At 58.0% G+C, this 277,804-nt stretch overlaps 4 protein-coding genes across 20 annotated transcripts in view; all 4 read left to right on the top strand.

The window, feature by feature from the left end:
- LOC125442485 (calcium/calmodulin-dependent protein kinase type 1-like) overlaps window positions 1-38,892 on the top strand; it is a 59,803-nt gene extending 20,911 nt beyond the window's left edge. Inside the window, exon 6 of the mRNA XM_048513853.1 lies at window positions 38,749-38,892. Within this exon, the coding sequence (XP_048369810.1) occupies window positions 38,749-38,892 (144 nt within the window). The remainder of the gene's footprint in view (window positions 1-38,748) is intronic.
- A 9,088-nt stretch (window positions 38,893-47,980) lies between these two features.
- Window positions 47,981-80,595, top strand: ULK1 (unc-51 like autophagy activating kinase 1). Its single transcript, XM_048514243.1, has 17 exons — window positions 47,981-48,063; window positions 51,589-51,748; window positions 55,666-55,726; window positions 56,538-56,627; window positions 58,019-58,147; window positions 64,951-65,105; window positions 65,668-65,751; window positions 66,388-66,668; window positions 67,500-67,684; window positions 68,459-68,574; window positions 68,740-68,883; window positions 69,847-70,034; window positions 70,252-70,430; window positions 71,488-71,606; window positions 72,190-72,347; window positions 74,516-74,651; window positions 75,553-80,595. The coding sequence occupies exons 1-17, from the start codon at window positions 47,989-47,991 to the stop codon at window positions 75,606-75,608; spliced, it is 2,316 nt and encodes a 771-aa protein (XP_048370200.1). The 5' UTR covers window positions 47,981-47,988; the 3' UTR covers window positions 75,609-80,595.
- Window positions 80,596-101,190: 20,595 nt separating this feature from the next.
- EP400 (E1A binding protein p400) lies at window positions 101,191-181,894 on the top strand. 17 transcript variants are annotated; one of them, XM_048513969.1, is made up of 56 exons: window positions 101,191-101,328; window positions 106,062-107,400; window positions 112,502-112,612; window positions 119,771-119,858; window positions 120,192-120,299; window positions 120,892-121,283; window positions 122,547-122,849; window positions 125,037-125,222; window positions 127,172-127,312; window positions 127,833-127,911; window positions 128,954-129,006; window positions 130,249-130,306; window positions 130,630-130,719; window positions 131,750-131,854; window positions 132,393-132,586; window positions 133,572-133,749; window positions 134,013-134,149; window positions 135,982-136,151; window positions 137,655-137,829; window positions 137,944-138,080; window positions 139,034-139,220; window positions 140,746-140,906; window positions 142,021-142,175; window positions 143,535-143,783; window positions 145,255-145,377; window positions 146,295-146,459; window positions 146,908-146,990; window positions 147,196-147,494; window positions 148,839-149,041; window positions 149,154-149,323; window positions 150,364-150,560; window positions 151,427-151,538; window positions 152,482-152,625; window positions 159,127-159,285; window positions 162,130-162,213; window positions 162,558-162,692; window positions 162,784-162,828; window positions 162,926-163,079; window positions 164,087-164,328; window positions 164,521-164,694; window positions 165,107-165,154; window positions 165,581-165,616; window positions 167,445-167,581; window positions 168,394-168,450; window positions 168,611-168,689; window positions 169,491-169,691; window positions 170,946-170,991; window positions 171,096-171,205; window positions 171,838-172,042; window positions 173,658-173,824; window positions 174,235-174,438; window positions 175,644-175,839; window positions 177,228-177,361; window positions 178,202-178,363; window positions 178,568-178,645; window positions 178,988-181,894. In XM_048513969.1, the coding sequence occupies exons 2-56, from the start codon at window positions 106,090-106,092 to the stop codon at window positions 179,249-179,251; spliced, it is 9,381 nt and encodes a 3,126-aa protein (XP_048369926.1). In that variant the 5' UTR covers window positions 101,191-101,328; window positions 106,062-106,089; the 3' UTR covers window positions 179,252-181,894. The 17 variants fall into 17 exon arrangements, with proteins under 17 accessions (XP_048369926.1, XP_048369922.1, XP_048369923.1 ...); XM_048513965.1 differs by having other exon boundaries at window positions 145,213-145,377; XM_048513966.1 differs by having other exon boundaries at window positions 143,535-143,822.
- A 3,003-nt stretch (window positions 181,895-184,897) lies between these two features.
- NOC4L (nucleolar complex associated 4 homolog) lies at window positions 184,898-198,721 on the top strand. Its single transcript, XM_048513667.1, has 15 exons — window positions 184,898-185,034; window positions 186,483-186,603; window positions 186,853-186,959; window positions 188,070-188,171; window positions 188,555-188,704; window positions 190,895-190,991; window positions 191,397-191,431; window positions 191,779-191,829; window positions 193,153-193,264; window positions 193,460-193,520; window positions 194,247-194,357; window positions 195,690-195,853; window positions 197,174-197,256; window positions 197,942-198,055; window positions 198,558-198,721. Exons 1-15 carry the CDS (start codon window positions 184,936-184,938, stop codon window positions 198,672-198,674), a joined length of 1,524 nt encoding a protein of 507 aa, XP_048369624.1. The 5' UTR covers window positions 184,898-184,935; the 3' UTR covers window positions 198,675-198,721.
- The last annotated feature ends 79,083 nt before the right edge of the window (window positions 198,722-277,804 follow it).

Genomic DNA, 277,804 nt, shown 5'->3' with positions numbered 1-277,804 from the left:
GGGGGGGGGGGGGGGTGGGGGGGGGGGGGGGTGGGGGGGGGGGGGGGTGGGGGGGGGGGGGGGTGGGGGGGGGGGGGGGTGGGGGGGGGGGGGGGTGGGGGGGGGGGGGGGTGGGGGGGGGGGGGGGTGGGGGGGGGGGGGGGTGGGGGGGGGGGGGGGTGGGGGGGGGGGGGGGTGGGGGGGGGGGGGGGTGGGGGGGGGGGGGGGTGGGGGGGGGGGGGGGTGGGGGGGGGGGGGGGTGGGGGGGGGGGGGGGTGGGGGGGGGGGGGGGTGGGGGGGGGGGGGGGTGGGGGGGGGGGGGGGTGGGGGGGGGGGGGGGTGGGGGGGGGGGGGGGTGGGGGGGGGGGGGGGTGGGGGGGGGGGGGGGTGGGGGGGGGGGGGGGTGGGGGGGGGGGGGGGTGGGGGGGGGGGGGGGTGGGGGGGGGGGGGGGTGGGGGGGGGGGGGGGTGGGGGGGGGGGGGGGTGGGGGGGGGGGGGGGTGGGGGGGGGGGGGGGTGGGGGGGGGGGGGGGTGGGGGGGGGGGGGGGTGGGGGGGGGGGGGGGTGGGGGGGGGGGGGGGTGGGGGGGGGGGGGGGTGGGGGGGGGGGGGGGTGGGGGGGGGGGGGGGTGGGGGGGGGGGGGGGTGGGGGGGGGGGGGGGTGGGGGGGGGGGGGGGTGGGGGGGGGGGGGGGTGGGGGGGGGGGGGGGTGGGGGGGGGGGGGGGTGGGGGGGGGGGGGGGTGGGGGGGGGGGGGGGTGGGGGGGGGGGGGGGTGGGGGGGGGGGGGGGTGGGGGGGGGGGGGGGTGGGGGGGGGGGGGGGTGGGGGGGGGGGGGGGTGGGGGGGGGGGGGGGTGGGGGGGGGGGGGGGTGGGGGGGGGGGGGGGTGGGGGGGGGGGGGGGTGGGGGGGGGGGGGGGTGGGGGGGGGGGGGGGTGGGGGGGGGGGGGGGTGGGGGGGGGGGGGGGTGGGGGGGGGGGGGGGTGGGGGGGGGGGGGGGTGGGGGGGGGGGGGGGTGGGGGGGGGGGGGGGTGGGGGGGGGGGGGGGTGGGGGGGGGGGGGGGTGGGGGGGGGGGGGGGTGGGGGGGGGGGGGGGTGGGGGGGGGGGGGGGTGGGGGGGGGGGGGGGTGGGGGGGGGGGGGGGTGGGGGGGGGGGGGGGTGGGGGGGGGGGGGGGTGGGGGGGGGGGGGGGTGGGGGGGGGGGGGGGTGGGGGGGGGGGGGGGTGGGGGGGGGGGGGGGTGGGGGGGGGGGGGGGTGGGGGGGGGGGGGGGTGGGGGGGGGGGGGGGTGGGGGGGGGGGGGGGTGGGGGGGGGGGGGGGTGGGGGGGGGGGGGGGTGGGGGGGGGGGGGGGTGGGGGGGGGGGGGGGTGGGGGGGGGGGGGGGTGGGGGGGGGGGGGGGTGGGGGGGGGGGGGGGTGGGGGGGGGGGGGGGTGGGGGGGGGGGGGGGTGGGGGGGGGGGGGGGTGGGGGGGGGGGGGGGTGGGGGGGGGGGGGGGTGGGGGGGGGGGGGGGTGGGGGGGGGGGGGGGTGGGGGGGGGGGGGGGTGGGGGGGGGGGGGGGTGGGGGGGGGGGGGGGTGGGGGGGGGGGGGGGTGGGGGGGGGGGGGGGTGGGGGGGGGGGGGGGTGGGGGGGGGGGGGGGTGGGGGGGGGGGGGGGTGGGGGGGGGGGGGGGTGGGGGGGGGGGGGGGTGGGGGGGGGGGGGGGTGGGGGGGGGGGGGGGTGGGGGGGGGGGGGGGTGGGGGGGGGGGGGGGTGGGGGGGGGGGGGGGTGGGGGGGGGGGGGGGTGGGGGGGGGGGGGGGTGGGGGGGGGGGGGGGTGGGGGGGGGGGGGGGTGGGGGGGGGGGGGGGTGGGGGGGGGGGGGGGTGGGGGGGGGGGGGGGTGGGGGGGGGGGGGGGTGGGGGGGGGGGGGGGTGGGGGGGGGGGGGGGTGGGGGGGGGGGGGGGTGGGGGGGGGGGGGGGTGGGGGGGGGGGGGGGTGGGGGGGGGGGGGGGTGGGGGGGGGGGGGGGTGGGGGGGGGGGGGGGTGGGGGGGGGGGGGGGTGGGGGGGGGGGGGGGTGGGGGGGGGGGGGGGTGGGGGGGGGGGGGGGTGGGGGGGGGGGGGGGTGGGGGGGGGGGGGGGTGGGGGGGGGGGGGGGTGGGGGGGGGGGGGGGTGGGGGGGGGGGGGGGTGGGGGGGGGGGGGGGTGGGGGGGGGGGGGGGTGGGGGGGGGGGGGGGTGGGGGGGGGGGGGGGTGGGGGGGGGGGGGGGTGGGGGGGGGGGGGGGTGGGGGGGGGGGGGGGTGGGGGGGGGGGGGGGTGGGGGGGGGGGGGGGTGGGGGGGGGGGGGGGTGGGGGGGGGGGGGGGTGGGGGGGGGGGGGGGTGGGGGGGGGGGGGGGTGGGGGGGGGGGGGGGTGGGGGGGGGGGGGGGTGGGGGGGGGGGGGGGTGGGGGGGGGGGGGGGTGGGGGGGGGGGGGGGTGGGGGGGGGGGGGGGTGGGGGGGGGGGGGGGTGGGGGGGGGGGGGGGTGGGGGGGGGGGGGGGTGGGGGGGGGGGGGGGTGGGGGGGGGGGGGGGTGGGGGGGGGGGGGGGTGGGGGGGGGGGGGGGTGGGGGGGGGGGGGGGTGGGGGGGGGGGGGGGTGGGGGGGGGGGGGGGTGGGGGGGGGGGGGGGTGGGGGGGGGGGGGGGTGGGGGGGGGGGGGGGTGGGGGGGGGGGGGGGTGGGGGGGGGGGGGGGTGGGGGGGGGGGGGGGTGGGGGGGGGGGGGGGTGGGGGGGGGGGGGGGTGGGGGGGGGGGGGGGTGGGGGGGGGGGGGGGTGGGGGGGGGGGGGGGTGGGGGGGGGGGGGGGTGGGGGGGGGGGGGGGTGGGGGGGGGGGGGGGTGGGGGGGGGGGGGGGTGGGGGGGGGGGGGGGTGGGGGGGGGGGGGGGTGGGGGGGGGGGGGGGTGGGGGGGGGGGGGGGTGGGGGGGGGGGGGGGTGGGGGGGGGGGGGGGTGGGGGGGGGGGGGGGTGGGGGGGGGGGGGGGTGGGGGGGGGGGGGGGTGGGGGGGGGGGGGGGTGGGGGGGGGGGGGGGTGGGGGGGGGGGGGGGTGGGGGGGGGGGGGGGTGGGGGGGGGGGGGGGTGGGGGGGGGGGGGGGTGGGGGGGGGGGGGGGTGGGGGGGGGGGGGGGTGGGGGGGGGGGGGGGTGGGGGGGGGGGGGGGTGGGGGGGGGGGGGGGTGGGGGGGGGGGGGGGTGGGGGGGGGGGGGGGTGGGGGGGGGGGGGGGTGGGGGGGGGGGGGGGTGGGGGGGGGGGGGGGTGGGGGGGGGGGGGGGTGGGGGGGGGGGGGGGTGGGGGGGGGGGGGGGTGGGGGGGGGGGGGGGTGGGGGGGGGGGGGGGTGGGGGGGGGGGGGGGTGGGGGGGGGGGGGGGTGGGGGGGGGGGGGGGTGGGGGGGGGGGGGGGTGGGGGGGGGGGGGGGTGGGGGGGGGGGGGGGTGGGGGGGGGGGGGGGTGGGGGGGGGGGGGGGTGGGGGGGGGGGGGGGTGGGGGGGGGGGGGGGTGGGGGGGGGGGGGGGTGGGGGGGGGGGGGGGTGGGGGGGGGGGGGGGTGGGGGGGGGGGGGGGTGGGGGGGGGGGGGGGTGGGGGGGGGGGGGGGTGGGGGGGGGGGGGGGTGGGGGGGGGGGGGGGTGGGGGGGGGGGGGGGTGGGGGGGGGGGGGGGTGGGGGGGGGGGGGGGTGGGGGGGGGGGGGGGTGGGGGGGGGGGGGGGTGGGGGGGGGGGGGGGTGGGGGGGGGGGGGGGTGGGGGGGGGGGGGGGTGGGGGGGGGGGGGGGTGGGGGGGGGGGGGGGTGGGGGGGGGGGGGGGTGGGGGGGGGGGGGGGTGGGGGGGGGGGGGGGTGGGGGGGGGGGGGGGTGGGGGGGGGGGGGGGTGGGGGGGGGGGGGGGTGGGGGGGGGGGGGGGTGGGGGGGGGGGGGGGTGGGGGGGGGGGGGGGTGGGGGGGGGGGGGGGTGGGGGGGGGGGGGGGTGGGGGGGGGGGGGGGTGGGGGGGGGGGGGGGTGGGGGGGGGGGGGGGTGGGGGGGGGGGGGGGTGGGGGGGGGGGGGGGTGGGGGGGGGGGGGGGTGGGGGGGGGGGGGGGTGGGGGGGGGGGGGGGTGGGGGGGGGGGGGGGTGGGGGGGGGGGGGGGTGGGGGGGGGGGGGGGTGGGGGGGGGGGGGGGTGGGGGGGGGGGGGGGTGGGGGGGGGGGGGGGTGGGGGGGGGGGGGGGTGGGGGGGGGGGGGGGTGGGGGGGGGGGGGGGTGGGGGGGGGGGGGGGTGGGGGGGGGGGGGGGTGGGGGGGGGGGGGGGTGGGGGGGGGGGGGGGTGGGGGGGGGGGGGGGTGGGGGGGGGGGGGGGTGGGGGGGGGGGGGGGTGGGGGGGGGGGGGGGTGGGGGGGGGGGGGGGTGGGGGGGGGGGGGGGTGGGGGGGGGGGGGGGTGGGGGGGGGGGGGGGTGGGGGGGGGGGGGGGTGGGGGGGGGGGGGGGTGGGGGGGGGGGGGGGTGGGGGGGGGGGGGGGTGGGGGGGGGGGGGGGTGGGGGGGGGGGGGGGTGGGGGGGGGGGGGGGTGGGGGGGGGGGGGGGTGGGGGGGGGGGGGGGTGGGGGGGGGGGGGGGTGGGGGGGGGGGGGGGTGGGGGGGGGGGGGGGTGGGGGGGGGGGGGGGTGGGGGGGGGGGGGGGTGGGGGGGGGGGGGGGTGGGGGGGGGGGGGGGTGGGGGGGGGGGGGGGTGGGGGGGGGGGGGGGTGGGGGGGGGGGGGGGTGGGGGGGGGGGGGGGTGGGGGGGGGGGGGGGTGGGGGGGGGGGGGGGTGGGGGGGGGGGGGGGTGGGGGGGGGGGGGGGTGGGGGGGGGGGGGGGTGGGGGGGGGGGGGGGTGGGGGGGGGGGGGGGTGGGGGGGGGGGGGGGTGGGGGGGGGGGGGGGTGGGGGGGGGGGGGGGTGGGGGGGGGGGGGGGTGGGGGGGGGGGGGGGTGGGGGGGGGGGGGGGTGGGGGGGGGGGGGGGTGGGGGGGGGGGGGGGTGGGGGGGGGGGGGGGTGGGGGGGGGGGGGGGTGGGGGGGGGGGGGGGTGGGGGGGGGGGGGGGTGGGGGGGGGGGGGGGTGGGGGGGGGGGGGGGTGGGGGGGGGGGGGGGTGGGGGGGGGGGGGGGTGGGGGGGGGGGGGGGTGGGGGGGGGGGGGGGTGGGGGGGGGGGGGGGTGGGGGGGGGGGGGGGTGGGGGGGGGGGGGGGTGGGGGGGGGGGGGGGTGGGGGGGGGGGGGGGTGGGGGGGGGGGGGGGTGGGGGGGGGGGGGGGTGGGGGGGGGGGGGGGTGGGGGGGGGGGGGGGTGGGGGGGGGGGGGGGTGGGGGGGGGGGGGGGTGGGGGGGGGGGGGGGTGGGGGGGGGGGGGGGTGGGGGGGGGGGGGGGTGGGGGGGGGGGGGGGTGGGGGGGGGGGGGGGTGGGGGGGGGGGGGGGTGGGGGGGGGGGGGGGTGGGGGGGGGGGGGGGTGGGGGGGGGGGGGGGTGGGGGGGGGGGGGGGTGGGGGGGGGGGGGGGTGGGGGGGGGGGGGGGTGGGGGGGGGGGGGGGTGGGGGGGGGGGGGGGTGGGGGGGGGGGGGGGTGGGGGGGGGGGGGGGTGGGGGGGGGGGGGGGTGGGGGGGGGGGGGGGTGGGGGGGGGGGGGGGTGGGGGGGGGGGGGGGTGGGGGGGGGGGGGGGTGGGGGGGGGGGGGGGTGGGGGGGGGGGGGGGTGGGGGGGGGGGGGGGTGGGGGGGGGGGGGGGTGGGGGGGGGGGGGGGTGGGGGGGGGGGGGGGTGGGGGGGGGGGGGGGTGGGGGGGGGGGGGGGTGGGGGGGGGGGGGGGTGGGGGGGGGGGGGGGTGGGGGGGGGGGGGGGTGGGGGGGGGGGGGGGTGGGGGGGGGGGGGGGTGGGGGGGGGGGGGGGTGGGGGGGGGGGGGGGTGGGGGGGGGGGGGGGTGGGGGGGGGGGGGGGTGGGGGGGGGGGGGGGTGGGGGGGGGGGGGGGTGGGGGGGGGGGGGGGTGGGGGGGGGGGGGGGTGGGGGGGGGGGGGGGTGGGGGGGGGGGGGGGTGGGGGGGGGGGGGGGTGGGGGGGGGGGGGGGTGGGGGGGGGGGGGGGTGGGGGGGGGGGGGGGTGGGGGGGGGGGGGGGTGGGGGGGGGGGGGGGTGGGGGGGGGGGGGGGTGGGGGGGGGGGGGGGTGGGGGGGGGGGGGGGTGGGGGGGGGGGGGGGTGGGGGGGGGGGGGGGTGGGGGGGGGGGGGGGTGGGGGGGGGGGGGGGTGGGGGGGGGGGGGGGTGGGGGGGGGGGGGGGTGGGGGGGGGGGGGGGTGGGGGGGGGGGGGGGTGGGGGGGGGGGGGGGTGGGGGGGGGGGGGGGTGGGGGGGGGGGGGGGTGGGGGGGGGGGGGGGTGGGGGGGGGGGGGGGTGGGGGGGGGGGGGGGTGGGGGGGGGGGGGGGTGGGGGGGGGGGGGGGTGGGGGGGGGGGGGGGTGGGGGGGGGGGGGGGTGGGGGGGGGGGGGGGTGGGGGGGGGGGGGGGTGGGGGGGGGGGGGGGTGGGGGGGGGGGGGGGTGGGGGGGGGGGGGGGTGGGGGGGGGGGGGGGTGGGGGGGGGGGGGGGTGGGGGGGGGGGGGGGTGGGGGGGGGGGGGGGTGGGGGGGGGGGGGGGTGGGGGGGGGGGGGGGTGGGGGGGGGGGGGGGTGGGGGGGGGGGGGGGTGGGGGGGGGGGGGGGTGGGGGGGGGGGGGGGTGGGGGGGGGGGGGGGTGGGGGGGGGGGGGGGTGGGGGGGGGGGGGGGTGGGGGGGGGGGGGGGTGGGGGGGGGGGGGGGTGGGGGGGGGGGGGGGTGGGGGGGGGGGGGGGTGGGGGGGGGGGGGGGTGGGGGGGGGGGGGGGTGGGGGGGGGGGGGGGTGGGGGGGGGGGGGGGTGGGGGGGGGGGGGGGTGGGGGGGGGGGGGGGTGGGGGGGGGGGGGGGTGGGGGGGGGGGGGGGTGGGGGGGGGGGGGGGTGGGGGGGGGGGGGGGTGGGGGGGGGGGGGGGTGGGGGGGGGGGGGGGTGGGGGGGGGGGGGGGTGGGGGGGGGGGGGGGTGGGGGGGGGGGGGGGTGGGGGGGGGGGGGGGTGGGGGGGGGGGGGGGTGGGGGGGGGGGGGGGTGGGGGGGGGGGGGGGTGGGGGGGGGGGGGGGTGGGGGGGGGGGGGGGTGGGGGGGGGGGGGGGTGGGGGGGGGGGGGGGTGGGGGGGGGGGGGGGTGGGGGGGGGGGGGGGTGGGGGGGGGGGGGGGTGGGGGGGGGGGGGGGTGGGGGGGGGGGGGGGTGGGGGGGGGGGGGGGTGGGGGGGGGGGGGGGTGGGGGGGGGGGGGGGTGGGGGGGGGGGGGGGTGGGGGGGGGGGGGGGTGGGGGGGGGGGGGGGTGGGGGGGGGGGGGGGTGGGGGGGGGGGGGGGTGGGGGGGGGGGGGGGTGGGGGGGGGGGGGGGTGGGGGGGGGGGGGGGTGGGGGGGGGGGGGGGTGGGGGGGGGGGGGGGTGGGGGGGGGGGGGGGTGGGGGGGGGGGGGGGTGGGGGGGGGGGGGGGTGGGGGGGGGGGGGGGTGGGGGGGGGGGGGGGTGGGGGGGGGGGGGGGTGGGGGGGGGGGGGGGTGGGGGGGGGGGGGGGTGGGGGGGGGGGGGGGTGGGGGGGGGGGGGGGTGGGGGGGGGGGGGGGTGGGGGGGGGGGGGGGTGGGGGGGGGGGGGGGTGGGGGGGGGGGGGGGTGGGGGGGGGGGGGGGTGGGGGGGGGGGGGGGTGGGGGGGGGGGGGGGTGGGGGGGGGGGGGGGTGGGGGGGGGGGGGGGTGGGGGGGGGGGGGGGTGGGGGGGGGGGGGGGTGGGGGGGGGGGGGGGTGGGGGGGGGGGGGGGTGGGGGGGGGGGGGGGTGGGGGGGGGGGGGGGTGGGGGGGGGGGGGGGTGGGGGGGGGGGGGGGTGGGGGGGGGGGGGGGTGGGGGGGGGGGGGGGTGGGGGGGGGGGGGGGTGGGGGGGGGGGGGGGTGGGGGGGGGGGGGGGTGGGGGGGGGGGGGGGTGGGGGGGGGGGGGGGTGGGGGGGGGGGGGGGTGGGGGGGGGGGGGGGTGGGGGGGGGGGGGGGTGGGGGGGGGGGGGGGTGGGGGGGGGGGGGGGTGGGGGGGGGGGGGGGTGGGGGGGGGGGGGGGTGGGGGGGGGGGGGGGTGGGGGGGGGGGGGGGTGGGGGGGGGGGGGGGTGGGGGGGGGGGGGGGTGGGGGGGGGGGGGGGTGGGGGGGGGGGGGGGTGGGGGGGGGGGGGGGTGGGGGGGGGGGGGGGTGGGGGGGGGGGGGGGTGGGGGGGGGGGGGGGTGGGGGGGGGGGGGGGTGGGGGGGGGGGGGGGTGGGGGGGGGGGGGGGTGGGGGGGGGGGGGGGTGGGGGGGGGGGGGGGTGGGGGGGGGGGGGGGTGGGGGGGGGGGGGGGTGGGGGGGGGGGGGGGTGGGGGGGGGGGGGGGTGGGGGGGGGGGGGGGTGGGGGGGGGGGGGGGTGGGGGGGGGGGGGGGTGGGGGGGGGGGGGGGTGGGGGGGGGGGGGGGTGGGGGGGGGGGGGGGTGGGGGGGGGGGGGGGTGGGGGGGGGGGGGGGTGGGGGGGGGGGGGGGTGGGGGGGGGGGGGGGTGGGGGGGGGGGGGGGTGGGGGGGGGGGGGGGTGGGGGGGGGGGGGGGTGGGGGGGGGGGGGGGTGGGGGGGGGGGGGGGTGGGGGGGGGGGGGGGTGGGGGGGGGGGGGGGTGGGGGGGGGGGGGGGTGGGGGGGGGGGGGGGTGGGGGGGGGGGGGGGTGGGGGGGGGGGGGGGTGGGGGGGGGGGGGGGTGGGGGGGGGGGGGGGTGGGGGGGGGGGGGGGTGGGGGGGGGGGGGGGTGGGGGGGGGGGGGGGTGGGGGGGGGGGGGGGTGGGGGGGGGGGGGGGTGGGGGGGGGGGGGGGTGGGGGGGGGGGGGGGTGGGGGGGGGGGGGGGTGGGGGGGGGGGGGGGTGGGGGGGGGGGGGGGTGGGGGGGGGGGGGGGTGGGGGGGGGGGGGGGTGGGGGGGGGGGGGGGTGGGGGGGGGGGGGGGTGGGGGGGGGGGGGGGTGGGGGGGGGGGGGGGTGGGGGGGGGGGGGGGTGGGGGGGGGGGGGGGTGGGGGGGGGGGGGGGTGGGGGGGGGGGGGGGTGGGGGGGGGGGGGGGTGGGGGGGGGGGGGGGTGGGGGGGGGGGGGGGTGGGGGGGGGGGGGGGTGGGGGGGGGGGGGGGTGGGGGGGGGGGGGGGTGGGGGGGGGGGGGGGTGGGGGGGGGGGGGGGTGGGGGGGGGGGGGGGTGGGGGGGGGGGGGGGTGGGGGGGGGGGGGGGTGGGGGGGGGGGGGGGTGGGGGGGGGGGGGGGTGGGGGGGGGGGGGGGTGGGGGGGGGGGGGGGTGGGGGGGGGGGGGGGTGGGGGGGGGGGGGGGTGGGGGGGGGGGGGGGTGGGGGGGGGGGGGGGTGGGGGGGGGGGGGGGTGGGGGGGGGGGGGGGTGGGGGGGGGGGGGGGTGGGGGGGGGGGGGGGTGGGGGGGGGGGGGGGTGGGGGGGGGGGGGGGTGGGGGGGGGGGGGGGTGGGGGGGGGGGGGGGTGGGGGGGGGGGGGGGTGGGGGGGGGGGGGGGTGGGGGGGGGGGGGGGTGGGGGGGGGGGGGGGTGGGGGGGGGGGGGGGTGGGGGGGGGGGGGGGTGGGGGGGGGGGGGGGTGGGGGGGGGGGGGGGTGGGGGGGGGGGGGGGTGGGGGGGGGGGGGGGTGGGGGGGGGGGGGGGTGGGGGGGGGGGGGGGTGGGGGGGGGGGGGGGTGGGGGGGGGGGGGGGTGGGGGGGGGGGGGGGTGGGGGGGGGGGGGGGTGGGGGGGGGGGGGGGTGGGGGGGGGGGGGGGTGGGGGGGGGGGGGGGTGGGGGGGGGGGGGGGTGGGGGGGGGGGGGGGTGGGGGGGGGGGGGGGTGGGGGGGGGGGGGGGTGGGGGGGGGGGGGGGTGGGGGGGGGGGGGGGTGGGGGGGGGGGGGGGTGGGGGGGGGGGGGGGTGGGGGGGGGGGGGGGTGGGGGGGGGGGGGGGTGGGGGGGGGGGGGGGTGGGGGGGGGGGGGGGTGGGGGGGGGGGGGGGTGGGGGGGGGGGGGGGTGGGGGGGGGGGGGGGTGGGGGGGGGGGGGGGTGGGGGGGGGGGGGGGTGGGGGGGGGGGGGGGTGGGGGGGGGGGGGGGTGGGGGGGGGGGGGGGTGGGGGGGGGGGGGGGTGGGGGGGGGGGGGGGTGGGGGGGGGGGGGGGTGGGGGGGGGGGGGGGTGGGGGGGGGGGGGGGTGGGGGGGGGGGGGGGTGGGGGGGGGGGGGGGTGGGGGGGGGGGGGGGTGGGGGGGGGGGGGGGTGGGGGGGGGGGGGGGTGGGGGGGGGGGGGGGTGGGGGGGGGGGGGGGTGGGGGGGGGGGGGGGTGGGGGGGGGGGGGGGTGGGGGGGGGGGGGGGTGGGGGGGGGGGGGGGTGGGGGGGGGGGGGGGTGGGGGGGGGGGGGGGTGGGGGGGGGGGGGGGTGGGGGGGGGGGGGGGTGGGGGGGGGGGGGGGTGGGGGGGGGGGGGGGTGGGGGGGGGGGGGGGTGGGGGGGGGGGGGGGTGGGGGGGGGGGGGGGTGGGGGGGGGGGGGGGTGGGGGGGGGGGGGGGTGGGGGGGGGGGGGGGTGGGGGGGGGGGGGGGTGGGGGGGGGGGGGGGTGGGGGGGGGGGGGGGTGGGGGGGGGGGGGGGTGGGGGGGGGGGGGGGTGGGGGGGGGGGGGGGTGGGGGGGGGGGGGGGTGGGGGGGGGGGGGGGTGGGGGGGGGGGGGGGTGGGGGGGGGGGGGGGTGGGGGGGGGGGGGGGTGGGGGGGGGGGGGGGTGGGGGGGGGGGGGGGTGGGGGGGGGGGGGGGTGGGGGGGGGGGGGGGTGGGGGGGGGGGGGGGTGGGGGGGGGGGGGGGTGGGGGGGGGGGGGGGTGGGGGGGGGGGGGGGTGGGGGGGGGGGGGGGTGGGGGGGGGGGGGGGTGGGGGGGGGGGGGGGTGGGGGGGGGGGGGGGTGGGGGGGGGGGGGGGTGGGGGGGGGGGGGGGTGGGGGGGGGGGGGGGTGGGGGGGGGGGGGGGTGGGGGGGGGGGGGGGTGGGGGGGGGGGGGGGTGGGGGGGGGGGGGGGTGGGGGGGGGGGGGGGTGGGGGGGGGGGGGGGTGGGGGGGGGGGGGGGTGGGGGGGGGGGGGGGTGGGGGGGGGGGGGGGTGGGGGGGGGGGGGGGTGGGGGGGGGGGGGGGTGGGGGGGGGGGGGGGTGGGGGGGGGGGGGGGTGGGGGGGGGGGGGGGTGGGGGGGGGGGGGGGTGGGGGGGGGGGGGGGTGGGGGGGGGGGGGGGTGGGGGGGGGGGGGGGTGGGGGGGGGGGGGGGTGGGGGGGGGGGGGGGTGGGGGGGGGGGGGGGTGGGGGGGGGGGGGGGTGGGGGGGGGGGGGGGTGGGGGGGGGGGGGGGTGGGGGGGGGGGGGGGTGGGGGGGGGGGGGGGTGGGGGGGGGGGGGGGTGGGGGGGGGGGGGGGTGGGGGGGGGGGGGGGTGGGGGGGGGGGGGGGTGGGGGGGGGGGGGGGTGGGGGGGGGGGGGGGTGGGGGGGGGGGGGGGTGGGGGGGGGGGGGGGTGGGGGGGGGGGGGGGTGGGGGGGGGGGGGGGTGGGGGGGGGGGGGGGTGGGGGGGGGGGGGGGTGGGGGGGGGGGGGGGTGGGGGGGGGGGGGGGTGGGGGGGGGGGGGGGTGGGGGGGGGGGGGGGTGGGGGGGGGGGGGGGTGGGGGGGGGGGGGGGTGGGGGGGGGGGGGGGTGGGGGGGGGGGGGGGTGGGGGGGGGGGGGGGTGGGGGGGGGGGGGGGTGGGGGGGGGGGGGGGTGGGGGGGGGGGGGGGTGGGGGGGGGGGGGGGTGGGGGGGGGGGGGGGTGGGGGGGGGGGGGGGTGGGGGGGGGGGGGGGTGGGGGGGGGGGGGGGTGGGGGGGGGGGGGGGTGGGGGGGGGGGGGGGTGGGGGGGGGGGGGGGTGGGGGGGGGGGGGGGTGGGGGGGGGGGGGGGTGGGGGGGGGGGGGGGTGGGGGGGGGGGGGGGTGGGGGGGGGGGGGGGTGGGGGGGGGGGGGGGTGGGGGGGGGGGGGGGTGGGGGGGGGGGGGGGTGGGGGGGGGGGGGGGTGGGGGGGGGGGGGGGTGGGGGGGGGGGGGGGTGGGGGGGGGGGGGGGTGGGGGGGGGGGGGGGTGGGGGGGGGGGGGGGTGGGGGGGGGGGGGGGTGGGGGGGGGGGGGGGTGGGGGGGGGGGGGGGTGGGGGGGGGGGGGGGTGGGGGGGGGGGGGGGTGGGGGGGGGGGGGGGTGGGGGGGGGGGGGGGTGGGGGGGGGGGGGGGTGGGGGGGGGGGGGGGTGGGGGGGGGGGGGGGTGGGGGGGGGGGGGGGTGGGGGGGGGGGGGGGTGGGGGGGGGGGGGGGTGGGGGGGGGGGGGGGTGGGGGGGGGGGGGGGTGGGGGGGGGGGGGGGTGGGGGGGGGGGGGGGTGGGGGGGGGGGGGGGTGGGGGGGGGGGGGGGTGGGGGGGGGGGGGGGTGGGGGGGGGGGGGGGTGGGGGGGGGGGGGGGTGGGGGGGGGGGGGGGTGGGGGGGGGGGGGGGTGGGGGGGGGGGGGGGTGGGGGGGGGGGGGGGTGGGGGGGGGGGGGGGTGGGGGGGGGGGGGGGTGGGGGGGGGGGGGGGTGGGGGGGGGGGGGGGTGGGGGGGGGGGGGGGTGGGGGGGGGGGGGGGTGGGGGGGGGGGGGGGTGGGGGGGGGGGGGGGTGGGGGGGGGGGGGGGTGGGGGGGGGGGGGGGTGGGGGGGGGGGGGGGTGGGGGGGGGGGGGGGTGGGGGGGGGGGGGGGTGGGGGGGGGGGGGGGTGGGGGGGGGGGGGGGTGGGGGGGGGGGGGGGTGGGGGGGGGGGGGGGTGGGGGGGGGGGGGGGTGGGGGGGGGGGGGGGTGGGGGGGGGGGGGGGTGGGGGGGGGGGGGGGTGGGGGGGGGGGGGGGTGGGGGGGGGGGGGGGTGGGGGGGGGGGGGGGTGGGGGGGGGGGGGGGTGGGGGGGGGGGGGGGTGGGGGGGGGGGGGGGTGGGGGGGGGGGGGGGTGGGGGGGGGGGGGGGTGGGGGGGGGGGGGGGTGGGGGGGGGGGGGGGTGGGGGGGGGGGGGGGTGGGGGGGGGGGGGGGTGGGGGGGGGGGGGGGTGGGGGGGGGGGGGGGTGGGGGGGGGGGGGGGTGGGGGGGGGGGGGGGTGGGGGGGGGGGGGGGTGGGGGGGGGGGGGGGTGGGGGGGGGGGGGGGTGGGGGGGGGGGGGGGTGGGGGGGGGGGGGGGTGGGGGGGGGGGGGGGTGGGGGGGGGGGGGGGTGGGGGGGGGGGGGGGTGGGGGGGGGGGGGGGTGGGGGGGGGGGGGGGTGGGGGGGGGGGGGGGTGGGGGGGGGGGGGGGTGGGGGGGGGGGGGGGTGGGGGGGGGGGGGGGTGGGGGGGGGGGGGGGTGGGGGGGGGGGGGGGTGGGGGGGGGGGGGGGTGGGGGGGGGGGGGGGTGGGGGGGGGGGGGGGTGGGGGGGGGGGGGGGTGGGGGGGGGGGGGGGTGGGGGGGGGGGGGGGTGGGGGGGGGGGGGGGTGGGGGGGGGGGGGGGTGGGGGGGGGGGGGGGTGGGGGGGGGGGGGGGTGGGGGGGGGGGGGGGTGGGGGGGGGGGGGGGTGGGGGGGGGGGGGGGTGGGGGGGGGGGGGGGTGGGGGGGGGGGGGGGTGGGGGGGGGGGGGGGTGGGGGGGGGGGGGGGTGGGGGGGGGGGGGGGTGGGGGGGGGGGGGGGTGGGGGGGGGGGGGGGTGGGGGGGGGGGGGGGTGGGGGGGGGGGGGGGTGGGGGGGGGGGGGGGTGGGGGGGGGGGGGGGTGGGGGGGGGGGGGGGTGGGGGGGGGGGGGGGTGGGGGGGGGGGGGGGTGGGGGGGGGGGGGGGTGGGGGGGGGGGGGGGTGGGGGGGGGGGGGGGTGGGGGGGGGGGGGGGTGGGGGGGGGGGGGGGTGGGGGGGGGGGGGGGTGGGGGGGGGGGGGGGTGGGGGGGGGGGGGGGTGGGGGGGGGGGGGGGTGGGGGGGGGGGGGGGTGGGGGGGGGGGGGGGTGGGGGGGGGGGGGGGTGGGGGGGGGGGGGGGTGGGGGGGGGGGGGGGTGGGGGGGGGGGGGGGTGGGGGGGGGGGGGGGTGGGGGGGGGGGGGGGTGGGGGGGGGGGGGGGTGGGGGGGGGGGGGGGTGGGGGGGGGGGGGGGTGGGGGGGGGGGGGGGTGGGGGGGGGGGGGGGTGGGGGGGGGGGGGGGTGGGGGGGGGGGGGGGTGGGGGGGGGGGGGGGTGGGGGGGGGGGGGGGTGGGGGGGGGGGGGGGTGGGGGGGGGGGGGGGTGGGGGGGGGGGGGGGTGGGGGGGGGGGGGGGTGGGGGGGGGGGGGGGTGGGGGGGGGGGGGGGTGGGGGGGGGGGGGGGTGGGGGGGGGGGGGGGTGGGGGGGGGGGGGGGTGGGGGGGGGGGGGGGTGGGGGGGGGGGGGGGTGGGGGGGGGGGGGGGTGGGGGGGGGGGGGGGTGGGGGGGGGGGGGGGTGGGGGGGGGGGGGGGTGGGGGGGGGGGGGGGTGGGGGGGGGGGGGGGTGGGGGGGGGGGGGGGTGGGGGGGGGGGGGGGTGGGGGGGGGGGGGGGTGGGGGGGGGGGGGGGTGGGGGGGGGGGGGGGTGGGGGGGGGGGGGGGTGGGGGGGGGGGGGGGTGGGGGGGGGGGGGGGTGGGGGGGGGGGGGGGTGGGGGGGGGGGGGGGTGGGGGGGGGGGGGGGTGGGGGGGGGGGGGGGTGGGGGGGGGGGGGGGTGGGGGGGGGGGGGGGTGGGGGGGGGGGGGGGTGGGGGGGGGGGGGGGTGGGGGGGGGGGGGGGTGGGGGGGGGGGGGGGTGGGGGGGGGGGGGGGTGGGGGGGGGGGGGGGTGGGGGGGGGGGGGGGTGGGGGGGGGGGGGGGTGGGGGGGGGGGGGGGTGGGGGGGGGGGGGGGTGGGGGGGGGGGGGGGTGGGGGGGGGGGGGGGTGGGGGGGGGGGGGGGTGGGGGGGGGGGGGGGTGGGGGGGGGGGGGGGTGGGGGGGGGGGGGGGTGGGGGGGGGGGGGGGTGGGGGGGGGGGGGGGTGGGGGGGGGGGGGGGTGGGGGGGGGGGGGGGTGGGGGGGGGGGGGGGTGGGGGGGGGGGGGGGTGGGGGGGGGGGGGGGTGGGGGGGGGGGGGGGTGGGGGGGGGGGGGGGTGGGGGGGGGGGGGGGTGGGGGGGGGGGGGGGTGGGGGGGGGGGGGGGTGGGGGGGGGGGGGGGTGGGGGGGGGGGGGGGTGGGGGGGGGGGGGGGTGGGGGGGGGGGGGGGTGGGGGGGGGGGGGGGTGGGGGGGGGGGGGGGTGGGGGGGGGGGGGGGTGGGGGGGGGGGGGGGTGGGGGGGGGGGGGGGTGGGGGGGGGGGGGGGTGGGGGGGGGGGGGGGTGGGGGGGGGGGGGGGTGGGGGGGGGGGGGGGTGGGGGGGGGGGGGGGTGGGGGGGGGGGGGGGTGGGGGGGGGGGGGGGTGGGGGGGGGGGGGGGTGGGGGGGGGGGGGGGTGGGGGGGGGGGGGGGTGGGGGGGGGGGGGGGTGGGGGGGGGGGGGGGTGGGGGGGGGGGGGGGTGGGGGGGGGGGGGGGTGGGGGGGGGGGGGGGTGGGGGGGGGGGGGGGTGGGGGGGGGGGGGGGTGGGGGGGGGGGGGGGTGGGGGGGGGGGGGGGTGGGGGGGGGGGGGGGTGGGGGGGGGGGGGGGTGGGGGGGGGGGGGGGTGGGGGGGGGGGGGGGTGGGGGGGGGGGGGGGTGGGGGGGGGGGGGGGTGGGGGGGGGGGGGGGTGGGGGGGGGGGGGGGTGGGGGGGGGGGGGGGTGGGGGGGGGGGGGGGTGGGGGGGGGGGGGGGTGGGGGGGGGGGGGGGTGGGGGGGGGGGGGGGTGGGGGGGGGGGGGGGTGGGGGGGGGGGGGGGTGGGGGGGGGGGGGGGTGGGGGGGGGGGGGGGTGGGGGGGGGGGGGGGTGGGGGGGGGGGGGGGTGGGGGGGGGGGGGGGTGGGGGGGGGGGGGGGTGGGGGGGGGGGGGGGTGGGGGGGGGGGGGGGTGGGGGGGGGGGGGGGTGGGGGGGGGGGGGGGTGGGGGGGGGGGGGGGTGGGGGGGGGGGGGGGTGGGGGGGGGGGGGGGTGGGGGGGGGGGGGGGTGGGGGGGGGGGGGGGTGGGGGGGGGGGGGGGTGGGGGGGGGGGGGGGTGGGGGGGGGGGGGGGTGGGGGGGGGGGGGGGTGGGGGGGGGGGGGGGTGGGGGGGGGGGGGGGTGGGGGGGGGGGGGGGTGGGGGGGGGGGGGGGTGGGGGGGGGGGGGGGTGGGGGGGGGGGGGGGTGGGGGGGGGGGGGGGTGGGGGGGGGGGGGGGTGGGGGGGGGGGGGGGTGGGGGGGGGGGGGGGTGGGGGGGGGGGGGGGTGGGGGGGGGGGGGGGTGGGGGGGGGGGGGGGTGGGGGGGGGGGGGGGTGGGGGGGGGGGGGGGTGGGGGGGGGGGGGGGTGGGGGGGGGGGGGGGTGGGGGGGGGGGGGGGTGGGGGGGGGGGGGGGTGGGGGGGGGGGGGGGTGGGGGGGGGGGGGGGTGGGGGGGGGGGGGGGTGGGGGGGGGGGGGGGTGGGGGGGGGGGGGGGTGGGGGGGGGGGGGGGTGGGGGGGGGGGGGGGTGGGGGGGGGGGGGGGTGGGGGGGGGGGGGGGTGGGGGGGGGGGGGGGTGGGGGGGGGGGGGGGTGGGGGGGGGGGGGGGTGGGGGGGGGGGGGGGTGGGGGGGGGGGGGGGTGGGGGGGGGGGGGGGTGGGGGGGGGGGGGGGTGGGGGGGGGGGGGGGTGGGGGGGGGGGGGGGTGGGGGGGGGGGGGGGTGGGGGGGGGGGGGGGTGGGGGGGGGGGGGGGTGGGGGGGGGGGGGGGTGGGGGGGGGGGGGGGTGGGGGGGGGGGGGGGTGGGGGGGGGGGGGGGTGGGGGGGGGGGGGGGTGGGGGGGGGGGGGGGTGGGGGGGGGGGGGGGTGGGGGGGGGGGGGGGTGGGGGGGGGGGGGGGTGGGGGGGGGGGGGGGTGGGGGGGGGGGGGGGTGGGGGGGGGGGGGGGTGGGGGGGGGGGGGGGTGGGGGGGGGGGGGGGTGGGGGGGGGGGGGGGTGGGGGGGGGGGGGGGTGGGGGGGGGGGGGGGTGGGGGGGGGGGGGGGTGGGGGGGGGGGGGGGTGGGGGGGGGGGGGGGTGGGGGGGGGGGGGGGTGGGGGGGGGGGGGGGTGGGGGGGGGGGGGGGTGGGGGGGGGGGGGGGTGGGGGGGGGGGGGGGTGGGGGGGGGGGGGGGTGGGGGGGGGGGGGGGTGGGGGGGGGGGGGGGTGGGGGGGGGGGGGGGTGGGGGGGGGGGGGGGTGGGGGGGGGGGGGGGTGGGGGGGGGGGGGGGTGGGGGGGGGGGGGGGTGGGGGGGGGGGGGGGTGGGGGGGGGGGGGGGTGGGGGGGGGGGGGGGTGGGGGGGGGGGGGGGTGGGGGGGGGGGGGGGTGGGGGGGGGGGGGGGTGGGGGGGGGGGGGGGTGGGGGGGGGGGGGGGTGGGGGGGGGGGGGGGTGGGGGGGGGGGGGGGTGGGGGGGGGGGGGGGTGGGGGGGGGGGGGGGTGGGGGGGGGGGGGGGTGGGGGGGGGGGGGGGTGGGGGGGGGGGGGGGTGGGGGGGGGGGGGGGTGGGGGGGGGGGGGGGTGGGGGGGGGGGGGGGTGGGGGGGGGGGGGGGTGGGGGGGGGGGGGGGTGGGGGGGGGGGGGGGTGGGGGGGGGGGGGGGTGGGGGGGGGGGGGGGTGGGGGGGGGGGGGGGTGGGGGGGGGGGGGGGTGGGGGGGGGGGGGGGTGGGGGGGGGGGGGGGTGGGGGGGGGGGGGGGTGGGGGGGGGGGGGGGTGGGGGGGGGGGGGGGTGGGGGGGGGGGGGGGTGGGGGGGGGGGGGGGTGGGGGGGGGGGGGGGTGGGGGGGGGGGGGGGTGGGGGGGGGGGGGGGTGGGGGGGGGGGGGGGTGGGGGGGGGGGGGGGTGGGGGGGGGGGGGGGTGGGGGGGGGGGGGGGTGGGGGGGGGGGGGGGTGGGGGGGGGGGGGGGTGGGGGGGGGGGGGGGTGGGGGGGGGGGGGGGTGGGGGGGGGGGGGGGTGGGGGGGGGGGGGGGTGGGGGGGGGGGGGGGTGGGGGGGGGGGGGGGTGGGGGGGGGGGGGGGTGGGGGGGGGGGGGGGTGGGGGGGGGGGGGGGTGGGGGGGGGGGGGGGTGGGGGGGGGGGGGGGTGGGGGGGGGGGGGGGTGGGGGGGGGGGGGGGTGGGGGGGGGGGGGGGTGGGGGGGGGGGGGGGTGGGGGGGGGGGGGGGTGGGGGGGGGGGGGGGTGGGGGGGGGGGGGGGTGGGGGGGGGGGGGGGTGGGGGGGGGGGGGGGTGGGGGGGGGGGGGGGTGGGGGGGGGGGGGGGTGGGGGGGGGGGGGGGTGGGGGGGGGGGGGGGTGGGGGGGGGGGGGGGTGGGGGGGGGGGGGGGTGGGGGGGGGGGGGGGTGGGGGGGGGGGGGGGTGGGGGGGGGGGGGGGTGGGGGGGGGGGGGGGTGGGGGGGGGGGGGGGTGGGGGGGGGGGGGGGTGGGGGGGGGGGGGGGTGGGGGGGGGGGGGGGTGGGGGGGGGGGGGGGTGGGGGGGGGGGGGGGTGGGGGGGGGGGGGGGTGGGGGGGGGGGGGGGTGGGGGGGGGGGGGGGTGGGGGGGGGGGGGGGTGGGGGGGGGGGGGGGTGGGGGGGGGGGGGGGTGGGGGGGGGGGGGGGTGGGGGGGGGGGGGGGTGGGGGGGGGGGGGGGTGGGGGGGGGGGGGGGTGGGGGGGGGGGGGGGTGGGGGGGGGGGGGGGTGGGGGGGGGGGGGGGTGGGGGGGGGGGGGGGTGGGGGGGGGGGGGGGTGGGGGGGGGGGGGGGTGGGGGGGGGGGGGGGTGGGGGGGGGGGGGGGTGGGGGGGGGGGGGGGTGGGGGGGGGGGGGGGTGGGGGGGGGGGGGGGTGGGGGGGGGGGGGGGTGGGGGGGGGGGGGGGTGGGGGGGGGGGGGGGTGGGGGGGGGGGGGGGTGGGGGGGGGGGGGGGTGGGGGGGGGGGGGGGTGGGGGGGGGGGGGGGTGGGGGGGGGGGGGGGTGGGGGGGGGGGGGGGTGGGGGGGGGGGGGGGTGGGGGGGGGGGGGGGTGGGGGGGGGGGGGGGTGGGGGGGGGGGGGGGTGGGGGGGGGGGGGGGTGGGGGGGGGGGGGGGTGGGGGGGGGGGGGGGTGGGGGGGGGGGGGGGTGGGGGGGGGGGGGGGTGGGGGGGGGGGGGGGTGGGGGGGGGGGGGGGTGGGGGGGGGGGGGGGTGGGGGGGGGGGGGGGTGGGGGGGGGGGGGGGTGGGGGGGGGGGGGGGTGGGGGGGGGGGGGGGTGGGGGGGGGGGGGGGTGGGGGGGGGGGGGGGTGGGGGGGGGGGGGGGTGGGGGGGGGGGGGGGTGGGGGGGGGGGGGGGTGGGGGGGGGGGGGGGTGGGGGGGGGGGGGGGTGGGGGGGGGGGGGGGTGGGGGGGGGGGGGGGTGGGGGGGGGGGGGGGTGGGGGGGGGGGGGGGTGGGGGGGGGGGGGGGTGGGGGGGGGGGGGGGTGGGGGGGGGGGGGGGTGGGGGGGGGGGGGGGTGGGGGGGGGGGGGGGTGGGGGGGGGGGGGGGTGGGGGGGGGGGGGGGTGGGGGGGGGGGGGGGTGGGGGGGGGGGGGGGTGGGGGGGGGGGGGGGTGGGGGGGGGGGGGGGTGGGGGGGGGGGGGGGTGGGGGGGGGGGGGGGTGGGGGGGGGGGGGGGTGGGGGGGGGGGGGGGTGGGGGGGGGGGGGGGTGGGGGGGGGGGGGGGTGGGGGGGGGGGGGGGTGGGGGGGGGGGGGGGTGGGGGGGGGGGGGGGTGGGGGGGGGGGGGGGTGGGGGGGGGGGGGGGTGGGGGGGGGGGGGGGTGGGGGGGGGGGGGGGTGGGGGGGGGGGGGGGTGGGGGGGGGGGGGGGTGGGGGGGGGGGGGGGTGGGGGGGGGGGGGGGTGGGGGGGGGGGGGGGTGGGGGGGGGGGGGGGTGGGGGGGGGGGGGGGTGGGGGGGGGGGGGGGTGGGGGGGGGGGGGGGTGGGGGGGGGGGGGGGTGGGGGGGGGGGGGGGTGGGGGGGGGGGGGGGTGGGGGGGGGGGGGGGTGGGGGGGGGGGGGGGTGGGGGGGGGGGGGGGTGGGGGGGGGGGGGGGTGGGGGGGGGGGGGGGTGGGGGGGGGGGGGGGTGGGGGGGGGGGGGGGTGGGGGGGGGGGGGGGTGGGGGGGGGGGGGGGTGGGGGGGGGGGGGGGTGGGGGGGGGGGGGGGTGGGGGGGGGGGGGGGTGGGGGGGGGGGGGGGTGGGGGGGGGGGGGGGTGGGGGGGGGGGGGGGTGGGGGGGGGGGGGGGTGGGGGGGGGGGGGGGTGGGGGGGGGGGGGGGTGGGGGGGGGGGGGGGTGGGGGGGGGGGGGGGTGGGGGGGGGGGGGGGTGGGGGGGGGGGGGGGTGGGGGGGGGGGGGGGTGGGGGGGGGGGGGGGTGGGGGGGGGGGGGGGTGGGGGGGGGGGGGGGTGGGGGGGGGGGGGGGTGGGGGGGGGGGGGGGTGGGGGGGGGGGGGGGTGGGGGGGGGGGGGGGTGGGGGGGGGGGGGGGTGGGGGGGGGGGGGGGTGGGGGGGGGGGGGGGTGGGGGGGGGGGGGGGTGGGGGGGGGGGGGGGTGGGGGGGGGGGGGGGTGGGGGGGGGGGGGGGTGGGGGGGGGGGGGGGTGGGGGGGGGGGGGGGTGGGGGGGGGGGGGGGTGGGGGGGGGGGGGGGTGGGGGGGGGGGGGGGTGGGGGGGGGGGGGGGTGGGGGGGGGGGGGGGTGGGGGGGGGGGGGGGTGGGGGGGGGGGGGGGTGGGGGGGGGGGGGGGTGGGGGGGGGGGGGGGTGGGGGGGGGGGGGGGTGGGGGGGGGGGGGGGTGGGGGGGGGGGGGGGTGGGGGGGGGGGGGGGTGGGGGGGGGGGGGGGTGGGGGGGGGGGGGGGTGGGGGGGGGGGGGGGTGGGGGGGGGGGGGGGTGGGGGGGGGGGGGGGTGGGGGGGGGGGGGGGTGGGGGGGGGGGGGGGTGGGGGGGGGGGGGGGTGGGGGGGGGGGGGGGTGGGGGGGGGGGGGGGTGGGGGGGGGGGGGGGTGGGGGGGGGGGGGGGTGGGGGGGGGGGGGGGTGGGGGGGGGGGGGGGTGGGGGGGGGGGGGGGTGGGGGGGGGGGGGGGTGGGGGGGGGGGGGGGTGGGGGGGGGGGGGGGTGGGGGGGGGGGGGGGTGGGGGGGGGGGGGGGTGGGGGGGGGGGGGGGTGGGGGGGGGGGGGGGTGGGGGGGGGGGGGGGTGGGGGGGGGGGGGGGTGGGGGGGGGGGGGGGTGGGGGGGGGGGGGGGTGGGGGGGGGGGGGGGTGGGGGGGGGGGGGGGTGGGGGGGGGGGGGGGTGGGGGGGGGGGGGGGTGGGGGGGGGGGGGGGTGGGGGGGGGGGGGGGTGGGGGGGGGGGGGGGTGGGGGGGGGGGGGGGTGGGGGGGGGGGGGGGTGGGGGGGGGGGGGGGTGGGGGGGGGGGGGGGTGGGGGGGGGGGGGGGTGGGGGGGGGGGGGGGTGGGGGGGGGGGGGGGTGGGGGGGGGGGGGGGTGGGGGGGGGGGGGGGTGGGGGGGGGGGGGGGTGGGGGGGGGGGGGGGTGGGGGGGGGGGGGGGTGGGGGGGGGGGGGGGTGGGGGGGGGGGGGGGTGGGGGGGGGGGGGGGTGGGGGGGGGGGGGGGTGGGGGGGGGGGGGGGTGGGGGGGGGGGGGGGTGGGGGGGGGGGGGGGTGGGGGGGGGGGGGGGTGGGGGGGGGGGGGGGTGGGGGGGGGGGGGGGTGGGGGGGGGGGGGGGTGGGGGGGGGGGGGGGTGGGGGGGGGGGGGGGTGGGGGGGGGGGGGGGTGGGGGGGGGGGGGGGTGGGGGGGGGGGGGGGTGGGGGGGGGGGGGGGTGGGGGGGGGGGGGGGTGGGGGGGGGGGGGGGTGGGGGGGGGGGGGGGTGGGGGGGGGGGGGGGTGGGGGGGGGGGGGGGTGGGGGGGGGGGGGGGTGGGGGGGGGGGGGGGTGGGGGGGGGGGGGGGTGGGGGGGGGGGGGGGTGGGGGGGGGGGGGGGTGGGGGGGGGGGGGGGTGGGGGGGGGGGGGGGTGGGGGGGGGGGGGGGTGGGGGGGGGGGGGGGTGGGGGGGGGGGGGGGTGGGGGGGGGGGGGGGTGGGGGGGGGGGGGGGTGGGGGGGGGGGGGGGTGGGGGGGGGGGGGGGTGGGGGGGGGGGGGGGTGGGGGGGGGGGGGGGTGGGGGGGGGGGGGGGTGGGGGGGGGGGGGGGTGGGGGGGGGGGGGGGTGGGGGGGGGGGGGGGTGGGGGGGGGGGGGGGTGGGGGGGGGGGGGGGTGGGGGGGGGGGGGGGTGGGGGGGGGGGGGGGTGGGGGGGGGGGGGGGTGGGGGGGGGGGGGGGTGGGGGGGGGGGGGGGTGGGGGGGGGGGGGGGTGGGGGGGGGGGGGGGTGGGGGGGGGGGGGGGTGGGGGGGGGGGGGGGTGGGGGGGGGGGGGGGTGGGGGGGGGGGGGGGTGGGGGGGGGGGGGGGTGGGGGGGGGGGGGGGTGGGGGGGGGGGGGGGTGGGGGGGGGGGGGGGTGGGGGGGGGGGGGGGTGGGGGGGGGGGGGGGTGGGGGGGGGGGGGGGTGGGGGGGGGGGGGGGTGGGGGGGGGGGGGGGTGGGGGGGGGGGGGGGTGGGGGGGGGGGGGGGTGGGGGGGGGGGGGGGTGGGGGGGGGGGGGGGTGGGGGGGGGGGGGGGTGGGGGGGGGGGGGGGTGGGGGGGGGGGGGGGTGGGGGGGGGGGGGGGTGGGGGGGGGGGGGGGTGGGGGGGGGGGGGGGTGGGGGGGGGGGGGGGTGGGGGGGGGGGGGGGTGGGGGGGGGGGGGGGTGGGGGGGGGGGGGGGTGGGGGGGGGGGGGGGTGGGGGGGGGGGGGGGTGGGGGGGGGGGGGGGTGGGGGGGGGGGGGGGTGGGGGGGGGGGGGGGTGGGGGGGGGGGGGGGTGGGGGGGGGGGGGGGTGGGGGGGGGGGGGGGTGGGGGGGGGGGGGGGTGGGGGGGGGGGGGGGTGGGGGGGGGGGGGGGTGGGGGGGGGGGGGGGTGGGGGGGGGGGGGGGTGGGGGGGGGGGGGGGTGGGGGGGGGGGGGGGTGGGGGGGGGGGGGGGTGGGGGGGGGGGGGGGTGGGGGGGGGGGGGGGTGGGGGGGGGGGGGGGTGGGGGGGGGGGGGGGTGGGGGGGGGGGGGGGTGGGGGGGGGGGGGGGTGGGGGGGGGGGGGGGTGGGGGGGGGGGGGGGTGGGGGGGGGGGGGGGTGGGGGGGGGGGGGGGTGGGGGGGGGGGGGGGTGGGGGGGGGGGGGGGTGGGGGGGGGGGGGGGTGGGGGGGGGGGGGGGTGGGGGGGGGGGGGGGTGGGGGGGGGGGGGGGTGGGGGGGGGGGGGGGTGGGGGGGGGGGGGGGTGGGGGGGGGGGGGGGTGGGGGGGGGGGGGGGTGGGGGGGGGGGGGGGTGGGGGGGGGGGGGGGTGGGGGGGGGGGGGGGTGGGGGGGGGGGGGGGTGGGGGGGGGGGGGGGTGGGGGGGGGGGGGGGTGGGGGGGGGGGGGGGTGGGGGGGGGGGGGGGTGGGGGGGGGGGGGGGTGGGGGGGGGGGGGGGTGGGGGGGGGGGGGGGTGGGGGGGGGGGGGGGTGGGGGGGGGGGGGGGTGGGGGGGGGGGGGGGTGGGGGGGGGGGGGGGTGGGGGGGGGGGGGGGTGGGGGGGGGGGGGGGTGGGGGGGGGGGGGGGTGGGGGGGGGGGGGGGTGGGGGGGGGGGGGGGTGGGGGGGGGGGGGGGTGGGGGGGGGGGGGGGTGGGGGGGGGGGGGGGTGGGGGGGGGGGGGGGTGGGGGGGGGGGGGGGTGGGGGGGGGGGGGGGTGGGGGGGGGGGGGGGTGGGGGGGGGGGGGGGTGGGGGGGGGGGGGGGTGGGGGGGGGGGGGGGTGGGGGGGGGGGGGGGTGGGGGGGGGGGGGGGTGGGGGGGGGGGGGGGTGGGGGGGGGGGGGGGTGGGGGGGGGGGGGGGTGGGGGGGGGGGGGGGTGGGGGGGGGGGGGGGTGGGGGGGGGGGGGGGTGGGGGGGGGGGGGGGTGGGGGGGGGGGGGGGTGGGGGGGGGGGGGGGTGGGGGGGGGGGGGGGTGGGGGGGGGGGGGGGTGGGGGGGGGGGGGGGTGGGGGGGGGGGGGGGTGGGGGGGGGGGGGGGTGGGGGGGGGGGGGGGTGGGGGGGGGGGGGGGTGGGGGGGGGGGGGGGTGGGGGGGGGGGGGGGTGGGGGGGGGGGGGGGTGGGGGGGGGGGGGGGTGGGGGGGGGGGGGGGTGGGGGGGGGGGGGGGTGGGGGGGGGGGGGGGTGGGGGGGGGGGGGGGTGGGGGGGGGGGGGGGTGGGGGGGGGGGGGGGTGGGGGGGGGGGGGGGTGGGGGGGGGGGGGGGTGGGGGGGGGGGGGGGTGGGGGGGGGGGGGGGTGGGGGGGGGGGGGGGTGGGGGGGGGGGGGGGTGGGGGGGGGGGGGGGTGGGGGGGGGGGGGGGTGGGGGGGGGGGGGGGTGGGGGGGGGGGGGGGTGGGGGGGGGGGGGGGTGGGGGGGGGGGGGGGTGGGGGGGGGGGGGGGTGGGGGGGGGGGGGGGTGGGGGGGGGGGGGGGTGGGGGGGGGGGGGGGTGGGGGGGGGGGGGGGTGGGGGGGGGGGGGGGTGGGGGGGGGGGGGGGTGGGGGGGGGGGGGGGTGGGGGGGGGGGGGGGTGGGGGGGGGGGGGGGTGGGGGGGGGGGGGGGTGGGGGGGGGGGGGGGTGGGGGGGGGGGGGGGTGGGGGGGGGGGGGGGTGGGGGGGGGGGGGGGTGGGGGGGGGGGGGGGTGGGGGGGGGGGGGGGTGGGGGGGGGGGGGGGTGGGGGGGGGGGGGGGTGGGGGGGGGGGGGGGTGGGGGGGGGGGGGGGTGGGGGGGGGGGGGGGTGGGGGGGGGGGGGGGTGGGGGGGGGGGGGGGTGGGGGGGGGGGGGGGTGGGGGGGGGGGGGGGTGGGGGGGGGGGGGGGTGGGGGGGGGGGGGGGTGGGGGGGGGGGGGGGTGGGGGGGGGGGGGGGTGGGGGGGGGGGGGGGTGGGGGGGGGGGGGGGTGGGGGGGGGGGGGGGTGGGGGGGGGGGGGGGTGGGGGGGGGGGGGGGTGGGGGGGGGGGGGGGTGGGGGGGGGGGGGGGTGGGGGGGGGGGGGGGTGGGGGGGGGGGGGGGTGGGGGGGGGGGGGGGTGGGGGGGGGGGGGGGTGGGGGGGGGGGGGGGTGGGGGGGGGGGGGGGTGGGGGGGGGGGGGGGTGGGGGGGGGGGGGGGTGGGGGGGGGGGGGGGTGGGGGGGGGGGGGGGTGGGGGGGGGGGGGGGTGGGGGGGGGGGGGGGTGGGGGGGGGGGGGGGTGGGGGGGGGGGGGGGTGGGGGGGGGGGGGGGTGGGGGGGGGGGGGGGTGGGGGGGGGGGGGGGTGGGGGGGGGGGGGGGTGGGGGGGGGGGGGGGTGGGGGGGGGGGGGGGTGGGGGGGGGGGGGGGTGGGGGGGGGGGGGGGTGGGGGGGGGGGGGGGTGGGGGGGGGGGGGGGTGGGGGGGGGGGGGGGTGGGGGGGGGGGGGGGTGGGGGGGGGGGGGGGTGGGGGGGGGGGGGGGTGGGGGGGGGGGGGGGTGGGGGGGGGGGGGGGTGGGGGGGGGGGGGGGTGGGGGGGGGGGGGGGTGGGGGGGGGGGGGGGTGGGGGGGGGGGGGGGTGGGGGGGGGGGGGGGTGGGGGGGGGGGGGGGTGGGGGGGGGGGGGGGTGGGGGGGGGGGGGGGTGGGGGGGGGGGGGGGTGGGGGGGGGGGGGGGTGGGGGGGGGGGGGGGTGGGGGGGGGGGGGGGTGGGGGGGGGGGGGGGTGGGGGGGGGGGGGGGTGGGGGGGGGGGGGGGTGGGGGGGGGGGGGGGTGGGGGGGGGGGGGGGTGGGGGGGGGGGGGGGTGGGGGGGGGGGGGGGTGGGGGGGGGGGGGGGTGGGGGGGGGGGGGGGTGGGGGGGGGGGGGGGTGGGGGGGGGGGGGGGTGGGGGGGGGGGGGGGTGGGGGGGGGGGGGGGTGGGGGGGGGGGGGGGTGGGGGGGGGGGGGGGTGGGGGGGGGGGGGGGTGGGGGGGGGGGGGGGTGGGGGGGGGGGGGGGTGGGGGGGGGGGGGGGTGGGGGGGGGGGGGGGTGGGGGGGGGGGGGGGTGGGGGGGGGGGGGGGTGGGGGGGGGGGGGGGTGGGGGGGGGGGGGGGTGGGGGGGGGGGGGGGTGGGGGGGGGGGGGGGTGGGGGGGGGGGGGGGTGGGGGGGGGGGGGGGTGGGGGGGGGGGGGGGTGGGGGGGGGGGGGGGTGGGGGGGGGGGGGGGTGGGGGGGGGGGGGGGTGGGGGGGGGGGGGGGTGGGGGGGGGGGGGGGTGGGGGGGGGGGGGGGTGGGGGGGGGGGGGGGTGGGGGGGGGGGGGGGTGGGGGGGGGGGGGGGTGGGGGGGGGGGGGGGTGGGGGGGGGGGGGGGTGGGGGGGGGGGGGGGTGGGGGGGGGGGGGGGTGGGGGGGGGGGGGGGTGGGGGGGGGGGGGGGTGGGGGGGGGGGGGGGTGGGGGGGGGGGGGGGTGGGGGGGGGGGGGGGTGGGGGGGGGGGGGGGTGGGGGGGGGGGGGGGTGGGGGGGGGGGGGGGTGGGGGGGGGGGGGGGTGGGGGGGGGGGGGGGTGGGGGGGGGGGGGGGTGGGGGGGGGGGGGGGTGGGGGGGGGGGGGGGTGGGGGGGGGGGGGGGTGGGGGGGGGGGGGGGTGGGGGGGGGGGGGGGTGGGGGGGGGGGGGGGTGGGGGGGGGGGGGGGTGGGGGGGGGGGGGGGTGGGGGGGGGGGGGGGTGGGGGGGGGGGGGGGTGGGGGGGGGGGGGGGTGGGGGGGGGGGGGGGTGGGGGGGGGGGGGGGTGGGGGGGGGGGGGGGTGGGGGGGGGGGGGGGTGGGGGGGGGGGGGGGTGGGGGGGGGGGGGGGTGGGGGGGGGGGGGGGTGGGGGGGGGGGGGGGTGGGGGGGGGGGGGGGTGGGGGGGGGGGGGGGTGGGGGGGGGGGGGGGTGGGGGGGGGGGGGGGTGGGGGGGGGGGGGGGTGGGGGGGGGGGGGGGTGGGGGGGGGGGGGGGTGGGGGGGGGGGGGGGTGGGGGGGGGGGGGGGTGGGGGGGGGGGGGGGTGGGGGGGGGGGGGGGTGGGGGGGGGGGGGGGTGGGGGGGGGGGGGGGTGGGGGGGGGGGGGGGTGGGGGGGGGGGGGGGTGGGGGGGGGGGGGGGTGGGGGGGGGGGGGGGTGGGGGGGGGGGGGGGTGGGGGGGGGGGGGGGTGGGGGGGGGGGGGGGTGGGGGGGGGGGGGGGTGGGGGGGGGGGGGGGTGGGGGGGGGGGGGGGTGGGGGGGGGGGGGGGTGGGGGGGGGGGGGGGTGGGGGGGGGGGGGGGTGGGGGGGGGGGGGGGTGGGGGGGGGGGGGGGTGGGGGGGGGGGGGGGTGGGGGGGGGGGGGGGTGGGGGGGGGGGGGGGTGGGGGGGGGGGGGGGTGGGGGGGGGGGGGGGTGGGGGGGGGGGGGGGTGGGGGGGGGGGGGGGTGGGGGGGGGGGGGGGTGGGGGGGGGGGGGGGTGGGGGGGGGGGGGGGTGGGGGGGGGGGGGGGTGGGGGGGGGGGGGGGTGGGGGGGGGGGGGGGTGGGGGGGGGGGGGGGTGGGGGGGGGGGGGGGTGGGGGGGGGGGGGGGTGGGGGGGGGGGGGGGTGGGGGGGGGGGGGGGTGGGGGGGGGGGGGGGTGGGGGGGGGGGGGGGTGGGGGGGGGGGGGGGTGGGGGGGGGGGGGGGTGGGGGGGGGGGGGGGTGGGGGGGGGGGGGGGTGGGGGGGGGGGGGGGTGGGGGGGGGGGGGGGTGGGGGGGGGGGGGGGTGGGGGGGGGGGGGGGTGGGGGGGGGGGGGGGTGGGGGGGGGGGGGGGTGGGGGGGGGGGGGGGTGGGGGGGGGGGGGGGTGGGGGGGGGGGGGGGTGGGGGGGGGGGGGGGTGGGGGGGGGGGGGGGTGGGGGGGGGGGGGGGTGGGGGGGGGGGGGGGTGGGGGGGGGGGGGGGTGGGGGGGGGGGGGGGTGGGGGGGGGGGGGGGTGGGGGGGGGGGGGGGTGGGGGGGGGGGGGGGTGGGGGGGGGGGGGGGTGGGGGGGGGGGGGGGTGGGGGGGGGGGGGGGTGGGGGGGGGGGGGGGTGGGGGGGGGGGGGGGTGGGGGGGGGGGGGGGTGGGGGGGGGGGGGGGTGGGGGGGGGGGGGGGTGGGGGGGGGGGGGGGTGGGGGGGGGGGGGGGTGGGGGGGGGGGGGGGTGGGGGGGGGGGGGGGTGGGGGGGGGGGGGGGTGGGGGGGGGGGGGGGTGGGGGGGGGGGGGGGTGGGGGGGGGGGGGGGTGGGGGGGGGGGGGGGTGGGGGGGGGGGGGGGTGGGGGGGGGGGGGGGTGGGGGGGGGGGGGGGTGGGGGGGGGGGGGGGTGGGGGGGGGGGGGGGTGGGGGGGGGGGGGGGTGGGGGGGGGGGGGGGTGGGGGGGGGGGGGGGTGGGGGGGGGGGGGGGTGGGGGGGGGGGGGGGTGGGGGGGGGGGGGGGTGGGGGGGGGGGGGGGTGGGGGGGGGGGGGGGTGGGGGGGGGGGGGGGTGGGGGGGGGGGGGGGTGGGGGGGGGGGGGGGTGGGGGGGGGGGGGGGTGGGGGGGGGGGGGGGTGGGGGGGGGGGGGGGTGGGGGGGGGGGGGGGTGGGGGGGGGGGGGGGTGGGGGGGGGGGGGGGTGGGGGGGGGGGGGGGTGGGGGGGGGGGGGGGTGGGGGGGGGGGGGGGTGGGGGGGGGGGGGGGTGGGGGGGGGGGGGGGTGGGGGGGGGGGGGGGTGGGGGGGGGGGGGGGTGGGGGGGGGGGGGGGTGGGGGGGGGGGGGGGTGGGGGGGGGGGGGGGTGGGGGGGGGGGGGGGTGGGGGGGGGGGGGGGTGGGGGGGGGGGGGGGTGGGGGGGGGGGGGGGTGGGGGGGGGGGGGGGTGGGGGGGGGGGGGGGTGGGGGGGGGGGGGGGTGGGGGGGGGGGGGGGTGGGGGGGGGGGGGGGTGGGGGGGGGGGGGGGTGGGGGGGGGGGGGGGTGGGGGGGGGGGGGGGTGGGGGGGGGGGGGGGTGGGGGGGGGGGGGGGTGGGGGGGGGGGGGGGTGGGGGGGGGGGGGGGTGGGGGGGGGGGGGGGTGGGGGGGGGGGGGGGTGGGGGGGGGGGGGGGTGGGGGGGGGGGGGGGTGGGGGGGGGGGGGGGTGGGGGGGGGGGGGGGTGGGGGGGGGGGGGGGTGGGGGGGGGGGGGGGTGGGGGGGGGGGGGGGTGGGGGGGGGGGGGGGTGGGGGGGGGGGGGGGTGGGGGGGGGGGGGGGTGGGGGGGGGGGGGGGTGGGGGGGGGGGGGGGTGGGGGGGGGGGGGGGTGGGGGGGGGGGGGGGTGGGGGGGGGGGGGGGTGGGGGGGGGGGGGGGTGGGGGGGGGGGGGGGTGGGGGGGGGGGGGGGTGGGGGGGGGGGGGGGTGGGGGGGGGGGGGGGTGGGGGGGGGGGGGGGTGGGGGGGGGGGGGGGTGGGGGGGGGGGGGGGTGGGGGGGGGGGGGGGTGGGGGGGGGGGGGGGTGGGGGGGGGGGGGGGTGGGGGGGGGGGGGGGTGGGGGGGGGGGGGGGTGGGGGGGGGGGGGGGTGGGGGGGGGGGGGGGTGGGGGGGGGGGGGGGTGGGGGGGGGGGGGGGTGGGGGGGGGGGGGGGTGGGGGGGGGGGGGGGTGGGGGGGGGGGGGGGTGGGGGGGGGGGGGGGTGGGGGGGGGGGGGGGTGGGGGGGGGGGGGGGTGGGGGGGGGGGGGGGTGGGGGGGGGGGGGGGTGGGGGGGGGGGGGGGTGGGGGGGGGGGGGGGTGGGGGGGGGGGGGGGTGGGGGGGGGGGGGGGTGGGGGGGGGGGGGGGTGGGGGGGGGGGGGGGTGGGGGGGGGGGGGGGTGGGGGGGGGGGGGGGTGGGGGGGGGGGGGGGTGGGGGGGGGGGGGGGTGGGGGGGGGGGGGGGTGGGGGGGGGGGGGGGTGGGGGGGGGGGGGGGTGGGGGGGGGGGGGGGTGGGGGGGGGGGGGGGTGGGGGGGGGGGGGGGTGGGGGGGGGGGGGGGTGGGGGGGGGGGGGGGTGGGGGGGGGGGGGGGTGGGGGGGGGGGGGGGTGGGGGGGGGGGGGGGTGGGGGGGGGGGGGGGTGGGGGGGGGGGGGGGTGGGGGGGGGGGGGGGTGGGGGGGGGGGGGGGTGGGGGGGGGGGGGGGTGGGGGGGGGGGGGGGTGGGGGGGGGGGGGGGTGGGGGGGGGGGGGGGTGGGGGGGGGGGGGGGTGGGGGGGGGGGGGGGTGGGGGGGGGGGGGGGTGGGGGGGGGGGGGGGTGGGGGGGGGGGGGGGTGGGGGGGGGGGGGGGTGGGGGGGGGGGGGGGTGGGGGGGGGGGGGGGTGGGGGGGGGGGGGGGTGGGGGGGGGGGGGGGTGGGGGGGGGGGGGGGTGGGGGGGGGGGGGGGTGGGGGGGGGGGGGGGTGGGGGGGGGGGGGGGTGGGGGGGGGGGGGGGTGGGGGGGGGGGGGGGTGGGGGGGGGGGGGGGTGGGGGGGGGGGGGGGTGGGGGGGGGGGGGGGTGGGGGGGGGGGGGGGTGGGGGGGGGGGGGGGTGGGGGGGGGGGGGGGTGGGGGGGGGGGGGGGTGGGGGGGGGGGGGGGTGGGGGGGGGGGGGGGTGGGGGGGGGGGGGGGTGGGGGGGGGGGGGGGTGGGGGGGGGGGGGGGTGGGGGGGGGGGGGGGTGGGGGGGGGGGGGGGTGGGGGGGGGGGGGGGTGGGGGGGGGGGGGGGTGGGGGGGGGGGGGGGTGGGGGGGGGGGGGGGTGGGGGGGGGGGGGGGTGGGGGGGGGGGGGGGTGGGGGGGGGGGGGGGTGGGGGGGGGGGGGGGTGGGGGGGGGGGGGGGTGGGGGGGGGGGGGGGTGGGGGGGGGGGGGGGTGGGGGGGGGGGGGGGTGGGGGGGGGGGGGGGTGGGGGGGGGGGGGGGTGGGGGGGGGGGGGGGTGGGGGGGGGGGGGGGTGGGGGGGGGGGGGGGTGGGGGGGGGGGGGGGTGGGGGGGGGGGGGGGTGGGGGGGGGGGGGGGTGGGGGGGGGGGGGGGTGGGGGGGGGGGGGGGTGGGGGGGGGGGGGGGTGGGGGGGGGGGGGGGTGGGGGGGGGGGGGGGTGGGGGGGGGGGGGGGTGGGGGGGGGGGGGGGTGGGGGGGGGGGGGGGTGGGGGGGGGGGGGGGTGGGGGGGGGGGGGGGTGGGGGGGGGGGGGGGTGGGGGGGGGGGGGGGTGGGGGGGGGGGGGGGTGGGGGGGGGGGGGGGTGGGGGGGGGGGGGGGTGGGGGGGGGGGGGGGTGGGGGGGGGGGGGGGTGGGGGGGGGGGGGGGTGGGGGGGGGGGGGGGTGGGGGGGGGGGGGGGTGGGGGGGGGGGGGGGTGGGGGGGGGGGGGGGTGGGGGGGGGGGGGGGTGGGGGGGGGGGGGGGTGGGGGGGGGGGGGGGTGGGGGGGGGGGGGGGTGGGGGGGGGGGGGGGTGGGGGGGGGGGGGGGTGGGGGGGGGGGGGGGTGGGGGGGGGGGGGGGTGGGGGGGGGGGGGGGTGGGGGGGGGGGGGGGTGGGGGGGGGGGGGGGTGGGGGGGGGGGGGGGTGGGGGGGGGGGGGGGTGGGGGGGGGGGGGGGTGGGGGGGGGGGGGGGTGGGGGGGGGGGGGGGTGGGGGGGGGGGGGGGTGGGGGGGGGGGGGGGTGGGGGGGGGGGGGGGTGGGGGGGGGGGGGGGTGGGGGGGGGGGGGGGTGGGGGGGGGGGGGGGTGGGGGGGGGGGGGGGTGGGGGGGGGGGGGGGTGGGGGGGGGGGGGGGTGGGGGGGGGGGGGGGTGGGGGGGGGGGGGGGTGGGGGGGGGGGGGGGTGGGGGGGGGGGGGGGTGGGGGGGGGGGGGGGTGGGGGGGGGGGGGGGTGGGGGGGGGGGGGGGTGGGGGGGGGGGGGGGTGGGGGGGGGGGGGGGTGGGGGGGGGGGGGGGTGGGGGGGGGGGGGGGTGGGGGGGGGGGGGGGTGGGGGGGGGGGGGGGTGGGGGGGGGGGGGGGTGGGGGGGGGGGGGGGTGGGGGGGGGGGGGGGTGGGGGGGGGGGGGGGTGGGGGGGGGGGGGGGTGGGGGGGGGGGGGGGTGGGGGGGGGGGGGGGTGGGGGGGGGGGGGGGTGGGGGGGGGGGGGGGTGGGGGGGGGGGGGGGTGGGGGGGGGGGGGGGTGGGGGGGGGGGGGGGTGGGGGGGGGGGGGGGTGGGGGGGGGGGGGGGTGGGGGGGGGGGGGGGTGGGGGGGGGGGGGGGTGGGGGGGGGGGGGGGTGGGGGGGGGGGGGGGTGGGGGGGGGGGGGGGTGGGGGGGGGGGGGGGTGGGGGGGGGGGGGGGTGGGGGGGGGGGGGGGTGGGGGGGGGGGGGGGTGGGGGGGGGGGGGGGTGGGGGGGGGGGGGGGTGGGGGGGGGGGGGGGTGGGGGGGGGGGGGGGTGGGGGGGGGGGGGGGTGGGGGGGGGGGGGGGTGGGGGGGGGGGGGGGTGGGGGGGGGGGGGGGTGGGGGGGGGGGGGGGTGGGGGGGGGGGGGGGTGGGGGGGGGGGGGGGTGGGGGGGGGGGGGGGTGGGGGGGGGGGGGGGTGGGGGGGGGGGGGGGTGGGGGGGGGGGGGGGTGGGGGGGGGGGGGGGTGGGGGGGGGGGGGGGTGGGGGGGGGGGGGGGTGGGGGGGGGGGGGGGTGGGGGGGGGGGGGGGTGGGGGGGGGGGGGGGTGGGGGGGGGGGGGGGTGGGGGGGGGGGGGGGTGGGGGGGGGGGGGGGTGGGGGGGGGGGGGGGTGGGGGGGGGGGGGGGTGGGGGGGGGGGGGGGTGGGGGGGGGGGGGGGTGGGGGGGGGGGGGGGTGGGGGGGGGGGGGGGTGGGGGGGGGGGGGGGTGGGGGGGGGGGGGGGTGGGGGGGGGGGGGGGTGGGGGGGGGGGGGGGTGGGGGGGGGGGGGGGTGGGGGGGGGGGGGGGTGGGGGGGGGGGGGGGTGGGGGGGGGGGGGGGTGGGGGGGGGGGGGGGTGGGGGGGGGGGGGGGTGGGGGGGGGGGGGGGTGGGGGGGGGGGGGGGTGGGGGGGGGGGGGGGTGGGGGGGGGGGGGGGTGGGGGGGGGGGGGGGTGGGGGGGGGGGGGGGTGGGGGGGGGGGGGGGTGGGGGGGGGGGGGGGTGGGGGGGGGGGGGGGTGGGGGGGGGGGGGGGTGGGGGGGGGGGGGGGTGGGGGGGGGGGGGGGTGGGGGGGGGGGGGGGTGGGGGGGGGGGGGGGTGGGGGGGGGGGGGGGTGGGGGGGGGGGGGGGTGGGGGGGGGGGGGGGTGGGGGGGGGGGGGGGTGGGGGGGGGGGGGGGTGGGGGGGGGGGGGGGTGGGGGGGGGGGGGGGTGGGGGGGGGGGGGGGTGGGGGGGGGGGGGGGTGGGGGGGGGGGGGGGTGGGGGGGGGGGGGGGTGGGGGGGGGGGGGGGTGGGGGGGGGGGGGGGTGGGGGGGGGGGGGGGTGGGGGGGGGGGGGGGTGGGGGGGGGGGGGGGTGGGGGGGGGGGGGGGTGGGGGGGGGGGGGGGTGGGGGGGGGGGGGGGTGGGGGGGGGGGGGGGTGGGGGGGGGGGGGGGTGGGGGGGGGGGGGGGTGGGGGGGGGGGGGGGTGGGGGGGGGGGGGGGTGGGGGGGGGGGGGGGTGGGGGGGGGGGGGGGTGGGGGGGGGGGGGGGTGGGGGGGGGGGGGGGTGGGGGGGGGGGGGGGTGGGGGGGGGGGGGGGTGGGGGGGGGGGGGGGTGGGGGGGGGGGGGGGTGGGGGGGGGGGGGGGTGGGGGGGGGGGGGGGTGGGGGGGGGGGGGGGTGGGGGGGGGGGGGGGTGGGGGGGGGGGGGGGTGGGGGGGGGGGGGGGTGGGGGGGGGGGGGGGTGGGGGGGGGGGGGGGTGGGGGGGGGGGGGGGTGGGGGGGGGGGGGGGTGGGGGGGGGGGGGGGTGGGGGGGGGGGGGGGTGGGGGGGGGGGGGGGTGGGGGGGGGGGGGGGTGGGGGGGGGGGGGGGTGGGGGGGGGGGGGGGTGGGGGGGGGGGGGGGTGGGGGGGGGGGGGGGTGGGGGGGGGGGGGGGTGGGGGGGGGGGGGGGTGGGGGGGGGGGGGGGTGGGGGGGGGGGGGGGTGGGGGGGGGGGGGGGTGGGGGGGGGGGGGGGTGGGGGGGGGGGGGGGTGGGGGGGGGGGGGGGTGGGGGGGGGGGGGGGTGGGGGGGGGGGGGGGTGGGGGGGGGGGGGGGTGGGGGGGGGGGGGGGTGGGGGGGGGGGGGGGTGGGGGGGGGGGGGGGTGGGGGGGGGGGGGGGTGGGGGGGGGGGGGGGTGGGGGGGGGGGGGGGTGGGGGGGGGGGGGGGTGGGGGGGGGGGGGGGTGGGGGGGGGGGGGGGTGGGGGGGGGGGGGGGTGGGGGGGGGGGGGGGTGGGGGGGGGGGGGGGTGGGGGGGGGGGGGGGTGGGGGGGGGGGGGGGTGGGGGGGGGGGGGGGTGGGGGGGGGGGGGGGTGGGGGGGGGGGGGGGTGGGGGGGGGGGGGGGTGGGGGGGGGGGGGGGTGGGGGGGGGGGGGGGTGGGGGGGGGGGGGGGTGGGGGGGGGGGGGGGTGGGGGGGGGGGGGGGTGGGGGGGGGGGGGGGTGGGGGGGGGGGGGGGTGGGGGGGGGGGGGGGTGGGGGGGGGGGGGGGTGGGGGGGGGGGGGGGTGGGGGGGGGGGGGGGTGGGGGGGGGGGGGGGTGGGGGGGGGGGGGGGTGGGGGGGGGGGGGGGTGGGGGGGGGGGGGGGTGGGGGGGGGGGGGGGTGGGGGGGGGGGGGGGTGGGGGGGGGGGGGGGTGGGGGGGGGGGGGGGTGGGGGGGGGGGGGGGTGGGGGGGGGGGGGGGTGGGGGGGGGGGGGGGTGGGGGGGGGGGGGGGTGGGGGGGGGGGGGGGTGGGGGGGGGGGGGGGTGGGGGGGGGGGGGGGTGGGGGGGGGGGGGGGTGGGGGGGGGGGGGGGTGGGGGGGGGGGGGGGTGGGGGGGGGGGGGGGTGGGGGGGGGGGGGGGTGGGGGGGGGGGGGGGTGGGGGGGGGGGGGGGTGGGGGGGGGGGGGGGTGGGGGGGGGGGGGGGTGGGGGGGGGGGGGGGTGGGGGGGGGGGGGGGTGGGGGGGGGGGGGGGTGGGGGGGGGGGGGGGTGGGGGGGGGGGGGGGTGGGGGGGGGGGGGGGTGGGGGGGGGGGGGGGTGGGGGGGGGGGGGGGTGGGGGGGGGGGGGGGTGGGGGGGGGGGGGGGTGGGGGGGGGGGGGGGTGGGGGGGGGGGGGGGTGGGGGGGGGGGGGGGTGGGGGGGGGGGGGGGTGGGGGGGGGGGGGGGTGGGGGGGGGGGGGGGTGGGGGGGGGGGGGGGTGGGGGGGGGGGGGGGTGGGGGGGGGGGGGGGTGGGGGGGGGGGGGGGTGGGGGGGGGGGGGGGTGGGGGGGGGGGGGGGTGGGGGGGGGGGGGGGTGGGGGGGGGGGGGGGTGGGGGGGGGGGGGGGTGGGGGGGGGGGGGGGTGGGGGGGGGGGGGGGTGGGGGGGGGGGGGGGTGGGGGGGGGGGGGGGTGGGGGGGGGGGGGGGTGGGGGGGGGGGGGGGTGGGGGGGGGGGGGGGTGGGGGGGGGGGGGGGTGGGGGGGGGGGGGGGTGGGGGGGGGGGGGGGTGGGGGGGGGGGGGGGTGGGGGGGGGGGGGGGTGGGGGGGGGGGGGGGTGGGGGGGGGGGGGGGTGGGGGGGGGGGGGGGTGGGGGGGGGGGGGGGTGGGGGGGGGGGGGGGTGGGGGGGGGGGGGGGTGGGGGGGGGGGGGGGTGGGGGGGGGGGGGGGTGGGGGGGGGGGGGGGTGGGGGGGGGGGGGGGTGGGGGGGGGGGGGGGTGGGGGGGGGGGGGGGTGGGGGGGGGGGGGGGTGGGGGGGGGGGGGGGTGGGGGGGGGGGGGGGTGGGGGGGGGGGGGGGTGGGGGGGGGGGGGGGTGGGGGGGGGGGGGGGTGGGGGGGGGGGGGGGTGGGGGGGGGGGGGGGTGGGGGGGGGGGGGGGTGGGGGGGGGGGGGGGTGGGGGGGGGGGGGGGTGGGGGGGGGGGGGGGTGGGGGGGGGGGGGGGTGGGGGGGGGGGGGGGTGGGGGGGGGGGGGGGTGGGGGGGGGGGGGGGTGGGGGGGGGGGGGGGTGGGGGGGGGGGGGGGTGGGGGGGGGGGGGGGTGGGGGGGGGGGGGGGTGGGGGGGGGGGGGGGTGGGGGGGGGGGGGGGTGGGGGGGGGGGGGGGTGGGGGGGGGGGGGGGTGGGGGGGGGGGGGGGTGGGGGGGGGGGGGGGTGGGGGGGGGGGGGGGTGGGGGGGGGGGGGGGTGGGGGGGGGGGGGGGTGGGGGGGGGGGGGGGTGGGGGGGGGGGGGGGTGGGGGGGGGGGGGGGTGGGGGGGGGGGGGGGTGGGGGGGGGGGGGGGTGGGGGGGGGGGGGGGTGGGGGGGGGGGGGGGTGGGGGGGGGGGGGGGTGGGGGGGGGGGGGGGTGGGGGGGGGGGGGGGTGGGGGGGGGGGGGGGTGGGGGGGGGGGGGGGTGGGGGGGGGGGGGGGTGGGGGGGGGGGGGGGTGGGGGGGGGGGGGGGTGGGGGGGGGGGGGGGTGGGGGGGGGGGGGGGTGGGGGGGGGGGGGGGTGGGGGGGGGGGGGGGTGGGGGGGGGGGGGGGTGGGGGGGGGGGGGGGTGGGGGGGGGGGGGGGTGGGGGGGGGGGGGGGTGGGGGGGGGGGGGGGTGGGGGGGGGGGGGGGTGGGGGGGGGGGGGGGTGGGGGGGGGGGGGGGTGGGGGGGGGGGGGGGTGGGGGGGGGGGGGGGTGGGGGGGGGGGGGGGTGGGGGGGGGGGGGGGTGGGGGGGGGGGGGGGTGGGGGGGGGGGGGGGTGGGGGGGGGGGGGGGTGGGGGGGGGGGGGGGTGGGGGGGGGGGGGGGTGGGGGGGGGGGGGGGTGGGGGGGGGGGGGGGTGGGGGGGGGGGGGGGTGGGGGGGGGGGGGGGTGGGGGGGGGGGGGGGTGGGGGGGGGGGGGGGTGGGGGGGGGGGGGGGTGGGGGGGGGGGGGGGTGGGGGGGGGGGGGGGTGGGGGGGGGGGGGGGTGGGGGGGGGGGGGGGTGGGGGGGGGGGGGGGTGGGGGGGGGGGGGGGTGGGGGGGGGGGGGGGTGGGGGGGGGGGGGGGTGGGGGGGGGGGGGGGTGGGGGGGGGGGGGGGTGGGGGGGGGGGGGGGTGGGGGGGGGGGGGGGTGGGGGGGGGGGGGGGTGGGGGGGGGGGGGGGTGGGGGGGGGGGGGGGTGGGGGGGGGGGGGGGTGGGGGGGGGGGGGGGTGGGGGGGGGGGGGGGTGGGGGGGGGGGGGGGTGGGGGGGGGGGGGGGTGGGGGGGGGGGGGGGTGGGGGGGGGGGGGGGTGGGGGGGGGGGGGGGTGGGGGGGGGGGGGGGTGGGGGGGGGGGGGGGTGGGGGGGGGGGGGGGTGGGGGGGGGGGGGGGTGGGGGGGGGGGGGGGTGGGGGGGGGGGGGGGTGGGGGGGGGGGGGGGTGGGGGGGGGGGGGGGTGGGGGGGGGGGGGGGTGGGGGGGGGGGGGGGTGGGGGGGGGGGGGGGTGGGGGGGGGGGGGGGTGGGGGGGGGGGGGGGTGGGGGGGGGGGGGGGTGGGGGGGGGGGGGGGTGGGGGGGGGGGGGGGTGGGGGGGGGGGGGGGTGGGGGGGGGGGGGGGTGGGGGGGGGGGGGGGTGGGGGGGGGGGGGGGTGGGGGGGGGGGGGGGTGGGGGGGGGGGGGGGTGGGGGGGGGGGGGGGTGGGGGGGGGGGGGGGTGGGGGGGGATAATAATAATAATAATAATAATAATAATAATAATAATAATGATAATAATGATAATAATAATAATAATAATAATAATAATAATAATAATAATAATAATAATAATAATAATAATAATAATAATAATTCTGGAAGTCCTCCAAGCCCTATCTGGAGGCTGCGAACCCTACAGCGAAGCAGTTTTCAAATCAAAATCTAAATAGTGAGGCCATAAGCAGAGATCAGTTTCTTTGAACGGTACTTAATGTCACACCATCGTATAAGTATGTGAAGTTGCTACCACTTGTCTCTCACGATTGTATCTTATCACTTGTCCATGCTTAATTGTCAAACCAAAGGTGACCCATTCAGAATGCAATAAAACTTCCACTTTGTTTACTTAAGACAAACTTGCATTACCTGCTTCAGGTTGTCTTGATGTTACACAGCTCCAGGCAAATGTAGGATTTTGGACTCAGTTGCTTCAAAGCAGGAGTTGGTGACTTCACCTTTTGATCAGAATTTTAAACGCACCTTCCCCTTACCTGTACTTAGGTGTCCCGCGCGTGGGCAGAAAAAGGTTCTCCTGGTTTAGGGCTGCTTCCAAACCATCCCGCCCGCTACCTTCTAACCTTCAAAATCAGGGGCACTCCAGAAGACGGAAAGGCTTCTGTTGGTTCAAGGAGACTTATAAAGTGGCACACGCTCCTGCCCCAGCAGCTGTGCCAGTTTGGAAACCAGTTTCCTCAAAATCAGAACTTCTTGCCAGCCAGGCAGGGTCATCTCAGGCCTGGTCTTCATACCGGACGGCCCGGCAAACGCCACAAACGAACCTCCCATCTGCACCAGCGTTATGGAGACCACACATCACCCAACAAAAACCGCCACAAAAACCAGAGAGGGTTTTCTTGACTTGGCCTCCGTTCCCTTCATTACCAGCTTCCTCAGCACCTCTACGTGAGGCAACTCCACCAAAGCCACAAGATAGAGGAAGACAGAGAAGGGTTCTCCCTTCTCCGGCATCATCTACCCTACTGCCTTGGGACACCGGACCTCGAGAACGACCACGTCCACAGGCCATGAGAAAACCACTTGGCCGTCCACATGGGTCCATTATCTGGGTGTGAATCGTGTGCAGCTCACAAAACTTCTCTGATCAAAAAGGAAATCTTGTCAGAACATGAATGACAAAATACTTCCTGTTTCCATCCTTTGGACCTACGTGTGGGACAAACTACACAGTCCTGGGGTCCATCCTGCAACAGTTCAGTGCCCAAATGTCTTCATCCAAGCCTTGAGCCTGGTTCTCACAGAAAAACAATAAGATTGGTAGCTACTTGGATGAGAGGCAAGCAAGGGCCCGGCTAGCCATGAACATCTAATGGAGTCTTTCTTACCACATCGCTAGGAGAGGCTCTGCAAGAGAGATCTCTCAAGAAGATGAGGTGACCACAGCTGTTTATGGAAACACTACATGTGAAAGGGATCTGGGAGTCCTAGTAGACCACAAACTGAACATGAGTCAGCAGTGTGATATGGCAGCCAAAAAAGCCAATGCAATTCTGGGATGCATCAATCAGAGTACATTGCCTAGATTGAGGGGAGTAATTGTACCACTCTACTCTGCATTGGTCAGAACTCACCTAGAGTACTGTGTTCAGTTCTGGGCACTGCAACTTAAGAAGGATATTGACAAGCTGGAACGTGTCCAGAGGAGGGCAACCAAAATGGTAAAAGGTCTGGAATCCATGCCCTACGAAAAGAGGCTTAGGGAGCTGGGCATGTTTAAGTCTGGAGAAGCAAAGGTTAAGGAGGGACATGATAGCTATGTTTAAACATTTGAAGGGATGCCATGTCGAAAAGGGAGCAAGCTTGTTTTCCGCTGCCTCAGAGACTAGGACACGGAGTAATGAATTCACGGTACAGGAAAAGAGATTCCACCTAAACATTAGGAAGAACTTTCTGACTGTCAGGGCTGTTCGACAGTGGAATTCACTGCCTCAGAGTGTGGTGGAGTCTCCTTCTTTGGATATTTTTAAACAGAGGCTGGATGAACATATGTCAGGAGTTCTTTTGAGTTCCTGCACTGCAGGGGGTTGGACTTGATGGCCCTTGGGGTCTCTTCCAACTCTATGATTCTATGAATCATCTCTTGGCAGAAACAGGAAGAGTTATGAAAAAGTCTGACTTTGGGAGCCATCTCAAGAAAGAGCTTTGATTTTCAGACCTCTTGGTACCTCCAAATTGAGGACAACTGATAGAAGAAGAAGAAGATGTCTGATTTCCTTTGTAGCTTAGGTCAGTCTTCCTTGAAGCGCTTGATCATAAGCACTTGTTGGTTCTGAGAGTGTCTGCCCATATGCCTCATCTGCAGCTAACTGGCGAGGTGCTGTAGATCAGTGGTGGACCAAGGGTAGAACGTTCTAGGTTCAGCCCCCTGGTATTTCCAATCAAGGAGATCTCTGGTGGCCAGACTGAGTAGTCTGGACTTGAGACATGGAGTTGCTGTAAGTCAGTATAGACAGTAGTGAGCTCGATGAACCGAAGATCTGTATGACTCTGTATAAGAAAGCTTTATGCATTTGTATCATTGGTATGAATGAAGAAGCAAGACAGTATTGTGTTCATCATATTCTCCCACCACAATATTTTAGTTCATTCCTACGAATGCATCTACCCCTGTACCATGTTATTTATCTTCTTTCTGTCTCTCTCTTTCTCTCGTCTCGTCAGGCAATTATTGTCTTTCTTTTTGCTCCCAGTTTGTCTTCTTTGGTTCTTCCATTTCATCCACCAAGAACTTGATAACGTTTGTTATCTTTATTTGTGTCTTTATTTTATAACTTCGATGTATTTTCTATATTTCTATTTATTTACATTGGATGCCTACATGTCATTTTGTTTCGTTTCTTGTATGGAGATATATTCTGCATGGATTATAAAAATAAAAAATTGGAAAAATGCATCTTTGGGGTATGTGTACGTCTTTTTTTCCTGTACAGGATCTGTAGGGTCTCCAATTAATGAAAACCTTTTGACTGTTGTGTATTGACAATGAACTGTGTTTAGTTGCTGAGGGAGTTGGGAATGTGGGGGTGGAAAGTTCCATCAAGCCACAGCCGACTTGTGGTTATCCTGCAGGGGTTTCAAGGCAAAAGACGAACAGAGGTAGTTTGTCATTGCCTGTCTGTACATAGCGACTGTAGACTTCCTTGGGGGTCTCCATCCAAATATTAACCACAGATGACCCTATTTAGCTTCTGAAATCTGACCTGGTTGGGCTAGCCTTGGGCTGGGCTCCTGTGCTTTCCCATCCCTCCATCCCACCCCACCCACCCACTCTTCTGCACCAAATAGTCAAATAGAAGTTCACAAGTGCAGCTTGATTCCAGTTTTCTATCTTCAAGGGTGAAAAATAAGACAGGAATTTGACGTTTCAAATCCATTCATACTTCATTGCAATTATTATATTGATGATTTAAAATTTATGCTGATCAACGAAATAGGCAAGCCTCACGTAAATGGAAATTGAAGCCCTTATGCTGTCATAGAATCATGGAGTTGGAAGGGACCCCCAGGGCCATCAAGTCCAGCCTCCTGCAATACAGGAACACGCAAAGCACTCTTGACGGACATCAAAGCACTCCTGACAGAATCAAAGCACTCCTGTCAATTAGCTTTATATTTTCATTCATAACCACTCAATACCCGAAATTCCTGAAAGCAGTAGACCCTCTAGGGCAGTGGCGGCGAACCTATGGCACTCCAGATGTTCATGAACTACAATTCCCATCAGCCCCTGCCAGCATGGCCAATTGGCTTTAGGCCTCCTGGTTGTAGAATGTCATCACAGCAGTGGCGTAGGAGGTTAAGAGCTCGTGTATCTAATCTGGAGGAACCGAGTTTGATTCCCCGGCTCTCAAGCCAGCTTTCGAGACTGTGGGAGGCTTATCTAGAGGGGGAATTCAGATTAGCCTGTACACTCCCAATAACACGCCTAGCTGGGTGACGTCTTGGAAGCTAGTCATGAAGCTTCTCGGAGCTCTCTCAGCCCCACCTACCTCACAGGGTGTTTGTTGTGAGGGGGGAAGGGCAAGGAGATTGTCAGCCCCTTTGAGTCTCCTGCAGGAGAGAAAGGGGGGATATAAATCCAAACTCTTCTTCTTCTTCATCACGTTGGGACTGTCGTTGTAGAATGTCATCACGTTGGGAATGCCAATTGGCCATGCTGGTAGGGGCTGATGAGATTTGTAGTCCATGAACATCTGGAGTGCCATAGGTTCGCCACCACGGCCCTAGGGCTTCAGTACCGCTGCGTGGAAGCTCTCTATCGCTGAGCAGAACTGAGCTGCCAGCCAGAGCTCTCCCTGCTCGACGGCCACCTGATACGGCGCCTGCGCAGCTATGCAGCTTACAGGGAACGATGCCTGAAAGATCTGGGTTTTTGCTACTGACCTTTAAAGCCCTAAACGGTCTGGGACCTTCATAACTTTAAGACCAACTCTCCCCATATAAAGGGGGGAGGGCCCTGGCTGGCAGCTCCTATGAATGGCTCTTGTGGGAAACAGGGTCTTGGACTAGATGGACCACTGGTCTAAAATACCGTTAAGTTCTTCTGCTTTCGATTCCTTACTGACCCAACAATAAGTTAGGCCCTTTCTGCACACGCAAAATAATGCGTTTTCAAACCACTTTCACAACTGGTTGCAAGTGGATCTTGCCATTCCGCACAGCTTCAAAGAGCACTGAAAGCAGTTTGAAAGTGCATTATTCTGCATGTGCAGAATGAGCCAAAGTTACATTTAGAATCCATTTTGAGCTTATTTATTTCTCTGTTAACTGCTGTTAGGTCTCGGGCTTTGAAGCAATAAACGGATTGCTGATCAGCAGTGTTTATTTGTAGGCAACGAAGCACCCAGCTTTGAAAAAGCCAGTTCTGCTGAATTTGGCTTTTGCTATCCCCTTTATTCAAAAGTTGACTCCTCTCCCGTTTTCCCGAAGAATGTGAGAAGGAATTATTTCGGAGCTAAGGCGCCCCAAGGTTGGCGATAGATAGAGATAAAGCCACCTGGCCTCCTGCCCCTACAGGACAACGGAAACCTCCCGTTTCCCATGGGACCAGAAGTGTCAGGAGTAAGCCCAGTTACCTTCTCAGCATGTGAAGCCATAAAGTACAGATCAAGGAAAGGATTTCCCATTACAGCAGTGGTAACATGTAGCAGTTACATATATCTTGTAGTGATTACATTGAGTTTGGAATGCATCTCAATCAACTGAGTGCAATTCCTCACAACTGCCTTGCCTTTCAAAAACAAACTTGAAACGTCTCTGAGCATAATGAAGTTAAATGCCGAGTTGGAACCAAAACAGGTAAAGATTATGGAAGCAACAGAATAAAAATCTGTGAAAGCAATTGGCAGGTAGGAATAAAACAATATAAGAAAGGCTACAAATGTAGTCAGTAAGTGTAAGTGCAAGGAGAAAAAAATGTCTGGACAAATGACAAAAAATATTTTGCCATTTAAAAATTTAACAAGGCGGATTAACCACTGTTGGGAGGGCATACCCAAATCGGGGGGCCACCACGGAGAAAGCCCTGTCTCCTGTTGCTGCCTGCTTACCCCTAAAGCACGGGAGTGCATTCTAGATGTTCTTACTGCACAAATGACCCATTTGTGAGTTGGCTCACTGTGTGGGGACAAATGTGCTGTCCCTGTCCCCGCACAATGGCTGAGTCTTAGAGCACAACTGTGCAAATGCATGGAAGAAGATCATGTGCATTGCCACCCTCCTGGTGAACGACAACTCTACTTTCCAAGTGTTGCTGATCATAGTGTGGGTATATATGCACAGGAACTTTATCCGCACATAAGCTCTGTGCAAAGTTGGTAATTGCCTTGGGGGGCGTGGCCAGCAGTCAGGTTGCCAACCGCCAGGTGTTGGCTGGAGATTTCCTGGGATTATAATTGATCTCTAGGAAACATGAATCAGTTCCCCTGGGGAAAAAATGGCCACTTTGGAGGGTGGACTCTACAGCATTATACCCCTTGAAGCCTCACCGCACCCACCCCCCAGATCTCCAGGTATTTCCCAACCCAGAGCTGGCAACCCTAGGCAGCACACTTGTGCCCATTCTCTCTGCACAATGAATCAACGTGATGTGTCAACGTGATAAGAGAGGTTAGATTTCTGGACTACGAGCAGGAAGTTCTCCCTTGCTGTGAACTTTGCTCGGGCTAGCCCTTCCTTTCTTTCAGCCTTGCAGGGTGGTCACGAGGATGAAACCAAGAAGAGAACCACACCCGGCCCTTCGCTCCTTTGATCTTTCCTTTGCTAGTTGTCCCTTTGGCCAGTTTCTTCTCTTCTTTGCTCTGAGGCACAATTAGAACCCTGTTGCGTCCTCTTCCCACGTTGTCTTTCCTTTGCCCCATCTGACTCATTGTCCTCTTGTACACCAGAGTCTTCATGTCATGTATCCTCCAGACAGCTCTGGGGATAATTGTTGGTGGTCAAGGCTCAGTCTTCAAGGGTCAGCTTTCTCATAGTGGTCTGGGAAAGCATTTCCAAGATGGCTTCATCCTCGGAAGGAAACATTGCTACTAAGCTAGGCTGACCAGACGTCCCGCTTTTGGCGGGACAGTCCCACCCTGAAACAACCTGTCCCGCGTCCTGCGGGTTTTTTCCAATGTCCTGGGTTTTGGAAGGCTGCCGCACTGCCTTCTGGGGCGCAAGGCAGCGCAGCAGCCTCCTCAGCAAGGCGGCCGCAAGCGCCATTACAGCCTTCTGGGGCGCTGCCATTTCCCGCCCTGTGACAAGGCGGGAAATGGAAGCGCCCCAAAAGGCAGTGCGCTCCTGCGGCTGCGCGCTCCTGCGCACGCAGCCGCAGGGGCATGGCCTTCTGGGGAGCTCGGAAACGGCAGCGCCCCAGAAGGCAGTGCGCTCCTGCGACCGCGCGCGCATGGCCGGTCACAGGGTGGGAAACAGGAGCACCCCAGAAGGCCGTGCGCTCCTGTGGCTGCGCGCGTGGCCGCCCACCCGCCTGTCCCGGTTCGTGAAGGTGACCATCTGGTCACCTTATACTAAGCATGTGTTATACATGGGAGCTTGTTTGGTGCACAGTAGGATATGTGGGAAGACATTTTTTCCACACAAATAGTAGGTTCGGTTCAACAAAATGTTAATACAGTTCAACTTGTGTGCACATTTTCTCTGAGAGAGGATGGTGAGAAAAAGCTTATGTATTATTATTCCAGAACTGGTTTTTGATCATGTGAACATGAGTGGAATGTGACTCCGGGGTCCATTTTTCATCACTGCAAGGAGGCCGACATATTCTGTAGAAAGGAGAGAGAGCTCTAATATATATTCTCAGAAGATTTTTGTTTAATGTGATTTTTCCCCACATGGAATGAGGGGATTGTATGCCATGCTCTCCTTTTTATTTCCCCTCACAAGGAAATAGCTGAGAAGCAGGACACCATTTTCCTGAATCTCTGCTACTGAAGGACTACCAACCACCGTTGATCTTTGTTCATTTCAAATGCAGCCTCACAAAAATGAAAGTCTAATAGTGTGGTACCTATTTTTGTAATAGGAAATTTGAATCGACAAGGTTACAGTTATGAAAATCAATATAAAATGGAAAAAACAGATATCCTATCACAGTAAAGGATCCAGAACTATTTATATCTCTATATTGGCAAAGGCTTTCATGGGTAGAATCAACTGGCTATTGTGGGTTTTCATGGTCTGGTAGTTTAGCTCCTAAACTGCCAGACCACGCTCACACAGCCTAGAAAACCCACAACAGCCAGTATTCAAATCTCTTTAACAAACTTAATAAATTGCACTGTTTGAAAAACAAAATCTGGGCCTCTTATTTCCTCCCTCTTTAATTTGCGCCTTTTCTTTAACGCCAGATGTCTGCTGTTTTTAAGATATGCTGATTCTGTCCCAGGAAATAAGATTATTTTGTGTAGACCTTCCTTCTTGCACTTTGCAGGTCTGGCCCTACCGTTTGTGTGGGGGCTGGTGGGCTTTCTCTGTCATGCACCCACCACACATGGGACAAGGTCTGTAGTCGTCCCACGTGGTCAGCGCAAGAACGAGACGAGACGCGGAGATAACATCTGGTGGAGATCGCCAGCAGCGGGAGCGCGGAGGTCCGTGTTCCTAGCGAGTCTCCCGCGTGCTGGTTCCTGGCACCTTTTATTGTGATTCTATCGGGGGTGTGTAGAAGGGAGGAACGGAGGGAGTTCCGGGAGAGCGGGAGGTCGGGAGATCATCATGTGATGCATGATCTCACCTGGCTACGTGCGGAGAGGAGAGCGTAAGCGTCTGAGCCTAATCCTCACCTGGGGGCAAGACCATTGTCCCTGCGCCCGGTGACTGAGCCAGACAGTTCACGACCCGTGACTCATAGGGGGATGAGGAGTGGGGGTGCGGTGCGACCAGAAGGCCGTAGGAGCGTAGGTGTTCCAGCGCTCGACCACGGTGCTGCTGGGTCAGCGGTGCATTACTACAAAGGTCTATGTGGAGGCTTGTACACAAGGTCCATAATCATACACTACTTCCTTGTGCCTGGTAGGAAGAGGAAACTGTTGTCAACTTGCAGCTTATGTAGGGTCATTTGTTGGGTTTTCAAGAGACGTTCAAAGGTGGTTTGCCATTGCCTGCGTCTAAATAGCAACCATAGACTTCCGTGGCAGTTTACCATCTGAATACTGATCAGGCCCAACCCTGTTTGGTTTCTAGGATCTGTTGGGATCAGGCTAGCCCAGGGGTCTGTAACCTGCGGCTCTCCAGATGTTCATGGACTACAATCCCCATCTGCCCCTGCCAGCATGGCCAATTGGTAGTCCATGAACATCTGGAGAGCTGCAGGTTGCAGACTCCTGGGCTAGCCTGAGCTAACCAGGTCATGTATGTACAGGGGAACGTGTTTCTCCGCCACATGAGATGAAAACAGTGGTCTGGTTAGGACGTAAATTGGGTCCCTGTTTTCATTTTGGCTGTGCTTCAGGTACAAACGAGCGTTCCCGACCTTTGCTTTGGGATTATCCCCAAACCCATCCAACCGCTGTCTGATCCTGGGATTACACTTTATAGTCAAAGATGCTGAAGGCAGATTGCTAAACCACAGCCTCAGAGACAGGGAGTGCTAATATTAAGTACTTTAATTGTAGCCTTCATTTTTAAAAAAAGTCATGAAAGGTGTGTTTTTTTATTGTAAGGTTTGCTTTTATTTTCTTATAAGCCAAAGAAACTGTATCTCGTTTCTTTAGCTTGTTGGGGCCAGGACAGTAATTTTCTGCCAGCACCGGGAAAAGACAAGGTGCAGTGTGTTTTATTGACTATCTCAACCCTGTGTGTTTAAATTACTGTCTTGGCTTCGAAATAAATAGCAATAGTTTGATGTTTTTCCACCTGAGGTGGTTTCAGAGGGCAACAGTAGAAGAGCTAAATTTGATTCTGGTAGCACCTTAGAAACCAACAAGGTTTTTGACTTACGCGCTTTAGAGAGTCACAGCTCTCTTGTATTGGATGAAGGAGTTTTGGCTCTCAAAAGCTTATACTCCAAAGATCTTGTTGGTCTCATAAGATGCTCCTGGACTTGACTCACATCTGAGGTTAAAATTCATAATGGTAAGTGTAATTATATTCAGCTGCGGATTGGATTGCTTGGACCTTTCCCCTTTTTCTGAGCTTCTGGAATCACAGGAAGGTTCCTTCCCTCAGAAGAAGGCTTGGTAGCAAAAGAAAATCTATGGGATCAAATTGCTTGTTCTAATGACACGCCGTGGTGAGTTTACTGTTAAGTGAGTGAGTTGCCTGAGGAAAAAGGCTGCCTTTCACAGTACCAATAAGTTTAATTTCTTTCCCCCTTCCTCTATCACAGTGGTGGCAAACCTTTGGCACTCCAGATGTCATGGACTACAATTCCCATCAGCCCCTGCCAGCATGGCCAATTGACCATGCTGGCAGAGGCTGATGGGAATTGTAGTTCATAACATCTGGAGTGCCAAAGGTTCGCCACCACGGCTCTATCAAATGACTTCTCCTGACATCTGAGGTGAATCTGTTGGCTTGAGGACACTACGAATACCTCGCTACTCCAGCTATTGGTGACCCTGGAAGTATGACCTTTTTCTTTCTTTTTCTGCAGCTGCTTCTGTGCCAATGCCTTCGTACCCGAGCTCGGCCTCCGGGAGTTCCTCCAGCAGCTCATCCACATCCCATTTAGCTTCTCCCCCTGTAAGTACAGCAGCATCTTTTGTGCTGGGTTCTTCCGCCATTTTGTGTTGGGTTCTTCCGCCATTTGTTGTATTTTGTTTTTTAAACTTACGTATTATGATGTTTTAAATGTTTTATATATTATAGTATTTATTATATTTTTGAAGTATGTTCTATTGTGAGCCGCCTTGAGTCTTTGGAGATATGGTGGGATACAAATGCAATAGACCAATAAATAAATATGTTGGTGGTACGTCCGCACCGCTAGAATCTCTGATTGGTATTTCTAATGGCTGGCTGTTCTGCCTTCGGTCTTGGTGCTGGCTGTTCTGCCAAAGACCATCTTGTTTTCTACTTAGAATGGCTCTTTCCAGAATGTAGCGATAAGAAGTTAGAAGACCAGGTGTGGTTAGATACCAAATGATTCTTCCTCTTAAAAGACCTGGGGAGGGGCTTTGTCTCATGGGTGGAACATCTGCTAGGTGTGCAGAAGGTCCCAGTTCAGTCCCTACCATCCCCAGTTAAACAATCTGGGAGTAGGTTATATGATAGACCTCAGCTGGAGACCCTGGAGAGCCAGTGGCATTCTGAGTAGACAGTTCTGAATCTGATGGACCAGTTTTCTGACTCAGTATAAAGCAATTTCATACATGCATACATATAAATATTGCATTCGGCTCTGGGCACCGCAGTTCAAGAAGGATGTTGACAAGCTGGAACGGGTCCAGAGGAGGGCATCCAAAATGGTCAAAGGTCTGGAATCCATGCCCTTCGAGGAGAGACTTAGGGAGCTGGGTTTGTTCAGTTTGGTGAAGAGAAGGTTAAGAGGTGACATGATAGCCATGTTTAGACATTTGAAGGGATCCCATGTTGGTGAGGGAGCAAGCTTGTTTTCTGCTGCTCCAGAGACTAGGACCAGGAATAATGGGCTCAAGGTGAAGGAAAAGAGATTCCACCTAAACACCAGGAAAAACTTCCTGACATTAAGGGCAGTTCGACAGTGGAATGCACTACCTCAGGGTGTGGTGGAGTCTCCTGCTTTGGAGGGTTTTAAAGAGAGGCTGGGTGAACATATGTCAGGAGTGCTTTGATTGTGTGTTCCTGCATGGTAGGGGGTTGGACTTGATGGCCCTTGGGGTCCCTTCCAACTCTATGATTCTATGACACAGTACGCAGGACTAGATGAACTTTGGAGTGAACCCGCAGGGCTTTTCTTACGTTGCCAGGACTCTGCCAAATATGTGGGAGCTGTGTATAGTCAAAGGACCGAGACTCACACGGCCTGACTTTAGCTGTAATAGTTTAGTTGGGTCTGATAGCTTTGCCTTCCAAGGTTTCCTGAAAGAGCAAAAGTTATGTTTGGCAAATGACTTGGCTTATTGGAAGGGGAAAGGTCAGGCATTCCACCAGTCGACTAAACTTTGAAAGCTTGCTTCCAGAGGGCATTAGTGGGGGAAAAACCTACCTTTTTGGAGACCTTTTGAAATGCCAGGGAAGGCTTGTTTAGCAGGTGAAATGGACAAGAGGGCATTTGTAATGCTGTTGGCATCTTGCTTTTCTAACTGGCACTGGGCTTAGGTAGCTGCTGCCAGTTTGAGAGTTCAAAAACATAGCCGGGGCTTGTTTTCTGGCTAAGTTTTTGTAGGTCACTATGGCCAGGGTGCTTATTCTGAGATAACAATTGCGAATCATGCACAGAGACCTCTAGCATCTCCTTGCCAATTGCTTGGAGGTCATTTGCTGTGCTTCTCGCTAAACTGCATCCGCCAGGGAGAGCAACTTTGGTTTTGTGTATATCAAGGATGGCTAATTTGCAGCCAAAAGCACTGTTATCTCACCCCTGGTGGTCCTATCAGGTTTTGATCAAGGGTATAGTTGAAGTTGCTTCACTTGTAATTTAGCACAACACTTTGGAGGCGTTTCCAAACAAAGTTATTACGTTGATGTTTCACTTGCGTTCCTGAAAATCAAAGGGCTACCACCAGCTGGAGCCCATGTTTTGGGAAGGGTTCTCTACTTTAGAATTCCTCCTACTACCATATCCATTATATCATTAAACCCTGCATGTGGCGTAGTGGTTAAGAGAAAGTGTGTGGTTAAGAGCAGCAGTGGCGTCGTGGTTAAGAGCAGGTGTACTCTAATCTGGAGGAACCAGGTTTGATTTCCCGCTCTGCCACTTGAGCTGTGGAGGCTTATCTGGGGAATTCAGATTAGCCTGTGCACTGCAACACTCGCCAGCTGGGTAACCTTGGGCTAGTTACAGTTCTTCTGAGCTCTGTCTGTCCCACCTACCTCACAGGGTATTTGTTGTGAGGGGGGAAGGGAAAGGAGTTTGTAAGCCTCTTTGAGTCTCTTGCAGGAGAGAAAGGGGGAAAATAAATCCAACTCTTCTTCTTTTCCAGAGGCGTACCACCCAGGAGGGCATATAGGGTCAAATGTCCCTGGGCTGTAGCCATTTAGTCACGTGGGGGTGTGTTTGGAAAATTCCCCCCCCCCCGCCTCCTCCCCCCCGGACCCATACACTGACTTCAAGACCTGGTGCAAAAAAAGTTGTTTGGTCATGGTAGGAAAGGGGTGGAAAATGCTACATTTTCCCCTCGATTCGCCTCTGGTGTTCTCTGCATGTGATGCTGTGGAGGTTATGGGGTCTGGTCTCTCCTGTAGGTTCTTTAAACAACCACCCACAATCAAATAAGAAGGGTGGGGGAGCTTTGAGTAAATGATTGTTAGTTTGTAAGCTATGTGTTTTCTAGAGGCCTCTTGTTTGGAAAGCTGCTTGACCAAGGCTGTACTTATAAGTGAGGTAAATTGAGACCACTTTTCCTTGGACATTTGGCTGACAGAGAAGACTCAGATGGAAATGAACCACAAAGATTTATTTAACAGAAAATAAAGTATTTAATAAAGTAAATATGTGTGGGAGGCGTAGGAGTGTTAAGAGGTCGTGTATCTAATCTGGAGGAACTGGGTTTGATTCCCAGCTCTGCCACCTGAGCTGTGGAGGCTTATCTGGGGAATTCAGATTAGCCTGTACACTCCCACACACGCCAGCTGGGTGACCTTGGGCTAGTTACAGCTCTTCTGAGCTCTCTCAGCCCCACCCAAGAAAACTGACTCTCAGGAAAAGTAAAACAGGAACTCGGGGTTCCTTGAACCTGTGCGCAAAACAGAGACTCATCTTTATGGCTACTCGCATGGTTAATAGGTCACTGATAGCATAATTATAGGCTCGTAACAAACAACTGCACGTTACCTTTTCAAAAGATCCTTTCTCTGCTTCGCATGGAGTGTTCTGTTGGCAGAAGCACGCTGGTTTAAGGAAACTCAAATGCCGTTGTTTTGCCCTGGAGTTTTCTTGGAGCTTTTCTCTTTTTATTTTTTAAAAAAACCTTTTCTGAAAGGAGCAACTGTTTCTTAGACATGTTGGCAGCATCTCATTTATGGAGCGCTTGATACGGCTTAATCAAGCAGAGCCGGAGGAACGATGAACGAGTTGGGTCAAAGGCTGCGTGCATTTTCAGTCTTATTTATCCCTTCCCTTCACAGTCCCTCGCAGAGATGCACCATCTGCAGGAGAAGGTCCTGGCCTCCCCTACCCAGGATTCTCCCGGCTTCCTGCACGGGTCGAAGGAGTCAGCAGGAAGCAGCAGCAAGAATTCCTCCTGCGACATCGAGGACTTCGTTATGGTACCAGCCCAGTTTTCAAGTAAGGTGTTACCCAGGATGGAGATGTAGACTCTCAATAATGTGGGGGAAATGAGCTCAGACTGCTTATTAATATTGCAAGAGGCTGGGTAGGGAATCTTTAATACCGATGTACGCGAAGATCAGTTCTTGGAAGAAAATCCCCATCTCTGCAATGCCAGCATCATCCTTTAGGCTGGAATGCGGGCAGGGATACCTGTGAATATATTTATTTATTTATTTATTTATTTATTTATTTTATTAGATTTTTTATACCGCCCCATCCCCGAGGGGCTCCGGGGCGGTATGGTAACAGGGGGTAACAGGGGGGCCGTGGGAGCAGACGTGCGTGGCATCCAAGACATGGTGTCTGGTGTGAGCTAGACTTGCCCATTCTCGACATGCAGGTGAAGCACCCACTTGGCATCCTGTTTTGAATACTGAGCAACTCGCAAACATTGTTGAAGGCTTTCATAGCCGGAATCACCAGAATGTTGTGGGTTTTCCGGGTTGTATGGCCGTGTTCCAGTAGCATTTTCTCCGGATGTTTTGCCTGCATCTGTGGCTGAGATGCCAGCCACAGATTCAGGCGAAACCTCAAAAGAAAATGCTACTGGAACACGGCCATACAACCTGCAAAACCCACAGCAACCTAACTCGCAAACATGTTTGTATGCAGCATCTCTGTGCTTACGCACACTCCCCTCAGCCCTGGTCTAGGTCTTCAGCACACAAAGGAGGGTTATTGCCGTCCCAAGTGCCTGAACAAGGTTTCTGTGACTGAAATGCCAGCAAAGTATTGCACAGGGAAACATTCTATTTGCCTTACGTATCCCTAATCAGAACCCTTTTCTGAAACGGAACAAAACCCAAGTGTTTTTATCAGCCTTTGAATATCTGCCCTTAGGATAATCCTCACTTTTTTCCCATAGATAGGAAAATTAGTACCTTAGTCTTGCATGTCTGTGCACATTTCTGTAATTACAGAAGAACCTATTCCGCCTCTTGCTCTCGCAGACAAAATCCCAGTTCAGTCAATAATTTGCTTGAATAGCTTTGGGCAAATCACTCTGTTTTGGTTTATATCTTCCATATGTCACATGTGAATAATGATGGCCTTCCTCAGAGGGTTGGTGTGAAGATGAACAAGCCTACCCCTCCTTCTCTAGTAAATCCTTTGCTTATGAAAAGTGGCATGCATGTGTGTGTGTGTGGGTTTTTTTAAAAAAACAACAACGTGGTCGCTTATTGCAGAAACCAAGCCAGTGCGGCATAGTGGTTTAGAGCAGGTTCACTCTAATCTGGAGAACCGGGTTTGATTCCCTGCTCTGCCACTTCACCTGTGGAGGCTTATCTGGGGAACCAGATTAGCTTGCACACTCCAACTCATGGCAGCTGGGTGACCTTGGGCTAGTCACAGTTCTTCGGAGCTCTCTCAGCCCCACCCACCTCACAGGGTGTTTGTTGAGGGGGGCAGGGGAGGGAAAGGAGATTGTAAGCCCCCTTGAGTCTCCTTACAGGAGAGAAAAGGGGGAGGGGATATAAATCCAAACTCTTCTTCTTCTACAGAAGTGCCTCTGTTTTTATGAGCATTGATATGATGTCCATGGAGTTATTCAGAAAATTCTTTCCTCTGTTCTTAACATCCCAGGGGCAGGGTGGAATTTGGGAAAACTGGAGTTGCTTGGGTATTTAGTTGTACCAGCTTTCCTACTGGGATTAACAGCCCAATCCTAAACGGTTTTGTGCTCTTCTGAGCACAGTGACTTCAATGGACCTAGAAGGGTATAACTCCGCTAAGGATCTTTGATGCAAATCTTCCTTAAAGCACAGCCAAGGGCGCACTGATCAGCCCTCTAATCTCCAGCCCCCTAATTCCTGAAGTTTGAATCTCCTCATTCGCTTGACCCGAAGGTGGAGAACTTGGCAGAGGAGCTGGAAAAAACCTCCTCTGATCAAAACACACGAGCTCACACAAACAGCAAGATATCTTTATTAACAGCACATTAAGGGCGGAACGGCAGCTGAGCAAATGGAAAGAGCGGAATGCTTCTTGCCTTTTAATGCTTGCATTAGCTAATAGAAGAAGCTGGTGCAACGTATTCCCAAAGTTCCCTGCCAAAAAAGAGAGACAGAGAGAGAAAGCAGTCCATCTCTTTCTGTTCTGCACAGAAGCCAGGTAGCTGAGTTCCTCACTCACTCTGTCCTAAGGACACTTGGCAAACAACTGGATTGCACGTTTGCAAGAACGTTGGGTGCAAAACCAAGGCAATGGCAGAACTTGATCTAGGAAGGTTCCTTGTTTTAACCTATGGGCAAGTCTGGGTTTCCCTAGCAAATGCCAATTAAATTGTGCTCATGCAGTTTTACGCCTTGGTTCATCCATCCAGACACACATTTTCATGCATCTAATGCTGACGAGTTGTATTAAAGCGAGATGGGATGGTGTAGTGGCTAGAGGGCTGGAGTACTATCTGGGATGCCCAGGTTCAAATCCTCACTCTGCCCTAGAAGCTGTCTGGGTGACTTTGGGCCAGTCATGCACCAACCCACCTCGCCGGGTTGTTGTGAGGATAAAATGAAGCAGAGAATGATGGAAGCAGTTTTAGGTCGCCAACTGGGGAGAAAGGCAAAGCATAAATGAAATAAATCAATGTAACAGTGCCAAGGGGAGGGGGGGCATGGGTAGTAAAATCTACTTCCCAGTTAATTGGGGGGGAGGCACTTTTGAACCTACACAATTTTTATCAGTTACTCCAAGGCCCCTTCTGCACATGCAGAATAATGCATTTTCAATCCAGTTGTGGTGGGTTTCCCCGGGCTGTGTGGATCTTGTTCCTAACGTTTCGCCTGCATCTGTGGTTGAATCCGGCCGTGAAAGCCTTCGACAATACACTTTCAATCCTTTTTCAATGTACTTTGCAACTGTGCGGAATATCCAAATCCACTTGCAAACAATTGAGAAAGTGGATTGGTTGAAAGTTCATTGTTCTGCATGTGTGGAAGGGACCTAACCAATTGCAGTCCAGGGAGGACTTCATTCGACTCCGCCACACTTCAGTAACAAATATTGTTTTCAGCCCCATTTGTGTTTGCCAACTGTGTAGCAAACACAACAGTTTGGCCACCGTCTTACTGTCGCCGGACCTTTTCCAGGCTCATTGTGTTTTGTGGGTGGGAAGGAAGCCTGTGCTTAAATTCTCAAATTGAAATCAGTGGGCTCTGTAAACCGAATCAAATCCAATAGTTTATAATGGCCACAAAGCCAGCAAAAAGAAAACAAAGATGAATTCAAATTGTACATATATACAGCAATCCATGGTAAAAGAAACCTCAACTTTCAATATTATTCCAGTCTCCATGATCTAATACTGCTCCCTGTTTTAGCATGGATCTACGCTTATTATATTTAGCTATCAGCACAGATGTACAAGGAACCCTGTCTTCCAATAAAATTCTTGTAAGAGCTAAGCCAGAGTTACCTGCAGTTGAATTAGTATGGCGAATGAACAGTGGTTGAATTAGAGACTCCCCTTCCGCTTTGTGGAGTTCACCATGCAGTAGGAGGTGTGGCAGAGTCTACATGGGTTCTCTAAACAATTTCTCCTTTGCTACCCTGTTTCCCCGAATATAAGGCATCCCCTGAAAATAAGACGTAGTAGAGGTTTTGCTGAAGTGCAAAATATAAGACATCCCCCGAAAGTAAGACGTAGCCAAGTTTTAGTTTGGAAGCATGCCTGTCGAACAGAACACCAGAGCATGCAGCTGTGGAGCGGAAAAATAAGACATCCCCTGAAAATAAGACATAGCGCATCTTTGGGAGCAAAAATTAATATAAGACACTGTCTTATTTTCGGGGAAACACGGTAGATTGCACTTTAAATTTTGAAACAGGGGGACCCGAAACATAACCCTTGCCTGAACTTCTTTGAAACCTAGGTGATATCGTCGTGGAAGCTGCCGGAGGGAAAGCCATCCAGGACAGCCTGATGTGCAGCGGGTAAGGGAGAGCTTCATTTTAATTTCTAACCATTTGGAGGGGGAAAAACCCCAAACTACCTGATGCTGTCAGACTGCTGGGCCACTTAGCCTCAGGTTTCTGACTCCAGGTGAATAAATCCGTGGGGATTTGGGAGGGCTGTGTTTGGTGAGGGGACTGATCTCAGTGGGGTATAAGTCGATCCTCCGAAGTAGCCGTTTTTTTCTCAGGGGAGCTGACCTGGCTAGAGTGATGTAATAGTTAAGAGCAGGTGGATTCGAATCTGGATAACCGGGTTCGATTCCCCACTCCTCCATCTGAGTGGCTGAGGCTTATCTGGTGAACCAGATGTGTTTCCGCACTCCTACATTCCTTCTGGGTGACCCTGGGCTAGTCACAGTTCTCTGTAAACTCTCTCAACCCCACCTACCCCAGAAGGTGTCTGTTGTGGGGAGAAGAAGAGAAAGGAGCTTGTAAGCCACCTTGAGTCTCCTTACGGGAGAGGAAGGGGGGGGGGTATAAATCCAAATTCTTCGTCTCCTCCTCCTCCTTTTCCTCCATCATAAACATGCCCAACTGCTGGAAAGGAGCAGGAAATCTGGTGAGTGGTAAGAAAAGGGAAACAAAGGCTCCAAACCCAGATAATTCGAGGTGAATGAGTAGCCTCCTATTATTATCATCTTCTTATGGTGAAATCTTTCCGTGCGAGTCCATCTAAAGATACGTTAGACTCCCCGTTCAGTTAGAAGCTTGGGGCTCAGCACTGTTGTTTCAAGCAACGACACGCACAGCGCATAGCCCAACATCTGACGCTCATTTTGTTTCGTGTCAGGAGTTCCCTGGTGACTTCAGCAGGTGTGGAAAGTCAGGGGAGGACTCCGTCTCCTTCGCCTCCGTACAGCAGCTCTCCCAGTCCGTCAGGGTAAGATGAAAGCCGGTGGGGCCGGTGGCACCAAACCCGTCTCTCCCGCTTCCCTTGCAAAGAGCAGAGCCAGCTTCACAAGTTACCGTGAATGGCATACACCAGTGGTGGCGAACCTACGGCACGGGTGCCAGAGGTGGCACTCAGAGTCCTCTCTGTGGGCACGCGTGCACAGAGTTGGTCATGTGATAACAGTGCAATTATTTCAGGGAGATCATTAGCATTAAACCTAAGACCTAGTTTTGGGGAAGCAGTGTAGCTAACCCTGTTAAGCCCTACTGATTTTCATGATCCTGATTTTCATGATCCATGAAAGCATGATCCTTTTACCTGGGAGTAAGCTCGGTTGCTGGCAATGGGTTTTGCTTCTGAGTAAACCCTCCTAGGGTCGTGATTCACCCGTTGGAAGCGTTGCACGGTTGCTTCAAAGCAAAGCCACCGACTACCACCAAGCTCACTCCCCGAGTGACGTGCGCTTTGGAGCCAACCGTTTTTTCTAAACTAAAACCTCAGTATTCGGGTGAAAGTGCCATGTTGGCACTTTGCGATAAATAAGTGGGTTTGGGGTTGCAGTTTGGGCACTCGGTCTCGAAAAGGTTCGCCACCACTGGCATATACAATCCACGTGTAGGAATAGGTGCTTGCTCAGCTTGATGTTACTGATCCCTTGCATCACTTTCCCATCTATTCCCATGGCTTTATTTTTCAAAGCCCCCCCCCCCCCTACTTGCAATGAATAGTCTGAGGGCATAATAATGCCACCTGGGTAGACGCTACCTAAGATACTACCTTTTTATGTTCAGGATGGAGGGTTGGAGAAATCATTTTTTAAAAATAAATGGCAGAAGCATTCGAGCTTGTGCAGCATGGTATAGTTGGTTAAGAGCAGGTGGATTCTAATCTGGAGAACCGGGTTTGATTCCCCACTCCTCCACCTGAGTGGCAGAGGCTGATCTGGTGAACCAGATGTGTCTCCATTCCTACATTCCTGCTGGGTGACCTTGGGCTAGTCACAGTTCTCTCAGGACTCTCTCAGCCCCACCTACCTCACCAGGTGTCTGTTGTGGGGAGAGGAAGGGAACGGAGCTTGTAAGCCCCTTTGAGTCTCCTACAGGAGAGAAAGGTGGGGTATAAATCCAAAATCATCTTCTTCTATAAACAGCAGTTAAAGCATGGGTCAGGAAGGCGGGGCCACTGCAGGAAGGCCTGGAGTGTCATTACAGCTAAAGTCAGGCCGTGTGAGTCTGGGTCCTTTGACTATACGCACACACACACACCAGCTTTGTAGCAGGTAGGAAGTTCAGCTTGGGTTGCTTTGGGTGGGACAGCTCCGTGATGAGATCAGACAGGCCTTCCCTAACAGTTCTCCGTGTTTTGTTCTGTTTCCACAGCAGGCCTGGCCAGTTTTCATCGGGCAGCAAGTACGGGCATTCGGTCCCCATCCCGGTCCCTACGCAGATCCACAACTACAGGCGGATCGAGCAGAATCTTCAGTCGCCCAATCAGTACCCTTCTCCACGGTCAGTTGCGAGATACGATCGTGCTGAGTTCTCGGGGCTGTTTTGTGTTGGATGTAGAAGAAGCTGGAAACTCAGCATAAGCATAAGCATTTTATTGTCATTGTGCATGCACAACGAAATTTACAGCAGCGTTCCTCGATGCACACAATTTCAGACTCATACCCCATCCTCACTTTCCCCTTCCTCCACCCATCCCTACACAGCCCCAAACACATCAACACAAAGCCACGGAGTTCAGCATAGCCACAGCTTTAGAGAGGAGGGGGAGACTGGCTATTTCCCTGTCCTGTCTTCCTGTCTGGTTTCCCCGGTCCTCCCAGTGGCTTCAGGTGGAGGGGAAAAGGGTTGGTGAACCGTTTCTGCCCTTCTCCGATTCTCCCTTTGATGCAGAAGGTTTCTCATTGGCCTCTCCGTTCCTCAGAAATGCCCACCCGGAGCTGTAAAGGGGGGAATGGCACCTGGGGCAACACCTGCTCCGCCCCCCCCCCACGCGCCACCACCACCACCCCTGCGCCCCACTTACCTTAGTTGGCAGGAGCCTGCTGCAGGCCGCCCCTCGGTCTGGCACCGCCAGGCTGCTTTTTCAGCTGGGGGAGCCTCCGCCAGCCGAGGGAGCAGTCTTGTGGGGCTGGGCCGAGGGGCACCTGGCAGCAGCCCTCCCAGGCTGCTCCTTTGGCCAACGGAGGCTCCACCGACTGAAGGAGCAGCCTGGTGGTGCAGGGCTGGCTGGCTTTGGACACGGAAGACCTGAGCTTAAATTCCTACATAGCTGTTAAACTCACTGGGGGGCTTTCTCCACTACAGAAGGGAGCTAAGGTCAACTCGGTTCCCTTCAGTGGAGGGCGATTCCAGGCTGTCCCCACAGCAACTGAGTTGTCCCCCTGGAACCGAGCTAAGTGGGCGGGATCATCTTGGTGCCTGTTTCGCTCCTCGATTGTGATTGGCGCTTGTGTTGCGGCGGGAAACGGGAGTGTTCTTTTTTTTTTTTTTTACAGTTTACCGCTTACAGTTACATGCGCTTTCTGCCCACCACGGCTCTCCCGTTCTGCGCATGCCACAAAAGCGGCTCGTGATTGGTTGAACGGATGAGGTGTCGTTTCGATGCTTCCCCACTTCGAAGGTTCGAAGCGGTATCAACCTTGTTCCGGCAGAAAAGTGTAGTTCATAACTGCGACAAGGATGTCGCAGTTCTGAGCGGGAGGAACTGAGACAAAACAATGTGGAGCTCGGTGGCAGTGGGGATTCACTGAGGTCAACCTAGGTAGAAACCAGTTCAACTCTGTCAGTGGGAAAAGCCCCTGGGTGATCTGGGGCTAGTCATTTTCACTTGGGCTCGCCTACCTTGCAAGGTCGTGAGGCTGAAATGGAGAAGGGGAGAACTTGGGCTGTAGGTGGGGTAAAAATGCATTGGACAGCTACTTGAAACGGCTCCCGTCAGTTTCTTGTTTGTGACATGTGACTTCGGTGAGATGTTGTACAGGGGTGTCCAACTCTGGCCCTCCAGATGTTCATGGGATACAATTCCCATCAGCCCCTGCCAGCACGTGCTGGCAGGGGCTGATGGGAATCGTAGTCCACAAACATCTGGAGGGCTAGGGTTGGACACCCTGTTGTAAAACATCTCTGAGGAAAATGGCTAAAAGTACAGAAATAATTGGTTTGGGAGCAGGGTTGTGCGTTGGGTGAAACACTAGGCCCCAGAGCGGTTTGCCTCTGTCAGCCCCTCCCGTGGAGGGATTCTTATTCTCCGAACCAGGGTTGCTAGCCTCCAGGGCTGCCGGGCGATCTCCCGGAATTATATCTGATCTTCCGACTACAGAGATCAGTTCCGCTGGAGAACAATGTTGGCCTCTGAGGATGGTCTGTACCGCCTCAGAGCCTGCTGAGGTGTCTCTCCAAACTGCACCCTCCCAGATGCCAACCCTAAAACTCCAGGATTTCCCCAATCCGGAAGCGGCAGCCTCTAACCCTGAATAACTGTGTCATTTTGCCTCTGCCTCGTCCTTGGAACTGGCCCATCCCCTTTCCTTCGCCAGCATATTTTTATCCCGCTTTTCAGACAAAAATAGTTTCCCACAGCAATTAAAGCTGGATACACGATGCCTCCGGCAAGTAGCGGGCATAAAGGGAAATGGGACATAGGTCTTGCCGACTGAAGAAATAAAAAGAATGAAAACGTTTCCAAGGCAGGGAGAGCACAGGCAGGGAAGGCCGATCAGTTTGAAAAAATCCAGAATGGAACAGTGAGCTCCTAAGGCATAGGTGTCAAACTTGTGGCCCTCCTGATGTTATGGACTACAGTTCCCATCATCCCCTGCCAGCATGATGCTGGCAGGGGATGATGGGAACTGTAGTCCATAACATCTGGAGGGCCACAAGTTTGACACCTGTGTCCTAAGGGGTCCTGATGTCCAGGTGGGCGTATCCCATGTTCCATTGCACATAACTGGATGGCCTGTCTCATCTGATCTCAGAAGCTAAGCAGGGCCTGCCCCTGGTTACTGTTTGGATGGGAGACCACCGGGACTGCTCTACAGAGGCAGGTGTTGGCAAACCACCTCTGCTCATCTCTTGCCTTGGAAATAAGCCAAATAGATCGTCAAAAAAGTTTGACGGACATGGCTGGGGTCCATCTCGCGCTGCCGTTCCCACCCTGTCCAGCTTGGTGTAGTGGTTAAGAGCAGGTGCGCTCTAATCTGGGGAACCAGGTTTGATTCCCCACTCTGCCACTTGAGCTGTAGAGGCTTATCTGGGGAACCAGATTAGCTTGTGCACTCCCAACACATACCAGCTGGGTGACCTTATTGTTGTTGTTGTTTAATTTTGTATACCGCCCTCCCCCGAAGGGCTCTGGATGGTTAACATCATATAAGTAGAGTACAACATCAATAATTTACAGTAGAAACGTACGGCTCTATTAGAATTAAACAGCTAAAAAAAACCCCATAAAATACAACGTTCCAGAATACAGCTCCTTGCGTCCAGTCACTAAACCCTCCCCCTGGAGGGAGGCGGTAGGTCCTTCAGATGTTATGGGGACCACCTTGGGCTAGTCATAGCTCTTCGGAGCTCTCAGCCCCACCCACCTCACAGGGTGTTTGTCGTGAGGGGTGAAGAGAAAGGAGATTGTAAGTCCCTTTGAGTCACCTATAGGAGAGAAAGGGGGGATATAAATCCAAACTCTTCTTCTTCACCTGTTGTTCTTCACTTTTCCTTGTCTTCCCCTCCTGGGACCGCTAAGGTGGGGGGAACAAGGGGTACAAAATCCTGGGGGGTTATCTGGGGCTGTGATTTGTTTTCATAGCATGTTTATTTATTTATTCCTTTATCATTAGATTTATTTACTGCTCTTCCCTGGAAAGTCCAGGGCGGTTTACAGCAATCAGTAAAACAATATATACTAAGTATCTATAAATCAATTAATGTGGACAACAATAGCCAGATGAGATAAGGTCACTCATGCTGCCGTGTTCCCTTTTGTTGATGTAAATAAGCTCATCTGTTTTGTTAGACGTTTCAGCAACGTGCGTTATGCATGTTTGCTATTATCAAATGGTTTAATTACTGAGTGAGCAATCCGTCCTGGCAGCCGGGCTTGGGAGTCAGTCAAGTTCCACCGGATGTCAGGCCCTGGGGCGGTGTGATGGATTTCATCCGTCCCATGCAGGTGGCTTCTCCTCCCCCCCCCCTCCAAAATCACTACACTCTCCTGTTGATCTTGCCGCAATGCCATAGAAGCTCGGTCCTTCCTCATGGCGCTCCCAAACCAGGAGCAAGTGGGAAAGGAGCCATCCAGGAAATACGAAATCTTTAGAAGAGCTCTTGTTCCCAAATTGGGACTTAATCGACTTCTTGGCATTCACCCATGCGCCATAAAAGGCAAGTCTCCTCAGGGATCCAGCCTGTCAGACAGGTGAGCTTCTTTTCACACCTTTTGCTCTTTCAGGCTATGGCCTCAGCCGCTCTTAGCCCTCAAACAGCCCCTCAGAACAGTGCCCATCCCTCTGTTGGGGCTGGCAGGGAAGGAGCCGGGAATCAAAATTGGGCAGGCACAGTTGGGTGGAGCCAACATGGAGATTCACAACACAGTTATTGCCCCAGGGGTCCTCCGTTCTGCCATTCCAGCACCTCACCACATGGGGCAACAGAGCAAAGACCCTGGGGGTTCCTGACCCACTTTGTTTTGGCTCGTTTTGCCCGTGATTATAAAAAACTTATATGCCTTTTGAAGTGCATAGTTTGGGAATTATCTCATTGTGGTTTGGAGCATGGGACGCAGCCTTGTTTGGTTGGTTTGTTTTTTTTTGTAATTTCGAGTCCCTCAAGTTGTTACCAGACAGTTAGTGTGGTCTAGTAGTTAAGAGTGACGAGATCTAATGTGGAGGACCGGGTTTGATTCCCCACTCCTCCACATAAACAGCGGACTCTTATCTGGTGAACTGGGTTTGTTTCCTCTCTCCTACATTCCTGTTGGATGGCCTTGGGCTAGTCACAGTTCTCTCTGAACTCTCTCACTGCCCCCCCCCCCTTCCCCACCTCACCAAGTGTCTGTTGTGGAGACAGGAAGGGAAAGGAATCTGGAAGCTGTTTTGAGACTCCTTTCGGCATAGAAAAGCAGGTACAAAAACCAACTTTTTCTTCTTTGGTGAGAAATGTGGCACTTAAACCCCTGGGAATGAAATGAATAAATTGTCCTGATTATTGTGAATGGATCTGTCACCAGGCAATCAGGGGTCATTCGGGCCATTAGCACAAATAACAGAACGTTCCTTGATAGCTGGGAATCTCTCTCATGGTGGTGTAGTAGCTAAGAGCGGCAGACTCTAATCTGGAGAACTGGGTTTGATTCAGTATTCCTCCACATGAAGCCTTCTGGGGGGCTTTCCCCACTACAGAAGGGAGCTAAGGTCGACTCAGTTCCCTTCAGTGGAGGGTGATTCCAGGCTGTCCCCACAGCAACTGAGTTGGCCCCCTGGAACCGAGCTAAGCGGGCGGGATCATCTTGGTGTCTGTTTCGCTCCTCGATCGTGATTGGCGCTTGTGTTACGGTGGGAAATGGGAGCATTCTTTTCTTTTTTTACATTTTTTAGAGTTTACAGATACATGCGCTTTCTGCCAGCCACGACTCTCCCGTTCTGTGCATGCCACAAAAGCGGCTTGTGATTGGTTGAACGGATGAGGTGTCGTTTCGATGCTTCCCCACTTCGAAGCTTCAAAGCGGTATCGACCTTGTTCTGGCAGAAAAGTGTAGTTCATAACTGCGACAAGGATGTCGCAGTTCTGAGGGGGGGAGGGCTGAGACAAAACAATATTGGGCTTGGTGACAGTGCGGATTCACTGAGGCGAACCTAGGTAGAAACCAGTTCAACTCTGTCAGTGGGGAAAGCCCCCCAATGGGTGACCTTGGGCTAGTCACAGTTCTCTCCAAACTCAGCCCACGCAGAGGCAGGCAGTGGCAAACCACCTCCGAATATGCCTTGAAAACCCTGTAAAGTCACCGTGAGTCAGCTATGACTCGATGACACGCACATGACACACACAAAACCTGATAAATTGATCCTACAGACACGTACATCCACGTTAACAGGTGTACCTTTACAAACTCACAGTGTCTGTTGCCGGTTGCCCAAGACAGAGCAGTAAATCTTTTCTCCTCTTGTTGCGGCTTGCACACGTTCTCTCTTTTCCTCCCGCACATGGCAGGCACGTTACATGCACAGCCCAGCCACATTCATCACTTGGTATGTGCATCGTGCAGGATAGGCATGACATCATCGCACAGACATGGGGAAATGACATGGCGAATGATGTCATGCCTGCCTGAGAAATGCAGGTTTGCTTTAGGAATGAGATAGCAAAGCGCTTGCTTGTTCGTGTTACTGGTTTCCTGCCCTCACCCTAAAATGTGTCCAGAGTAGCTGGAAGTAGATGCAATAAAAGCACTACCATCAAAACAGTGACATTAATAAAAGAGCAGGGGGTAAAACAACAGCATAAAAATACTAAACACAGATTTCAGCAGGGGGATTAAATTGCAAACTGCCTCTAAAAAGGGCAGTTATTAGAGACAAGAATACGGACAATTTTCTGAAAGACTGGAAATCCTTTTATTGAAAACATATTCAAACAGTGAAACAACAGCAGGATCTGAGACTTAAATGAAAACAGCGTATTGGATTAAAGCAAAACAAATGTAGATATTAATTATGAGCACTGAGTTAGAATTATGTTTGGATCCTTAGTGAGGTAGCTGGAAGTCACCGTATATGTGTGTAGGCGTTTGTATATGTGTTTTATTCCTCTTCTTTTCATTTAGTGTTACTATTACGGGGGGGAGGGGGACTAGATCGGGATTTTTTTCTTTATCTTTCCATGTTTGTGTTATTCGGATGTGTGAAATAAATACAAATTCTCAAACAAAAAATAAAAAGGGCCACCCATGAATACAGTTCTGTTTACAAAAAGCATTCTTTTTGTGTTTCTCAAATAAAGTCTTTGAAGGATTTTTTCCTGTATTGGTGCTTTTGAGTTTAAAAAATTGTACTTTTAGATGTTATCCTTTATGCTGCTGGTTCTTGAACTGTGGGGTCATGACACAGTTGCAGCTGGGAGCTGAAGGTCAGAGCGGCCTCTCTCCCCAATGTGGGAAAATGAGAAAAGGGGGCAGATTATTCACCATTGCCTGTATTTTGACTGTTGTCCCAAGGAGGAAACCGTTGTCCCTTGTTCTTTTTATTTTCAAGTTTTGTCGTTCATCTCTTCTACTGTTTCTGGAATAACTGTCCCCTGTTCTTTCCCGTCAGGTCCGGTATGGTCAGGAGGTCAAGTAGCACAAGTCCGCTCGGTTTCACCAAGGCCAGCCCTTCGCCTCCGTTTGTGGCCGGAGAGCATGGAGCCATGCCAGGTACCAGGAGGTTCTCCTTTGGCGGCGCAAAGCCTTATACGCCATCCCCGCAAGGTAGGTTTTTTTTACCTCAGCCGCTCAGCTACCCACCTTTTATAAAATGCTGCCCAGCTGCTATCTCCTGTAGAACATTTTTAGAACAACCGAGTTTCTGTTAAATCAATACAACAGTGTGTGCAAGCTCTTCTAAAGCTAGAGCTAGTGTCCAAACTCTTCTAAAACTAGAGGGAGTGTGCAAGCTCTTCTAAAACTAGAGGGAGTGTGAAAGCTCTTCTAAAACTAGAGCGAGTATGAAAGCTCTTCTAAAACTAGAGGGAGTGTGCAAGCTCTTCTAAAACTAGAGGGAGTGTGCAAGCTCTTCTAAAACTAGAGGGAGTGTGCAAGCCCTTCTAAAACTAGAGGGAGTGTGCAAGCCCTTCTAAAACTAGAGGGAGTGTGCAAGCTCTTCTAAAACTAGAGGGAGTGTGCAAGCTCTTCTAAAACTAGAAAGCATGGAATGACTCCTGACTTCTGAGGTGAAGGGGATGTAGCATTATTGGCCCACAGAATACTGCTATTCAAACTGTGATTTAAAGGAACCTAAAAAAACTTATTTGTTTTTTCTTTTCCTTTTAAGTTGGAACAATCCCCGAGCAACCGGACCAGACCATTATCCCTTCTTCTCTTGGAGCAGAGATGAGAAGCCGGGTGCCTGTGCCTGGTATGTCACGGCTTGTCTTATTTTGCTTTATCTATGCTATTTACAGTTCACCTTTTCCACAGAGACTTAAGGCAGGTTGCACATACTGAGTCGGTGTATGTGTGTATTTTGTGGTCAAGTCACAACTGATTTGTGGTCGCCCCATAGGGTTTTCAAGGCAGGAGACGTTCAGAGGTGGTTTGCCATTGCCTGCCTCTGCATCACACCCCTGGTGTTCCCTGGAGGTCTCCCATCCAAAAACTTGCCAGGGTTGAGGCTGAGAGCGTGTGATTGGCCGGAGGTCATCCAGCAAGCCAGCGTGAGAGCCAGCTTGGTGTAGTGGTTAAGAGTGGAGGACTCTAATCTGGAGAATTGGGTTTGATTCCCCACTCCTCCACATGAGCAGTGGACTTATCTGGTGAACTAGATTAGCTTGCACACTCCAACACATGCCAGCTGGGTAACCTTGGGCTAGTCACAGTTCTGTCAGAACTCTCTCAGCCTCACCTACCTCACAAGGTGCCTGTTATGGGGAAAAGAAGGGAAAGGAGCTTGTAGGACACATTGAGTCTCCTTGCAGGAGAGAAAGATGGGGTACACTCTTCTTCTTTTTTCATGCATGGGGGACTGATGGCCGTCTGTTTTTCTCTCTTCCAGGTGCCTCCGTGCCTGACCCTTCCCAGCAAGGGATGGGCTCTCGCCTCCACAGCGCCCCCAACCTGTCAGATATGCATTCCTGCCGGCAGAAGATCACCAAGCAATACTCGGATCCTTTGGTCGCCCATTTCAGCCACTCCCCTCAGTTCAGCCACACGCCGGCCGGCCAGCCTGCATCGGCTCACGGTCTTCAGCCTTGCCGCCCGCTGCGTTCTTCACCAAAGCTCTCTGAGTTTATGCAGAGGAGCCCCTTGCCGACGATCATGGGCTCTCCAACAAAGGTATCAACGTCGAGGGCTCTAGCTTGTGGTCTTGTGACTCTCAGTCCGGGACCCTGCTTGTTTTTGAGGGGGAGGGGGGCTTGGGTCAGAGCAGCGGGGTCCCCAGTCTCTAGAATGGGAGGTCCCCCCCAGTCTCTGAGAATGGGGTTGGGGATAGAAGAAACAGGAACATAACAAGTTCAGTCCCATAATTCTGCTGTAAAGCCAACAAGAGGCAGGGACCGTGGCTCAGTGGCTGAACCTCTGCTTTGCATGAAGAAGGCCGCAGGTTCAACCCCCACCATTTCCAGTTAAGTGGATCAGAGAATAGGGGTTGTGAAAGACCTCGACTTGAGACCCTGGAGAGCCGCTGCCAGTCTGGGCGGCCAACACAGACCTTGCTAGGACCGATGGTCCGATTCTGTGTAAGGCGACTTTATATCTTCACATTCACTCCAAGATTCCGTGGTGAACTTACTGGCTCTCTGCTACAGCATGGTGCAGTGGTTAAGAGCAGCTGGATTCTAATCTGGAGAACCGGGTTTGATTCCCCACTCCTCCACCTGAGTGGCACAGGCTTATCTGGTGAACCAGATGTGTTTCCGCACTCCGACATCCCTGCTGGGTGACCTTGGGCTACTCACAGTTCTTTCAGAACTCTCTCAGCTGCACCTACCTTACAAGGTGTCTGTTGTGGAGAGAGGAAGGGAAAGGAGCTTGTAAGCCACCTTGAGTCTCCTCACAGGAGAGAAAGGTGGGATATGAATCCAGAATCTTCTTGTTCTTCTTCTACACTTGCTGACAAATCACCGCTCTCTTCTGATCCTTCCACCCCCTTTCCTTTGAACAAAGGCCATGTCCCCCTTCGAGTTCAACAAAACCCCCAGCTCCCAAAACCTGCTTGCCCTCCTGGCCCACCAGGGTGTCGTGATTGCCCCAACGCGGAACAAGACTCTTCCGGACCTGAAGGAAATGGGCCACTTCCACTGCCAGCAGGCGGGCCTCGGCCTGAGGCCAATGGAAGAAGCCAAGGGCAGGTACGAGGTTTCATAGACGGCTGTTGCCTGTATCTTGGCATACGTGATACAGTTTGTTGTTGGTTCTTGATGTGGGGAGGAGGAAGTCAGGTGTGCTCCGCTCCCCCTCTACCTCCCTCTCCTTTCCCCCAGGGCGGGTGGGCCACGACCAGATGATGAGTCTCACTATTGGGGGAAAGAAAAGGGGGTTAACTCATCCTTCCATGCTCTTTCCTTGTTCAAAAAATTCTCTCTTGGTCAGCTTTAAGCACTGAGGAGGAGAGCATGAAGACCTTTCTTTCCCTCCTGCTGCTATTAAAAGCGGCCAGGGCAGATACTTGACTGTGGAAAATGGAAAGGGGAAAAGTTAATCCCCCTTGTTTCTCAGTGCCATAGCCCTGGTCCTACTCTTGCAGCTGCTCAGGACATCCTATCACAGTGGTGGCGAACCTTTGGCATTCCAGATGTTATGGACTACAATTCCCATCAGCCCCTTCCAGCATGGTCAATTGGCCATGCTGGCAGGGGCTGATTGGAATTGTAGTCCATAACATCTGGAGTGCCAAAGGTTCACCACCACTGTCCTATCATAAAACTCAAATGCCGCATGAAGCTTGACCCTCCCCTCTGTACCATAAAAGAACTAGGGGGCTTTTAATAACCGGTTCACCCGAACCGGGCAGAACCGGCTGATTCCCACCACTGCTTCTACCCCTGCCCTGTGAGTTGAAGTGAATGGTCTTCTTCATGGTTCTCAGACACACTCCCTTTCCATTCTCTCCCTCCTTTCTTCAGATCGCTCAGTACCGGCCGCCTCACTGACCTCCTGTTGAAGGCTGCTTTTGGGGCCCAGATCCCTGAAGGCGGCAGCAGCGACAGCTTGAATAACGAGAAGCCCATGGAGATCACAGGTACCGGAACGCCCCCGCTCGTCCTTCTCGCCATTTCCAGCTTCTCCTCTCCCTGGCTCCCCCCGCGCAAATTGCTGGGCAATGTCTCCTAGACCTTAATTTGATCCACCCGCGTTTACTATCTTTCTCCTCTTTTCTTTTATTTCTTTCCTCTTCTTCCCATAGTTCCTTCAGCTGCCTATGGAGGGAACTTGCCCTCCGGGGCCAGGGACGGGGGCTCGGCAAGTCCCTCCCCAGTGATCTTCACGGTTGGATCCCCTCCCAGTGGGACGACACCACCTCAGACCACCAGGACCAGAATGTTTTCCGGTAACCCTCTCCTTAATATCATTGCTTTCATAACTCCCAGCCTTTGAAAGAGGGTGGGGCATATTGCATTGCTGCCGAAGAGAGAGAGAGAGATTGAATGTAGCCAGCCCTATATGCATGCATGGGTGGGGCAGAGGCATATCTAGGGAAAATGTAGCCTGGTGCAAAATCTGAGTTTTCTGCACCGCCCCCCCCGCCCCCCGCCATGGGCAGCCACCCTCCCCCACCACAACCAAACAACGTTTTTTGCATCAGGTCTTGAAGTCAGTGTATGGACCTGGAAGGAGGAGAGATGTGGGGTGGGTGGGTGATTTTCCGCCTCCTCCCCCCCACATGACTAAATGGCCATAGCCCGGGGACATTTGACCCCATATGTCCTCCTGGGTGGTATGCCCCTGGGGTGGGGGTCTAGTAAGACCCCCCCCCCCAGATGACACGTTGCCCTCAATGGAACAAAACATAAAGCACCTTTTTACAGATTAACCGTTGAGCTGCTGACTTGGTTGCTCAGGCATTGAATAGCTAATGCCACTTGAAATCTGAATTTTGAGATGGAAGGTAGTGACAATCGTTCCAGTCCTATTGAAAGCCCCCCCGAACTCTAGCACATCCATCCACAGAGCACGCTTGGAAACTGCTTCCCTTTCTGGGAAAACTCTGCGCACTGAACAGAGATGCGCCCATTCACAAAACTCTGTTCACACTGAAGCTGTTGAAATGGGCAGATTTCTCTGTAAGTGGGGCCATTCTTGTTCACTCCTTCCTTTTTAAGGGGAAATCAGTCAATGGAGGTTTAAACGGCTACAATTAAACCAGGCATGATTTGTAACTGGTGTTTGATATGTTAAAAATGGGGCGAGGGGGATTCGAGGGAAGAGGTGGCGGCTTTTCATCCTAAACAGCGTCAGCTTTGTTTGTGCATTAACACACTGGTGACTTTTTGAAACATCTTTGATTGTCTAGTGGGATCTTCTAGCTCCTTAAGTTCTGGAGGATCTTTCAGTGGACGACATTTAATCATGGGAGCCGGCGCCGATATGCTGGAAGCCCCATCGGGGCTCAGGTACACGTTTGCTGACCCCATCACCGCCAACCTGGAAGGAACAGTCACTTTTGAGGCCCCTGAGCTTCCGGAAGAGACCCTGATGGAGGTGAGTTGCCACCCCCCAGTGGTGGGATTCAAATAATTTAACAACAACTAGTTGTTTACAAGCACCGTTTTAGCAACCGGTTCTGCCGAAGTGGTGCGAACGTGCTGAATTCCACCACTGTATATAGCCATATTCCTGCATGGATCATTAGCTGCTCGGTCTGTGCAAGCCAAAGCAGGCCTTTCATGCCCCTTCTCCTTGGTCTCCCCCGTCGCAGCAAGAGCACACGGACATTTTGCGAAGCTTGCGGTTCACTTTGGCCTTTGTCCACTACGTGATGGAGATAGCGGCCATCAAGGGGAGCACGAGCGAGATGAACAGCTCCGTGGCCTCCGAATATCAGCTGCAGGAGAGTGTCGTGGCTGACCAGATCAGCTTGCTCAGCAGAGAATGGAGGTAAAGATCAGACCCCAGGAAAATGTCAGTGGGAAGCTGGCGGGCCCTTCTCTGTCCAGGAGAATTCCAGAACCCTTCTCCGTCCAGGAGAATTCTCCGTCCAGCAGGTTTGCTGTGCTGCTGGAGGAACACTCAGCTCGAAAGGGGGAGTTTTAACTCACTTTCCTGGATCTTCGTGCTTCCTCTGCACTCCAGGAATCAGCCAGCCAGTGTCCTTCTGTGCTTTGGGCTTGCTGGGGTTTAAATGACCTCCAACAAGTACTGGCAAGCCCCATTCACCAACTTGCAAGCTGGACTGCAGACTTCCTGGTGAATCTTACCATGCCACCCTGTTGCTGCGAAAGACACTCCAATCTGCAGCCCTTAGTGCCATTTAGCGAGGCAGGACGTTGTCAAGTCGTGACCAGCTTTTTGGGCACTTCCACACATGCAGAATAATCCACTTTCAATCCACTTTGTGGCTGGGTTTTACTGTGCGAAATAGCAAAACCCACTTGCAAACAATTGTGAAAGTGGATTGAAAGTGCGTTATTCCTCATGTGCGAAAGTGCCCCTAGTGAACCCGAGACGACGGGGTTTTCAAGGCAAGAGGTGAGGCCATTGCCTTCCTCTGCACAGCGACCCCAGTCTTCCTCAGTGGTCTCCCATCCAAGTTCTAAGCAGGGCCGACCCTGCTCAGTTTCTGAGCTCTGACTAGATCCGGCTAGGCCCGGCCTGTTTAGTTCATGGCAAGTCTGGATTTGCCACGATCCGGAGCCTTATCAAAGTCCCAATGCCCATGTGAAATTCCCTGACTGCAGTGGCTGCCCCGTTTTTCCCAGTGCTCATGAATATCCCTGTTTCAGGTTTAAATAACTGGAGCATCTCTCAAGAGTAAAGGGACTGACGTAACCTTAAGACAAAGTTTCACGTGTGTGTTAGAACCCTCTTTGCAAAACGAGGTATATATGGAAATTGGGTCTGTCCTCTGAGAGCTTGAGGGAAGATTTTATGTTGTGCGGGGACCTGCAGAGAGCGTTGGGGAGCGTGTGTTTATGTGTCTGGCCTCCGTTCACAGCTATGCGGAACAGCTGGTGTTGTACCTGAAAGTGGCAGAACTCTTATCCTCGGGCCTCCAGATGGCGATTGACCAGATCCGGGCTGGCAAGCTGTGTCTCTCCTCCACAGTCAAGCAAGGTAAGGGCCGGCAGCGGAGGGGATAGGGGAATTTCACAAGCAGGGAGGCTGCTGAGATGTTCTTATACTGTTTAGCCGCTGTGGTGCCAGGGGAACCAATCATACACAGGTGTCAAACTCGCGGCCCCCCAGATGTTGTGGACATCATGCTGGCAGGGGATGATGGGAATTGTAGTCCATAACATCTGGAGGGCCGCGAGTTTGACACCTATGATGGTATCTTGGGACTGGATTCAGGGAGCATCGGGTGAGAATCAAAACTTTAATGCAAGGCATAACTTCTGCTCTCTTGGGCCGATTCTCCCGGAACTCAGTTTTGAATAGGCAACAAGCCACAGCCGGTTTATATTAGTTTATATTAATGCTGATTATTGGAAATTAGAGCAAATGCCATTTCAGTGTTGTGGTGGTGGTGGGAAGTGGGATCGAGTTAAGGTTACAAGTGGGGTCCACCACTGGTCCAGCGTTCTCTGGCAGGAACGCATCATCAGCTGCCGACATGTGAGTGAGGAGCAGGCAGGAAGTGGAGATTCCCCTAGCTGGCAACGACTGATGACCCGCTTCCTCTTCCTCCTTGTTCCAGTTGTGCGGAAGCTGAACGAGCTGTACAAGTCCAGCGTGTCGTCTTGCCACTGCCTGAACGTGCGGCTGCAGAGGTGGTTCTTGGATAAGCAGAAGCTGATGGACCGCATCAACAGCATCACTGCAGAGAAGCTCATCTTCAGCCATGCAGTGCAGATGGTAAGGCAGATGTTCAGGGAGGGGGGCACTGTTCCGCGGTAGAGCATCTGTCTGCAGGCAGCAAATCCCAGGGTTCGATCCTCAGTATCTCTAGTTAAAAGGAGCGGCAGTAGGTAATGTGAAAGACCTCTGCTCGAGACCTTGGGAAGCCACTGTTGCTCTGAGTAGACAATATTGACCTGGATGGACAGGTAGTCTGGTCCAGGAGAAGGCAGCTTCATGTGTCCAGGTGCTCTTAATGGCTGCGAGGGCATCAGGGTTCACGGGGATGGGATGGATCTTTGAATCTGGCTGTTGTAGTGCATGACAGCCACCCTTGACAAATGTTTAATGTATTGTCGAAGGCTTTCACAGCCAGAATCACTGGGGTGTTGTGGGGTTTCCGGGTTGCATGGCCATGTTCCAGTAGCATTCTCTTCTGACGTTTCACCTGCATCTGTGGCTTGCATCTTCAGAGGATCTGATGGTAGTAAAGCAAGTGGAGTATATATATATACACTCCACAGGTATATATATATACCTACCTGTGGAGTGTCCAGGGTGGGAGAAAGAACCATTTGCATTGGTTAAAAGTGTAAAGGGTGCAATTAGCAAGCTTGATTTGCAAGTGTTAAGTGCAATCCACCCATTTTAGCATATGTATGTAACACTGAAGTTGCATAATCAGCTAGTGAGGAAGCTGCATAGCAGCTTCCTGGCAATTTAATCCATTTAATTGCTTCCCGCAGGGAGACATCCTGTGTCTGGGTGTCTGATAAATGTTTGTGTTTTCTTGTGTTTGGTCTGGGTTGCCCCAACCTGACTCTTCTTCAAGATAGCCCTGACAGGATAAAGAAAGCCATTTTGTGGTGGGGATATATGGTATGGGGGGGGAAGGTGAAGGATCTTCTCCCTCCGTGCTGCAGTTCTGATCTGATCAAGCCCCAATGGCTCATGGGAACAGCAGCTGCAGTCAGACTGGAGTGAATGAGAGTTGGGGTGGGAGAATCCAGACCCATCTCGGAGAGAGGGGGGGATGTCGTCTAGTTTGGCCTCTAGTCTGGCAGTGTTCATCGCCAAGTCCCTGGTGCTCAATCTGTCACTCACCACCACTTTGCACCACCCAAGAACAATTTTCTAGAATATCTTCAGAGAAGGTCTACCCGCTGCTTAAATTGCACTGTGGCCAACGAAGACTTAATTATTAAGTTATTGTTGGAAAATAGAAGGCCTACCAGGTTAGATTCCCCGCTCTGCCACTTGAGCTGTGGAGGCTTATCTGGGGAATTCAGATTAGCCTGTGCACTCCCACACACGCCAGCTGGGTGACCTTGGGCTAGTCACAGCTTCTCGGAGCTCTCTCAGCCCCACCTACCTCACAGGGTGTTTGTTGTGAGGGGGGAAGGGGAAGGATCTACCAGACTACGGCCACACAGCCTGGAAAACCCACCACAACCAGAAGGGAAAGGAGTCTGTAAGCCACCTTGAGTCTCCTTACAGGAGAGAAAGAGGGGTATAAATCCAAACTCTTCTTCTTCATCATCCTCTTCTACAATTTCTTATGATGTAGCCAAATTCAGTTTTATAGCCTCAATGAAAAGGAGCCTTTTCTGAATAAGGGTCGTGTTAATAGCTCTGGATTGGATGACACATAATGTTATGTAATATAGCATTTAGTATTTTTTCTATGCCAAATGTTGGGAAGACATTGCACATACATCCCTTTTCATACTGTGTACAATTACATTTGCATACCCTGTTTCCCCGAATATAAGACATCCCCTGAAAATAAGACGTAGTAGAGGTTTTGCTGAAGTGCGAAATATAAGGCATCCCCCGAAAGTAAGACGTTGCCAAGTTTTTGTTTGGAAGCATGCCCGTCGAACAGAACACCAGAGCATGCAGCTGTGGAGCGGAAAAATAAGACATCCCCTGAAAATAAGACATAGCACATCTTTGGGAGCAAAAATTAATATAAGATACTGTCTTATTTTCGGGGAAACACGGGTATCTTTTTTTAAAATACTGGCCAAAGGCCGTAACAAATAAAAGTGAATATCTTCAAAGAGGTTATACGGGTCTCCTCGGTTCCAAGAAAGGGGCTGCAGAGAGGGGCTGGTCTTGTGTGTATTGAGTGGCCCGAGCAGCATTCTGAGGTGAAGGACCACTGAAGGCTTCTGTTCTTCCAGGTGCAGGCAGCAGCGCTAGACGAGATGTTCCATCATCGAGAGGACTGTGCGCAAAGATATCACAAGGCGTTGCTGCTCATGGAGGGACTCTTGAACATCATCACAGAGCAAGGGGACATTGAGAACATTAATAAATGTAAGGGCCAGCTGTTGTTGGAGAATTCGGGGCCGCTTACAGTGTCCTCTTCTGAGGGAGACTTCTTCACGCCTATGAATCTTAAATAGGGCTGTTGCATCAGTGCTAGAAGGCTAAGAAGGGGCACCAAAGCATCATGCTCTGCTCCCTCCACAAGGTCCCTCCCAGCAGAAGATCTGGAGGGAACAGAAAAATAATGTTTTGGTGCCCTTTTTGCTATGTGGGTGCCCAACAGGCAAAATGGAGTCCAAAAGAGTCATGACCTGAGAAAGGATTATTTAAAATAAGGGCGGTGACTCTTTGGAGAGCATTGGGGACTGCTCCGGCCTAGTCTGCCTCCAGAATTCATTCCTACTAATAATAATACTCATTGAGTGCCGATCCTCCCCAAAGAAACGTGGGAACTCTCTCTCCCCCCCCACCCCCCCTTGATTGGGAAACCCATAGATCCATTATCAGGATCTCTCAGTTCAGAGGTTAAAAGCAGGTGTCAGGTACTTTGATGTGAATCGAGGCAGAGGTGGTCCCCAGCCCTTTTTGTGCCTGTGAACCTTTGCAATGCTGATGCAGTGTGGTGGTGCAGCTGGAGGTGAAGGTAGCCACAAAATGGCTGCTGCTGGAGGTGAAGGTAGCCACAAAATGGCTGCTGCCGGAGTTGGAGTCAGCCACAAAATGGCTGTCGCAGAATACCTTCAATTACAAGGTAAAGATCTTTGTCCTGGGGCAGCCGCTGCTGCCAAAGCAATGTTTTTTAAAAGTTGCACAGCACAGCAAGTTAGATTTCCAGTGACCAATCAGCAGCCCTTCAGTACCAAAGCCCCACCCACCCCACTTCCTTCCTAAAAACATTTGAAGGGTACTGCGAAAGATGTGGCCGTCAACTTTCCTTTCTCCTTTCCAGGTAAAATGTGCATCGAGCGCCGACTCTCGGCCCTGCTATCCGGGATCTGTGCATGACAGTGAGCCCTTGCCCTGCAGATCGGCCGCTGTTGGTTTCTCAGGCGCTCTCTGCTGAGAGGGAAAACACAAACTCCATTCAGACCAGTCTCTGCCGCATGCGAGGAGATCCCTTCTGGGTCTGGATTGCCACTGCTCATCTTCCCTCTTCAGGAATGGCAGCGAGGATGATCCCGGGCCTTTTGCCACAACGTAAACGGAGAGAGGGGCGCAAATAGACACCGGGTGGGCATGCCCCTCTTCCCTTTTGGCAGCAGATACTGGATGAAGAATGAAACGTCCTCCTTCACGTTTCCCCTCCGGAGGATGGGCTACCACTGGGCTCCACCCCCTTGGTGAGCCGAGATGCTCTATCGCTTTGGGCTCCATTGCTGGCGGTGGATGCACCAAACACTTTCACTGGTGGACAGAAGGAGTGGGTTGGGGGGGCGTGTCAGTGGTTGGTTAGGAGGGCCATTCTGCAATCAGGTCCTCTTTCCTGACTTCGCTGATAGCCAATCTCTTGGGGGCTTTCGGAAGAATTGTCTCTCCTACTGGTTGTCTCCCTCCTCTCAACATCCATTCATGCATTTCTGTGTTGGCGGCATGGGAATAGAAGAGGCGGTCGACGTGGCAGGGGCGGCAAAACAGCAACTCCTCATTTGCTTGGCCGACTGCAGCTTTTGTCCTCCCATAGCAAAGCTGGAATCTGCTTTCAGGACAGAGTGTAATGGGAAGGGGGCATTCCTTGCCCGCCACGTGGGAAGAGCAGCCAAGAGATTTTTTAAAAAATTTAAAATAGATCTTTATCTACAAACTGTTTGGAGCAGCAGAAGTCAACTGTGAACTGTCTCGCATCAGCTTCAAGAAGCCAAAATGTGTTATAGATATTTTCTTCTTCACCCAAAGGGGAAAATCCTGCCGATACACGGGTCGAACCCCCATCCCCTCGTTCCGTTCGCCACGTATCCAGCATGAGAAAACATCTGTGGGGTTTCTAGCTTTTCAGCCGTGGGTCTGGAATTAAAACCCTCTTTCTGGGGAAGAACACATACACTCACACATACACACACAAAAGCTTTGTGAATCAAAGGAGCACTTTACAGACTGTTTGAACTTGACCTTTGGGCATTGCATCCCACCGTGATCCAAGGACACTGTCGCTTCTCAGAATACTGTTCTAGTCCTTCTATCCCTTCTGCCCGTTTGTTGATATATTGTCGGGTTGATTGGCTGTTGGGTTTGGGTATTATTTTTTAAAAGATTGCACTACGAGTGTGTATGAGTGTCTGCGCGTATGTATATATTAATACGTATTCCTGGCGTTGATATGTATTAATGTGTATAGTATATAATGCGTTATACGTGTTTTAATTGTACTGTATCTTCTGCTTGCAAGGAGGAAGGACAGAAACCAGTCACGCAGCCTGCTTTCTCTCCGGGATCAGCTGCACTAGTAGAAGAAATAGTTTGCTTTTAACTTTTTTTAAGGTTGGCTTTCCTCCCCACCCACCCCCAACAGACAGACCGTTGATAGCTTAGAGACACATCTTGCCTGCTTGTGAGATAACAAAATGTGTTCTTTTATTTTTGTTTTTAAAAACAAATCAGATTTTTTCAAGCTGTGTATTTTTACCTTCATCGATTTTTCTAGGTTCAAAGCAACTACATAGCCAAAAAGAAAGGAGGTGCGGTGTGTGTGCATTTTTGTGTGTGCACCTGTATAACTGTGTGTTGTCTGTGTGGGCAGAGGGTGTTCGGTTGCATGCTGATGCGTGAGAGATGGTCTTGCCTCGTGGGGGGTGTGTTTCATGCGTGTGGTTTTTATAGAATGGATCTGATTCACAGCAGTATTTTTTTTTTCAGGCTGCGAAGCTACCCTTGGCAAGCAAAAATCTTCACTTTGAAGGTGGGAGGGGGTGTCAGGTGTGTTTATTTGCACAAGACAGGCATGGTCATCCTCATTTGTTTTCCAGCATGTCGGCATATATATATTTTTTTGGCATGTTCTTTTCTCTTTGAAAATATGCAAGGAACAACCCCATTGACCTGGGAAGCCGGAGCTATCCGTGCTGATAGATGGACTGGCGCCAGGGAAGAGAATGCAAAAAATAAATAGGTAAACCCCACCCAAGACAACATCCAGAAGTCTGCATAACTAGTACGCTTCGTGGAATCTGCGGCTTGCAACGGCTCCTGTGTGCCGTCTGTGTTGTTGCCCGTTTGGGCCACAGTTTTGTTCTGCGGTGACTCTTGTCATGCCTAAGCCATGTTCAGTAAAAGGAAGAGTTGGTGGCCCTTGCGGGTTTCAGAAAGGATGGTTGGCTGTGCTCGCAATGCCTTGGACAGGGTTGTTGGACTTCACCCAAGCATTACATCGCTAGCACTGCTGCTGTTTGTTGTGGTCGGATCTACTCATCGTTTGCCAGTTATTTTACCAGGCTGAGAGTTGGGATCACTGTTGCTTATTGTTTTATGGGCACCCTCAAAAAGCCCTGCTTTGGCCCGACAAATCCACACCACCAGGAAGTACATAACAAGCAATCTTCCTCTCCAGTTCCTGTTGTTGATTCTCCGTCTCCCTTCCCTGTGCTTTCTCTCCATTCTGACGAATATAACCAAATATTTTAAAAGATGGCATGGGGGTTGCAGGGAGAAGCTCACTAAACAAAAGTCAGAGCCTGCTTTGTATCCAGCAGTCCATGTACTCTCGTACGTGATTTAGTCTCTCGTACACGATTCGGATTGGAAGACAAAGCCTGGAAGCATCTTTGGCCTGCCGAATTCCACCCCCGCCTCGTGGATGGCCACTAAAAGAAGGACTTCTGCTTGACTGGCAAACCGGAGCTTGTTGCATAGTTCAAAGTAGCAAACTGTGGTTTGTACTCGGCTGTACTGTTTTGAAATCAAAGCACGTAGGGAAGGAGGGAGACCATAGCCTTGGATCCCAGATGTACCTACTCCCCTCCCCCCCCAGAGATTATAAAAAATCTTTTCCGGGGGGGGGGGTCAAGGGACCCTCTGAACAGCTCTTGGGGCAAAGTGGTGGAGGATTCACAGAGGTAGGCTCATTCCGCACATGCAGAATAATGCACTTTCAAACTGCTTTCAGTGCTCTTTGAAGCTGTGTGGAATGACAAAATCCACTTGCAAACAGTTGTGAAAGTGGTTTGAAAATGCATTATTTTGCGTGTGCGGAAGGGGCCGAAGAGTGGAGTCAGTCCCCTCTTCCCCTGATACAAGGGCCTTCCATCTCCAGAAGCAGGGTGTAGGATCCAAGGTTTAGTATTTCTGTTTTGGTGTAACAAGAAACAAATAAAACAAACTGGTTTGTCACAAAGGCAGGTGTTATTAGCCAGCAGGCCATGCCAGGCTCCTTGGTCTGACAACAAGCCATTTTGAGTCGTAACACGTGAACGATCTCTTCGTGTTCCTGTTCTATTTTAACGTTGAACTGGCGCATCTTTCCTCTTTGCCTCTATGTAGTGCAGTTCCTCCACAAAATTACATTGGCTTCCCAGGTTGGAAATGTCTTTGGTCTGCCGCTCAATTAATTGCAATAGGATTTTAACATATTAATCAGTTACCAATCAAATCGGATTAAATTTGCATAGGAAGAAAACCATCGTTTTGGGGAAACAACCCTCCCTTTTAAATTATTGTTCTCCATATTGCAGCCACTGCTGTCTTAGAAGAGGCATTCCCTTCTGTGCGTGCGTGTGTGTGTGTGTGAGGGAGGGAGAAGTGGGTTGCCTCTTCAGAGATGACACGGATAATCTGCAACGTGTTTTTTTCTCAATGGTGCGCACACATGCGCTGAAGAAGAGGCACAGGTGGTTTTGAGAAAGCAAAAAAGAAACGCCTCTTCCAAAATGGCGGTCGCCACCTATAGTGGTTGTCAAAAAAAAAGTTACGTTTTAGCCCAGCCAGTTAATCGGGGGTGCCATTTTAGTCACCTGAAATCTTTTAATTTCGCCTAACCAGACCTTTTCAACATTGCGGCACTGGAGCCAAGTAACAACCTTGTAACGATATCTTGGATTGCTACCGGTTTGATTTAGTGTGTTGAAATCCAGCAGGCCTGTAGAACTGAACGTGCAAACTGTCTGGAAATGCATAAGGAGCTGACGAAAATGCATAATGAGGTACCCGCAAATGCAGCCGCCGAAGCCCTCTGCACTGTAAGTTTTTCTTCGCAATCCTGCAGATGCTCCCAATATCTCTACTAGCTATGCTGGCAGCTTCTCTCCAGGGTTTGCTTCAAAAATAAATACACCCCCCCCCCCCGCCTCCTCTTAAGGAACGACAAGATGTAGACACTAGCGTTTTTTACAGCTACACGTTTAACTAAACCGCATCCTTTCTGCCAGCTTGCCACTAACTTTCCAGCTCTCCTTAGTTACTTGAATGTCTCAAAATTATCCGCATTTGACCTAGGCATTGCTCTCCCACCCCCACCAACCACGTGGTTTACAGATGTTGAACCTATATATAAAAATATTTCTCAATACTTGAAATGTAGCCACTTATGCTTGGATTAAAAACAAACAAACGAAGCGAGGCATCTTTTGCCGCCCGACTGGTGATTTTAATTTTTTTCCCTCCCCCCCTAAACTTAACTGCATGTAGCATGAAACGAACTTTTCTTTGGGGTGGGGGAGGTGGAAATATAGTATTTATTGCTTTGTTAAGTAAGGAATAGACAAGGGGCTTTTTATATATAAAAAAAGAAAACCCAAGCAGAAGTGGCTATCGTAGTCTATTCACTATTGTTAATGGAGTTGTAACTGTTGTAAATGTCCGTATGTAGCGTCTTCAATTAGATTTCAAGAAACCTCAAGCGTGTGTATCTTCAGGTTTGTGAGGAAGTTGTGTGCTGCTTGGTGTTCACATGGCTACGCTTGACAACGTTGTCCTTTTTTATCACTATTTTGTGTCTTGTGATTTTTTTTTTTTGGCTTTAAATTGTATAATGCCAACTTAAGGAAATAAATTGGTTTCTAATTGTTGGCTGTGTGGGTTTCTTTTTCGGTAGCCTGTGTTTTCAGATTGGGAGGGAAGGTGGCAGACGGTATAGCCCAATATTGGGTATAGGGTATAGCCCAATATTGTCAGATCTTGCACACTAAGCAGGGTTGGTACTCAGTAGGGAGACCACCTAGGACAGTGGTGGCGAACCTTTGGCACTCCAGATGTTATGGACTACAATTCCCATCAGCCCCTGCCAGCATGTGGGGGTGGGGGGGGGGGGGGGTGGTGTGGGGGGGAGGTGGGGGTCTCGGTGGGGGGGGGGGGGGGGGGGGGGGGGGGGGGGGGGGGGGGGGGGGGGGGGGGGGGGGGGGGGGGGGGGGGGGGGGGGGGGGGGGGGGGGTGGGGGGGGAGGGGGGTGGGGGGGGGGGGGGGTGGGGGGGGAGTGGGGAGGTGGGGGGGGGGGGGGGGGGGGGGGGGGGGGGGTGGGGGGGGGGGGGGGTGGGGGGGGGGGGGGGTGGGGGGGGGGGGGGGTGGGGGGGGGGGGGGGTGGGGGGGGGGGGGGGTGGGGGGGGGGGGGGGTGGGGGGGGGGGGGGGTGGGGGGGGGGGGGGGTGGGGGGGGGGGGGGGTGGGGGGGGGGGGGGGTGGGGGGGGGGGGGGGTGGGGGGGGGGGGGGGTGGGGGGGGGGGGGGGTGGGGGGGGGGGGGGGTGGGGGGGGGGGGGGGTGGGGGGGGGGGGGGGTGGGGGGGGGGGGGGGTGGGGGGGGGGGGGGGTGGGGGGGGGGGGGGGTGGGGGGGGGGGGGGGTGGGGGGGGGGGGGGGTGGGGGGGGGGGGGGGTGGGGGGGGGGGGGGGTGGGGGGGGGGGGGGGTGGGGGGGGGGGGGGGTGGGGGGGGGGGGGGGTGGGGGGGGGGGGGGGTGGGGGGGGGGGGGGGTGGGGGGGGGGGGGGGTGGGGGGGGGGGGGGGTGGGGGGGGGGGGGGGTGGGGGGGGGGGGGGGTGGGGGGGGGGGGGGGTGGGGGGGGGGGGGGGTGGGGGGGGGGGGGGGTGGGGGGGGGGGGGGGTGGGGGGGGGGGGGGGTGGGGGGGGGGGGGGGTGGGGGGGGGGGGGGGTGGGGGGGGGGGGGGGTGGGGGGGGGGGGGGGTGGGGGGGGGGGGGGGTGGGGGGGGGGGGGGGTGGGGGGGGGGGGGGGTGGGGGGGGGGGGGGGTGGGGGGGGGGGGGGGTGGGGGGGGGGGGGGGTGGGGGGGGGGGGGGGTGGGGGGGGGGGGGGGTGGGGGGGGGGGGGGGTGGGGGGGGGGGGGGGTGGGGGGGGGGGGGGGTGGGGGGGGGGGGGGGTGGGGGGGGGGGGGGGTGGGGGGGGGGGGGGGTGGGGGGGGGGGGGGGTGGGGGGGGGGGGGGGTGGGGGGGGGGGGGGGTGGGGGGGGGGGGGGGTGGGGGGGGGGGGGGGTGGGGGGGGGGGGGGGTGGGGGGGGGGGGGGGTGGGGGGGGGGGGGGGTGGGGGGGGGGGGGGGTGGGGGGGGGGGGGGGTGGGGGGGGGGGGGGGTGGGGGGGGGGGGGGGTGGGGGGGGGGGGGGGTGGGGGGGGGGGGGGGTGGGGGGGGGGGGGGGTGGGGGGGGGGGGGGGTGGGGGGGGGGGGGGGTGGGGGGGGGGGGGGGTGGGGGGGGGGGGGGGTGGGGGGGGGGGGGGGTGGGGGGGGGGGGGGGTGGGGGGGGGGGGGGGTGGGGGGGGGGGGGGGTGGGGGGGGGGGGGGGTGGGGGGGGGGGGGGGTGGGGGGGGGGGGGGGTGGGGGGGGGGGGGGGTGGGGGGGGGGGGGGGTGGGGGGGGGGGGGGGTGGGGGGGGGGGGGGGTGGGGGGGGGGGGGGGTGGGGGGGGGGGGGGGTGGGGGGGGGGGGGGGTGGGGGGGGGGGGGGGTGGGGGGGGGGGGGGGTGGGGGGGGGGGGGGGTGGGGGGGGGGGGGGGTGGGGGGGGGGGGGGGTGGGGGGGGGGGGGGGTGGGGGGGGGGGGGGGTGGGGGGGGGGGGGGGTGGGGGGGGGGGGGGGTGGGGGGGGGGGGGGGTGGGGGGGGGGGGGGGTGGGGGGGGGGGGGGGTGGGGGGGGGGGGGGGTGGGGGGGGGGGGGGGTGGGGGGGGGGGGGGGTGGGGGGGGGGGGGGGTGGGGGGGGGGGGGGGTGGGGGGGGGGGGGGGTGGGGGGGGGGGGGGGTGGGGGGGGGGGGGGGTGGGGGGGGGGGGGGGTGGGGGGGGGGGGGGGTGGGGGGGGGGGGGGGTGGGGGGGGGGGGGGGTGGGGGGGGGGGGGGGTGGGGGGGGGGGGGGGTGGGGGGGGGGGGGGGTGGGGGGGGGGGGGGGTGGGGGGGGGGGGGGGTGGGGGGGGGGGGGGGTGGGGGGGGGGGGGGGTGGGGGGGGGGGGGGGTGGGGGGGGGGGGGGGTGGGGGGGGGGGGGGGTGGGGGGGGGGGGGGGTGGGGGGGGGGGGGGGTGGGGGGGGGGGGGGGTGGGGGGGGGGGGGGGTGGGGGGGGGGGGGGGTGGGGGGGGGGGGGGGTGGGGGGGGGGGGGGGTGGGGGGGGGGGGGGGTGGGGGGGGGGGGGGGTGGGGGGGGGGGGGGGTGGGGGGGGGGGGGGGTGGGGGGGGGGGGGGGTGGGGGGGGGGGGGGGTGGGGGGGGGGGGGGGTGGGGGGGGGGGGGGGTGGGGGGGGGGGGGGGTGGGGGGGGGGGGGGGTGGGGGGGGGGGGGGGTGGGGGGGGGGGGGGGTGGGGGGGGGGGGGGGTGGGGGGGGGGGGGGGTGGGGGGGGGGGGGGGTGGGGGGGGGGGGGGGTGGGGGGGGGGGGGGGTGGGGGGGGGGGGGGGTGGGGGGGGGGGGGGGTGGGGGGGGGGGGGGGTGGGGGGGGGGGGGGGTGGGGGGGGGGGGGGGTGGGGGGGGGGGGGGGTGGGGGGGGGGGGGGGTGGGGGGGGGGGGGGGTGGGGGGGGGGGGGGGTGGGGGGGGGGGGGGGTGGGGGGGGGGGGGGGTGGGGGGGGGGGGGGGTGGGGGGGGGGGGGGGTGGGGGGGGGGGGGGGTGGGGGGGGGGGGGGGTGGGGGGGGGGGGGGGTGGGGGGGGGGGGGGGTGGGGGGGGGGGGGGGTGGGGGGGGGGGGGGGTGGGGGGGGGGGGGGGTGGGGGGGGGGGGGGGTGGGGGGGGGGGGGGGTGGGGGGGGGGGGGGGTGGGGGGGGGGGGGGGTGGGGGGGGGGGGGGGTGGGGGGGGGGGGGGGTGGGGGGGGGGGGGGGTGGGGGGGGGGGGGGGTGGGGGGGGGGGGGGGTGGGGGGGGGGGGGGGTGGGGGGGGGGGGGGGTGGGGGGGGGGGGGGGTGGGGGGGGGGGGGGGTGGGGGGGGGGGGGGGTGGGGGGGGGGGGGGGTGGGGGGGGGGGGGGGTGGGGGGGGGGGGGGGTGGGGGGGGGGGGGGGTGGGGGGGGGGGGGGGTGGGGGGGGGGGGGGGTGGGGGGGGGGGGGGGTGGGGGGGGGGGGGGGTGGGGGGGGGGGGGGGTGGGGGGGGGGGGGGGTGGGGGGGGGGGGGGGTGGGGGGGGGGGGGGGTGGGGGGGGGGGGGGGTGGGGGGGGGGGGGGGTGGGGGGGGGGGGGGGTGGGGGGGGGGGGGGGTGGGGGGGGGGGGGGGTGGGGGGGGGGGGGGGTGGGGGGGGGGGGGGGTGGGGGGGGGGGGGGGTGGGGGGGGGGGGGGGTGGGGGGGGGGGGGGGTGGGGGGGGGGGGGGGTGGGGGGGGGGGGGGGTGGGGGGGGGGGGGGGTGGGGGGGGGGGGGGGTGGGGGGGGGGGGGGGTGGGGGGGGGGGGGGGTGGGGGGGGGGGGGGGTGGGGGGGGGGGGGGGTGGGGGGGGGGGGGGGTGGGGGGGGGGGGGGGTGGGGGGGGGGGGGGGTGGGGGGGGGGGGGGGTGGGGGGGGGGGGGGGTGGGGGGGGGGGGGGGTGGGGGGGGGGGGGGGTGGGGGGGGGGGGGGGTGGGGGGGGGGGGGGGTGGGGGGGGGGGGGGGTGGGGGGGGGGGGGGGTGGGGGGGGGGGGGGGTGGGGGGGGGGGGGGGTGGGGGGGGGGGGGGGTGGGGGGGGGGGGGGGTGGGGGGGGGGGGGGGTGGGGGGGGGGGGGGGTGGGGGGGGGGGGGGGTGGGGGGGGGGGGGGGTGGGGGGGGGGGGGGGTGGGGGGGGGGGGGGGTGGGGGGGGGGGGGGGTGGGGGGGGGGGGGGGTGGGGGGGGGGGGGGGTGGGGGGGGGGGGGGGTGGGGGGGGGGGGGGGTGGGGGGGGGGGGGGGTGGGGGGGGGGGGGGGTGGGGGGGGGGGGGGGTGGGGGGGGGGGGGGGTGGGGGGGGGGGGGGGTGGGGGGGGGGGGGGGTGGGGGGGGGGGGGGGTGGGGGGGGGGGGGGGTGGGGGGGGGGGGGGGTGGGGGGGGGGGGGGGTGGGGGGGGGGGGGGGTGGGGGGGGGGGGGGGTGGGGGGGGGGGGGGGTGGGGGGGGGGGGGGGTGGGGGGGGGGGGGGGTGGGGGGGGGGGGGGGTGGGGGGGGGGGGGGGTGGGGGGGGGGGGGGGTGGGGGGGGGGGGGGGTGGGGGGGGGGGGGGGTGGGGGGGGGGGGGGGTGGGGGGGGGGGGGGGTGGGGGGGGGGGGGGGTGGGGGGGGGGGGGGGTGGGGGGGGGGGGGGGTGGGGGGGGGGGGGGGTGGGGGGGGGGGGGGGTGGGGGGGGGGGGGGGTGGGGGGGGGGGGGGGTGGGGGGGGGGGGGGGTGGGGGGGGGGGGGGGTGGGGGGGGGGGGGGGTGGGGGGGGGGGGGGGTGGGGGGGGGGGGGGGTGGGGGGGGGGGGGGGTGGGGGGGGGGGGGGGTGGGGGGGGGGGGGGGTGGGGGGGGGGGGGGGTGGGGGGGGGGGGGGGTGGGGGGGGGGGGGGGTGGGGGGGGGGGGGGGTGGGGGGGGGGGGGGGTGGGGGGGGGGGGGGGTGGGGGGGGGGGGGGGTGGGGGGGGGGGGGGGTGGGGGGGGGGGGGGGTGGGGGGGGGGGGGGGTGGGGGGGGGGGGGGGTGGGGGGGGGGGGGGGTGGGGGGGGGGGGGGGTGGGGGGGGGGGGGGGTGGGGGGGGGGGGGGGTGGGGGGGGGGGGGGGTGGGGGGGGGGGGGGGTGGGGGGGGGGGGGGGTGGGGGGGGGGGGGGGTGGGGGGGGGGGGGGGTGGGGGGGGGGGGGGGTGGGGGGGGGGGGGGGTGGGGGGGGGGGGGGGTGGGGGGGGGGGGGGGTGGGGGGGGGGGGGGGTGGGGGGGGGGGGGGGTGGGGGGGGGGGGGGGTGGGGGGGGGGGGGGGTGGGGGGGGGGGGGGGTGGGGGGGGGGGGGGGTGGGGGGGGGGGGGGGTGGGGGGGGGGGGGGGTGGGGGGGGGGGGGGGTGGGGGGGGGGGGGGGTGGGGGGGGGGGGGGGTGGGGGGGGGGGGGGGTGGGGGGGGGGGGGGGTGGGGGGGGGGGGGGGTGGGGGGGGGGGGGGGTGGGGGGGGGGGGGGGTGGGGGGGGGGGGGGGTGGGGGGGGGGGGGGGTGGGGGGGGGGGGGGGTGGGGGGGGGGGGGGGTGGGGGGGGGGGGGGGTGGGGGGGGGGGGGGGTGGGGGGGGGGGGGGGTGGGGGGGGGGGGGGGTGGGGGGGGGGGGGGGTGGGGGGGGGGGGGGGTGGGGGGGGGGGGGGGTGGGGGGGGGGGGGGGTGGGGGGGGGGGGGGGTGGGGGGGGGGGGGGGTGGGGGGGGGGGGGGGTGGGGGGGGGGGGGGGTGGGGGGGGGGGGGGGTGGGGGGGGGGGGGGGTGGGGGGGGGGGGGGGTGGGGGGGGGGGGGGGTGGGGGGGGGGGGGGGTGGGGGGGGGGGGGGGTGGGGGGGGGGGGGGGTGGGGGGGGGGGGGGGTGGGGGGGGGGGGGGGTGGGGGGGGGGGGGGGTGGGGGGGGGGGGGGGTGGGGGGGGGGGGGGGTGGGGGGGGGGGGGGGTGGGGGGGGGGGGGGGTGGGGGGGGGGGGGGGTGGGGGGGGGGGGGGGTGGGGGGGGGGGGGGGTGGGGGGGGGGGGGGGTGGGGGGGGGGGGGGGTGGGGGGGGGGGGGGGTGGGGGGGGGGGGGGGTGGGGGGGGGGGGGGGTGGGGGGGGGGGGGGGTGGGGGGGGGGGGGGGTGGGGGGGGGGGGGGGTGGGGGGGGGGGGGGGTGGGGGGGGGGGGGGGTGGGGGGGGGGGGGGGTGGGGGGGGGGGGGGGTGGGGGGGGGGGGGGGTGGGGGGGGGGGGGGGTGGGGGGGGGGGGGGGTGGGGGGGGGGGGGGGTGGGGGGGGGGGGGGGTGGGGGGGGGGGGGGGTGGGGGGGGGGGGGGGTGGGGGGGGGGGGGGGTGGGGGGGGGGGGGGGTGGGGGGGGGGGGGGGTGGGGGGGGGGGGGGGTGGGGGGGGGGGGGGGTGGGGGGGGGGGGGGGTGGGGGGGGGGGGGGGTGGGGGGGGGGGGGGGTGGGGGGGGGGGGGGGTGGGGGGGGGGGGGGGTGGGGGGGGGGGGGGGTGGGGGGGGGGGGGGGTGGGGGGGGGGGGGGGTGGGGGGGGGGGGGGGTGGGGGGGGGGGGGGGTGGGGGGGGGGGGGGGTGGGGGGGGGGGGGGGTGGGGGGGGGGGGGGGTGGGGGGGGGGGGGGGTGGGGGGGGGGGGGGGTGGGGGGGGGGGGGGGTGGGGGGGGGGGGGGGTGGGGGGGGGGGGGGGTGGGGGGGGGGGGGGGTGGGGGGGGGGGGGGGTGGGGGGGGGGGGGGGTGGGGGGGGGGGGGGGTGGGGGGGGGGGGGGGTGGGGGGGGGGGGGGGTGGGGGGGGGGGGGGGTGGGGGGGGGGGGGGGTGGGGGGGGGGGGGGGTGGGGGGGGGGGGGGGTGGGGGGGGGGGGGGGTGGGGGGGGGGGGGGGTGGGGGGGGGGGGGGGTGGGGGGGGGGGGGGGTGGGGGGGGGGGGGGGTGGGGGGGGGGGGGGGTGGGGGGGGGGGGGGGTGGGGGGGGGGGGGGGTGGGGGGGGGGGGGGGTGGGGGGGGGGGGGGGTGGGGGGGGGGGGGGGTGGGGGGGGGGGGGGGTGGGGGGGGGGGGGGGTGGGGGGGGGGGGGGGTGGGGGGGGGGGGGGGTGGGGGGGGGGGGGGGTGGGGGGGGGGGGGGGTGGGGGGGGGGGGGGGTGGGGGGGGGGGGGGGTGGGGGGGGGGGGGGGTGGGGGGGGGGGGGGGTGGGGGGGGGGGGGGGTGGGGGGGGGGGGGGGTGGGGGGGGGGGGGGGTGGGGGGGGGGGGGGGTGGGGGGGGGGGGGGGTGGGGGGGGGGGGGGGTGGGGGGGGGGGGGGGTGGGGGGGGGGGGGGGTGGGGGGGGGGGGGGGTGGGGGGGGGGGGGGGTGGGGGGGGGGGGGGGTGGGGGGGGGGGGGGGTGGGGGGGGGGGGGGGTGGGGGGGGGGGGGGGTGGGGGGGGGGGGGGGTGGGGGGGGGGGGGGGTGGGGGGGGGGGGGGGTGGGGGGGGGGGGGGGTGGGGGGGGGGGGGGGTGGGGGGGGGGGGGGGTGGGGGGGGGGGGGGGTGGGGGGGGGGGGGGGTGGGGGGGGGGGGGGGTGGGGGGGGGGGGGGGTGGGGGGGGGGGGGGGTGGGGGGGGGGGGGGGTGGGGGGGGGGGGGGGTGGGGGGGGGGGGGGGTGGGGGGGGGGGGGGGTGGGGGGGGGGGGGGGTGGGGGGGGGGGGGGGTGGGGGGGGGGGGGGGTGGGGGGGGGGGGGGGTGGGGGGGGGGGGGGGTGGGGGGGGGGGGGGGTGGGGGGGGGGGGGGGTGGGGGGGGGGGGGGGTGGGGGGGGGGGGGGGTGGGGGGGGGGGGGGGTGGGGGGGGGGGGGGGTGGGGGGGGGGGGGGGTGGGGGGGGGGGGGGGTGGGGGGGGGGGGGGGTGGGGGGGGGGGGGGGTGGGGGGGGGGGGGGGTGGGGGGGGGGGGGGGTGGGGGGGGGGGGGGGTGGGGGGGGGGGGGGGTGGGGGGGGGGGGGGGTGGGGGGGGGGGGGGGTGGGGGGGGGGGGGGGTGGGGGGGGGGGGGGGTGGGGGGGGGGGGGGGTGGGGGGGGGGGGGGGTGGGGGGGGGGGGGGGTGGGGGGGGGGGGGGGTGGGGGGGGGGGGGGGTGGGGGGGGGGGGGGGTGGGGGGGGGGGGGGGTGGGGGGGGGGGGGGGTGGGGGGGGGGGGGGGTGGGGGGGGGGGGGGGTGGGGGGGGGGGGGGGTGGGGGGGGGGGGGGGTGGGGGGGGGGGGGGGTGGGGGGGGGGGGGGGTGGGGGGGGGGGGGGGTGGGGGGGGGGGGGGGTGGGGGGGGGGGGGGGTGGGGGGGGGGGGGGGTGGGGGGGGGGGGGGGTGGGGGGGGGGGGGGGTGGGGGGGGGGGGGGGTGGGGGGGGGGGGGGGTGGGGGGGGGGGGGGGTGGGGGGGGGGGGGGGTGGGGGGGGGGGGGGGTGGGGGGGGGGGGGGGTGGGGGGGGGGGGGGGTGGGGGGGGGGGGGGGTGGGGGGGGGGGGGGGTGGGGGGGGGGGGGGGTGGGGGGGGGGGGGGGTGGGGGGGGGGGGGGGTGGGGGGGGGGGGGGGTGGGGGGGGGGGGGGGTGGGGGGGGGGGGGGGTGGGGGGGGGGGGGGGTGGGGGGGGGGGGGGGTGGGGGGGGGGGGGGGTGGGGGGGGGGGGGGGTGGGGGGGGGGGGGGGTGGGGGGGGGGGGGGGTGGGGGGGGGGGGGGGTGGGGGGGGGGGGGGGTGGGGGGGGGGGGGGGTGGGGGGGGGGGGGGGTGGGGGGGGGGGGGGGTGGGGGGGGGGGGGGGTGGGGGGGGGGGGGGGTGGGGGGGGGGGGGGGTGGGGGGGGGGGGGGGTGGGGGGGGGGGGGGGTGGGGGGGGGGGGGGGTGGGGGGGGGGGGGGGTGGGGGGGGGGGGGGGTGGGGGGGGGGGGGGGTGGGGGGGGGGGGGGGTGGGGGGGGGGGGGGGTGGGGGGGGGGGGGGGTGGGGGGGGGGGGGGGTGGGGGGGGGGGGGGGTGGGGGGGGGGGGGGGTGGGGGGGGGGGGGGGTGGGGGGGGGGGGGGGTGGGGGGGGGGGGGGGTGGGGGGGGGGGGGGGTGGGGGGGGGGGGGGGTGGGGGGGGGGGGGGGTGGGGGGGGGGGGGGGTGGGGGGGGGGGGGGGTGGGGGGGGGGGGGGGTGGGGGGGGGGGGGGGTGGGGGGGGGGGGGGGTGGGGGGGGGGGGGGGTGGGGGGGGGGGGGGGTGGGGGGGGGGGGGGGTGGGGGGGGGGGGGGGTGGGGGGGGGGGGGGGTGGGGGGGGGGGGGGGTGGGGGGGGGGGGGGGTGGGGGGGGGGGGGGGTGGGGGGGGGGGGGGGTGGGGGGGGGGGGGGGTGGGGGGGGGGGGGGGTGGGGGGGGGGGGGGGTGGGGGGGGGGGGGGGTGGGGGGGGGGGGGGGTGGGGGGGGGGGGGGGTGGGGGGGGGGGGGGGTGGGGGGGGGGGGGGGTGGGGGGGGGGGGGGGTGGGGGGGGGGGGGGGTGGGGGGGGGGGGGGGTGGGGGGGGGGGGGGGTGGGGGGGGGGGGGGGTGGGGGGGGGGGGGGGTGGGGGGGGGGGGGGGTGGGGGGGGGGGGGGGTGGGGGGGGGGGGGGGTGGGGGGGGGGGGGGGTGGGGGGGGGGGGGGGTGGGGGGGGGGGGGGGTGGGGGGGGGGGGGGGTGGGGGGGGGGGGGGGTGGGGGGGGGGGGGGGTGGGGGGGGGGGGGGGTGGGGGGGGGGGGGGGTGGGGGGGGGGGGGGGTGGGGGGGGGGGGGGGTGGGGGGGGGGGGGGGTGGGGGGGGGGGGGGGTGGGGGGGGGGGGGGGTGGGGGGGGGGGGGGGTGGGGGGGGGGGGGGGTGGGGGGGGGGGGGGGTGGGGGGGGGGGGGGGTGGGGGGGGGGGGGGGTGGGGGGGGGGGGGGGTGGGGGGGGGGGGGGGTGGGGGGGGGGGGGGGTGGGGGGGGGGGGGGGTGGGGGGGGGGGGGGGTGGGGGGGGGGGGGGGTGGGGGGGGGGGGGGGTGGGGGGGGGGGGGGGTGGGGGGGGGGGGGGGTGGGGGGGGGGGGGGGTGGGGGGGGGGGGGGGTGGGGGGGGGGGGGGGTGGGGGGGGGGGGGGGTGGGGGGGGGGGGGGGTGGGGGGGGGGGGGGGTGGGGGGGGGGGGGGGTGGGGGGGGGGGGGGGTGGGGGGGGGGGGGGGTGGGGGGGGGGGGGGGTGGGGGGGGGGGGGGGTGGGGGGGGGGGGGGGTGGGGGGGGGGGGGGGTGGGGGGGGGGGGGGGTGGGGGGGGGGGGGGGTGGGGGGGGGGGGGGGTGGGGGGGGGGGGGGGTGGGGGGGGGGGGGGGTGGGGGGGGGGGGGGGTGGGGGGGGGGGGGGGTGGGGGGGGGGGGGGGTGGGGGGGGGGGGGGGTGGGGGGGGGGGGGGGTGGGGGGGGGGGGGGGTGGGGGGGGGGGGGGGTGGGGGGGGGGGGGGGTGGGGGGGGGGGGGGGTGGGGGGGGGGGGGGGTGGGGGGGGGGGGGGGTGGGGGGGGGGGGGGGTGGGGGGGGGGGGGGGTGGGGGGGGGGGGGGGTGGGGGGGGGGGGGGGTGGGGGGGGGGGGGGGTGGGGGGGGGGGGGGGTGGGGGGGGGGGGGGGTGGGGGGGGGGGGGGGTGGGGGGGGGGGGGGGTGGGGGGGGGGGGGGGTGGGGGGGGGGGGGGGTGGGGGGGGGGGGGGGTGGGGGGGGGGGGGGGTGGGGGGGGGGGGGGGTGGGGGGGGGGGGGGGTGGGGGGGGGGGGGGGTGGGGGGGGGGGGGGGTGGGGGGGGGGGGGGGTGGGGGGGGGGGGGGGTGGGGGGGGGGGGGGGTGGGGGGGGGGGGGGGTGGGGGGGGGGGGGGGTGGGGGGGGGGGGGGGTGGGGGGGGGGGGGGGTGGGGGGGGGGGGGGGTGGGGGGGGGGGGGGGTGGGGGGGGGGGGGGGTGGGGGGGGGGGGGGGTGGGGGGGGGGGGGGGTGGGGGGGGGGGGGGGTGGGGGGGGGGGGGGGTGGGGGGGGGGGGGGGTGGGGGGGGGGGGGGGTGGGGGGGGGGGGGGGTGGGGGGGGGGGGGGGTGGGGGGGGGGGGGGGTGGGGGGGGGGGGGGGTGGGGGGGGGGGGGGGTGGGGGGGGGGGGGGGTGGGGGGGGGGGGGGGTGGGGGGGGGGGGGGGTGGGGGGGGGGGGGGGTGGGGGGGGGGGGGGGTGGGGGGGGGGGGGGGTGGGGGGGGGGGGGGGTGGGGGGGGGGGGGGGTGGGGGGGGGGGGGGGTGGGGGGGGGGGGGGGTGGGGGGGGGGGGGGGTGGGGGGGGGGGGGGGTGGGGGGGGGGGGGGGTGGGGGGGGGGGGGGGTGGGGGGGGGGGGGGGTGGGGGGGGGGGGGGGTGGGGGGGGGGGGGGGTGGGGGGGGGGGGGGGTGGGGGGGGGGGGGGGTGGGGGGGGGGGGGGGTGGGGGGGGGGGGGGGTGGGGGGGGGGGGGGGTGGGGGGGGGGGGGGGTGGGGGGGGGGGGGGGTGGGGGGGGGGGGGGGTGGGGGGGGGGGGGGGTGGGGGGGGGGGGGGGTGGGGGGGGGGGGGGGTGGGGGGGGGGGGGGGTGGGGGGGGGGGGGGGTGGGGGGGGGGGGGGGTGGGGGGGGGGGGGGGTGGGGGGGGGGGGGGGTGGGGGGGGGGGGGGGTGGGGGGGGGGGGGGGTGGGGGGGGGGGGGGGTGGGGGGGGGGGGGGGTGGGGGGGGGGGGGGGTGGGGGGGGGGGGGGGTGGGGGGGGGGGGGGGTGGGGGGGGGGGGGGGTGGGGGGGGGGGGGGGTGGGGGGGGGGGGGGGTGGGGGGGGGGGGGGGTGGGGGGGGGGGGGGGTGGGGGGGGGGGGGGGTGGGGGGGGGGGGGGGTGGGGGGGGGGGGGGGTGGGGGGGGGGGGGGGTGGGGGGGGGGGGGGGTGGGGGGGGGGGGGGGTGGGGGGGGGGGGGGGTGGGGGGGGGGGGGGGTGGGGGGGGGGGGGGGTGGGGGGGGGGGGGGGTGGGGGGGGGGGGGGGTGGGGGGGGGGGGGGGTGGGGGGGGGGGGGGGTGGGGGGGGGGGGGGGTGGGGGGGGGGGGGGGTGGGGGGGGGGGGGGGTGGGGGGGGGGGGGGGTGGGGGGGGGGGGGGGTGGGGGGGGGGGGGGGTGGGGGGGGGGGGGGGTGGGGGGGGGGGGGGGTGGGGGGGGGGGGGGGTGGGGGGGGGGGGGGGTGGGGGGGGGGGGGGGTGGGGGGGGGGGGGGGTGGGGGGGGGGGGGGGTGGGGGGGGGGGGGGGTGGGGGGGGGGGGGGGTGGGGGGGGGGGGGGGTGGGGGGGGGGGGGGGTGGGGGGGGGGGGGGGTGGGGGGGGGGGGGGGTGGGGGGGGGGGGGGGTGGGGGGGGGGGGGGGTGGGGGGGGGGGGGGGTGGGGGGGGGGGGGGGTGGGGGGGGGGGGGGGTGGGGGGGGGGGGGGGTGGGGGGGGGGGGGGGTGGGGGGGGGGGGGGGTGGGGGGGGGGGGGGGTGGGGGGGGGGGGGGGTGGGGGGGGGGGGGGGTGGGGGGGGGGGGGGGTGGGGGGGGGGGGGGGTGGGGGGGGGGGGGGGTGGGGGGGGGGGGGGGTGGGGGGGGGGGGGGGTGGGGGGGGGGGGGGGTGGGGGGGGGGGGGGGTGGGGGGGGGGGGGGGTGGGGGGGGGGGGGGGTGGGGGGGGGGGGGGGTGGGGGGGGGGGGGGGTGGGGGGGGGGGGGGGTGGGGGGGGGGGGGGGTGGGGGGGGGGGGGGGTGGGGGGGGGGGGGGGTGGGGGGGGGGGGGGGTGGGGGGGGGGGGGGGTGGGGGGGGGGGGGGGTGGGGGGGGGGGGGGGTGGGGGGGGGGGGGGGTGGGGGGGGGGGGGGGTGGGGGGGGGGGGGGGTGGGGGGGGGGGGGGGTGGGGGGGGGGGGGGGTGGGGGGGGGGGGGGGTGGGGGGGGGGGGGGGTGGGGGGGGGGGGGGGTGGGGGGGGGGGGGGGTGGGGGGGGGGGGGGGTGGGGGGGGGGGGGGGTGGGGGGGGGGGGGGGTGGGGGGGGGGGGGGGTGGGGGGGGGGGGGGGTGGGGGGGGGGGGGGGTGGGGGGGGGGGGGGGTGGGGGGGGGGGGGGGTGGGGGGGGGGGGGGGTGGGGGGGGGGGGGGGTGGGGGGGGGGGGGGGTGGGGGGGGGGGGGGGTGGGGGGGGGGGGGGGTGGGGGGGGGGGGGGGTGGGGGGGGGGGGGGGTGGGGGGGGGGGGGGGTGGGGGGGGGGGGGGGTGGGGGGGGGGGGGGGTGGGGGGGGGGGGGGGTGGGGGGGGGGGGGGGTGGGGGGGGGGGGGGGTGGGGGGGGGGGGGGGTGGGGGGGGGGGGGGGTGGGGGGGGGGGGGGGTGGGGGGGGGGGGGGGTGGGGGGGGGGGGGGGTGGGGGGGGGGGGGGGTGGGGGGGGGGGGGGGTGGGGGGGGGGGGGGGTGGGGGGGGGGGGGGGTGGGGGGGGGGGGGGGTGGGGGGGGGGGGGGGTGGGGGGGGGGGGGGGTGGGGGGGGGGGGGGGTGGGGGGGGGGGGGGGTGGGGGGGGGGGGGGGTGGGGGGGGGGGGGGGTGGGGGGGGGGGGGGGTGGGGGGGGGGGGGGGTGGGGGGGGGGGGGGGTGGGGGGGGGGGGGGGTGGGGGGGGGGGGGGGTGGGGGGGGGGGGGGGTGGGGGGGGGGGGGGGTGGGGGGGGGGGGGGGTGGGGGGGGGGGGGGGTGGGGGGGGGGGGGGGTGGGGGGGGGGGGGGGTGGGGGGGGGGGGGGGTGGGGGGGGGGGGGGGTGGGGGGGGGGGGGGGTGGGGGGGGGGGGGGGTGGGGGGGGGGGGGGGTGGGGGGGGGGGGGGGTGGGGGGGGGGGGGGGTGGGGGGGGGGGGGGGTGGGGGGGGGGGGGGGTGGGGGGGGGGGGGGGTGGGGGGGGGGGGGGGTGGGGGGGGGGGGGGGTGGGGGGGGGGGGGGGTGGGGGGGGGGGGGGGTGGGGGGGGGGGGGGGTGGGGGGGGGGGGGGGTGGGGGGGGGGGGGGGTGGGGGGGGGGGGGGGTGGGGGGGGGGGGGGGTGGGGGGGGGGGGGGGTGGGGGGGGGGGGGGGTGGGGGGGGGGGGGGGTGGGGGGGGGGGGGGGTGGGGGGGGGGGGGGGTGGGGGGGGGGGGGGGTGGGGGGGGGGGGGGGTGGGGGGGGGGGGGGGTGGGGGGGGGGGGGGGTGGGGGGGGGGGGGGGTGGGGGGGGGGGGGGGTGGGGGGGGGGGGGGGTGGGGGGGGGGGGGGGTGGGGGGGGGGGGGGGTGGGGGGGGGGGGGGGTGGGGGGGGGGGGGGGTGGGGGGGGGGGGGGGTGGGGGGGGGGGGGGGTGGGGGGGGGGGGGGGTGGGGGGGGGGGGGGGTGGGGGGGGGGGGGGGTGGGGGGGGGGGGGGGTGGGGGGGGGGGGGGGTGGGGGGGGGGGGGGGTGGGGGGGGGGGGGGGTGGGGGGGGGGGGGGGTGGGGGGGGGGGGGGGTGGGGGGGGGGGGGGGTGGGGGGGGGGGGGGGTGGGGGGGGGGGGGGGTGGGGGGGGGGGGGGGTGGGGGGGGGGGGGGGTGGGGGGGGGGGGGGGTGGGGGGGGGGGGGGGTGGGGGGGGGGGGGGGTGGGGGGGGGGGGGGGTGGGGGGGGGGGGGGGTGGGGGGGGGGGGGGGTGGGGGGGGGGGGGGGTGGGGGGGGGGGGGGGTGGGGGGGGGGGGGGGTGGGGGGGGGGGGGGGTGGGGGGGGGGGGGGGTGGGGGGGGGGGGGGGTGGGGGGGGGGGGGGGTGGGGGGGGGGGGGGGTGGGGGGGGGGGGGGGTGGGGGGGGGGGGGGGTGGGGGGGGGGGGGGGTGGGGGGGGGGGGGGGTGGGGGGGGGGGGGGGTGGGGGGGGGGGGGGGTGGGGGGGGGGGGGGGTGGGGGGGGGGGGGGGTGGGGGGGGGGGGGGGTGGGGGGGGGGGGGGGTGGGGGGGGGGGGGGGTGGGGGGGGGGGGGGGTGGGGGGGGGGGGGGGTGGGGGGGGGGGGGGGTGGGGGGGGGGGGGGGTGGGGGGGGGGGGGGGTGGGGGGGGGGGGGGGTGGGGGGGGGGGGGGGTGGGGGGGGGGGGGGGTGGGGGGGGGGGGGGGTGGGGGGGGGGGGGGGTGGGGGGGGGGGGGGGTGGGGGGGGGGGGGGGTGGGGGGGGGGGGGGGTGGGGGGGGGGGGGGGTGGGGGGGGGGGGGGGTGGGGGGGGGGGGGGGTGGGGGGGGGGGGGGGTGGGGGGGGGGGGGGGTGGGGGGGGGGGGGGGTGGGGGGGGGGGGGGGTGGGGGGGGGGGGGGGTGGGGGGGGGGGGGGGTGGGGGGGGGGGGGGGTGGGGGGGGGGGGGGGTGGGGGGGGGGGGGGGTGGGGGGGGGGGGGGGTGGGGGGGGGGGGGGGTGGGGGGGGGGGGGGGTGGGGGGGGGGGGGGGTGGGGGGGGGGGGGGGTGGGGGGGGGGGGGGGTGGGGGGGGGGGGGGGTGGGGGGGGGGGGGGGTGGGGGGGGGGGGGGGTGGGGGGGGGGGGGGGTGGGGGGGGGGGGGGGTGGGGGGGGGGGGGGGTGGGGGGGGGGGGGGGTGGGGGGGGGGGGGGGTGGGGGGGGGGGGGGGTGGGGGGGGGGGGGGGTGGGGGGGGGGGGGGGTGGGGGGGGGGGGGGGTGGGGGGGGGGGGGGGTGGGGGGGGGGGGGGGTGGGGGGGGGGGGGGGTGGGGGGGGGGGGGGGTGGGGGGGGGGGGGGGTGGGGGGGGGGGGGGGTGGGGGGGGGGGGGGGTGGGGGGGGGGGGGGGTGGGGGGGGGGGGGGGTGGGGGGGGGGGGGGGTGGGGGGGGGGGGGGGTGGGGGGGGGGGGGGGTGGGGGGGGGGGGGGGTGGGGGGGGGGGGGGGTGGGGGGGGGGGGGGGTGGGGGGGGGGGGGGGTGGGGGGGGGGGGGGGTGGGGGGGGGGGGGGGTGGGGGGGGGGGGGGGTGGGGGGGGGGGGGGGTGGGGGGGGGGGGGGGTGGGGGGGGGGGGGGGTGGGGGGGGGGGGGGGTGGGGGGGGGGGGGGGTGGGGGGGGGGGGGGGTGGGGGGGGGGGGGGGTGGGGGGGGGGGGGGGTGGGGGGGGGGGGGGGTGGGGGGGGGGGGGGGTGGGGGGGGGGGGGGGTGGGGGGGGGGGGGGGTGGGGGGGGGGGGGGGTGGGGGGGGGGGGGGGTGGGGGGGGGGGGGGGTGGGGGGGGGGGGGGGTGGGGGGGGGGGGGGGTGGGGGGGGGGGGGGGTGGGGGGGGGGGGGGGTGGGGGGGGGGGGGGGTGGGGGGGGGGGGGGGTGGGGGGGGGGGGGGGTGGGGGGGGGGGGGGGTGGGGGGGGGGGGGGGTGGGGGGGGGGGGGGGTGGGGGGGGGGGGGGGTGGGGGGGGGGGGGGGTGGGGGGGGGGGGGGGTGGGGGGGGGGGGGGGTGGGGGGGGGGGGGGGTGGGGGGGGGGGGGGGTGGGGGGGGGGGGGGGTGGGGGGGGGGGGGGGTGGGGGGGGGGGGGGGTGGGGGGGGGGGGGGGTGGGGGGGGGGGGGGGTGGGGGGGGGGGGGGGTGGGGGGGGGGGGGGGTGGGGGGGGGGGGGGGTGGGGGGGGGGGGGGGTGGGGGGGGGGGGGGGTGGGGGGGGGGGGGGGTGGGGGGGGGGGGGGGTGGGGGGGGGGGGGGGTGGGGGGGGGGGGGGGTGGGGGGGGGGGGGGGTGGGGGGGGGGGGGGGTGGGGGGGGGGGGGGGTGGGGGGGGGGGGGGGTGGGGGGGGGGGGGGGTGGGGGGGGGGGGGGGTGGGGGGGGGGGGGGGTGGGGGGGGGGGGGGGTGGGGGGGGGGGGGGGTGGGGGGGGGGGGGGGTGGGGGGGGGGGGGGGTGGGGGGGGGGGGGGGTGGGGGGGGGGGGGGGTGGGGGGGGGGGGGGGTGGGGGGGGGGGGGGGTGGGGGGGGGGGGGGGTGGGGGGGGGGGGGGGTGGGGGGGGGGGGGGGTGGGGGGGGGGGGGGGTGGGGGGGGGGGGGGGTGGGGGGGGGGGGGGGTGGGGGGGGGGGGGGGTGGGGGGGGGGGGGGGTGGGGGGGGGGGGGGGTGGGGGGGGGGGGGGGTGGGGGGGGGGGGGGGTGGGGGGGGGGGGGGGTGGGGGGGGGGGGGGGTGGGGGGGGGGGGGGGTGGGGGGGGGGGGGGGTGGGGGGGGGGGGGGGTGGGGGGGGGGGGGGGTGGGGGGGGGGGGGGGTGGGGGGGGGGGGGGGTGGGGGGGGGGGGGGGTGGGGGGGGGGGGGGGTGGGGGGGGGGGGGGGTGGGGGGGGGGGGGGGTGGGGGGGGGGGGGGGTGGGGGGGGGGGGGGGTGGGGGGGGGGGGGGGTGGGGGGGGGGGGGGGTGGGGGGGGGGGGGGGTGGGGGGGGGGGGGGGTGGGGGGGGGGGGGGGTGGGGGGGGGGGGGGGTGGGGGGGGGGGGGGGTGGGGGGGGGGGGGGGTGGGGGGGGGGGGGGGTGGGGGGGGGGGGGGGTGGGGGGGGGGGGGGGTGGGGGGGGGGGGGGGTGGGGGGGGGGGGGGGTGGGGGGGGGGGGGGGTGGGGGGGGGGGGGGGTGGGGGGGGGGGGGGGTGGGGGGGGGGGGGGGTGGGGGGGGGGGGGGGTGGGGGGGGGGGGGGGTGGGGGGGGGGGGGGGTGGGGGGGGGGGGGGGTGGGGGGGGGGGGGGGTGGGGGGGGGGGGGGGTGGGGGGGGGGGGGGGTGGGGGGGGGGGGGGGTGGGGGGGGGGGGGGGTGGGGGGGGGGGGGGGTGGGGGGGGGGGGGGGTGGGGGGGGGGGGGGGTGGGGGGGGGGGGGGGTGGGGGGGGGGGGGGGTGGGGGGGGGGGGGGGTGGGGGGGGGGGGGGGTGGGGGGGGGGGGGGGTGGGGGGGGGGGGGGGTGGGGGGGGGGGGGGGTGGGGGGGGGGGGGGGTGGGGGGGGGGGGGGGTGGGGGGGGGGGGGGGTGGGGGGGGGGGGGGGTGGGGGGGGGGGGGGGTGGGGGGGGGGGGGGGTGGGGGGGGGGGGGGGTGGGGGGGGGGGGGGGTGGGGGGGGGGGGGGGTGGGGGGGGGGGGGGGTGGGGGGGGGGGGGGGTGGGGGGGGGGGGGGGTGGGGGGGGGGGGGGGTGGGGGGGGGGGGGGGTGGGGGGGGGGGGGGGTGGGGGGGGGGGGGGGTGGGGGGGGGGGGGGGTGGGGGGGGGGGGGGGTGGGGGGGGGGGGGGGTGGGGGGGGGGGGGGGTGGGGGGGGGGGGGGGTGGGGGGGGGGGGGGGTGGGGGGGGGGGGGGGTGGGGGGGGGGGGGGGTGGGGGGGGGGGGGGGTGGGGGGGGGGGGGGGTGGGGGGGGGGGGGGGTGGGGGGGGGGGGGGGTGGGGGGGGGGGGGGGTGGGGGGGGGGGGGGGTGGGGGGGGGGGGGGGTGGGGGGGGGGGGGGGTGGGGGGGGGGGGGGGTGGGGGGGGGGGGGGGTGGGGGGGGGGGGGGGTGGGGGGGGGGGGGGGTGGGGGGGGGGGGGGGTGGGGGGGGGGGGGGGTGGGGGGGGGGGGGGGTGGGGGGGGGGGGGGGTGGGGGGGGGGGGGGGTGGGGGGGGGGGGGGGTGGGGGGGGGGGGGGGTGGGGGGGGGGGGGGGTGGGGGGGGGGGGGGGTGGGGGGGGGGGGGGGTGGGGGGGGGGGGGGGTGGGGGGGGGGGGGGGTGGGGGGGGGGGGGGGTGGGGGGGGGGGGGGGTGGGGGGGGGGGGGGGTGGGGGGGGGGGGGGGTGGGGGGGGGGGGGGGTGGGGGGGGGGGGGGGTGGGGGGGGGGGGGGGTGGGGGGGGGGGGGGGTGGGGGGGGGGGGGGGTGGGGGGGGGGGGGGGTGGGGGGGGGGGGGGGTGGGGGGGGGGGGGGGTGGGGGGGGGGGGGGGTGGGGGGGGGGGGGGGTGGGGGGGGGGGGGGGTGGGGGGGGGGGGGGGTGGGGGGGGGGGGGGGTGGGGGGGGGGGGGGGTGGGGGGGGGGGGGGGTGGGGGGGGGGGGGGGTGGGGGGGGGGGGGGGTGGGGGGGGGGGGGGGTGGGGGGGGGGGGGGGTGGGGGGGGGGGGGGGTGGGGGGGGGGGGGGGTGGGGGGGGGGGGGGGTGGGGGGGGGGGGGGGTGGGGGGGGGGGGGGGTGGGGGGGGGGGGGGGTGGGGGGGGGGGGGGGTGGGGGGGGGGGGGGGTGGGGGGGGGGGGGGGTGGGGGGGGGGGGGGGTGGGGGGGGGGGGGGGTGGGGGGGGGGGGGGGTGGGGGGGGGGGGGGGTGGGGGGGGGGGGGGGTGGGGGGGGGGGGGGGTGGGGGGGGGGGGGGGTGGGGGGGGGGGGGGGTGGGGGGGGGGGGGGGTGGGGGGGGGGGGGGGTGGGGGGGGGGGGGGGTGGGGGGGGGGGGGGGTGGGGGGGGGGGGGGGTGGGGGGGGGGGGGGGTGGGGGGGGGGGGGGGTGGGGGGGGGGGGGGGTGGGGGGGGGGGGGGGTGGGGGGGGGGGGGGGTGGGGGGGGGGGGGGGTGGGGGGGGGGGGGGGTGGGGGGGGGGGGGGGTGGGGGGGGGGGGGGGTGGGGGGGGGGGGGGGTGGGGGGGGGGGGGGGTGGGGGGGGGGGGGGGTGGGGGGGGGGGGGGGTGGGGGGGGGGGGGGGTGGGGGGGGGGGGGGGTGGGGGGGGGGGGGGGTGGGGGGGGGGGGGGGTGGGGGGGGGGGGGGGTGGGGGGGGGGGGGGGTGGGGGGGGGGGGGGGTGGGGGGGGGGGGGGGTGGGGGGGGGGGGGGGTGGGGGGGGGGGGGGGTGGGGGGGGGGGGGGGTGGGGGGGGGGGGGGGTGGGGGGGGGGGGGGGTGGGGGGGGGGGGGGGTGGGGGGGGGGGGGGGTGGGGGGGGGGGGGGGTGGGGGGGGGGGGGGGTGGGGGGGGGGGGGGGTGGGGGGGGGGGGGGGTGGGGGGGGGGGGGGGTGGGGGGGGGGGGGGGTGGGGGGGGGGGGGGGTGGGGGGGGGGGGGGGTGGGGGGGGGGGGGGGTGGGGGGGGGGGGGGGTGGGGGGGGGGGGGGGTGGGGGGGGGGGGGGGTGGGGGGGGGGGGGGGTGGGGGGGGGGGGGGGTGGGGGGGGGGGGGGGGGGGGGGGGGGTGGGGTGGGGGGGGGGGGGGGGGGGGGGGGGGGGGGGGGGGGGGGGGGGGGGGGGGGCGGGGGGGGGTGTGGTGGCGCGGGGGGCGGGTGGCGGGGGGTGGGGGGGGGGGGGGGGGGGGGGGGGGGGGGGGGGGGTGGGGGGGGGGGGGGGGGGGGGGGGGGGGGGGGGGGGGGGGGGGGGGGAGGGGGGGGGGGGGGGGGGGGGGGTGGGGGGTGGGGGGGGGAGACAGGTACCAATTAATAAAGAAACACACATAAAAAATTACAGTGGGTATTTTTGACAAAAAAGCAGTAAACCAAAAAGTGTGCAATTCTAAATACAGTTACTTTGTCTTAAGTCTATTGATTTTAATGAGCTTAGAGGGAAGTAACTGTTTGGGATTGCACTGTGCCTCTTGGGTTTACCGTTACACACTGTTACTCTATCAAAAATTTAGACTGCGGAGCAATTTAGAGTTCAAGCCTATCCCATTTAAAACCAGAGTTGCCTTGAGCCCGTTTAAGTCCCTCCCCGTACTCCGCATGCGCAGTAGGATAATCGAAGCTGCTCGAGACAGCCTTTTCCCTTTCTGTACCAACGCGAAGAGGGCTGGGGGGACGTCGGCGAATTGTCCCTCGCCGGCGCTCGTAAGCGGCGGATGCTCCCTTTTTCGCTTTCCCCTTCCTCTCCGGGACAGTTTCCTGCGAGGTGCGAATGGCTTGAGCCGGGCTCGGCTTCGAGGAGGTACGGGAGGCGCGGTAGCGGAAGCCGGCGGTGCTTGGACGCGCCCCGGTTCTCTCGAGAGGGGCTCGGTAGAGCTGGCCGGTTAACTGAGGGAAGGCCGGGCGGAGGTGGTAGGCCGCGCTTCGCTCCGGCCCCCCGAGAGGCCCATAACGGCCCCCCCTCATTGTGGAAGAGTTAACGGGGGCCGGAAAGGGACAAGAGAGGCCAAGGCCGTTGCGAACGCTACTTGCGGTGGGATAGAGGCTGCGGGTCGAAGGCGATTGGAATCCTCGGGAGTGGTGTAGTGGTTACAGTGTCGGGCTGGGCTTTGGGAGACACGGGTTCGAATCCCGGCTCCGCTTCTGAGGTCCGTAGTGTATTTGGGGCGTCCCCTGTCTCTTGAACTCACCTTACAGAGTTATTGTGGAGGAAATAGGGGCAAGGGAAGCCTTGGGTTCCAATCCCGGCTCCGCTGCTAAGGTCCGTAGCTGCATTTGGGCCGTCCCCTGTTGCTTGAACCCACCTCACACGGTTGCTGTGGAAAAACTAGATGCAAGGGGAGTTCCGGGTTCAAATCCTGATTGAACTCACCTCAAGGGGTTGTGGTGGAGAAAGTAGGGGCAAGGGGAGCCCCAGGTTCAAATCCCGGCTCCGTTCCTAAGCCCCGTCGCTGCATTTGGACTTGGACCCTTTGACTTGAATCCACCTCACAGGGTTGTGGTGGAGAAAATAAGCGCAAGGGGAGCCATATATGGGGAATCGATGGGATTAAGCAGAGGGTCTTTTCCTATGGCGGAGGGGGGGAGCTGGCCAGCCAGAAGTTTTTGTGACCACCATAAATTGGGTAATCTTTCCAAGAGCTGAGACTCTTCAGTTCGTTATTTTGGCTGCAGGACAGGCTGTAGCCTACACACAGGGACGTTCAGTGCCTCCTTGGCTCACCTTGCAGGGTTGTCGTGGAGAAAGCAGGGCCAAGGATTGTCTAAATCAGTGATGGTGAATCTTTTGGACTCGGCACGTCAAAAGTTTGGAAAATACTTCCGTTGACTCTTCTGGCATGTCAACCACCCCCCCCCCCCTCAGAACAAAACAGAAACAATTCTTTTCATGTTCATTTTTTTAAAGTGCTGTCCAGTCATGTGTGGTGCTGTAGAACCATCAAATAATGGCCAAAATGACTGAGACCCAAAACAAGGAGAATAGCCGTTGTCCAGTGTTGGTGAACCCTGGCATGACACCCAAAACATGGTGGCATGTCAGCTCTGACACGCATGTCATAAGTTTGCTTTCACTGGCCTATATGATGCTTAGAGCAGGGTTAGAAATATGAATGTGATAAAAAGGTGATATCTCCTGTGAGTCACACTGGCTTGGTAAAAGTTTTTATGCTGCAATAAATTGGTTAGTCTTTCAGGAGCTAAGGAACTTCGGTTCCCTATTCTGACTTGTGGAACAGGCTAGAGTCTACTTCGCGAGTCTACCTCGCAGGGCTGTTCTCTGTTGCCTTGCCTTACCTCTCAGGGTTGTTGTGGGGTTAAAATGGGACACGGAGAGCCATGTGCCCAGACCAGGGTTGAAAATATGATAGGCACGACCCCAAAATAGTATTTTCCTATCAGGTGTGCTAACTCACAAAAGTTTTGTGCCGCTATAAATTGGGTATCCTTTCAGGAGCTGGGATTCTTTCGTTGGTTAGTTTGGCTGCAGGATGAGGCTCTCCCTCTGGAATCTACCTTGCAGGGCTGTTGTGAGCTTAAAACAGGGACAGCGGAATTGTGTATGTCTTTAAGGTGCTGCTAAACAGTCTTTTGGGGGCGATTTGGCTGCAGCAGACTATTGCAAGGTCCATCTCAGAGCCTTATTGTGAGGGTCAGGATGGGGAAGAGAGGATCAGGAGACCCATAAATAATAGAGGGATAAGATAATTATTCAGAAATTATAGCCGAAGTGGGGATCTAGGTCTTCCTTTTTGTGTTCCATGAAAGAAGAACAGGGCTTGTAAAAATAATAAGACTTAAATAAAAACGGGGGAGTGGGGGAGAGATGAGTAGTAATCCATATTATTGGAGTTGGAGTTCATTGGAGAAAGGGTAGGATAAATTACATCGGGAAGCATCTCAGATGGAAATAGGGGGTGTTAAAACTGCTGAATTTGGCAGGTAGGAAATCTAGTTTGGGAGAAACATTGCAGAGCCTTAAATTGGTAGGACTTAAAATTGGCAGACTTTCATCTGGAGAACCAGGTTTGATTCCCCCCCTCCTGCACATGAAACCTGCTAGGTGACCTTGGGTCAGTCTCAGTTCTCTCAGAACTCTCCCAGCCCCACCTACCTCACGAGGTGCCTGTTCTGGGAAGAGGGAGGGAAGGGGTTTGTATGCTGCTGTAAGACTGTAAGATAGAGAAAAGCGGGATATAAATCCAGACTCTGCTTCAATGAGTTTCAGCTGGAGTAATTTTGTGCAGAATGGTGGTGTGCTTACTTGTGGCTGTTAAGGATGACTGTTGTGCTCATGCAGCTGAGCTTTAGGCAGAAACCGTCACACTATGTTCTGCATGCATTGCATGACGCTAGTGTTTACATTTTTTTCCTGATGACATTTTGGGAGCATGTTTATATGCAGATTTACTCCAGTCCAAATCTGTTTGTTTAAGCTTGGACAGGAATAACTGCACAGAGTTGCATTGTTAGAGGTTTCTAACACTCCCTTCTGTTTTTAAAAACAAGCTCACATGGCTGCTGGGAAGATTTAGAAGGGCTTTCCCATGGTGCAAGAGACTACAAGGGTCACGGGAGGTTTTGGGGGGGGGGGAATCTTAGCATGTAAATAATTAGCATGATTGTCAATCTTAACATGATTGTAAATAAACAGCAGAATTCCTGTCGATGTTTCCTATAATTATTTCCCCACACCTAAACAGCACATCAAATAGCATCTCTTAGCAGATCGTAGGACTTTTAATGAAAGATAAATAGCAGCCATGGCATGTAACAGGAAAACTCAATGACACATTGAAGATCACGAGTTTATGACCCTCCGTGCTGTTAAAATTCAAAACGGCAGAAAATGATTTTCTGGATCTTCAGGTGGGAAGAGAAGTTTTGCCCGTTTACAACTTTCAGTAAAAGTGAAGAAAGGTGGTGCCATCCATGCTATTGGGCATGTTTACCATAAAATATTTTTATTAATGCTAGTTTAACTAGAGCTTTTTTACGTATTATGTGCATAAAACCTTGTCATATTAAATGGAATACTGTCCAGGTGTTGGTTGTTTTACAATTAGCCTTCTTTCTCTTTAAAGTCAGTTATAATAGTACAATATTTTTTAATTGGGTGTGAAGAGAACCTGAGTGGGGTAATATGTAGAATGTCATACTGGGGCTTGGGAAACTCGAGTTCAAATCCTCCCTTTGCCATGGAAGTTGACTGGGTGATTTTGGCCCAGCCACACACTCTCAGACTAACCTACTTCCCAAAGTTGTAAGAATGAACTGAAGGAAAGGAGAATGGATGTAAGCTGCTTTGGGTCCTCGTTAGGAGAGAAAGTGGAGTATAAATGAAGTAAATAAATAAACTTAGAAAGAGAGGAAATAAGGGAAGGCAGAAAGGGAAGGAGGAAGCATGTTATGGTTTATGTCCCTTTCTTTACCAAAGCAGTCAAATAGAAGGACAAGATTTGGAATTAAATTTCCTCTTAGTCAATACACTGGCCAGAAGGATTCATTCAATACTTCCAGTGTACTTTTGCAAGACAATAACTTTCTAAAAACCAAGCATTTTATAATCCTATTCTCTATTTTTTCTATTTGAGTGGAGTTTGGCTATTTTAAACTATATTTTAGTGCTTGGTTGTTTTACCCTTGCTTAAGCTGTCTTATGTATGACATAAAGTGAGATGAGAAATACTTGAATAATTTATAGCAAGTTTATAAATGGACAGATTTAACTGGCTAAAACAAGCATCCACCGTGGTACAAGTGATTGAGTTCTGCACTTTGTCGTGATACCAGCTGTGAAATTCCTCCGCACAGGATTTGGTTGTCTTTAAAGTCACTATGAAATATAACAGCATTACTGAAATACTAGAGCCAATAGCTCTAAATCAAAGTGAAGTCTGTGTTTCTTTTAGGCATCTTCGTCGGACGTAAGGATCTAACCCATGCTGAGCTTGGAGGGCACTCAGAAAACAGTGAGGAATCCTGACTTCTGTGAAACTCAAGGGCTGAATTTGGGACAAAACCGCCCTTCCCCAGGGGAGAGCAGGGTTGGCTGGCGACAACCAAATTTTGCTGGCTACTAAGGCCTATTTTTAATGAGCACATTTCCTGTTCTTTTATGTCAGATGTTCTGAAGAAACTCAGACTTCACTGAGAACAAAGGAGTGAATGTGAAAAATTTTCTTTGATATCAGAGCAATTTAAATGGCATCTTCACACAGTTTCAAGTGATTTTTCGAATTTAATTTTGTGTCAGCGGGGAAGGCAACTGAATAGCATTTAATGGGAGACTTTTAAAAAAGTTATTCATTTATACACATCCAGAATTTGTGTGGTTCTCTAGAAGGTAGCATTAGAAAAAGGAGATTTGTACTCTGAAGAACTTTGATTTAAATGTCTGAAATAGCCTAGAAAATAAAGAACAGGGAGAGGCAAGACTGTCAAACTGAGGAATGGGAGAATTGTGTCGCCAAACGCGAAATGTTTCCTGAGTCAGAAGGATATTTCCCTTAACAGAATGTTTTGTTTCTTTTTTAGAATTCGAGACCATTAAACAAAGGTGATAATGCACCATGGGAACGGGCCTCAAAATGCGCAGCGCCAGCTCCAAAGGTCCCGGTCTTTCACTGGCAGCGAGAGCGAAGACCAGCAGGCGACTCTGCCACAGTCTCCCGCGGCCTCGTTCGCTCCTTCCGCCAGCCCATCCGCCCCACAGTCTCCCGGTTACCAAATCCAACAGTTTATAATGAGCCGGAGCCCAGTGGCTGGACAAAACGTCAACATCACCCTGCAGAACGTTGGCTCCGTCACTGCAGGAAACCAGCAAATCACACTGACCCCTCTGCCCATCCCCAGCCCGACGTCCCCAAGTTTTCAATTTAGTCCTCAGCAAAGGAGGTTTGAGCATGGGTCGCCCTCCTACATCCAAGTCACTTCACCCTTGCCTCCTCAGGTTCAGTCTCAAAGCCCCACGCAGCCCAACCCCGTGCCCGTTCAGTCCATATCAAACGTTCGGACAGGTACCCCGGGGCCCGGCTTGGGCATGTGCAGCCAGAGTCCCACGCGAGGCTTCGTAGATGCCAGCGTGCTCGTCCGGCAGATCAGCTTGAGCCCTTCGAACGGCGGGCACTTCGTGTATCAGGAAGGATCCGGGATCACCCAGCTGTCTCAAGGCGCTGCGGCTCAGGTGCAGCTTGCTTCTCCCGGAGCGCCTGCCACAGTGAGAGAACGCCGACTGTCCCAGCCACACTCACAGACCGGGGGCACCATTCACCACCTTGGACCGCAGAGCCCCGTCGCTAGCGGGGCAAATATCCAGCCTTTGCCGAGTCCCGGCCACATTACGACAAACAACCTGCCGCCGCAAATTAGCAACATTATCCAAGGCATGCAGCAGCAGCAGGTCCTGCAGGGGCAGCAGCTCAGCAGACCTCTGGGGTACGATAGGACTCCTGGCGGTCTGATTGCCGGTGTGGGCGGGCCGCCCACGTTCGGGATGACATCGGCGCCCCCTCCCACGAGCCCTTCCCGAGCCAGCATGGCGCAGGGGCTGACGGGTCTCCCCCTTGCTCCTTCGGTGTGCACCGTGGTGAAGAAGGCCAAAAAGATGGAGGAGATTCCCCCTGCGACTCAAGAGACTGCTCAGATGAGGAAGCAATGCTTGGAGCACCACCTCAAGCAAATGGAGGTCCTGAAAGAGACGTTCAAGGAATACCTGATTGAGTTGTTCTTCCTGCAGCATCTTCAAGGGAACATGATGGATTTCTTGGCGTTTAAGAAGAAGCTCTGTATGCCGCTGCAAGCGTACCTGAGGCAGAATGACCTGGATTTGGAGGAGGAGGAGGAGGAAGAGCAGTCTGAGGTTATCAACGACGAGGTAAGATGTTTGACTGCTTTTGATCATGCGGAAGTGTCGCTTTAAATTTAGAATGGGCACCGGCTCTCTGGGTTCTCCAGTCCAAGCCGTACTGACGTGGTCCAGTTGAAACCAGGTAGACTTCTTCCAGTAAATGTGTCGAGGATCAAGTTGCAGTGCTTTGTGGACCAGGAAGTAACTGAACAGCTGCTATTGCCATGATCCTTAATCTTTTTGTGGCAGACAGGTGTTCTGGGGAAGTGTTTCTGGTTAAATACGTTCGTTTTATTTACTACATTTGTAGGCTGCCGTTTAACCAGGGGAACTCCCAAGGCAGTTAATGGTACAACCCGAAAAGAAAAGATAAACGAGCTGTGGTGATAGGAAGGAGAGGGGTATAATGGATGGTCTGCCCTTCTAGATGTTTGGAGCGCTTCTGTTTTCTTGCTTAGACAACCTGTGGGGAAGTACCTTCCTCCAGTAAAAAATGTGCTATACAGCAAAGCCCTAAAGCACCAAATGTTGACTTTACCTTGGAGGGTTCGCTAGTTTTCAGCTTCATTGCATTCATGTTTCATGTTCTTAGAAAGCCAGTCTGATGCAGGTACAGTCTGTTGGGGCTATATTGGAAAGACTGGCACTCAGCTCTTGGGTTAACCAGTACAGTTTGCCTGGTGACCTCAGACTAGTGGCCGTGTCTCAGCCTCACTGTGCAATCTGGAGTGTGTGTGTGTGTGTGTGTGTGTGTGGTGTGTGTGTGTGTGAAGGCTCTGGATGCAGTGTGACCCCTGCCCCAGTGTGGATGCCACTCAGTGCGGCATAAGCGGCCTCTATGCCGGTGCTGGAAAACTTACAGCAATGCCAGGGCGTGTGATTGCCCAGCCAGGCTTAGCTGTGCCAGGGGACACCGAGGACTTGTCAGATGAGGAATGAAACACTGGCATCGCACCCTTTCCTCAGCCACCAGCAGAGGCACCTGAGGAAGATGAGACAGCCCACGCAGGCCCAGACTCAGAGCCACAACCAGGCACAAGCACAGAGATGCTCAGCTCCTCAGCACCAGACCAGATGCGGGGAACCCTGCACTGGAATGCCCTCCCCTCCCTTTCTCTTGAGTCCCACAAGCAGCCCTGGAGAAAGCTGTGCAGTGACTTACAAGTGCTCACTTGACTCCTCAGCGCTGGCCAGGATGGGGAGTGTTTGCAGGAGTAGGTTCGATGCACGAGCCAGGTGCACGGCATCTCCGGCTGCTAGGTGAGTGTCTAGATTAAAAAAAGGCTCAAGGGAAGAGCTGCTGTGTGGTAGCAACCTCTCTCCGACTGTACTGTATTGTGCCTGTACTGCCAGCTTCGCTGTGCCGAGCACGGTGTCTCCCGCCCAACCTCGGCTCGTGCGCTTGACAAAGAACGACATAGTTACACGATACCCTGGTGCCAACACAGCTGTAGCACCAGTGCTCCACCAGCAGAGGAGCCCAGACTGGCACTGATGGGCCCTCCTGGAAGCGGAACTGACTTAAACCTGAACCATTTTGGCATACGCTTATTTACTGCAAAAAGGCAGGTGTGGCCCTTTGGGCTGCATAGGGGGCTTGCAGCACCGTTGGAAATGTTCCCCTCTTTGCTTGTTTGCCGAGGCACCACAGACCTCTTGGGGGGGGGGGGGCTGCGCCATACCGGATGGGGCCGCAAGTTACCTTGTAGAGTTATAAAATAGGGGGCCCCTTCCGCACACGCAAAATAATGCGTTTTCAAACCACTTTCACAATTGTTTGCAAGTGGATTTTGCCATTCTGCACAGCTTCAAAGAGCATTGAAAGCAGTTTGAAAGTGCATTATTCTGCATGTGCGGAATGAGCCATAGACATAGGAAACTCTTCTGCATGTGATTCTTAGCTCCTGGGAAAAAGGGCACGGTACAAATGTAGTAAATAAAATAATACTTGCAGGAAAGCAAATAATGCAACCTCTTCAAAGAAAGGTCACCTTATACAGTGGTGGCAAACCTTTGGCACTCCAGATGTTATGGACTACAATTCCCATCAGCCCCTGCCAGCATGGCCAATTGGCCATGCTGGTAGAGGCTGATGGGAATTGTAGTCCATAACATCTGGAGTGCCAAAGGTTCGCCACCACGGCCTTATAATGTAGAGATTTTCCTTCTTTTGATTTTCTCTTTCAGCCCAAAGTGTGCCTTGTTGACAGAACTTATTTTAACACGCAAATAAAACATGCAGCGTTTTAATGCACGATTGCATTCCCGTAATGTATATGTGAACTTTTGCAATTCTTTCATGGAATCCTCTGAAAGTGTAAACCTAACTGTTTTTAAAGTGTGATGATACAACTTTTCACCATGATGACGACAAGAAAGAACATGGAACTAGTTTTAATTGAGATTCTGGTGGGATGGAAAATTGGTTGTTGAATGCCAATAGAGTTTCAGAAGCAGGGTGTGGAAGGAAAGTTTTGTTTTTGTTTTGGAAGTCTTGCTGAGGCCTTCTGAGCCTGAAGTTGCTGTTGCTAAAGATGGCAAGCCTAAAACCGGTCATTTTTTTTTAAAAAAAACAGTGCTATATGAAAGCAATTTGAATACAAGTGTGAGCTTAGCAGGGAACTACAGTTGTATCCATCCACATCGCGAGAGTTAGAGAGCCAGCGTGGTGTAGTGGTTAAGAGCAGGTGGATTCTAATCTGGAGGAACTGGGTTTGATTCCCCACTCCTCCACCTGAGTGGCAGAGGCTTATCTGGTGAACCAGATGTGCTTTCGCACTCCTACATTCTTGCTGGGTGACCTTGGGCTCGTCACAGTTCTTTGGAACTCTCTCAGCCCCACCTAGCTCACAAGGTGTCTGTTTTTGGGGAGGAAGGGAAAGGAGCTTGTAAACCACTTTGATTCTCCTTACGGGGGTGGGGATGTGGTGGATAAATCCAAACTCTTCTTCTTAGAGGCGTGATGCCCCCCACAATCTGGAAAATCCTCATAAATCCATTCCCTGGCTTGCCCGTTGGGGAGGGGAGGGGGATGCCTGGCATGACAGTGTTACTCTTCCATTGCCAGCAGCCATAAGATGGCCTCCCTAGCACTGGCATAAGTGCTGGGCAGCAGAGCCTGCTTCCATTTGCAGTCATTTCTTATGCCAACCCGCCATAAATTAAAAATGCAGGGGGAAGTCACGATGTGGAAGGGGCGGCTGTAATTGCAATTGGCCTTGAGCAGGTCTTGCAAGAGGCAGTGTAGAGATATCTTAAATAATAAATAAATAGCATCCCTCCAGAAGCTTAATCTGTGCAACTGCATCTTGTCTGGTGGTCCCATCTTTGAAAGCCACCTGGCCTTACATCCCCACTGAGCATAATGGAATAAATATCTATGGGTCATGATAAGGGTTGATGCCGCTGCTCCAGACTCTTTTCTCAGAGAGCTGTGCAACAGCTCAGCCTGGCAGCCCTACCAGTAGATAGCTGTTCCTGGATGGTGAACCCATTCAGTTTTCTAGATAGACGCTGAACCCGGAAGTTGTAATCACCTATCCCACCTCTGTGCATGGCCGTGTGAGCTGGTTGACTCGCGAGGTGCCGTTTCCCAGAGAGGCATGCGTTTTGTTTGCCAGCAGTTATTTAATTGGAAGTATCAAGCTATATTGTACACACAGTGCCATTTTCATTGCAATCGTGTGACGCAATGAAATGCGCGGTGATGTTTTTAAATGATTTGTTCAATGAAATTAATGGTTCAGATTTTTTTAATGACTTATTTACTTTGGGTTTGAGGTGCTGGGAGATTTGTGAATGGATTTGCCAATTATTATTATTTTTTAAAAAATATAAATAGGAGGCTTGGTCAAGTACCCTGATTAATGCCAGAACTGTGGTGAAAAGGGAGAAGTTTAAGCCCTTTCCCCAAGCTGCTTTCCGATGATGAGTTGTATGTTATTTCCAGTGGGTTAAATAGCGGTTCCACAGGTCTAGTTAGGAGAGCAGCAACAGAAAACAATAGAAACTAAAGCCCATTAAAATCCATAATAGGGTGTGCAAAGTGTGTTGAAGATCACACACAGTAGGTCATATGATCCATGAAAATTAATAGTGTTTTTCCTGTGCTCTATAATTTAAAGAAATAACCCCCAAGTAATCGTTCCTTACATACATGCTAAATAGTCTGGCTGCAACATTAACATTTGTTTCTCCACAATACCTTCAGAATGGTAAATATGACTAGTCTGGTTCTGAGTACGTTGAAGACTTTCAAACCATAGCAGAACTCGGCCTTGATTCGTCAAACTTCTTCACTCCTGTATCTCTATTTGATGTTGTTATTCTTAGGTTAGTTATGGAGGCGATCTGCATCTCACTTTGTGGATGAGCTGTGTTATTAGAGCTTTTTTAAAAATAAAAGATAACCTGGTTGAGAGGTTCTAATAATTTACGTAATTAATCCCGTGGAAGGCTTTTTGCAAAACAGCAAAGTGAACTTTTGTGCATGCTGATCAGGTTGTGTTGCATTTTACTGCAGAGGAAGTCACTTTGGGCGTCTCTGTACATTCTCCCTTTGTATTTTGTGGTCTTCCTCTCTTACCCCCCCCCCTCCCTTTTTTTCCTTTATCACCTTCTGCTAAAGCAATGCACCTCATCCCTTGCCTGGGTAGGCTGATCACTATGGGGATTTGTTGGGGGGGGCGGTGGGGGGAGTTTGCAGGCTCTGCTCATGGCTTAATAAATGTTTGGGCTCTTCTGAATGTGAACTGTCTGTCGTGCTAATTTTGTCGTCTGTTAAGAAAGCCGTCAAGAGTTTTACCTGTGGGTTTGCCCAGGGCGAAAATCGAATTGAGACTTTTGGTGACGTGAGGTGACGGTACTGCCTGCAAGCCTATCCTTCGCTCTTTTCTGCTCGTTAATGGCAAAGCAGAACTCTTTATATATATATATTTTAAAAAGAGGTTTATGTTGAGCTGCACTGATGGATATATTGTTATAAACCCCTCTTCAGTGAGAAACCATCACAAAAGTGCAAAAAGCTCTCATTAAAGTGCAAAGCAGGGTGTGCTGACCAGATTCGAAACACGAGGACGAAAGAGAAATGATTTCCCTTTTTGTTTTTCCCCAAAATATCTTCTCTCAGGTAAAGGTTGTGACAGGAAAGGATGGGCAGACGGGTACTCCTGTTGCTATAGCAACCCAGCTTCCTCCAAATGTTTCTGCTGCTTTTTCATCCCAGCAGCAGCCATTTCAGGTACTTTTCAATGGTTCTAAACTTGTAGTTTCATCCCCGATTATTATTATTTTTTCTTCTTTATTCAGATTTGGTATCTGCTAGTGGAATTTGCCTTTCCCCAAGAGGCCCATCCCTTCTCATCTCAAAAAACAAAATCGAGCAGTCAAAGACCTTTACTTTTTCAGATGCATTAGTGTTTATGGAGCGTTGAGGAAGTGTTATTATTTTTTTCCTTGTCTCAAAGTTGCTGGCTTGTTTCATTAACTTTCAGCTTTTAATGTATTTCACTTTGGTTTGCCTGTCTCGATCCTTTCGTGCATTCTACCTAGTAACAGTGTGGGTCCCTCTGTCTGTGCCGTTGTGACTGTGGATTCCTCCTAAAATGCTGTTCTTTTCCCCTCCCTCTTTTCTTTATGTTCTCTACTTGAAGGGTTTTCTTTTAAAAAAAAAGACACGAAAAGATATCAGATTTGCAGTTGCACCTTCTTACTTTCTGGTGCATTGAAGCGACCATGGTTTCGTATAAATAACAGATGGTGGAGACGGCCAGGAACAGCGCTGTTGCTGCACTGCCCAGAAGGCTTTCTGGAGGTGCGGGGAGGGAGAAAACCTGGTCTTCGGAAAGCCCTCCGTTGGGGCCAGTGGACCTGTGCCACCAAAAGGGTTGTGCAAGTCCAGGGCCAGAGCTGTGGCGCCGTTGGTCCATATCCTGGGTGGGAGCTAACTTAATGTCAGCTCCACCCCTTGGAATCCCCCAGTATCCTTTCTGGATGCCAGCACACCTCTGCTGCGGCCAGGACTGCCTGCTTTTGTGGCAGCGGGGCTGAGGGGCCTCCTCCTGCTTGCCTGCCTGCCTGGGCCTCCCATTTTCCCCTGTGCCGGCAGGATGGGGCCCTCTGCTGGTGCAGGGCTGCGCCGACTCCATAAGTAGATCTGCTCTTTCGCCCACAACTGGACTGGGCTGTAAATACCCTGTTTCTCCGAATATAAGACATCCCCTGAAAATAAGATATAGTAGAGGTTTTGCTGAAGTGCGAAATATAAGGCATCCCCCGAAAGTAAGACATAGCAAAGTTTTTGTTTGGACGCATGCCCGACGAACAGAACACCGAAAAATAAGACATCCCCTGAAAATAAGACGTAGCGCATCTTTGGGAGCAAAAATTAATATAAGACGCTGTCTTATATTCGGGGAAACACGGTATATGATTTTGATTTGGGGGTGGTTTTTAAAGTTAGATGCTTTGCCAGGTTGCTAGGTTTGCTGAACTACTGCAGAGCTTGGATTAGGGGTGCAGAATTTCTGGGAGCCATAATGGAGTGAGGGAAACCCAGACATGTTTGGAAAAATTGAAATGTATGTAATATACACATTTTCACTGCGTGTGAACTTATTTTACTACATTGGCAACGTAAACACAGCACTTAGACCTCAGTGAGCATGCAACAGCTGCAGATTGATTCACTGTAAACTGTTTTAAGAAATATCTTACTTTCAGCCATCTGAGAAGCCGTGAAAATGAAGGTGAAAATTGGGTTACTATCATTCAAATAGCATACTGTATATTCAACAGCATATGAACATTACTTATCAATTGTGGACAAAGTTTAATCACATTTAAACAAACCTTTATCTTACTTACTTTAATAATGTCTCACCTTTCACCCCAATGGGAACCCAAAGTGCCTTATTATCATTCTCCTCTCCTCTGTGTTATTCTCACAACAACCCTGCGAAGTAGATTAGGCTGAGAGTTTGAGACTGGGCTAAGGTCACCCAGCAAGCTTTCGCAGCCCAAGTAGGGATTCATACTTGGATTTCTGAAAACCTTGTTCAGCACTTTAACCCCTATGCTTGAACACATGCTGAACTTATCGACCACATACACAAGAATTATCATTATCTAACAGTGTAGGTACTTAAAATACTCATACTGCGTATTGACTTTGTCTTGACATGCATTTCACTCATTCCAAACAAGGGTTTTTGTTTTGTTTTTTAAAGTATTCTCCCAGACTTCATCTGGGGAAAGTAACTGGAACTTATGTTACCATACCCTGGGGTTAGGCTAAAGCAGGGGTAGGGAACCTGCGGCTCGAGAGCTGCATGCAGCTCTTCTGCCCTTGCACTGTGGCTCCACGAGCCGAGCTGCCGGCCCCATCCTTGCCCGCCCTGCTGCGCACCAACTGCCCGTGGTTGGCTGGGCCGCACCACGGGCTTCCCCTCTCGCCCGCCCCATTGGAGCAGGGCGGGCGCTTTCCCGGCGGCCGGCGAAGCCAAGCCGCCGGCTTCATCCTTGCCCGCCCTACAGGCAGCAGGGCGAGCGCATCCATGCGCTTCTCAGAATGAGTGGAGTAAAAGGTAAAAAAAACCCCAATAGATATAGTGTTATCTTTATTTTAAATGTCAAAAATTATTTGCGGCTCCAAGTGTTTTCTTTTCCTGTCGAAAACGGGTCCAAATGGCTCTTTGAGTGTTAAAGGTTTCCTACCCCTGGGCTAAAGCAAGAGCCATGGATAATATATTTTTTAAAAAAATATTTTTTATAATGCCACACTAAAAGTTCATTCAGCAAGGAGGTAAAAAGAAAAACCAGCCCTTTTTATAGGGTTTTTCATGGGAAAGGGAGTTAGAACAATACGTAAAAGGCTCATAAAGTTTACATTCATCAGAGGGGGATTGACACTTTTCGTCATTAAACACTCTCTCTTATCACTTGAATGTGTCAGACTTTCCGTTCATGATTAATGCAAATAACAAACCCTGGCAGCCTCCTTGGTAGTGATGCGTAAAAATGCAGCTGTTGGTACAGCCCTGATAGTAGGATCATTTACCCCGTCAATTGCCGATGCTAAATGATCTTACTTAGTCCATGTTCATAATTGGCTAGTGTTATCTTTCATTCAAGGATGTTTGGGTCAAAACAGCTTTTCAGTACATGAGCATTCAGTACAGCGTTGGTACAGTTCTCCTTGTGAAGTAATCTTTTAGCTAATACAGGAACAAACTAACTGAGAAGTCCTACATGCATATAGAGAAGGAAGAAAAAATATGAAAACATCTAATCTTATACTTAGGCTTATGTTTACACAGATAAAAAAATATGGGTAGCAATCAGGATAGTAATACAAGAAATGATATAAAGAAGACTAATTCATTCTTAATAAAATTATATAAAAATTAAACCACTATTACTGGCTATACTTACTCCAACTCACCCTCTCTCAAACCTGCATATCTCTAACTAGGGCCTTTGCTAACAAGTGACATCATAATGAAATGATTTTTTCAAAACAAAACAAAACAGACAAGTAGGCACCTACCTAGTGACGTTGTTGGCTATGTGAGATACTTAACAATATTGGAGTGCAGACAAATAATGGTCAGTGCCAATCCTAGTTTTATTTTCAAGCGTTTACACTACAGATCTTGGAAATAGCGGGTTATGTTGTAAATGCAACAGATCTGGCTTAGTGTGGGGCTGTCACATTCAACCCTGTGGCCGCGCTGGCAACAGTGTTTTTTTTTAAATCATTTATCCTTTACTTTAATAGAATGTTACCAATAGAACGATTTAACAAGCTTAATTATTTGCGAGCAAGCAGTAGGACTTGACTGTCGCTTTTGCATTTGGAGCAGGCAGCAGATGACATAAAGTTTACATTCATCAGAGGGGAATTGATGCAGCGAGGTGTAGTGGGTAAGAGCAGGTGGATTCGAATCTGGAGAACCACTCCTCCACCTGAGTGGTTATCTGGTGAGCCAGATGTGTTTCCACACTCCTACATTCCTTCTGGATGACCTGGGGCTAGTCACAGTTCTCTCAGAACTCTCTCAGCCCCACCTACCTCACAAGGTGTCTGTTGTGGGGAGAAGAGGAGAAAGGGTATAAATCCAAATTCTTCTCTTTTTCTTCTTAGAGAAAAGGTCTTCTTTGGAGGGGGCGTTCTGTGGCATTGTATTCTCACGAGGTTCCTCTCCAAACCCAGCCTTTGTTTCCCAAATCCCCAGAAGTTTCGCAACTCTGAGCTGGCGAGCCGACTCTGTGCTGTGACTCAAAGTGGCTTAAATACAAAGATGAGAAAGGTCTACTTGAGAGGCGTACGATCAGTTAAACAAAGGAAACCGTACACAGAGAACAAACTTCACTCCTAAAACAAAACTCGTAAGATACCCCAAGCAGCCCCAGCACATCCAACAAGTTCCCTACAAGATTCATAAATAGCCCTTCGGAATAGCCTGTTTTACGGGACATCCTAAAGGCCATGCTGTCTTTTGACTTTCTCTGGGAGGCTGTTGTGAAGATAAAAGGCTGCTACAGAAAAAGCTGAGGCAAATCTCCTAACCTGAACATTGGAATGACCAACTAGGAGCGGTTGGGAGGAGTGTAGCGGTCAAGGTGGGGCTGAGCGTGCCGAGTACTTTGAAGAGAACAGACCCTATTCTGAGAAGCTAACCTTTCAAATGGAGGCAGAAACTGGGGGCAGTGATTGGCAGAGGAAGAGCCAGTCAAAAATGATCTGAGAAGGTGGATGTAGGCCAGGTGAAGTCAGAAGATAAATGATGCAGGGATACCTACACCTGTTGCTTAGGTTGTGTCTGTTCACCTTCACACATTTTTTTACCCACTTTGGATGACCAGCCTTGGAGGTTCCCACCATTCTTCTGCTAGGCTGCAACAGCGACAAACGGTGATATAAAATTTCTCAAGGTGGAGAAAAAAGTTGAAGTACATGCAGTACTTACAGTCCTATTAAACTTACTAAAGTTGTAACTGATGCATTTTACATTGGCTACAATCCTTTATAGGACTCTAATGAACGTAAAATGCATCAGTTATAACTTATGTGGCATATAACATATTTCACATATTTAAAATCGGAGTACATGCAGGACTTACAGTCTGATCAAACTTAAAATGAAGTTATAACCGATGCATTTTATGTTGATTACAGTCCTGTCAAGGATTGCAGTCCTTGATAGGACTGTAATCAACATAAAATGCATTAGCTGTAACTTACTTGGCATATAATGTATTTGACATTATTTCATGGAGTTTAAAAGTTACAAATGCCTTAGTTTTCTATAAGCAAAATTGCAAATATATCGCCCACTTGAGAGCAAACTGCAAGCTGATGTTTTAATTTTTGCTAGCTGGTTAGAGGGAACTCAGTTCTCGGTGAAATTTTCAGAGTTTTCCACGGGAAAGTTGCTGCCCTACTTCCTCCTGATCTTTTTTCCTCCCTCCTGCAAGGTGGGATAATAAGGTTTTTTTAAAATCCTGTCTGTGTGTGAATGGGTCTCAGTGGTTTGAGGAAGAGGAGAAAAAGTCAACCACAAGTCAGGTCCAAAGGATAGCAAAAGGCATGCGGCTGTTGAAAAGCAGTGAAAGCCCTCAGTGCTCCCCTAATGAAGATTAGGTATCTTTCTAGGTTCAGAAGTGCATCTTGGATTTAAGAGCTGTCTATATCTACTGCATAGGAGCCACGTGGCATAGTGGTTAAGTGCTTGCACTGTCACTCACACGGTCAGGAGTTCGAGCCCCCTGTGGGCCAGATATCCTGGCAGCTGGCTCATGGTCAACTCAGCCATCCGTTCAGTAAATGAGTACCTAGCACATAGCTAGGGGGTAAAGAATAACCAGGGAAAGCAATGGCAAACTACCCCACAAAAACAGCTTGCCTATAAAATCACTGCTTGCGGTGGTAGCCCAGGGTCGAACACGACTGAAGGGGAAACTTTACCTTTTTTATATCTACTGCGTGACCACCTTGTCTATAAAGACATTTCGCTCATTCGAAAAGAAAAAAATATCTTGTTCGAGATTTTTTTTCGGAATTCCCCCAAAGGTCAGCTTATTTTTCCTACTGGAAAAATGGGGGGAAAGGCATTGGAAAAAATGGGGGGGGGGGAGAGTTTCCTTTCATTTTTTCTGAGCCTTCCCATCTGTCTAAGAATCAAGATAGGGGCTCTGCAGACAAAAACAAATATAATTCTCACTGGCTGGGGTTTAGCCCCCAGCCCCAATACTTTCTCCCATGCAAGTAAATGGTTGCATTTGTGGATGTCCACGTGGAGAGCACAAAATCTGAGTCGCTTGGCTTTCACTGTCTGAATTTTCTTTGGGCATCGGGAGGCATTTCTCTCCACCGAGACGCATAGCACTCCATCCTCGAGCCCTTCCTGTCAACAACACAGATGAAGATGAGCATTTTATGAGTAGTTAGTACTACATTTAATTAGTAGTCACCTCACTTTTCCTTTATGGGCTTAGGGCAGTGTTTGTAGGTTTCCCGTGCAGTCTTGCTAACATCTGGAGAAGGTGGCTGCATCTTGTGCGAATCATTCCGCTGATTTCACCAAGGAAGAGTCTTAAGTGTGCTTTGCCAGTACAGCCTCCACTGATTGTCACTTTGGCTTCTGCTGGAAGAAATGCTTTTAGAGCATCCTGCTTTTTTAAAAAAAATCATTGATTTTACCTTTGTTTTTCGTCCTTTCTAAAGGCATCTACCTGGGGATGGGGTGGGGAATTTATTGGCTCCTCCTATGCTGGTGGAAATACATTGGGTGTTGGTAGTATTCACACGCATCATTTCAAAGTTTGTTTTCAGTGCCAAAAAAAGTAATGACTTGATCCCATGACCAAGCAGATGGGGATTTCAAACTATTAGAGCAAATTTGCTGTAAGGCAGGATCACCAAAAGGAAACCAAAGATATTTCTCTTCCTGTAACTTTGTCATTTTGAACTTAAATCTTCTTTGTTAGAAGTGGGCGATATACCTGTAGGTCAGTAGTTCCCAACCTTTTATCTCTTACCTATCCCTTGGCAACCCATTTCCCTAAAGTTGTTCAAACCCATTATATAATTTTTCACATCCGCCCCCCCCCCCCCCATTGCTCTCGGTCATACCTCTCTGGGTACGCATACCCCAGTTTGGGAACCATTGCTGTAGGTATGGAAAATGGGGCATAAATACTAGGAAATTTGATGTACTGTATGTATTTTCAAAAATTGCCAGCAGCTCTCGGACACATTTCTTTTCCTCACGCAGCTTTAAAAGAGGGAGAAAAAGGAATTAGTTGGGAAATTGAATTGGGGGAGGGGGGTTCTGCAGAAGAAGAAAAACGTGAGGATCTAGTTGAATGTTGACTTTTCTGTTTTCTCTTATAATAGCAGGTGCATGCAGGGGCTCCGGTAACAGGAACAGTGAATGCCATAGAAATTGAAGCTTTTAAGAGACAACAAGCACTTTCTTCAGCAGGTATGGTCCCCTAAGTAGAACCAAGTTATCATTCTAGGCTGATACAAGGATCGCCACTGTCTAGCATTCACTAAAAACGCTTGCTTCAGTTTGCCCGTTTGCCAAAGCCTTCAGTCTGTTTGCTGCGATTGGACATTCATTGCTTGTCACATGCTCCCTTCGCAGCCAATGGACTGGATTTGGCGATAGCGTGTGTGTTCGGTGTCCCCTCCCACGATGCTGTCCTCCCACCATAGACTCGTAGATATCAAGGTTTGGGGCATCTTGTGTAAACGTTATAACCTTGAACCCCTTCCGCTGTGCCGTGCCGTAAACGGAATTTGAATATCACAGATTCGTCTAAGAGACCCCGAATTGAAGTGGGCCGTCACGGGATGGTTTTTCAGCATCCAGGCGTGGCTTCAGGAGTCCCTCTTCAACAGCTCATGCCAACAGCGCAAGGTAACTGTGTCACCACACGCCAACCGTGGATTAATTAGCAAGTGGGACGTTGGCACCGGGGCCAGAAACGGCGGAGCGTTTTTCGAGGTCTCTGGTTCTGCCGCTCTCTTCCCCCTTGTAAATTAATACTTGGTGTGAAATGCCTGGTTTGTGTCAGAAGCCGAGTGACAGGCTTCGCTGGTGCATGTGGGCATGTGAAACCTGTGGCAGGCGTCAGTGTGAACTCGGGTCGCTACGAAGCCTGCCGGTTTGCGAACAGGCGGCTCTCGGGTAGTCGACGCGATTTTTAATTGAGCCTTTGTTACATTTGTTCTGTTTTTTTTTAACTACCTGTCACCAACGTAGGAGCTATTAGATAACCCATTCTGTGTGTACTGACTCATTGGCAAAAGCCCGTCCGTTTCCGTGCATGGTAGATTGTTGTCCTGGTTTCTTTTTTGACTTGTGATTGTTTTACGCCATTTGTTCAAAGTGATAGTGTGGTGTGGGAAAAGTAAGTAGAAATAGTTACCTCCGTGATGTCTACCGAAGTCGCAAGCGGCCAGAAGGCTTTGAGGGTTCACCTCTTCCCCGTTCTGTTCTCGCTTTGCAGGAGGAATGCCGCCCACCCCTCAAGCGGTGCAGCTGACAGGGCAGAAGCAAAGCCAGCAGCAGTACGACCCTTCCAAAGGCCCTCCGGTGCAGAACGCGGCAAGTCTGCACACCCCTCCGCCGCAGCTGCCGGGGAGGCTGCAGCCGACCAACGTGCCCGTCGGGGCTCTCCCGGCTACCCTGCAGCTGACCCAACAGCAGCCCCAGATCACAGAAGCTCCAGTCCAGCCTCAGGCGCCCACGAAGGCCTCACCCCAGACAATATCCGTCAGTGCTGCTGTGCCACACAGCCAGGTTCAAACACCGCTGCAGCAGCAGGTGCAGCTGGCGGCTCATGCCCAGGGACCCGTCGCAGCACAAATATCCCAACCGCAAGCTCCGGTCCAGCAGCAGGTATTTGGACACGTGTGAACGTTTTGCGTATGGGGTGTTGGGATCTACTCCTCAGCTAAGGACAGGGAGAAGAGATGGGGCTTTGCTAAGTGAGAATGGGGGCGGGTGCTGCGTACTAAAGGTAAGATAAAGGCAGAAGCTGAAAACAGGCAGACGAAAAATTCAGATGTGAATGCCTAAAGCCGCCTTATGCCGTGTCGGAACATCGCTCCTCATTCAGACAAAGCTTTTCGCTCCCTAAAACAGCTTTGACTGGAGTTGAACCCGGGATTTTCTGGTTCCAAAAGATGGGCTCTTCCGTTTAGCTCTGGCTTTTTCCAAAGTTCCATCCAAATCTTACAGAATTGCCCTGGTGTGACGACTCCATTTCTCATTTTGTGCCGGAAGCGGTGTCACGTGCCACCACGGCACTAGTACCCGTTTCCGCCCCTCAGTTTTTCAGAGCAGGTGGGTAGTTGCGGCTGGTGTGCGCATTCCACCCGCCCATCATGCTTACAGGCATTTCATGGTCTAAGGAAGTGGTGGTGAACCTTTGGCACTCCAGATGTTATTGACTACAATTCCCACCAGCCCCTGCCAATTGGCCATGCTGGCAGGGGCTGATGGGAATTGTAGTCCATAACATCTGGAGTGCCAAAGGTTCGCCATCACGGGTCTAAGGAAATGTGTGCGAAGCAGGGTTGCCCAGTTCTGGGATTGTCCTTGTGGTTACAAAGTTCGGCTGGTGCCCTCTCAAACGTAGAGGGAAGGTAGTTCAATGCATCTGCTTTCCCCCTCCTTACATAGTTTTGTGCAGTCTTTCACCTGGGTTGGGGGCTGCTCCTGGGCCCATCAGCAGCCACTGCAGATCTCCGGCTTCTTCCCCTTGATCCCCGGTGCTCTGTGAGAAGAGAACCGTAAAACCATTGCTCTCAATGCCTCTGATTTCATTAGTGCCCCGCCTCCCGATTGCCAGAACAGCCAGTGCCTTGTAGGCCATGAGCCCTGTGACTCCCATATTCTGTGGCTGTTGTAAGTCATCCGTAGGTGGGTGTGCATTGTTTCCGGGTGGCAATCTGGGATGGAATTCTAGCAAGCTAGCATTTCTTGTATACTATGTTTTTAATTCTCGAGCACATGCAATTCAGTCCAACAGGCTGAATTAACATAGCTAGGTCTATATTGAAGTGCTGCATTTTGTATCATAAGGCAAAGGTAGACAGCATGTCACGCACACCCTTTTAAAACGACGTCTGCCTCTGAATGTTTGTGTGTCGTTAACAGACTGTGACCCTGGCGAGAGCGTCTGTAGACTCTGTCCAGAATTCCCAGCGTCTTCCAGCAAGCACCCTTCCTCCTACCTCATCAAACCCGCCGGCGGCCATTTCCACATCGGCACCGCAGTCCACCTACCCGGCCCAGGCCAGCCGAACCTCGCCAGCCACGAACAAGTCTGTGTCTCCTGTTGCCTCCAAACCCCCAGGCTTGGCAGTGACCGCAGCACCCAAGACCCAGAGCCCAGCTCAGAATACGGCCGTCGTGCCGCAGGACAGTTCCCAAGAGAAGCTGGCTGAGCAAGTTAAACTGGTAAGAATTCTTCCGTCTGATAGCAGAAGCCGCAGTATGCAAAAAGATGCACCCTTCTGGTCTCTTCCAACTCTATGATTCTATGGCCCCTTCCTCACACGCAAAATAATGCATTTTCAAACCATTTTCACAACTGTTTGCAAGTGGATTTTGCTATTCCGTACAGCTTCAAAGAGCAATGAAAGCTGTTTGAAAGTGCATTATTCTGCATGTGCGGAATGGGCCTATGTGTGGCTCATGACCAGAATCCACATAGCTCTTTTCCCCCCCCTGCTGCTGGTTTATAGCTTTGCCTCCAACGTTTTCTGCGTCTAGCAACGTTTCTACACCAATCAAGGGACAACATTTGATAGCACTAATGTGTCCATGCAATTTAAATCAACAAGAAACTGTACAACATCTGTTACTTTGTTGCCAATGGTTTAATAAGGCTAGGACCAAAAACCTGACATTTCTAGCATCACAGTATACTGAAATGTCAGTCCAACAAAAACATTATCTTCTTACTGAACAATAATAACTTGACTTAACGTGAAGCTGTGTCCAAGTTTTTATATGTAGTAATGAAAACGAACCGATGATTTACTTTTGAGATGTTGTACAGTATCTGACTTTAAGAACTGGGTTTCTTAAAAATCCTGTTTTTATATTTCCTGTTTTAGCTTACATCATATGCCAATAAAGGCTCATTGATTGACTGAATGTGCAGCGCTCTCTGCTTCTGTGCGGAGCAAAATAAGTTATTTAGATTTGAGCATGTTTTTACCCTGCGTTGATCTCATAGCAGTAAGAAGGAGAATGACACACAGCTGAGGAACAGCATTTAGTGCTTGAGTGTGCAAAGGATTTAATGTACATCATCTTGGTAACATTGGTCCAGGTTACAGGGTCAGTGGATGGTTTATTTCACAGAGAAGAGAGTGGCTGAAAAGAGAGTGGCAGAGAAGAGAGTGGCTCATCACTTGCCTGAGGCTATGTAGTCCTGAAGAGAGCTATACCTTTTAAAGTCAGTTAAATTTAGTGGGCCTAGGACAGTGGTGGCGAAACTTTGGCACTCCAGATGTTATGGACTACAATTCCCATCAGCCCCTACAATTGACCATGCTGGCAGAGGCTGATGGGAATTGGAGTCCATAACATCTGGAGTGCCAAAGGTTCGCCACCACGGGCCTAGGAGATTAATAAACTGTGCTTAGAATTGTACCATACATCACACCAGCCATGGATGAGTTTTGCAAACTTTCCTTTCCATCCTAAGTCTGTTTAGTAACTAGTAATGCTCCCGGGTGTCTGTTATTTCAGGTTTGTGGTAGATTAATCAATCAATAAGTGTTAGATTTTGAATTTTTATTTATTTACAGTCTACATTTTCTGCTGATGTTCAAGGCAGATTACAGGATATAAAACAATGTGAGCAGTAAGAATAAGATTACAGAATTAGAGAACAGTCCAGAAAGCAAACTATTTGGGGTGTGAAGGTGCAATGGATCTTGTGAGATTTGTCTTGGCAGGATCTGTACTGGCACACACAAACAATACATTGCAGTGCATCCATGCATAACATTAATATACCTTAATTGCAATAGTAGCAATATACAAACACCCATAATGTATTTTGCTACTACTATGAAGGTACATTAATTTTATGCATAGGTGCATTGCAGTTTATTGTTTGTGTGTGCCAGTACACATAGCGCACGCTGTAATTGCTCTCATTGTTGTAATTTGTACTGCGTACCTTTTTGTGTAGGAACCTGAAATGGACCCTGTGTTCCTGGGAACTGCTATGTAAACCAGCCTCTAATCCAGTGGTGGTGAACCTTTGGCACTCCAGATGTTATGGACTACAATTCCCATCAGCCCCTGCCAGCATGGCCAATTGACCATGCTGGCAGGGGCTGATGGGAAATGTAGTTCATAACATCTGGAGTTCCAAAGGTTTGCCACCACGGCTCTAATCTTGGCCCTCCAGATGTTCATGGACTGCAATTCCCATCAACTCTGCCAATTCACCATGCTGGCAGGGGCTGATGGGAATCATAGTCCATGAATATCTGGACGGCCACAGGTAGGAGCCCCCTGATGTGAACAGTGCAGAAAACGGATTGCACGGTGTAAGGCAAGGTAGGAATGCAGCATGGTTTATTTCCAGTTAAACATTCCCCCCTTCTTTTCTTGCATTGAAAGGAAAACCAAGTCCACCAACGAATAGCAGAGCTGAGAAAAGAGGGGTTGTGGTCTCTGAGACGGCTGCCCAAACTGCAGGAAGCCCCCAGGCCAAAATCTCACTGGGACTACCTTCTGGAAGAGATGCAGTGGATGGCAACCGACTTTGCACAGGAGCGGATGTGGAAGATGGCAGCGGCAAAGAAGGTGCAGTGGATCTTGTGAGAGTTGTCTCGGCAGGATCTGTACTGGCACGCACAAACAATACATTGCAATGCACCCATGCATAAAGTTATTATACCTTAATTGCAATAGTATCAAAATGCAAACATCCATAATGTATTTTGCTACTACTGCAATGAAGGCACATTAATTTTAGGCATAGGTGCATTGCAATTTATTGTTTGTGTGTGCCAGTAAACACTGTGCATGTGGTAATTGCTCTCATTGTTGTAATTTGTATTGTGTGCCTCTCCCCCCACAGACACCTTGTGAGGTAGGTGGGGCTGAGGGAGTTCTAAGAGAACTGTGACTAGCCCAAGGTCACCCAGCAGGAATGTAGGAGTGCGGAAACACATCTGGTTCACCAGATAAGTCTCCACCAAATCTGGTTCTCCAGATTAGAATCCAACTGCTCTTAACCACTAGACCAGGGGTAGGGAACCTTTAACACTCAAAGAGCCATTTGGACCCGTTTTCCACGGGAAAAGAAAACACTTGGAGCCGCAAATAATTTTTGACATTTAAAATAAAGATAACACTCTATATATAGGGGTTTTTTTTACCTTTTACTCCGCTCATTCTGAGAAGCGCATGGATGCGCCTGCCCTGCTGCCTGCAGGGCGGGCAAGGATGAAGCCGGCGGCTCGGCCTCACTGGCCACTGGGAAAGCGCCCGCCCCGCACCAACAGGGCGGGCGAGAGGGGAAGCCCGCAGCGCGGCCCAGCCGACCGTGGGCAGTTGGTGAACCCACCCTGCTGCCTGCAGGGCGGGCAAGGATGAAGCCGGCGGCTCGGCCTCACTGGCCACTGGGAAAGCGCCCGCCCCGCACCAACAGGGCGGGCGAGAGGGGAAGCCCTGGCGGCAGCCCGACGATGATGGGCGGTTGGTAGACCCACCCTGCCTGCCTGCAGGGCAGAGATGAAGCGGCTGACCGACCTCACTGGCCACTGGGAAGCCAGCCCCGCACCAACAGAAGAGAAACCCGCGGCGGCGGTAGCCCGACGTGGGCAGTTGGTGAACCCACCCTGCTGCCTGCAAGGGCAGAATGAAGCCGGTAACCGACCTCTGGCCACTGAGAGGCGCCCGCCCGCACCAACAGAAGCGGACCAGCAGCGTAACCCGACCGTGGAGCGGTTGGTGAAGACGCCCACCCTGCTGCCTGCAGGAAGCGGAGCAAGGATGAAGCCGGCGGCTATTTCGGCCTCACACTGGCCACTGGGAAAGCGCCCGCCCCGCACCAACAGAGGCGAGCGAGAAAACCGCGGCGGCAATATACCGTGGGCAGTTGGTGAACCGACCTGCTGCCTGCAGGGGCGGAAGGCAAGGATGAAGCCGGCGGCTCGGCCTCACTGGCCACTGGGAAAGCGCCCGCCCCGCTCCAACAGAGGCGGTAGAGGGCTCCCGCAGCTTGGCCTTGTGCCAATAACCGTGGGCAGTTGGTTGAACCCACCCTGCCTGCCTGCAGGGGCCGGAGCAAGGATGGGGCGGCCCGGCTCATTTCGATGGAGCCACAGTGCAAGGGCAGAAGAGCTGCATGCGGCTCTCGAGCCACAGGTTCCCTACCCCTGCACTAGACCATGCTGGCTTTCTAAGAGTTGTCTTGAGGATACAGTAGAGAAGGGAAGAATGTTGTAAGCCACTCCGGATGCCCCTGGGAAGAAAAGTGGGGTATAAAACATAATAAATGAATACAAATAAGCATACAAGGCAAAGTTGGGGTTTGCAGTAGGAAGGGAAAAATTCCAACCCCCTATGATGACAGAAGGTCCTTTCCATCATTAGAAAGACAGTAGGATACAAGCCAACATAATCACACGTTTTCAGGTTTTCTTTCTAATGCAAAAACAGATTTTTCAGTTTGCTTAAGTGATTTTTAGAGGCTACCCTGTAAAGGGCAGTAACTTGAAAGAAAGCTATTTTATTTTATTTATTAGATGGTCCGAACTGTGGCTCGCTACCACGAAGAAAAGAAACTGAATGAGGAGAGAGCCAAGAAGGAGGAGCAGAACAAGCTCAGGCGTATTGCTGCATCAATTGCCAGAGAAATTGAATATTTCTGGTCCAATATTGAACAGGTAACTCCTCCACCCCACAGCATTTTCCTCTGCCAGCCAGCTGGCAAACATCCTTACCTTATTAGTGCTTGAGAATAGAATCAGTCAAGCTCTCTCCCCTTGGCATCATCTGAAGATCGAGAGGGCAGTCTCTCCATCCTTGTGGAGGCAGGATTAAAAAAAACAACAACAACCCAAAGATCTGGCTTGGGCAAGACTAGAAAGCACTTTCCTCTTCCTTTGCAGATCTGGTTTCTCCTGCCTCTGCAGTAGCCCATCAGAGGTCACTTTGTTACCTTGTAGAAAAGCCCTTTTTTTGTACAGTTGGAGCAAAAGGTTATCTGTGTAGTGAGCAGAGCACTGTTTTCGTGATTTTACACTGCTAGTGAGGAACTGTGCTTTGGAATACTTTTTGGGACCAACCTTTCAGGGAAACTGTAGCAGCAAGACTTAGTAGATAATTCTTCTTTCGCTTCCGTTGCTCTAATTTAAAGATCTTAAATAGCTGCCTGTCTCATACGCACCACCTTATGTGCTTTAGGTTGTGGAAATAAAGCTGCAGATTGAATTTCAAGAGAAAAGGAGGAAAGCGTTAAATTTGAAGAGGCGTTCAAGGAGAGGTAACGATCTTATGCAGCTAGATTTCTTCAAACGAGGCCGTGATGTATGGTGTGGGGTATTTTTTGCTGAAATATAAGATGCAGCCTGTAACTACTGTGTTCTGAAGTAAGACAGGTGATAAAAGATCTTTAATATTCTATAGGGTGTATAATTGTGGGGGAGGCTGTTGGATATTCCCCGATTCCTCTGTATATAGAGTGGTGGTTTTTTATGACACTATAAATGTGCACAGGGCTTTAAAGAGCATTTGAAGTTACATCCCTGGTCTGAGGATCTATAGCAGCAGCAAGCCTTTATTGGCACAGACAACAGTACAACAATAGTAAAAAACGGATTAAAAAACATATACAATACAGGAAATAAATGTTAAGTGGAAGGAAAACTACTGGCATTTAGTAATGCTGGCATTTAGATCTGAGGATCTAAAAATTTGAAATGGGAGAGAAGAGGGAGAAGAAATTAGAGATAAACAGAAACAACGTATTCCTTTCAAAGGACCAAGGAGTTCATTTTGAAGGAAGGGAAGGGGTGGGGTGGGGTGGGGAATGTTGTGTTTTTCTTTAATGTTCTGTTGAGGGTGGCCTCAGGAGATCCTATGCTGCTGACCACTACTGTGTAGAAACTTAAAAATAAGCTAAACAGGCAGGACAGAGGCCCCTTCCGTACATGCAGAATAGTGCATTTTCAATCCACTTTCAATGCACTTTGCAGCTGGATTTTACTGTGTGGAGTAGCAAAATCCACTTGCGAACAATTGTGAAAGTAGATTGAAAGTGCATTATTCTGTATGTGTGGAAGGATCCAGAGTGAACCATTTGGAGATTCTCCCCTTTGGTCTTGCCTGGAACCACCATTCCCTCTCCCGAGGTTTTAAATTAACCCTTCCAAAATTTTGCACAGCTGCCTCTAAATCGGCAGCTTGGATTTTTTTCCCTTTGGTGTGCTTATTTAGTTTCTGTTTCTGAGTGGAGATTAGGCTTGGAAAAATGCACATTGTGTTGGGTGGTCTCCAGGACACATAAAGCTATCCCAATTTTGCAGGCAAGGACACAAGGCATCTGGAAGAGCTTCTGCTGGAGAAAGGAAGCGATTTGGTAAGGATCCCTCTTTGCTTAGGTTTTATTGTTCTCAGTTTTATGGATAGCAGGAGTGCCAAAACATGTTATGGTGAGTTTCTCCAGTTAAAAATGTGAATGAGATCAAAGAAAGCAATGGCGACTCAGCTGTCCATTCTTACATAGAGGATGCCGGCAAGGCGCTGACAGGCGAAGCAGGAGGGATACGAAAATGTCCATGAAAATAGGAATGGGTATGTGGTTGGGTGGTCCCTTCTTTGCTTCTTTAGCCAGAGGAGGGTAAAATGGAGCAGACAGGAATTATGTACACTCCTTTCAGTCTTTCCCCATCATTGCGACTTTCCCCATCATTGCTTCGATGTATCATGAGTTGACATAAGAAATTAAACAGGGTTTTTTAACGGGAGTTTTATAGAAGCTGCAGATGACACACGAAGGCCAGCGGATGATGTAGAAAAACTTTAGAAACTCAGAAATGCATAAACTGTGATCAGTATTGTATAACGTCAAGCTATTTTATCTTTTAATACCATAATTATACACAATTTCTTTTTTAAAGTCAAAAGAAAAAAAAATCAAGACTTTTTCTCTGGTGCGAAGGGAGGGCCAAAATTTTTTATGCAGATTTCCAGATTGCAGGGGGCACCGTCCCCTAACCCTGCACAGCAGGGCAGGCAAGGATGGGGCCGGCGGCTCGACCCGTGGAGCCACAGTGCAAGGGCAGAAGAGCCGCATGCGGCTCTCGAGCCACAGGTTTCCTAACCCTGGTCTATGGCAAAATGAAGTTGGGCCGGTTCGAAGGTGCCTCTTGATTTCTGTTTCACTTTCCCTATTTTTTTTAACTTGAAACTGGCAGAATGTCGTGTGTGCACAGGGGGACTGATTTCTTGTTCTCCCGCGGAATCCTTTATGGCGAGCATTTGTCCTCTTTCCAGTTCCTCTTTTCTTCAACTGCAAAGGGACGAACTGCCATTTTTTGAGAATACCTCCCATTAAGCTTGTGCCCCATGCAGAGCTTCAAGTCAGGATCCTTGGACAAGGATTATGAAATAAACCGGAAAGAGAAAATAGGTATCATGTTCGTGTTTAAGTCTAAGTCAACTAGACTTGTTCCAGTGAGGAACTGTCAATTGATCTGCCCGCCAAGGATTATGGTCTTTCCTCTTGCTTTCTAGTTGTGCAATCTATAAATGCTTATGCCAGTGAATGCTTCCGAGCGTTCCTTGTGTAGATCTGAGGTATTTGTATGCATTTTTGTAGGGTTCCTGGTCATCGGGAAGGAAGAGAAAGGCAAGCACGTCGTTGACAGATGATGAGGGTAGGCCACTTTCTCAGTCTGGTGACCAGAAAGCTAAACCATTAACTTGCACATTTTTCTGTAAGAATGAAATAGAAAGATTGGTGGAATGCATTTTCAGCATCACCAGAACCCACCCCCTATCTCCTGAGTGTCTCGTACACCCTTTCTGTGCACTTCAGTGTGATTTGTTTTCACTGACGATATCCTAATTTCCTAATCTCTCCAAATGAACACGTGTGTGTGTGTGTGTGTGTGTGAGAGAGAGAGAGAGAGAGAGAGAGTAGATCCTGAATGTATCTATGGAAGTAATAGTTTGGATTTATTTTGGATTTGTTTTCTAGTTGAAGATGAAGAAGAGACCATTGAAGAACAAGAAATGAAAGAAGGAAACGTAAACCATCAGATGGAGCTCTCCAATTTGGCCAAGGAAGGTGAGAGCCCACAAATTTCTATACATGTCCATCTGCTTTGGAATCAAACACGGAAGGGTGTGATAAGCTGTTGTGGGCTTTTGGATCCCCCGAACTTTCATTAAGCTTTTATTTTAAATATTAGCATACCTTTTCGTTTAGGTGTATTTTGCGTCTCTGGAGGACAAGCGTGTGAAACAGAATTGCCATTATGCATCACCATTTTGTTTAAACTGGTGGTTGTAAATAGCATCTTGCACTGTTTATTGCATGTTTTAAACTGTGTTTTATTGTATTTATTGTGTGACGTCAGTCACCCTGAGCCCATAGGGAAAGGGCAGCATAGACATCTAATAAAATAAACAAATGAGTAAATAAAGGGTGTGCTATCATGTTGCTGACGACTTATGTCAACCCCTCACGGGGCTTTCAAGACAAGAGACAGCAGAGATAGTTCGTCGTTGTCACTTTCTTCTTAGCAGCCCCAGTTGTCTTTGATGGTTTCCTATACAAGCACTGACTGGTGCCAGCCCTGCGTATCTTGCAAGTTCTGAAGAGGTCTGGCTGGGCTGGGCTGGGCTGGGCTGTTCAGAACAAGCCATCTAAAAAGATGGGGATTGTGGCTCCCTTTCCTCTGTTCAGGAGCACCAAGGGAGTTCTTTGCCTTGCCCTATCAGCCACTTAAAAAAAAAAAGATGTCTGCCCTTCCTCCATGAAAATCAGAGGATCGTCCAGGGTTCCTTGTTTTGTTCTCAGAACAAATCTGTGACACAGCTTGAGTTGACAGAGACCAACCTAGGATCACCCAGCCAGCGAACTTCACATTAAAATTGGGATTTGATCTTGGCTCTCCCAAATCTTAGTCCAGCGCTCTGTTTTTTTTCACCACTGCTGCATGGTAAACATTGAAGGCTAATTTCATTGGAGGTTGTAATTGAGCATCGAAATGCCCTCGATCCTGTCAAAAAGCTCACGTTTGTAGCTCATCTTGCTCTGTTTGGCTGTTTGGATCATGCGGGCGTCTCGCGACTTCCTTTCATGTCACGTGTAGCTGAGCTGCCTTTGGACGATTTGGTCAAGATGTACGAAGGCGCCTTTGCCGAGAATTTTCACTGGCCCCAGCCGAAGCATGACGAGGAGGAGACTAGTGAAGAAGGTACGTGTTGACAATGGCACGTGGTTAGATATGTCCTTAGAAAGTCAGTGACATCTTTGAGAATGAATTGTGATATACTTGCTCATTATTCACCTTGTGCTTGCTTTCTTGGCTTGAGTTGCTTTTGTCCATTCTCTTACATCGTTCTTGTCCAGATTCGATGTCTCAGATTTAGACTGCAAAATTTGTGACAGGGTGGATCCAGCCAGCATTTTCATTCCCCCTTGCTTATTTCCCTTTCTCGTCACAGTCTCTGTCCTATATGGCTTTTGTCCATGTGGGTTCCAGGTCCCCAGCATAGGCTTCGGATGGTCAAAGTAGACCTTTTGCACCAGTAGAAAAACTATTTGGGCATATTTATTATTGAAGGCTTTCACGGCTGGATTCAACTGGTTGTGGTGTGTTTTCCAGGCTGTGGGGCAGTGCCACGGCCACACAGCCCAGAAAACCCACCACAACCAACTATTTGGACGTAGTTTGAGTGTTACAAATAAGCTACACACCCATGCTAATTGATTGTCGATGTTTACTTGGGCAGAAATGGACGACCACGCTGGTGAAAGGGAACTTCCTCCGAAGGAGACCATTCTGATTGACTCCCTCCTCAGCATTGATCAGTATAAGGGGGTAGAGAGAGCGATTTCTACCAAGAAGCACGGAAGAGACATAGCAGAAGTGGCTGCTGCCGCTGAAAGCCTCTTGCCGAAGGGCAGCGCTCGGATTACAACGGCAGTAAGTGTTCTGCGGCTCAGTAGTGGCGTAAAGTTGTCTGTACTCAAGAGGCCCCAGCTACAGAATGTAATTGGTTTCATTCTCTCAGGCTCCCTATGAGAAATTCTCGCACTTACAGTTTTGTGTGTGTGATAGCGTTCCCAAGGAAGGATTCTCGGCACCTGCTCAAAATGATTATTTAGCACTTTATTGGTGGAAGCCAATGCATTTAAAACAGGTTGTTTATACTAGTATAGTTGTTTTATCCAATCTGTTGGTTATGTAGATTTTTAAAATCCTGTCCTTCTTCCAAAGAACTCAGTGTGGCAAACATGCTTTTCTGAGATCAAGGAGGATCAAGATTGGTAGCCATAGATCGATTTCTCCTCCATAAATCTGTCCAAGCCCCTTTTAAAGCTGTCTAGGTTAGTGGCCATCACCACCTCCTGTGGTTTGCATAATTGCTTCTTATTCCACTTGTGTGATTCTTTGGCAGAGTGAGGAGAGGAGGTGTTATTTTTGGCTTCACCTCTTGAGGCCGCCATTTTGGGTTTGGCTTCACCTCCTCCAGCAGCCATTTTTGGGTCGTGCTTACCACCACCCTTTCAATATCCCAGAGGTGCCCACAAGTTCAAAAAGGTTTGGAGACTACCTGTCTAAGCATTGGTTCTAAGGTGACATTTTTGCATCTTTGACCACTAGATTGGCTTCAGTTACCTCAGTTTTTTTAGTGTTTTCCTTTTACATCGTGAAAGGGTTTGGAAGCAGGGTTGCTAAACGGAAAGTGAAAAACGATCTCTTGTTCTGTAAAAAAAACTGCAAAGCTAGTGGAGGGAGATTTCCTTTTAACGTTAACTAACAACCGTGAGAACGTGATCCTCTGATCGGAAAAATTCCCTTGGCTACCGTTGATCCACCAAAGCAAAGTGAGGGATTCTCTTGTAGAGCTGTGAACTGTGTCTGAAAGGTAAATCCAGATCAAAAGCGTGTGCATGTGATGTTGCAGGTAAAATACAACACCCCACCTCTTTTGTACGGCTCCCTTCGAGAGTATCAGAAGATCGGCTTAGACTGGCTGGCAAAGCTCTACAAGAAGAATCTCAATGGCATTTTGGCAGACGAGGCCGGCCTGGGCAAAACTGTGCAAGTCACCGCCTTCTTTGCGCACCTGGCATGCAACGAAGGTAAGCTGGCCTTGCCGGGCCTTCCGATTCGACTTTGTTCCTTTAAATCACAGGTGTCAAACTCGCGGCCCTCCAGATGTTATGGACTACAGTTCCCATCATCCCCTGCCAGCATCATGCTGGCAGGGGATGATGGGAACTGTAGTCCATAACATCTGGAGGGGCGCGAGTTTGACACATGTGATTTAAGTCATTCAGACCCGGGGCGGGCTGTCGGCACCTTGTAAAGGTGGCTCATTCTTCTCCCTCTGGTTCCTTCACAGGCGATTGGGGTCCTCACCTTGTCGTGGTTCGCAGCTGTAATATATTGAAGTGGGAACTTGAACTGAAGCGTTGGTGCCCTGGGCTGAAAATCCTTCTCTATATTGGCAGCCAGCGAGAGCTCAGAGCAAAGAGACAGGTATTGCATTTTAAACCCTGTTGCCCCCTCTTTACTGTGGTTCAGTGGAAGCGTCTCTGCTTTGCATGCAGAAGGTCCCAGGTTCAAACCCCAGCAGCTTTGAGTAAAAGACTCAGGAAGTAGATCGAGCCCTCCGGGGAAGAGGCGGCCTATATAAATCTAAAATATAAATAAATAAATAAATAAAAGAGTCGGTGCCAGTTTATGTTGGCAATGCTGAGTTCGACAGAGTAAAGGTCTGGTTCTGTATAAGGTGGCTTCATCAGTTTTCACCTGTGTTTAGCAGTATCTATTGTTGTTGTTGTTGTTGTTGTTGTTGTTGTTGTTGTTGTTGTTATTATTATTATTTTGGTTGGTTGGTTGGTTGGTTGGTTGGTTGGTTGGTTGGTTAGTTAGTTAAATTTGATAAACCGCCCACCCCCGAAGGGCTCTGGGCAGTGTACAGCAAAACCACAACTAAAACAATGTGCACAATAAATAAGTGATAAATAGTTAAAATACATAACTCAGAATAAGCAGCATTCTAAAACCCAGTAAAACAATATTAACAATCTACTTGTTCCATGTGTATCCCACCCACTTCTGAGATGATTGGTTTAGCCTAGCAACAACCTTGTGAGGTACTTAGGCTGAGAGATATTCTGACTTGCCCCAAGATCGCCTACTAAATGGCAAGGCTGGATTTTAATACTAGATAACAATTCCTGAGGACTCTTTGCCTTCAGAGGTCTTGATGGAACAGGAAGGTGGATTGGATTTCTAGTCCCAGGAACTTCCTGTTCCTTCTCTTCTCCTCATAAGACAAAGAAAGGCAGTGTGTGCAGGTTGTCAGATACTGCCTGGAGATGTTGCTGTTAATCAAGAGCCACTTTAGGAATCTCCCTTCCCCATCAGAGCTTCAAATGCGTTGGGGTTATTAAGACGTGAACGCAAGGAGAGCCCTGTTAGATCAGACCAGAGTCCCATCAAATCTGCCTTCCTCCTTGCAGCAACAGCCACTGAGATGTTTCTGAGAAGCGCTGGAATTCTGCAGTATTTTCTAAGCTCGCAGGCTCTGTTTAACGATCTTGTCTTTATAGCTTTATAACCAATATTTATTGATACCCTGCTGTTCTGTAAGAACCTTGAAGGTGTCTTGCAGCACAGCAATAAAACACCGCGGGTGAAATCAGTAAAATGCTAGCATTGCAGCTCATAATGTTGCAAATTTATGGATTTAAACTGCTGTGTTAAATGCTCAGTTTTTAAAATACGGGTTAATGTGCTAAATATAGACAAGGGGGTTGCATTCATTTGAGGAGATCTGGCTATGGGAATACAGGATGAGGTTGCCTGGAAGACAATTCCTCAGGCTGAAAAAGGTCTTTAGAAAAGCCATTTTCCTTTAACTTTTCAGCTAATTGCTGCCTCTTCTTCAAATGATATGAAATTAAGCCATGTGCCAGGGGTCCCCAACCTTTTGGAATTCTGACATGGCTGGGGGGGGGGGCGGGGAGGGGGGGCAAAGCAACAAAATGGCTGCCACAAAATGGTTGCTGCACTAGGCAAAGGTGGCCACAGCTTAATTTTGGTAACATTCTGCAGATCCTTGTGCTGTGGTGACAATAACTGTCAAAGCGATTTTGTAAAAAATCTGCACAGCCAATCAGAAGTCTTGCTGGGCAGAAGTTCTGCTTGGCCCCACCCACTTCCTAAAACCAGTTGGGGACAAGGAAAGACACAGGCAAATGCCCGCGGGCACCATGTTGGCGACTCCTGTCATCGGCTGTGTGAGTTCTGCATCTGTTCTGAACGCTGTTTTTTGTACTGTGCCATTTTTTTTCTTTCTGTAGGCGTGGTCGGAACCCAACAGCTTTAACGTCTGCATCACTTCCTACAAGCAGCTTTTCAAAGGGCACCAGGCGTTCATGAAAATGCGGTGGAAATACCTGGTCGTCGATGAGATGCAGCAGATCAAAAACATGACCGAGAAGCACTGGGAAGCCCTCCTCTGTCTCCGCAGGTCTAAAGCCTCTTGAAGCGTTTCGCTTCCCTTTCATTTCTTCTCTTCCACTGTGCTGGTGGATTTACTTTTCTTCACGGATCACGGTTGTCACTGATCCAGAAAGCCAAACAAGGGTATACTGAACCAGTATGCAAAACCGTAGGAATAAACCCGAAACACTCTACACAGGTTACAAGAAAATGTAAATAACAATTATGTTGTACACGTGTAAATTTAATATAAATGTAAGTGAAACCCATAACCAAAGCGATGACAAATACAAGTAAACCCTAAGAATGCCAATTTTTGTACAAATTTTCAATGCAACTTTAGCATCAGATATTCTGCATGTCCAGCTCCATAGAAACGGGACACATCTATATATTAAAACCAAACTTATTGTTCTAGAACTGAGATAGTGATCACTTATACTCTGTGGGCAAGACAGAATGAAGTTGGTGAGGAAGTGGAATTATTTCCACGAAACAGGAATACCTAGGGCAGTGGTGGCGAACTTATGGCACTCCAGATGTTCATGAACTACAATTCCCATCAGCCCCTGCCAGCATGGCCAATTGGCTTTAGGCCTCCTGGTTGTAGAATGTCATCACGTTGGGAATGCCAGTTGGCCATGCTGGCAGGGGCTGATGGGATTTGTAGTCCATAAACATCTGGAGTGCCATAGGTTCGCCACCACGGGCCTAGGGAAACCTGTCCTACCTAGATCGGGGATTGTTTGCGAGTCATTCTGCCCATTTTCTCTTCCCTAACTTGATTAGGGACTATGGTTACCATCTTCCCATTGGACTTTTCTTACCAGTTCTATGTGGATTCTCTGTATTTTATAGAGTGTTTAAGAATACATTGGATACTAGTTGGCATTCAACATTAGGATTTACCTGTATTTTTCATTGCTTTGGTTATGGGATGCACTTGCATTTATATTAAATTTACATATGTATAGCAAAATAGTTGTCGACATTTTCTTGTAGCGTGGGTAGAGTGTTTTGGATTTAGTCCTATGGCTTTGCCACTGACCCAGACCACTGGCTTTTGCAGGGTGACCTCTTAAAAGCGTAATTGGGGTGAGCCTCATTTGAATCATTTGAGTTCCATGGCGGAAGAATATTCAACTCTACTAACATCTTTTTCTGAGATGGCTCTCTGTAAACATGCATAGATCATTGAGTTTCTGTACAAAGTAACATCATTCTAACTCCGTGGTGGCGAACCTTTGGCACTCCAGATGTCATGGACTACAATTCCCATCAGCCCCAATTGGCCATGCTGGCAGGGGCTGATGGGAATTGTAGTCCATGATACCTGGAGTCCCAAAGGTTCGCCACCACTGTTCTAACTGGACCCTTGAATGTGTTTTCCCCTTTTAATTTATGGATTCGTTTTATCCCGAATTTCTTGTTACTTTTGGGAGGGTTCTCTCCTGGCCCACGGTAAAGACCCATAATGGACACCTGTTGATAACAGGAACACTGAGCTGTTTAAATATGTCTCTTTTCACAGCCAACACCGTTTGCTCCTGATAGACACTCCTCTGCACAATACCTTGATGGAATTGTGGACCATGGTGCACTTCTTGATTCCAGGGATCTCCAAAGCTTACCTGGATTTTCCTGTGAAAGCAGCCAACGAGGAGAATCAGGATTATTGCCACAAGCTTGTAATAAGGCTTCACAGAGTGAGTCACGAGTTCTAAATTACATATGGTCATCCCAGCTTCGCTCAAATAACGTTTATTCGGCAAAAGATTATTTTACTGGTAACTGGGATTTTCCTTGTCCCCCTTCACCAGATGATCCAGCCATTTATTTTACGGAGGTCGAAAAGAGATGTCGAAAAGCAGCTGACAAAGAAATACGAGCATGTGCTGAAATGCCGGCTTTCAAACAGGCAGAAAGCCATGTATGAAGATGTCATATTGCAGCCGGGGTATGTGTTTGACTCTGATTACAAAGTTTTAACACACACACACACACACCGCCCCGAGTATTTAACCAAAAGTAATTTTGAGACCCAGGTTAATATAGTTCTGTGATATAGTCCCTTCCTTTCTCCCACACACGCCAGCTGGGTGACCTTGGGCTAGTCACAGCTTCTCGGAGCTCTCTCAGCCCCACCTACCTCACAGGGTGTGTCAGAGCACATGTCTGATCTACAAAATCTAAATGACAGGTGTCATATGACCACCTCTGTATGACAGCCTCTTTCTGGAGCTAATTGGAAGGGTTTTCTGATTGGTGGATGGAATGCATATAATGCAGCAGTGTGCTATGTACTGTGAGACTCTTGTCTTCTGGTCGCCTGGCGAAGCACTTTGTCAGAGAGAGCAACATTGCTGTGAACCTAATAAAGAAGGACCGCTTCTGGGAAGCTGATATAGCTGTGTGCGTCTCAGTTCCTGCTGTGTGTTCCAGTGTGAGTGTTGTGCAAACTCTGCTATCTGGGGTGTGAACCCCGCTTCAGTACTGCACCCCTTAACAGGGTGTTTGTTGTGAGGGGGGAAGGGCAAGGAGATTGCAAGCCCCTTTGAGTCTCCTCCAGGAGAGAAAGGGGGGATATAAATCCAAACTCTTCTTCTTCTTCTTCTTTGACACCTCCCTCCCCAATTGTGAATCGTAAATGAGGCCTGTTTTATGAAGCTTGTTCAAGGTTATGGTAGTTTCTCCTGTGCTGGCACAGTGGGTCTACCAAGCAGTACAGGGAGATGTTTAGATGAGTGCCAGATACCATAGAACAGGGTGAGCCAAGCTAAGTGTGCTTTGGTCAGTGCCCAGAAAGGACCAGGAGCCCCACAGGAGCAAAAGGGTGTGTCACGTTATGCTGCTCTGTAAAATTCTCCAAAACTGACCGACTCCCCCACTTCTTTCCTTTTTTTCTGGCAGAACCCAAGATGCCCTTAAAAGCGGGCATTTTGTCAGCGTCCTTCACGTCCTGATGCAACTCCAAAAGATCTGCAATCATCCCGATCTGATAAATCCTCGGCTTTCGAGCTCTTCCTACGTCTCGGACACGTTGCAATTTAGAACCGCCTCGCTGGCCTTAAAAGCACTTGAACGTGACCTTTGGAATGTGAGTCAGTAGAAATGTGGAGCTTGGAGAAGTCCCCCTTTGATCCCCGTAGTTTTGGGTCTGAAGTTCTCACTTGTGGATGTAATATTACAAGTCCGTCTGCAGCATCGTGCTGTGTTAAAGTCTGTGGTTAGCCAGCGTTTTATTTGGGGTGCCTAGAAAGAGGGTCAGATGGGTGACCTGTGCTCTGCAGCTCTCCCTAGAGCAAATGACTGGCAAATCCCATGCTTGAAAAAGCAGCTGCCCAGGTGGTGGGCTGTACCCAGTGGTGGGATTCTAATAATTTAACAACTGGTTCACCACCACCCACCCTGCTGCGCCTCCTTGTGTGCCTTTCCCCCGCCACCCACTTAACCTGCTGCGGAGGAATTTCTTGTGGGGGTGGAGGGAGGGGCAATGGGGCCTTGCTGCCGCTGCTCTGGAAGCCCCCTTGCTCCCCTGGGAGAAGGGGCTCTGAAAGCCCCCTCACTCCCCCTCCCCTGGAAGAGGGGACGATGGGGCTTTTAGCTCCTTTGAGCATCTGGGCAGCCATAGCAACTGGTTCGCCGAACCCAGCAAAAAAATTAGGTAATGGTTCTACTGAACTGGTGTGAACCGGCTGAATCCCACTGGCTTTACCGTACCAGTTGTGTGTCTGGCTTTGACCCAGTGACCAACTCACAATTTGTTACAGTGAAGTAGGAAGGGTCTCATATAACTCAGGAAGGGTCTTAGGAAGGGTCTCATATGACTCAGAAGCTTACACCCAGCATTCTAAACACTACTTCAGATAAGTTCAGACTTCCTGAACTTGGCAAAATCTTTCCACATCAGCTTGTCTGCCGAGTGACTCGTTCATGTTGTAGAGCAGTGGTGGCGAACCTTTGGCACTCCAGATGTTATGGACTACAATTTCCATCAGACCCTGCCAGCATGGACAATTGGCCATGCTGGCAGGGGCTGATGGGGATTGTAGTCCATAACATCTGGAGTGCCAAAGGTTCGCCACCACGGTTGTAGAGGATTCTGGAATAGCTGCTAGAGTGTTCTCTCGGCTCACGAGAAGTATGGGTGAGCCCATCAGGGCCTTAAAGCGAGGAGGCTCGCCGTGTTGGGTTGCAGGAGCAGAGCTAGATCCAAATCCGGTAGACCGACAAGATCTGGAAGGTGTAAGCTTTTGAGGATTCTAAGCTCCCTCCCTCAGGTCAAGGAAGCTTAGAATCCCAAAAGCTTACACCCTCTAAATCTTGTTGGTCTCCAGGTGCTACTGGATTTGGATCTAACTCTCGTGAACAGATGAGAAAATAATGTCTGTGAAGGTGAGAGGTGGGTTGCCTTTATGTTTTCTCACCCCAGCTATTGAGAATCAAATCTGTTTATCTGCACAGCATTATTCCTCATTCTGATAGGCTCGTCCTGGGTTGCATTTCTGGGTTGTGCCCGAATTCTGGCTGCCTGGTACAGAATGTGGGTAACTTTGGCTTTTTAAAATGAGTGTGCATAGGGACACTTTGCCCTTTCAATTTCTCCACAAACCACCCTTCAGGACACAGACCTGTTCGATTTGATCGGGATCGAGAACGGGATGACTCGGTATGAGTCACAGGTGCTGCCGAAGCAAAAGGTCACTCGGAAGCTCATTGAAGAGATCTACACTTCTCCGCCACCTCCCCCGAGGCCCAATCCGGTAAAGCTGAAGCCTAGCAGGTACATAGTGCTGCAAGGGGTCAGTGACCCCCCCACACACAATGAAAAACTTTGTTGTCTGATATTTCAGTGGCAGTTTGAAAGAGAAATGTAATTTTACTAGTGGTGTGAGAAGGATGCTTCAAGTATAGTTTGTATCCTGTTTCAAACATACACTAGTTGGGGTCCCTCGGAGTGGGTTGGAGTCTCCTCCTTTGGAAGTTTTTAAACAAAGCATCTTTTGGGAGTGCTTTGATGGTGTGTTCCTGCATGGCAGGGGGTTGGACTGGATGGCCCTTGGGGTCTGTTCCAACTCTATGATTCTGTGAGTCTAAATAGAACAGTCCAGACATAAGTTGATCAGGCAGCAAGATTGAGACTTGAAGGAAAGCTGTCCGTTCAGATTCATATCTCATGTCCCCCTCCTCACACCAGCAAAATTATGTGAACTCCTTGGGATAACAGCTTACCCCCTTTTTAGGCGTTAATCTATAACAGGGGTCTGCATCCTATGGCTCTCCATGCTGGCAGGGGTTGATGAGATTTGTAGTCCATGAACATCTGGAGAGCCGCAGGTTGCAGACCCCTGATCTGTAACATCCCTTGTGCATCAGTGGTGGTGTAGATGTATGTTGCAGTAACAGTGAATAGTAACAGTTGGCCCAACTCTGGCTTGGTTTAGATGTTGTTGCTCAACTTTAAATTGGGAGCTTGCTTTTGTGTTTCTCTCATACTTTTCTCCCACAAGGCCATGAGTGCTTTTTGCTGGACCTCCATGGTTTTAGATTAACTGATCGTTGTGGGCTTTCCAGGCTATGTTTTCAATTAATTTCAAGCAAATTAAGGTTATCATGAAGCAGAAAATGACTCCCTGCCGGATTTTTTAAGCCTAGAAGAGAACTGGCAAACCATGGTTTGGCAGTAGGGCTCTGTTACTGAGTTTGGGGCATGTTTATGTCACCGTTATCAACATTTACTGTTCAATTTTGAGAAGTATTTCCACCGCTCACCTTCGTGCCTGAAAGAGTAGCGCAAGAAGGTTTAGCTGAATTTTTTTTTCGTTCATTGGATTTTCATTCTCTTTCTGTTCTTTTTTTTTCCTGGGTAATTAATACGATGCCTCTAACTCTGTCAGATTATTCCAACCTGTTCAATATGGGCAAAAGCCCGAAGGCAGGATTGCTGCATTCCCAAGCACTCAGGTGCAACGCACAGCAACCACAGCAACGGTGGCTCAGCAGGGACAAGTGAGGGGAAGGTCGCCAGTGGCTACAGTGTCTGCAAATCAAGGTAAGAAAGGTTTTGCAATTCTCCCCTGTCGGTGGATGTCATGCACTAGCCCAATAGAATTTTTAAATCCCCTCCCAATTTATGGTGAGTTCTTTAAACCAGGTTGGCGTGAGGATGCGGGTTGCGTTGGATGAATGGCCGTTTGAGAGTTGTGTGTCCCTCTATCCCTCACATGCCCAAGAGGACCATGAAGCAAATCTGTTGCCACTGGTAAAGGTTGGCTAAGTTTAAGAACTGCAACATGGTGTAGTGATTGGGTGGACTCTAATCTGGAGAACTGGGTTGGATTCCACCCTCCTCCACATGAGTGGCAGACTGTAATCTGGTGAACTAGATTTGTTTCCCTGCTTCTCCACATGGTGCCTGCTGGGTGACCTTGGACCAGTCACAATTCTCTCAGGACTCTCTCAGCCCCACCTACTTCACAAGGTATCTGTTGGGGGGAAAGGAGCTTGTAAGCCACCTTGAGTCTCCTTACTGGAGAGAAAAGTGGGGTATAAATCCAACCTCCTCCTCTTCCTCTTCCTCCTCCTCTTCCTTCCCAAAACTCCTTGTTGAGCTTTAAAGTGGTGTAGAGCAGCAGTGGCATAGGAGGTTAAGAGCTCGTGTATCTAATCTGGAGGAACCGGGTTTGATTCCCCGCTCTGCCGCCTGAGCTGTGGAGGCTTATCTGGGGAATTCAGATTAGCCTGTGCACTCCCACACACGCCAGCTGGGTGACCTTGGGCTAGTCACAGCTCTTCGGAGCTCTCTCAGCCCCACCTACCTCACAGGGTGTTTGTTGTGAGGGGGGAAGGGCAAGGAGATTGTAAGCCCCTTTGAGTCTCCTGCAGGAGAGAAAGGGGGGATATAAATCCAAACTCTTCTTCTTCCCTTCTAAAGACCCAGAAAGCCCCCTCTCTGAAACTGGTTTTTGGGTTTGTCTCGGTTGTGTTGGGCAGCGGGGGGCGGGGGCGGAATGTTTGAGAGTGCATCTCGGCACTTGTGCCAGCCTCTCCAGTCCCAGCTGTCGATAACTCCCACATTCTGGAATACTAACAGCTTTGACATCTGAACTAATAGCCAGTCAGTCCGTCTGTCGATTGCTTCAGTGGGGCGCTCCAAATTCCGTGTAACGCACCCACCGAGCTAGCCGATAATGCACGGAGTAACTTATGTTGTAGTTTGTAATTGGCTCTTGATTTTTTTTTGGTGGGGCGGGGGGGGAGAAGGGGGTTGTATCTATTTGAATGTCAAGCTTCGCAGGAATTTCACGGTCCTAACTTTAAAAAAAAAACCAATGCAAGCGATCCAGCGACACGTAAGCTCCGATCTGGGACCGAGTCTAACAGCTCCACCACCCGACCTTATCGATTACAGCCGTCGCCGCACCCCAGTTTCAGACCTCTCAGGCTTCCTCCGTCAGTGCTCCGAGACAGCAGGCAGCAGCGACCTTCGCCACGGCGGCTAGCAGCCCGGCCCATCCTGCCAAACCGCGGGCTCAGACCACTGTGCAGGCCTTACAGCTAGGCCAGGCCCAGCCGCAGGCCCCCGCCACACACACCATCCAGCAGAGCGTGCTGCCTCAGAGGCTGGTATTGACCTCTCAGGCCCAGGCACGGCTGCCTAGTAAGTGCCAGCGACACCGCCCCTCGACCTCCCTTCCAGGTTTCTCCCGCCTCTTTATTTTTTGAAACTTCCCCCCTCCCCCCCGAGGTTAAGTTACGAGGCACCCTAAAGATGTGTACAGAACAATTTGTCGTTGTCTCTCTCCTCTTTGCCGTTCTCCGCGCATTCCCCGGCTCCCCCAATCGACTCTCCCGAGTAGCTTGCGCACCCTCCACGTTGCCTTATAGCACCGGGTCAAAAATTCGCATCGGGAGAACAATGGAAATGTGCTGTGGACATACGTTAGCGGTGTCAACTTAATCTCCTTGTTTCTGCATGTTTTCCTCTGCTGGCCGGACTTCCTTTGGACCCGGAAACTTTGTACTTTTAAAGCTCTTTTCCTGATTTTATACACTTCTCCCCGCTCCTCTTATTTATTATTTATTTTTTTAAACACTAACCTCCACCCTGCTAAGATGTCCTCTAGGCTTCCTCGGAGACGAGCTGCGACGGTCGGGCAGAGAGGGGCAAGACGTCCCCAGGTGGCTTTGCTTCCGGCTCATATGCGCACTGCCTATTAGCATGTCTAGAGAATCTCCAGCACTGATGTACTAATGTTTTAATTCCTGTGGGGGTGGTGACAGTCCTGCCTTTGCAAAAGCCAGACATCTCATAAGCTCAGGAGGCCGTTTCTCCGGAAGCTCCAGATCAGCGTGTCGAAGCACAGAGCAGTCATTCAAACCATAACCACGCATCTTGGTGCATTTTTGGCTGCCTTTTCACATGTGCGGTTCAGAAAGAGCTAAAAAGAAATCCAGTCGTCGCATTTGTGAAAGCCATTGCAAAATGCTTTCAGTGGAAGTTCTGGGTTTTTATTTTCTGTTTTTTAACTGGCCTGTCCTAACGATTCTGTTATTATCTGAGGCTGCTTTTTTCCCCTTGGAAAAAATGGCTACTTACGGACAGGAAGTCACAGACAGCTTAACATCTCGCTTCGGCCGCAAGTGACTAAATTCCACGGACCCATTGTCACTCTTGGAGCTTCCGCACGTCTCTCGAACGAGTCCTGTGTTGCTTTTGAAAAGGCGGGGAAGGTTGACCTTAGCAACTTTCTTCTCTCTGGTTTTCACAAAGTGTCACATGAGCGTTGCCAGGTAGCTCTTGTCGCGTGTAAAAGCGGACCTCTCGTTTCTCCCCCACCCACCCCCTCCACCTAAAACGTTTTCCATCTTTTAAAAACCAAAATCCATCTTTTTGACCCTCAGCTGGATAAAGACTGGTACCTGTGTAATTTTTATATGACACTTTTCCCCCTGCACTACACGTACCTTTCTGCATGGGGAAGGGGACGACCTGAGCCTCAGTTTTACTAACGCAAAACCCAGAAGGCGGGAGCCAGATGCCGGTGGAAGACGGACGCTGAACCCGGGCTTCTGTCCCTCTCCTGCAGGCGGTGAAGTGGTGAAAATAGCCCAGCTTGCTTCTATTGCAGGAGCACAGGGCAGGATGGCGCAGCCGGAGACGCCCGTGACGCTGCAGTTCCAAGGGAACAAGTTCACTTTGTCGCACAGTCAACTGCGTCAGCTCACAGCGGGACAGCCCCTGCAGCTTCAAGGTAATGAACACCCCTAATGGCTGCATCATCCTTCTTTCGTGCCAGTGTGGTGTAGATCAGGTGTACTCTAATCTGGAGGAACCAGGTTTGATTCCCTGCTCTGCCAACTGAGCTATGGAGGCTTATCTGGGGAATTCAGATTAGCCTGTGCACTCCCACACATGCCAGCTGGGTGGCCTTGGGCTAGTCACAGTTCTTCGGAGCTCTCTCAGCCCCACCCCCCTCACAGGGTGTTTGTCGGAGGGGGGGAAGGGAAAGGAGCTTGTAAGCCCCTTTGAGTCTCCTTACAGGAGAGAAAGGGGGGATATAAATCCATTCTTCTTCTTCCTTGTTTGTTTTTTAACCCTGCTTTTCCTCTCAAGAACCACGTGTGGGAGGCAACAGTCCCTTTAACCGTGGCGGGGAACTGCACAGATGTTCCCTACCTCTGCACGGAAGTGAGCTGCCTGCGGGAGCTCCCCCTGCCCACGGCTGCCCGAGCTGCGTGGAGCCACACGGCTTACAGGAAATGTTGGTGGGAGGATAAGCTGTGAGAGTTCACTTGGGGGACTTCGTGGCTGAGTGTGGATTTGAACCTGGTTCTTGTTGGAGGCGGAATTTTGAACTGGGGACTGACTTCCTGGTTCACAGCTCCTCTAAATTTAGAGCTGAGGCTGTTGCGGAGGGTAATTTTGCCTCGTGCGTCTTTGTTCATCAGCATAACCTCCACAGCTGATCTCGAGGGGAAGTTCACTTTGCAGGAAATATTACTTCGATCACATTGTACTCTACCACTGTCATGTCTAAGAGGGTGGCTTTCCATAACCTCTCACCCAGATTTTACACAAAATTCTAAATTTCAAATAAACCAGAAAGGTTTATACGTAATAATTGAACGAAGTAAAGAGGTTCCCCTCCTTGATTTGCGCAATTCGCAGGTAGCGTCCTGCAGATCGTGTCGGCTCCGGGGCAGCAGTACGTCCGCCCGCAAGCTCCAGTCGTGATGCAGACGGTGCCTCAAGGTGGCACCATTCAAAATGCTCTGAACGCTTTGGGAAACCAGCACCAAGCGGGTCTGCCCGCTTCAGCCATGACCCCTCAAAGTAAGCGCTTCCCCCCCCCACCCCTGTAAATCTGCCCCTAGGACATTTGAAGCAGCAGTCTGGGGTTATTGGCATATGGCGGGTTGGCTCTTTCTGTATTTCCATGGGCGGGATTTCCATCAGTGGGGTGGGATTTCCTTGTCCTACGGCAGCCCAAAACGCCGTTCAAAGTGCTTCTCTTGGGAGACCCCCAGGAAAAAGCATGATTGGGGGTGGGGGGAGGGCGGAAGTCTTCAGTGGGAGGTGGGAGCTGGAAAAAAATGTCCATTCCCCATCCCTTACCTTTGTGGAAATCAATTGGTGTGTCCTGGGAAGTCCCAGTTTCACTCTGTCCGGGGTGGCAGGTCACTTGTTCCCCGGAGGGGCTGGATCATGCCTTTCAAGCAGTACCTTTTTAAGAAGCTAAACGGGTGTAAACACTGGCTTTACCCTTAAGTATGTTTTCCAGATAGAACAGTGGGTGCTAATTTAGCTTTGGGGGACTCCGCCTCCACCCTGAAACCTGGCCTTATCCATGGAGGACATTCCCAGGTAAGTCTGTCTTACGGCAGAAATTCTCTTGGATTAAGATTTCTTCCCTTCCAACAATGGGGGCAGCGGCGGGTGGGTGGGTGGGGAATGCGCGTCCTTTCTTTCCATGTACGCATGGAGAGAGATGGGGAGAGCGATGACAACATTTTCATTGCGGTGACAAAAAAATAAACTCCTGTATCTCTGGCGTTCTTTTTGGCAAAAGGAGTCGTTCGAGGAAAAGAACAGACTTCTCAGGGAGCGGCTGGATCGGCTGTTTTTGTACAACGAGCGCCGCTGCTCCAGGAGACCCGTCTACGGCAGAGACCTCGTGGGAGCGTTTTCGGTGGTGACCGATAGAAAGGTGTCCCCTCATTTTTCCGCTGCAGTCAGCAAGTGGAGGTGGGCTGGCTTTGCCAATTGCAGCCTCTCTTTGAGTTGCTCTGGAGACCACAGCGATCCACTGCAGGGACTGGTGCGGACACTAGAGCAGCAGCAGGAGTCGCTGACGGATGTGGTTAACAGGTGGGTTGTGATTTTCGTGCATGATCTAAATTTTGGCCCCGTGTCCTTCTGGACTGGCAAACCCATCTGGGCTGGCAAGCCTGCTAGGGCAGTGGTGGCGAACCTTTGGCACTCCAGAGGTTATGGACTACAATTCCCATCAGCCTCTGCCAGCATGGCCAATTGGGCATAGGTGTCAAACTCAGTCCCTCCAGATGTTCATGGACTATAATTCCCAGCAGCACCTGCTAGCATGGCCAATTGGCCATGCTGGCAGGGGCTGATGGGAATTGTAGTCCATAACATCTGGAGTGCCAAAGGTTCGCCCCCACGGTGCTAGAGGCTCACCAGCCGAGGTAGGCATGCGCCCCCCACCCACCCCGGCCTGACCAAGTCACATTTATGTCATATCCGACCCTTGCTACGAATGAGTTCAGCACCCTTGCCGTCAGGAGTCTCAAAGCCGCTTACAAGCTCCTTCTCTTCCTCTCCCCACAACAGACCCCTCGTGAAGTAGGTGGAACTGACAGAATTCCGAGAGGCCAGCGATTAGCTCAAAGTCACTCAGCAGGCTTCATGTGTAAGAGTGAGGTTCACCAGATTAGAGTTTGCAGCCAAAAAAAAAAAAAAGAGCTAAAAAACCCTAAGAGTAAGCTTCAAAGTTCATTAAACTTCAGAAGTTCATTGAAAATTAATATAATATATATAAAACAGAGCCTTAGCAGGTGGTGTGCAAATTAAAAAAAAAAAAAACTTTAGGAGACGTCTCAGAGCTTTTGACTGAGAATTGGGGCTACAGCGTTTCCAGACCAGCTGGACAGGAAATGAGCCAGCAAAAAGCCTCAAACTCTCCGGTTGAGCCAAGAAGATAAGAAAGAAGATCAGCAACTCAACCACGCCTGATGATAAGGAAGCTCCAGGCTTCAGAAGTGGATAACTTGTTTTAAAAGCAAAAAGGAAAGAGACTCATTAATCGACACCATTATTGTGAAAATATTATATATTTTAAGCTGTTTTAAAAGATCAATTTAAAAGGTTCTCTATCATAGTCTGTCCCAATAAAATTGCAATGGAAGATTTTAGGTTAAAATAAATTGATAAGTACCAAAAGATAAAAACTACAAAGGGAGGGAGAAGTTTAAAACTTATCTTAAAAAGGTCAGGGAGCTCAACAAAGAGCGACTGCTCAGCACCAAGTTTGCAGCCCCCTGTGGAGGAGTGGGGAGTCGAACCCGGTTCTCTCGATCAGAATCCACGACTTCTGCGGAGAATCAAACCTGCTTCTCCAGATTAGGCTCAACTGCTCTTAACCATGACCCACGCCTGATAGAAGCACATGCACTACTTTTACTGTTTCCTTCCCAGGGGGCTCTGCGTACTCCCAGCAGCCGTGGCTTCCCCTCCCTCTTTGCACGTGGCCAAGCTTCCTGCCTTGTATAGCCACCGAACGAAGCTGCTCAGGCGGCGTCTGAAAGAGGCAGTCTCTCCTTGCCTGCGTCGGCTGCAGCGGATCACCGCTCCGCAGTTGCTTCAGTTTCCTGATCTCCGCCTGGTGCAGTGTGATGCAGGTAGCGGAGAACATTTCCTGTTTTATTTTTTCCTGGGCCTGGGCTTAGAGGCCTGTCCCACCTTGATTGTCCCCCGGGATAACTTCTGTGCTTTCTTCTGTCCAAATTGTAGGGAAACTGGAAGCGCTGGCCATCTTGCTTCAGAAGCTGAAGCTGGAAGGACGCCGGGTGCTGATCTTGTCTCAGATGATCCTCATGTTGGACATCCTGGAGCTGTTCTTGAATTTCCATTTTCTCACCTACGTGAGGATTGATGAATATGCTAATCAGGAAGAGCGCCAGGTAAGCCCAGCTCGGGCAGTTTCATCTCTCTCGTCGTTCCACTGAGAAGGGATTGTACTTGAAGCGTGATAAGCTTCCTTTGCGTTTAGGTGGTGCACTTCCTTCAGGTGATATCAGAAGATCTCCTGTTGTTGCTTCTGAGATCAGTTCACCTGGAGAAAATGGCTGCTTTGGGAGGGGGGGCTCTCTGGTTTTATCCCCCATTGAAGCCCCTCCCCACCCCACCCCACACCCCATTCCAAAAATCTCCAGCTATTTCCCCACTTGAAGCTGGCAGTCCTTTGCTCCGGTCCACCATCTGCTGCGTATGCCGAGCATTGCTTGAACTGGATGCTCTGTATGCAGAAGGGTATTTAGGGTGGGCCCCGCTTGCCTAGAGCTGTGCCTTCTGCATCAGGATCCTTCTGCTCCAGTCTATTCTTCACAATTCAGTCTGATGTCAAACATCAGTCATGAGCCACACAAGGGTAATTTTTTTTGAATAAACGCCATGTGATTTTCAAACAGGGCTGCCAGGTCCAGATTGGGAAATTTCTGGAGATTTGGAGGAGGGGGGGGGGGTCTGAGGAGGGTGGGTTTGAGGAGGGGAGGGTGCATAATGCCATAAAGTCCACTTTCCAAAGCTGCCATGAATTGATCTCTGCTGCCGTGTGCTAGTTTTCCGCTGCTCCAGAGACTAGTAATGGATTCAAGGTGCAGGAAAAGAGATTCCACCTAAACATTAGGAGGAACTTTCTGACTGTCAGGGCTGTTCAACAGTGGAATATGCTGCCTCGGAGTGTGGCGGAGTCTCCTTTTTTGGCCTGATGGCCATCTTTTAGGAGTGCTTTGATTGTGGGTTCCAGCATGGCAGGGGAATTGGACTTGATGGAATTGGACTTGATAGTCTCTTCCAACTCTATGACTCTGCGATCTGTGGTCTCCAGCCACCCCTTGGAGCTCAGCAGCCCGATTATCAAATCATCTACAGGCACTAATGCCGTGTAGTCCACACTGCTTTTGATTGACAGTTCTGCTTTTTTCGACACCTTCTGAACAAGGAGCTGATGAAGACGTTCAACAGAGACAAGCGCATCTTCTGCGCCATCCTGTCCTCCCACAGCCGCTCTACGGGGGTCAACCTTGTTGAGGCCGACACCGTTGTGTTCTATGACAACGATCTGAATCCGGTGATGGACGCGAAGGCTCAAGAGTGGTGCGACCGAATCGGCAGATGCAAAGACATCCACATCTACAGGTGATGCTTGTGTGTGTGTGTGGGGGGGGGGGGGGCATTAAGCAAGATGCTACGCTTGCTTCTTTGCCAGGGATGTTTTTCTGCCCTTTGTTGGGGCTGGGGACCACTATACACTGGGACCTATTGGGGGGTGGGGGGGGGCGGGGATCAGCGCTACCTGGACTTTCTGTGACTTCCAGAATGAGTACACTGGCGTTAACTGTAGCAAAACTGCAGTGGAATAGTGGGAGCTTCGAGGAGATTGCTTATCTAAGTTGGAGAAATGAGCGTACATCTTGGAAGTGACTGTGGCCAGTTGCGTAGAGCTTGAATCTTTGGCGTATGGTTTCACAGTCCCTTGCCTTGACAACCCTACAAGGTCGCCATAAGTCAGTTGCAACTTAATGGTGCTTCACACACACACACGGACACACGGACACATAAGGAGAGCAGTAGAGTTTTAGATGGCAAACTGTTTTATGAATTCTGTAACAGGCTCCTGGCATAAAATTTAATTGCATTTTTTTAATGTTTATGTCATTAACTGCCTTGGATTCCAGTTTTATGAGAGGAAGGAATGTTTTTAAATAAATAAAAGAACATGCCTTGAATTCCATATTGGAAGGTAGATTAGTGGAAGAAAGGTATAATCAAATAACAAATGGAAGAAAGACATAATACAATAACAAACGTCTTGACCCCCTTTTCCTGTGGCCACTATTGTGGTCTTTTTGGAGGTCCCACCCTTTAGAAGTACAGTTCCAGTAGAAGTCACCCTTTCTGTACGCTAACGTGTCCGCATGGATATTTTCGATTCTGGCCCTCTGGTAATCTGGGACTGAACCTGTCCGCTTTAATAGTCTGACTGATCTCTCTGGGTTCCCCAGGCTCGTCAGCGGGAACTCAGTGGAAGAGAAGCTCTTGAAAAACGGCACAAAAGATCTGATCCGGGAAGTTGCGGCTCAGGGAAATGATTACTCGATGGCCTTTCTAACACAGGTACTATATTCCTACTTCGTCAAGAAAGAGTCTTCTCACTATTTAATTTCATCATGGCCCATCTGTGGGTATTTAAATCATCCACTGGCAGAAGACAACGATAAAGGGAGACAGTCAGATCTCTCCGAGGAGGGAGTCCCAATGTTTCAGTGCCGTGGCTGAAAAGGCTACTTTTTTGGCCACTCCCCATCTATCCTTGTATGGTGGCGGCATCCGAGGCAGAGCCTTTGAAGATGGGCGAAGTGTGGGTGTGTTCATAAGAGAGAGTCCTTGAAGCCCAGAGTTAGCAATAAATGAACTCAGCTCTTTGAGAGAATGGACAGAGGCTCTGTACTGAGTTATTCTAGTGCAGATGTTAGGTAGTAGGGCATCAAGGGCAGGGTTTTTTTGTAGTGGCACTTTATTATTTTATTTTATTTTATTTTGGATTTGTATCCCACCCTATCCCTGAAGGGCTCTGGGTGGGTTACAACATAATTTAAACATTTAATATCTTTCCCTTTGTGTGACCATTGTTTGAAAATTGATATTTTCTTTAATATCTTTAATATCTTACCCTTTGTGTGACCATTGTTTGAAAATTAATATTTTCCTTAATATCTTTAATATCTTTCCCTTTGTGTGGCCATTGTTTGAAAATTAGTCGAATGACTGGAACCTTGAGTGCCTCCGGATTAAGGCTAGGTCTGTCTATTGAGATGCTGCTGCTGCTTTCCCTGCCGTGTTGAATTTTTATGACTATAGTTTTGATTTTGTAGCCATCGGCGTTTGTTTTATTTTTAATCGTAAGAAAATTGCCTTGGATGTTAATTTAATGCCAGGCAGCATGTCAGTTTTTTGTTTTTTTACAAAAAAACCGAACCCTTAATCATAAAACTGAAAATTTCCAAAGGACTGAATCAGATTTTAAAAAACAACAACGGAAAACTCTCTTTTCCCTCAGCAAACAATTCAGGAGCTCTTTGAAGTTCACTCTCCGATGGAAGACTCTGGTTTCCGAGTGAAAGCAGAAGAGTTTGTGGTGCTTTCCCAAGAGCCCTCCCCTGCAGAAACGATCTCTCCCAAAGTCGCAAGGCCTTTCATAGAGGTAATCAAGTACAAATCACGCTGATCAGAACAACGGAGACTGCGGAAAGCGTTGCCGTTTGTCTGTCAAGACGTTCCGAATGACCCGTGCCGCAGGATAATCTTGTCTTTATTTGCTGCATCGCTTTGGGAGGCACATGGAAAATTTATGAAGTATTCTTGGCAGTTATGCGCCAGGTTCCCTCGAGAGCCATCGGAGTCTTTTTAAAAATGCACATGCTCAATTTGCGTGTGTTTAGAATGTAGGCAGACCAATTTCCTTAACCGCTTAAGGAGATAAATGGGGAAATATTTCATAAGAGAGAGGTGTGTGTGCGCTGCGCGCTGTATAACTTAGATGCAGCTGTGTGGGCAAAGATTGATCTTGGGTCATACCATTACAAACCTTTAGGGTACCACTAAAGCTTAGAGGACCAGCCCTTGACCGTGCAATGAATATGCCCCAAAGGACAAGAATTGCTGGTTTGTAACTAGCTTTATTAAGCAAGAAGCAAGTCCCTGCGTCTTTCTGTGGCAGCTTCATCTTCTGCCATTAAAGAGCCGTGGTGCTTTATTCATTCATTCATTCATTCATTCATTCATTCATTCATTCATTCATTCATTCATTCATTCATTCATTCATTCATGCATTCATTCATTCATTCATTCATTTATGTAATCACATTTTTATCCTGCCCTATCCCAAAAGGCTTGGAGCAGGTTGCAACAATTAAAACACAATAAAACACTTAAATGCAGCATTAAACGTTAAAACTATCAAAATGCCTACAACATGCTAAAACAGTAGATTAATAAATAGCATATAAAAATAGATGGCGGCTTAAAAGAATCCAATCGTCTCATCCCCACTCCCCCCCACCCCCAGCCTCCCCCTCCTGTTCTGGAGGCCGAGAGGAGCTGTTGTTGCCGGCTGGCTAGTTGGGAAAGACTTGGTGGAACAACCAGGTTTTACAAACCTTGCGGAACAAAGATAGTTCCCACAAGGCTCTAACGTCGGCTGGTAATTTGTTCCTCCAGGCCGAAGCCAGGGCCAAAATCTTTACAGAAGATGGGTCTCTGCCCCAAGGGGCTGACAGTCTAAAATTTGAACTAGGATGTTGGTGAAAGGGGTGGGGGGAGACCTGAAAGAAGTACAATAGCCCTGAGGTTTACTTTCAGCTCAGAAGAGGGGCTGAGCTCCCCACTAACATAAGAACATAAGAACAAGCCAGCTGGATCAGACCAAAGTCCATCTAGTCCAGCGCTCTGCTACTCGCAGTGGCCCACCAGGTGCCTTTGGGAGCTCACATGTAGGATATGAACGCAATGGCCTTCTGCGGCTGTTGCTCCCGATCACCTGGTCTGTTAAGGCATTTGCAATCTCAGATCAAGGAGGACCAACATTGGTAGCCATAAATCGACTTCTCCTCCATAAATCTGTCCAAGCCCCTTTTAAAGCTATCCAGGTTAGTGGCCATCACCACCTCCTGTGGCAGCATATTCCAACCACCAATCACACGTTGCGTGAAGAAGTGTTTCCTTTTATTAGTCCTAATTCTTCCCCCCAGCATTTTCAACGAATGCCCCCTGGTTCTAGAATTGTGAGAAAGAGAGGAAAATTTCTCTCTGTCAACATTTTCTACCCCATGCATAATTTTGTAGACTTCAATCATTATCCCCCTCAGCCAGCCTCCTCTCCAAACTAAAGGAGTCCCAACTGGCAGCTGCAGCCTCTCCTCATAGGGAAGGTGCTCCAGTCCCTCAATCATCCTTGTTGCCCTTCTCTGCACTTTTTCATATCTCCCTCAATATCCTTTTTTGAGATGCGGCGACTCAGAACTGGACACAGTTACTCCAAGTGCGGTCGCACCACTGCTTTATATAAGGGCATGACAATCTTTGCAGTTTTATTCTCAATTCCTTTCCCTAATTATCCCCAGCATAGAGTTTGCCTTTTTTTACAGCTGCCATGCATTGAGTTGACATTCCCATGGAACTATCAAGCTAAAGACGCCTAAATCCCTCTTTCCTGGTCTGTGACTGATAGCACTGGACCCCTGTAAGCGTCGTATGTGAAGTTTGGATTTTTTTTTGCCCCTAAGTGTTGCATCACTCTTACATTTTGCTAAGCATTGAAAGACTTACATTTACCATTTCTGAGACCCACTCACCCTAATTTATCAAGGTCCGCTTGGAGCTCTTACGCAATCCTTTGTGGTTCTCACCACCCTACATAATTTGGTATCATCTTGCAAACTTGGCCACCACGCTTCACCCCCCCCTACTTCCAGGTCATTTTATGAATAGGTTAAAGAGCACTGGTCCCAAAGCGGATCCTTGGGGGACACCACTCCCGACATCTCTCCATTGTGAGAACTTCCCATTTACACCCACTCTTTGTTTCCTGTTTCTCAACCAGTTTTCTGAAAATCCATAGGAGGGACTTCCCCTCTTTATTCCTTCATTGCTGGAGTTTTCTCAAGCGAGGGTCTCTGAGTGAGGGAACTTTGTCAAAAAAGCCTTTTGGAAATCAAGTAGAGCAAATGTCCACCGGTTCACCCCTGTCCACATGCCTGTTTACACCCTCAAAGAACTCTGTTTCTAGTAAGTTTGTAAGACAGGATTTGCCTCTGCAAAAGCCATGCTGACTTCTTTCTCAGCAGGTTATTTGCTTTTCTACATGTTTTATAATTTTGCTTATCTTTAATGATAGATTCTACTAATTTACTCAGGAACAGATGTCAAACTGACTGGCCTTGTAATTTCGGGTCCCCCCTAGATCCCTTTCTTTAAAGATTGGTGTGACATTCAGCCCATCTCTCTCCAGTCTTCAGGGATGGAGCCTGATTTCAGGGATAAGTTGCATATTAAAGTTGAGAAGATCAGCAATTTCATGCTAGAGCTCTTTAAGAACTCTTGGGTGAATGCAATCTGGGCCAGGGGATTTAATAACATTTAGTTTATCAATGGCTGCCAGAACTTCTTCCTTGTCTACCACTATCTTTGCTTAGTTCCTGGGATTCGCCTCCCTAAGAAGCTTGGTTCAGGTGCAGGAATGTTCCTCACCTCCTCTTGGGTGAAGACAGATGCAAAGAATTCATTCCAGCTTCTCTGCAATCTCCCTGCCATCTTTTTAGCACACCCTTTGTTCCTTTGTCATCTAACGGGCCTACCGCTTCCCTTTGCTGGCTTCCCTGCTTTTGAGTGTACTTGAAGGAACTGTTTTGTTGCTGGTCTTGATGTTCGCGATGACCATGCGTTCCCTCACGCAAATCCTTTTTTTTGCCTCCCCTTACAGCTAACTTGCTTCTCTTTTACACCATTTGTTCCCTCTCATATTCCTCTCTCATATTCTTCTATCAGTCAAACTGGACACCATTTTTCTAAAGAGACATTTTTCTTTTTTTCTTGACCGTTTCCTCAGCCTCTCTTGTTAACCATGGTGGCTTTCTTTTGGACTAGGTGCTGCCTTTTTTTCTAACCTGTGGAACACATTCCAGCTGAGCTTTTATTCCTGTGTTTTTAAATAGCCTCCAAGCCTCCTGCACAGTTTTGACTCTCCTGATTTTCCCTTTCAGCTTCCTGCAAGACCTATCCCCCCCTCATCTTTTAGAAATTTCCCTTTCTGGAAGCCGAATGTAACTACATTAGTAGTTTGCCACTTGTTAAGCATGCTGAGATACTAGATCTGACAGCATTGTGGTGGCTGATTGTTCCCTATCGGCTCAACAACACTGACTTCCTGCACCAGGTCCCTGGGTCCCCACATAGAATTAGATCTAGGTCCACCTCTCCCTGGTTGGTCTCCCACAACCATCTGCTCCTAAGCCACAGTCATTAGCATATCAAGGAATGCCTCTCCTTACTATGACCTGAACATGCATTTTTCCAGTTTATATGGGGATAGTTAAAATCACCCACATTACCATGACATTTTGTTTTGTTGGCCTCTCTAATTTCTTTTTTCCGTCTCAGGATCCTCTTGTGCACTTTTGGTCTGGGGGAATGATAATATATTCCTAATATTAAACTGTCCTTCACACCTGGTATTGATATCCACAGTGATTCTGTGGGGCAGGGGAGTAGGGAACCTGCGGCTCTCAGATGTTCAGGAATTGCTGAATTCCCATCAGCCCCTACCAGCATGGCCAATTAGCCATGCTGACAGAGGCTGATGGGAATTATGGTTCCTAAATCTGCCTGGGAGAGCCGCAGGTTCCCTAATCCCCCCGGCTGTAGGGAACTCAACTCCCCTTGCATTGTCTATTTTTATGTGATACTATGCTTCCTCTTTGATGTAAAGGGCAGCTCCACCCCCAATGTGCCCTGTCCTATCAGCTTCCCTATAGAGCCTGTAGCCTGGTATAGCAACATCCCACTGGTTCTCACTCATTTCCACCATGTCTCTGTAATGCCCACTATATCAACAAAGTCCTCCTTCAAGGCACTCTGTACTCTAGCTCCCAGTTCCATTTTTAAAAGCTCGAATGCTTCTACTATTGGCATAGAGACACCTGTATCTCCCCTGTCTCCCTGTCCTTAACCTGGGATTTATGTGCTTTACCCCTGAAGTCTTTTGCAGACACTCATCCCTTGTCACATGCACATTGCTATGTTCCTCGCTTGTATGTGGTTGATTTAGAAAAACCTCCCTCTCTGTCTGCATCCCCATAGATGCTGTATTCCGAACCGAAGTCACTCAGCTCCTGTCGGCTTTCCCCAGTGATCAGTTTAAAAGCTGTTCTGCCACCTTTTTTTAATGTTGGCGTTTTCAGCGGCTCTGGTTCCCTCTTTGGTTAAGATGAAGCTCCATCCCGGTTTGTACAGGCCTGCTCCTTGTCCCAAAAGGTTCCCAGTTCCTGACACAATCTGAGAACCCTCTGCCTTACACCACCTTCTCATCCACGCATTGAGACCCTGTATCTCCAGCACTGCTTGCCAAGCTCTCGGGCCTCTTGTGCCGATGGGCAATTGCTTGCATTTCTGAGATTGCCAGGTCAGCGGACTTCCAGCTCTGTTTCCTAGCAGCCTAGATTTAGCTTCCAAGAACCCTCCCGGCTACATTTCCCAATGTCGTTGGTGCCAATATGGACCACAACTGCTGACTCCACCCCCAGCACTGTCTAAAAGCCTATCTAGACTGAAGTAAGCGTGACATCCAGGGTGAACCTTCAGCACCAGTGGCAGGCAAGTCACTACAGTCACGGTCATCAATGCCTCTCACAAACCCAACTCTCTACATTTCTAATGATCGAGATCACCCACTACAAGGAGCTCCCCACCTCCCCGAGGGTGTATCTCTCAGTGCGAGAGGATAGCTGATCACCAAGTTACAGGAAGGGATCCCATCTAAGGGAGCATCTTCCCCCACCTCAGGCTGGCACCCTCCATCCCCAAGACCTTCATTCTCCATGACAACTGAAGAGATGTCACCTTGGGAGTGGGACCCGGGCTGTTAAGTCCCCTGAGAAGCTCCCTCGGTTCTGTCACCCCTCTCTGCCTCTTTCTAGCTTCTCCAGGTTCAAGCCACCTTGGCTTCAAGAGAATCCATTAATGCACACACGTTCCTTGAGTGCCAGGAGCTCATTGCAGCGAGGTGGCACACCCACGCACTTCTGTCCTCCAGTTGGCAGATAGTCATACATGCAGGACACTCAGTGCAAAACACTTGGAAAGCCCCTCCCCCTGCTGGCTTCTCTGGCTTCATATCTGATTTGTTTAGATATTTAAATATTAAAGCTTTTAGTCAGTGCCCCCTGGGAGCTATCTGCACATACTATCCTGTCACAATATGTCCTTTATTAATTTAAAAACACAAAAAAATTAGAATTTAAAATTGGTTCCAGCTGGTTCCAGAGACTGGAACTAAAGCCCCACCTCTCCAGGACAAAGAAGCCCCACCTCTTAGGATAAAGAGGAACAAGAGATGAACTCTGTTAACCCCTGTTAAGCCCCACCTTCCAGATTCAGCAGCCTTAGCTCACAGGAGCCTTACAAGGAGAAAAAGAGATAACCCCTGTTAAAATACACTGTTTTAAAAGCTGTGGCTTTGAGAAAAGCCCTCCAAAATGAACACCAGCAGGTCACTCTGCTCTTCCTGGCCAAGTCTTCTTCCCACTGCTGCTACTCCTCTCTACTGCAAAAAGAGCAGATCAAATGCACTTGACTGAGCGAAGCCACTTGTGAACCGAGCTGCATGCAAAGATTCACTCAAACGGTTCAAATTCTCACTACCTGTGCACTCCTCATGGCTGAGGGGTTTGGCAGGGAGTGCAGATTTCATCCTGAGGTTTTTGGGCTTTCGTGTTTTGAAAAGCAAGCCCTCAGTCCCTCTGTCAATTAAGATGAATCTGAAAGCGGAGAGGCATTGCTCTCCTGAAAGCTAGGAAAGTTACTCGGGACGGGGAGGACCGCCGTGTCCAGCTGCCCCAGGTTTCTCCTTGCAGGTGAGCTCAGTTTGTGCAATGCTTTGTATAATTCAGGCTGGTCACGTGTGCTGTGTCTATCTTTACGTTTTTCAAAGGCTCTCAAAAGTACAGAGCGAGAAGCAGAGGAGCCCCACGGCTGCGTTGAGGACATGGAGACAGAATCGGCTTTGGAACCTCTCGTTTCAGAGTTTGGCAAGTCTCGGTATCTTCATGAGCCCTCTCAGCTGCAGGAACTGGTTACCGTGGTGGATCAGGTACCCCTCCCCGCCTTTCTACTGACACCTGCCTAAGACATTTCCAGCTAAACATTCCTCCATAGGTGTCAAACTCAGGCCCTCCAGATGTTCATGGACTATGATTCCCATCAGCCCATGCCAGCAGGGCCAATTGGCCATGCTAGCAGGGGCTGCTGGGAATTATAGTCCATGAACATCTGGAGGGCCTGAGTTTGACACCTATGCCCATTGTTGCCGACTGCATACTCTTGGGGGGCTTGCAAGCTAGGACAGAACGGCCCCCTTTGTTATTGCCCCCACTAGAAAAAGAAGAAGAGTTTGGATTTATAACCCCCTTTCTCTCCTATAAGGAGACTCAAAGGGGCTTCCAAGCTCCTTTCCCTTCCCCCCTCACTACAAACACCCTGTGAGGTGGGTGGGGCTGGGAGAGCTCCGAAGAACTGTGAGCCCAATGTCACCCAGCTGGCATGTGTTGGGAGTACACAAGCTAATCTGGTTCCAGATAAGCCTCCACAGAGTGGCAGAGCGGGGAATCAAACCCGGTTCTCCAGATGAGAGTTCACCTGCTCTTAACCACTACACCACGCTGGTTAGTGTTCATAGGTGTACTGCCTCTGAATTTTGGGGTTCCACTGATTGAGGTGTCCTCTATGGATGCCTCTAGTCCCCTTTTAGAAACCAGCATTCATTGGCCGCACTGTGTTCTGTAAGTTGGCGTGGAACAGAACTTCTGTTTGTCTGTTGAGAATCTACTCACTGAATGACCTCAAGTTCTGGAATTATAGAAGGACTGAAAGTCCTCCACTTGCTTCCCAGCATGCATAATTTTTTTAAATCGCTTTCTGAAGTCAATATGGGGAGCTGGGGTTGTTCAAACGTGCAGTCGTCGACAGCTGGGAAATTCCAAATGCCCTTTATGCTTCCTGAAAGGGCCAATAGAACTGTGGGGAGACCTGCTTATTGTGTTGTAAAACAAATAGGGAAGAGAGCAACAGATTTGAGGTGATTTTCATTCGCTGCCGTGAATCCGGTGCAAATAAAAGATTAATGAATAATTTGCACCTGGCTCTCATAAAATCTCGCACAGTGTATTTCTGTGTCCAAACCGTAATAACTTTGATGAAGACTGTAATCTGCAAGCAGTGGAAAACGGTATAATAAAAAACCAATTATAATTAAAATAGCAGCGTTAGCTGTGACTAAGGGTGCAATCCTACGCAAAATTTACTTCCGTCTGTCCATAGAAATCAACGGGCTTACAGTGGAGCAACGTTGCATAGGTTTTCACTGCAGGTCCCATAGCAAGCACATCTCTGAGCTGTTACAAATGATGCAGCTTCAACTGATGGGATCTAATCTTCGTAAATTGTTTAGGTCATTATGTCGTGCTCATTTTTTAAACATGCACAAAGCTTGTCTTGAGTCCTGATCGTCCTCTGCTGGAGGGTACATCCTTTGTAAAGGCTTCTGAGGCAGGCCTTTTATACCAACAGAGGAAACCGATTTTGGGGAATCAGGTTCACTTAGAATTTTAACCCTTTGCCATAGGTATAAGAGGTTCTCAGTGTAACCAGAGTGGTGTAATGATTAAGAGCAGGTGGACTCTAATCTGGAGAACCCCACTCCTCCACATGAGTGGCAGACTCTTATCTGGTGAACTGGATTTGTTTCCCTGCTCCTACACATGAAGCCTGCTGGGTGACCTTGGATCAGTCACAGTTCTTCTCAGACTCTATCGGCCCCACCTACTTCACCAGGTGTCTTCTGTGGGGAGTGGAAAAGAAAGGAGTGTGTAAGCCTCCTCGGCTATCTTTGCAGGAGAGAAAGGCAGGGGATAAATTCAAACTCTTCTTCTAGCTGTAAAAGTTTTGGCTTCACTGCCATGAAGTTAAGTTTTGTGGTGTGCAAGGACACAACAATCACTGAAGCAGGAGTTGCATATAATTTGAAAGTTTTGTTTATTTACACGTTCATTTTAAATAACATCATCAGCACAAGCCTGCAGGTAGTCAATGGAGAAACCTAGCTGAGACACATAAGTTTAAGCTAGTTATGGCTTCAGTGTGTACTACAACACTTCCACAAACAAACAGGCTTTTGCTGACTGGCCACTAGGTTGGATCCTTTCACATGCACTGGACTCCACCCAGACTGGCCGCCCTTTCCCCAGCCCCAGAGTAAATGGTACCAGGACTGCTCATCACCAGAAATATACAAATCAGAGGTGGGATCCAGCAGGTTCTCACAGGTTCCCGAGAGTAGGTTACTAATTATTTGTGTGTGCCGAGAGTGGGTTACTAATTGGTGATTTTGCCACATGATTTTTGCCTTAGTTACGCCCCTCCTCTCCGCAGTAGCGCGCAGAACTTGAAGCAGTCTGGCAGGAGGTGCACCAGCGTGTGTGGCAGCCTGTGCCTGCGTGCATTCGTTTCCTGCCCAAGGACAGGCACAGCAGCTGCGTCCTTGCCACATCCCCACCCCGGGAATGCCCCGCTCCCGGAATGCCCGGCCACGCCCCCGTCGTGCCCCACCCGGCCCCATTGGCGCTATGCCACAGTTTGAATCCGACCACCATGGGAACCTGTTACTAAAATTTTTGGATCCCACCACTGCATACAATGTGATTTTTCTTCAGTTCGAAAACCAGACTGCTCAAGCTTAGATTGCTTCTCAGGGCTATTACTTCTAGATATACTGCATACACTTTGGCTGAACACAGTGATCCCTACTGACCCTCTGCCGCTCACTGAAATACTTCAAGAGTCTGCTGATGCACTTTTTAAATTTAAAAGATTGTAGTTTTCACTGAAACGTCTTCCTATGCTGCTGGGCAGAGAGTAACTTCTGTGTTTCTTCTTTCAGCTCACCCCGATAGAAAAGTATGCCTTGAATTATCTGGAGCTCTTCCATATTTCCACTGATGATAGTGAAGCAAAAGACAGCCAGGTATAAGAAATATAAGCGTGGGCTCCGCCAGAAATCACGAGGGGGAAAGAAATAATTGGGAAATCCCCAAATCCAAATGTTCTCAGAGTACTTCGTAAAGGCCTGATCTAGCCCTGTTATCATCTGCCTTAGTCCCCCACCTACATTTTAAGGGGTGCTTACCTGCTTTCAGCATTCCTGACCACCTGGAACATACCTGTCCTCATCAGGCCTTGCTGGTGGGGATTGTGAAATATTTTATGCCTGGAAAAATGCTTCTAGAATCCTAAGTTTTTGGGGGTGGGGGTGGGGTTGAGTGTCCTTCTGCACAAGGTGGAATTTAATGCTGCCGTGTCATTGTCTAGATGGAAGCAAAAACTGCAAAGAAGGTATGGGAAACTCGTCACCTAAAGGAACTAAAAGAAGAAGACGAGCGGATGCTTTTGGATGGGGACGAGGAAGAGCTGCTCACCTACACTCGAGAGGATGCCTATAGCAAGGTAAATGTACCTGGTGACTTTTTTTGCGGCTCGGAGGCTCTCAAAATGAGTTCTGTCCACCAATACTGGTGTCTGCTTTTTCCCCGTGCAGGAATATATCTATGAAGGCCCTGATGGACAAACAGAAATAATGCCAGTAAGTCGGAGTGGCTGCTTTATTTTGCTTCTTGTTTACTCTGGGGACAAAAGTTCAGGAAGCAAACAGCAAACTTTCTTGTGATAACTTTGTGCAGCTTTGGACTCCCCCGACTCCGCCTCAAGACGACAACGATATTTACATCGACTCTGTCATGTGTCTGATGTACGAGACCACCCCGATCCCCGAATCCAAACTGCCTCCCGTATACGTCCGGAAGGAGCGCAAGCGCCACAAAACAGATCCATCCGGTAAATGTTTCATTGGTTTGGGATCTCTGCAAATAGAAAGGCACTGGGCTTGTCCTTACTTTGTGCAGAATAAAGGAGTTTTATTTTTCCAGCAGAAAGCAGACTGCAAGGTACAAAGCATTCTGGCTTTGGGATCAGTCGTGGACTACTGTGGATTTCTTTTAGCAGTATGTTCCATGTTGATAGCTGCCTTTGATTTGAGAGTGATTCACTGCTTGACTATCACCCCTTTGCAAGTAAAAAGAAGAAAAGAAAGAAAATCCTTTTGTAAGGCATTGCACAGGAAGATCTCTTCAAATGCTGTGTTTTAATTGCTAAAGCTGAATAAATTTCCACTTGGCCGGTGCCTGGATGTGAGACCTCCAGAGAACTTTTCATGAATGCAGAAGGATTGAATAGAATAGCAAATCAAATCAATCCTAAGTAGAATAATATTTAGTTCAGATGATAAAGTGCCACAAATGGCAAAGATGTTGCAAAACCGATACATTCTTCGGGACAAATAAGATCAACTCAGGAGAGGTCGGTCCAAATGCTGACCAAATATGATTTCGATGTTATGATCTTATCAGCCAACTGTCTTTAACATTTTTTCAGCTTGATTTGTTTGTTGAGTTGGTTCCTTCCTTCCTTCCTTCCTTCCTTCCTTCCTTCCTTCCTTCCTTCCTTCCTTCCTTCCTTCCTTCCTTCCTTCCTTCCTTCCTTCCTTCCTTCCTTCCTTCCTTCCTTCCTTCCTTCCTTCCTTCCTTCCTTCCTTCCTTCCTTCCTTCCTTCCTTCCTTCCTTCCTTTTCCTCCCTTGCAAAAAGTATTGAATTAGTGAGTAAGCTGGGACTTTTCTCTGCTGCTGTGTGAAGCTGAAGGTGAGGTGATCAAGGTGTGCTGCTGTGTCGCGAGATGTCCAAGGCAGACCCGCCACACAGCCCTTAACGCCAGAACCGCTCCATTCTTTCTGCGCTTGCCGCCCTCCCTTTTGTCCGCCTCTCTGAGCCTGGCGTCCCTCTTCCAGCTGCAGGGCGGAAGAAGAAGCAGCGCCACGGAGAGACGGTCATCCCTCCCCGCTCGCTTTTTGACCGAGCGACTCCGGGGATGCTGAAGGTGCGGCGGGAGGGAAAAGAGCAGAAGAAGAACATCCTGCTGAAGCAGCAGACGCAGTTCGCCAAGCCCTTGCCCACTCTCATGAAGCCAGCTGCGGAGGCCGGCCAAGACAACCCCGAGTGGCTCATCAGCGAAGACTGGGCCCTGCTCCAGGTGAGAGAGATTAACACTCTCCCACCCTCCAAACAATCTACCAGCCAAGCGGATGCAGACATGCATCCAGTGCCCCTTGTGGGACTCCTGCCAGTGACAGCCAGGCTATTGAGAAAGGTACAATGGAGCCCTCGACTTATCTCTCTGCCCTGTCCTGTTTTGTTTGTTCCTTGCCTCTTCTCCCATTTTTAGGCCGTTAAACAGTTGCTGGAGCTCCCTCTCAACCTCGCCATCGTGTCCCCGGCTCACACGCCCAACTGGGACCTCGTCTGCGACGTGGTGAACTCCTGCAGCCGCGTGTATCGCTCCCCGAAACAGTGCCGCAGCCGCTATGAAAACGTCATCATTCCAAGAGAGGAAGGGAAGGTGGGTGTCGCCTGAAATACGCATCTAAGCTAGTCGATCTAAGCTAGTCGTATTAAAACTAGGCTTTTTAAAAATAAAATCCTTCTTTTTTATAGTATTTTATGTGGCAAACTCTTTTTTTTTTAAATGTCAAACATAGCTCAAGAGCCCTTACAAGCCCCTGTCCAGTATGGCACCCTTATGCCCATTTTACAGAAGGGGAATTGAGACATATGGCTTGTCCAAGGCCTTCCGGCATGCTCCTCCTCTTTTTTTTTCTTCAATTGAGCAGGGATGTGACCCCCACCCATCTCCTGGGCCTTTGGCCCCTCCCTCTGTACCAGTCCGGCTCTGATAGAGACATCCTTTTTATGTCACTGATCTCCCCCCAAACCCATCGCAGAAAGTCAAAACTTTGCTTCTTATTTTACAGCTTATGTATGAAGCGAACCCTAAGAAGAAGACAAAAAGCATTTATAAGGTGTGCACTTATAAATTGTTGTTCTGGTGCAGACAGTCTGGTATCTTTAAGCATCATCAGAGGTGGACACAAGGAGAAGGAGAGACGGATTTGTCTTTTGAGTCCCGATTTGAATGCTGAATCGGCCGTTTTAAAAAGCCTTTGCATTTTCTTCCGCGTCGGCGCGGTAGATCGCGGCGCCAGGCGTCCTTGTCGAAAAAAAAACACCACGCTGTCGATCGAAAGAGCGATTCTCGCAATGAGCTGCTTTAGTCAGTTTAAATTCCTTGAAAAATAAAAGGGAAAAAAACCCCCAGCATTTGTCCACCTCCAAGAAATGCCACCTCATTCCGCATGATTATTTCAATTAGTACTTCTTCTTTTTTTCTAAACGTTCTGTTGCTAGCATTTTTTTACTTTTCATTTTGAAATCTGATTGCTTTGCAGACATTTAATGAATTAATTCCTGCAACGCCCCACCAGGTAATGTATTACCCCCAATTTTCAGCTGCCAGAAACGTAGTTTGAAAGTAGTGGGTTGTCATTAAAATAGGCTTTTTACCTCTAAGCAGTTTTCTGTAAGACCTGACTGTGGACGAGAGGGTGGGAGCCTGGTTGGGATAAGCTCCTTCTTACGTTGCTTCTAATCAACCAAATATTTCAAGGAGAAAGTCTGGGGTGTTGCAGGTTAATGTAGAGTATTTGTTGGGAGGTCGAGCTTGTGACAGGCGCATGTGCCTTTACATGCGCCTAGAACACGATCTTGCAGCTCCTGATTGGATGTGGGCTGGGTTGGGAAGATCTGGGGAAACTGAGGAGGCAGACTTTTGGGTGTGAACCATCCCATCCCACCCCACCCCTGGATTATCTTCTTGCCATATGTATTTTGAGTTTCACATAGTCTTTCATCATAGACAAACGGTCCCCTTATTTGTGTCAAAAACTGTCTCGCTATTGGGAAAGGCTGGAGTGCCATCTTTCAAGCTGAGTCAGTAATTTATAATTTTATGTTGTATGATTTAACTTAACATTGTATGTAGTTTGCTGGAAGCCTCCCCGAGCCCAAACTGGTTGGGAAAGGGCAGGATATAAATAAATTAAAAGCCATGCCAGGAATTCGTTTGGTTCTCTCGCAAATAAACAGTGAAACCGAACTCAGTTTTAGCAGCCTTTTGAGACTGGCCTCCTCATTTGCTGGCCTGTCAAAGGTTGGTGCTGCTCTCCCGTAGTAACTCCCAAGTCCATATACTCTGAGCCTCCTGTGGAAGATAAGTAGAGCCAGTGAATGTAACTCACAGGGCAATGAGTAGCAGCGTCCGGCAAAGCAGAAGCACCGTGGCCTCCGTGGCTTGGATCGGAGGATCCATTTTGCCACTATAAGAAAAATGTGGAAGCTGCAAATAGTTTCTAAAGCAGCCCTCCCTTCGAGATAGCGGTTCAATTCCTGTACGCCCCGTGACATCGATAACACGTAGATCGGCGACATTTCCCAATCCCTTATCCGTGGTGTGTGTTTACTCACTTCAGTGATACCCCGCCTTTCTCCCTAGTGGGGACTCAAAGATGCTTAGGTGGTTCTCTTCTGTGTTATCCCCGGTGGGTAGGTTCGGCTGAGTTTCTGCAGCTGGCCCCAAGTCACCCAGCAAGCCTGGATAACAGAATGGAAAGGCAAACGAGGGTCTGCCAGAGTCTAGTCTGACATTCTAACCACTGTACCATAGGTGGAAATCAGGAACAAGGGGTAGGCTGCTGCCCTTTCATCCTCTCACCCCTTCTTCAGTTAGCCACGGATACAGCCTCCCTGAGGTCAGCACAATTTGTACTGACATTAATTTTTAAAGAAGAGTTTGCAAATCTGCTTCAAACTCTGGTTCCAAAAACTGGTTTTGCAGGTAGTTGTAATTCTGCGCTAAGACTGGCAAAAAACAAGATGGGTGAATTTTCCCAGCAGATAGGCTGGGAGATAAAGCATACACGTTGTTGGCTCCCTCCCACTATGTTTGAACCATCTCTTAAGAGACTGGGAGTGCTGAATCACACTAGCCCAGAGGAATAGGTGTCCAGAGTATTCACCTAGCCCCATGGTAGCGAACCTTTGGCACTCCAGATGTTATGGACTACGATTCCCATCAGCCCCTTCCACAACATCTGGAGTGCCAAAGGTTCGCCACCACTGACCTAGCCCATTCTTCCTATCTGCAAACATAATGGATTAGGAGCTCTCCTATACGAACGCAGAAGTGCCATGTGTATTATTTTCCTTTCTCCTCATTTCTCCAAGTAAAATGTCTTGTCGTTCGTTCACCTTTAGACAAAGAACAGCCGTCCGCTTCGAACCAATCAGCTGTATGCCCAAGACGAGGGTGCGACACACACCCAGCTTTACACTAATCATTTTGAGATTATGAAAATGATTGCTGGGAAGCGAAGCCCCCCCATCAAACCACTGTAAGTTTGTACCTTTCCTGCAGGAACGCTTTGGAATGCAAACCCGTTCTCTGGGTCCGTAATAGGGAAGGGTCATCAGTTGTCTTCAAATTCTGCAGTGCATGTTTTGGGGCAGCGTTGACATGATCGGGACAGAAAAGAGGCCGGCGTGGGACTCGAACGTGTCCGCTGAGGAATTCAAGTGGCTGTTTCCAACTCTTTGCAGACCCAAAGATCCTTCAAGATAAATAAATGTGATGCCTCTTTTCCACACTGGTTGCTTACGGCGTCATCTGTCAGCAGTCCACCTGCTGCTTATCTTATTTTCATCAAACTTTGCCAGAAGAGTTGTGCATTATCTGTATTCTTTTCATCGAGGAAACTCAAATGTCCTCTACAGTCATGCAGAAGTGCTTGTAGGCTTCATGCCAGCCACAGATGCAGGCAAAACATCACGAGAGAATGCTATTGGAACACGGCCATACAACTGGGAAAACCCACAACACCCTAGTGCCGTGGTGGCGAACCTTTGGCACTCCAGATGTTATGGACTACAATTCCCATCAGCCCTTTCCAGCATGGACAATTGGCCATGCTGGAAGGGGCTGATGGGAATTGTAGTCCATAACATCTGGAGTGCCAAAGGTTCGCCACCACTGCCTTAGTGATTCTGGTCATGAAAGCCTTTGACAATACAACAGATATGTTGTTGATGTGCTCATGAGCACCATGGTGCTGTGCCCTCTGCACATGCCAGGACTTTTCCTTTCAAAAGTGTGACCTCTCGACATGTTGCCTTAACAACAAACAGTATTTTCTGGGCTTTGTTTCAGGCTCGGTATGAATCCCTTCCAGAAGAATCCAAAGCACACGTCCGTTCTGGCAGAGAGGTAGGCTGTTTACCGGACATTGGGCCCTGGGCGGGATCGCCGTTAGCGCCTTCCCTGGGTTATGAGACCGTGGAAACAGTGGGAGACAAGCAGAACAGAGATTGAGTGCGCTCATTTTTGTCCTTCTAACTTCTATGCTAATCTGTCCCTTCCCTTCCAGTGGAATCAACTATGATAAGCCCCTCCCTCCCATTCAAGTTGCTTCTCTCCGAGCGGAGCGTATCGCCAAAGAGAAAAAGGTAGGCTGGACGAGGGAATTGCTTTGCATGTTTTGATTAAAAACTTTGTATGAAGCAGATAAAATGACTCATCTAATTAAGGAAGAAAAGGAAGACAAATTTCTGAAGATATGGACTCCATTTCTGGATTATATGTTAAAGCAATTACAAACTAGGATGAAATAATAGTAGAATAATAGTAGAATTAGTGAGCACTATTATTTTAGAGTAAAATAAATTATTATATGTCCCTGTTCCATTTTTGCTCTTGTCTTCTTTTTCTTTATACTGTAAAAAAATTTGTTTAATGTAAATTTGGTAAATTTAGCTAATCAGAATTAATAATGGAAATGCTGCCTCAATTTGAAGGATGTAGGAAGACTTGGGAGTTGACGAAGAGGAAAGTCACTCGATTATGATCAATCATAAGAAATGATTTACTGGGGTTTTTTCCCCCCTCTTATGGAATTAATGATGAATTTCGTAATTTCGTTTTTATTTGTTGAAACTTAATTAAAGATGTATTTTAAAGTTTTAATTAAAAACCGAAAAAAACAGACAAGATGCTGGCCAACCTGCGATTAAATCTTCTCAGTGTTTTTAAAATGGAGAGTTCAAGGGGCAGCAGCGCTCTAACCATTTTGCCACCCCAGACACTTTTGTCCCGTGTAAGGAACGGGAAGGATGCCGTCTTGGTTCAGATCTTACGAGGCTGGCTCAGATCTTCCTGAGGGTTTCGGCGTGGAAGATACTTGCGTTGCCAGGTGTTTGATGGGGAAATCAGGCATCACCTGGCTCTTTTCCCTTTTTTCCCTGTTCCAGGCGCTGGCTGAGCAGCAGAGGGCCCAGCAGCAGGCAGGTCCTCAGCAACAGCAGCAGCAGCAGCAAACTGGTCAGCAGCAAGCCCAGCAAGCAGCTGTCCAGCAAGCTCAGCCTCAGCCCCAAGCTCAAGCCCAAGTGGTCCAGCAGCCCCAGGCCGTGGTGCAAACATCTGCTACCACCGTAGCCAACACCACAGTCCTGGTAAGACGCATTCCGAGTCAGGGCTGGAAGCAACTTGGAGATGAGGTGGGCCACTGCAAGTAGCAGAGTGCTGGACTAGATGGACTCTGGTCTGATCTAGCAGGCTAGTTCTTATGTTCTTATGAGTGCTTGCCTGGTCGCCTTGGGTGAGCAGGATTCTCCTGCAAGTGACCAAGCAGTGAAGATGTACAAAAGCAGGGTGATTATCATAGAATCATAGTGTTGGAAGAGACCCCACGGGCCATCAAGTCCAACCCCCTGCCATGCAGGAACACACAATCAAACTACTCCTGACAGATGGCCATCCAGCCTCTCTTTAAAAACCTCAAAGAAGAAGACTCCACCACTCTCTGAGGTAGTAAACAGCCCTGACAATCAGAAAGCTCTTCCTAATGCTTAGGTGGAATCTCTTTTCCTGCACCTTCAATCCATTACTCCTTGTCCTAGTCTCTGAGGCAGCAGAAAACAAGCTTTCCCCCTCTTCGACATGGCATCCCTTCAAATATTTAAACATAGCTATCATGTCCCCCCTTAACCTTCGCTTCTCCAGACTAAATATCCCCAGCTTCCTATGTCTCTCTTCGTAGGGCATGGATTCCATCCCATTTACCAATTTGGTTGCCCTTCTCTGGACCCGTTCCAGCTTGTCAATATCCTTCTTAAATTCCGGTGCCCAGAACTGAACACAGTACTCTAGGTGAGGTCTGACCAATGCAGAGTAGAGTGGTACAGTCACTTCCCTCAATCTAAACACTATACTGTTATTGATGCATCCCAGAATTGCATTGGCTTTCTTGGCTGCCCCATCACACTGCTGACTCATGTAGTGTTGTCAAGCCAGGTGTCACCCATCCTATATCTGCGCATTTCATTTTTTCTGCCTAAGTGTAGAATCTTACATTCATGTTTTTGTTTGTTTTGTTTTTATGGCCTTTGAAAAAGCACAAGGCAGCGATTGAAAAATAAGCACTGTGACCCACGAAAAGCTAGGCAGGATCAGACTGATGGTCCATCTAGTCTGGCTCTCTGTTTCACTCAGTGGCCAACCAGTTACTCTTGCAGGCCAACAGTAGGGCAAGGCAGTTCAGATGAAGTGATTTTTTTAATGTTCGACAAAGGTTATTGGAACATCTGCTAATTGCCCTGTGGGTGCTTCATGAACGAGTGCTTGTGAGTGTGCAGTTCTGTGAATCTACTAAGTATCAATCCAGTTTCTCATTTGAGGTTTTTTTTTTTTGCTTGTTTAAAAACCAGGCTGGCACAATGAAAACATCAGTGACCGGAACGAGCATACAGACAGGTAAGCAGTACCTGGCGGAACGGAGCATTGTGGATAGTAAGAAAATGAAACCCAGGATCCCCATTAGTTCTGTGGTCCCCGAGTGACCTTGGCTCTGCTTTCAGCTACAGTGAGTGGGAACGTTATTGTGAACACCGTGCCTGGGGCCCCTTCTGCGACCTTTCAACCGATCAATAAACGGCTGGCATCGCCTGTAATACCTGGGACGCTGGCGGTGAGTACCTCAGCATGCCCCAAATGCTGTTTCTGTGCAGAGTTAGGATCAGTGTTGGATGGAGGCCTTTTGAAGAAATCAGATGGCGGGTATGAAATAGCTACTGATAGGGACATCAGTCATCTGGAAACAATTGTGTACCGAAGGAAGAAGAGGGAAGAAGAGTTTGGATTTATACCCTCCCCTTTCTCTCCTGCAAGGAGACTCAAAGGGGCTTACAGTCTCCTTTCCCTCCCCCCACCGCAACAAACCCCCTGTGAGGTGGGTGGGGCTGAGAGAGCTCCGAAGAACTGTGACTAGCCCAAGGTCACGCAGCTGACAAGAGCTGGAGTGCCCAGGCTAATCTAGTTCCCCAGGTAAGCCTCCAGATAAGCTCAAGTGGCAGAGTGGGGAATCAAACCTGGTTCTCCAGATTAGAGTGCACCTGTTCTTAACCACTACGAAGTTATGTAGCTGTTGAGCTGGGTGGTTTGGGTTTCCTTGCAAATGTAAAGCAAACCAGAGATCATTTTGGGGCCCTGTGCTGTTTTTCCGTGAGTCGGCTGCCCCTCCCGCTATATCTACCCTGCCCAAAGTTTGTCCCCCCCCCCTTTTGTTTGTGTATAGGATTAATATGTTGCCTCCTCTTGTAGGCTTCCGGAGGTGCCGCCACGGCCCAGGTGGTCCATACCCAGCAGAGACCAGCCGCTGCACCCGCTGCCTCAGCAGAACTGGTGACCTTAGCATCCACTCAAGGGGTCCGAGCTGTCACCTCTGTGACGGCATCGGCTGTGGTGACCACCAACCTGACGCCGGTTCAGACTCAGCCGAGATCTCTGGTCACTCAGGTGACGCCAGGTAAAAGAACCTTCATTTTCAGTATTTCAGTTGGAACTTGAGTTAAAATGTAGCCTTATCTGCCTGTTACGAATGTTTTGCATTAGCTTTTCCATGTTTCAATCTTTCTCCTTTTCAAGTGATGCCAGTAAGCCCAAGAGGTTTGTGAAGCTCCATTCTCTTTTGTGTTTCTAAACAGGAAAGGACAAAAACGGGACCAAAACTTTTTATATAAATGAGGAAGATCCTAGCTTGATTTCTTTTTCTGGAAGCCCACTAGGAAAGGACTTTAATCCTGTATTGTCGAAAGCTTTCACAGCCAGAATTGCTAGGGTGCTGTGGGTTTTCTGGGTTGTATGGCCGTGTTCCAGTAGTTGTATGGCAGTGTTCCAGTGTTCCAGCGCCTTTCCGCTGATAAGCCGCCTACTCTGGCAATTTTCTCCTGACATTTTGCCTGCATCAGTGGCTGGCATCTTCAGAGGATCTTCAGGAGAAAATGCTACTGGAACACGGCCATGCTACCTGAAAAACCGACAACACCCTAGATTTTAATCCTGTTATTCCTCAGTCAGAATATAGGATACGGTGTAGAGGGAGGTAGTTGTGAATATCCTGCATTGTGCATGCAGTTGGTCTAGATGACACTGGAGGTCCCTTTCAATTTCTATGATTCTGGATCAGGAGAGAAGGAAGTAACAAACCCCACCTCTCCAATCCAAATGAATCTTTGGTCCCAAAGGGCATCTCAGGAGTCTGAATTAAAGACATGAGCCACACTCAATTCTGAATTGACTTTACATCAGTGGGGAGTCTCATGTTCTTTTCATCTGTCTTACTGTCCGTCTCATTTATTTGTTCCATCCTTCCTCAAAATTGCTCTGGGTGGCGTATTTATTGATTGATTTGCTTCAGTTCATTCTCTTCCTTGGTCCCCAGCGGGCACTCAAAAGAGCTTCCGTCATTCTCCCTTCTATCATTTTATCTCCGTAATAACAACGATGGGAGGCAGGTCAGGCTAAGAGAGTGTAACTGGCCAAAGTTCACCCAGTGAGCGTCCCTGGCAGAGTGGAGATTCAAACTGAGACTCCTAGTCCCACCCTTTAACCACTACACCACACAAGGTTCTCCGTGCTGCCATTTTATCCTCCTGGCAACCTTTTTAGGATAGGGAAAGAGGGACCAACCATGACCTCTGTGGCCCAAGCAGGGATTGATAGCCTGGTCCGATACTCTAACCCAGAGGTCCCCACGCTTTTTGAGCCTGCGGGCACCTTTGGATTTCTAATATGGCCTGGTGGCCCCAAAATGGCTGCTGCAGGAGGCGGAGCCAGCCCCAAAATGGCTGCTGCAGCGTACCTTCAGCCACACAGTAGAGATGTGGCGTGTTGTTCCGTGGTGGCAGCCGCTGCCAAAGCAACGTCTTTAAAAATCAGCACAGCCATTCAGATCTCCAGCAGCCATTCAGGCCTTCACTGGGCAAAACCCCCACCTGTCCTCCCCCACTCCCTGGAAACACTTGGCAGGTGCTACAGAAAGTGTTCGTGGGCCAAGTGGCCCCCACAGGCACCACGTCGGGGACTCCTGCGTTGGTTATCGTCCAGCCCTGGCTCTGACCTCCTGCATTTCTCTCTTTCAGCGGCTCCGGCCGGCGTTCAGCTTTCGGGGAAGACCCTTTCCCAGGCGCACTTCCAGATCCTGCGGCAGCAACAGCAGGCAGCATCGCAAGTCCAGGTCCCCCAGATCCAGACCCAAGGCCAGGCTCAGTCGCCAGCCCAGATCAAAGCTGTGGGGAAGCTGTCACAGGTGAGGGCGGCATCCTTTCAGCCACGCAGCTGTGGTTCAGAACGCCGTGTTTGTTTCTCTTTATCGAGTCGCTCGACTGGTGCTGCTTTCCGAGTTCAAGAATCCTGCCCCTGGATTTGACCGCTGTTCTCAGCGTTGTGTTTCTGTCTAGATTTTTTTTCTTTACCTAGTGCATTTTATCTTTGCATGTACGGGTTTCTCCTTCCCCTTTTTCATCCTCACAGTGACCCTGTGTGATAGGTTGGGCTCTGAGAATGGCTGGCCCAAGGCCTCCCAGGCAAGGACACCCTTTCCCCTGACTCTGGTAGTAGAAGTCAGTGTGCTTAGAACAGCTTCCAACAGCCAAGATTCTCTCTCTGGGCCCTAGCGTAACTGACGGCCAGAGGGCGTGTCGCGTCTTCTCCTTCCAGGAGCAGCTGATCAAGTTGCAGAAGCAGAAGCTTCAGCTCCCCCAGCAGCAGGCCGGCCAGCAGACGCAGGCAGGAGCCCCGCAGCAGAGCACCCAGGTCCAAGTGCAGCAGCAGCAGCCCCAGCAGCTGACGGCGGTCGCAGCACCGAGGCCCGGGGCGGTCCTGACGGGCACCACCGTGACCAACCTTCAGGTTGCTCGCCTGGTGAGTTGACTGTTTTTTCTCAGTTAACATCTCTGTGCGGTACTTTTCCATATGGGTGTAATTGGGGGGCTGGGGGGGGTTGCTGCCCAGTTGCCATTCAGCGGCAGAATGGGCAACTCTCGTGCGGGTTCAAGGATTTAAAACTTTCTTGGACAGTCATATGCAAAGTAAGTTTCCAGCCCTTGTAGTTCAAAAAAGCTGCATGAAACTGAGGGAGTGGTTCCTTTGGGCCATAGGTGTCAAACTCGTGGCCCTCCAGATGTTGTGGACTACAGTTCCCATCACCCCTGCCAGCATCATGCTGGCAGGGGATGATGGGAACTGTAGTCCATAACATCTGGAGGGCCGCGAGTTTGACACCTGTGCTTTGGGCTTTTGGTGTTCGGCAGCTGGGTTTGGAGGGAGCTTTAGATGGGGATGTCAGAGGTCAGCATCCAACACTTCGGCCTCTTCCGCACATGCAGAATGACGCACTTTCAATCCACTTTCACAATTACTTGCAAGTGGATTTAGCTATTCCGCACAGTAAAATCTGGCTGCAAGGTGGATTGAAAGTGGATTGAAAGTGCATTATTCTGCATGTGCGGAAGGGACCTACTTCGTGTGGCAAGTGCTGCAGGTCCCACCCCACCCCCATCCCAGGGCTGCCAGTTTGTCACCTCTAAACCAGCGTCCTGATGCATATACTCTCTTTGAGTATTATGGGAAGACTCGAACACATCCCTGCCAGCTTGATTTAGTGCAGTGGCTCCCAAACTTATTTGGCCTACCGCCCCCTTTGCAGAAAAAATATTACTTAGCGCCCCCCTGGAAATTAATTTTTTAAAAATTTTAATAGCAATTAAATAGAAAGATAAATGTATTAATGTTTCTACCTGTGGCCATCACCGCCCCCCTGGATCGCTGCAGCACCCACCAGGGGGCGGTGGCGTCCACTTTGGGAATCACTGATTTAGTGGTTAAGAGTGGTGGACTCAGCAGGGGCTGATGGGAATTGTAGTACATGAACGTCTGAAGCGCCAGAGTTGGACATCGCTGTCATAGTGACATTTCCATGAAGTGTAGAGGACTGAATGTGGGGCCTTCTGTGTATAAGGAAGCAGGTGCTGGACCACGGGCCCTTCCATCCACCCCTGCTTGTCACCTGAGCGACTCGACCACTCTTCTGTACATCTGTGCAATAATCTTAATTCCTTACTGCTTAGACTCGTGTTCCTGCTCCCCAGCTTCAAGCTCAAGGTCAGATCCAGGCCCAGACGCCTCAAGCGGCCCAGGTGGCGTTAGCGAAGCCTCCGGTTGTGTCTGTTCCAGCCGCTGTGGTGTCGTCCGCAGGAGTCACCACGCTCCCCGTTACCGTGGCTGGGATTAGCGTTGCTATTGGGCAGCCGCAGAAGGCAGCAGGTATCTCGAGGGTTTCCTGAACGCTGATGGGGGTGGGGGGAGAAAATGGAACAATTCTCCCATTTGATCTTCATTCCCTTCTTCCCTGCCACAAAAGCCCCATGAAGTAGACTGTTTTGTACTGAGCTTTTGAGAGCCAGCGTGGAGTAGTGGTTAAGAGTGGCAGCCTCCAATCTGGAGAACCAATCTGATTTCCCACTCCTCTACACTAAGGTGACCAGATTGTCACCTTTTTAAACTGGGACTCGGGCGCGCGCGCACGGCCGCAGGAGCGCACTGCCTTTTGGGGCGCTCCCCGGTTTCCCGCCCTGTGACAGGGCGGGAAATGGGAGCGCCCCAGAAGGCAGTGCGGCAGCGCGGGAGGCGCTCTCCTGTTTTGGCGGGAAACCAGGGAGCGCCCCAGAAGGCAGTGCAGCAGCCTTCCAAAAATTGGGACAGTAGAAAAACAAATTGGTTTAAGGCAGGACAAATTGGTTTAAGGCAGGACTGTAATGCCAAAAGCGGGACGTCTGGTCACCTTGCTCTACACAAGCAGCAAACTTTAAACGGGCAAACTGGTTTTGATCTCCCTGCTCCTCCACATGAAGCCTGCTGGGTGAGCTTGGACCAGGCCCAGTTCTCTCAGAACTCTCTCAGCCCTCGTGGAGGCAGGCAATGGCAAACCACCTCCGTATGTCTTGTTGCTGTGACAACCGTACAGGGTCACCCTAAGTCAGCCGTGACTTGACAGTGCTTTCGATCGCAACTGAACTTTTGATGGCAAAGATAACAACTCGTTGTGAGGGTGTGGTGGGACGGACTCTTTTACTGGTCAGCGGAACTTAAATCCGATAGAAGTCCAGTTTCTGTGAGGGTAGGGCAAATCGTCACTTTGGCTGGGGTTAAAGCTCAGAGGAAGCACAAGGACAGGGAAGGGGGCCGGGGTGGGGGGGCGTTGGCTGGTTAGAAAAGCACAAAATATGGGACGGGCTCGGAAAGAAAAACCTGATGTAGACAAGTGGAAAATCCTCTAAATTAAAATTCAGGGCCTTCTACATTCCACTGCAGGAAGCAGCGTTTGGTAGCAGGGGAAAGTGCCGCTATTTGTTCAGTGCAGGCCACAGTCCCCCCCCCCCCGCCCCCCGCCTCCCCGGGGTCTCCTTTCACAAGTTTGCTGCCACTGCATGCAAGGGTTAAGGGAGACGAGTTGACCCATAGCCTTTGTCTTCTGGTTTGTTTTGGTCCTGTTTTTTGGAGTGATTCTGGAGGCTGCAGTGTAAGAACCGTCACGCAACCCCCTTCATCAGCCATTGTCAGACTCGGGCGCTTTTGTCCCTTGAAAATCCCGGGCATCGACTTGGAAGGAGCCCAACTAAGCGTGCTGTATTTTCCATTTTTGTCCTGTGCAGGAGGACAGACGGTGGTGGCCCAGCCACTGCACGTCCAGCAGCTCTTGAAGCTCAAGCATCATCATCAGGCGGCCCAGCAGCAGAAGGCCATCCAGCCCCAGGTTGCCCAAGGACAATCTGCCGTTCAGCAAAAGGTCTCTGTCTCTTCCCGCCTTCTGCTTTCTCCTTGGATAAGGCTGCTGTTCAGTTCCGGCCAAAGGCGGAAATGAGTCTGACACCCCTGTTCAACAAAAGTCCAGTGGCACCTTAAAGTGTCGTAACGTTTATTTCAATACTAGCAATAAAGCCTGTTGAGTGAGAAAGTACTGCAGGCTCTAGAGGACTGTTGTTTGTAAAGCTGGATCCCAACTTTACCAAGAGAAAGGGGAGCAGAGTTCCTGTGAAGATGGGTAGAGTTCTCTCCACGTAGACACATACACTTGCAAAACTGGACCCCAGCTTTGCAAAGAGTGTGTGTAGGGGAAGCCAGCAAGATGTGAAGATGGGGAAAGTTCTCCTTATTTCCATAGGCACCCTTTCCACTGTTCGCAGAGCTGAATCCTTGCTTTGTGAAAAGAGGGGGAGCCAGCAGGGTGCCTGTAAAGATGGGTAGAATTCTCCCCATTTTCTTGGGCATTCCCCCATTTGAAAAGCCGGATTCTGGGTTTGATTCCCCACTCCTCCACCTGAGTGGCAGAGCCTTATCTGGTGAACCAGATGTGTTTCTGCACTCCTACGTTCTTGCTGGGTGGCCTTGGGCTAGTCACAGTTCTTCGGAACTCTCTTAGCCCCACCTACCTCTCAAGGTGTCTGTTGTGGGGAGAGGAAGGGGAAGGAGCTTGTAAGCCACCTTGAATCTCCTTCCAGGAGAGAAAGGTGGGGTATAAATCCTATTATTATTATTATTATTATTATTATTATTATTATTATTATTATTATTATTATTATTATTATTATTGATAGCTAGCATATTTGACTGCATTTTGCTTTTTCAGATGAACCCACAGCAGGTTACAGTCCAGGCACAACAGCAGACATCCCAGCAGCAAAAAGTTGCCTACGCTACACAGCCGGCCATCAAAACCCAGTTCCTAACAACTCCTATTTCTCAGGCCCAGAAATCTGGTGGAACCCAGCAAGTCCAGACCCAAATACAGGTAACAGGAAACCAGTCCCCCTCCTCTTCTGGAGTCGGTAGTCAGCACCGACAGTCCGTACCACCACTGTCCTTTTCACTCACCCCCGAATGAATCTGAGAGGAGCCTGAATCTGAAAGCAAAATATTTGCAGAATTGGAAGCTGCAGTGTAACCCAGAGCCATAATCCTCTGCCCCCAATTCCCAATTCTATCATTCTTAAAGGTCGCAAAGATCCCACAAGTGGTATCACAGCAGGCGGCCGTGGCCAATATTCAGCAAATGGTGTCTGTTTCTCAGCAGGTAAGAGGCGTGGGAAGGGTGTAGTTTTGGCTAAGCGAGCTGTGTGTCATGACCTGCGTTCACTTTCAGGATCTGGGAGATCTGCTTAATCTTTTCAGTTCCTAGTAGCTGCAGCGTTTGGATGCAGAAATTTTGCGTGTTGTGGTGTTTGGGTGTATTTTTCACACAGCATCCGTTGCCACGAATGCGAGAATTCTGAGACACCCACCCGGACTATTTTCCCTTTTCCAAACGCTTGGGGGCTTTGAGCGGAGAAACGCATCCTGTAGGAGAACGCCCGGATGCCTAGAAAGCGAGCGACTCCCGAGTGAAGTTGCCTCTCCCCTCCCTCCCCAAACCCAGGTCCAAGCTCAGCCGCAGACAGTGACCTTGACCCAGACGACGGCAGGACAGCAGCAGGTCCAAGTGATCCCGGCCACCACTGCGACTGCTCAAGTGGTCCAGCAGAAACTGATACAGCAACAGGTGGTCACGACGGCATCGCCTCAGCTCCAAGGCCCCGGGGTGCCGAACCCGAACCAGGCCCCGGCACCCGCCGACAGTCAAACTCAGCAAGCCAAAATGAGGGCGCCGGTCCGATTAAAGGCCCCCAACAAGCCCAGCTGAGTGCGACGCGTGAGAGATCAGGGAGCACAAACACAGCTCCTTCGGGCTTTCCACAAGCGTCAGGCCGGTGTCTCGCAAGACCCGCCTCTTCCACAAGGCTGCGAGTCTTCTCCGTCAGTGAGAGGAGGTGACTCCCGAATGGCGCAGTTGCTTCATGCGGCGGACCTCTTCCGGAGCTTAAAGCATTTTGATAATCTTTCGCTTCCGACGTTGTCCGGCAGCAGAACACTCCAAATTGTTTTCTTTTTGTTTAATTCAAAACACCTAGGCTGCCAGGAATATTTCAAGAGTCGATCTCTTCCCGTTCAAAACACCAAAATGTAACGACGAGGTTGTTCTTCGGTATCTGTAGTTTTGTCTGCATATTCTAGGCCGTTTCCGTCACTGCCTGAGGGGATCTTGTCACGGGTGTAGGCTTAGATTGCCCTAAAAAGGCAGCAGGGCCTCCCGATAGCAGTCGGCCGGGCTGTCCTGTCGCCAGCAGCCAGCTGTACTTCCTGGTGCCTTTCGATGAACATTCAGGAGGTAGCGACCTATTGTGGCGAAAGCACTCCTTGCATCCTTCGGCCAATAAATGTGAAGATTTGTAAATATCTGTAAGTACAAACCACATTTCAGTCTACATTTTTTGGTAAGTCTTTTTAATGAAGCGTTTGCTAGTTTGAATTTTGTGTTTTTGTTCGTTTGTTTTTAAATTCAGTGTACAGTTTATGGAAGCCCCCCCCCCCCTTTCGCCCAGTTCTTAGGCTCTTGTTTCCCATTTTTCATCTAATGAATATTGTAGGCATGTTGGTTTTTGGAGAGGCAAAAAAGAATCCTGTGTGATAGTAGCTGTGTGTCAGATTGTGACCCTTTCCTTCCTCACCTTGATTTGTACAAAGAACTGTTTGGTTGATGTTACAAAGCAAATGGCTTTTGTTGTCCTCCTTTTCATGGGGCATCCAAACTTTTGTGGGGAGGGGGGAGGCGGGCCTCAGTCGGTTCTGCACGTGGGTTTCGATCCACCTTTGCAGATCCTTTTTTTTTTAAAAAAAAAAAGTCCGAGTTACCATTTCTGTTCTGGAGGAAGAAATGGAAAGTTATTGATCCTTCAGCTGAATAAAGAATATGATTTAATGTGTGTACTATTCCTTTTCTAAAGGCTTTTTTAAAAAAACCCTTGCAGGCAGGTATTTGAGTCCCTAATTCACTTTTCTGTTCTGAATTCCCGAGCAGGCCAGACTGTTTAGAATATAGCAGGAGCTTTCCTTCCTTCCTCCCTCCCTCCCTCCCTCCCTCCCTTCTGACTGTCCTTGGACAGTCCTTGGACACTGATCTCGCCTCTGAGTTGGTCCCCTTTTTTTGGCTGCTGCGCTGCATAGAAGGCCGTTAGAGCAAGGTGAGGGATAGTCACTGTTTTTTTGTTTAGCGAGTTGTTTCCTTGGGGGGAAGGCAATAGTTTTTTAATCTCCCCCTTTTAGCAAGGTGAGTGGGCACCGTGGAGTTCCTCTGCACCCAACCCAGAAGGGCCCCTAATGTGGATACCAGCGCATCTGGGGTGGGTTAAGGGTGTTCCTGGGGTAGGACCTGACTTGAACTTCCACTGGGCTTTTGGCCCGGAAATGTCCCTGGCGCAGGCTGATGACTCACTCCACGATTACACATGGTGTAAGTCATTATCTCCTATGGAGTGTTCTGAGCAGGATCGGGGATTCTTTGCCCCACTGTTTGTTACACCACCCAGAGCCCCACTGGAGGCGGCCTTTGCTGCTGCACCATTTCCAGCCAGCGTGGAGAGCCTTCCCGTCTGGATTCCGCTGCTAGTCAGATGTGTAGTTTGACACCTATTGATGATAGGTGAACCCAGAACCCGCCTTCTCTGCAGACTTCCTGCCCTCAATTCACTGATGTTTTCCTTCTACGCTTACTTTTCTCAGTCTCATGTTTATACAGATATCATGTTCGTGCTAACCTCTCTTTGTATGTTAGATTCTTCCATCCCTCCCGACGCTGGTTTTGAACGCTTCTCCAAACCCTTTTGCTTTGTGTTTTGAAGAACGTCTGCTGCACGGATAGTGGAGCAGTAAGTCCGGACAGTTGCAGACACTGGGCAAAAATGGCTAGGAATGTTTCCTGTACACATTACCTGAAGCGAAGGGGCTTTGCAGAGAAGCAGGCCTGAGATGTAACAGAGAAGCTGCCCTCGTTTCACTGGGACGTGCGCAGGAATGCAGCTCTCAGCCGATTTCACCCATTTCTGTACGCTATACTGACACCCATCTCTTAGTTTTAGTGTGTTAGGTAGCCCTGGTTTTATTGTTGATCCTTGGTTTCGCTCTTTTTGAAAAAAAAAATTCCTGCATGTAACTTAATGTAATGTACAAAGCAGAGGTACACCCGCCCCCCCGGCTGCCCGCCACCCTTTGCTAGCGTCAGTGTTCTGCTTTCAGTATGTCGGCGGCAATTTCTGTTTCTGAATTCGGTGAAAATGACAATTTAGATTTTTTTCCCCTCCTCCCTTTCTCCCTCCCTCCGCCTCCAAAGTGTGGTAGAAGCGTGTAAATATCTTTATGAACATAACACATTTGTACTTGACCAGTAGGACTGGAAGAACGTGTGCTGTATCCTACCCGAAGGTGTAATAAAGTGTACATTTTTATAACATCCTCTGTGTCGTCTGGTCTGAACTCAAGAGTCCTTTAGAATGCCACTCTTCCCAAGAGAAGAAGAAGAGCTGGTCTTTATACCACACTTTTCTCTACCTTTCATAGGTGTCAAACTCAGGACCTCCAGGTGTTCATGGACTACGATTCTCAGCAGTCCATGCCAGCAGGGCCAATTGGCCATGCTAGCAGAGGCTGCTGGGAATCGTAGTCCATGAACATCTGGAGGGCCTGAGTTTGACACCTATGCCTGAGGGGTTTCAAAGCGGCTTACAATTGTCCTTCCTTCTCCCCATAACCTACACCTTGCGAGGTAAGTGGGACTGAGAGAGTTTTGAGAGAACTGTGACTACCAAGATCACCCAGATGGTTTCTGAAGGAGGGAATTCTCTGGATTAGACTCTGCCATTCTTTACCACTACACCATATGCCCCAGGATATATATGCATGTTCCTCTTGATGTCTGCCTGCTGTAATTTGCTACACTATGGTAGAATAGCTTGTGCTGGCTTCTGGAAAAGGTATATTTGCCAGGACAGGGCCTTTTCAGTGGTAGCACTATGGTTTCCAGGCAGTGCCTGGCAAAGAGGGTTATGGGGGGCTTTGCCATCTTTTATGCCACTGCTTAGAGCTACCCTGCATCACCTCCAGGTTTCCCCCATGATATAGCAGCCCAGAGGATGCTGAGGGTTTTAAAAAACTATTTTTCTCCCGCCGCCCCTCGGAACAGTTGCAGGTAACCACAAGCTTAAGCGGGCACCTTTGGGCGGCCTGCTTCCCCAGCAAACATTAAACACCGGGCCTTCCACACACACACTTTAGCAGCAGGTTACTGCACAGTTTATTTTCCCAGGCGTTTGAAGCTCAACCGTCTTATCTTCCGGACCTGTTTTTGAATACAGGCTTTTCTGAGTCTTGTGATCAAGTGTAATTTTCACATTCTGTGACATCAGAGGAAAGCGGAACATTTTATACTCACCGGACAGGAAATTTTGGTGCAAGGCAGTGGTTCCCAACCTGGGGTACACACCTGAGCATTTTTTTTGGGGGGGGGGGTGGTGAAGTATGCAAAAAAGGTTTGCTAACACAGTACAGTTTAAGGGAAATGGGTTGCCAAGGGGTACGTGAGCGAAAAAAGGTTGAGACCCACTGGTGATGCCACTGAGGAAAGAGATTCTGTTCCTGCGATTTGTGCACAGGCCCAAGATCTTGTTGAAGACACTGGTTTGATCTGAAGTTTCAGAGACTCAGACCTGATTTTAAATATGGCACCAGGGAGCCCAGCACCCTCAACCTGGAGGAATTTGCATCTGCAAAGCATCTTGTACCATCTGGGCTGCCACTCAAGCAGAGCAACGACACAGGTTTCATGAGCAGGCCCAACCATATTTTGCTGCGCAAATGAAGCATCGGTGGGTTGCAGTGAGATGCCGAGGCCACGCGATTGCAAATGGCACCTTTTAGAAGAAGAAGAAGAGTTTGGATTTATATCCCCCCTTTCTCTCCTGCAGGAGACTGAAAGGGGCTTACAATCTCCTTGCCCTTCCCCCCTCACAACAAACACCCTGTGAGGTGGGTGGGGCTGAGAGAGCTCTGAGAAGCTGTGACTAGCCCAAGGTCACCCAGCTGGCGTGTGTGGGAGTGTACAGGCTAATCTGAATTCCCCAGATAAGCCTCCACAACTCAAGCGGCAGAGCTGGGAATCAAACCCGGTTCCTCCAGATTAGATACACGAGCTCTTAACCTCCTACGCCACTGCATGTTTAAACCAGGCGTAAACTTTTGCGGACACAAGAAACCGCCCACTCCCCCATCAAGATACATCTTTAAATACGCTGGCTTTATTTGTTACATTTTAACCCCATCTTTCCTTGAAGGGGCACAGGGCAGCATGCCCTTTGGCCCCTTCAGCACATGCAGAATAATGCACTTTCAATGCACTTTGCAGCTGTGCGGAACAGCCAACTCCATTTGCAAACGGTGAAAGTGGATTGAAAGTTACTTATTCTGCGTGTGTGGAAGGGGCCTTTGTCGCTGTCCTTTCCAAGGCTCGGCGGTGAGGCCGGCTGTCCCTAGCAAACCTTGCCAGCTTCATGCCCGAAGGAGACTCTCAGACTCTTAACCTAACCCTTTAGTCCAGGGGTCCCCAACCTTATTGAGCCTGCTGGTACATTTGGCATTCGGACACGACTTGGAGGGCACGGCCACAAACTGGCTGCCACAGGAGGCGAAGGCGGCCACGGAACGAAGGCCACGGCTTTGCTTCGATAATGTGGCCCAGGCCCGTGTACTGTGCTGGCAGCTGTTGCCAAAGCAACACTTTAAAACATCTGCACACTAAATTAAAGCTGCAGTCATTCCTCCGAAGCCTTGCTGGGCGAAAGCCCTACCTGGCCGTGCCTAAAAACAATGAGCAACTGAAAAGGTGTTGATGCCCACCTGGGCACCACTTGGGGATCCGTGCACGAGCCGGACACCAGCCAAGCGGGCTTGCTGTGGTTTAATTTCTAGGAGGAGGCTGATTCTAAGGGTGTCAATTTCAGGGCGGGCAGAGTGTTCAACCCCCCTCTGGGATTTCCTGGCAGGGCTGTGTGCCTCCCCCCCACCACCACAAGGGAGCCAGCGGTCCTCATGAGGCCATCCAGCTGAGCCACTTTGGAGCAATTAAATGCGACCCAAGAAAAACCCCTGAGGGCCCGATCCCAGTCGAAGGAAGCCCGTTGCGGCAAGCCTTAATTCCCGTGCAAACCCGTTCGCGCTTGGCATGCTTGCTCGAGAGTAAGCTCACTGCCTTGTAAGGGAACCTTCGGCCGGCCTTCCTGCTTACGTTTACCCGAGAGTCAGGCCCATCGGATCCAGTGCCGCTTACTGCCGAGGATGCACCCTCCGAACGCGCCCAGTTGGAAAGGATCGGGGCCGCGCAGCCGCCTGCCCGGCTGCGCCTCCTCTGCGCTCTGCGGCCGCCTCCAGGGAGGAGCGAGCCGGGCTGGAAGGCGGAGCCGGGCCGGGTTTCCTTCCGCGCACGTGGGGGTCGAGCCGGCCATGGCCGCGGCGGAGGCCACGCTGAGCTCCTGCCTGGAGGCGCTTCTGGGCAGCAGGAGCTGCGCCAACCGCGTCTTCGAGATCCTGGAGCTCTTGCAGGTGGGCCGGGCGAGCGGGGGAGCCTCTGAGCGCGTGCAGAGCGCACGTGGCGGTGGAGGTTTTTAGGACAAGGAGGCGGCGCCTCTTTGGGATCAGCGGTGATGGGAAGGTGGTTGGGAAGGCTTAAGGGTGGGGAAATGCCTGGAGGTTTAAGGGTTTGATTGGGGGGAGCCGATAGTGCCATAGGGTCCCCCCCAAAAAAGAAGCAATTTTCATTAGTGGGACTGAAGGGAAAGGAGCTTGTAAGCCTCCTTGAGTCTCCTTACAGGAGAGAAAGGTGGGGTATCAATCCAAACTGCTGCTTCTTTATCATCCGGAGATCTCCAGGCCTTTCCTGGAGGATGGCAGCTCCAGGACACTCAGAGCATGTGCAGAGCGCATATTGGGACCTCTACCTCGCTGGATTATTTATTTGTCCTTTTAACTATCACATCACGGCTTGTGCTATTCCTGTGCAGACCTTTACCATAGTCTTAGGTCTTCAGTCTGGACTCCTGTGGAGCTTATTTTAAGTACTGGAGTATAAATCCAATATCTTCTTCTTTTGATGTATTTAAATGCATTAGTTTTAATTGAGGCGTGCTTGACATTTTCTGCTGCTTGAAATTTAACTAGTCTGATGGACTGAGAAAAAGCATGGAGAGATTTTCCTGCTGGCAGCAGAGATTGGGACTCACAATAACTGGTACAAATTCTGCATGGAAAGATACCGGCTGGACATTGAGGGTTTTTTTCTTTTTACAGTCAGAGTAGTCCAGCAGTGGAATTGGCTGCTTGGTGGTGAGTTCGGTGGCAGAATTCAAGCAGCGGCTGGACAAACACTTGCCAGGGCTGCTTTAGGCTCATCCTGCTCATTGAGCAGGGGGCTGGACTAGATGGCCTTTAGGTTCCCTTCCAATTCCATAATTTTGGAGAAGTGTGGCATTAAAGAAGGATAGACCTTTCTAAAACCATTTACTTCAGCAGGCTTAGAAAGACACGACTCTGCAAGTCCGTTGTAATCTTAGATGGGTATGATTCCATTTAAGACTTCTGTGCAAATCAGCCGGTCAATATTTTCAACTCTGGTTGGGGGCTACCCTGTTTCCCCGAATATAAGACATCCCCTGAAAATAAGACGTAGTGGAGGTTTTGCTGAAGTGCAAAATATAAGGCATCCCCCGAAAGTAAGACGTAGCAAAGTTTTTTGTTTGGAAGCATGCCCGCGGGACAGAAAACAGAAATATAAGACATCCCCTGAAAATAAGACATAGCGCATGTTTGGGAGCAAAAATTAATATAAGACACTGTATTATTTTTGGGGAAACACGGTGTTACACTACATAATGTTTCAGGTCCTGGGTGAACTGGCCTTATACCTTTGGCCATATATTTTAGGATTCATTTTCTAATCCCCCCCCCCATTCTGACACCTTCTTCCTTCAATTCTTGACTCCTGCTCCCAACAGGCTGAAGAGGAAGAGATAGTTTTGAGCGCCATCCGCACTTGCAGCCGGCTCTTCGGGGCTTTTCTAGAGCGGGGAGAGCTGTTTGTGGGCCAGCTGCCTCCGGAAGATGAACCTCTGCCAGGTGAGGAATTCATGCAGGGATCCTGCGCCAGTTACTATGACGGACATGTAGGGTGCAAACTAACCTTGTGGGGTTGCTTTATACAGGTTGTAACATATTTTTAATGCGTTGCTGCGCATGTGCACAGTTGCTCTGGGTAGCTCTTTGGCTGCGCTGGTATCTGGTTTAAAGCTGGAAGACGCTAATCTTGGTACTAACCCAACAGTGGTGCAAGATCTCCAAATCTTTCCCCCTTCTCTTCCCCCCCAGAAAGCTACAGTGCAGAAGAGAAGTATAAAATCTGGATGCGACAACGGTACCACAGTTGTGTCAACTGCTTGGTGGAGCTGATGGGCCATGAGTCTTTCCAAGTCAAAGTGAGTCCGGAGGGGGTCTGGGCTTTACTTTCAGAAGAAGAAGAGTTTGGATTTATATCCCCCCTTTCTCTCTTGTAGGAGACTCAAAGGGGCTTACAATCTCCTTGCCCTTCCCTCCCTCACAACAAACACCCTGTGAAGTAGGTGGGGCTGAGAGAGCTCTGAAAAGCTGTGACTAGCCCAAGGTCACCCAGCTGGCGTGTGTGGGAGTGCACAGGCTAATCTGAATTCCCCAGATAAGCCTCCGCAGCTCAGGCGGCAGAGCGGGGAATCAAACCCGGTTCCTCCAGATCAGAGTGCACCTGCTCTTAACCACTACGCCACTCTGCTCCCTACTTCAGTGGGTTTCACTGGTTTCAGTGGGAGGGGGGCCTTATGAGCTTGAGTATTCCTGCTTACACTGCCTCCCCCCCCCACAAACCCCTTTCCTGCATGTAGAAAGCTACCATGTTTGAAGCTTTGCCTCTTTGCTGATTTGCAGTTTGCGTTCAGGGGGTTCATTTCTTTTTAATGTAGGAGCTGTTGAAAGTAGAATAGCAGTCTCTGAAAGAATCAGGGCCCTTCTTATATCCTCAGCCAAGATGTTATGTCTACGTACCAGCAATAAAGCCTGTTGTGCGAGAAAATATATGGGCTCTAGAAAACTGTGATGTGCTGGCATCAGTAATTTATTTATTTATTTATTTATTAGGTTTATATACCGCCCTCCCCCGGAGGGCTCAGGGCGGTGAACAACATAAATAGAGCACATATATCGGATTAAAGCCATTAAATATCAATTAATACGGCTCTAATAAATGTAAACCCCCACTCGCGCATGCGCACGGCTCTTTAAAAGTGAGTTGTCGCCAGTGCAGCTTGCCTTTTATATAGTAGGATATGCACTAATAATGCTTTTGTAGGAAATGTTCTTGGCCTCCCCATTTTTTTGCACAGCGTGCCCAGTTTCTTTTTTGTAGCCATCCTGGGAGCCCACGCTGAGAGTAGGTGTCCCAGGACAGTGTCAGGAGCCTGGATCCCAAAGATGCCATCTGTGAAGACTATGTACAGGAAATGTTCCCGGTAGTTTTGTTACGTTTTAAGTTCTCTTTGGATCCGCTGTTTTTAAAGGAGTCTTCCCTCTGCACTTTGATGAAGTTTGTTGAGCTGGAAGCTAAATACCCTTTGGTTAAAGAAGAATGGAGCTTCAACTTCCCACGAGAGCTTTTAAAAGTAAGTAGCAAGAATTTCTGCTGCGGGTTACTCGGGGCATGGAAGTTCAGGGTTGGAGTTTATTCCTTGGATTGGGTAGCAGTAGTGGTTAAGAGCGGCAGACTCTAATCTGGTAGACCAGAGTTGTTTCCCTGCTCCTGCCTTTGAAGTCTGCTGGGTCAACCACAGTTCTCTCACTATCAGTGGCTACTACCCATGGGGACTAAAGGAAGCCTCCACGTTTAGAGGCAGTCAACCTCTGGATTCCAGTGCCAGGGAACAACAAAGGGGGAAGGCCTTGGCCTCTGTGCTCTGTCAATGTACCTCCAGAGGAAGTGGTTGGCTAGACGGATCTCTGGTGTGATCCAGCAGGGCTGATTTCCTTTTCCTTTTCTTCTTCTTAGTTGGTTGTGAAGGGCCTGATCTCCACAGAAGAGGACTCAGCCCTCCTGATCTCTAACTTCCAAGAATACCTGGAGCATGACGACGTGCGCTTCTTCGCAATGAAAGCGGTGGCTGAGAACATTGGGAACGTCATGCAGAAGACCAAAGAGGTACCAGTGGTCTCCTGGTGGAGCAACAGAGCCTGGAACGCGGCTTGGGTTGGGGTGGTCAGGAGCAGATGTAGCATTTAATGCCAGGTGTCAGGACTACGTATCCCAGAATCCACCAGCTCCCGCCAATTCTCAGCAGCGGGAGAAAGGACCAATCGCAGCCACGAACAGTCTGTTCAAATACCCCATATATACCTGGGACTGAGGGCAAGAACCCTCAGTTCCAGCACCCTGTAGTCCGGGCGACACAATTCAATAATAAGAAGAAGAGTTTGGATTTATATCCCCCCTTTCTCTCCTTTAGGAGACTCAAAGGGGCTTACAATCTCTTTGCCCTTCCCCCCTCACAACAAACACCCTGTGAGGTGGGTGGGGCTGAGAGAGCTCTGAGAAGCTGCGACTAGCCCAAGGTCACCCAGCTGGCGTGTGTGGGAGTGTACAGGCTAATCTGAATTCCCCAGATAAGCCTCCACAGCTCAGGTGGCAGAGCTGGGAATCAAACCCGGTTCCTCCAGATTAGATACACGAGCTCTTAACTTCCTAAGCCACTGCTGCTTAAAGTCCGTTTCTTTTCTAAAGTCGACTTTGTGTGAGTGTGTTCAGCCTTACAGCCAGTTGTCTCCCTTTGGAATGACAGGTGCTGACTGGACAGGAGCCTGGCTCAGTGGGGATGCATCCGCTTTGTATAACAGAGGTCCTGGGTTTGGTCCCCAGCCTTTCTTGTTAAAAGGGTCAGGCAGCGGGTGGTGTGAAACACCTTCACTCCCTGGAGAGCTGCTGCCAGTCTGAGTAGGCGATACCTAGTGGTCTGATTGAATATCAGGCAACTTCATGTGTTTGTGTGCGGCAGACCTGCTAACTACTAACCATGTTGACTGAAAGGAATATCCGCAGCCCAAGCTCTCAATCCACCCGGTGCCCGCTGGCAACATCAAGCCGGGGACTTTTCCTCTGCGCCCTGTTCATTGGCCCACCAGGACCAGCTGTTGACCACTGTATGAAACAGGATGCTAGATTGAAAGGGCTACTGAAGGTATATATATAACAGCCAACATTGTCCAAACAAGTATCCCATACATGAGAACCATCGCAGGTAATCATTTCAAAGTTTCTATAAGGAACCTAGCTACAAAAGTTAAAATCTTGGAGGCAGAATTGTTCAGTAGAAACGTAATCTTCCCCACAGTAGAGTATTCATTAAAGATTACAGGACAAAGAGCAAAAAGTCTGGTCCTAGATCCCTCGTATTTGGGGCAGTCGAGCAATATATGTTCCATGGTTTGAATCGCTGTGGTACAATGAGGACATTTCCGCTCCTGCAGGTCGATTTTTTGGAACCTTCCTTGTAGCATAGAGCAAGGGAAAGAGTTACATTGAGCCCTAGTGATTATCCATCTATGCTTGGGCTCCTGAAGTAAACTCAAATAATCTGCCATGTGATTGATTTTAAATTTGATATTAAAAAAGAGGGGGGAGCAATTGCTTCTCTCCTTGTCCTGCAGAACTTGAAACTCTTGATCTAGCAGTCAGAAAGGGCTACTGGTCCGATCCAGCAGTGGCGAAGTGGTTAAGAGCAGGTGCGTTCTGATCTGGAGGAACCGGGTTTGATTCCCCGCTCTGCCGCTTGAGTTGTGGAGGCTTATCTGGGGAATTCAGATTAGCCTGTGCACTCCCACACACGCCAGCTGGGTCATCTTGGGCTAGTCATAGTTCTTCAGAGCTCTCTCAGCCCCACTCACCTCACAGGGTGTTTTGTAGTGAAGGGGGAAGGGAAAGGAGATTGTAAGCCCCTTTGAGTCTCCTACAGGAGAGAAAGGGGGGATATAAATCCAAACTCTTCTTCTTCCTATGTGCTGTGGATATTAACCAGTGTAGTCTAGGGCTTAAGAGTGTCAGACTGGTATCTGGAAAACTCTCAGACTCCCTGTTCAAATCCCCATTCATGACACGGAAGCTTGCTGTGTAATCCTGGCCAGTGCCACTCCCTCAGCCTTGCCTACCTCGCAAGGTTGTTGTGGGGATAAAAATGGAGGAGAGGAGAAGGACATGAGCTGCTGGAGGTCTCTCAATGACGTTCCAGGTTCTCAAAGGACTGGGCTCGTGCCGAGTGCCAAAACTTGAACGTCTTCCCCTCTGGTTGACATGAATATGGATCCGCGTTTGTGCTGGTTTTGTTCCTTTCGCCCACAGCCGCTCCCAGTCTACCAGAAGAACGTCTTTGCCTTCATTTCGTCCATCTCCATGCCAAGCAACGAGAATGAGATCGAGAATTTCCTTGTGAAACACGGTGAGGGAAACTGAGCCGGTTCCGCCGGGTCACGAGACAGAGATGTTCCGCCGGGCCTTTGGTTGAGGCATCCGCGGTTTCTTTTTCCAGCTTGCTGGCCTGCCAACTTCTTGTCTCCGCTCCTCGCGTTAAATCCAAGTTATGATGGGGTGGGGGTGTGTTGTTTTAGCTACATGAGGGCCCTTACCAGGGACTTATTAATTGTTTAGAATGTTTCAGCCGCCATCACTGCGTTTGTGAATTTAAATGGTTGTAATATCAACATCGCTTATTACTGTTCTGAAATTGTTGGATGTTGCTTGCATGTTATTAAATCGTGTGTGAGGGCCGCTCTGAGCCCAGAAGAACTGATTCTACCCTTCTGCTATTCAGCTGCGTTTTCTTTCTCTTTTACCCTTTCTCCAGCAAACCAGGAGGAATGGAAAGTGTTAAAACTGAAGGTAAATTTTGGATGTCTTTTGTCCCTCTTAACTGGCTTGGTTTAAGGCTGTCATATTAGAGGAGCCCCAGGGGAAAGCACAGATCTGCTTAGTTCAGCCGCTGTAGTGTCCACTTGGATCCTTTTGAGAGGTGTAGGACAACAACAGCTCTTGTTTAACTCCCAGCAATTGTCATATCAGAGGTATACTGCCCCTGTACATGGAGGTTCATAGCGATTTGTATTGTGTGGGAATGTGGAACAGCAAGGAACCAGTGAGTGGTGTGTGGACTTGCGTGTGTGAAGAGCTTTACCAAGCAAGATGGCTGCTGTGTTGTACCCGCTGTCTTTTCTCTCCCTTGTTTTCAGGAGCACAAGCGGGCCTTCGAGCGGATGTGGCTTGGGTTTCTTAAACATAAGGTGAGTGAGAGATGTCTCGTGGGTCCTTGGATTCACATTAAAAAGTCCTATTCCCCTCTGGCTGCGGGTGCTTCATGTCCTGGCAGGGATTAAAAGCTTTTGGGATTGATCCTCAGTGTACTCTGGTAAGTTCTTAAGTGGTGAGTTGTGTCCCAAAAATGGGCCATGATTCCCTTGCAGGTGGTTGGCAAGGCCCCAACTCCTGAGGAGACAAGACGAAGAAGAGTTTAGATTTATACCCCGCCTTTCTCTCCTAAAGGAGACTCTGCCTCTCCCCGCAACAGGGAGGCTGTTCCGCCAGATAGGGGCCAAGGCTGAAAAGGCCCTGGCCTCATTGAGCCCAAGCGGACCTCATGTGGGCCAGGGGCTACTAGGCGGGCTACTTTTCTCCTGATCTTAATGTCCACTGGGGTTAAATCGGAAGAGACGGTCACGCAAATATCCTGGGCCCAGACCGTTAAGGGCTTTGAAAGTTAACTTCAAAACCTTATTGGGTTTCTGCCACTCCTGCGGCAAAAGGCCCTTCGCGGCTTGGGACCCTCATACCTTCGTGACCGTCTCACCCCATATGTCCCGGGTAGGCCTCTGCGGTCGGCAGAGGCCAATTTATTGGTGGCCCTTGGACCCTCCATGATGCGGCTGGCCTCTACCCGGGCCAGGGCTTTTACGGCCCTGGCCCCTGCCTGGTGGAACACTCTTCCATCAGAGGTGCAGGCCCTGCGGGATCTTGGTGAATTCTGTAGGGCCTGTAAAACAGTTCTGTTCCACCGGGCCTTTGGTGAGGCCAGCCACGGATTCCCCCTCTAGGATGCCCTTGTGTTGCGTGCCATCATTGGCACGCCTGATATACTATCTAATCAGTACTGTCCCCTCCCGGCCTTGGGATCAGGCGCCATATATTATTGCTGCTGCTGTGTTTTATGGTTATAGATTTGTAAATTGTTTTAAATTACCCTAGTTTTTATGTGTAAAATGTTGTTTTTAGCCTGCTGTGTTTAATGTTACTATGTATTGTTGTTGCAGGCCTGCTGTATGCCACCCAGAGCCCTTCGGGGATGGGCGGTTTAAAATCCAATAGATAGATAGATAGATAGATAGATAGATAGATAGATAGATAGATAGATAGATAGATAGATAGATAGATAGATAGATAGATAGATAGATAGATAGATAGATAGATAGATAGATAGATAGATAGATAGGTCAGTAGACCAACTTCTGACTCTGGAGCTGACACCTTTCACCCTTCAGAGGTGCCCTTGCCCGGATTCAGCCTGATGGTATGTGATGGCTAATCCTTCTCTCTTCCCGCTGTTCCTCCAGCTACCCAGCAGCCTCTACAAGAAAGTGCTGGTGATCCTACACGACTCCATCCTACCTCATATGAACGAACCCACCCTCATGATCGACTTTTTGACGGTCGCGTATGACATAGGTGGGTCGGAAAAGAGCATTCTGGGTTGTGATTCGTAATCCAGATAAGGGAAGGGACGGATTGAAGAAAATTTAGCAAAGATCGGTCCTTGCATCTAGCAAGTCAGTGTCTTTTGGTACAGCTGTGATTGGGATCTTGATCTGTTTTGCCCTTGGAACTTTTAGGCTTTTAAAATTTACGATGCCTCTTTTATAGGTGGCGCCATCAGTCTTCTCGCTTTAAATGGATTGTTTGTTCTGATTCTCCATCACAATCTGTAAGTTTTATTCATTCACCAGTAACACTTCTGTGGCCAGGTCTATATAAGTAATGGACTGGTGTGGTTAAGCGGCCTGTACCACTGTAGGCAGATATATTCTGTTCCACATAAAGATGTTAGTCGATTGTATATTCCTCCACCACAGAACTGAACATGCCGGACCTTCTTTGTTGTAGAATGTTCTACTCGGGTCCTAGTGCCAACCTGCTTCCGCTGACCCCCATCTGTTTGAAAGTAAAAATACATTTTGTTCAATGAACTGTAAATGCTCTTGTATCAAAGTTCCATGTTCAGTAACGCACAAAATAATGGTTTCGAAAAAGGCAGTTCTGTTCTGTGCATTTGCATAAGATGGTGGGATTCTGGGTGGGGAAGAGAGAGCCGGAAGGCTGTGTCTCTGTCCCACAAAAGAGACTATAGGGGGTGATCACAAACTCTTGGCAAAATCTAGTTTCTCTCTTGCTTGTAGTACCTGGCAGCAATCTATAATGAACCCCTGTTCATTCATACTGGGACTCATGGACCCCTGATCCTAGGGCACAGTTTCCTTTCAAATATGTCTGAATGAAGGCCCGTGTATAGGGAAAGCTTGCTTTTGTGAATGGATCGATCAATGCAATGGAATCATTTTGTTAAATTAGCACCTACTGCATAATGTGATCGATGCATTTGTTGGGGTGAAAGTACATTAGATGATCGGTTTTGACTGCCCTCTTCGTATAGGGAGTATCCGGATTTTTACAAGAAACTCTACAGTCTGCTGGACCCCTCTGTCTTTTACGTGAAGTACCGCGCCAGATTTTTCCGTTTACTGGATCTCTTCTTGTCGTCTTCGTGAGTACGAGCCCTCCTGAGTCTCGTTTAAACTTTGTTTTATTTCCACAAGCAGGTGTGTGTTTGCGGGGGGGATCCTTTTCTGCCTGAAGAGTCCACCATTCCTTTCAGAAAGCCAGCGTAGTGTAGTAGTTAAGAGCAGGTGGATTCTAATCTGGAGAACTGGATTTGATTCCTCACTCCTCCACCTGAGTGGCAGAGGCTTATCTGGTGAACCAGATGCGTTTCTGCACTCCAACATTCTTGCTGGGTGATCTTGGGCTACTCACAGTTTTTTGGAACTCTCTCAGCCCCACCGACCTCACAAGGGGTCTGTTGTGGGGAAAGGAAGGGAAGTGAATTTGTGAGCCTTTTTGAGTCTCCTTACAAGAGAGAATGGTGGGGTACAAATCCAAAACTCTTCTTCTTCTTTTTGGGTACTCTGGGAAACAGGATTTTGAACTCAACAGACCCTTGAGTTTGGCAAAGCAAGGCCTTTTAATTTAAAAACAGCCTGTGAAAAAGGCAAACTTTATGCTGGGGATAATTAGGAAAGAAGTTGATAATAAAAGTTCAAGGATTGTCATGCCCTTATATAAAGCCATGGTGCAACCGCACTTGGAGTACTGTGTTCAGTTCTGATTGCCACATCTCAAAAAGGATATCGAAGAGATAGAAAAAGTGCAGAGAAGGGCAACGAGGATGATTGAAGGATTGGAGCACCTTCCTTATGAGGAGAGGCTGCAGCGTTTGGGACTCTTTAGTTTGGAAAGGAGACGTCTGAGGGTGGATAAGATTGAAGTCTATAAAATTATGCATGGGGTAGAAAATGTTGACAGAGAGAAATTTTTCACTCTTTCTCACAATACTAGAACCAGGGGGCATTCATTGAAAATGCTGGGGGGAAGAATTAGGACTAATAAAAGGAAACACTTCTTCACGCAATGTGTGATTGGTGTTTGGAATATGCTGCCACAGGAGGTGGTGATGGCCACTAACCTGGATAGCTTTAAAAGGGGCTTGGACAGATTTATGGCGGAGAAGTTGATCTCTGGCTGCCAATCTTGATCCTCTTTGATCTGAGATTGCAAATGCCTTAACAGTCCAGGTGCTCAGGAGCAACAGCCGCAGAAGGCCATTGCTTTCACATCCTGCACGTGAGCTCCCGAAGGCACCTGGTGGGCCACTGCGAGTAGCAGAATGCTGGACTGGATGGACTCTGGTCTGATCCAGCTGGCTTGTTCTTATGTTCTTAGTTTTCCGTGGATGACTTTTAAAAGAAGCTTTGTGCCACCAGTCTAGACTGGCATTGTCGAGGGAAGTGAAAGAGTTTTCCCGCTTCTTTTCCAACAGGCATTTGCCGTCATACCTAGTTGCCGCCTTTGCCAAGCGCCTGGCACGTCTCTCCCTCGCGGCTCCGCCTGACGCCCTGCTGATGGTCATCCCCTTCGTCTGCAACCTCTTGCGGAGGCATCCGTCTTGCAAAGTGCTCATCCACAGGCCCGGTGGCCCTGAAGGTGAGAAGAAAGGGGGAAGAGAAATCTCTAGCCCTGGAGTGTCAAACTCACGGCTCTCCAGATGTTGTGGACTACAGTTCCCATCATCCCCTGGAGGGCCGCGAGTTTGACACCTGTGCTCTAGCCCAAGGCAGTCGGACTCGCTTGTTATGAGGGCTGGATATGGCATAATTGTGACTTGGTCAGGCCAGGCCCCGGGGGTGGGGGGCTGCCTCGGTTGACACCAGATCGACACTGTGGGAGGTGTCTGGACTGGTAAGTCCACAGTGGAGCGGGGTGGCTTCCTTGAGAGGTCATATTAGGCCCACAAGCTATTTGATTCAGCCCCAAGGTCCCAATCTGGCTTGATCTGGAGTTGGTGTAGGTGGAGTTTACCTCAGCTGGCTCACTCCATGCTATGCAAAAGGGGAAGGTACACAACCAAGGTGGAAAGAAGAAAACTTGTACCAACCAGGCTACAATAATGACTTCAAAAATATTTTTTTGTCTCCCACTGGAGTAGCAATTTACTTATAAGTAACCAAAATAATTTTACAACACAATAATGAGAAGAAGAAGAAGAGTTTGGATTTATATCCCCCCTTTCTCTCCTATAGGAGACTCAAAGGGGCTTACAATCTCCTTGCCCTTCCCCCCTCACAACAAACACCCTGTGAGGTGGGTGGGGCTGAGAGAGCTCCGAGAAGCTGTGACTAGCCCAAGGTCACCCAGCTGGCGTGTGTGGGAGTGTACAGGCTAATCTGAATTCCCCAGAGAAGCCTCCACAGCTCAGGCAGCAGAGCTGGGAATCAAACCCGGTTCCTCCAGATTAGATACACGAGCTCTTAACCTTCTACGCCACTACTGCTATAGGAGACTCAAAGGGGCTTACAATCTCCTTGCCCTTCCCCCTTACAACAAACACCCTGTGGGTGGGGCTGGGAGAGCTCCGAAAAGCTGTGACTAGCCCAAGGTCACCCAGCTGGCATGTGTTGGAGTGCACAAGCTAATCTGGTTCCCCAGATAAGCCTCCACAGCTCAAGCGGCAGAGCTGGGAATCAAACCCGGTTCCTCCAGATCAGAGTGCACCTGCTCTTAGCCACTTCGCCACTGCTGCTCATAAGCATGGAGAGATTGTGTGGTGGGGTATGTCACTCCACATAGTGCCACGGGAAGAAGCACGTCTTAACGTGACATGCCTGTGAAGATGCCACTTGGGCGAAACCTTAGGAGCAAAAACTACCAGATCACGGCCGCGCAGCCTGGGAAACCCACAACAGCCAGTGGATTCCAGACGTGAAAACCTTCGACAATAGGCATCACTTTCTGTGTCTTTTGTAGAGATGTTGGCTGATCCGTATGTGATGGAGGAAGAAGACCCTCTGGAAAGCAGGGCTTTAGAGAGCTCCCTCTGGGAGATACAGGTGCGTCTTTGAAAAAGTTTCCAGTTGTAAACAGTTGTGCAGAAGGATGCCATGAAGTTTCGGGTTGTGCACCTTCAGACTGCAGGGCAGGTTGTATTTTCAGATCCTCATTGCGGTTTACAAACACCGCCTTCTCTCTGTGTGTAGAAAATTAAGAAGAAGAAGAGTTTGGATTTATATCCCCCCTTTCTCTCCTTTAGGAGACACAAAGGGGCTTACAATCTCCTTGCCCTTCCCCCCCCATAACAAACACCCTGTGAGGTGGGTGAGGCAGAGAGAGCTCCGAAAAGCTGTGACTAGCCCAAGGTCACCCAGCTGGCGTGTGTGGGAGTGCACAGGCTAATCTGAATTCCCCAGATAAGCCTCCACAATTCAAGTGGCAGAGCGGGGAATCAAACCCGGTTCCTCCAGATCTGAATGCACCTGCTCTTAGCCACTGCTCTTAGCCACTACGCCACTGCTGCTCCCTTAGTAGATGATGTGTTGTGAGTTTGCATAGCCTTTCCATCATGTGCTAGTTTACAACATTCAGGGCACTGTTTGCAGGAGGGGGCATGTGGAATCGTGGAAGGGGCCATGTAGTCCAGCCCCTTCTCAATGCTGGATCAGCCTCAAGCATCCCGGGGAATGTTCATCCAGCCGTGACTTAAGTGAATCGCTTTCCCCCTTGTTCTTGGTGCCCCAGACTCTGCAGAGCCATTACCACCCCGAAGTCGCAAAAGCTGCCACTTTGATCAACACGGCACTGTCTGAGACAGAGGATGACTTGTTAGAGCTCATGGAACTGACTTCGTATGAGGTAACAGTGCCCCGGATGTTAACAGGGGCCCTTTCCCCACTTACCTTAAGCCCCGCGCTACTCTCCTCAAGTAGCGCGGGGTCCAGCTGCGCTCCCCACTTCAGGGGCAGCAAGAGCGCAGCCGCCCCGACGCTGCCTCTCTCGCGCCCCCCTCCAGCGCGTGTAATTGCTGCCGCCTTTTGAAATGGTGCCTTTTGATGGGGAAGCCGGGGCACGCGCCAGGAATTGTGCGTGCTGGAAATTGCGCGCAGCAACCTCCGGAGAAAGGTGAGTGGGGAAAGGGCCAGGGATGATTTCCTGTGGTATGAGCTTACTGGTGGTAGGTGGGAATGTCTGCTAAAGATTTGTTTTGCCTTTTCTCTCTTAACAATTTGGGTTGATTTTCCTTTGAGTCCCCAAACGTTCTACAGTTAGTACTGAAGTGTGTTGCAGAAAACAACTTGGAGCAAAAGGGCATTCGAGAAAGGAACGTGAAAGTGCTTTGTCTCTGTCTCCCTGCTAGATCTTTGACCGAGATGTGAAGAAAAAAGCCAGCGCCGTTCCTTTGGAATTTCAACGAGTCACGGGTCTTCTTGGCCAGAAGAATGACGTTTTGGCGGAATACTTTACTCTGGAATGATTCACACTTTGCTTAGTAAACATAGTACAATAAAACCTTTTTATTCATGTTATGGCCTCAGTGTGTTAGGTGGTTCATAATTCCTGCACATAACTCCGAATTTACCCACTACCTCACCCAATTCCATATCATTCTATTACAGGAGACATGGATGACCTCCACAATTAACATTCATGGTTACAAATCATTTACACTTCATGCTTCAACTTTAAAGAAGAGAGGCAGACCATCAGGAGGCTTAGCAACATTTATATCTCAAGGAATTGCCTCAACCGAACTTGATGTGTGTGAACCAATTGCACAGGCAATCAAAATACTGTACAATAACAAAAGCTTTATCCTAGTAAATGTATACTTCCCCCCAAGAAATGGGTCAGTAGCTAATGACAGTGATTGGAGAAGACTGTCAAATTTTATAGGTGACTTAGAAGCCAAGCATCCCCAGTCAGAGTTAGTAGTGGCGGGGGATTTTAACGCCAGGGTAGGAAACGATCCCATCCAATTATGTTCCCAAGAAGATATAGATCAAGAACTCCTTCAGCTACACTTTACACCATATGCAAGGAGATCTAAGGATCTAAATTCCAACTCAAATGGGCTCCATTTAGCCAAATTGGCCCTCCTACACAACAAAATCTGGCTAAACGGACTGACTAAGTTTCCAAATGCAGAGTGAATTTACTTTCATCTCTTCCCATGGGTGCAGCTTAATAGACTATATACTCGTGTCTCCACACTTGTTAGCCATTCTCCAAGCCTTTAGGATAGGGGATTCTATGATTAGCGATCACCTTCCACTCATCCTCTCCCAGAGACCTCTACTGCCAAAATTTCAAACTATAAGGCAATTAACACAACTCCCATAATAAGATGGTCAACCCAAACATGCAATAAAACCAAGGAAGCACTAAGCAACACCACCTGCAAGTTTCTAGGCTCCTCAGTAGTTATTGCAGATAATGTTAGCAGCAGTATAGGAAATTATGAAAAACTTGTTTCATATTTGGTGTCCCTTTTAGGGGAACAAAGAGGGAAGGGAAATCTCAAAGGCAGAGACTGGTTTGACGCTGAGTGCAAATATTTGAATCAACAGATTCGGATCACATACAATAGATTTAGGGCCTCCAAGGCCAAATCCCCGCCTCCTGAATTGTTTAGTCTCAAACAGACTCTATGCAACCACATCAAAATAAAACGCCAAGAGTCAATAAGCGCAACTGGGAGCAACTACTATATGCCACCCTATCCAATAACACAAAACAATTCTGGCAATTAACAAATAGGGGCATGTGTCAAAATCTCCCAATAGCTGCCGACATCACTCCTTCATTATGGCAGAAACACTACTCTGGAATTTTTTACTCCGACCAAGAGATTGACCGAAGCTCTAGCATGAGCCCAGCCGAGGATTTGCCTGAATGGGCCCCAGTTAACAGGCGAGAGGTTATTGAATTAATTCACCAACTAAAGTCTGGGAAAGCAGCTGGCCCTGATATCATTGTAGCAGAGATGTTAAAACTGACCCAGACTGGTGGGCTCCAGTGCGCCTCATTATTTACATATATCAACAAATCTTTAATGATTCCCAAAGACTGGTTATATCATTGTACCCCTCTATAAAAGGAAGGAGACCCCCAGTGTCCCTCTAATTATAGGCCGATCAGCCTTTTATCTATCCCATTAGGCAAATTGTGTGCTAACTATCTACTGAAAAATTAAAGAGCTGGACAGACAAACATCAGCTACTCGGCCCAGAACAAATCGGGTTTCGGGCAGGTAACTATTCTAGATCACTGTCTAATTCTCCAACATCTTGCAAGCAAGTACAAGAAAAAGCAAGCTTTTATGCTGCTTTTCTGGATTTGAAGGGTGCCTTTGATTCGGTAGATAGGGAACTTTTATGGCATAAATTAAAACCCTAAACATGGAACAGAGACTTCTTTAGCTCTAATTAAAGCGTTCCACACCTAATACAACTTGCCAAATAAGAACTTCAAGAGATGGCACGTTAACAGAATCAATTATGGTTAACAAAGGGGTTAAACAAGGTTGCCCACTGGCACCCAGTCTATTTGCCTATTTCTCAATGACTTCCCTGCAACCTTAACTAAAATTGATGGCCATCCGCCACGCTTAGGCTCGCTGCATATATCCACCCTGCTTTATGCAGACGACGCTGTTCTCTTGTCATATTCCCAAGTAGGCTTAAAACGCCTACTAAACTGCAGTGCAGAATACTGTCATGTAAATAAGCTGACGCTTAACTATGACAAGTCCAAAGTCATGATCTTTGCAAAATCTAGGTGTAAATGTAGCTGGAAAGTGAACAACCATGTCCTAGAGCAAGTAAGTCAGTTTAGATATCTAGGGCTCCTATTCAGTTACAACCTATCTTGGGTCCCTCACAGCAAACAAGCAGAGAACAAAGCTAGGGTGAATGCTGCAGCGATTCTCCGATTTTTCTACTCTAAAGGACACCAATTTGTCCCCGCTGCACTGAAAATCTTCAATGCAAAGATAATCCCTCAACTATTATATGGAGCCCCAATATGGTTCCCCGAAATTAAATCACCTTATGAGTCAGTACAGGGATACTTTTTTGCGAAGAATTTTAGGGTCACCAAGGTGTGTCCCATATGACACCCTATGCAGAGAAACTGGACAAAATAGTATGGAACTGATGGCATGGACAAGAGTACTTAAGTACTGGACCCAAATTCATTTTGAGCCCAGACCCAATAGTTTTATACATCAACTCTTATCAGAATCTACATCTGTGAAATGGTTGGCTGACATAGATAAGAAACTTAACAACATGGGCTTAACAGCTGACCAGTTCCAAACTATGTCTGCCATCAGAATTCATAATGAAATTAAATCTGTTTTAGTTGAACGAGAGAAACTGAGAATGTTGCAGGAGGGGGGGAAAAGCTGCTCCCCACAGGCCTTGGGAATTGTCCGATCAGATTACTGTGCCAACTATCTGTACATTCTGTGCAACCCCAAACAACGCAGAGTGTACACTTTGGCTCGTTTTAATGCTCTACCTAACGCTATGACTCTTGGCAGGTATAATAACACTCCATATGAGAACAGGTTATGTCAATGTAACATGGCCGTTGTTGAGACGGTTCAACATGTACTATTGGAGTGTCCAATATACGAGTCTATACGCTCCATGTACATCTGTCCATTGGTAGAGAGCTCAAACGCTGTCAGGTTACCATCTGTGATGAACTTTCTACTCAATGGGTCCTGTGATCTTGTATGTGAGAATGTTGCAAGTTTTTTGAGGCACTATTTGGTCAGGCGCAATCATTGTCTACATAGTAGTAATGGTTAATTAATTTATATGTGTGCGGTTTACAAGGCGTGGTTGTGAACGTTTAACATTGTTTTAATGTATTTAATGTATTTAATGTTTTAATGCATTTTAATGTTTTAATGTCTCAGTTAGTAGATAAATGCCTCTTTTCTACTTTTCTACTAACTCTGTAGTTTATAATGCCAATAAAGGCTTTGGAATTGAAAAATTCCTGCACATTATAAGAGCACAGGAATAATCCAGGTGGATCAGATTCAGCAATTCCCTGTTTCCCTCATCACAGGTGTCAAACTCATGGCCCTCCAGATGTTCATGAACTACAATTCCCATCAGCCCTCGCCAGTATACCCAGTGCTCATGTTGGGAGGGATTGATGGGAATTGTAGTCCATGAACATCTGGAGGGCCGCGCGTTTGACACGTGTGCCTCAGATGATCTGTCTGATGCTCTTTGGAAATCCATAAGCAGAAATTGGTTCCTCCTCCCACTGTTTTTCTGTTGCATCCCAACAAATTGTTCTCAGATATATTGCCTCTGACTAGGGAGGTTCTGTGTAGTCATTTCAGTATATATATCGGTTTGCTATGAATTCTATGTAATCTTTTAAATACATCACCATGTGAACTTCATGTAGAAATGTCATAGGTTATGGGTGCCGGATTGTGGAAATGGTTGGAGTATTGGATAAGGATTAGGGAACATAAAGATCATTGTAGGGGCCTTGGGCCAATCACACTCTGACCTACCTCACCAGTTTATTGTGAGCATAAAACAAAGGAGGGAAGAAAAGAAGAGTTTCAGATTTTTATCCGGCCTTTCTCTCCTGTAAGGAGACTCAAGGCGGCTTACAAACTCCATTCCCTTCCTCTCCCCACAACAGACATTTTCTGAGGTAGGTGGGGCTGAGAGAGTTCTGAGAGAACTGTGACTAGCCCAAGGTCACCCAGCAGGAATGTAGGAGTGGCGAAACAAATCTGGTTCACCAGATAAGACTCCACAGATCAGGTGAAGGAGTGGCGAATCAAACCCAATTCTCCACCTGCTCTTAACCACTAAACCACACTGGCTCTGGGAAGAACTTAAACTGCATTCTGAGTTCCTTGTAGAAAAGGTAGGATAAAAATCTCAGAAATCACATGTGCTTTAGCTTTTAACATCTTCTTTGTGCTATAAGGCCTTTTAATGCTCACGACTACCAGTTTCCTCTTCCCACGTGTATCTGTATCCATATAGCTACCTAATGAGATTTCACCTTGCGCATCTGACAGAGTGGGATTTAGCACATGGAAACTCCTGGCCTGGTGAAGGCTGTTCTTCTGTAAGGTGGTACATGACTCCCTTTTTGTCTTTGCTGCAACAGACAAGCAGCTACCTCTCTGGAAACACAGATCCTCTTCTCACATGCGAAACGGATCTGGGAGTCTTAGTAGACCACAAACGGAACATGGGTCAGCAGTGTGATGCAGCGGCCAATAAAGCCAATGCGATTCTGGGCTGTATCAATAGGAGTTTAGTGTCTAGATCAGTGATGGTGAACCTTTTTGAGACTGAGTGCCCAAATTGCAACCCAAAACCCACTTATTTATTGCAAAGTGCCAACGTGGCAATTTCACCTGAATATCCCCCTCAAGCAGGGGCCAGCCTGGTGTAGCCTCCAGCAAGTCCCACATGCGCCGCTCTGCGCCTCTCTAGCATCTCTGCCGTCTCTGCCCGCCCCCCTCCTAGGCAGCAGCCACCTGGAGCACAGGCACCAGGCCTGCCAGCCGAGTCCTCCCTGCTCACTGAGGTGCACACACATCAAGTCCAGTGGCCCAGGCCAGCCTAGATGTTTGTGTGTGTGGGGGGGGGGGATAATTTCCCACCCCCACATGACGAACGCTTTGCATGCGTGCCCACAGAGAGGGCTCTGAGTGCCACCCGTGCCATAGGTTCGCCACCACTGGTCTAGATCGAGGGATGTAAATGTACCTCTCTATTCTGCATTGGCTAGACCTCCCCGGGAATATTGTGTACAGTTCAAGAAGGATATTGACAAGCTGGAACGGGTCCAGAGGAGGGCAACCCAAATGGTAAAAGGTCTGGAATCCATGCCCTACGAGGAGAGACTTAGAGAGCTGGGTATGTTTAGTTTAATGAAGAGAAGGTTAAGAGACATGATATGACCTGATAGCCATGTTTAGATATTTGAAGGGATGTCATGTCGGTGAGGGAGCAAGCGTGTTTTCTGCTGCTCCAGAGACTAGGACCGGGAGTAATGGGTTCAAGGTGAAGGAAAAGAGTTCACCTAAAACATCAGGAAGAACTTCCTGACTGTCAGGGGAATGCACTATCTCGGAGTGTGGTGGAGTCTCCTCCTTTGGAGGTTTTTAAAGAGAGGCTGGATGGCCATCTGTCAGGTGTGCTTTGATTGTGTGTTCCTGCATTGCAGGGGGTTGGACTTGATGGCCCTTAGGGACTCTTCCAACTCTATGATTCTATGACTCTTCTGTCTTTACATTTGTAGGTAATTTGTAGATCTCAATCCTTTGGAGGCCGGGACATCTTTTTCTGTTCTGTAAAGTGTTGTGTGCACATTGGTGGTTCAGTTCTGATGATCGCATACTATCGATTCGGTCCAGTTGTGTCCCCCGTGTTCAGAAATTGGCCCCAAAGGACATATTGCAACCCATGCTGGGAGCAGCCAACCCTGCTGATTTACGACAGCTCGAAAACTTCCCTCTCTTTCTACTCTTCCCCCGGCTAAAACTGCGTTGCCCTTGAAAACAGGTGCACGTATTCTGCCTTCTCAAAGAGTTTGGCTTATCTTTAAACTTGGCTGCGGGGGAAGGAGAGGCAGCAGTCTTGACTCGTTCTCCTTGGATGCCTCGGAAAGCCGGCGGTTATAAATATTAAAAGCGCAGGCTGCGGCGACGGAGCGGGTCCTTATCGGCCTGCGCACCCGCTTGCTACCACGGCTTCCCGGGTCTCTGCAGGCTTGAAGATTATAGATGCTTTAATCATTTCTGGTATTAACCGTGAGGGGCAACGGAAGCAGAAGGGAGCATAAATCACTCCTGCTGCGATTTTGATTTTTATCTGGCTTTTTAAAAACACAAATTACGATGACGGCACAAAAGGAATCTCTGTGGAAAAGCTGCCTGGCCCTTTTCTGTCTCGACGAGAAAGAGCCGGCTTCCTTGCTAGGAAGGGATAGACGATGGAAGCTGTTAGCCGGCTTCTAAACTTAGGTTTTTGCCCTGCCCCCCTCAGCTGTGGAGCTGTTCCCTACTTCTCAGCCTTTTCCGAATCCCAGTCTTCCTCCGGGCACAGGGTGGTGTTCACGATTCTTCTTTTCTCGCTCAAAACTCACAACAACCCTGTGAAGTAGGCTGGGCTCAGAGTGTGTTATTGATCTAGGGTCACTCAGCAAGCTTCACGGTCAAGTGGGGGGATTTGAAACCAGGGCATCCAGGTTCCAGTCCCAACGCTAGTCCACAGCCCCTTCCCCACATGATCAAGATGGAGAAAATGGCTGCTTTGAAGGAGGAGGAGGAGGAGGAGGAGGAGTTTGGATTTATACCCCACCTGTAAGAAGACTCAAGGTGGCTTACAAGCTCCTTTCCCTTCTTCTCCCCACAACAGACCCCTCTGTGAGGTTGGTGTGGCTGAGAGAGTTCTGAGAGAACTGTGACTAGCCCAAGGCCACCCAGCAGGAATGTAGGACTGCGGAAACACATCTGGTTCACCAGATAAGCCTCCGCCACTCAGGGGGAGGAGTGGGGAATCAAACCCAGTTCTCCAGATTAGAATCCACCTGCTCTTAACCAAGGAGGGTGGGCTCTCTGGCCAAGGTGACCAGATGGTCACCTTTGTGAACCTTGCGCCCCAGAAGGCAGTGTGGCAGCCTCCCAAAAATCGGGACAATGGAAATAACCCGCGGGATGCGGGACAAATTATGTGAAGGCGGGACTGTCCCGCCAAAAGCAGGACGTCTGGTCAGCCTATCTCTGGCACTATTCCCTGATGAGGTCCCTCCCTGCCCCCAACCCTGCTCTCCCCAGGCTCCAACCCCCAAATCCCCAGATATTTCCCTACCCAGGGTTGGCAAGCCTGATAGGACGTGACCCAAAGCATCTTGCCTTTTGTTTTTTTCCTGGTCTGTTCAAAACCCTCCGGATTCTATCTCCAAGATGCGAACAGGTGCCAGAAAACCCACTGACTGAGGACTGCCAGTGTAGAGATGGTTGGACCACCATACCTTGGCTGCTTTTTATAATCAGGCACAATGCCTTTTGCACAATGCAAAAAGGTGCAAACCATGCACAATTCCTATTCCAATAACATACAAATGCTACACAGTCCAAGTACTCCAGGAATGATGCAAGACCACTAGTCCAATGCACCCGAGTCACTGATTTATAGAGCCTATTATGAGATCCCAAAATTGGCTGTTAGTTTGTTGGTCCTTGCAGGTCCAAGATCCACTACTAAGTTCAGCCACCCCTGCAGTGTAGGCTCGTGGTAGTGTAGATCTATAGTTAATTCTTATAATAGCTGGTTTTCCGGTCATAGGAATTTTCCTGGCATAGGAATTTTGCACGGTTTTCATCTTTTTGCACTTTAATAAATGTTTGCACTAAGCCTTTGTGCCTGATTATAAAAAGCAGCCAAGGTGGTTTTTCCATAGCTGAGACTTCTCTCACTGTACCCAATTTGTTCTTTTAGGATTTTAGAGGATGTAGGACGCCTGTTTTGGAGAAGAGTTGTGGATGCATCATTTAACAGCTAAACAGCTTTTGCCGAAGCCCAAAACCGTTTGTCGGCCTAAAGTTACCATTCAAAGGAAGCCTTTTTTAAGCTAAAGGATTTAGCTAGCAGCTTACCTATATAAATATTCCAGGTGGGGTAGAATAGGTGGATGAATAAAAACAAGCCTGCAAGGAATCAAAGGGCGGATTGGTCAAAATCCCACTCTTCCGCTACCCAAATCTCTGCCTCCAAGACTGTATAAATGGGGGTGTTGAATGTGTTTGTTAGGAGGGCCGGATATGACATAAATGTGACTTGGTCAGACTGGGTCCAGGGAGTGGGGATCGCTGACTTGGCTGCCCCCAGAATGGCTGTGGGAGGGGGGGGACTGGACTGGCAAACTCATGATGGGGTGGGGAGGGTGGCTGCCCTGAGAGGGCTTACCAAACCCACAAGCAGTGGTGGGATCCAAAATTTTTAGTAACAGGTTCCCATGGTGGTGGGATTCAAACTGTGGCGTAGCACCAATGGGGCTGGGCGGGGCACGACAGGGGCGTGGCTGGGCATTCTGGGGGCGGGGCTGTGGCAAGGACACAGCCTCTGCGCCGGTCCTTGGGCAGGAAACGAATGCACACAGGTGCAGGCTGCCACGCACGCTAGTGCACCTCCTGCTAGACTGCTTCAAGTTCTGCGCGCTACTGCTGACAGGAGGGGCATAACTAAGGCAAAAATCACGTGGCAAAATCACCCATTAGTAACCCGCTCTCAGCACACACAAACAATTAGTAATTTACTCTCGGGAACCTGTGAGAACCTGCTGGATCCCTCTCTGCCCACAAGCCATCCGATGCAAACCTTCCCCCCATTTCTCTGATCAGGAGCGAGGGGTGGGGGTGGGGGTGGGGGGATTATCTCAGGTGACTCACAGGCCTGGTAAGCCCCTTTAAGGGGCTACATCCGGCCCCCAGAGAGCATGTTTGACACTCCTGGTATAAACTCTCAAGTAGACTAATGGCATCTCCTTCCCATAGAAAGAACAACATAAATGCATTTATTTATTCGTGTTGTATTTTTCAATGTCCGCTATCTTTCGTCTGCAAACAAATGTGCAGTCCTAGAGTACAGGAAAACAAGTTTATTACATTTCCATAAAAGCCAGCGTATAACATTTCAAGCCTTCATTTTTTTTTAATATGTAATATTTAATTCTTTCACGTATCTGAGTGGTTGCACACAATTTTATCTGAAGTCTAGTAAAACGCTGGTGGCTGTTTTAAAATGACATTGGCATTTCATGGTGGGTTGAACAAATGGCCAGACGGGGAAATCATATGCAATCATAGTTCTACATTCTTGTGTAGGGATAGGGTGGGTCGTTATACATGGTTTAATACGTACATGCTGGGTTAAATAAATTGTTAGTTTTTTGGTGTCTCTTGCCTTGTTCGCTTAAACGTTTTTGAGAAAATGGACGTGCTCAAAAAGATTGAATGTTGGATTTTTAAGGAAGATTAAATTGCATTTTCAGGACTTGGGCACTGATTTCCCCCCTCCTTTCTTTCCTAAATCTTCTTAGCAGCAGTGGCGTAGGAGGTAAAGAGCTCATGTATCTAATCTGGAGGAACCGGGTTTGATTCCCAGCTCTGCCGCCTGAGCTGTGGAGGCTTATCTGGGGAATTCAGATTAGCCTGTGCACTCCCACACATGTCAGCTGGGTGACCTTGGGCTAGTCACAGCTTCTCGGAGCTCTCTCAGCCCCACCTACCTCACAGGGTGTTTGTTGTGAGGGGGGAAGGGCAAGGAGATTGTAAGCCTCTTTGAGTCTCCTACAGGAGAGAAAGGGAGGATATAAATCCAAACTCCTCCTCCTCCTCCTCCTCCTCCTCCTCCTCTTCTTCTTCTTCTTCTTCTTCTCCTCCTCCTCCTCCTCCTCCTCCTCCTCCTCCTCCTCCTCCTCCTCCTCCTCCTCTAATATTTCCAACATGCCTGTCAAAGCTGAACGAGTCTGCTTTCTCTTTTGGGGAGTTGGGGTGAACGCTATCTGCTTGAGAGATGATGGACAGAAGATGACTTTTTAAAAAGTTTGAAAACGATTAACTTGCCAAGATGCGTATGCATTTAAATTGCTCATTCCCTTCCCTTTTCAAAAAAGTATTATGTGTGTGTGAGTTATGGGGTTTCTCTTGCTTTTCTAATCTGGAGGAACCGGGTTTGATTCCCAGCTCTGCCGCCTGAGTTGTGGAGGCTTATCTGGGGAATTCAGAGTAGCCTGTGCACTCCCACACACGCCAGCTGGGTGACCTTGGGCTAGTCACAGCTTCTCGGAGCTCTCTCAGCCCCACCTACCTCACAGGGTGTTTGTTGTGAGGGGGGAAGGGCAAGGAGATTGTAAGCCCCTTTGAGTTTCCTGCAGGAGAGAAAGGGGGGACATAAATCCAAACTCCTCCTGCTCCTGCTCCTGCTCCTCTCTTCTTCTTCTTCTTCTTCTTCTTCTTCTTCTTCTTCTTCTTCTTCTTCTTCTTCTTCTTCTTCTTCTTCTTCTTCTTCTTCTTCTTCTTCTTCTTCTTCTTCGTTCAGTGGTGGCGAACCTATGGCATGGTTGCCAGAGGTGGCACTCAGAGCCCTTTCTGTGGGCACACGTACACAGAGTTCATTGTGTGGGGGGGAGAAAATCCCCCCCTCCCACACACACATCTAGGCTAGCCTGGGCATGATCCTTACCTGGGAGTAAGCTCGGTTGCTGGCAATGGGGCTTGCTTCTGAGTAAATCCTCCCAGGGTCGTGATTCACCCATTTGAAGCGTTGCACAGTTGCTTCACCAAGCTTACTCCCGAGTAATGCGCGCCTTGGAGCCAACCGCTTTTTCTAAACTAAAACCTCCGTATTCAGGTTAAATTGCCGTGTTGGCACTTTGCGATAAATAAGTGGGTTTTGGGTTGCAATTTGGGCACTCGGTCTCGAAAAGGTTCGCTATCTCTGGCTTAGTATCTCTGGAGGCCCAAAAAGCAAACAAAACCAGATCATGCCTTAGTGGAAGTAGGGTCCTTTTATCAAACTGGGGCAGCGTGGTGTAGCGATTCAGACCAGTGGACTCTAATCTGGAGGACTGGGTTTGATTCCCCACTCCTCCACATGAGCGGCAGACTCTGATCTGGAGAACCAGGTTTGATTCTCCACTCCTACACATGAAGGCTGCTGGGTGACTTTGGACTATCGCAGCGCTATGGAACTCTCTCAGCCGCACCTAACTCACAAGGTGTCTGTCGTGGGGGAGAGGAAGGGAAAGGAGTTTTTAAGGTGTTTTGAGACTCTTTACGGCTGGGAAAAGCAGGGTATCAATCCAAACTCTTCATCAACACCTGGGACGGAGATCTGCTGCCATTCTGGATTCAGAATCCACTAGGTGGGGAGATCCCCTGACTTGTAAGTACACGAGATCCAAGTGGTATGACAGGAGGCAGCAGAATGAAAGTTATGACTGGAATCAAGGCCAGGCGACCGGCTAAACACCACAAGGGTTATCACAGTGAAGACAGTGAGAACCATGGAGGAATTCTCTTCACTGGGGAAGCCAACCTCCAGGTGGGTCCCGTAGTTCTCCAAGAATTACAACTGGTCTCCAGTTTGCAGAGATGAGTTCCCCTAGAGAAAATGGCAGCTTTTACATGGCAGGGAGCATATGTACATTCCCGCTCCCCCACCCTCAGTAATATAGGAATCATGGAAGAGACCACAAAGGCCATCAAGTCCAATCCAGTCATAGAAGTTCAGAATTTTTTGCCCATGTACTAAGCATGCAGCATTGCTGGCCTTGGAAAAATCATGGCTCACCTTGGTATGCCTTCAGTTGGTAAGCCTTGGGTATTGCTTGCGTTGTCGAGTGCAGAGTTCCCCAATGTGGTGCCCCCAGATACCTGAGTACCCACCAGTATTTCCCTTAGTGCTTGCTGAGTTTTCCAGACCATTTTAAGGCAGGCTTTTCAAATGTAAGGGTTTTCCACTGGAGGCTCAGGAGGACTGATAAACATCTGGACTTTCACCAGTCAGCATGTCTTTCCATTCCCCCTTCAGGCCTTCCTTCTTTCTGGGAGGTGTGAGGGGGAGCTCCACCTCCCATGGCAGCCATTTTGGATTTGGCTCCACCTCCCATGGCAGCCGTTTTGGATTTGGCTCCACCTCCCATGGCAGCCGTTTTGGATTTGGCTCCACTTCCAATGGCAGCCATTTTGGATTTGGCTCCACCTCCCATGGCAGTGATTTTGGATTTGGCTCCACCTCCCATGGCAGGCGTTTTGGATTTGGCTCCACTTCCAATGGCAGCCATTTTGGATTTGGCTCCACCTCCCATGGCAGCCATTTTGGATTTGGCTCCACTTCCAATGGCAGCCATTTTGGATTTGGCTCCACCTCCCATGGCAGCCATTTTGGATTTGGCTCCACCTCCCATGGCAGCCGTTTTGGATTTGGCTCCACTTTCCATGGATTTTTGCTCTACCTCCTGTGACACCCACTTTGGGGGGCCATTGTCAGCTGGAGATCTCCCGAAATCGCATCTGGTCTCCAGCTTACAGAGATCAGTTCTGCTGGGGAGAAAACGTCTACTTTGGAAAGTGGACTCTATGGTATTATGCCCTACTGAGGTACCTCCCCAAACCCTACCCTCCCAAGACTCCACCCTCAACACCTCCACCCTCAACACCTTTCCCAACCCATAGATCTGAGACTGAAGAGGGAAGCTGGCCAAACAGGGATGGGAGAGGGAGGCAGCTCTGATGGAGGGGCTGATGGGTACACCTCTGCCCCGAGGCCCATGAACCTCTGCAGCTCCCCAACCTCGCTAGAAATTCCAAAGGTGCCCACAGGCTCAAAAATGTTGGCTTCTTCTGGTCTGATAGATGCCCGTGAGTCAAGGGGTGGCAGGGTGCGCCACCGTCATCTCACCCTCTGTTCTTCATCCTGATAGCAGCAGTGGTGGAGTGGTTAAGAGCAGGTGCATTCTAATCTGGAGGAACCGGGTTTGATTCCCCGCTCTGCCACCTGAGCTGTGGAGGCTTATCTGAGGAATTCAGATTAGCCTGTACACTCCCACACACGCCAGCTGGGTGACCTTGGGCTAGTCACAGTTTTTCGGAGCTCTCTCAGCCCCACCCACCTCACAGGGTGTTTGTTGTGAGGGGGGGAAGGGCAAGGAGATTGTAAGCCCCTTTGAGTCTCCTACAGAAGAGAAAGGGGGGATATAAATCCAAACTCCTCCTCCTCCTCCTCCTCTTCTTCTTCTTCTTCTTCTTCTTCTTCTTCTTCTTCTTCTTCTTCTTCTTCTTCTTCTTCTTGCTGCTGCTGCTGCTGCTGCTGCTGTGTGGAAGGTCTGAAATGTGCAAGCATTTCTCTGCATGTAGAGAACAGACACCAGAGGTCAGTAACGGCTTTTCTAAGCATCCCTCAATCGCAGCAAACTCAAGGTTTTCCACTGCGAGGAGGAATGAGCTTTCAGAGAAAACACATATTTTCTCTTGCCAAAGTAAATCTTTTTTTTTTCTTTTTTGGTAGGGGAAAGGGGTAAATCAGACCTAAGGCGCAGCTTATTCCCAGAACAATCGTGGGGCAAGGCCAAGGGTGCAGAATCATTTCCTGGGCAGTGAATTCAATCATTAGATTGCTTTTTCTGCCCCCAAATTCCCCGGAATCCTCCCCTGATTTTCTCTTTAGGCATATCAGAAAGAAGGAGAAGGGCTTTAATGCATATTTTTCTATATAATGTCTTTGGAGACTTTGAAAGGAAAATTTAATTTGTCGAGTGATTAAAGGCATCTTTGACCCACTGGTTTGGCAGTGGGGGTACGTGTGCGAGTTCCGGAAAGGGGAATCGTGTGATATGCTCAATTTTATAACAGATTTTTTAAAATGCAAAGAAGATGACTGTAATTTCTGGCAGTCAAAACAGATCTTAATTTGATGCGGGGCTAAAGGTAGAAATGCTGTCTTCTATGGCTGTTCTCTGAAGTTCTCCAAGTGGGACCTCTTACAGGATCTCAACCGGGGCTTCAGATTTTATGTGATCAAAGAAAGAGAGTGTGGCTCACATGAAGAGAATTTGTGACGGAGGCAGAATGCTCATCGAGGACTGGATAGATCCCAGTTCCTACTTTCAGCCATTAATACTGCAAATTTGGGGTCAAAAATGACCAGAAAACCATTTTTTAATTGAAAATACAATTGAAATCTGTTGGGCTTCATAGATAAGAAGATGCAAAAAATGGAGCTTTCTCCTCCAAGGATTGCATAATCTCTCTGGATCAAGCAGACCCATTTCTTTATCATGCTCCATTTATATTTATTCTCCTATAACTGATCCTCAACCGCTGTCAATATTCTTCGCCTCTGGGAGCAAACTCAGTCTTTTATCGATCCCGCTTTTGGTCGATTTCGCAAAATTCCTATTTTTCCCCCAACAGTCACTGTCTGTGCGTCGAAACCCTGTCCTTGTCTGCGGCTATCCTGCATTTGTGATTGGCCTGAGTTCCCCAGTTTGCTATGAGATCCTGGAATGCTGTCCCTTGTCATGTGAGATTGGATAATAGGATGGGATCACTACAGAAAAATGTATTTGCTATATGTTCGTCTTGCTCTTGCAATGATGCTTGGCCTTCCGCTAGCACCATTTTGCCAGGAAGCCTTGGGTGTGAATGCATCCCTGCGTGGTGATCTCAGAGTGGCTGGATTCGCACCTCATTTGAAGCCAGAGGCGATCCTTTGAGCAGATTCCATCTGCAATGACAGCTTCGTCCCAATTTGGTAGAGTGCAGCTTAGGTTTGGGGGGTATATTGACACTCTCGCAGGCAGCTTGGAATGAAACCTCGTGATGAATGGCTGCATTTTCCGATTCCCTGGAATGTACTTGAAGATTGCAACGTGAGCGCAACATGATAAATGTCTTTATGCTAAACTGGAGCCTGTACTTTCTAGAACTTGTGAGGCATAGCCTGGCGAAGAGCAAACTGAGCGAGCTGTTTGTTCCTGTTGCCCAACGTTCCCTGGGTTTGTTTTACGTGAGTGATGGGGCCGTGTCGGCATTTCAATTTCGTTCTTTCTCATTCCTGCACAGTTACAAACCCGGACGTTAGGCTGGATGTATTGCAGCTACTGGTGGATTGCAAATAAACTCAATATGGGGAGGGAAAACTTTCTCTTTAAGTACAGAATTAACGCATCAAGGTTAGGGAAGCTTGAAGAGTGATACGCAAGGAATTGTAGTGAACTGCAGATAAAAAGGGCCAATACTGGCAGAGAGAAAGCAGGGTGGGAGCAGAAGTGGGATCCAGCAGGTTCTCACCAGTTCCCGAGGGTGGGTTACTAATTATTTGTGTGTGCCGAGAGGGGGTTACTAATTGGGTCCGCTTTTCCATCTCCGCCCTCGCTACTCCCGAGAGGCATCCTGCCTTTGAACGTGAAGGTTCCACATAGCAATTGGGACTAATAATGTAACTCCCTGAACTGGGTTAATCCCTTTCAGGTACGGCAATTCATTGATTCTCAGCCTTTCGTACCTTTTATCTCACCAGTCTCTATCAAAGAACCTGTGTGTTTCACCATTGCTGTGTTCAGATTTGTGAGCTGGGGCATTTTCTATAATGTGATGATGATTTAGAAATGACCTGGTGCAAAAAAAAAGGGGGCGTGGTGGGGTGGCTGCCCATTGAAGCGTCCAACTCAGGTTTTGCCCAGGGCTCAGGTTTTGCCCTAGGTGCGCCCTCTGCCCCCTTTGCTGAGGGGGGGCTGGTGAGGGAACCTGTTACTAAAATTTTTGGATCCCACCACTGGGTGGGAGCCCTAGGTTGAAGCTCTATTTCAGTGGTTCTCAACCTTCCTAATGCCGTGACCCTTTAATACAGTTCCTCATGTTGTGGTGACCTCCAACCCTAACATTTATCCATTTTACAGATGGAGAACACTGATGCAGAGAGTCTTAGGCGACCCCTGTGAAAGGGTCATTCGACCCGCAAAGGGGTCCCGACCCCAGTTTGAGAACCACTGCTCTATTTCTTTGGACCCATAAATTATGGGCAGTAGCTTGTTGTATTGATCCAGAGCAGGGATCCCCAACATGGCGCCCACAGGTGTTCTGCCTGCTGACACCATTCCTGTGCCCAACAAATCTTTTTTATAAATTGGGTGGGACTTTTGTCCAGCAAAGGTTCTGATTGGCTGTTAAAGATTTGCTTGACTGCAGATTTTTTTTTAAAAAATGGTGTTTTAGGAGTAGCTGCCACCAGTCATTTTGTGAATGCTTATATATATATGACCACTATGCAGCTATATATATATGACCACTTCACAAAGGTAACAAATAGTTATGAACAACAGGGAAAAACCTTTCTTTGATTAAACTGTTCCTTGATTTTAAAAAATACTGGAGAGACTAAAGCAAAGCAAGTGGCAGCGGATTTTTTTAAAAAAACATATGTTTTGTAATAAAAATGCTGGAGGAACAAATGCCAGATCAGGCATAAACTGTTGGACAAGAAGAAAGTAGAATTGCAGAATTACAACAGATCTTATTTGGTGGGTGGAGTCTATGGTATTATACCCAACTGAAGCTCCTCCCTCCACAAACCACAGTCTCCCCAGGCTCTGCCTCAATTGCCCTTTCCCCACTTACTGTTTGCTGTGCGCTACTCTGCCCAAATAGCGCGGGTTCCAGCAGCGCTCCCCACGAGTCGAGGCGACAAGCGCAGCGCCCGACTCTCACATCTCCAGCCCCTCAGCGAGTCATTTCTGGTGCTGATAAACGGCACCTTTCATTACCCGCGCAAGCCGGCGGGGCAGTGGGGCTACGACCCAGCCAGAAATGACTTCGGCCTTCTGCCCGAATGGCGTTACCACAAACGGTAAATTAGGGGATAGGCCCAATATTTCTGGGAATTTCCCAACCAGGATTAAGTGATCCTAAATCACACAGACTTGTGCTTCTTTGGTACCCACAACAGACAGAGGCAGCTGCCTCATTCTGAACTGGGTTTAAGATCATCAAGAAGCGGGTAGCTGACGGATTGTAAAGGATTCAATGGTGTTGATGGTGAAGTAACCTTGAGTGCATTCCACAGCCCGGGCGATGGGCCAGATGCATCGGCCCGGAGACGTTATCTTTCTTGGCGAGGGAGATGAAGACTCCGTTCCCATAGGAAGCTAAGGAAAGGGGGGGATGGGGTGAGTGGTGGTATAACCTGTGCTTCTGGCGGGAAGTGCCATTCCTGCCACTGCGTGTACTTGAGCTTTCTAAGATGTCTTAATAAATGGACTTTTACTCCCAAAAGCCTTTTATTTCTGCTTCTATGGAATTCCTTACATTGTGGCGGAAATCTAATTCATCTATATTCCTGTGTGAGTGGACCTCTTGTCTTGCGATGGAGAGGGGTTGAATGTTACTTTCGCGGAAGGTCGGTAGCCCCAAAGGGGCTCCGACTAGCACCCTTCTGAATCCTGGAGGAACGGCAGGAGAGCGGGCCTCGCTGGTGGCTCTTTTCCCGTCCCTCGTATCAGCCACCCAGGTCTTCCTTTACTCCGTTGGAGCGAGGGGGCGTGGCAGCGACCATGGGGACTTCCATGAGTGTTTGAAATTTCAGTATGGATCGGCGCCTGTGGTCGGATCTCTACCGTTTCGTGTGGATTACAAACCTCAGATGCAACCTGTCATGGAGAGGCGAGGCTTGACCAACCACCTTTCATCACGACAGCAGGAATCCCATTGAGCGATTCCTGGACCGATATTTTAGTGATGCTCCCAAGGAACCACCGTGGCACAGCACTGGGGCCGATCCAAAGGACACCGGGACTGGCCTGGAATTGGGAGGGGTATCCGTGCAGCTTTAATGGGACCCCCTAATCGGCCCAGCGACGCACCTGAGGTGCCCTCGAGGGGAACCACCGGTGGCTTCTGGTCTCTCCGATGTCTGGCTTCCAGGCGGCGAAGAGTCGAGTAAGCCTGCATTCCCAGCGGACGGTTCCCTCTCCATCGAGAGAGGACTGGGATGAGAAGTGGGGCGACTGCGAGAGATGCCAAAGCGGCATGGAACGTGGTATGGCGCTATGGGAGGAGGAGCGGGCACAGTTGCAGCAGAGCTGGCGAAAACCTGCAGAGGACCGGGAACCTTAGCGCCAAAAGAAGTCCAGCAGGTTGGACCCGTGCAAAGGCAGCTCAAGCGACAATATGCTAAGAATCTGTCAGTCCATGATAAAGTCTGGAACATTCCAGACTGGATTTACATGACAGCGTTCAGGCTCTCGCCGCAAAGCGAGCTCACTGAAACCCTTAAGCGGGACGGGCAGCCCAGAATTGGAGCGAGAAAAAAGCTGCTGCATGCGCGCCAGGATGCATTATTTCGCCAAGGAGGGACCTGGCTGCGTTAGAGAGGGAACTAAGGAGGCAGCAGACCAGCAAGCCCCAAGTTGGAATCTATGCTGTTACTGATCAGGCGGTGCCAGGGGCCGTGCCTGGGTCCATACCACCCAGCGCCAGCGTCACCGCCAGCCCGATTCCGCCCCCCATTACAACAGCTGCCTGCCCAACCTGCTCAACCAGCGCCTTCACCTCCCCAGCGAAGCCAGAGCGTCGAGCGGGGCTACTACCCGGCCCCGATACCAGCCCGTTTTGATGGGACCCCGGCTTCCAGAAACTTCCTACTTCATCTTGCAGCTCAATGCCCACTTGGAAGACTATGATGATTTACTTCTACCCGATCTGGCCTTGAAAAAATACGGGACATCGGCTCCAGTCCTGGATAGGGCAGCAGCCCGACTGGTTATTGACTCTTTTGGATTTGCAGGATGAGGACTCTGCTTACGAATGCCGCATTCCTCCAAGCCTTAGGCTGGCGCTTTCAAGATCAGAAGCGCCGAGGAAGCTATCCAGCACCATCAAAACCATCCAGCAGGCAGCATGCGTTTGCAGAATTTGCCGTGAATTTAGGTCGCGGCTGCTGCGACTTCCCCCTGAGTGGCCTGAGCATGGAAATGCGAATACTTCTCCGGATGCTGTGAATGACGAAGCTCATTGAAAGCGGTGTTTTTTTAATTCGGGTTCCCTCGTACTGTGCAGATTGGATCAGTTGGGGTCCCAAGTGGGCGTCTCGTTTGGAATAAGCTGCGTCAGGGCATGCGCTAAGCCACTACTGTGTCCACCAAGTCAACCAGCCAGCCCCTACGAAACCACCTCTGAGCGCCGTCGCCCGACTTGGTTGACCAATGTGGCGCTACTGGGAGGGCCAGGTCATCTAGCCGCCAACTGTCAGAAACCAAAACCAACATCCAGCTCCGGCATCCGTCTGCCAAACCACCACGCCCAGGTCAGGGCCTCCCACTGGCTCGTCTAAAGCGGTGACGAAGGCGACCCAGAGGAGGGGAAGCAGCTGTTGCCTCTTCAGCCCCATGGACATGGGCCGACTCTATTGTGATTGTGAGTGAAGGCAAGCGCTCCATTACTGTTCAAGCATTTCAGCCAACCCAGCTAAACACACTTTCGCGTATAGCCTCTCGGCCCTTGTGGATTCGGCTGCTCCACTGCTTAATGCATTTGGGTGGCGAAGGCTAGGTCTAGACCGAATTCCTGGCTATTATACCATTCCACCCAAATGGGCGGCAGCCCAGCACCGGGAGGCGAAGGACCGGCCCAGTAAAACACAGCCCGGTTCTCCTCCGTTCGCCGACCATTGGGAAAAATTAGTTTTATTTTGGCGTAGTAGCTAAACACTCCATAGTTTTGGGCATGCAGTTATTGTTACATGAACCAAAGTTCATTTGGAAAGAAAGGATCCTAAATTCACTGACCCTCCCTCACGGTGAACCGCTGAATTGGGAAGAAAACCCAGCGTCTCCTGACACACCCCTCCACCGGCTTCCTCAGTGATTGCTCGATTCTATTGGCATCCCACCTGCATATCGCCCAGTCTAGCCAGAGTTTTCAGAACAGGAATCACGATCAGTTACCACCACAGAGACACTGACTGTAAAATTGTCATACAACCAGGGCACAACTACCCAAGGGTAGAATCTACATATGAGTCCCAATGAGGAGAAGGAGCCGTGCCTTCTTAGACAAGGCCTTTAACTTTCGCCGGGTTCATCACGGGCTACCAAACACTACGCTGCTCAGTTTTGTTTGTCAAAAGAAAGATGGGTCTTCTGACTTTGCGGTGCTCGAGGTCTCAATCGCGGTCTCCCTGTCCAATAAATATCCTTTGCCTTTGATCAGGACCTTTTAGATGCCTACCGGCAAAGGGCGCATTTTACTAAATTGGACTTGAGAGAAGCTTACTACAGAGTCCAGAATTGCTGAAGGATATGAACACCTGACTCGTTTAACACAAAGGATTTGGACAGTTTGAATGTTAATAATGCCATTGAGGTTAAGTGGGGCCCCAGACTTTCATGGCCCTTATCAGCGAAGTTCTCCATGATTTACTATTACAAGGGGTTGTTGTATACTTAGATGGCGTTTTAATTTACTCTGGAAACTATAGAAGAGGCATAAGGAAATATTGGTTGAGGTGTGAAGCGGCTTGCTTGACAACTCTCTTTGTAAACTCTCCAAATGCTGTTTCATCAGACCTCCATTGACTATTTGGGTTACGGATCTAGCCGAGGGTAAAATGGATCCTGCTAAAATTAGCGCCAGTCCTCAAGTGACGCTACCAACCTTAAAAGAACTCCAGTGGTTTCTTGGTTTTGCTTCATTTCTATAGTGATTTTATACCCCAATTTGCTGAACTGGCGGCTCCCTCTCACAGACCTCTTACGGCACTAAGGGTAAGATCCACTTTGTCAGCCAGGCCGGGGCCCCTCTGGTCTGAGGAATGTCAAACAGCCTTTCAACTAATGGAAATCTGCGTTTACCGCGAACCTATCCTAAAGCACCCTGACCCAGATCTCCGTTTGTGGTTCCGCGTGGGCGCCTCGGACAAAAGCACTTAGAGGCAGCCCTATTTGCAGAAAATAAAGATGGTAGACTGGTTCCGTGTGCTTATTTGTCCTAAAAAATTCTCTGGTGCGAACTCAAGCTGGACTGTGCAGAGGGAGACAAAGACTGCGGCCATCAAAGTAGCACTCTCCACTTGGCCACTGGCTGGAGGGCTAAGCACCCCTTTCAAGTTTGGTGGATCATAAAAACCTGGCAGCTCTTTCCACCCCCCCTCAAGATGTCATAAAACAACCGTTGGGCCGATTTCTTTCTCGTTTCTCTTTTACCAGTCCATTTTTCCCTGGGAAAACCAAACAAACTGGCTGGCCAGCTCGGCGCCTACCGAGGAGGGGGTGGGGCTGCCTTGAGACATTCACGCGCTGTTCTTTCCCCTCCCAGGTAGGGTTGGCTGTCACCCGATCGCCAGCGTCCCTTCTCTCCCTCCACCCCGTTCCCAGTCTCGTCTCTCCTTTCCCTGCGGGGCTGGGAGGAAGCGAGAATTACCACCGAGCCTCCAGCGGCGAAGGAGACTCCCAATTGCGTTTGGAGAATGGAGTTTGGCGGAGGGAATGTTGAGAATGCGATGCCTCCCCCCCTCCGCAAAGCAGGTTCTTGGAAGCTTGCCACGATGCCCGTTGACTGGACATTTTGGCTTTTTTAGAAACTCTGCATTTAGCCCGCCCGGCGGATTTCTGGTGGCGGCGCCAATGCGCAAAGACGATGAGGCATACATTAAAGGCTGCTCGGTTTGTGCAGAAGCCAAACCATCGGAAAGCCCATGGACTATTGAAACCTCTCGGTAGCCTCCGCCCTTGGGAAGTCATCTCCATGGATTTTTATTTTAGATTTGCCCGAAAGTCATGGCAACGGTTTTATGGGTGGTGGTAGACTTATTCTCTAAGCAAAGAAGCCCATTTTATTCCATGTGCTTCCATCCCTCCACACATCCTAAGTTATACGGCTGTTTATTCAACATGTTTACGTCATTCCGCCCGTTAAGGTGGTCTCGACCCAGCGACTGAATTCATCTCAAAGTTCTGGAAGCGTTTTTTACTGGTTGTTGGGGGCCGCCCGGCGTCGCCGCCCTACCGCGATTTAAGTGGCGAGGCGGAGAGCGAACAAGAACCCTAGAGCAGTATTTGCGTTGTTACCAACTACCACCAAGACAATTAGTGCGAGCTTATTCCGTTCGCGAGATGCAGCCTACAACAATGCGGTTCATAGTGATGCAGAAAACCCCTTTGGGGAAATTGTGTCCTGAAATTTGGCTCCTTCCGCCCGTTACCACAACTGCCACTTGGCAACTTTGGACCCCAAATTTCAACAATGGATTTCATCTAGCGAGGGATGGAAGTGGTCAGACATGCCCACAACAAGCAAGGACTCCCAAAAGAAACTGCAAAGCGGATAAATAAAGCGGTTTATCGCGTGTGGGCTCCTGGGTGTATTTATCTACAAAATCTCAGAGAGCGTGCATAAATATTCCAAACTTGGCAAAGAGATTTGTGGGACCTTTTCCAGATTACTAAAGTGATTAATGATGTCACTGCCAGCTTAGATTTGCCTAACTCTCTTAGTAACATCCATCCTGTCTTCCATTCCAGCTTGCTCAAGGAGGCTCCCGCTTCCGTTACCTGGCCGCGACCAGCGAGGCCCCACCATTATTATTGATGGCCACAAGCACTACGAAATTGGCGCTATCCTGGACTCGCTTTGTCATAGCGCTTGCAATATTTAGTCTCTTGGGTGGGATATTCCCTCTGGGTATAATCAATGGGTTTATTCGAAAATATTGACCCCCACCCTTATTTCTGCTTTCCACCTTTCCGCATAAACCTGGGGAAGGGGTCTTCTTTAGAGCGATTAAAAGGATTCAATGGTGTTGATGGTGAAGTAACTAGCGGTGCATTCCACAGCCGAGGCGATGGGCCAGATGCATCGGCGAGGAGCGTTCGTTATCTTCTTGTGAGGAGATGAAGACTCCGTTCTATGGAAGCAGGAAGGGGGGGGATGGGGTGAATAGTCAGTACATGCAATATGCTTCTGGCGGGAAGTGCCATTCCTGCCACTGCGTGTACTTGAGCTTTCTAAGATGTCTTAATAAATGGACTTTTACTCCCAAAAGCCTTTTATTTCTGCTTCTATGGAATTCCTTACACGGATGTAGTGGTTAAGAGTGGCAGACCTTAATCTGGAGAACTGAGTTTGATCTCCACTCCTCCACATGAGCGGTGGACTCTCATCTGGAGAACTGGGTTTGTTTCCTTACTCCTCCACATGAAGCCTGCTGGGTGACCTTGGGCCAGTCACAGTCCTCTCCAAACTCTCTCAGCCCCACCTACCTCACAAGGCGTCTGCTGCGAAGAGAGGAAGGGAAAGGAATTTGTAAACCGCTTTCTTATGGTTGAGAAAAGCGGGGTATAAATCCAAAACTCTCCTTCTGTGTGACCAGTCTCCCCTATGGATAGCAGGGGACGCAGGTGCCAACTTTGGGTTGGGAAATTCATGTAGATTTGGGTGCACAGCTTAAGCAAGGGAGGGAACCTCAGGAGAGTATGGTGACACAGAGCCTGCTTGTGTAACCTCAGCTTGTGGGTTCTGTGGGGCAGAACCTGGAATGAGTTTGCAACAACAATGTTTAAAAACAAAATGGTTTACTTTCTTAACATATAACATCAACATTTAACATCACATTTCAAGGTCCCGTTCAGGTTGCATTTTCAAGTCCTTCTAGTTACAGTCTTCTGATATTGCCAAGTCCAATTCTTCTTTTTCCTGCAAGTTGGGTTTGGCTCCTATAGAGGAACTCAAGGGCTTAGACTGAACAAATTCAACATGATGAAGGTTTCCAGGAGGAACTCTCACCCATTACAACCACAAAAAAGAAACCCACAAACAATAGAAACTCCAACATTTACAACATAGCAAAAACAAACAACTACCTTCCCAGTAGTTCCCCAACAAAGACATTGCAGTTACCTTTAACAAGGTGTCCCAAAGGGCCAGCTTATACTGTCAACCAAGGTCAGGAGTCTGGTAGCCTTGTCTCCTCCAACTACATGAGGTCTGCTGCAGCCTCTTGCTGCTTTGAGTCTCCACCCCTTACTGGGTCAACCCATTCTGAGCATGGGGGTTACACTTGCAAAAGCAGCCATCTTCTCTCTGTGTGTGTTTGTGTATGTGTGAGTGGGTGTTGATTTCTGTAGTCTAAAAATCGGTTGTAATTCCAAGAGATCCCCAGGTCTCACAAAAAAAGACACCTAAATAGAATTGTCTTATAAATCACCTTTATGTTTGTGTGTTTTGTTTCTTGACAATTTTTATATCACTACATCCTAGTATATACACATAATCTCTAATCAATATTCTCCAGGCATACAGATGCATATTAAAATAAGATTTGCTTTCAATTTCTTGAGTCGTCTCGGTGTAGCGCTTGTGGGTTCTGATGTTTCTTCCCTGTTTCACCCAAAGGCTTTTTCAAGGAACCTCAGTATCTTATATTCAGGATGTTTAAATTTTATCAGTTGGTTCCAACGAAGTGAAAGATACTGTTACACTGAATATAATTTCTCATCTGGGAATCAGTGAGTTTGAGACGCAAGTCTTCTGTAGCTGAGAATCCTGGAAGTTGGCGACCCTAGCTAAGCCAGGGGAAAACTAATCCTGTTTTGATCAGTGCCAGAGAGGAAATTTGGAGAGTGGCCAGGGGTGGAACATCCGTGGCCCGTTTCCTGGAATCATTGAGTGGAAGGAAGATGGGTTCCAAACCCCATCTTCAAAAGTGGCACAAGGCGACCAATCTCACATGGATGATGGGCAGATGAGGCCTGTGCAATACACAAACAATAGAGAATTTGCCAGGGAGCAGCAGTGGCGTAGGAGGTTAAGAACTCGTGTATCTAATCTGGAGGAACCGGGTTTGATTCCCAGCTCGGCCACCTGAGCTGTAGGGAGGCTTATCTGGGGGTTCAAGATTAGCCTGTGCATCTCCCTGCATCAGCTCGGGTGACCTTGGGCTAGTCACAGTTTCTTGGATCTCTCTCAGCCCCACCTACCTCACAGGGTGTTTGTTGTGAGGGAAGGGGCAAGGAGATTGTAAGCCCCTTTGAGTCTCCTGCAGGAGAGAAAGGGGGGATATCAATCCAAACTCCTTCTTCTTCTTCTTCTTCTTCTTCTTCTTCTTCTTCTTCTTCTTCTTCTTCTTCTTCTTCTTCTTCTTCTTCTTCTTCTTCTTCTTCTTCTTCTCCTCCTCCTCCTCTTCTCCCTCCTCCTCCTCCTCCTCCTCCTCCTCCTCCTCCTCCTCCTCCTCCTCCTCTCTAATATTTCCAACATGCCTGTCAAAGCTAGACAGAGTCTGCTTTCTCTTTTTTTGGGGAGTTAGGGTGAGCAGCTATCTGCTTGAGATGATGGACAGAAGATGACTTTTTAAAAAGTTTGAAAACGATTAACTTGCCAAGATGCGTATGCATTTAAATTGCTCATTCCCTTCCCTTTTCAAAAAAGTATTATGTGTGTGTGAGTTATGGGGTTTCTCTTGCTTTTTTTTTACATTTATAATTACATAGCAGAACAGATGGTGGAGGCTTCTTTTGAATCAGCGTACCCATAAAAACACCAGTGAAATAGTCAATTCCTCTCAGGTGGGGCGTGTATCTGAAAGTGTGTTTTTCTCTGCAATGACCAGACTGCCTGTCTCAGCTATTTCTTTAAAAGGAATATCATTTGTGAATTCAGGTAGAACTTCCTCACCTTTATGAGAACAAAAAAGGCATTACCTGCCGCTACGTGGGCTGTAAGTTCTGAGAGAACTGTGAATGACCCAAGGTCACCCAGCGGGAAGAAGAGTTTGGATTTACACCCTGCTTTTCTCAGCTGTAAGGAGTCTCAAGGCGGCTTAAAATCATCTCCCCCCACCCCCAACAAGCACTTTGTGAGGTAGGCAGGGCTGAGAGAGTTCTGTGACTGACCCACAATCACCCAGCAGACTCCATGTGGAGGAGTGGGGAATCAAACCTACTTCTCCAGGTAAGAGTCTGCCGCTCTTAACCACTACATCACATTGGCTCTGCAGACAGCAGGAGATACACAGTCGGCTTCTTCCTTTGGGCATCCCTTCCACTTGTGCAGGAAAGTTTGCCTATCTAGTGTATCTGCAATGGGTGATGGAGTAAAAAATTGGAGAAAATATGGATACTGCGAAATGAGTCCACTGACATCCTGTGGCCAAAGTTGCCAATTTCCAGGTGAGGCCTGGAATTCTCCCAGAATTGCAACCGATCTTCCAACTTCACAGATCAGTTCCTCCAGAGGAAAAGACAGCTTTGGTGTAGTGGTTAAGAGCAGGTGCCCTCTAATCTGGAGAACTGGGTTTGATTCCCTGCTCTGCCGCTTGAGCTGTGGAGGCTTATCTGGGGAACCAGATTAGTCTGTGCACTCCAACACATGCCAGCTGGGTGACCTTGGGCTAGTCACAGTTCTTCGGAGCTCTCTCACCCTCACCCACCTCACAGGGTATCTGTTGTGCGGAGAGGAAGGGGAAAGGAGATTGTAAGCCCCTTTGAGTCTCCTTTCAGTAGAGAAAGAGGGGTATAAATCCAAAACTCTTCTTCTCTTTGCAGGATGGGATTCTATCTCACCTCCTTTCTTCCACAAATCCCACCCACTCCCCAGATCCCGCCTCAAATTATCAAGAAATTTCTCAAGCCAGAGTTGGCAACTCTTCCCATGGACAAAGTTGGCAGTCCTCTCTGCCTTGTAAAGTCCTCTGCAAGTGTTAGTTGCAATGCATGGTCTTCAGAATGTACTGAACACGTGGTTGTCCTCTTATGTGCACATGCTATGGAGGGTGAACTCTCTAGTATTTTATCCCACTGGGGTCCCTATGGTCAGATGCCACTCCCAAATCTCCAGGAATATCCCAACGTCAAGTGGGCAATGCCACCCCTCATGATGACTAGGGGGAACCTGGCAACCCTACAATGTGCCCCTATATTGAGAGCCAGCGTGGTGTAGTGGTTAACAGCAGGTGGATTCTAATCTGGAGAACGGGTTTGAGTTCCCACTCCTCCACCTGGGTGGCAGAGGCTTATCTGGAAAACCAGATGTGTTTCTGCACTCCGACATTCCTGCTGAGTGACCTTGGGCTAGTCTCAGTTCTCTGGAACTCTCTCAGCCCCGCCTACCTCACAAGGTAGTGTCTGTTGTGGGGGGGGGAGGAAGGGAAAGGAGCTTGTAAGCCACCTTGAGTCTTCTTACAGGAGAGAAAGGTGGGGTATAAATCCAAACTCCTCTTCTATATCTGCTCCCTCCAGTGAATGGAGCAGTCATACATATATTTGACCCAAGGTTCCTTCCCCTGATATGTCAGAGTCCCCAAATGGCTGATCAGCAACATGTCAACAGTTTCCAGCTCGAACACTGCTACACCCTCGGATTATCCTGGCCCCCAGTAGATATTTCTAGAACAGGAAGGCGAGTAGTTAATCAGTGTTCTTATTGACACAAATCTCCCTTTCTTATCTATGTTTACAGGGAGTAATCCCATATTTACATATAAAATGCTGTCACGCTAGCCTGCTATCCCATAATGTAATAGCTAGGCTTCAGGGATCAGCACGGGCTGAGGGAAACCACTGAATATTCTAATGCTGTACATCATAACCGAAATATTTCTAAGGGTAGCTCCGTGGCGGAAAAAAAATAAGCAAATAGGCATGGCATCTCCGCAAAGCGCCGAGGCTGGAAGGCTGGTGGCGGGAAACTTCTGCTAGAAAGAAGCAGTTGTTAAATTTATTACACAGCCTGAGGGCAGAATGAAGTTTAATTGCACCAAAATATGAGAGGTTAAAAGATAAAATCTGCCTTTTTTTTTTTAAAGCCGTAGCCTCGTGTGTTTTAGAATCTAGGCGGGCAGCATCGAATAGCCTTCGAGCACAATGATGACGTGCCATACACGATTTAAAGTGAAGTCTGCTTCAGTTCCCAGTGGTTTCAGTGGCAGAGTTCATGCACCCGTCTTCTTTTTTGGCTGTCAAGTCGCAAGTTATGGTGACCCGTGTAGGGCCGTGGTGGCCGAACCTTTGGCACTCCAGATGTTATGGACTACAATTCCCATCAGCCCCTGCCAGCATGGCCAATTGGTCATGCTGGCAGGGGCTGAGGGGAATTGTAGTCCATAACATCTGGAGTGCCAAAGGTTCGCCACCACTGGTGTAGGGTTTTCAAGGCAAGGGACATTCAAGAGGTGGCCTACCTCAGTGATGGCGAACCTATGGCACAGGTGCCAGAGGTGGCACTCGGAGCCCTCTCTGTGGGCATGCAGAAAATCATCCCTCCCCCCCACACACACATTTAGGCTGGCCTGGGCGCACCACGGTGAGCAGGGAGGACTTGGCTGGCGAGCCTGGTGCCTGTGCTCCAGGTGGCAGCCGCTCGAGGGGGGGGGGGTGCAGAGGAGACAGAGATGCTAGAGAGGCACAGAATGGTGTGCGTGGGACTTGCTGGAGGCTACAGCAGGCTGGCCCCTGCTCGAGCGGGTGGGGCGGTGGAAGAGGGAGCCAACCAGTTTTTTCTAAACCAAAACCTCAGCATTCAGGTTAAATTGCTGGGTTGGCACTTGATAAATAAGTGGGGTTTGGGTTGCAATTTGGTCACTCGGTCTCAAAAAGGTTCTCCATCACTGGCCCACCTCCTTGTCAGGGCACTGGCATTCCTTGCGGATCTCTTGTCCAAATACTAGCCAGGGTCAGGACTGAGCGTGTGTGACAGGTTCATGTCACCCAGCAAGCTTTCATGGCACAAGTGGGGATTTGAACCTATGTTTTCCAGGTTCTAGTCCAGCACCTTTACCACGATGCCATCCTGGCAATGATGTATCTAGGGGGTCAAAAGGGGCCATATAACCAAGATGCCATTCACCTGGGTCACATTGGGGGTGCATTTTGGTTACCTCTACACTCCCTCCCCCTGCCCCCCTCCCGCAAATGGCGGTGTGGTGGGGGGAAAGTTGGGGGGGGCAAGCCCAAGGCACCATTTTGTAAATGTATGTCCCGTGTCCTGGCTCTCAATGCGCTCTTAAGTGGTTGTTATTTATTTTTGTTGCTGTTCAAAAATTTATAAACAGATTAGCAAATTCCTGGAAACTGACTGTTGTGTGTTTTGCTGTCTGGTAGTTTTTCCTCCTGATGTTTCACCTGCATCTATGGCTGGTGTCTTCAGAGGATTGTCACAGTGAGATGTGTTTTTCTCTGTGGCACAGTGTGGCGTGATTGTGCAGTGGGGTGTATGTTTTGTCCACTTCACAGGTCGGGGAGGGGGAATGATTGAGGAGCATTTGCATGTATCTGGGTGAAGTTCATTTGCAGTTGCATTTGAATGTCTCTAGTGTTTGGTCTTGGTGGTTTTTTTAGTGTTTTTCCTTGGTATTTGGAGCCTGGGGAGGCACATTAGCAGGATATAGTGTCATAAAACCCACCCTCCAAACAAGAAGAGAAGAAGAAGAAGAGTTTGGATTTATATCCCCCCTTTCTCTCCTGCAGGAGACTCAAAGGGGCTTACAATGTCCTTGCCCTTCCCCCCTCACAACAAACACCCTGTGAGATGGTGGGGCTGAGAGAGCTCCAAGAAGCTGTGACTAGCCCAAGGTCACCCAGCTGGCGTGTGTGGGAGTGTACAGGCTAATTTGAATTCCTGATAAGCCTCCACAGCATAAGTGGCAGAGCTGGGAATCAAACCCGGTTCCTCCAGATTAGATACACGAGCTCTTAACCTCCCACGCCACTGCTGCTTCCACAACCATCTTCTCCAGGGGAGCTGATCTGTGTCATCTGGAGAGCTGTTGTAATTTTGGGAGACCTCCAGGCCCCAGCTGGAGGCTGGCAACCCAAATTCCAAAGCACAGCCCCAGATTAGACTACCAAAGAGCTTGTCTGGTTTGCAGAGCAGCCTCAGAGGTCCACCAAAAAGGTGGAAGCTCTGGTTCTCTTTCATTCATGACAACAAGTCAGCGGTGTCCAACTCTGGTGCCCCAGATGTTCATGGACTACGATGCCCATCAGTCCCCGCCAGCCATAAGTGTATTGTGGAAGTATTTTTATATCAGTTTATTTGTAAAGCGTAGAGTTCTTCACCCTGCATAGTGTAAGCCTTGCCACTTGTTCAAAAAAAAATGATGATCTGGGTCTATTTTTGATTTGAAATCCTGTTTCTGTTCCTCGGATGGACAAAATTCAAACGTTACCACCAGAGATGAAAGTAGCGTTTCTACCTGACAAGGAGACGGGCAGAGTCATTTCATAAATCGTTGGGTTCCGTGACAGCTTTTCATTTCCTCTCTGTCAGAGGCTGCTACAGGCGTTCGACAGCTGTTACATGGACAATGTACACTAAGACAGGAAGAAAGGCACTGTAGGGGAGATGGGGGGAATTCATGACAGGAAGTTTTGTGTAGTGTGGTGTAGGGGTTAGCGTTTCAGGTGAGGAGCTGGGAGACCCGGTTTCAAATCTCCACACAGGCCACGATTTTTTATTTATTTATTTTATTTATGTATTTATTTATGGGATTTTTATACCGCCCAACCCCTGGAGGGCTCTGGGTAACCTCGGGCCAGTCTCTCTCAGTCACACCTACCTTGAAGGGCTGTTGTGAAGATAAAAGGGGAGCCTTGAATGACAACCTCAGCTCCTGGGAAGATGGGTGGGCTAAAAAAAATGTTCTGCAGAGAGACCGTCCCCACAGTGTGGTGCTGAAATGATAGCCATATCCCTGCTCTTTTCACCTCAGACTCTCAAGAGTACTTTCTAGCTCAGTGATTCCCAACCGGGGTTCTGCGGTATCCTGGGGTGCTGTGAGCACATCCCAGGGGTACTGCGACAACTCTACCGCCCCTCCCTTTGCAGAATCGCCCCCCACATGGTTCCAATCAAGCTGGCAGCGGCAACTGCAACTCCGGCCCTCCCTGGCCTCTCTGTCAGCCTATGACCGTGGTGGCGAACCTTTGGCACTCCAGATGTTATGGACTACAATTCCCATCAGCCCCTGCCAGCATGGCCGATTGTAGGGGCTGATGGGAATTGTACTCCATAACATCTGGAGTGCCAAAGATTCGCCACCACTGGCCTATGACCTGAAAATTTCCGCACATGCATCGTGGGAGTCCCGAGGTGGGGCGAGGGTCTCGTGGGCTGGCGGGATGGGCCCTATGAGGCACTGACCCGCCAGAGCCCGTTCCGGAACACCGATTTCACCCCTTCTGACCTTCCGAGCGGTAGACCTGTCAAGGGTACTGCAACATCGAAAAAGTTGGGAAACACTGTTCTAGCTCTTAGTTCAACCTTATAGATTCCCCGTTGGGGAAACGTCCATGTTCAGACAGCTACATGAAGGTTTCCTCAATGGGGCCAATAGCATCTCCCTGGGAAATTTTGTGTTGAGAAAATGGCAGGGGAGGGAAGGCTTCGCTCCCCTCTTATCTGTGCAACACAGTCCTCCTCCAAATTGGGTCCCCGCATGCCACATTGCTCTACGGAAATCACGTAGCGAGCCTGGTTAACAAGAGCTGAGCGGACACTCAGGGGGCATGAAAACATTGTGTGCATTGGGGTGCTGTGTGGTTTCCGGGCTGTATGGCCGTGTTCTAGCAGCATTAAGAACATAAGACCATAAGACAGAGCCTGCTGGATCAGACCAGAGTCCATCTAGTCCAGCATTCTGCTACTCGCAGTGGCCCACCAGGTGCCTTTGGGAGCTCACATGCAGGAGGTGAAAGCAAGGGCCTTCTGCTGCTGCTGCTCCTGAGCACCTGGTCTGCTAAGGCATTTGCAATCTGAGATCAAGGAGGATCAAGATTGGTAGCCATAGATCGACTTCTCCATAAATCTGTCCAAGCCCTTTTTAAAGCTATCCAGGTGAGTGGCCATCACCACCTCCTGTGGCAGCATATTCCAAACACCAATCACACATTGTGTGAAGAAGTGTTTCCTTTTATTAGTCCTAATTCTCCCCCCAGCATTTTCAATGAATGCCCCCTGGTTCTAGTAGGGGCTGATGGGAATAGTAGAGGATCTGATGCCAGCCACAGATGCAGGCGAAACGTCAGGAGAGAATGCTGCTAGAACACGGCCATACAGCCCGGAAACCACACAGCACCCCGGTGTTTCCGGCCGTGAAAGCCTTCGACAATACATTGTGTGCATTGGCTTTTAAGGGCAGGTTGTGGAGCATCCAAACGAGAGTGTTGACATGGCTTTGTGGTAGGGTTGCCAACCTCCAGGCATGGCCTGCAGACCTCCTAACATTACAACTGATCTCCAGAAAACAGAGACTAGTTATCCGAGGGAAAAACTGGTAGCTTCTACTTGAAGTTATGGCCCCTGGAGCTCCTAAAATCTCCAGGCATTTCCAAACCCAGAGTTGGCAACCTTATTTTATGAGACTGGCAGTGGGGGGGGACACACCTTCTCCCCGCAGTGTGGTGTGTTGTGAAAAGCAGAGGCCTCCCCCTTATCCTTCCCGCCTTCTCTTCTCGGAGGCCGTTCTCCGAACCATCTGCAAGCCGGCAGTTTGATTGTCATCAACCACACACGGATGGCCTGGCAGAATGGAAATTACAGCGCAAGCAGGAACCGGTGGCTTTTACAGGAGAAATCATTATTATTGCCATGTTTTATGGGGGAAATAGCCCTGAAGAATCTATTTTAAGGTGGTAGTTTAGACAGGCGTGTGATAACACTGTAAACCATAAAAGGAGTAGTGGGGGGTGGGGGGATACAGCCACTGAACAACATGGAGGGAGAAGCGGGAATGAATTGTTGCCCGTTGTTCTTTGGCAGTCCGCTGGGCGCATTATGTGCTTGATCCAGAAACATGCAGGCAGGCAGACAGGCAGGCATCGACATAGAAAGGGAGCAACTTGGGAAGCCAGAGGGGAGCGACGTTTGGCTAGGCGTAAAGGAAGCACGCTACCAGCTAAACAAAAGCATCAATGGCTTGGAGAAATGACTTGATTCATGCCAAATGTGTCTCTCTGCCCACCACCCACCCCCATTCAGAATGCCTGAGATATAAGAGAAAACTGCTTGGCCATAAACATTAGGAAAGACTTCCTGACGGTAAGGGCTGCTCAACCGTAGAACACTTTGCCTCGGAGTGTGGTGGAATCTCCTTCTTTGGAGGTTTTTAAGCAGATGCAGGATGGCCATCTGTCAAGAGTGCTTTGATTGTGTCTTCCTGCATGGCAGGAGGTTGGGCTCAATGGCCCTTCTGGTCTCTTCCAACTCTATGATTCAGCGGAAGCAGGAAGCCATGTTCACCGTGTGATTATCTTGCTGCTGAATTGGATTGGCTGTGCCATCACGTAAATTACAGGATCCCTGGTTGGCTGGGCTGTGCGGCACTGAAGCAGCTGGCCGTTAACAGGAATGAGCGCAGATGTGCAGAGGCAAGACTCCTCTGGAGAAGGTTTAGGGTCTTTTCCATGCAAACATTTGCCTCAGAAATTTAGCTCAGCGCTAGGGGCAGGGTGCAGAGTTTGCTCAGCTTTGCGCACAACTCAAAAGCCTCAGAGAAGCCTATGAGCGACCCTCTATATACAGTCATGTAGCAGTGGTGTAGTGGTTAAGAGCAGGCGCACTCTAATCTGGAGAAGCGGGTTTGATTCCCCACTCTGCCATTTGAGCGGTGGAGGCTTATCTGGGGAACTAGATTAGTCTGTGCACCCAACACACGCCAGCTGGGTGACCTTGGGCTGCTAGTCATAGTTCTTTGGAGCTCTCTAAGCCCCACCCATCTCACAGGGTGTTGTTGGGGGGCGGGGAAGGGAAAGGAGATTGTAAACCCCTTTGAGTCTCCTTACAGGAGAGAAAGGTGGGATATAAATCCAGACTCCTCTTCTTCTTTCGTCACTCTTTCCAACTGGATTTTTTCCCTTTTCCTCTTCCATTCCCATCAAAATATAGAATGTAAGCTCCTGGGGTCAGGAATCTTTATGTGGCCTTTTTAATGAGGCTTGCTGATGCTGTTAGATCTTGGAAGACAAGCAGAGTTAAGACTCAGGAGTCCACCAAGGACTTGGAGACCACCAAGAAAGTCTAGGGTTGTGACTGAGAGGCAAACCACCTCAGAATGTCTCTTGGCTTTAAAACCCCATCTAGAGTCACCGTAAAGCAGCTGCGGCTTCACCCCTGCCCTGCCTTAGGTGGCCCAGGCTAGTTCAATCTCATCAAATCTCAGAGTCTAAACAGGGTCAGGCCTGGCTAGTCCTTGGATGGGAGACCAGACCACGAAGGAAATCCAGGGTTGTGATACAGAGGCAGCCCATGGTTAACCACCTCTGAACATCTCTTGTCTTGAAAACCCCGTGAAGGATCGCCATACATCAGCTGCAACTTTGTGGCACTTTCTACAACCAGTGCTGTATGCTGAAGGATCCAAACTCAGGTTTTCCAGATGCTAATCCAATACTTTAACCATTCCACCATGCTGGGTTCTCGATACACACTTTTAAAGATCTGTATGGCAATAAAGCTCACCAGTTGATTTGGAACCTTTCCTTCTATTTAAATTTAATCTACCTCACAGGATTGGGGTCTACTTTGCAATATCAGAGCAAGAGATCCGATCTCTAATATACACCCTCAGGCAGGTGCCTGAAGGCTAAGAGGGATGGGCTGGAATAGGCCTCTCTAGGAAGAGGATTCTATAGCCTTGGTGTCACCTGAAGAAGGGCGGAAGGGCAATAGGCTCAGACAAAATATGACAAAACCAATAATTGCTGTAATTCACCCTAAAACACATTCCCTTGCTAAATCCTGCAGGCCTTGGGAAGATTATACTGCATAGAAATCATAAGCTAGAAGAAGCGGTTTGAAATTGGATGAAAAATTGCTGCTTCGTTTTACAGAGGCAATCACTATTCTCTAGCAAAGGGGAAAAAAACAGAGAGGAAAATATAATAAAAAATGGAGCGCCATGCCATAAATAATGGAAGGGAATTAATTATCGATGGCTCAGGCCAAATGAACTTTGATGCAATATATCAACAGGGAGACGTTAAGGTGGGAAAGTTGGCTCTTTCATCACAAGTGCTGATGCCATTAAATAAAAAACGAAGGCCGGTAAATAGATGGGAAAATATTCCGAACTCACAAACTGGGCAATCTGCTTTAGATGGCCTATATATCATGTGACGTTTGTTGGACAATTGAAGTGTTCATGTTTTGTAAAAAAAAGAAAAGAAAAGCAAACCCAAGTTTCTAGTACTCGTGGTTTTGGGAAACATTAGTTGAAAATATCCAGAGGTGGGATCCAACAGGTTCTCACAGGTTCCCGAGAGTAGGTTACTAATTATTTGTGTGTGCCAAGAGGGGGTTACTAATTGGTGATTTTGCCACGTGATTTTTGCCTTAGTCACACCCCTCCTCTCAGCAGTAGCGCACAGAACTTGAAGCAGTCTAGCAGGAGGTGCGTGCGTGGCAGCCTGCACCCGCGTGCATTCGTTTCCTGCCCAAGGACCGGCGCAGCGGCTGCGTCCTTGCCACAGCCCCGCCCAGGAATGCCCTGCCCCGGAATGCCCGGCCACACACCCGTCATGCCCCGCCCAGCCCCATTGGCGCTACGCCACAGTTTGAATCCCACCACCATGGGAACCTGTTACTAAAATTTTTGGATCCCACCACTTAAAATATCCCATTGAGCAGCTCATTTGAGGGAACAGCCATTAAAAAACGAACGGATCTTCCACATTCTGTTCTTGTTCAGACTCACGCTGTCCTGTGATCGGCTCCACCTGATGTCAGGTTTGAATTGGCAGGATTTCTAAACTTTATTTCAAAATGGGTGCAAACTGGCACCGTTTTGCCTTTCCCGTTTCCCAGGCCACCGGCGCCGACCAGCGAATAAACACAACAATTCAGCAGGCACACACACAAAAAAAGAAATCACAATGCGATTGTTTGACCACATCAGGATTTCTTTTCATGTTGTGCTTTAATCAAGGCGCACGTGCATAGACGGCTGCTGGAGATTTTCTTAGAACAGGAAAAAAAGGTTTGAACTTTTCAGGCTATGTTCAGCTATGTTCAAGCTACTGCACTGACGTGGCAAGCATGCCCAGTATCCTGAATGAAGTCTGGATTTTTTTAAAAAATGAAAGGAACAGTCAATGTGTCATAGAATCATAGAGTTGGAAAAGACCCCAAGGACAGTGGTGTGATTCAACAGGTTCGCACCACTTTGGCAGAACCGGTTGGTAAAATGGGGTTTGTAAACAACCAGTTGTTAAATTATTTGAATCCCACCACTGCCCAAGGACCATCAAGTCCAACCCCCTGCCATGCAGGAACACACAGTCAAAGCACACCTGGCAGATGGCCATCCAGCCTCTCTTTAAAAACCTCCAAAGAAGGAGACTCCACCACACTCCGAGGTAGTGCATTCCACTGTCGAACAGCCCTGACTGTCAGGAAGTTTTTCCTGATGTTGAACCCATTGTTCCTGGTCCTAGTCTCTGGAGCAGCAGAAAACAAGCTTAATCCCTCCCCAACATGACATCCCTTCAAATATCTAAACAGGGCTATCATGTCACCTCTTAACCTCCTCTTCACCAAATTAAACATACCCAACTCCCTAAGTCTCTCCTCGCAGGCAATGGATTCCAGACCTTTATGCATTGGATTTCCTTGGGAACAAGAACAGGCAATTTGAAACTAACTTGGAGCTAGTATCACAAGTGTACCTAGTAGCTATGCATGTACAAAGGGATGTGATCCCAACGGGAACACAGCTATGGGTGGCCCAGCGTATGTCCATTAGAGCACACACATCTCTCAAACCAGTCTTGCCTTCTTTACCCCTCTCTTTGATTTCTGCAGACAACATGCTTTGAAAACTAAACCCGTTCTCCTCAAAACCATCATGTGTCTAAAAGGGTTTTGAGATTCTCAACTGGTAGGGTTGCCAACTTCTGGGCAGTGGCTGGAGATCTGCCGGAATTACCACAGGCCTGCAACAAAAATACCATTTTCAACAAAAAGAACTAAGTAGAAGTGTAACTTCATCCGCCATGCACTGGACCGTCTTTGGTTTAGAATGCCCAGTTTGTTGCCTTTACTTTCATCTTTTTCATTGTGGAGATATAAGGGGAAAGGGCCGAAGATATACAAGCCTCCTGGCTTGAATAAGAAATCCTAATTCATTAATAAATTTGAGTCCTGGTGCCTACCTGGTTCTATAGTTCCTCTGGAGAAAGTGGTTGCTGTGGAAGTTGGTGTCTATGGCATTATGACCGTGCTGAGGTCAAGCTGGGGGAGGGTTACCAATATCTAGATGGTTGCGGGCAGTGGTGGGATCCAAAAATTTTAGCAACAGGTTCCCATGGTGGTGGGATTCAAACTGTGGCGTAGCACCAATGGGGCTGGGCGGGGCACAACGGGGGCGTGGCTGGGCATTCCAGGGCGGAGCATTCCTGGGCGGGGCTGTGGCAAGGATGCAGCCGCTGCATCGGTCCTTGGGCAGGAAACAAATGCACGAGCATGAGCATGAGAAGGCTGCCACACATGCCGGTCCACCTCCTGCTACACCGCTTCAGAGTTCTGCAGGCAGCTACTGCTGAGAGGAGGGGCGTAACTAAGGCAAAAATCACGTGGCAAAATCACCAATTAGTAACCCCCTCTCGGCACACACAAATAATTAGTAACCTACTCTCGGGAACCTGTGAGAACCTGCTGGATCCCACTTCTGGTTGCGGGAGATCTCCTAGAATTTCAACTCATCTCCGGATTGCACAGATCAGTTCCCCTGGATAAAATAGCAGCTTTGGAGTGTAGATTTTAATGGCATTATACCCCATGGTGGTCCTTTCCCTCCCCAAACTCTATCCTCCTCAGCTCCCCCTCCCTTCCTCCAAATATCCAGATATTTACCAATCTGGAGCTGGCAGCTCTAAGAAGGGGGAAGTTTGTTCATCACGTTATCCGCTGACCTTCGTTACACCTGTTCTTTAGGATCGACATGGCGACTGGGGTCTACAGAAATTGCATCAGGCTAAGAAGAGGGCCGGAACAGTTTCAGCCACATTTCCTGCATGCCGATCTACAACCCAAACGTGCCGCTTTGGTTCATTGCTGTAAGAGGCGGCAATAGGTTCCCTGTAACCTTTCCGAAGCCTCGCAGGGCTCTTGATGAGGTCTTCCCGGCTGCCGTTCTTACACACGTTTGCCAAAGTCGATGCATTCACAACCGTGATCGGTTTGCCGACCAGATTGCGGAACGGCAGGTAAAGGTCAGGCTTAAAGAACGCCTGGCAGATTGAAACTTGTTCCTTTCGGCGGAACAGAGGGGAATATGTTGTTGCCTGACGCCGCATGACATGAGAGTGTTCTCAAATATATTAGTGTACAGCCAGAAGGGGAAAACTATTACAAATGTGACCCATCACAAGGCTTAGCATACTAATGTCAGAGGAAACCCCCCCGCCCCCCCTTTTCCATTTGCTACTCCAAACAGCTTTATCGGTCGCTTTTGCATAACCATCTGCCTCCCGTTTGGGCAATCCTAGGGATGGAAACAGATGCTGGGAAGCATGGAATGGCCACTTAAAGAGGGCCGCGTTTTCAGGGGTCGGCATGGTTGGCTGCCTGCCAAGGCCCACAGATGGCAGAGGGCCGAGCCCTCTGGACTTGGTGGGTCGCTTTCCTCTTTCCTGATAGCCATGTAAAAAGCCCAGCACAATTCTCTCATGCTGTCCTTCCTGAGCTACCTTCAGGCATCCCGTTTTGGCATCGAAGCCCCTGCTAGGAAACAAAAGGTTGAGGGAAGAGGGGAAAAGAATATACTTTTTTATTGCACGGTGCCTAATAACTAAAATTAAAAACAAGTCATGCTGAAACCCAAATGGTCATCTCAATAGGTGCACTTTCAGTGTATAAAACTTAAGAACGGTTACCCCTAGGTAGTGCCACAAAAGACCTGATGTGTTTTGACCCACAAAAGGATCTTCTTCAAAGGTCAATAAAATAAACCCACGCAAACGAGTATCTTTCAAAATTCATCAACTAGAATTTCTTATTCAGGCCAGGAGGTTTGTATATCTTGAGCCCTTTCCCCTGGTATCTCCACAGTGAAAAAGTTGAAAGTTAAGGCCACAAATAAACCAAGGACCAAGTCAGAGAGACTAATTATGAGGGGAGTTTCTGAGGAAGTACATTCTAAGCAATAGAAAAGATTTAATTTAATGAAGGCGTTTTGTTTTTATGGTTATCTGCTGCTCAAAAATCCTCAGTAATTGCATTTCTTTCATTAATGTTGTTTGCATTCTAAATGGGCAATGCTTACCAGTCACGAAGAGGTCTCTGCCTTGCCTCATACCTTGAGAAGCTCCATGCATTACAGAAATTCAGTGCATTCAAGAGCTTTTCGATCAGGAGCTCACACACAGCAACTCTGTGGTTCCAGGGAAATAGTTGGGGGATGCCTGTTGTTGCTGGAGTTCCATGGGAGGGGGGTTTCCATATGGGGGGGTTTTTTCCATACCCCCATGGCATCCCCAGACTGGATCACAAGACCCTCGGTCATTTCATCACTTTTTAAGCACAACTAATCTTCTGTCTCTGGTCTTACTTCACCGATGCACGTGAACCCAACGTGGATGATAAAGCACCTGAGATTAATGATGCAGCGGTTTCGCCTGGCCTGCAGTTTAGCAATTTATATTGCAGCTGATTTATGGATACCATTAGGCCCAGGAGTGGTATTGATCAGTGTGAACTGCTCAAACTGGTAAGTAGATATTGAAAAGGCAGAACAACCGGGGGAGGCGGGAGGCAGGGGAGGCCTGATCTCAGGAAAAGAAAATGTCGCTAAATGTATTCTGCATCCCAGCAAGTTGTATATTAATGTTTCCAAAGGGTTGTTTTCCAAACTTTTGGGATTCCATTTCAAAGTTAGGAATGAGAAGATTCCCCGATACTGTCTAACCTATCAACATAGTCCTGCTGTCTGCTCTAGTGTGGAGCCAGTGTGGTGTAATGGTTAAGAGCAGGTGGATTCTAATGTGGAGAACCAGGTTTGATTCCCCACTCCTCCCCCTGAGTGGTGGAGGCTTATCTGGTGAACCAGATGTGCTTCCGCACTCCTGTATTCCTGCTGGGTGATCTTGGGCTACTCACAATTCTTCAAAATTCTCTCAGCCCCACCAACCTCACAAGGTGTCTGTTGTGGGGAGAGGAAGGGAAAGGAGCTTGTAAGTCCCTATGAGTCTCCTGCAGGAGAGAAAGGAGGGATATAAATCCAAACTCTTCTTGTTCTTCTAATCAGGGTTGATCCTACTTTTCTTCTGAGATCTAATGAGACCGGCTAACCTGAACCACTCAGGTCAGAGTTCTTTTATTCATACAGAGATCCAACTGTGGATCACCGTCTGGAGCTGAAATGTTGAACCCCTGTAACTCTAGATTTCCTTATTGCCAGAGGTGGGATCCAGCAGGTTCTCACAGGTTCCCGAGAGAAGGTTACTAATTATTTGTGTGTGCCGAGAGGGGGTTACTAATGGGTGATTTTGCCACACGATTTTTGCCTTAGTTACGCCCCTCCCCTCAGTAGCGCGCAGAACTTGAAGCAGTCTAGCCGGAGGTGCACTGGCGTGCGTGGCAGCCTGCGCCTGCGTGCATTCGTTTCCCGCCCAAGGACCGGCGCAGCGGCTGCATCCTTGCCACAGCCCCACCCAGGAATGCCCCGCCCCGGAATGCCCGGCCACGCCCCCGTTGTGCCCCACCCAGCCCCATTGGCGCTATGCCACAGTTTGAATCCCACCACCATGGGAACCTGTTACTAAAATTTTTGGATCCCATCACTGCTTATTGCATATGCCTGCAGAGCCTCACGCTTCATTCACCCAGAGTGCAGATATGGCGGAAGGAAGAATCCACATTCAGAGATCCAGAGTCTGCACTCTAAACGGTTGAATTGCCTTGCTGTCGCTGTGATATATATAAGAGCACTGGCATTGTGAATAAAGATTAGATAAACTGTTTAAAAAAGCTTGCGGGGCTGAATCATCACGTTTGTTAATTGTTGTGTCTCAATTTATCTCCGTGCCTTATTTATTAGGAAACAGTCCCTGAAACCTTAATAAAATGGTTTCAATGAGAGAGAGAGAAATCTTTGCTCGCAACCCCCCTTCATCCTTCCAGATTTAATTAGCTCAATTTAATTGAACCTGCCATGCAGCTTCCTTCTGAACGCGGCTGTTTTCCTCCCGTGCTTTTTCTACAAAAACAGCCTTGAAGTCGTGCTCTGACGCTGCTCTTCCATTTGTCAATTGAGTGCTGAAGCCACCAACTGGGGATGAACCCCTGCTTATCTCCCCTCAGGTTCTCCAATAGGTCTCCTTTGCAGGTTCCACAGTAACACTTGAAAAGGCGCCTGTTTCTCTGAGTGGTGGGAAGCAGGGGCGTACCGCCCAGGGTGACATATGGGGTCAAATGTTCCTGGGCTGCAGCCATTTAGTCACGTGGGGCACCCCCCACACCCCTCCTCCTTCCCCCTGGGCCCATACACTGACTTCAAGATGTGCGAAAAACCATTGTTTGGTCGTGAAGAAGAAAAGTTGGATTTATATCCCCCCTTTCTCTCCTGTAGGGGACTCAAAGGGGCTTACAAACTCCTTTCCCTTCCCCCATCACAACAAACACCCTGCGAGGTAGGTGGGACTGAGAGAGCTCCGAGAAGCTGTGACTAGCCCAAGGTCACCCAGCTGGCGTGTGTTGGGAGTGTACAGGCTAATCTGAATTCCCCAGATAAGCCTCCACAGCTCAGGCAGCAGAGCTGGGAATCAAACCCAGTTCCTCCAGATTAGAGTACACCTTATCTTAACCACTATGCCACTGCTGCTCCTGGTGGGGGAGGGCAGCCACCCATACTGGGGGGTGGGGAGCGGACAGAAAACTCAGATTTTGCACTGGGCTACATTTTCCCTCGATATGCCTCTGGTGGGAAGTCCCAGGAAAGATGCTTTTGGTTTTAGACTCGTTTGGATAGGAGAGCCTTGCAGATCTGAATTCAAGCCGCAGAAGGCCATTGCTTTCATATCCTGCATGTGAGCTCCCAAAAGCACCTGGTGGGCCACTGCAAGTAGCGGAGAGCTGGACTAGATGGACTCTGGTCTGATACAGCTGGCTTGTTCTTATGTTCAAAGTTAGTTCATCTACATGTTAGTATAGACTTATTTCATTCATTCATTCATTCATTCATTCATTCATTCATTCATTCATTCATTCATTCATTCATTCATTCATTCATTCATTCATTCATTCATTCATCACCTTTCTCCCTTACTGGGAATCCAAAGCATCTTACATAGTTCTCTTCTCCTCCAGCTTGTCCTCACAACAACTCTGTGAGGTGGGTTAGGCTAAGAGTTTATGACTGGTCACCCAATGAGTTTGCAGATATTAGTCCACTGGTTCTTGAAGCTTGTTGGACAACCTTGAAGTGGTACAGTCTAGATGTAGAGTTACCCTCATGTTGGCTGTTTGTGAGTGCCGGGTTGCAATCATCAGGTGTTTTGCAGAGAAGCCAAGAGACTCTATGATGAAAGTTCAGACAAAGCTTATCTGGGGCCATCTGTCTCCATTTCCCTTGCCTCTATTACCACTGAAAGGATAACACATTTCTCAATGAAACGGCTACTTTTCTTTGCCGGGATCCCTAACTTTAGAATGATGACACATTTGAACATCATGATCCCCGCTGGTACTGCAGGAGATCCATCATGTCTACCGTGGGATTTGACTTTTTATTTTTCAAAGCATCGCTAGGTCAAGTGTACTGTGTGGTCTGAAAGTGAACCAAAACCTCATCTTTACTAAGGGATGCTTCTGAAATTCTCTTCATCCAAATTTCCCTCTGGATTGTGGAGTTCCAGATTACTTAAAGTTGTACTGATATGTTAGAGGCTTTTTTTAAAAAAAGGTCTCCATTTTGTTCAGAACGCTGTGCACGTACAGTTTCTTGCAGCTATGTTTCGCCCTCCTCCACAGTCCTGGCGTGCATGTAAAAATTAATACAACCTGGCTAAAACACAACCTCAATGCATTCACAGGTGCAATCGCATTGAAATCCCCTTATGTGGCGTTTTGCAGACAGCCGAGTGTGCATTGAAAAACAGTGCCAAAAAAAAGTCTTGATGTGACTGTGATCGTGGTCGCATGAAGAATCTTTTCGTGGGATGTTTTGCCATGCAAAGGAGCGCACATAAACATTAGTATGGCAACGCAGCCCCAAAATGCTTTGAAGCAGCGACGAGGGTGAACTCATTCAGACGTTTTTTGGGGGAAGTTTTTGATCAGCACAGGTGTGCACAGTGGTAACAAAGAGAAAAAAACCCTTCAAATGAACTGCAGAGAGCTGCATTGAATTATGAATGCTCCACTTCTGGATTTAATTTTATGAATTCTCCTAATTAAAAATGGAATTCAGGCACAAAGGAATGCCAGGTTTTTTTTTGGGGGGGGGGCAACAGAGGACAAAAATATAACTGCAGAAATCCTTTTACCCTCTTCCTTTGGTGTATGCTCCGTAAGACAGCAGGCTGAATTGTTCCTTAACTGTCACCTGCCAACGTTCAAGAAGGGTAAAAACAGTATACAGACAAAGCTTGAGAGACTTGATGCTAAAACGAGAGAATGCAAAATTCTGTGCTAGACTAATTTTGCTGCAGAAAATCATATCCCAGAGACAGGGGCCATGCAGACATCCCTGAGATTTTTCTGTGAAAGGCTGGGGCAATGCAAATGTGCATTCCGTTGGATACAGACAGGGACTTCCTTGCTCACTCTAAGTGGCAGAAATTTGTGCAAATGTATTCATACCATATTCATACCATCTGTTGTTCTGCATGAGTACTTCAGCCATCTCATTTTCCTTGCTTGCACATTTCTGTTTCTTTGCTCCCTCTAATGGCCGATTCTATATCACAGGGGTTTATGTCTAGCATAAAAACCTGCGGTTTAAATCTGCAGGGAGATATGCCAGACACAAACCTATGTGATACCAAATCGACCACTAGAGGGAGAAAAACACATGCGGAACTGGAAAAAAAACCACTCCAAAGAAACAGGAATTTATAAGCAAAGAAAATGAGAATGTGGAAAGTGCATTGTCGGAAGGGCTTTCATCGTGCCGAATATTACTATGTTGTAGAGCCTTCGGTTGTATGCAGTTTAAAGATTTTCCGACGTTAAGCTATTCCGTGGCTGGCATCTTCATGATCCTCTGAAGATGCCAGCCACAGATGCAGGCTTAAACGTCAGGAGAGAATGCTGCTAGAACATCGCTACGGGTTGCAGCCCGAAAACCACACAGCACCCAATGTGGAAAAGTCTTTTCTCCAGGTCTAAACTGATATATCCATGGCTGCTGCTGCCTCATCTAATTTGATACTGGGATGAACAATGCACACAGTCAAACTTTGTAGAGGTGTAGATGGTTAAGGTTCATATATCAGTGTGAAGTATCCCGCTACATCCTTAGCCACAGGCCTGCCAACATAAAACATTTCCCATTGTTCATCCTTTTCTTAAAGCTATGCATATCCATCTTGCAAGCCCTGTTTGCAGTGACATATGAGTGAAATTCAAGAGATGCACAGCAAGAATCACTCCAGGAGAGCGTAAGGCCCGGCTCAGCTTTCGACTGTCAAACACATCGCTTTAAAGAGGAAATATGGAAGCTGAAAGCGTCTGTACCGGTGATGAATGCTTGGCTACATCCGCAACGGGGGATGTTGCAAGGAGGAAGCACCGGAGCAAAGAAGAAAGCACGAGAAAAGAGAGAAACCAGTTTATGTGTGTATGTGTGAAGTTCTGGCCCACACGCCATCCGGTATAAGCAGCAGGGATTTCAAAGGGAAAAATCAAAGGTTGTCAATGCCAGAAAGTAAAAAAAAAAAGAGTTTGAACACTGTATTTTAAAAAGATTTTTCAGGCTCATAGTGGTTGTAAAATCAGCCTCCTATTATTTCCCCAAAGATGGCATTGTTAGGGGACATTCGGCATGTTCTTGTAGAAGAAACTTAACTACTACTTGTGGTGGGGGTGCCAGCCCCTTTGTAAAGCAATTTATAGTTAAGACAGAGCCTGTTACAAAATCTTTTGCCATTTAAGATCCAGGAGGCAGAGACAGCACAAAAGGAAGTATTAGTTTCAAATCTGAGCAAGCAAGGGAGGGATTGACGGATGGTGACGGGCACAAGATTACGGAGAGCAGACGGTCCAGTCTTTTGGAAGATGGCATCCACAGGCGGCGGTAGGCTTACAAGGAAAACGAGGGAAATCTAGCTCCCTTCACCAGAAAATTCTGGAATGAAGGCAGGGAAGCAACAAAAAATAGACAAGTACCTTAAAAACAGAAATTCCTTAGAAATAGCCCAGGACGACATTATTTTCTCTAACAAATTTGCTGCATTAGAGAATGACACATTTTCCCCCAGGTGTGTTTAGCCTTCTGCTAACTTAAGGCAGAGGAGACCACATTTTGTTGAATTGTCCAGCCTTATCGAATGAAGCTTTTCTAACATCAGAGATTTGAATAATTGTATTAGAAAAGCTTAAAAACCTCGATGTAAAGAGAGATTATTTGAAGGACTCGATTAATACGCTGGTCAGAGACTTAAATGGGTGCTGGTGAGAGGGAATGAATTGTTTCCCCTCTAGTTTTCCGTCTAGGCCATGATAACAGGGGCTGATGGGAATTGTAGTCCATGAACATCTGGAGAGCCGCAGGTTGCAGACCCCTGTTCTAGTAAACATTTGAGGCAACTGTGGTAGAATGCTGGCCTTGGATCGGAACTGAAATGCCAGGGTGGGGGTGGGTGGGTGAGGGTAGGGTCTTTAAATTTGTCCTGTCCCACGTTTTCTTTAATATTTCAAAGATACAAGATTACAAACCATAGATTAGGAGTCTTGATTTTTTCAGACTCATCTCCAATTAGTGGGTTTGCCAGCTCAGGGCTGGGGAATACTTGGGGATTTGGTGGTGTGGGGAGCTCAAGGCGGAGGGATATGGGGAGGGGGGTCTTCAAGCAGGGTATAATTCCATAGAGGGGTTTTTCCAGGTGATGTCTTTGTGGTCTGGTACATTTAGCTCCTAATGCTTCGCCCACATCTGTAGCTGATATCTTCAGAGGCATGCCACGGCAAGATCAGAGGTGGGATCCAGCAGGTTCTCACAGGTTCCCGAGAGTAGGTTACTAATTATTTGTGTGTGCCGAGAGGGGGTTACTGATTGGTGATTTTGCCAATGCGATTTTTTGCCTTAACTATGCCCCCTCCTCTCAGCAGTAGCACGCAGAACTTGAAGCAGTCTAGCAGGAGGTGCACCGGCGGCGCAGCAGCCTGCTCTGTTTGCACTGGCTTCCCCAATTCAAGGACTGGCGCAGCTGCCAAGGCCCCTGACCCAGCTCCCCGCCCAGGAATGCCCACCCCGGAATGCCTGGTCTCACCCCTGTCGTGTCCCGCCCAGCCCCATTGGCGCTACGCCACAGTTTGAATCCCACCACCATGGGAACCTGTTACTAAAATTTTTGGATCCCACCACTGGGCAAGATGCGTTTCTCTCTGTGGCACAGCCTTCGACAATACATAAAATGGAGGTTGTTCCACTGATGGGATCCATTTTAGTCCAGGACATGGTACAATTTTAGTTCATAGGGCATTGGACCAAGGCTGGTGGCACTGGTCTGATACACTTGGGCTATCATCTGCCCAAATAGGGCCGTCCCATCGATGTCAGAAGAGGAAACGTTCTCCTGGCAACTCCCATTACATTTTTGGAGTTAATTTCAGTTCTCCGGCAATGCTCGTATTGACAATGAACAATCCTCAACATCATACATAAACATGAGACTTTGAGTTCAGGCCGACACGCTTAAGCAGCCAACACAACAGGAATCTGTGCCTCGAAGAGATGTCAAAAGCAGTTCCTCGTCGTCGTGTCTGAGTAATTTAATTTCCTTTGCGGTGTTTATTAGGGCAAGGAAGAAGCGACGTTCTCTGGCGTAATTGAAGCAAAAACTCGGCAAGACAAGTTGGATAACAAAACCTTCCACTGTTGGCGGGCCAGACGCTTACCTGCAGTGCGCCCGGAACAAATGCGCTCCTTGTACGGCAGCCACTGAACTTGTTAACTCGTGACGTTGGGCTATCCTGCCCGTCGGTGAGACAGCAAGGAGCTGCGGGGAGTTTGCTTTTCCTGCACCCAAGTTTGACAGAGAGCACTCAGCGCCAGTTGCTCTAAACGTAGGGATGCCAACCTCCAGGTGGGACCTGGGGATCGATTGGAATTACAACTCATCTCCAAACCACAAAGACCAGTTCCCTTTGGGAAAATGGATGGCAACCATCCCAAGTCCAGCTATGGCCAGGGATGGGTGGAGTATAAATATAACATAATGAATAAATTCGTCCGTCGAACCAAGCCACCAGCAGCAAGTTATGGTTGGCCTGACTCCAATTAGATATGCATTTTAATTGCCAAACTGACATCTCTTATTGTTTACTTCCAATTCCCCTCTATGGTCTTAGTTCATTGATCTGAGGGTGCCAGAAGCCCCAAGAGAGCCTGAAAAGGGGGATCTAAATGTAATGAATGGGAAAGCAGACATTTTTGCACCAGCTTTTCCATGATCTTAAGTGTTCTCCTAAGGAGGAGGGGGATTGACATGGTTTGCTATGTTTCCTAAAAGCCGTTTGAGGGGGTTTTGTTACCTACCACATGGATTCTCTCCTCTCCCACCCACCTCCCCAAATAATTGTTCACCCCTACCAGTATACATCTGGAATGTGGGGGGGGTGGTGGTGGTGGTGGTGGTGGTGGTGGTAAACATTGCACGGCGTTATCCTTTCAGCTTTGTTTTCTGCCAGAACAACATTTGTCCCTACATGATGAAAAGAAGACAGAAAATTATCACAGGAACATCTCTGTTCTTCTCAGAATAACTGAAAGCAATTTGCTTCTGTCTGGCAGGTTTTAGGAGAGTTTTTCTTTTCTTCTTCTGCATAATCAGGTGATAGATCTCCTGCGATTACAACTGATCTCCAGGGGACCAAAAATGGGTGCTTTGGATGGTGGACCAAGGCATTATATCCCATTGAAGTCTTTCCGCTCTCCGAACCCCACCTGGTTGGGCTCCAACCCCCAAACCTGCAGGTATTTCCCAACCTGCAGCCGACAACCCTAATTACTAACATCTTCTGCATTTTCAAGATGGAGCTGAGAAGCCCAGTGTACATTTGACCATATTAATAAAAACATGAGTTAAAAAATCATTTCAACTATATGTTCAGAAACTTCCCCGGGAAAGCAGTGAGAGGAGTGGAATTAAAGGAACAAACTATCGACTGTACAAGAGAGAGAAGTTAATGGATATTGACTATCCTTTGCTACAAGTAGGTCACATATTGGAGGAAGATGTAACAAATGCTGTCAGATTGGGAGAAAGAGAGGAAAAATCTTGCCATGTTGAACAAACTTTCAAGCGCACAATATTGAACAGAGAGAGCTCTGCTGATTTCAGAAACTATCTTCTTCCAAATCTCTTTGCCTTATGCTGACAATCTATTGACTGTCTTCTTTCCAAGAGTTCTAATCTTCAAGAGAACTCAGTTGATGGATGAACATTGCCTGGATTGCTGTCAAGATTACAACTCACGGATAACGTTGGCACAACCTGAAGATTAGCTTGGCCGATTTTCAAAGTACAAGCCTTCTCTAAAGCCATCTCTAGGGATGGGATGGTTTCTCTTATTACATTTATTTACTGTTCAGCAAACCGTTCTTCCTAAATTCCTAGGAGAAAAGTTTTAAAAATTAATTTCATTTGCAATTCTCCCTCATGAATTCCTATGTGTGCATTGGTAAAATATTGCAAAAAAAGTAGTGTTCACGTATTGTCGCATATTTTCACGGTCAACATTGGTGTGGTTTCTTGGCTATTTAAGTAGCATTTTCTGCCAGAGCCTAGGCTGGCATCTTCAGAGGATCTGAAGATCCTCAGATCCTCTGAAGATGCCAGCCACAGATGCAGGCGAAACGTCAGGAGAGAATGCTGCTAGAACAGGGCCATACAGCCCAGAAACCACACAGCACCCCAAAGCAGTGTTCACTGGACTGTATGTATTATTGTGTCTGGATGCTTTCTGTGTAGTAATAATGCATACCATCCAGGCAGAATCAACCACAAAATGGCTGCCACGAAGGCTGAGCCAATCACAACATCTCTGTCAGTGAGGTCATGCATAACTCTCATAGTACCTCTTGAACTTTTCAGCCACGACCTCTGCTTAACAGGTTGCCTTTTAAAACGAACATACTGTTTGACGATATTTTGTCTTTTCTACCTTCCCGTCCAATTCAGGCTGCAGAGAAAACGACAAATCCCACAATTCCGTGCATAAATTAATCAACAGCCAGGAAGAGGAAATGTATAATGCCAGTGTCCAAGAAACCTTCCTGTAGCAGGTTCCTACTTATTTATTTAGGGAATGTGTATACCCTTCCCCTTTTCAATGGAAAGGTTGTCTTTCAGAAGCAAGTGGGCTGGTAGAAGCTGGCCAGGAAAAGGGGGTGCCTACTTTGTTCCTTATTTTGCAGGAAAAGTTGCCTCAACTTTTCTGCATTGTCACGGTTTCCCCAGCCATCTTCATTGCCTACTGCAGACAAGCATTCTGTCCATTTAACAATGTTTCTCTCTCCCTACTCTTCTGTGTGTAAAAAGATTCTGCAGGGTCAGACCAGGGTCAGACTAGTCCAGTATCCTGGTTCACACAGCATCCGGTCAGCTTTCCCGGAGAGCAGCAAATAATGCAAAAAGGCAAAGTTTTTCCCTTGATGCTGCTTCCTAACACTGGTATTCAGAGGTTTGCAGCCTCTGGATTTGAAGGCTCACTTCAGCAACCTTGACTATACTCTGTTCCACAGAAAGATGATAATAGGAGCAGCAGTGGCGTAGGAGGTTAAGAGCTCATGTATCTAATCTGGAGGAACCGGGTTTGATTCCCAGCTCTGCCGCCTGAGCTGTGGAGGTTTATCTGGGGAATTCAGATTAGCCTGTGCACTCCCACACACGCCAGCTGGGTGACCTTAGGCTAGTCACAGCTTCTTGGAGCTCTCTCAGCCACACCTACCTCACAGGGTGTTTGTTGTGAGGGGGGAAGGGCAAGGAGATTGTCAGCCCCTTTGAGTCTCCTGCAGGAGAGAAAGGGGGGATAGAAATCCAAACTCCTCCTCCTCCTCCTCCTCCTCCTCCTCCTCCTCCTCCTCTTCTTCTTCTTCTTCTTCTTCTTCTTCTTCTTCTTCTTCTTCTTCTTCTTCTTCTTCTTCTTCTTCTTCTTCTTCTTCTTCTTCTTCTAGGATTGTATAGTCCTCCATCACAGAACAAAACATGTCAGATTTTCTTTGTTGTACAATGCTCCACCTGGATCCAAGTACCTACCTATCCCTGCCCCCCATTTGATGGAATCTTTGATGATAGTTGTTCAATGAACTATAAATGTTCTTATATCAAGTTACCAATGTCAGTAATGCACAAAATAGTGGTTTTGACCAAGGCAGCACATAAAAATGAATGATAATTCTCTATATTCTAATGTGGAAACATATACTTTTCTCAACCTCTGCACCTCAACTGATCAAACTTATCATCTTTCTGTGCAACAGAGAAGGGTACCATTGACGGAGATCTCCTACATAAATATGTTGAATGCCCTTGTATTTATTCTTATGGCAATTCATTACCTGCCTAGCCAATGAATTCCACAGTTTAATTACTCATTGAATAAAGCAGTATTTTCTTTATTTTCTGGTGCAGATTGGAAGACCTTAGGAGGCAGAGACCTGTTGAGTTTTGCCTATAAACCATTCTCAGCTGTATGGTTAGTTGTGTTATAAAATATTCACTAATTTTTTTATTTATTTGGGGGAAAAACCTTGGAGGAGAACTCGATTCCTGATGGAGCTGGATGGCCAAATTCCCTTCTCCTCCAGAGGCAACTATCACTTTGTAGGTCAAGACCAAACGCCAAATCTATCATTTGCCTTCATTAAAGCGAGCACGTAGCAATTATCTCCTGTTGATCTGAGGAAGCTGTCTTAAGAGCAATCCGTCGGGCACCGGGGTATAAATTTAGCTGCCATGTAATTAAGCCATCGTTACATAAGCAACGCGGAAATGTGTAATGAGATTTGGAGAATAATAGAAGGTGGCGATAAGGAATGTTCGGGCTCCTAATTGGCATTGAGCAAATTAACTGCAGCAAATTAGATATCAATGAACACGCCGCTTTTTCACAGATGTCAGTTATTCATCGGAATATTAATTCATGCCTAATCAATTTTCATTTCCCAGTAGGACGTGTCGACGTCTGCCTTTGCTGGGCCAACTCGTAGCTTGTGGGATGTTCCCAAATGCTACAGCATGGTGTAGTGGTTAAGAGCAGGGGCGCTGTAATCTGGAGAACCGGGTTTGATTTCCCACTCTGCCGCTTGAGCTGTGGAGGCTTATCTGATGAACTAGATTAGCCTGTGCACTCCAGCACATGCCAGCTGGGTGACCTTGGGCTAGTCACAGTTCTTCGGAGCTCTCTCAGCCCCACCTACCTCACAGGGTGTTTGTTGTGAGGGGGGAAGAAAAGGAGATTGTAAGCCCCTTTGAGTCTCCTTATAGGAGAGAAAGGGGGATATAAATTCAAACTCCAACTCCTCCTCCTCCTGGGGTAAGGTGACCAGATGGTCACCTTTGTGAACCAGGACGGGCGGGTAGGCGGGAATGTCACAGGGCGGGAAACGGGAGCACCCCAGAAGGCCGTGCGCTCCTGCGGCCGCACGCGCAGGAGGCTGCCCCTTGCGCCCCAGAAGGCAGTGCGGCAGCCTTCCAAAAATCGGGACACTTGAAAAAACCCGCGGGATGCAGGACAAATTGTTTTAAGACAGGACTGTCCCGCCAAAAGCGGGACGTCTGGTCAGCCTATCCTGGGGGGATATAAATTCAAACTCCTCCTCCTCCTCCTCCTCCTCCTCCTCCTCCTCCTCCTCCTCCTCCTCCTCCTCCTCCTCCTCCAAAACACTATTACCAAATGATTTCCTTTAACCTTTTGGCCACCTGCACTTTTGGCATACCTAGCAACCAACCAACCAACATACTTTTCTCTAAGCCATGACTGCCATGCCTGGAAGCAGTGAAAGAGTTCTAAAAATATCCTGCTTTAGAGAATGGCGGAGGAGGGGCTCAACACAAGAGAAGCAAATTCCTCCGTGCTCATTCTGCAAAACCTCCACCCGCCCTGCAAACTGCAGAAGATGTTCAAGGCCACAAATCACAAGAGATTCAGGCAAGCCCACAGTGGGATGCTAAGATAGACATTCAAACTCAGGCAATGAGGAGTCTTTCACGGGGCAATCTGATCCGGGATGGAATCTGATTCATGAATTGAATGAGACGCACCCATGTTTAACATCTAAAAAATTTCATCCAGGCAAGGAACACAAAGACTTTGTAGCATGTTTTTTAACCGGCCACCTGCCAAGGCTTAGTGCTGAGAATGCAGAGGTTCGGGATTGTGAAGTTTGGGCATCAGTGAGACTGGGAAAACATGGACCTTCTTCAAAACAGAACTAGCAAATCTTCAGCAAAGGGATATTCGCACACTTCTGTGGAACCAGTAAGCAGTTTGGCAGTGGCATGACCTTTCAGTGACATCTCAGTTTCTAGAAGGACATCCTGGCCCCCACCCGCATCAGGTGCACAGCAGCACTGAATATCAAGGAAGCGGAGATCTCCTTTCATGGGGTTTGAAAGCCCTGGGGCACAGGTGTCAAACTCGCGGCCCTCCAGATGTTATGGACTACAGTTCCGATCATCCCCTGCCAGCATCATGCTGGCAGGGGATGATGGGAACTGTAGTCCATAACATCTGGAGGGCCGCGAGTTTGACACCTGTGCCCTGGGGAATGACCAGGACCAGAACTCCGTGGTGGGCAGGTTGAGGCATTGTGCAAACACTATAGCTTCAAAGGGAGCAGCCTCTCGGAGTGAATCCCCAATTAGGTTGAGAATGCTGTCGCTTGCTTTTCTTCTGGCCTTTTGGTTCCTTAAAGGGCAATGCTGCTTATTTCTTAAGCACAACCTCCAGGGTTGCCAACTTCCAGGTGGGGCCTGGAGATCCCCAGAATTATAACCGATCTCCAAGTAACAGAACTTGCTTTCCCTGGGGAGCATGACTGCTTTGGAGGGTGGTGGCATCATTCCCCACTGAGGTTCCTCCCCAAACTCAAACCCCACCCCACACTCAGGCTGTACCCCCCAAATCTCCAGGCATTTCCCAAGCTAGAACTGGCATTTGGGGGGGGGCCATAAAATTGGACCCCCTGACCCAAGGTTTACCAAACTTGGGGGTTCTTCTAAAGAGAATCACATGAAGCTACGTCACAGTTTTGGTGACTCTACCTTAAAAAAACCAAACCCCCAGAGCCTCTCTAAAATTTCCTGTAGGGTTTAATAGACCCCAATTTTTCAGATAATTGAAAAAAAGCCTTTAAACACCCTTTCGGTATAGATATTTGGCTTTTAATTTTTTTTTTAAAAAATGGGTCTATTACATCTGAACCCAAAAAATACTGTTAAAAAGCGGTGTACGCTCCTAGTAAGGAAAATGAGAATGCAGAAAAGCCTTTGCTCTGGTTCCAAAATAGTTTTACAGTCCCTTTGAATTGTCCCCAAATTCGTAGGCTCTTAAATCAGATTTTGGGGAGGGAAGAGCTGAGTTACAGTCGCTCTGCAAGCCAGGGAACATTTCAAAAGGGGTGAATTCTTTTTTTTACAACCCCCCCCCCCCTATTTCAGCTCAGTCTTCAGTTAAATAGGTGGGTGTGTGCAGAATGGGAACCATTCCTGCAAATAAAAAATCCTCAGGGTGTGGTTCTTCTCATTTTCGTGTTTCTTCCCTGAAGCACGGCAAAGTTACGGGCAGTAACTTAGCGAAAAAAACAACCCCTCATTGCCCATGCAAATGAATTCTGCTCAGAGAAAGAAGTCTTGATGATTATAAAATGCCGCAATCACGCCATCGCTTCCGGCCAGCTGAGTGTAAATTCATCAAGCATTTTGATATTTAAACCCGCTCCGGCAGTGATGAATGCACGCCTTCATCTCTGACTGTAAGCGAAGGAGGCAAAAGTGCACGGAACTCCGGGAAATTAATGACTACCCCAGTTGGTTTCTCTATTAAAGTTGCTAATGGCGGAGGTCACAATCCAGCAGGGATGAAAGCGGGCTTCTTTCTTTCCAGCACTGCTAATGGGTAGGTGAAGATCAACAAAGTCCACGAGAACTTTGGACAAATGTGGTGCTTGGGTGGAGCAGGCTAAAATAATTGGTCAGTGCCGGTTTGCTATAGTTACAATCAGTGGTGGGATCCAAAAATTTTGGTAACAGGTTCCCATGGTGGTGGGATTCAAACAGTGGCGTAGCGCCAATGGGGATGGGCGGGGCACGACGGGGGCGTGGCCGGGCACTCCGGGGGCGGGGCATTAATAATTTTTCTGTTACTGTAAAAAACTCTTACTGTAAAAAAATGTTCCTAATTTCCAGCTGGTATCTTTCGTTCTATAATTTAAACTCATTATAGCAAGTCCTATTGTCTACTGCCAACAGAAACTACTACTTCTCCTCTAATTGACTGCCTGTCGAATACTTAATACTTTCAAATACTTAATTTTGTTTCTAGAAATCAAAAGAAGGATACTTTCCTGAAACAAGGAACTTTACCATATTTCTAAAACATGTTTTTAAAACAGCCCAACAGGGAGAATTATCCCGTTTTCTACCTTCGCTAACCAGCCACATAGGAAACAACAGGACTTTATGATTTTTGGACCTAATGGAATTTCTAGCGGAAAAGCAGACCCAATTAGTAACCCCCTCTCGGCACACACAAATAATTAGTAATCCACTCTCGGGAACTGGTGAGAACTTGCTGGATCCCACCTCTGGTTACAATCTCCACTAAAAGTTAGAATGAGTGGGAAGCCAGCCCATGAGACTCGCAGGGTAGGGGGTATCCCATCTCTACCACCCCAAAGCAAATCCACGCCCCACCACCCAACTTCCCTGAAAGCTCATATGCAAAGCAGGCTTGGGAAAAGTGCAGAAAGGAAGGTGTTTTGAAGGTTGGACTGTATGATATTATGTCCAGCTAGGCCCCTCCGTTCATCAGAGGCGGACCTACTGGTGATCCCTGGCCCCAAGGCGATCCGGCTGGCCTCTACAAGGGCCAGGGCCTTTACAGCTCTGGCCCCTACCTGGTGGAACAGGCTTCCAGGTGAGATCAGGGCCCTGCGGGATTTACAAAGTTTCCGCAGGGCCTGTAAAACGGGCCTGTTCCGCCAGGCGTTTGGCGTTTGGTCAGCCGGGATGATGTCAACTGCCATAAAAAGAAAACATCTGGCCTCCCGTGGGTTCATAAAAAGGGGAATAGAATAGCTGAAGCCATCTATAGTTTAGTATTTTATGTATTTTAATTAAATTATATATACGATGTCTTAAACTTTTATTCTTGCTGGAAACCGCCCTGAGCCTTCGGGGAGGGCGGTATATAAATGTAATAAACAAATAAATAAATAAGGCTCCCCACCCTCCATAAACCCTGTCTCCGCAGGCTCCATCCACAAAATATCCAGGGATTTCCTGACTCACAGCTGGCAGCCCTAAGAAAAGACTTTGCTACTGACGCCTTTCATGATGGTGGAAAGGACCATCCAGTCCCAGCCTTTTTATGGTGATCCATGGGGGCTACAAAGGCAAGAGTCATGCAGAGATGGTGGCCTACAACCCTGGTCTTCTTTGGTGGTCTCCCATCCAACTAGTAATTAGGGCTGACCCTACTTCTCTTCTGACATCTGACAACTGGACCTGGGCTGTCCAATTTAGGGCAGAGGTGCGAGTCCCAAAGGGCCTGCCTAGTGTGATTTCTTCCACAGTTCTTCCACAGAAAGCTAGCGTGGTGTAGTGGTTAAGAGCAGGTGGATTCTAATCTGGAGAACCGGGTTTGATTCCCCACTCCTGCACCTGAGTGGCAGAGGCTTATCTGGTGAACCAGATGCGTTTCCACACTCCTACGTTCCTGCTGGGTGACCTTGGGCTCGTCACAGTTCTTCGAAGCTCTCTCAGCCCCACCCACCTCACCAGGGGTCTGTTGTGGGGAGAGGAAGGGAAAGGAGCTTGTAAACCACCTTGAGTCTCCTTACAGGAGAGAAAGGTGGGGTATGGATCCAAACTCTTCTCCTCCTCCTTCTTTTTCTTCTTCCCATAACTCACCGCCTCAGGCCATTTATTGAAAGATACAGAACTCGCTCAGGCAGACAATGGGAGCGCATGGCTGACTTACCATTCAATGAGAAAGTGACAAAGAGAGTTAACTGGGGTCTTTATTTGCATTAAAGAATGAAATCCTTCCAGATTTGTGCCTTTTGCCCCCGGGGAGATAAATCGGAGAATTACATTTTGATTGACTTTCTCCAGCCCTTTCGTTATCAGAGGAAGCTGTTAAAAAATTGGAGCGTTTAATTCAAATAACCTCCGAGTCAATATATTTACTATGTCCTGGCATGTATCTCTTTGGTCCCTTGGGCATTCTGTGCCTCAGGCAAGGGCTGCCCTTTCCTCTTTGGTATGCGCAGAATAAGAAGCCCATGACTGGTGCGGTGAATTTACACCAAATAGATCTCCGCAGGCATCGTGGAACACCCGTTGGAGTCCCGACATTATCCAGTCTCCTCCAACATGCATGGGGGACTGTATTTGCCAGCTTCTAACTCCACCCCCGTTTTCAAATCCCTTCCACAATCCTCAAGGACACTGTGAAAAAGCTATTCCATTCATTCACAACACCTAGACTAAACCCGAGAGGTTGGGTCACTTATCAGATCAAGAGATGCTCCTAACAGATTTGGATTCCAGCCAATAACGTGGGGGCGGGGGGAGAGGAGGAAACAAGATTGGCCGTTCATTTATCCATTAGGCAGGAAATAGAAAGTAACCTTGAGAAGCAATTATGCATCTGGCAAATCTGATGAGATAAAATCACAGCAATCTAGTTTTATTGTACAGCAAAAGAAAAAGAAAAGATCCTTGACCCATTTTGTTGCTGTTTCCAAGTTACAAATATATGCGTTGTTGGTTAAGCGGGAATGAAACACTTGGAGTGAGCGGCGGGGGGTGGGGGGGTGGGGGGGGTGGGATTTCCAGTATTGTTCTTTGATGGGGAAAGCTGGGTGGTGTTTCTTGGGGGGGGGGGAGCAAAAGCAGCAGGGAGGAAAGTCATAAATTTAAATACTTATGGGGAGGGGGAGGGAAAATAAAAGGATATGTGCCATGGAGCAAGACATTCTGCTCAGTGGGTGTCTCCCACCCAGATGGTCATGTTGACAGATCCCAATTAATGTAGGGCTGGAAATACTGAAACATTTGGAACCCAGTAGCTAGACTGTGCTTGGAAGCCAGAGGGTACACATAAGAACATAAGAACTAACCTGCTGGATCAGACCAGAGTCCATCTAGTCCAGCACTCTGCTACTCACAGTGGCCCACCAGGTGTCTTTGGGAGCTCACGTGCAGGATGTGAAAGCAAGGGCCTTCTGCTGCTGCTGCTGCTGCTCCTGCTAAGGCATTTGCAACCTCAGATCAAGAAGGATCAAGATTGGTAGCCATAGATCGACTTCTCCTCCATAAATCTGTCCAAGCCCTTTCTAAAGCTATCCAGGTTAGTGGCCATCACCACCTCCTGTGGCAGCATGTTCCAAACACCAATCACACGTTGCGTGAAGAAGTGTTTCCTTTTATTAGTCCTAATTCTTCCCCCCAGCATTTTCAATGAATACACTGGTACAAGAAAGGGCAGGCAAGCTGTTTCCCAGCTGGGAACAAGCTGGGATCAGCCTCGGGATTCTAGAGCCAGTGTGGTGTAGTGGTTAAGAGCAGGTGGGTTTTAATCTGGAGAACCGGGTTTGATTCTTCACTTCTCCACCTGAGTGGCAGAGGCTACTCTGGTGAACCAGATGTGTTTCTGCACTCCTACATTCCTGCTGTGTGTCCTTGGGCTAGTCACGATTCTTCAGAACTCTCTCAGCCCCACCCACCTCACCAGGTGTCTGTTGTGGGGAGAGGAAGGGAAAGGAGCTTGTAAGTCACCTTGAGTCTCCTTACAGGAGAGAAAAGTGGGGTATAAATCCAAACTCCTCCTCTTCCTCTTCTTCTTGAGTCCATGAAGGGGGAAAGGTTAGGGTTTCCTTGTCCCCCATTGCCACTGGGAGAGGTAAAGTTTCTAGCTTTATGTTGGGAAATTCCTGGAGATTTGGAGATAGAGTTTGGATTTCTTGTTTGTATTCTTAGACAGTCTTACTTGGCCAAACCATCAAAACAGGGCATGATGAGGCCTAAATATGCCTTCAAATGGATGTAATGTTGAAAATTGCAAAGAGTCACTTGAAGGGAGGAAGGAGAAATCAGCCCATTCAAACTTCTGAGAGCTTAAAGCACAGGTGGATGGCGGGAGTTAAAATAGCTCAAGAAATAACCCAGACTGAGTGACTCCAGTGGTTCTCTGAGGGCGTTTCCCCACTTACCTTTCCTGCCCTTTGCTGCGCGCTACTCTCAGCATGCGGCATCTCTGGCGTGCGCCTGGGCGTCCCCACGACCCCACACTCTGCGCGGGGTCATCAAAAGGCGCCGTTTCGAGGAGCGCCAGGGATGCCGTGCGCTGAGGAGGCACGAGAGCGGCAGCGTCAGGGCGGCTGCGTTGTCGCCGCCCCTGTAGTGGGGAGTGCCCCGGGACCCCGCGCTACTTGAGGAGAGTAGCGCGGAGCTTAAGGTAAGTGGGGAAAGGGCCTGAGCCACACTGTGAGGGCCACTCTACTCAGAAGAACTGGCTGAGGAAGCAAGCCAAGATCCATTGCTGGCACTTCTGCCGTGGTCCCCATGATACCAGCAGAGGTGTGAGGATTTGGGTCTCACCCTTGGCCTCAACGTTCTTTCTGGGAAGAGAGAACAGACCTCCCTGTTGACCTTGGACTGGAATTCCTTGGTAGATATGTGGCCCTAAAGAGCTGGTGTCGTGCAGTAGCTAAGAATCGCAAGTAATATCGGGAGGACCACAGGCAGCATGCTACCTACTTCTATTACGCACAGTTGGTTGGATTCTATTATGCCTGACGGTAACATCTGAAAAGATCTTTCAAGTCCAATTGTTCCTGACACCCCGCTGCAGCAAAGCGTAGGACTCTCCTTCCCCCTTTTTTGTGTCTCTCTCGGGGCCTTGCTGCTATTCTGTAATTCGTTTGGACTCTGCCAGTTCTGCGCCGCTCCATCTGAACGGCGTCAGCAGCCTTCCAGCAAAAGTTAATGGAACGAGTTCAATGGCCGTTACCAAGCACAGTCTGGGTTGTCAGGGGACCGGTTTTTGGCACAAGGTACTCCTTGGTGAGGCTGGCCTCCAGCCTTTATACGGGGACTCGTGCCAAATCCCCCAGCATCCTTAAACAATCGACCTCGTGTGTAGCACGGCCTCCCAATCTTTCTTTCGAATCCACAGGAGAGCCAGAAATCTGAAATGCCGGAGTGCTGCATTCAGCAACTGATTTTCCGAAAGGTTGATTGTGAGAAGCCATTCCTGGGCATTACATTTTCAAGAGTCCTGCCAGCAAATCTTATAGCTATACATTCATTCCTCCTTTGCCTTACTAGGGTACCGGTCAGGACTGCCAAGCCCCTGGTTGGGCCAGGGAATTCCCTGTGTCCAATTCCTGTTGCCCAAGGGAAAAAAATAATACTTAAAAATAATGTAATGTTCTGTCGAAGGCTTTCACGGCCGGAATCACTGGGGTGCTGTGTGGTTTCCGGGCTTGGGGGTGGGGGGGGGGGGGGGTGGGGGGGGGGGGGGGGGGGGGGGGGGGGGGGTGGGAAGGGGGGGGGGGGGGGGGGTGAGGGGGGTGGGGGGGGGGCGGGGGGGGGGGGGGGGGGGAGGGGGCGGGGGGGGGGGGGGGGTTGGGAGGAGGCTGGGGGGGGGGGGGCGGGGGGTGCCGGGGGGGGGGGGGGTCGGGGGGGGGGGGGGCGGGGGGGGGGGGGGGTGGGGGGGGGGGGGGGTGGGGGGGGGGGGGGGGGGGGGGGGGGGGGGGTGGGGGGGGGGGGGGGTGGGGGGGGGGGGGGGTGGGGGGGGGGGGGGGTGGGGGGGGGGGGGGGTGGGGGGGGGGGGGGGTGGGGGGGGGGGGGGGTGGGGGGGGGGGGGGGTGGGGGGGGGGGGGGGTGGGGGGGGGGGGGGGTGGGGGGGGGGGGGGGTGGGGGGGGGGGGGGGTGGGGGGGGGGGGGGGTGGGGGGGGGGGGGGGTGGGGGGGGGGGGGGGTGGGGGGGGGGGGGGGTGGGGGGGGGGGGGGGTGGGGGGGGGGGGGGGTGGGGGGGGGGGGGGGTGGGGGGGGGGGGGGGTGGGGGGGGGGGGGGGTGGGGGGGGGGGGGGGTGGGGGGGGGGGGGGGTGGGGGGGGGGGGGGGTGGGGGGGGGGGGGGGTGGGGGGGGGGGGGGGTGGGGGGGGGGGGGGGTGGGGGGGGGGGGGGGTGGGGGGGGGGGGGGGTGGGGGGGGGGGGGGGTGGGGGGGGGGGGGGGTGGGGGGGGGGGGGGGTGGGGGGGGGGGGGGGTGGGGGGGGGGGGGGGTGGGGGGGGGGGGGGGTGGGGGGGGGGGGGGGTGGGGGGGGGGGGGGGTGGGGGGGGGGGGGGGTGGGGGGGGGGGGGGGTGGGGGGGGGGGGGGGTGGGGGGGGGGGGGGGTGGGGGGGGGGGGGGGTGGGGGGGGGGGGGGGTGGGGGGGGGGGGGGGTGGGGGGGGGGGGGGGTGGGGGGGGGGGGGGGTGGGGGGGGGGGGGGGTGGGGGGGGGGGGGGGTGGGGGGGGGGGGGGGTGGGGGGGGGGGGGGGTGGGGGGGGGGGGGGGTGGGGGGGGGGGGGGGTGGGGGGGGGGGGGGGTGGGGGGGGGGGGGGGTGGGGGGGGGGGGGGGTGGGGGGGGGGGGGGGTGGGGGGGGGGGGGGGTGGGGGGGGGGGGGGGTGGGGGGGGGGGGGGGTGGGGGGGGGGGGGGGTGGGGGGGGGGGGGGGTGGGGGGGGGGGGGGGTGGGGGGGGGGGGGGGTGGGGGGGGGGGGGGGTGGGGGGGGGGGGGGGTGGGGGGGGGGGGGGGTGGGGGGGGGGGGGGGTGGGGGGGGGGGGGGGTGGGGGGGGGGGGGGGTGGGGGGGGGGGGGGGTGGGGGGGGGGGGGGGTGGGGGGGGGGGGGGGTGGGGGGGGGGGGGGGTGGGGGGGGGGGGGGGTGGGGGGGGGGGGGGGTGGGGGGGGGGGGGGGTGGGGGGGGGGGGGGGTGGGGGGGGGGGGGGGTGGGGGGGGGGGGGGGTGGGGGGGGGGGGGGGTGGGGGGGGGGGGGGGTGGGGGGGGGGGGGGGTGGGGGGGGGGGGGGGTGGGGGGGGGGGGGGGTGGGGGGGGGGGGGGGTGGGGGGGGGGGGGGGTGGGGGGGGGGGGGGGTGGGGGGGGGGGGGGGTGGGGGGGGGGGGGGGTGGGGGGGGGGGGGGGTGGGGGGGGGGGGGGGTGGGGGGGGGGGGGGGTGGGGGGGGGGGGGGGTGGGGGGGGGGGGGGGTGGGGGGGGGGGGGGGTGGGGGGGGGGGGGGGTGGGGGGGGGGGGGGGTGGGGGGGGGGGGGGGTGGGGGGGGGGGGGGGTGGGGGGGGGGGGGGGTGGGGGGGGGGGGGGGTGGGGGGGGGGGGGGGTGGGGGGGGGGGGGGGTGGGGGGGGGGGGGGGTGGGGGGGGGGGGGGGTGGGGGGGGGGGGGGGTGGGGGGGGGGGGGGGTGGGGGGGGGGGGGGGTGGGGGGGGGGGGGGGTGGGGGGGGGGGGGGGTGGGGGGGGGGGGGGGTGGGGGGGGGGGGGGGTGGGGGGGGGGGGGGGTGGGGGGGGGGGGGGGTGGGGGGGGGGGGGGGTGGGGGGGGGGGGGGGTGGGGGGGGGGGGGGGTGGGGGGGGGGGGGGGTGGGGGGGGGGGGGGGTGGGGGGGGGGGGGGGTGGGGGGGGGGGGGGGTGGGGGGGGGGGGGGGTGGGGGGGGGGGGGGGTGGGGGGGGGGGGGGGTGGGGGGGGGGGGGGGTGGGGGGGGGGGGGGGTGGGGGGGGGGGGGGGTGGGGGGGGGGGGGGGTGGGGGGGGGGGGGGGTGGGGGGGGGGGGGGGTGGGGGGGGGGGGGGGTGGGGGGGGGGGGGGGTGGGGGGGGGGGGGGGTGGGGGGGGGGGGGGGTGGGGGGGGGGGGGGGTGGGGGGGGGGGGGGGTGGGGGGGGGGGGGGGTGGGGGGGGGGGGGGGTGGGGGGGGGGGGGGGTGGGGGGGGGGGGGGGTGGGGGGGGGGGGGGGTGGGGGGGGGGGGGGGTGGGGGGGGGGGGGGGTGGGGGGGGGGGGGGGTGGGGGGGGGGGGGGGTGGGGGGGGGGGGGGGTGGGGGGGGGGGGGGGTGGGGGGGGGGGGGGGTGGGGGGGGGGGGGGGTGGGGGGGGGGGGGGGTGGGGGGGGGGGGGGGTGGGGGGGGGGGGGGGTGGGGGGGGGGGGGGGTGGGGGGGGGGGGGGGTGGGGGGGGGGGGGGGTGGGGGGGGGGGGGGGTGGGGGGGGGGGGGGGTGGGGGGGGGGGGGGGTGGGGGGGGGGGGGGGTGGGGGGGGGGGGGGGTGGGGGGGGGGGGGGGTGGGGGGGGGGGGGGGTGGGGGGGGGGGGGGGTGGGGGGGGGGGGGGGTGGGGGGGGGGGGGGGTGGGGGGGGGGGGGGGTGGGGGGGGGGGGGGGTGGGGGGGGGGGGGGGTGGGGGGGGGGGGGGGTGGGGGGGGGGGGGGGTGGGGGGGGGGGGGGGTGGGGGGGGGGGGGGGTGGGGGGGGGGGGGGGTGGGGGGGGGGGGGGGTGGGGGGGGGGGGGGGTGGGGGGGGGGGGGGGTGGGGGGGGGGGGGGGTGGGGGGGGGGGGGGGTGGGGGGGGGGGGGGGTGGGGGGGGGGGGGGGTGGGGGGGGGGGGGGGTGGGGGGGGGGGGGGGTGGGGGGGGGGGGGGGTGGGGGGGGGGGGGGGTGGGGGGGGGGGGGGGTGGGGGGGGGGGGGGGTGGGGGGGGGGGGGGGTGGGGGGGGGGGGGGGTGGGGGGGGGGGGGGGTGGGGGGGGGGGGGGGTGGGGGGGGGGGGGGGTGGGGGGGGGGGGGGGTGGGGGGGGGGGGGGGTGGGGGGGGGGGGGGGTGGGGGGGGGGGGGGGTGGGGGGGGGGGGGGGTGGGGGGGGGGGGGGGTGGGGGGGGGGGGGGGTGGGGGGGGGGGGGGGTGGGGGGGGGGGGGGGTGGGGGGGGGGGGGGGTGGGGGGGGGGGGGGGTGGGGGGGGGGGGGGGTGGGGGGGGGGGGGGGTGGGGGGGGGGGGGGGTGGGGGGGGGGGGGGGTGGGGGGGGGGGGGGGTGGGGGGGGGGGGGGGTGGGGGGGGGGGGGGGTGGGGGGGGGGGGGGGTGGGGGGGGGGGGGGGTGGGGGGGGGGGGGGGTGGGGGGGGGGGGGGGTGGGGGGGGGGGGGGGTGGGGGGGGGGGGGGGTGGGGGGGGGGGGGGGTGGGGGGGGGGGGGGGTGGGGGGGGGGGGGGGTGGGGGGGGGGGGGGGTGGGGGGGGGGGGGGGTGGGGGGGGGGGGGGGTGGGGGGGGGGGGGGGTGGGGGGGGGGGGGGGTGGGGGGGGGGGGGGGTGGGGGGGGGGGGGGGTGGGGGGGGGGGGGGGTGGGGGGGGGGGGGGGTGGGGGGGGGGGGGGGTGGGGGGGGGGGGGGGTGGGGGGGGGGGGGGGTGGGGGGGGGGGGGGGTGGGGGGGGGGGGGGGTGGGGGGGGGGGGGGGTGGGGGGGGGGGGGGGTGGGGGGGGGGGGGGGTGGGGGGGGGGGGGGGTGGGGGGGGGGGGGGGTGGGGGGGGGGGGGGGTGGGGGGGGGGGGGGGTGGGGGGGGGGGGGGGTGGGGGGGGGGGGGGGTGGGGGGGGGGGGGGGTGGGGGGGGGGGGGGGTGGGGGGGGGGGGGGGTGGGGGGGGGGGGGGGTGGGGGGGGGGGGGGGTGGGGGGGGGGGGGGGTGGGGGGGGGGGGGGGTGGGGGGGGGGGGGGGTGGGGGGGGGGGGGGGTGGGGGGGGGGGGGGGTGGGGGGGGGGGGGGGTGGGGGGGGGGGGGGGTGGGGGGGGGGGGGGGTGGGGGGGGGGGGGGGTGGGGGGGGGGGGGGGTGGGGGGGGGGGGGGGTGGGGGGGGGGGGGGGTGGGGGGGGGGGGGGGTGGGGGGGGGGGGGGGTGGGGGGGGGGGGGGGTGGGGGGGGGGGGGGGTGGGGGGGGGGGGGGGTGGGGGGGGGGGGGGGTGGGGGGGGGGGGGGGTGGGGGGGGGGGGGGGTGGGGGGGGGGGGGGGTGGGGGGGGGGGGGGGTGGGGGGGGGGGGGGGTGGGGGGGGGGGGGGGTGGGGGGGGGGGGGGGTGGGGGGGGGGGGGGGTGGGGGGGGGGGGGGGTGGGGGGGGGGGGGGGTGGGGGGGGGGGGGGGTGGGGGGGGGGGGGGGTGGGGGGGGGGGGGGGTGGGGGGGGGGGGGGGTGGGGGGGGGGGGGGGTGGGGGGGGGGGGGGGTGGGGGGGGGGGGGGGTGGGGGGGGGGGGGGGTGGGGGGGGGGGGGGGTGGGGGGGGGGGGGGGTGGGGGGGGGGGGGGGTGGGGGGGGGGGGGGGTGGGGGGGGGGGGGGGTGGGGGGGGGGGGGGGTGGGGGGGGGGGGGGGTGGGGGGGGGGGGGGGTGGGGGGGGGGGGGGGTGGGGGGGGGGGGGGGTGGGGGGGGGGGGGGGTGGGGGGGGGGGGGGGTGGGGGGGGGGGGGGGTGGGGGGGGGGGGGGGTGGGGGGGGGGGGGGGTGAGCACCCCCCAGTGTCCAGGCATGCAGAAGTCGCTTATTCCAACATTGGCAACCCTCGTTCTTGACTCTACCTGTCTGACTGTTGCAGATGACCAGTCATTTATCTGGAATTCAATTCTTTCTCCTGTCTGTCGCATTTGACTTGAAGATAAAAGTGCCACATGCAGAAACAAATAATCTGACGAGAGGGGCTGTTGCCGCTTTACCACAGAGCTGTGTTTAATGGCACATTTGTAATTATATTTTTGTACAGATTTCAGAAGAATGGCCTGACTATTATTACTGATATGTGAAATTAAGCAGGAAGGCTAGATTTATGTTCCCAGCGATTGCATTTTGCTAGCCCGACTTGCGCATGGACATCATTAACAAGAATTACTAATACTGGCACCTTGTTATAAATCACTGTATTTCTTTAAAAAAGAGAGAGAGAGAATGAAAGTAAACAATAGAAAGGGGGCATGTGAAAAAAGAGAGTAAGAGTTTGCTTCTGTAATTATTCTCTGGGTTGAGAGGGAAAGGGTGGTTTAATTAGTAAAATGGCAGCTCTCATGTCTCTGTTCTGCTAAAATAATCTTGGCATTTCCTTCATTAATGGGAACGAGCAGAACGATATACAAATGACTGTGGCTGCATTTTCAAAATCCTAATCAGGAGAATTTAGCAGTGGAAAGCTGGAAGGCACCCTAAGGGTCATCCAATCCAACCCCCTTCCCAATGGAGAAAATTCACAACTATCTATACCCAGAGGTGGGATCCAGCAGGTTCTCACCAGTTCCCGAGAGTGGGTTACTAATTATTTGTGTGTGCCGAGAGAGGGTTACTAATTGGGTCTGCTTTTCCGTTAGAAATTCCATTGGGTCCAAAAATCATAAAGTCCTGTCGTTTCCTATGTGGCTGGTTAGCGAAGGTAGAAAACGGGATCATTCTCCCTGTTGGGCTGTTTTAAAAACATGTTTTAGAAATATGGTAAAGTTCCTTGTTTAAGGAAAGTATCCTTCTTTTGATTTCTAGAAACAAAATTAAGAATTTGAAAGTATTAAGTATTCGACAGGCAGTCAATTAGAGGAGAAGTCGTTGTTTCTGTTGGCAGTAGACGATAGGACTTGCTAGAATGAGTTTAAATTATGGACAGAAAGATACCAGCTGGAAATTAGGAACTTTTTTTTTACAGTAAGAGTTTTTTACAGTAACAGAGACATTATTAATGCCCCGCCCCTAGAATGCCCAGCCATGCCCCCATCGTGCGCCGCCCAGCCCCATTGGGGCTACGCCACTGTTTGAATCCCACCACCATGTGAACCTGTTACTAAAATTTTTGGATCCCACCACTGTCTATAGTTACCCCCACTCCCCCAGTGACACTCACTCAATGCCCATAGGAAGGAAACAACCTCCCAGATCCCGGGCCAATTTGACTTGGAAGAAAATTCCTTCCTGGCGATTGGCATTGCTCTGGGCATGTGAGACCGGGCCACGAGAACCAGGCATTGACTCAATCCTTCCCGCCCACCCTCTCATAATCTTCCTAAATTTATAGACTCAGCCTTGCTGTTGGATGGCCATCTTGTCTCTGCTTAAAACCCCACAAGGAGGGGAGTCCTCACCTATCAAGGAAGCTGGTTTTAAGGAGGGAAACGTTTAGAGGAAAACTCTTTTGATTTAATTTCAGCCTGTTCATTTTGATCTCACTTCCTGGGGCAACAGAAAATAGAAGTGGAACATTCTTGCGCCACAAAAGGGAAAAGAACGCCAGCTGCCAACTGGCTTGAAAAATTCCTGGGGAATTGGGGTGGTGCCCAGGAAGGCAGGACTTTGGGAAAGGAAGGCAGGACTTTGGGAAAGGAGCAGCAGTGGCGTAGGAGGTTAAGAGATCATGTATCTAATATGGAGGAACCGGGTTTGATTCCCTGCTCTGCCACCTGAGCTGTGGAGGCTTATCTGGGGAATTCAGATTAGCCTGTACACTCCCACACATGCCAGCTGGGTGACCTTGGGCTAGTCACAGTTTCTCGGAGCTCTCTCAGCCCCACCTACCTCACAGAGTGTTTGTTGTGAGGGGGGAAGGGCAAGGAGGTTGTAAGCCCCTTTGAGTCTCCTAAAGGAGAGAAAAGGGGGGGGATATAAATCCAAACTCCTCCTCCTCCTCCTCCTCCTCCTCCTCCTCCTCCTCCTCCTCCTCCTCCTCCTCTTCTTCTTCTTCTTCTTCTTCTTCTTCTTCTTCTTCTTCTTCTTCTTCTTCTTCTTCTTCAGCAGAGATGTGATACCACATCCTGTAAAGCAGCCATGTCCTCCTTCAGTGGCCTTCAGCATGAAGATGGCTAGGCACCAGTTTGTCCCTTGGCTGAGGTGACAACCCAGCATGGTGCCAAAAGATTTCAGATTAAGGCAGGGAGATAACCTCGGCTTTTCTTTTGAGAAAGAACACACCGTCCCCCCATTGAGCAGCATTTGTCTGCGGAAATAATCGGAGCTCTCGGGTCCCTTGTAAAACGGAGAGCGGCAATGAAGAAAAACGACGGCCGCTTTTATAATATTCACCGTGTTGGAGATTCGTTTTAGATAAATCCTTGCAGCGAGCCGGTGCCTTTCTTTCCACTGCTGTGCATTATTTTAAAAAACAAATGCTTCGTCGCATTCTTCTTTTGAACAAGGAGCAAACCTATGAAACGAGAAAAGTTCCTGAAACGGGCCTCGGTAGAGAAGTCCCGCGTCCTCGATGCCTGGTTTGTTCACTGTGAAACAAGATGCCGGCCTAAGCAGACCACCATCCAACAGGGCTTTTTCGCATTCTTAGACCTTGTGAAATGAGGCCACGTGGCTTCTTGAACCCTTGCAAACAAATGTTTCTCTAGCAAGGATTTGACCACCATTCGGTTTGCCATGTCAACAGGCAGCCTCACACAGTTGCTGGACGCTTTTGGAAGAGTTCTGAAACTGTCTTGTGTTGCTTGACTTTCTGTTTTCAGTGACCTGGAGGAATAAGAAGGATTCTTTAAGAACATAAGAACTAGCCTGCTGGATCAGACCAGAGACCATCTAGTCCAGCACTCTGCTACTTGCAGTGGCCCACCAGGTGCCTTTGGGAGCTCACATGCAGGATGTGAAACCAATGGCCTTCTGCTGCTGCTGCTGCTCCTGAGCACCTGGTCTGCTAGATTCTTTGGCTCCCAGGTGGAGGCTACGGGGGCTGGGACAGGTAAGATCTTCACTATAGAGCTGCCCCTGGATCTTTCAGACCATCAAGAAGAGGGAAGAGAGGAATACATGAAGCTGCCTAGAAGAAGAAGAAGAAGAAGAAGAAGAAGAAGAAGAAGAAGAAGAAGAAGAAGAAGAAGAAGAAGAAGAAGAAGAAGAGGAGGAGGAAGAGGAGGAAGAGGAAGAGGAAGAGGAAGAGGAAGAGGAGGAGGAGGAGGAGGAGGAGGAGGAGGAATTTGGATTTCTCTCCTGTGAGGAGACTCAGGGTGGCTTACAAGCTCCTTTCCCTTCCTCTCCCCACAACAGACACCTTCTGAGGCAGGTGGGGCTGAGAGTTCTGAGAGAACTGTGATTGGCCCAAGGTCACCCAGGAATGTAGGAGTGCAGAAACACATCTGGTTCACCAGATAAGCCTCCGCCACTCAGGTGGAGGAGTGGGGAATCAAACCCAGTTCTGCAGATGAGAATCCACCTGCTCTTAACCACCACACCATGCAGGCTTAGACTGAACTAGGCCCAGGGACATTAAAGTGTGTGCCCAGATCTTCTAACTGGAGGTGCCAGAGTTTGAAACTGGGACGTTTGCACGCCAAGCAAATGCCCTATTACTGAACCATAGCCTCTGTTACTACTGAGCTGTACAGATTCTCCTGTGAAGCAGCCATTTTGTCCTTCAGTGGCCTTCAGCATGAAGGTGGCTACGCACCAGTTTGCCCTTTTGCTGAGGTGCCAGCACAGCCCGGTGCAAACAATTTCCGACTAAAGCAGAAAGATAACCTCGGCTTTTCTTTTGAGAAAGTACACACCGTCCCCCCGGTTAGCAGAACTTGTCTCTGGAAATAATCGGAGCTCTCGGGTCCCTTGTAAATGGGAGAGCGGCAGTGAAGAAAAAACGACGGCCGCTTTTATAATATTCACCGAGCTGGAGATTCATTTTAGATAACTTCTTTCAGCAAGCCGGTGCCTTTCTTTCCACTGCTGTGGAGAATATATATATAGATTTTAAAACAAATGCTTTTGTCAGGCGCTTCTTTTGAACAAGGAGCAAACTGATCAAACAGGAAAAGTTCTTAAAAGGGGCAGAACAGAGAAAACTTAGCTTGGTTGCTCTAGAGCAGGGGTCTGCAACCTGGGGCTCTCCAGATGTTCATGGACTACAAATCCCATCAGCCCCTGCCAGCATGGCCAATTGGCTGATGAGATTTGTAGTCCATGAACATCTGGAGAGCCCCAGGTTGCAGACCCCTGCTCTAGACCAGGGATGTCAAATGCGTTTGTTACAAGGGCCAGATATGACCTAAAAATGGCCGGAAGCTTTGGTCGTTTCCCCACTTACCTCGACCAAAGGTTGCTGCGTGCTACTCCCAGCGTGCATCATTTCTGGCGCGCTCCCAGGCTTCCCCAAGACCCCTGCACAGAAATCATCAAAAGGCACCGTTTTGAGGAGTGCCAGGAATGACTTGCACTGAGGGGGCGCAACAGCGGCAGTGTCGGGGCGGCTGCGTTGTCGCTGCCCCTGTAGTGGGGAGTGCCGGGGGACCCCGCGCTACTTGGGGAGAGTTGCGTGCAGCAGCAGGTAAGTGGGGAAACGACTCTGGTCAGGCTGAGACTCTCCTGCCAGATTATTGGGGTGGCCAGCTCTGGATTGGGAAATACCTGGAGATTTAAGGTTTGGCTCCTGAGGAGAGTGGGGTTTGGGGAAGACAGGAATTTCGGTGGGGTACAATTCCATGGAATCCACCCTTCAAAATATCCATTTTCTGCAGAGGAACTGATCTCTGTCGCCTGGAGGTCAGTTTAATCGCAGGAGACCTTCGGCCATCACCCGGAGGTCGACAGCCCTGTGGTTATTATGCCCTAACAATGCTGGATTGTGTGAGGATCTTACGGACGAACATTATTCGGTCGTCATGTTTCTCATTTGCAAGCTTGATTCTTTATCCCCCAATCCCCTCTAAATCTGCGTGCTCAAACTGGTCAGATGTTTCCAATTACGTCAGCGAGGATGCAAATGACACACACAGGGGACTTAATTATGTACTCAGCAATCCCGTCCGTCAACTGCAATCTCTTTGTCACTGCAGTTTAAGATTTCCATTGGCGATGACGTGATGTATTCAATTGGATCTCGTGTGGATAACAGTTACAAGCACCTTTGATGAATCTCCAGCAAGCTCAGGCATGGAGAACAGCATTTGCATCAGTCTTTCGCACCTGCCAACGCTGGAAACCTCAAAGCGAGACAGACGGTCTAATAGATAGGGTGTTCTTCAGCTGGATCTACATATTGTGGAGGTTCCATCTGTCCTTGTTTTCTTTCTGGTTGTCAGTCCCTGATAAATCCCTGGAGACGGTTTGTCTATAATGTATGGTTTGTTTACTCCAGTGCTGTTCTTGCCCAGTTTCAAAAAAGCATCCAAATACAAACGGCAACGCTTAAAACACTCAAACGATCACTGTGAGCCACGATTAGGCAGGAGAGCATCAAGTACAGTTGCAGCAGTAACAACGAGGATGCTTGCAAAACCTTTCAAGATATTTGGGGATGGAAAGAAGGCAAGCAACTATGGGCAGGGGCGTACTGCCCAGGGGGACATATGGGGTCAAATGTCTCTGGGCTGCGACCATTTAGTCATGGGGGGGGGGGCAGAAAATCGCCCCATGTCCCTCCTCCTTCCCCCCGGGATCCATACACTGACTTCAAGACCTGCAAAAAAACCCACGTTGTTTGGTCGTGGGGGGGGGGGGGGCGGGGGACGGCAGCTGCCCATATGGAGTGGAGGAGTGTGTGAAAAAAAATCAGATTTTGCACCGGGCTACATTTTCCCTAGATACACCTCTGGGTATGGGGGGCCACCACCCAAACAGTCCTGCTGTGGCTTATCGGACCAGTGACTCCCACTTTTTTTTTAGGTTGTCAGGACCTGCTGTGGGCCAGGGGATGGTTCCTCCTTGGAGGAAGAAAAGGATCCTTCCCCGATGCTCCAAGTGCCTTAAAGAGCCTAGAAGGAAATTCCAGGCACACCTCATAATTTCATTGATGGAGCAGGTAGAAATGGAGAACTAGGAGTGTCCTGATTGAATTACAGAATCATAGAGTTGGAAGAGACCCCAAGGGCCATCAAGTCCAACCCCCTGCAATGCAGGAAGACACAATCAAAGCACTCCTGACAGATGGCCATCCAGACTCTCTTTCAAAACCTCCAAAAGAGGAGACTCCACCACACTCTGAGGTAGTGCATTCCACTGTCGGACAGCCCTTATTGTCAGGAAGTTTTCCATGATGTTTAGGTGGAATCTCTTTTTCTTCACCTTGAACCCATTCCTCCTAGTCCTAGGCCCCTTCTGCACACGCAAAATAATGTGTTTTCAAACCACTTTCACAACTGTTTGCAAGTGGATTTTGCTATTCTGCACAGCTTCAAAGAGCACTGAAAGCAGTTTGAAAGTGCATTATTCTGCATGTGCAGAATGAGCCTTAGTCTCTGGAGCAGCAGAAAACAACCTTGCTCCCCCCTGCCCCAACATGACATCCCTTCAAATATCTAAACACGGCTATCATGTCACCTCGTCACCTTCTCTTCACCAAACTGGACTACCCAGTTCCCTAAGTCTCTCCTTGTAGGACCCATCTGCTTCCTGAACCATCACAGATCCAATCAAACATCCTAAAGGGCAGAAGGTATTTGGCTACCAGTGCTAAAGCTGCTGGTTGTAAATTCCTGGAGATGTGGGCACAGTGCCTGGTAGGGCAGAGTTCAGGGAGGACAGTGTTATGGCTCTGGACTGTTCAACAGTGGCATAGCATCAAGGGAACGAGTGTGTGTGCCATGCACCCGGGGTGCGCTGGTGTGGGTCCGTGGCGGGGGCATTCCAGGCAGTGGTGGGATCCAAAAATATTAGTAAGAAGTTCCCTTGCCAGCCCCCCACCCCTCAGCAAAGGGGGCAGAGGTGTACTTAGGCAAACCTGAGCCCTGGGCAAAACCATGACCCCCCCCCCCATTTTTTTTTGCACCAGGTCATTTCTAAATCATCCTCACATTATAGAAAATGCCCCAACTCACAAATCTGAACACAGCCATGGTGGAACACACAGGTTCTTTGATAGAGACTGGTGAGATAAAAGGTACGAAAGGCTGAGAATCAATGAATTGCAGTACCTGGAAAGGATTAACCCAGTTCAGGGAGTGACATTATTAGTCGCCATTGCTATATGGAACCTTCACGTTCAAAGGCAGGATGCCTCTCGGGGAGGCGAGGGCGTGGAGATGGAAAAGCGGACCCAATTAGTAACCCCCTCTCGGCACACACAAATAATTAGTAACCCACTCTCGGGAACTGGTGAGAACCTGCTGGATCCCACCTCTGATTCCAGGGTGTCGCAGGGGTGTTCTGGGACATGGTGGGGGCGTGGCAGGGCGCAGGGCGCACATGTGCCCCCGGCGCAGCTCCCCCTTGCTCCGGTCCTGCTGTTCAATAACAAGACTTTGTATTCAGTTGATTTCTTTATTATGAAACAGCATCAGGAACAAGCATTTAGGCGTCTATTGCCAGATCTAAGCATAACCAGCATTGCAGTCACCATTATACCCCAAGTCATCCCCCATGCTATGTAATCCCACCCCTGACTACCAGTTCCCAAGGAAGGGTAGCACCCCTCCAGTCCCACGGTCCCGAGAAGAAGAAACCTCCTCTCCATCACCACCAAGGTCAAAACAACCTTCATTCCACACTACTGACAGAGCTACAACAGCAGGGGTCTAAGGAGCTGGTAAAGCCTGAGAAGCAAAGCGGGAAAACATAAGCACAGGAGGGAGGGGCATGAGAAGAGAAAGATTCCCTCATCCCGGGCAGGAGACAGGAAACAAGGCAGGATAAAACAGGGGCTGATCATGACGATGCCATAGAATCTATTCTCCAAACCCTACCTATATTCATCTGGCTAAATGTTCATTTTGCTCTTAGCAGCAGTGGCGTAGGAGGTTAAGAGCTTGTGTATCTAATCTGGAGGAACTGGGTTTGATTCCCAGCTCTGCCGCCTGAGCTGTGGAGGCTTATCTGGGGAATTCAGATTAGCCTGTACACTCCCACACACGCCAGCTGGGTGACCTTGGGCTAGTCACAGCTTCTCGGAGCTCTCTCAGCCCCACCTACCTCACAGGGTGTTTGTTGTGAGGGGGGAAGGGCAAGGAGATTGTAAGCCCCTTTGAATCTCCTGCAGGAGAGAAAGGGGGGATATAAATCCAAACTCCTCCGCCTCCTCCTCCTCCTCCTCCTCCTCCGCCTCCTCCTCCTCCTCCTCCTCCTCCTCCTCCTCTTGTGCCTGGAAATGCTGCTTTTCCCAAAGTTCTTGTGCGCCATGGAGAGAAATGCACCTCACTGTGCCATACCTCTGGTGATGCCAGCCATGGATGCTGGTGAAACTTTAGGAGCAAAAACTACCAGACCACGGCCACGCAGCCCAGAAAACCCACAAGAGCCAACAATCACATCCGTCTTTGCAAGTGTGATATAATGGATTGAGTGTCAGACTAGGACTTGGGGGACAGTGGAAACTTGCCGGGGACATTGGGCCAGCCAGACACAAACTCTGTAAGTCTAGCCTACCTCACAGGGTGGTTGTGAGGATAAAGCAGGGCAGAAGAGAATTTAAAGCCACTTTGGCTCCCCATCAGGGAGAAAGGCAGAGTATAAATGAAGCAAATCAAAAATGTACCTGTTGTCCCTGCCGCCGCCAACGCAAACAACCTTAGAGACAGACCTCCCACTGAGAGAAACGGTGGTAGTTCCTTTGCCTCCTGCCCTGTTGAATTCTCATCCAAAGTGGAGCTCCTGAGAAGATAATGCCACTGCTTTCACAATGTGATATTCTGCTCCCCAGGAGGCGTTCTTGGCAATTTATTGGCACCCCTGTCATCGAAAAGAGGACACGCTCTCGAATTACCTGGCAATCACTGTGCATTGTTTTCGAAGGGTTACATCTGGCAAGGAAGCTAATGATTACCCGGCTTAGACTGCCTTTTGGAAAGCTCTTGTTTCTCACCTTCCGTACTGAGATGTAATCAACTGCACCCCATGTTCACCGATTTTGTCTGAACAAGTTCTGATCAAGGGGCGTGGGGGAGGGGGGCCTCCCCCTCAAAAGAAACATTCTTGTAGTTTGCTATAATGCATTAGTCACAAACAGAACCGCTAAAATATCAAAACACACCAGCTTGCGACGGCTACAAAGGGAGAGAGTATATCGACACATGTCTGGTTTTGATGGAAGTCATTCATTCCCAGTACTTGAAATCTTCAGAACATCTTATTGGATTGGAGAGATTTGGGGGTGGAGCTTGAGGAGGGGAGGAGCTTCATGCCACCCACCCTCTGAAGGTACCATTTCCATACTGACCTCTGTCTTTTGGAACACAGTTGTAACTTCAGAAAATCTCCAGTCTCCAGTTTGGCAACCCTAGGCTCATTGGTGGAGCACTTCTTTGTATGCAGAAGGACCCAGGTTCAATCCTAGGCATTATCAGCTAAAAGAATCAGGGGATGTGAAAGACCTTTCGTTGAGACTTTGGAGAGCTACCTGTCACAATAGACATTTCTGACGCTATCCAGTATCTTCATCCAGTGACCCTATCCAGTATCTTCATCCAGTGACGCTATCCAGTATCTTCATCCAGTATCTTCATCCAAGGGAACCAAGGGCTGGCAAGGTTCCCTGGAGAAAAGGGATGTGACTGCCTAGCATCCAGTGACGCTATCCAGTATCTTCATCCAGTGACGCTATCCAGTATCTCACTGTCGGGAGATCAGTCATAGTAGAGCAGGGGTGTCCAAGTCTGGCACCCCAGCTGTTCATGGACTATGATTCCCAGCCAGCAGGGGCTGATGGGAATCATAGTCCATGAACAGCTGGGGCACCAGAGTTGGACACCTCTGTAGTAGAGGGAGCTCTCCAGGCCCCAACTAGAGATTGGCCACCATAACAGTGACATCGTTTGGGTAGTTGTTGTTGATGATGAGGAAACAGATGACCTCCTGCCATGTTTGAATAGAGCCGCCTGGAATTGTGGCACATAGGCAGGCTATGGGCTTGCATGTGATCATGTCTCTTTGAAAGTAATGAAGCAGGTAGCCTTTTGAAGTAGAAAGCTCCTCGTAATAATGGGACTCACTTGCTTCCACCTATATATAATTATTCTTCCCCACCAAACCAAAGAGAACTTCAGAACGGTTCCATAAAGCTCCTTTCTGGGGATTCTGCAGGGAAGGCTTTTGACTGATGGAAGATATTGAGAAATAGCCCAAATAGGTTTTTTTTTCTTTCCATAAAATTAACAAATTGCCCCCACAGGACTCTGGAGAAATGCTGAAAACATGCAAACCTTAAGCCGTGGTTTCCATGCTAAACGCTTGTAAAAAGCTTCGCCTCCAGATTAATGCCCTCCCATAGATCTCCTCCATACATTTTGGAGACACCGTGAAAATTGCTTATTTCTAATAAAATGTAGCAACTGTGCCCGGAGGAAAAATTACGGCATTATGAAATATTTTTCTCCCCCTTCTCCCACAGTCAATTTAGTTTTCATTTAAAATTCAATAACTGCATCATATTTGGAATCTTCCAAGACGGTAGTAATGATTCTGGAACCAAAAAGATGGGCAGTCAACACGGAAGATTAGAAAAGCGTGGTGGAAGTAATCCTCTCCCCATATAGATGCAAAGGACTGAAAGATGGCAATCCGTAAAAGGAAACAAGGGCATTAACTTAACTCTCCAAGAAATCAAGATAAGCCTGATGGTGAGTTACAAGCTAGGCTGGTCTTAGGTCTGCTCTCATCAAGCTATGGATCGGACTGTTGTGGATTTTCCGGACTGCGGGGCTGTGGTCTGGTGGTCTTAGCGGATAGTGCGTGCTCCTGAAACACAATTTCCAGTGGCATACATGAATATAATGCATGAAAAAGAAGAGAGCGAGCAATGGATCAGAGTCATCATAGTGGGGAGGGCGGCTTTAATTCCTCCCCCCAGTCTACTTTGACAACAACAAGAAGAAGGGTTTGGATTTATACTCCACCAGTAAGGAGATTCAAGGTGGCTTACAAGATCCTTTCCTTTCCTCTCCCCACAACAGACACTAATAAAAGGAAACACTTCTTCATGCAACGTGTGATTGGTGTTTGGAATATGCTGCTGCAGGAGGTGGTGATGGCCACTAACCTGGATAGCTTTAAAAAGGGCTTGGACAGATTCATGGAGAAGTCGATCTATGGCTACCAATCTTGATCCTCCTTGATCTGAGACAGCAAATGCCTTAGCAGACCAGGTGCTCAGGAGCAGCAGCAGCAGAAGGCCATTGCTTTCACATCCTGCACGTGAGCTCCCAAAGGCACCTGGTGGGCCACTGCGAGTAGCAGAATGCTGGACTAGATGGACTCTGGTCTGATCCAGCAGGCTAGTTCTTATGTTCTTATGTTCTTAGGTGAGGCTGAGAGAGTTCTGTGAGAACTATGACTAGCTCAAGGTACCCAGCTGGCATATGTTGGAGTGCATAAGCTAATCCAATTCCAAAGCCTTTATTGGCATTATAAATTACAGAGTTAGTAAAAAGGTGCATTTATCTACTAACTGAAACATTCAAATATTAAAATACATTAAAACAGCGTTGAACATTCACAACATTCATGCACACATAAAATAATTTAGCCATTGCTACTATGTAGGCAATGATTGCGCCTTACCAAATAGTTCCTCAAAAAACTTGCAACATTCTCACATACAAGATCACAGGAACCGTTGAGTAGAAAATTCATAACAGATGGTAGCCTAACATCGTTTGAGCTCTCTATCAATGGACAGATGTAATATAGAGCGTGAATCGACTCGTACATTTGGACATTCAATAGTACATGTTGAACAGTCTCAACAAGCGGCCCATATTACACTGGCATAACCTGTTCTCATATGGAGTGTTATTATACCTGCACCAAGAGTCATAGCGTTAGGGCAGATGCGTTAAAACAGAGCCAAAGTGTATGCTCCATGCTGATGTTTGGGGTTACACAAAAAATGTTACAAATAGTTGGCACAATGGTCTGATCGGACCAATTCCAAGGCTCTGTGGAGAGCAGCTTTTCCCCCCCTCCTGCACCATTCCCAGGTTTCTCTCTTTCGACTAAAAAAACAGATTTGATTTCATTTTGAATTCCTGATGGCAGACATAGTTTGGAACTGGTCAGCTGTTAAGCCCATGTTGTTAAGTTTCTTATCTATGTCAGCTACCCATTTCACAGAAGCAGATTCTGATAAGAGTTGATGTATAAAGCTATTGGGTTTGGGCTCAAAATGAATTTGGGTCCAGTAATCAATTTAAAATGTTCTTTGTCCATGCCCATCAATTCCATGCTATTTTGTCCAGTTTTCTCGTAATGGTGTCATAGGGGACACACCTTAGTGACCCTAAAATTCTTCGCATAAAAGTATGCCTGTACTGGACTCAAAAGGTGATTTAATTTGATGGTAATCCCATATTGGGGCTCCGTATAATAGCTGAGGGAGTTATCTTTGCATTGAAGATTTTCAGTGCAGCGGGGACAAATTGGTGTCCTTCAGAATAGAAAAATCGAAGAATGCGGCTGCAGCATTCAATCCCGCTTAGCTTTGTTCTCTACTTGTTTGCTGTGGGGGACCCAAGATAGAGTTGTAGCTGAATAGGAGCCCCTAGATATATCTAAACTGGCTTACTTGCTCCTGAGACATGGTTGTTCACTCCTTCCAGCTGTATTTACGCCTAGATTTTGCAAAGATCATAACTTTGACTTGTCATAATTGAGCCGCCAGCTTATTTACATGACAATAATCTGCACTGCAGTTTAGTAGGCGCTTTTACAGCCTACTTGGGAAGATGACAAAAGAACAGCGTCGTCTGCATAGAAACCCAGGGTAGATATATGTAGGGAACCTAAACGTGGTGGATGGCACATCGATTTTGGTTTTCAAGGTTGCAGGGAAGTCATGAAGAAATAGAGCAAAATAGACTGGGTGCCAGTGGGCAAACCTTGTTTAACCCCTTTATTAACCTTAATTGATTCTGTTAACGCAAGCCATCTCTTGGAGTTCTTATTTTGGCAAGTTGTATTCGTGGTGGGAACGCTTTTAATTAGAGCTAAAAGTCTCTTGTTCCATGTTTAAGGATTTTAATTTTATACCATAACAGTTCCCTTATCTAATTGAGTCAAAGGTACCCTTCATAATCTAGAAAAGCAGCATATAAAGCTTGCTTTTCCTTGTGCCTACGTATTTGCTTGCAAGAGATGTTGGAGAAATGCATAGTGATCTAGGGAGTGGAATTACCTGCACTAAACCCGATTTGCTCTGGGCCGAGTAGCTGGTGTTGGTCTGTCCAGCTCTTTTAATTTTTTCTTTCAGTAAATAATTAGCATACAATTTGCTCTACGATAGATAAAAGGCTGATAGGCCTTATAATTAGAGGGGACACTGGGGGTCTCCTTTTTTGTAGAGGGGTACAACGATCGCCTTTAACCAGTCCTTGGGAATCATTAAAGATTTGTTGATGCGTGTAAATAATGAGGCCAGCACTGGAGCCCACCAGTCTGGATCAGTTTTTAAAATCTCTGCTAAGCAATGATATCAGGGCCAGCTGCTTTCCCAGACTTTAGTTGGTAAATTAATTCACAACCTCTTGCCTGTTAACTGGGGCCCATTCAGGCAAATCCTTGGGCTAATGCTTGATCTTTGGTCAATCTCTTGGTCGGTATAGAGAATTCCAGAGTAGTGTTTTTGCCATAATGAAGGAGTGATGTCAGCTGCTATTGGGAGATTTTGACACATGCCCCCTATTTGTTAGTTCGCCAGAATTGTTTTGTGTTATTGGATAGGGTGGTAATGTAGTAGTTGCTCCCAGTTGCGCTTTATTGACTCTTCTTGACGTTTTATTTTAATGAGGTTGCGTAAAGTCT

Source organism: Sphaerodactylus townsendi, linkage group LG13 (assembly GCF_021028975.2).
Source record: "Sphaerodactylus townsendi isolate TG3544 linkage group LG13, MPM_Stown_v2.3, whole genome shotgun sequence".
Lineage (NCBI taxonomy): Eukaryota > Metazoa > Chordata > Lepidosauria > Squamata > Sphaerodactylidae > Sphaerodactylus > Sphaerodactylus townsendi.
The sequence above is the reverse complement of the archived record's forward strand: the minus strand, read 5'-3'. Positions and strand labels throughout refer to the sequence as shown.

Coding starts and splice junctions, on each gene's coding strand:
- ULK1 (XM_048514243.1), top strand. CDS start 47,989: ATGCCTTCGTACCCGAGCTCGGCCTCCGGGAGTTCCTCCAGCAGCTCA. Junction 65,752..66,387: donor AAGCCGGGTGCCTGTGCCTG/GTATGTCACGGC, acceptor TCTCTCTTCCAG/GTGCCTCCGTGCCTGACCCT. Junction 68,575..68,739: donor GAAGCCCATGGAGATCACAG/GTACCGGAACGC, acceptor TTCTTCCCATAG/TTCCTTCAGCTGCCTATGGA.
- EP400 (XM_048513962.1), top strand. CDS start 106,090: ATGCACCATGGGAACGGGCCTCAAAATGCGCAGCGCCAGCTCCAAAGG. Junction 107,401..112,501: donor CTGAGGTTATCAACGACGAG/GTAAGATGTTTG, acceptor ATCTTCTCTCAG/GTAAAGGTTGTGACAGGAAA. Junction 175,840..177,227: donor GCAGCCGCAGAAGGCAGCAG/GTATCTCGAGGG, acceptor TGTCCTGTGCAG/GAGGACAGACGGTGGTGGCC.
- NOC4L (XM_048513667.1), top strand. CDS start 184,936: ATGGCCGCGGCGGAGGCCACGCTGAGCTCCTGCCTGGAGGCGCTTCTG. Junction 195,854..197,173: donor CAGGCCCGGTGGCCCTGAAG/GTGAGAAGAAAG, acceptor TGTCTTTTGTAG/AGATGTTGGCTGATCCGTAT. Junction 197,257..197,941: donor GCTCCCTCTGGGAGATACAG/GTGCGTCTTTGA, acceptor TTGGTGCCCCAG/ACTCTGCAGAGCCATTACCA.